General features: G+C 38.7%; 1 protein-coding gene across 1 annotated transcript; it reads left to right on the plus strand.

The window, feature by feature from the left end:
• The first annotated feature begins 17,825 nt into the window (after positions 1-17,825).
• Positions 17,826-215,197, plus strand: LTBP1 (latent transforming growth factor beta binding protein 1). The gene is made up of 31 exons (XM_026081275.1): positions 17,826-17,971; positions 56,615-56,790; positions 74,161-74,328; positions 99,401-99,625; positions 102,655-102,932; positions 114,924-115,026; positions 120,625-120,696; positions 135,273-135,395; positions 139,732-139,899; positions 143,216-143,449; positions 145,447-145,469; positions 146,683-146,782; positions 147,372-147,470; positions 153,052-153,177; positions 154,345-154,470; positions 155,192-155,314; positions 158,772-158,891; positions 162,018-162,140; positions 164,249-164,371; positions 168,499-168,621; positions 171,849-171,974; positions 179,663-179,788; positions 182,080-182,223; positions 188,501-188,683; positions 189,976-190,062; positions 193,208-193,336; positions 194,665-194,805; positions 197,185-197,355; positions 209,091-209,213; positions 212,747-212,896; positions 214,179-215,197. The coding sequence occupies exons 1-31, from the start codon at positions 17,904-17,906 to the stop codon at positions 214,346-214,348; spliced, it is 4,251 nt and encodes a 1,416-aa protein (XP_025937060.1). The 5' UTR covers positions 17,826-17,903; the 3' UTR covers positions 214,349-215,197.
• The last annotated feature ends 29,586 nt before the right edge of the window (positions 215,198-244,783 follow it).

Here is a 244,783-nt window from a genome sequence, read left to right on the forward strand (position 1 = left end):
GCCGAGCGCGCCGGTGATCCGCGGCCCCCTCCGCCCCCTCGGCGCTGCGGGCGAGGCGCCGGCTGGGCTCTGGCGGTTCCCCTTTTCCTCCCCCAAATCAGTGCCTGGGGTGCCCCCCCCCGCGGGCATTAAGCGGCCGTTGCCGCCGGCGCCGTTGGTGCGCGAGGAGCTCGCTCGAACGCGCGTCGCGACGTTTGATTCTTCCCGCCTTTTCTCTCGCCGGCCCAACGTGCGGCCCGGCCCGGCCCGGCCGAGCGGCGGGGCCCCGCCGGACCCTCGCCTCTCCTTGCTGTTCCCGCAGGGTCAATGTCTGCGGGGGGCAGTGCTGCCACGGCTGGAGCAAGGCCACGGGCTCCCAGAGGTGCATCAAACGTGAGTAGCCGTGGGGACCCCCGGGGGGGGGTGCGGGCCGCGGCGGGGGCCCGGTCGGGACCAGCCTTGCACCGGGCCTGGCGGTAAATCCCAATATCTGCGGTGGACAAAGGGGTGTCTGCTGGGCTGCGCGTCCCACCTGCGCTGCGCTGATGCTCTGGCGTACCTAGCCAGCTTGTTTGAGCCGTTCTCCCACGGCAGTGGGGCGCACGGCGGGCCTAACGCTTGAGTTTTTACTCCTTCATCTCCCCTTTCTAACCTTCGGCTGTGCTAAAGGATGGAATGAGCAGCGGATGCTGCTTATGTTTATTCTCAGCACAGCAGTGGCGTTTGGGGAGAAAACTTTGCAGGATTTTATTCAGATGTATGTAGGTGACCACTATGCAAAAAACATTAACGCTTGGGTGTTGAGAATTTTTTGAACAGAGCGGCTTAATGGGGTAACGTACCTGCCAGAGAAGCAAAAGTGGGGAGCAAGGAATTGCCATGCACACACACTGTCCTTTCATCAGCAGCGTATGTGGTAATCCCATGCTTAGGCTGTTTTTTTAAAGAGTGGAGCAAGCCCAAAGAAGTGGGTTTGGAGAAGGTGTTTACTCTCACTGGGATATTTAGAAGCATAAAATAACTGCATAAAATAACACTGATCAAATCAGTACTACCATAGTTGGGCTGTCCTTTCTAATGCAAAACAAAAAAGCCAGTGCTAATTTAGGTAGGATTCAGGGATGACTGCAAATGGCTAAACTGGAGTTATGTTGCCATGAGGTCATGGAAGGGCTGGAAATCCCTGGAATGACATACCCCTTCAGGAAGCTTCTTTAGGTATCAACGAGAATGTGCAGATCTTGGACCATCGCCTTAATTCAGCAAGACAGATTTCTGTCCCTGAGAGAGTTGGAGAAAACAACATTTTCAAGATGCATACTGTGTTTGGGGGGTTTCCATAGGGGTTTTTGTCCCTGTGTGGGATTTTTCAGAACAGGGAGCAATCACATTTGTAATCCTCAGTAAGGTCAAGTACCTTTGACCTGCACAGAGCGTTTGTTAAGAAGCAAAGACCTTGTTACAGTAGGCTGTTAAAGACAAACTGCACAATTTCCCTGACCAATTTAGGCATGCATTTAAGGTAGTCTTCTAAATTAACATTTTCAGCTTTAAATAAATGCTGCTGTGTTAGGTTAATAATCTTTTCTACTTGACACAAGTTGCAAGTACTAAACTGATTTGCTTTTGCTTTCATTGTTTGAGACAATATTTTGAAGCTAGTTCTAGAGCTTAAAAAACACATTGGCTTAAAGACTAACTGAAGTAAAAAGAACTCAGGATAATTTAAGGAAATTAAATCAAAAACTGTATTTAAATTGCAGTGCTATTGTCAGCCAATTTTATTTTCATTATCTTGAACAAAAAAAACAGTTTTTCTCTTTCTGACCTTGATCTGCTTTCTCACTCTCTTCCAATAGCTTTTCTTTCCAGATAATTTCAATGCATCCTTTTAACTTCTGTTTTTAAATTAAGTAGTGTTCTTCACTTTCGCTCCTTTAAGCTCTGTCTTTTCAAATTCTCCCATTATCATCCAGCTGTTCTTTCTTTTTTGTCTTTTTTTTATTCCTTGTTTCTATTTTTAGATTCTTCATAAGGACCGAGTCAGGCAATTAGATTTTTATGGGATAGCTGTGTAGAATCTCATTTAAATCCATGGTTCATTCACATAGTTGTTGGATGACTGGAGTAGCAGATAAAGAGATAAGGGAGGGGGGCAGAATTTTTTGTTTGACCTTTCCTTCTCATATTATGTCTCTGATATTGGGCCCTCTTTTTCATTAAATATTTTTGATCTCTGCTCTGATGCTACTCCTATACCACCAACAGCGATATGCACTTGGCTTGGATCTTCTCAATTTTACCCTCTTTTGGCAAGCCAAGGAAAGTGCTAAATGTACTGAAGTTGTCCGTGTTGTAACTTAAATCAGCTCAATGCTATCTTATGGTTTTCTTAACTGTGGAAGATTAATCTCACAGTCATAAAAGCCAGAGATCTCATTTTCTTGAACCTCTTCTCCTGATGTTTCTTTCAAAAGAACAAAACCCCTTTAACTGAACAAAAGTTAACCCCTTTGTTTCCTGTAAAAATAAGTTGTTTTTTTTTTTTAATTCAGACAGTGAGCTCTCAGTTGTTTTTGAGTGGATTATTTCAGTTGTTGATTAATTGTGCCACAGATGTAGGCACACCTGAACTGACTTCATGCGGAGTCCGTTTGGATCTGTCAGGGTTTATTAGCTCAGGCTCAGTATCACTTTAATAAGCTATTTGGCCTCTAGGGCCAGTTTATATTCTTTTGCATGGTGCAAAGCCTGAGCTAATAAACCCCAGACCCATGCTGGCTCTTTCCAGAGCCAACTTCCATTTGTCTGCATCATGCTTCCAGAGCCAGAGTGCTGAGAGCCAGCTCTGATCAGTGAGGCTTATTAGCTCAGGTGTAATCCCAGATTGGAACAAGCACCATGTGTTTCTGCTGTGCTGCACCTGTGTTAATAAGCCAGCCTGTAACCCACAGAAATAGGGGTTGCAGTGAAGAGATATGGTCTTGCAAACCTGGCTTTGTTAACCTTCCCCTCTACCTTTCCCTTGAGTGCTGGTGTGTGCTAGGCATACTTTCTCAAGCATGGAGCTCTTGCTGAGGCTGCTCTTCCCTTGGGTGACTTCTGTTCCTGTTTGATGGCAGTCTGGCTGTTATTAGTGGCAGCTGTATTACATTTCCTTGGGTAGTGGCAATAAGGGGTATTTGAAATGTTTCTGCGTAGGTAGAGGGCAGCATCTATATGGGGGAGGCAAGTGGACTTCTCAAGTCCTTTTTGTAGACTTCAGTTTGAAGTTCCCTTTGTGTTTTCAATATTCATATTCTCTTTGGAGTTTTACAGTCAGTCCTCAGAAGGTGAGCCTCTGTGTTCCTGTTAACTACCTGTGTGTGAATGTGTACTGTATCTAATTTTAGGGTTATAGTTTCTTCCCCTCTGTGCCTAATAATTCACTTCTAAATTCTAAAGCTTTATCTTAAGAATGTCTTTTTCAAACTTGGTATGACTTGTGTATGAAGAACTTCATAATGCTAATTGGAAATACAAAATCATAAAGTTCACCAATAAAATTCATAAAGTATTCAGAATTGCTAATGCTAAGAGAACAACCTCAAACCTTCAAAGATGACCTTTCTGTAATGTTCTGGACGTCCATCTTTGGGAAAAATGCAACCACAACAATAAACATCTTGAAAAGTTATAAGCATGTGAAAGGGTTTACGACAAACACTGTTGTCTTACAGTCCTAGTTATCATAGGTTATAATCTGGGTAAGAGCAATAATAAGATACCATCAAGACTTGAGACATCAGGCTCAGCTCCATGTGATGATTGTTTTGTTAGTACTTGTTGCATTACCAGAGCATTATTACATTATTTAATTATTACATTTATTAGCTTTCTAGCATGGCTCTAAGGCAAGTAAAACCTAGAGTGTGGTTTTGTTTTGTTTTGTTTTTTTCCTGCTTAGGGGAAGTTGAAACATAGGTTAAATGTGACCCTGGACAAGTTATAACAACTGACTAGAAGACCTAAGCTGGAAATTAGGAGCTCATGTCTGTCAGCTGCATGTTTATGCTATTGAAATCTGTTGTCTCCTACTTTGTTACTTGGTGCTGCCGTTGTATTAGTTAATACCAATTCCTACAGAAAATGCTGTTTCATTTTCATGAGCTCACAAGTTTTTGGAACTAGGAAATCAAGAAGAAAGTTACCTATTGTATGCATACATACAATGTCTGATAACTCCAAAAAGATTTAACAAGACCACTTTACTGTAAATATAGAACTTTTCTAAAATATATTAATACTCCAGACAAAACATACTATTATACAAACTGAGTGTTTTCAGTGTAAACCGAATGGTTTAAAGTAGCATTGCCTGGAGGAATTACAACTTTTGTTAATATAACAATGAGAATTAACAAATGTGGGTGGGAGAGAGTTGGTTGTTAATGGAATACTGAAACATGAGCTCCTTATTGCAGAGGTATGAGGAAGGCTCATAGGGCAAACGGCTGAGAAAGTGGATTTTGCAGGATTATGTTGAGAGTAAATTGCCTGTACGGAGAGCAATTATCATTTGTGTAGAGGAAGAACCTGCTTGTGTCATCCCTGTCAATTAAAAAAACCAAAACACTGTCATATCTCTGTGAGCTGAGGGTGTGTGTATGTACATGTATATGTTCCATGTATGGACATAAAGTGAGGAAACTGGAATTGGACTAAATAAGTTGAACTAGGCCATAATGTTCTTTCCTCTCTGGTGTATGCTCAGGCACCTTGAAAAAATTAAAGGAAAATAAGACAGACAAGCCATTATTATTTTTTTTTATATTAAAATATTATCTTGCGTATTCTCTTTTCTTTTGAAAGACTTGTTAGCTCAAAATAAAATAAATGAATTGGATAAACAAAGTTTAATTTATCTTTCAGAGTAAGGAAATAGACAAAAAAAAAAAGTTTTCCTGCTGGAGAAGTAGTAGACCAGAAAGTTATGCTAATATTTGCCCCGAGGAAGGTCCCCTTCATTCATTCCCCAAATCTGCATGGCCTCTGCTTATGTATTACTATTCAGTTTGAGCTATCTTATCCCTAAACCTTCAGAACTGTACTTCTCATTATTCTTGCTGAGTTAGTATGCTGTGGCTTCATCTCTCCTTGTGACAAGTGCACTTCACAATGTGACCAGTCGTTCTAGATTCCCCGTTGCCCAAGATCTGGATGGAGCATGCCCTAGGTTGCTTCTGGCTCGTGCTCCTGAGGTTTCTTGGAGGAGGTAAGAGCAAGGTTGTGTGCTTGGGTCTTGTCCTGATATAGGATTGGGATCCAGACCTGGAAGCTTAGACGCATATGTGAATCTCCCGGTTTAGACATAAAACTTTGCGTATATTTATACTTGGTTGCTCAGTATCTCCTCTTTCTCTGTCTTCAGTTCATCTCTTGGAGATGGTGGTATCCTGGAAAGCTGTATTTCTGAGCAGTGAAACTGAGTACTTAAAATGTTTGCAGCTGTTTCTGTTGGAGGTTTTTTGGTCATAAATGGTTCCCCAGGCTTGTGCTTAATCAGTTTTGTGGCTTGTAATTTCACCAAGCTTTGTTTATTTACATTGCATATTCAAAGCCTAACTATAACATATTCTTCCCAAATGTTTCTTTTTCACTTTCTAAGATTGTCATCTCAGTAAAAGTAGTATGAATCTCCTTCAGACTATGTCTAAATCAAAATTAAATGTCTCAAGAGGTGAATAGTCTTTTCTTTTGTGAAGTCTGTAATGACTTTGATCTTTTATTACTGACCTATACATTTGTCCTTTTTAATCTATTCTTTGTTGTTACTTTCAAACACTTCAAGGTTGAAAAGCTGAAAGCCCCTACTTGAGTAGCTTGTTTTCCCTTGCTGTGGTTGCTACTGTAACATATAAACAAAAGTTTTAAATTTCATATATAAGGAATTAGATTGGCTTTTGTAGTGGACAGGCCTTAATTCACTGTTTTGTTTGTTTGTTTTAATTGTGTGATAGTTTTACTCTGCTTTATTTTCATTTACTGTCCTTGGGACAGCGGAGAAATAGAGAACCCAGGTTCTTGTAATCTTTGACTATGTCTGTGTTGCAAGTAGTGCAGACTAATGGGAACAGACCTACAGAGTGGAACCCTTGACTTTGACAACTTGAGGTCCATGCTATGCATGCTTCTGGGTTTTGTGTTGTACTTTAGGTGTAGTCTGGTCTCATGGAATGAATGCTAATAGGAGGCTGAAATGCATTAGGTGCACTCTCAGAGCATGTGCCTTTCTGGTTTAGTTTTCTAGGTTTTTTTAGTGTGTTTTATGGTTTGGGGGTTTTTGTTTGTTTGTTTTTTTGTTTTTTAGTTTTAAGTTTTTCTGAATCTAAAAGGAATCCAGTGCATGTGCTTTCAGACAGCAGTGTGAACCAGAGCTCAGTAAGTGTGACTGATCAGATTTGCTTCAAAAGAGGATCCTGATCCAAACTAAAGCAGTAAAGGAGACTTTGAGTGCAGAGTTGGTCTATTAGCCATTTTCAGCAGTCAGCCTTGTTCCTGGAGAATAAGAACTGTGAGAAGTCGAGCTGGGTAGCTCCTCTCTGCCATCCAATTTGTTGTTGCCGTTTCTGTGATGCAACACAAAGCCGACAATTTGCATGAGATGAAACCTACCTACCTTTTTTATTCTTATTTTTGGACCCATTTGGACACTCTATGCAAATATTACACTTGTGTATAGATTTAAAAAAAAAGACAAACCTTAAAAGATGTGGAACAGTGTTTCTCAAGACTTTCTGCTCATGCATTTAGGCACACAATATATTTATAAGTGAACTCATTGAGCTCATTGTATCAGTTAAAAATCTTAATAACAGAAGCAGAATGTGTGGTAGGTAAAATTGTTGTAAATCTACAGTGGAGAAGTCTTGAACACATACTCTATTAAGATAGTATCAGAAGGAACCCAGAAGATGCATTTTTTTACCTTTCAGATTTGCCAGCTATTTATTTTAAATGTGTCTGTAGTTTGGAATAGATACAGAAGGCTGTGTAGGTACTCTGGGAGAGCTGTGGTTGATACCGTGATTCACAGCATTCTCCTGGTTCTGTATGTGTGCAATAACAAAACTATGTGCTGACAGTGGAGTGGTACTTACAATACTAATCCAACTCTCCCCTCTGTATAGCGTGGCCTAGACCCGTTTCTGCCATTCCACACTTGTGCCTCCCTTGTGCTGTTGCCTGGGCTGTGGCATTCCTGGCTGTATTGCCACTCTCCTGACAGCAGAGAAGGGAAAGAGCTGGAAGTAGCGTGTATTTCCCCTCTGCACCCTTCTTCTTATAACAGAGCAGGAGAGCGGAGCGAAGCAGCTGCGCATCCCCGCTCAGCAAGCCTCCTGGCCTCTGGAGGAGAGCAGAGGTGGTGAGGTGCAGGACTCTGCGCTCTGCCTGTTCGGAAGCCGTTGGGTGCAGCAGCTCTGGCAATACCGTACTTTGCAGCCTCCACCATGAGGTGCAGCTTCTTAGAGGCTGACTCCTACCTTGGAGCAAGTTCAGATCACCTGGGAGATACGGGTTTAGTGGCGGGTGGATGGAGAGAGTCACTGACCTCTCTCAGTTGAGTCCTTGTTCAGATATGGCAGTACTGAGTGTTAGCAGATTACGGATGGTTCAAGTTGTCAAGTGAGTCTGTGTTCTGTAACTAGCATGGGCTGATACTGGGTTGCTTTGGTTTTCTCACTTTAAGTTGTTGTTGTTCTGGTTTTAAAAGCACTAGTTCTTTGCTTGTGTAGCTTGATTTATTCCTAGAAAACAGATCCTTTCTGTTGACAACAGAAAACCAGCAAAGCTTTATTGTTACTCTCTCTGCGTTTCTGACTCCACATGTGAGGAGACCGAGACATGTTAGCAAGTCAACATGTTCATTTAAATACAGGGCTAAGAATAGCTTTGCTCTACTGTGCTGCTTTTTTTTTGGGGGGGGGGGGAAGCAGACAGTAATCCTTGTATAAATTTATGGTTTTGGATTGCTGGTTCCTGATAAAGGAGTATTCTTTTGTGTCCAATGGCAAGGCTTGTTTTTTGTAATTCAGATCAATTTTTTACCATCTCTAGATGGCAGTTTAGGCCTGCATATTTGAAGGAGCTCAACTAAGTRGTGAACTCTCATTGAAAATTGGTTGGATTTAGGAAATACTTCATTGTTCTTAGCATTTTAATTACTTTGTTATGATTAATTTTTTTTGATAACTTTTTTTCTGTAATGCTTTAGTTGTCTGAATCCTGCTCCTAGTTAAAAAATTTCAATTGTCTCTTTATTGAGTTTCTCTGAGTTTTCTTTCAGTTGCCTGTCTATTTCTTACAAAGTATTTTGTAACAAAATGAGTAAGCACTGTAATGAGAAATGTTAAGAGAATTAAAAGGATTGTAGACTGGTGTGTTAACCACTCCAGCAACCAAGAACAACATTTGATATATGAATCTTGGTTTCCTTGGCTTAGTCCATTCTGTAGTGGTTGATATTTTTGCTACTGAAATGAAAGAAGGATGTATCTCATGTGAAATTTAATATTGTTTGCCCTGTCAGAATACATATAATTCTGATCTCACATACTTTAAAATGTCTCCCAGATTGTGCAGTCTAGCTTAATATTACACTATATAAGCTCTAGTAAACACAGCATTAATGAAAATGCCAAATATCAAGTGTGTTATATTCCTATGACTGAAGTAATGCATCGTTTTGTTGAAAATTCAATACTTTTGAAGTATTTGAGTATAGTTGCCATTAAATTCTGATAAATCTTAACATTTGGAGATAATTCCATGAAGATACATAGAAAATATTCTTAATAAAGTATCTTATGTTGTCATTAGGCTAGGAGAAAAACTCTGATCTTTGTTTAAAAAGAATTGTGTGTCAAAGGCATTGTTTTTTTGTTTCTCTTCTTTCTTGGAGGTCATGTTTACACAGTCATCCATGTCAATATAGGAATGCATCAGATGTTTTGAAATGGACCAGTTAAGAATTCCAACAGTGACACATGCTTTTATTTGAAGTATATTTAGGGAAAGAATTCTCTTAGTCCATCTAGTTACGATAAGAACAAAGTTCCTGTGTAGGAAGATAAAGATGATCATAATATTTCCTCCATTAGTAGTGCAGAGTTCATGCAGGTTTTCTGGAGATAACGCCATTTCTTCTGATTATTTAAATAATTTCAACTCTTTTGTAGAATGGTCTTGCAACATGGCTGTTATGCCCATGGTCACAAATTCTTCTCCCTCGAACTCGGTGACTGTAGAATTGTTAGTTATACTTCTTGTAAAATTCAACTTTTGAAAACTGTTTGGAGAGGGATACTCAGACGGAGAACTAGATTTCCCCAAAACATTAGATACCGAGCTCTTAATGTTCCTTCAATTAGCTTTTAAGTATCTAGTCTCCAGTGTGGTATCCTCATTCCTGATTTATATTATGCTTACAAAGAGTTAAAAGACTCAAAGGTATCCAGAATTAAAAAAAGTAGAAGTGTTTAGCTGATCAGTAGGGTAATCTGGAGAACAGGAAACTATTACAAACTTTGCCCTTCTCCAGGATGTGAGCATCATATTCAAATTTTTCTGGGGGAAATTGTGAAGAATGCCTCTTTCCACTCAAAATGCACAGCTTGGAGCACTCTCCAGAGAAAGTAGGTCTCTTATGGTCTTTTTTTTTTTTTGGAATCAGTGGGGCATCACCATTCTCTTCTAACACTGCAAGAGTTAAAGGTGCCTTTGTTTTGCAGCCCTGTGGTTAGGAAGCTCGCTCAGGCAAGATGTGCTTAGGTTCAGTTTTCTTGTATGCTTGAGGAATAGAATTCTTGAAATAATCAAATAAGAGACACAGTATTTACTGTGCCTTTAACAGCCTATTCCCATGTTACATGTAAAGGAGCTTTAAATTGTTGCTCTATGCACGGGTATGTTCATGTCGCAGTGTTGGTTTTTCCCCTTCCCCTAAACTTGACACATGCATCATTTCTTGACAATTTTATGCTGGAAGCTGAAACAATCACATACTTGCATTTAACACTCCTTTCACTGGCTATTTCAGTGGTATTTTATTACTTGTCCTATGGCATGTATTTTGTCTGACGAGATTTGCATGCTCCTGTAAGAGAAGACAGTAAAAACACATTGGCTTGGGTAGTAATAAAGGCTAAGCAATATTCATCAGCCCCATGGAGTTTGGTATACACTGTTCCAATGTGTGTGATGATGAAATTTGTTGGAAGTCAGTGCATTCTGTTTAAATTGATGCTTGACTATGTGTAGTTAAGAAAAAAAAATACATTAAATGTTTGAACAGAAAGAAAGAATCTAGTGGATGTGCTCACTAGAAATAACACAAAACACATGCACTTAATTGAAATCACTCTATTGAAGTATTAAAAATTCAGGAATGACACTGAAATATTTCTGTGGCTGTTTAAATGCTAACCAACAGCAGTTGTTTGATAAAGGAGATCCCTAAAGGTGGAGCTGAGGAGAAAAGGTTAGATGTGCAGGAAACTTTCAGGACCATTTAAATTTTTTACTGTGAATTTATCATTGAAAAGTAAGGTTTTTTTTGTAAATTGTATCTCTAGATCATTTGGAGAACTGATAGGAAATAACTTCCAAATGACTTCCAAAGCAAATATGGTACCATGGATTAATTACTCCCTCTTCGCCCACATATGTATCTCTTAGCGTTTGAACCTGCCACCAGCTGTTTATATTTGATCTTCTTAAGACAGAAGAGATGATGTCCTGTTTACTTTTCTCTGCTACTTATAAGTTTGCAGGCTTCTGCCATACTTCCAAGTTTTCTCTACTGAAAAGTCCTAGCTTGCTTGGTCATTACTTATGTGAAAGCTGTTCCACACCTTTGATCATCCTAGTTGCCTTTCTCTGAACCTTTCCGGGGTTCTACTGCTAGGAAATCCTTCCTGAGATGAGGAGACCAAAACGGTACCCCTGTACTCCAGGTGTGAGTGAACTGTGAATATATAGGGGGGCATAATGGTGTTCTATATTGTCATTCTTTATTCCTTTTCTAGTCATTCCAAACACTTGACTTGCTCATTTCATTTTCATTTCAATTTTGATTGAGTAACGAGCTGATGTTTTCATGGAACTACTTACAATAACTCTTGCTTCAGAGTTGTAATGGTCTGTTTGAAGACCATCAGTTTAATGAGGTCAGGACTTTTTCTTTCCTTGAGTGTGCTCACTTTGCGTTTATCTACACTGAATGTCATCTGCCATTTTATTGCTTAATTGCTTGAGGTGTAAGGTCTTTCTGCAGTTTTTCACAGTTTACCTGCATCCTTACTACCTTTAACAGCCTCCTGCCTCATAAATGTAGTTACAACTCATAATTTAGACTAGATTTATTTTTGCATAGCTGACTTTGTAATGGGGAAGACCTGGAAAACTTCTGCCCAATTAGAGACAGGAGGGATGCTCTGTTTTTGATGGGCAGTTCCTAAATGGGCTCTGGGACTCTTGGTGTCTCTAATTCAAGTTTTGCTCTTGCTGTTGTGGAATCTCTAAGGGCTAATGAAATGTAATGGTGTATCAAAAAAAATTATGAAATGAAGTGATGGGTAAAAGCTTTGTTATTCAAAGAACTATGATAGCACATAATAAGAGTCTCTGCCTGCATCTTCCCAATTACATTATAAAAATAAAATTAGAGATGCAGATGGACAAAATGAATATATCGCAACTACAAGAGGAAGCTGAGCAGTGAGAAATGGGCTGGTTAAGCAACAGCAGCAAGTTAGTCATTGTTGCAGATTTTGTGTGCTTGTGCATTTGAGTCAGTCACAGTAGGAAACTTTGGGATTTAGAAGAGGGTATCTTTGCAGGTGTGTTTTCCCTAAAAATAGAAGTTCTTGATACATATCTAAAAGGGGGTTTTTCACATAATATTGTGCATTGTACACATGTAAAGTTTAACATGTACTACTCTTCTCCTGAAACCATTTTTATTAGTTTCCTGGTTATTAGAAAAGTTCCCTGTGCAAGTCTATTCTAGAAGAATTGCCATAGGGATAACTTAAAGCAATCGTTATGAGTCTTTTTTTTTTAATTATTTTTTAACTTCAGTGATTGTTATCACTGTCATATTGTTAACTTCAGTGTTGTGCTTAGCCAGGAACTGCTAATTAGTGCTATCTCCAAATGAAAAAGAAAGCAAAACCCAGCCATTATGTCTGTGGAGACCCATTTGCTGGTGCATTGATATGTGTGTGCTGGTTGGCCATTCAGCTCTTGCACCGCATTAGTCACCTTGACCTAGCTACAGAAGAAGTCTGTTGGCCATGGCTGTGACTTGACAGGGAAACAGGGCTTACCATAGCGGGAGATGAGAAAGGAAAAATCTTAAGAAGCAGGCCTTCACTAATTCTGCTGTTTAGGGAACAACTTGCCTGATTTTTAATAGAAACCAATTGTGTGATCTTAAAACAAAACCAACCCAAAAGAATGCCATTTCTATTCACCCAATTGTACTTGTCTTATGGCAAGTGGGGGGAGGTCATAGTTTTGGTGGGTTTTTTTTAAATCTTTGGCCTTCTGACATCAGCATCTAATCTGTCAAGCCTCTCTACATAGTGAGAGAGATGGYAAGATGCCTTCCAGAGGGGCAGATAACCTTTCAGTTCAGCTGCTGGTCTGATTTGCCTTCTTTAAAGATCCTTTTTCACTGAGTATATAAGAAACCTATGGTGATCCACTTCCTTGATTAGGTGTCTCAAATTAGATTCTGAGAGTAGCTACTCTACAGTGACTCCTGTCAGACAGGATGTGTATAAAGAAGCAAAGTAACCCTCCTCATTTCAAGGTTAGTGCAGAACTGAGCAGCTGCTGTGGGAGGTCATGAAATCTCCATTCTTGGCTGTTTTCAAGACTCAGSTAGACAGAGCCATGTCAACATGATCTAGTGTTAGCAATAGTCCTGCTTTTAGGAGGATATTTGGAGTGGAGACCTCTAGACATGCTTTCCAACAAAGATTTCTATGGTTGCGAGATCAAGTTGTACAACAGTGCTCTAAATGGAAGACTAACACAAAGCATACCTTCTACTTAACCTGGAAGACTAACACAAAGCATACCTTCTACTTAACCTGTTTAAGTCATAAGTTAGCCTTCGTAGAATACCAGTTCAGTTAGTTGTATTCCTTTCTCTTACATGTTTTTTTGACTTAATTATACTTTCATTGCATGTGGTTGTTATTCCTTGCCACAAGGTGTTTTAGATGCTGAAAGCTAACATAGGTGCAAAAAGCAATTCAACAAACTCTGGGAAGAAAAGTCTTTTGAGGGTTATTAAACTTGAAAACAGCACCGTTGCTCAGGAAATTGCCAAGCCTCTAATTGCTGAAGGCTGTTACAGTATAAACTTGCATTGCTTCTCACGCTGTTCTTATGCCCTTCCTTAAGCATCCACCATTGATTAATAATGGAGGAGGACAGGGATAAGTGGACCTTTGATCTGTCCTAGTACGGCTAGTCTAATGACTTGCATCATTGCAAAGTTTCATTCTTGAATCTGCAGTCCTGACCACCTTGAGTTCAATAGTACCAAGCCCATTTCTGTTAATATGAGGGTATCAGCCTACTTTTTGTTTTTCAACTTAATACTTCCAGACTCCAGATTTTGGAAGTTTAGCTTTGTGGAAAATAATGGTGTTTGAATTAGATGTGCCATTATTGTTGTCTTCAAACAAAATAATTAGGTCATACATTTGGCACATTGCAGCTGTCTTGAACGTTTTCAAAAATAAACTGCCATCTTATGTCAATTAAAAAAAATTCATTTTAATTCTTTCCTAAAAATGTGATCTTGTATCTTATTTTGTGATCTTCTATTACATGAAGAACTTCAGTTAAAGGGTGGATTGTTGTGAAGGTCTAATGGATCAGTTTTTCACTGCTGTCACTAATCACATAGAAGACAGAGTTTGTCTCAAATCTCTTCCATAACACATTTGTTGGACATGCTAACGCTTGTTTTGTTATATGGCCAGATGTTAGAGTAATGCAATTTGTCCTGCAAAGCTTCATATGTTTTATATATAAATTAGAGAAACTCTTTGGGTTTACATTGCTGTCAGTGAAGTAAGATTCTTAAAGTCTGTTTGGGTGAAAAAAGATAACTACATTTAAAAACAGATTCTATTTTCAGCTCCTAGTTTTAAATTCATTGCAACCTTATTAGCTTCATTTTAGTAAGTGAAAATTTAAGTTTTCTTAAGCTTCTGAAGCACAGCTTTGATTCTTAACCACATGAACAAAGACTTGCAGTTTTCTCAGTATTGTCTCCTGTGCGTGTATGAATTATTAGTTCACTTGACTTTTGAGAGTTAAAACATCAGTGTCCTAGCAGGCTGGATATTTTGTTACACTGACTTACCTTTTTTTGGGTGGACTCGTTAGCATAACTTTTTTTTTTTTAAGTAGCCCGTTTAAAAAGTCTGAAAGTTATAGATGCATGTCCATAAATTTCAAGAAATATTTTGAACATGGACATTCTTTTATGTTGCAAAAAATGGTACTTTAAAAACTTCTAACATTTACAGAAACTTTTTATGTTATTTTTTTTTCTAAAGCGCCTGTCCCCAAACTGTTTCACTGTAATATCTGCACAGTTTCTACAGGCTTTAATCTCATTAGAATGATGACTGGGTCACTGTTATGGCTATATGGTCTCTCCAGGGTCCATTATCATAGTGCTGTTGTTACTGAGGGATAATTCTTTAAGATCACTTCGGAGTCACCTGCCCCTTTCAGAGTTGTGTTACCTGGTTATTTTGTTTGAAAGTATGGATCTGTGTTGTCACTATTTGGTAGTGTGATTCTCTCCAGACTGAGGAAGACAAAGCTGCATAAAGAAACTGGCAAATTATTTTTTTTTTTAGACAACCAACCTGAAATGCAGTGCAGATAGTTGCACTTTTGTTTACTGCACAACTGTCAGATTAGCAGTCTTTAGTGAATATCCTGCACCCTAGCAGAGGGAGAAGTTGGAATGAGGCAGCTGTTTTTATACTGCATCAAGTGGGATTCTAGCTTTCTTCTGGAAATGGTTGCCAAGTTCTCTGCATCTTTCTCATCTAGATACCAGGAGTAGTACAGGGACCACTTAGCCAGCAATAACAAGACCTTGTGAAATGTATGTGGTTTCAGTGATGACTAGATTTTTATTTTATTTTGGAGTAGTACTGAAATGAGAACTCTTGCATGGTGGTGGAAGAGATGTGCTGGAGTGGCCTGGTTTGCTTTTAGTTTTATGTAACTTGAAATATAGATCATCCCTTTTAAAGAAACATATTAAAAAGGATTTTGAAAAGACAGTTTTGAATGTGTGCTTTCTTCTGCTGCCTTTTAAAAGGAAATCTTTCAAAGGGACCTGTGCTCTTAGATCCTTAGTTGTTGTGAAAATCTTTCCATTTAACAAATAATGGTGGATTGAAATAAGGAAAATTAGATGAGGATCCTAGTCTTTGTTCAACTGTCACTCGGTTCCAAATTCAGAAATGTCCTCAGTCATCCTTGCCCATAACTTTGTCAATTTTCTGGGCATCATAATGTTTGGAGTAGCTAGACACTTCTGTTCTTGGAGTTTTTTTCAGCAGTTAATATTAACTTGTAGCTCATGATAGATTGACTTCTGCTCTGCTTTTTTAGTCATTAGAACTTGATTAAAATTTAAGAATCTCTTTTTCAAAGATATGATTCATTTCAGTTGTTCATGTGTAAATGAATTGTTATTGTTCATAGCAAAATCTGTTTCTTAAAGGCAAAATGCAAGAGAGTCAGCTTATATATTATAACATACTTGTAAATCCCTACCCAAGTTTTCTGTGAAAATCCTCTTCAGCTTTCTGGCAGTCAAAGACAAAGTATACTCTCCAAAATAAGCAGGAATATAAATAAGCAAATGATTACACTTTTGTTGCCAGGAAAATACAGAATATGCTAGTTCAGTACAATTAAGCTAGTTCAGTTGAGCAGCTTTCAAGAGGAGATGTATTGCTGAACAACACATGGGGGAGCTACGTTTGAGAAGAACCCTGTCTAAAGTGCAACTTACAGTTGTATGGCAGTTGCAATAGTGCGTCTGTATCAATTGGGTATTATCAGCTGAAAACTCACTCAAATTAATGCAGTCCCATACTGCGCAGGTTTTTATATGTATGTATGTATATACGTATGCATATGTATGAAAACTTGTTTGAGGTGACCAGTGCTCCATCTTACTTCACTTTATTTGGAACAAGGATATATACAGCTCTCTTAACCATAATGCAATTGCATATACCTGAATACTGTGTAGTATCATATTTTATGGTTTATGATATGAGCTTACCTGTTTTAATATAACCTGTAGACTTTATGATCTGGCATATTGTTTTGTCTGTGTTCAAAGATTATTAACAATATTAGAAGTATGCCCAGTTTGGAGATGAAAAATACATTGTTCAACAGTATCTCTTCTCTTGAATGCTTCATTGTATGCCATTGTAATGGGACTAATGAAGAAATTATTTTGATAGATGTTTTAATTCAAGTTGTATTTTACTGTTAAATTATATCTTCTGAATAAGGGAAGTCATTTGTTTTGCCATTTTTGTATTAGTTTAACATTCTTTAAATACGTTAACATTGTAATATTTAGCACCCAAAGCAAATTTTCAGATAAAACATAGCTTTGCAGTGCTATGTATATATCATGGTTAAAAACTTCATATGATCAGAAACAACTACTTTTTTTTTTTAATGGGACTTGTTTTTCTTCTAGAGCTCACTCAGAATGGAATTGATCCTGTTTTTAACTAGACCTACAAACTGGGTGTTGAGTCTAGACAAATTGTTCAAAGTTCCCCTGTAGTCAGAGAGAGCAACACAACCAGAGTGTAATTAATCCTATTTGAAGTCAGATACCTGAAAGAGGTGGGATGACTTTTCTTTTGGAGAAACTTATCCCTCCACACTGATGATACAAGGAATGTAAAGAAACTAGTTCAGGATAATCACAGACATTCTTCAAAGAATGCAACTCCTAGCTGTAGTTATGTCTTGGTAGGAATGGCTTATGCATCTCCTTTTTTATGTTATTACAGTGGTGATGTTGGAGGGAATTTCATCTCTGCTTTAGAGAGGGAAGGGTTGAATTGCTTCCTGCCTCTTGGCATCATTTTGGTCATCCATACTCTAATGATTTCCTCTAGGTACCTACAGGGGATTTGTGATTTTAAATAGTCATAGAATTAATCCAAGCTTTGGACTAGTAGTAAAATTGTACATTCTGCATGATCTTGTTTCATCAGCGTGCAATTTGGGTGTTAAAGTGTGGGGAAGGAGGAAGCAGGGAAGGGCAGTGGAAAAGGCCACTTACAGGAAGATATAAAATAATGCTGCCTTTCTTGATTTGACTTACTCATTTCCTGCTTTTTAGCTCACCAGCATTTTACTTTTCTGAGGTGTACAAATATTGTGCATGCACTATATAGGAAGGCAGTAAAAGCTACACCAACTTATATACCATCTTTTGTGCAGCTTAGTAATGTTGCCCTCTCCCACTCCAGTTAAAATTAGCAATTAACATCTGTTGTATTGTGGGGAGGGTTTGTGGTTTCCATCCTGCTTTGTTTCACAGGTACTTTTTATTTAAATGTCTTTTCTTAGCTAACTGTGCACCACCGTGCCAAAATGGAGGGATATGCCTGCGACCTCAGCTTTGTGTGTGTAAACCGGGAACGAAAGGTAATTCCTGTGAGGATACAGTCATGCAAGACACATCTTCCACTGGAGGCCGGAGCCCTGTGGTTCCCCCATGGCCCATACCCCAGCAGGCTGCCCAGCAGACCTTCTCCCAGAAGGTGCAGGTCCCACCGAAGGTTGGCCCGATGACTCAGATGGCATTCACCATCAAGCAGAAGCCTCCTGTTGGGTTACCTCAACAAATGCAACCACTGTAAGTATTTTCTTTGCTTTCAAAGAGGTCCAAAATGTTAGATTTATAAAATACTGTTCCTTGCAAGTGTTCCCAAACAGCAGTTGGAAATTGGAAATTTACACAGATTTTTTTTTAAGAGCTTTTTGTTTTAATTCTCAGACTTAAGTGTCTTTCTCGATTTATATTACTTATGAAACAGATCTCCTCATGGGAGGAGAATATCCTGTAATGTCAGTCAGCTTTACTTTCCTTGTAGAATGACAATGGTCTACTAATTTCAGAGGAGTTATTCTTCACTTACACTGACTTCTTGAGTTTTAACTGTGAACAAAGTCTGATATGAACTTTCAACACCCCACATAAATGAGGAGAGTAAGATTTGGCGCTTATATTGCAAACGGAAGAGAGAAACCAGAAAACAATACATTTTCTGTTTTGCAAATGTTTATGATTTCACAACAATGGATACCTCTGCTTGCTTGCATTTGAGGTTCACGACTGTATCTGCCTGCCATAGAGAGCAAAGAAACACCCCTATTTTTGAAGACCTCTTTCTCCTCCCCCCGCCCCCCCCGGCCTCTTCAGTGACTGGTAGCTTAGACAGACTTTTTGACATTAGTTTCCTTAGCTTAAATACTTCAAGAGTCTGAAATTTCTCTAACTATAATGTTAGTTTGTATTAATCTGTCTGACCTTAGCTGGTTTCAGGGCTGCATTTGATTTGGAGGAGACAAGGGGGTGGAGATCAGGTTGAATGGGGATAGTTTTAGGTGTCTGCAGCAACTAATGTCCTTCCAATGTCAAATGAAGTTGGTGACAAAAAGTGCTCCCCACCCCGTAACAGGTGTTGCTTTTGGATAGCTGTGAGCAGAGTGCAGTCTGCCTAGCACTTCTAGCCTGGAGAGCAAGATAATCAGGACTGGGAAATAAGCTGCGTTTTCCCATGCCCAGAACTGTAAGAAATGAATTCGGAAGGGCAGTTTGTGATTACAGGAGACTGCACCTGAGTAGTTAATAGGTTTCTGACAACAAAGTATATTGGGCTTCCTCTCTCCAAAGTCTCTTTTAAGAATGGAGATCACTAGGCACTGCCAATGACTTTCAGTGTGGTAAGAGATGTTCAGGTCTGGTTTTATTAGGCTCTCTCCTCCTAAACCTTTCCAGTTCCTTTTCCTGGTATTCTGGTTCATCTAACTGTGCAGCCACAAGCCAAGCCAGGTTAATGTAAGTCTTATGTAATAGGAAGAGTGTCTTACCTGGGTTCCCTTGAGGTTATTAATCCTAAGCCAATACATTCTTTGAGGTCTTTATGGACAAATTCATCCACAGTCCTGAAGGACACCCAGTTGCCACCCAATTCGAGTATTTTGCAGCTCTCTGAGCCCAGTTCACTCCTGTCAGTGAAGCAGAGTTATTGGAGTGACTAATGTGAAGGGGAAATTACCACTAAAATCAGCAGACTTTTCTCTGTTCCCTCCCGTACAGGTCAGCAGGACTGATAATCCTCAGCACCTGGCTTCTCTGCTTAGCCCCACAAAGTGTGGTATAGCAAATCAGTACAGAAAAGGCCAGATAATTCCTGTATTATCAGTAGTGATTCCTGTAGGCTGTGGAATATGTCTTCTTCCACTCTGCCAGACATTCTCATTCTTCCTTTTCTGAGAAAGGCCAGATGTCCAGATTGGATAGTAAAATATACTTTTAAAGATTCTATCTATTCTTGCCTGAAGGAATCTGTCATCTTCTAATAACTGGTGACAGGCAGGGCAAAACCTGACTTGGAACACCTAAGTAAGCTCCTGGAGGAGGCTTGTCTCTCAAGCACTTCTTTTACCATCCTTTGACAATTCTTATGTTTTGTATGTGAATGCAACTTTTCCAACTTCAGTGACTGAGATGTGTTCTTCCATGTCATCTTAGGATCACGGTGGCAGTATTATCATGGCATAGATACTGTGATATAGCAGTGAAGCAAGAAATTCACTTATTTTTTCCCCAGAGCTTTTTCTTTGGGGGGTGGGAGAGGGATAACAGGGTGCTAGAGAGAGAAAGAGAGAGAGAGAGATTAATTTCCTGAAATAGCTTGGATTTAGAACACACGCAGGCATGTAGCGCCAGCAAAGTTTGTCGTAGCCCTGGGCTGAGGAGGGATACTATCAGGTAGAATGTCTCATCTTGGAAGAATGTTAGCAAAAGATGAAGATGGCTGTAGTTGAAAACAAGTGGTATGTGTCTCAGAAATAAAAATCCGTTTCTTATTGGAACCTCTTGGGAATTCTTATCTCAATAACAGACGTGCTTGTGGTCCTGGATTTCTGTGATAGCTTTCCAGTAACTCTGAGTGTCTCCACATCTGACTCCCTTGCTTGTTGGCAACAGTATAGTTCCAACAGCTTGATTTTCTGCATTGCCAGCTGTGGGAGCAGAAAAAAAAAAGTATATATATATTTCCAATATAGTTTTGGAAATGGGTATCAGAAAGAGTACAGCATTCATCAGCTGGAGCTCAGTAATGCACTGAAGTCTCACAGCACTGCCACTTCAGTGAGTAGCAACCTCTTTTAGGAGGCAATTATTGACATAACTTGAAAGTTTCCTCTTGTGCTGGGCAGACCAGAGCTTCACTGTCCATCAAAGGAGAGGTGAATGCACAGACTTTGTGACAGAATTGGGCTTATCAACATGTCCCATGCACCTAGAAATATTTCCTAGGTTCCTCCAAAACTGTATTCCTGGATCTAGCCCTGTGCTATTACAGGCAAGCACACAATCATAATTTTCATGAATCTGATCAACTTGTATCTTAAATGTTTTTTTTCCTCCTGTTGAAGGGTGAAGTATTCCTTCTATTAGCTCCCCAATTGCTACTAATTGAATAAAGACATAGATGAGGTAAGTATGAACCTAGGTAATAAACTGACTGAGAGAAGAATTGGGCACACACTGTTTTAACTCAGTTGAAATCAGCAATGTGGAACAGTTGTAACTGAAAATGAAATTCATTCATTCTTGCTTTGGTTTGTCAAAAGATATTGACTTTGTGTTGTACAGACCTCTTGGCTGAGCTCTACTACTGCTGTTTTAGTTATTTAATTTCCTGTCCTGTGTACTAGTTCTTTTTTATATCTTTGGCTTTATGTAGTTTATTTTTTAGAACAGGTAGTTCCAAGATTGATTTGCATGACTGTTGCCCAGGTGATAGTCCAAAAAAAGATTAGAGGAATGCTATCTTTGTTTTCTGAAGGTTAATGCCTGGTGTAGGAATAAATATCTCTGGAGGACATCCATTTTCATTACTATTGTGGGAGTTCCTTTTACTAAAGGTTTACAGAAAAAAATTCTGCTCCCTACCCAGTAGGGCATTGCACTTAAACTTAGTCTAGAGGTCTGTTAAAAATATTTTGTAGAAGCTGTTTTTGACAGAAGATTGGACTTCTGGCTGCAGCTTTTTACCACTCCCTGCCCCTGCACCACCATCACCACACACACAGAAATGGAAAGTGTTTTTTAGAAAGCAGTGACTTTGGCAGGGGTGCATGTGTGTTAGAATCTGAGAAAAATTTCGATTGGAAGTGACCTCTGAAGGTAAACTGGCCCCAACCCTGTGCTTAAAGCAGGGTCAGCTAGAACAGGTTGCTCAGTGCTTTATGCACTGAGCTTTGAGTATTTGTAAGGTTGCAAGGGTGGCACTCCCACAACACCTCGGGGCTCCTGTTGCAGTGTTTGACCACCCTCAGGGTGAAAAAGAAATTTCCTTATCTAGTTGGAATCCACCTTTGGATTATTGTCCTTTGTCCTTTTGCTGTATGCCTCTGGAAAGTCTGGCTCCATCTTCTCCATATATTCTTAAGAGGAAGTTGTAGATTACAATAAGATCCCTTTGAGCTGCCTTTTCTTGGAGCTGAAAAAAAACTCATCTCCCTCAGTCTCTCCTTGTAAGTTACATGCTCCAGCTCCTGACCATCTTGGTGGCCCTCTGCTGGGCTCAGTCCACTATGTTAGTGTCTTTCCTCATTTGGGGAGCCCATAACTGGACACGGTACTTGATGTGGTCTCACAAGTGTCAAATAGAGGGGAATAATCAGTCCTTTGATCTGTCCCTTTGCCATGGGAAATGCTGCTGACTCATGTTCAGCTTGTCCATGAGGATCCTTGTCTGCAGAGCTGCTTTCCAGCCATTTGAGCACCAGGCTGGTACTGTTCCACAAGGTTGTTTTATCTCAGATACAGGGCTTTACATTGGCCTTTGAACTTCATGAGCCCCTTTCTCCAGCCTGTCAAAGTCCCTCTGCTCTCCAGTGTAACAACTACTCCCTGAAATTGGTATTGTCTGCCTTCTTGCTGAGACTGTGTTTTGTCCCATTGTCTGGGTCATTAATAAAGATATTGAACAATATCAGCCTCGGTGTCAATTTCTAAGGAAAACAGCTAGTAACCTACTTAACCTCCTGAGAATTGGATTTTATATCACTGAGCACCACCCTTTAAGCCTGGCAGTCCAGCCAGTTTTTCACCCATCTTATAAATCACTTTTCCAATTCATATTTCATATTTTTTTTTCCGTAAGGGACTACAGGAGACTGTGTGAAAGGCCTTGCTAAAGTCAGGTTAAAAACATTCATCACTTTCCTCATCCCCTGAGCCAGTCATCTCATCATAGAAGGCAAAAATTAAAAAAAACAAAAACAACAAAAAACCCTCAACTTTAATCCAAGGTAAAACTAGAATGTCTGTGATGACTTCTTAAAGTTGTAGTTCAGTTGTTTTCATTCTCTGTTGGTGAGATTATATTTCTACTCAAAGCCAGAAACCCATGTAATAAAATGCCTCCCTTCCTCAGGAGAAGAGACTATCTTGTCTCTTGGGATACACAGCAGAGCTGGAGCTGGAAGCAACTGAACTATAACTCCAGTGATGACACCCTGCACTATCTTGCAAAATGAAAAATTTCAGTTTTAGCAGAATATTCCATATTAATATTCTTAAATCAGAATTTTTTTCTTTTTTCAGTGCAACTCAGCATATATGGCCAGTTACCATACTACCATGTAAGGACACATTCTTTTTGAGAATGTCATTGTAGCCTTTCCTTCCACAATACCAGCAAATTGAACACACTCCACAAGGTAGACTCAACTTCTTAATTAACTTGTCATCAAGTTATTTTCTTTGAGTGGTACTGGAATATATTCATGCTAACATCTGTTAGTAACAGCAAAATATAGACATAACAATGTAGACGTACTCCATGTGTGTAGAAATCATTGCCTCTGCTTTTCAGGAAAGTAAATTGCTTCTATATCTGTACTGATGCTTAAGTTGAAAACGATACTGTAAGCCACCATTCCAAACCATAGCATTTTCCAAGGTGTTTTTTCTAGCTCAGATGAACTGTGCCTGGCCATTTAGCGCTTGCATGAGGAAGTGTAGCAATTATGTCCAACTTTTATGATGAATTTTCAATGTTACTTGTCACTGTTGCTTATTGGTACATGGTCTTCCAGCGCTGCCTTTCCAGGGTAGCTTGAGAATAGTGACAAATAGCGATATATTTCAAAACTGTGTTTGTCCACACCTATCTTCACCCTTGACCCTCAGATTCCCTTTACCTCTTCAGCCCTGTGATGGTATCCAATATAGGAGCTGCAGAAGATGCAGGCATTTAAATGATTACCAATTTCTAATTACTTTGCCATCTAGCAGCAAGCAATAAAGATCTACAAGATGTCAGAACTTTAATGATTGCTTTTACTGGAAGAACTTTACTGATGGCAAAAATTTGCAAAGTATTAAGAAAACTAGACAAGCCAAGAAAAGATGATCTAACCAAATATTTAACTGCATTGAGGAGCTGTTTCGAAAGAGCATCAGAGGAGATCTGATTACTTTGCGACCTGGAGGTATAGAGAAACCACTTTTTCTGGTTCGTTTTATTCGAAAGCATAACAATTTATTTCTGGACAAAGGAACAAAATAATGATTTTACTCATACTGGGGTAAGTCCAGAGTTGGATAACTTCTTAAATCAGTACTTGATGTAAACCTGCAAGGATATCAAAAGTTAAAAATCTCTATTTTGGGAATCCATATCATGAAATGTGTGGGGAAAAAATAGTAGCTGCCTGCTAAAATATTCAGGTGCTCTTATTGGTACTACTGAGGACCCTGATGTCAAAAGCTCCATAGATTAGGTAATCAGTTTAATTAAAGTGCTTGAGATCCCATCTTTATGTCACAAGTAGAATGGCTTAATCTCAGGAGATGTCTGTCTCTTTGCAGAGGAAGTCAACATGTCTGTCTGTCTATCTATGGAAAACAGAAAATCCAAGACAATAAAGGACTTCCAGGACACAAGGGAGGGGAAACATGAGATGACCTGTTTTGTACTATCTGGGAAATCTGAAGAGCAAACTTGTAGAAATGCAGCATAGAATTCAGTTTAAAACTTTTAAAGTTTTATTAATGCCTCTTTATAGTACTGAAAGAAATTTGCATGTCTATTACTGTGTATCACAGTATCTTTGTGTTTGGAATGCAAAAAAGATCGTATCTGCTGTTTCTTTTCTCTGTATTCATGGCAGTAGGGTCAACAAAAACGTATCTCTTTGTTAATCTGGTGATTAATGAAGTGGAAAACGAATCCAAGTGGCTGCTTCTCTGGAGATTAGAGGCAGTCATACTTTTCCATAGCCTGATTTTCCTGTTTGTTTAGTATAGTCATCCTCGTTTCTGAAGTCAGATGAAAGCACAAAGAAAGGGTGAACAGGGAATGCACTACTCAAAAGATAAGAATGAAGAGTAAACACAACAGAGGTCCCTCAAAAATAGGACATGCGACAAGAAAGCCAGCAGTTCTGTAAGGAAGTCTGGGCTTTGCCCCTGTAAAGATCAGTAAATAAAAAGTTGCTAAAGGAACACAGTTTAATAGGAGATGGATCCATTTGGAGATGTAAATAGCAAGGGGAGCAAATTAGGTGGTGTTCAAGATTGTAGGTTTATTTGTACCCCACAGACTTATTCAGAAGGCCAGGGGATATGGAGGAGGTAACTGGAGAGTGCCTTCTTTTCCCTAAAAGTTTTGACTTGTCATGAGAGTTGCTACCCAGAGAGTGAAAAGTCAAAAGCTGCATGGTGACCCAGTAGCTGCTATTTGTTCTCAGATCCTGGCTTCCCTTCTGTTGAGTGCTGCTGATAGAAGCTGTCAATACTGGTAGGCAGCTAAGGCTGAGTAAGTCTCCGATATATGGTGTAATATCTGACAATGGTTAGCAGTGGGTTTTACACGTAGCTTAATCACAAAAGCACTGTCTATTTGGCAGACTCAAGATCAATGCATGCTAACTTGCTGTCCTTCAGAGAAAGAAGAAARGTGTGGAGATGCATCATGTGAAATGTGTGGAAAGGGATTTTTATTCTGTCAAGTATGGTAGGAGCAGAGACAGCAGAGACATTCTAGTCATAATGAAGAACAATTCTCCTTGTTGATGAGTAGAAAGTGAAACTACCTCTGAACCCACAGAGGGAAGGACAGTTCCTGGTGATGAAGGGAAAACTGAAAGTAGCCACCCACCACAGTGTACATGAGGAAAAAGGCTATACCTCAGCTACTGGCTGAGTAAGTGCATAATGGAAAAGGAAGGGTAGGTTCTCCAATTGTAAGGTGAAGAAATAATTAGAAGTGATTTACAGAATGCCTGAGAATGTTTGTTAATAGTGGAGAGCTTTTTCTTTGTCAGCAGCAAAACTGCATCTTGGATGGGGTTTCACCCTACCCCCCCCCCCAAAGATAAGTGAACTGTTCCATTCCCCACTTCCACTCTGGCAGGCTAAAAGTAGCTGTCAGGCTTTCAAAACAAGTTGCATACTAAAACCAAAAACTATCCTGATAGAGGTTATGAAAGGGTGATTAAGGAAGTCATATGACTAATATGATTCGTATGTTTTAACAAGCAGTGAGACAGTATTGCTAGTATCCTTGCACTGTATTCTAGGACAATCCATAAAGTGATCTTTCTGCAGGAGTGCCAGATGCCATCCTGAGGCTGCAGGGAGAAAGTAATATGCAACATCTAGTAGTCCACCAGTCCAGTCCTGGATGGAGGGAGATTCTTCTAAGGTTCTGTGTTGTCAAATCTCACATGAAATTCACTTATCTTAAATAGTCCCACAGACTTGCTGTTTGAGTTCTTAAGGAAAGTATCTTTTTCTCTTGTCCCACATTTTCTGTGGGAACTATAAAAAAAGAAATGAGAGTTGAATGCTTTGCCAGTTCTTTGCCCCATTTGCTCTGTTAACATACAGTGCTTTCTACAAGAGGTCTTCACCTATGTTAAAAACAAACTCCACTTACTTGCAGTGTGGAGACCTTTGAGGCAATCAAATGCTTTGTCTTACACTGCTAAGAAAATAAGTAAAAGTTTCCACAACAGAGCAGCCTGGGCTGCCCAGTACCAGAGGCACACAAATCTAAGGAGACTTGTAAATCTGACGAAATCCAGGTAGGATGGGTAGTTTTGATGCTCTCTTTGAGCATGGAAGGCTTCAGCATTGTCTTTGGGCTGTGTCTTTAAGAAACTTCAGCTGGAGTTTAAGAAACTGTTCAGCTGGAATTTCTTGTGTTTCAGCTTGTGCCCATTGCCTCCTGTCCTGGCATGGGACACCACTGAGAAGAGGCTGACTGGGTCGTCTTTACTCTCTCCCATCAGATACTTATAAACATTAATTGGATCTCCCCTGAGCCTTCACCTCTCCAGGCTAAACAGTCCTAGCTCTYTCAGCCTCTCCTCATATGGGAGTTGCTGCAGTCCCTTCATCACCTTTGTGGCCCTCTGCTTGACTCACTCCAGTAAATTCATGTCTGTCTTATACTGGGGAGCCTAGAATTGGATGCAGCGCTCCAGATGTGGTCTCACCAGGGCTGACCAGAGGGGAAGATTCACCTCCCTTGACCTGCTGGCAACACTGCCTAATGCAGCCCAGGATACTGTTGGCCTTCTTTGCCTGAGGGCATGGTGCTTGCCCATGTTCAACTTGTTGCCCACCAGGAACCCTATGTCCTTCTCTGCAAAGCTGTTCTACAGCTGGTCGTCCCTCAGCCTGTACTGGTGCCTGGGGCGATTCCTCCCCAGGGACAGGACTCTGCCCTTCCCTGTGTTGAGCTTCATGAGGTTCCTCTCTGCCTATTTCTCCAGCCTGTTGAGGTTCCTTTGAATGGCAGCAGAGCGCTGTGGTATATCAGTCACTGCTCCTAGTTTAGTATTGTCTCTGAGCTTGCTGAGGGTGCATTTGGTCCCACCATCCAGGTCATTAATGAAGAGGTTAAACAGTGCTGGCCCCAGTATCAACCCCTGGGGAACATAACTAGTGCCACTGATTGCCACCCTCTGAGCCTGGAAGGTCAGCCAGTTTTCAGTTCACCTCACTGCCCACTTATCTAGCCTGTACTTCATCAGCTTGTCTATGAGGACAGGAGACAGTGTTAAAAGCCTTACTAAAGTCAAGGCAGACAATATTCACTGCCCTCCCCTCATCCACCAAGGCAGTCATCTCATCACAGAAGGTTATCAGATTCGCCAAGCACAATTTTCCCCTTTGTAAATCCATGCTGGCTACTCCCAGTCACCTTCCTGTCTTTCATGTGTCTGCAAGTAGTATCTGGGACTAGTTGCTCCAGCATGTTTCCAGAGATCGAGGTGAGGCTGATCAGCCTGTAGTTCCCTGGATCTTCATGCTTGCCCTTCGTGAAGATAGGGGTGACATTTGCTTTCTTCCAGTCCTCAGGCACCTCCCCCAGTTGCCATGACCTTCAAAGGATAATTGAGAGCCGCCTTGCAAAGATATTGGCCAGCTCTCTCTGCAGTCATGGGTGCATCCTGTCAGGGTTCATGGATTTTCTGTGTCCAGTTTAAGTGTTCCCTAACCTGATCCTTCTCTATGGAGGGTAAGTCTTCATTGCTCCAGACTTCCCCTCTGGTCTCAGGAGCTTGGAGTTCCTGAAGGCTGGTCTTACCAGTAAAGACCATGGCAAAGAAGGCATTGAGTACCTCTGCCTTTTCTGTGTTCTTTGTCATCAGGGCCCCACCCTGTTCAGCAGAGGGCCCACATTTTCCCTAGCCTTCCTTTTGCTGCTTATGTACTTACAGAAGCTTTCCTTGTTGCCTTTCATGTCTCTTGACAGTTTGAACTCCAGGTGGGATTTAGCTCTCCTAACCCCATTCGTGCATGCTCGGACAGCATCTCTATATTTCTCTTGGGTCACCTGTCACTGCTTCCACCTCTTCTATGCTTCCTTTTTATGTTTGAGTTTAGTCAGGAGCTCCTTGTTCATCCTCACAAGCCTTCTGCCGACTTTGCTTGATTTCCTGCTCTTTGGGATGGACTGTTCTTGAGCTTGGAGGAGGCGATCCTTGAATATCAACTAGTTCTCTTAGTCCACCCCGGAGGAAAAAGGTGTCTCCTATGGGATTCTTCCAAGCAGGTCCCTGAAGGGGCCAAAGTCTGCTCTGTGGTCCTGCTTTTTGCCCTGCTCCCTCCTCACAGAATCATGAACTCCACCATCTCCTGGGCACTGCAGGACTTTCACATCCCTGACCAGGTCTTCCTTTTTCATAAGTATGAGGTCTAGCAGAGCACCTTGTTTCCTCGGCTCCTCGATCACCTGTGTTAGGAAGTTGTCATCAGTGGATTCCAGAAACCTCCTGGATTGCTTGTGCCCTGGTGTGCTGTCCCTCCAGCCAGTATCAGGGTGGCTAAAGTGCCCCATGAGGACCAGGGCCTGTGAACATGAAGCTTTTTCCAATTGTCGGAAGAAGGCTTTGTCTGTTTCTCCTTCCTGATCAGGTGGTTTCTGCTATAGAGCAGAAACCCACTGCAATGTCACCTGTGTTGGCCTGCCTGCTAATCCTGATCCATAAGCTCTTGCCTGGCCCCTCACCTGTCCCCAGGCAGAGCTCCATGCATCCCTGCTGCTCTCTCATGTGAACGGCAACTCCCCCTCCTCGTCTTCCCAGCCTGTCCTTCCTAAAGAGCCTGTATCCATCCATTGCAGCACTCTAGTTGTGTGAGCTATCCCACCACACGTCTGTGATCCCAATGAGATTGTAGCTCATTGTCATGTGGTAGAAAGTTTTTCTAAGCATTCAGAACACTTACTTGGTAAAAAAAGTTTGCTGTATTAGCTGTATTATTGTGATACCGAAATAATTATGCAACAATTTTGTACTTGGCTGAGACTTTTTACCCACTCAGATAAAAGGTAAGTTTGTTCCTCAAAGTGAACTACTGTGCAAAGACAGTGATGGGAAGTGGCTGAAATAAAAACAACATTTGGAGTAGCAGTTTTGTCTGGAGCTTAAAACTAATGGGAATCATTTTCATGTGTTTCCCCTTCTACAAAGCTGTGGGAATAGACTCCAGGAGTTGGATTTGGAGAACAAATGTCTAGTGTCAGAATATATTTGTACCTTTAACTTCTGAAGGAAGAATAACAATGTGGGAATAGGGTTTCTTGCTGATTTCTGATGTAGAAATATGATTTAACAATATTCTGTCCTTAGAAAAATCTAGCCTTTTTGTAAGTATTATAAAGATCAATGAACTGAGGACTTACGTCCTCTGTTTTAGGGATATTGAACTTGGAGAAATGATTTAGTAGGCTTGCAGATATGCCCACCTTCAGTCTTTGTATCTTGCTTAATATTTGATCTTCAGCTCTTAAAAATAAAATTAGCTGCTGGTAAGAGCTGATTTGTTTGTCTTAGAAATGAGTATAGATTTAGGAGATGCCTTACACTTCCAGCCCTTCTTGAGAATTCATTTTTAATAGCCTTATTAAATAAATAACAAATAACATAAAAGGAACATCTCTTCATGGGGTTAACTTAACTTTAGCATTTTGCTAGTATAGTAGATAACTAGATGGTTCAAGAATCTTCATTCACAGAATGCTGTGGGCTGTCCTTAGACAAGGCAGGTATATTTTTCAGGACTGGGCATGTTTGATTAATTACATGTACTTCATTGACTTCTCATTCTATGAATAGCCTGTTCTGCTCATGGTTTAGGATCCCCAAGAGACATATACTTCATCTGTAATAAACTTATTTTCTTCTTCAGTGCTAGAATCTGAATACTCTCTTTCACCAAGAAGCAGACTTTTTCCTACTGACAAGCAATTTCTACTTTACCTAAGCTCTGTAAAGCAGACATAATTTGTCATGCATCCTTGTACTTTGAGAAATTCCTCACAGAATTCTAAAAGTGGYGTTTTACACATTTAAGTGTGTACCTACCAAGAGGGTTTGTTCCTCATGTCTTCTTATTTTGAAGTTGGTTGTCACTGTCCATCAGTGTGTGATCAGAGACTGTTCTCTGTATGGCGATATTTAAGAAACGAGTCTGGATTTTGAAGAATGCTAGACAGTTGGAGAAAGTGGAATCTTCTACAGGTATTGTTCAACTGTTGACTGAGGCTTTATTACCAGCCAGTATTCTGTTGGAAGACTCTGCAGCAAATCCTTGTCAACCTCTCTAACAAATTTTCCCTTAGCAGATCATAGGGCCTTAAAGGAGAGACAGAGAGGTGCTGGAGGACTAGAAGATGGACTGTTAGCTAATTTGATGCCTCTAAGGTCCATAGTATTGTATGTGAACATGTCTTCTAGTGTGCTCAGAAGCACACAGCTGAGTCCTGACTATTTGACTTTAAGGAGTTAAGCAACTTCATACACTAAGCAAAGGACCTACTGTTATTTGGAAAGGACTCTTCACATGTGGTGTTGTAAGAGAATGACTACAGACTAATAGCTCACCAAATCGTAGTAATTATTGAAGATATATTCTCTGTGCATGAAAACAAAAGGCATCGTTTCTTCTGTTGAGACATGGAACTATCAGGCCAAAGGAAATACCAGCAATAAATCTGCCTTCATTATAGCTCTGTTTTGTTACTAGTGTAATCTATAGTTTTAAAAATACCTGCTTCAGCAGTGTGTCCAGAAAAAAAAATCTGTTCTGATAGGCTTGATATCTATTTTAATAATTTTTTGATTTTTTTAAAGTGCTCTTTATACAGAAAACTTACTATTCAACATCATCCAGCTCAGGAAAAAATGTTAGAGCCCATAAAATCACTGGATCATATTAAAAGGAATTTGTTATCAGTTTGGATGCTATCATAAATAATGCTTCTGACTTGTCAGGGTTTTTATCAGATTAAAATCAGTTTAAAGAAAAATAACAGTTTTGGATATTCTATGCAGTGTCTTAACTTTTTTTTTTTTTTTTTGACAAAGACGCAATTTTGTATGTGCTGTTTCAGGGGAATGAGTTTCAAAAGTAAAAAAATCTACTAAAAAGAAAGACAATACTAGTTCTTACTATTATGCCATTGGGCAGTAGGTGGCAAGCTTTGCTTTGCCTTCTACTTAGGGTTTCTTTTCATACTGTAGAATGCCAGAATTTTGAAAAGAGTGGTTTGAATTCACTGGAATATGTCACTTATTGGCAGCACATTTTTTGAATCATCTATTTTGTTCATTGTGAATAATTGTATTGAATGCTGAAGTGAACCCTCTGTTCCTCAAATGGCAGATGGACACAAGTCAGTACATGTGAGCTCTGTTGTATTCTCTTATGGCTTCAGTAGAAAGATTACTAATACACAAAATAAATTAAAAACAAATTAGTTGCAGTCATAGGCAACTCCAAATAATTTTCTTTATAGGATCTTCCTGTTCAAATTTTGTTGCAGAGCAGAAAGTCTCAAGCTGGAGGAGGGGAAGGAACGCTCTCTTTTAACATGATGTTTTCCTAACACGTGACTTATGTTTCTGCAACTAATATCTGAGAAGGAAAAATAACTGAATGTGTGTGGGGTTTTTTTTGTTGTTGTTGGTGGCTTCTTAGTGTGAACAAAAACTGCTTGTCTGGTATAATTCTCCTCTCAAACACAGCCTGCTCTGCTAATATGTGGAGTCAGGCTTGGGGGCAGTAAAACAACAGAAATGTGCCTAGCTAAAACTGAGGATGTGTAGAGGGGGAAATGCTTGAGTGCTTGTCCATTGGTACTTTCTGTTGTGGGTAGCTGTTTATACCCTTCTGTGCTCAGACTTCTTGCCTAGCAAAAATCACCTGACATCCGATGAATAGCAGCCCGATGTATGTTTGTACCAAAGGCATGCAGGGCCCATCATCTCTCCTACAGTGCAGTTCTGCTCAGCCATTACTTGACAAGTCAGATCCTCTGCTGTCCTCCAGAACAAATCTTTACCTGTTAGCCAGGTTAATTCTTTACTGAATTTCCCTCATAGTGAGTTAGAGTTCTTGCTTTGCTGCTCAAAGTTTTTTAAAAGTTTTAGATTAAAACAATTAACACCCCTGTCATTCTCTCTTACTCTCTTGTACGCTATAATAAAGAAAGGTCAGCAGTCTTGCATCTTCTTAAYGCCCCCAACTTAATAGTTAAGCATACTAAGATGGATTGTTATTTAATTATGTCATGTTAAGTTTACTGCACTTATCTCATCTGTAGTGTGGCAGAAGGATCCATCGAATGTCTTTCCCCTCCTCTGTTGTTCAGTCATGACTCAGCGGGGTTAGGAGGCCAGTACAGACAACTTTCATGACAACTAGAGGCAAGACAGCCTGAGTCAAAGATTTGCATCAGTCTCCAAGAGCTCACTGATTCCCAGAGCACCTCTCCAGTCTGTGTGTGTGTGTGGACTGTAACAAATGGTAACAAAAACGTATCCCCCATCAATGGTAAGGCAAGTAAAACCTGTTCAATGCCCCTTTTTACAGGGTGGATGAAAATTACTGTATCTTTCTATATTGGTTTCTCTTGTACCCAGAGTACTACATAGTATGCAGATAGAATATTGCTCAACCTGTAGAACTTCTAGATGAAAATTATCTGGTCTAATGGCTTCTTAGTGTTGACTGTCTCTTTGTTCTGTGACTTTTTTTCTGTTCTTCAATATGAAACAGATGCTGCAAGTTCCCCTTAAAGAAAGGGTCTGGCCTAGAAATCTTTCTAAGTTCTTTCTTGATGAACATGGATGGGAAGAATTAATTGAGATTTTCTTCTTTGGTCTTATCTTCTGTGTCTGCTCCTTTAATATTTGGGTTGCTTATTGGGTCTACAGAGTTTTGGGCAGGCTTTCCACTCATTAACTTTTTTTTTTTTTTAACTAGCTTCCCTTTTATGTTTATTCTTTTTTGAAACTGTGAACTGCTTTAGGGAATCTTTTGACTTTTGTTCCCCCTTCAAGGATGTTAACCCTAAGCATGTTGTGCTCACTGTTGCGGCATCTCTTCAGTAGTAGTATTTGAACTGGATCTTATACACAGGTTAGGCCAAACCAAAATTATGTTCTCCTCTTCTGAGTTCACTGGCTAGCTGATCTGTGAAAATGCTGCTAACTGCATGTAAAAATTTAGTTTTACTGTTGTGCTCCTGCTTGGGGGTAATGGAAATTTCCTATTACTATCATTTATTGTCTGTGTAGCTTCAGTGTAAATAGTAGCTGTCACCATGTTAGGTGGTGGGTCTTATGGTCTTAATGCTGTGTTTCCTGTACTTCAGATGGAAATTATAGTCCATGGAGATTCTGTGTTAGCGGTTAATATGATTAGTTTGCTGATCTAATTTGAGACACTAATCTTTGAGAAGTAGCATCACTCCTCCACCAGATAGTCTATCCTATCTTTTTCGTATCTAGAATATTTCACTGTTTCCTCTCTTCCTTCCTCCCCCTACCATTGCCTTCCTTTCCCAAGTTCCTAATATGCTTATGAAAGCTGGACATTTTAGTTTCTCCATTCTATTTCTTGGACTTTTAATGTTTCATGTAGAAGCATGTGTACCTCTCTGGTTTGATTTCCTTCTCTACCCTTATTCAAAAAGCATTCTGTTTGTTCTGGATGTTCCTCACTGTTACCTGTCCAGCTTCAGCTTCATTCCTTGCTCGAGAACACTGACTTCACTCAAAGTGTGGCTGCATCATTCAGAGCTGTATGCTTTATTTCCCAGTCTTCAGTGTAAAAATTCTCCTAGGATCTTCATAAGTGCCATCAAGCTGGTTCCGTTAAGCTTTAAATGAAGTCTATCTCCTTTGTAGAGCTTTCTCCATTCCAGTTTCTGATAAATCCAAAGTCCCCTGTATTTATACCATTTTCTGAGCCATGCAATGAAAATTGTCCACCTCTCTGGCTCCTTGTTTTTGCATACTGTTAGGCAAAAAATTCTAAGTTTTAGAGATGAGACAAATGTGCTCTCATTTGCTGCTTCAGCCAACACCTCTGGACAGCAGTATCGGAGTCTCGAATCCCTTTAGCTTCAAGTACTTTTTGAGTGTCGCTGCTTGTGGAAGAACAAAGGTAGGATTGCTTACTTTTCTCTGTATGGGTTTTGCACTGAGAGTGCTCTTTCCCTAGACCATTTCAGTGTTTTTAAAGCCTTTATATGCTTCTGGAACATGTATCAATCAGATGTAAACCTTGTACAATTGATAAATGCTCTGATCTTAATGACTTCTGATATGGATTCTGTTCTGGATTCTGCATGGTGAAGTGGATGGTTGTAGAATTGATGCCGCTATCAAATTGATTAATAATTGCTGTGTGCGGTTTTCTTTTTTCTTTTTTTTTTTTTTAATCTTTTGGTTGATCCTTTATCACTGCAATAACTCTGGTGTCTCTCTTGCTTCCTGCACCAGAACCTTGAAGCTCTAAAGTGGAGGACAACTGCTGGTCACCACAATCCCAGCTGTGCCTCCTTACTGTTCTGAACAGCTTTTGTGTTGTTATATAATGTCTGTTTGGGAATTCCAGCTGTTGCACATATGCAGATTCTTAACAAGAAGCCAACCACCTCCTTTTTTCACTATTGCAAAGGCTTTTCACTGCAGGGTATGTTTTGCATCCTGAAGTATTTCCCTTCTGCTACACCCTAGAGGGCTATATCTGTCTGTCTGTCTATCTATCTATCTATCTATTTTTTGGCATGGACTATTTAGGAATCCAGTGAATTCCAAAACTGGGTTGTCTTTTGATCTGCTTCTGGAAGTGAGATTATAAAGAGATGAAACCCACAGCTGTACACTCAGTACATTTCTAATGGGAATTCAGGCGATAAAGACTGAAGAGAATGAATTGCAGAAGGAAAAAGAGGTGTATAAATTCTTTACTCCCATTCATTGCCAAATTCTGCTATTATTAAAACAGCAAAGAGGGGAAATATTAATTGTGTTCAGTGTTCCCGTAAGGAGATCATTTGGGGCTGAATCCAGAGTAGTCTGTCTGTCAGCACTTCCTGTAATAGATAGTCTGTTTTGGAAAGATGATATTTCACCCCTTTTTCAGGTTCCTGTTGGAGAAGGGAGAGACAAATGCTCTTTTTAGCTTTCTCTTTCTATAGCTGGGTTGTCGTTTTGTTGGGGAACAAGTTTTCCTTCCTGCTGCTTAGGCTGATCAATGTCATAGAGAAGGGGGCATACACACTTTTCATAGTCTTGCTACCATTTTACCTTCAGGCACTTACTATCACTTATTTGGAAAACTGTTTTGGATGGACATTGCCATTTGCCACCTGGAGTGCTGTGGAACTAAAGCGCTCTTAATAGTTCTTACTTGTGGCTGCATATGGAGTTCTTCACCCAAGTGCGAGGAAAGAACTGGGTCTACTGTTACAAATGCTGTTCTTCCTCCAATGTGTACAAGTTTTATGGCAAAGCTCCTTTTGGAGATGTCGCAGGGGTTAATTTTCAGCCTACTGGATTCTCTTGTAGAATATGAAGGGAAACTGGGTAACTGTGTAATTATTATATAGCTTCTGTAGTGAGAGGGGTAACTCTATCCAAGGGTGAGATAAGGTATGGTCAGGTAGGTACAAGCTATCTGAGACCCAGATATTCACGACACCTAGGTTGCTCTGCACAGGGCAGAGCTACTACCAGGATGTTGATGTGTGTTAATCCTTCCCTGTAACATGAACTGCAGCTGCCTTTTCTGTATTATACACGTTTTATTCATACGAGGATGACATGCTGTAGCTGTTATGTACTTAACTGATATTTACTTGTATTGCTTTGTCATAGCTGAAAATGAAACAAATTACTTGTAAAAATGACCCGGGGAGAGGTCTGGCAGCTAGATTTTTGTTCATCTGCTGTTTGGCTTTGGGAAGTCTTTCCCTCTCTCTTGGAGCTCCTATTTTTTCATTCCTGCTTCTTGCTGTGTGTATTTGACCTGTATGAGCCTTGTGGTATAGATTCTGTCTTGCTATGTATTTTTGAAGTGTTTCACATGGTAAGGTTTGAATCCTGGTGGGGTCATCTAAGGGTTACACTGTAATAATAGTAATAATGTTCTGAAAAAGGTAAATATTAAAATGCAAACAAACAGCAGGTAGTGCAGTACATATTTGTTGTTTTAAAAAGTTTAAAACAGCAGCCACTGCTAATTGTTGTTCTGGTTTGTAAATGCTTCCAAGTAGCTTTTCCTTAGAACAGCCTTTTTAATGTTGTTCATAGTAAACAAGGTTGTTCTAAGAAACTACGGAGCTTACAATTGTTTAAAAAGTAGCCACGGAAACCAGCTGATGATTCTCATTTTAAAATGAGCACTCTTTGCTTTCATTGGCTAGGCTCCCTTCCTTAAAATGTCATGCTTCGTGTGCACTCCACATTTTCAATTAATTTAGTTGTCTTTAAGCAAAATGATTTATCCTCATTAAGGTATGCCAGAGTTTTAAAACATGAAGCGGTTGGTTTTTTGTTTGGGTGTTCTTTTGTTAAGTTATTTGATCATAAAAAGAATCTCTTTTCTGCTTCCAAACTGGAAATGTTAAAAACCACTCCTTTTCTAGTTTGGCAAAAGAAAGTTTCCTTCTTGAAACAGGACCAAGTGTGCCAAGTTTCGGCTTGAGTCTCTTAAGCTGAAAGCTTCTTCTCAGTAAATGTTACAAAACATGTTTGGAATTCTACAAGATTTGTGTACCTGGGCTTAGATATACAAAGCTTAGTAGGCATAGTTTTTAGTTTGTTAGCTTACACTGTAGACAGTGCATCTATAAGACAGAAAATTACACATTGCCATTTTACTTAGATCGTGGCATTTAAAAAATACTTGAATGCTCTGTTACTTTCTCTTAATAAAGAAAAAAAAAGGGGGGAAGGGTGGATTTCTCCATCCTAAAAGAATGAAACCAAAGAGACAATAAAAGCTAGTGGTTGCCGCAAATTTCTTTCTATTCAGTCTTTGGTGGCTGCGGTGTTGTAAATGCAGAATTCTTTGGGAATGCCTGTTAAATGTTTCTCTTACCGCAAGTACAGCTCAAAGTCCAGTTCCTTTTTGATGCTGAGAGGGGTAGATTATAAGGCTCTGTACATAGTAGTTGTCAAGGTGCTTGACAATTTGCAACTCTTGGTGTGGCATTGCTAAATTTGCTTCTCTTGATAATATTCATAAAGTTCTAAAATACCAATGACTCCTGTCAGTAGTAATTTATGTTCTGATTAAACGTCCTGCTGGTACACAAAATATGATGCAGCTATAGTAGTTGRCAATATTTGCCAAACTTTTCTGCCTGTATTGAACATGCAATACACAAGTTGTTAAAACCTTTTTCTTCTTAACATGACAGTGCTTGCTACTAAATACTTCCTTTTAAAGCCTTTTGCATGTTTAGTACAAGCTTTCAGAACTTTTTTTTTTCAGCTGTACTTGTAAATGCATGCAGGAGGTTATGGGGAGTCATAGCTGGTTTTGACCATGGTTACGTAACTCAGGTAAATGATTAGTTTTGGATTAAGCTATGTATTTCAGTGGTGTTCTCCCAAAAATACCATTTTAATTCTGCCAGAACTTGTTACATAGAATTGAAGAAATAAAGTGTGCCTGCATGATAAAGTTCAAGTGTCAGCTCTTGGCTTTTCTGTTCCTTCCTGCTTCTCTTCCATCCATCCCTCCTATGTTACCAAAAAAAATCGTCCTCTGTAGAGGTTAAATCTGTTGTAATTGTTGCACAGTATATTTATTGTCTTTTTTTTTTTTTAAATTGGTTTACCAAACAAGCTGAAATTAAAAAAAAATCATCAGAGTTTGCATGCAGATTGGTTTGTTTCATACAAAAATATTAGTGTTCATAGAAGCCACAGTTAAGAAATCAAATGATCAGTAGGCAGGAAAAATAGTTACAGCTGAAGGCTCGACCTGAATTTTAACCTTTTGTATGTTGTTTTAAAATATTTTTCTATTTGATCATTATACATTATTTAACAATTAATGCATTCATACTAAACACTTGTAATATTCTGCGGATCCTTATATACAGTAAGCTATAGAACAAAAAAATGCAAAAATATTTTTAAAGGCACTTTTTAGAAGTCCAAATGTGCTCAACATTCAGCTGATTCATTTTAATTTTAGTGGAAAATTACTGGGTGCCCAATGTTTCTGAAACTGAGTAATTTTTTTCAGAGACTTGTGGATTTTTGTCTTCAGTTTTATCAGTGAAGACACTTGGAATATTTGTTCTCAGCTAACATAGTGTTAACTGCGTTTTTGTTGCATCAAGAGTTAAGCTGAACTGTAAAAAAGCTGCTCTTTCAGAACAAGTATGTGGAGGAGGTGGTATTTTGGTGTAACTAGATTGTTTTAACTATGAAAACAAGCCTCTTTCCTTAGCAGAATGCAGAAATCTGTTCATGAGGAAAAGCTCTTTATAAGCTAATAAGCAGCAGGCTGGAAGCATTATAAGACCTGCTAGTCAGTACTGCTCAGGACCATCCTAGGACTGTAATGTAGGAATCCTGTGCCTCCCTCGCATGTGTTTTGGTTTTGTTTTGTTTTCCAACCTTGTGTCCCCCCATTCGCTCAGTTGTGAAGTTTAAGATTGCCAGTAGAGGATCATCATCTGCTAATAGTGTTGGTACAGTCACCTGTCATCCTCCTGAGCAGGGGTGCTCAGATGAGCCATCTCTGCATGTAATACTCATGGTATGTAACTCCTCCAGCCCCTCCCCCCCCCAAGTGAGTGACAGTCTCTCGCAGTGAGTGACAACTGAGATTTTTGATGTAATCTCAGAATTCATTCAGAAGTATAAGCAGAGTCCTTGTGGTGCTTGCTGTACTGTTGTGTAAAGCCGTATCAGCTGCCCATACAAATACAGACATCCTGCAGGCCCTTGGTTCCAAACACAGTGCAGTCTGGCAGCCAGGCTGATGTGGCTGACTGACAAAATTGCAGGCCCAGGTTCCTGAGTGAGCTGTGTGCCTAGTGTATTGGGAAAGAAATCATCAGGCATGTGGGATCATCATCGCACTAGGAAAAACTGTGTTGGTGAAGATGCGCCATGGGAGGTTTGACAAGGAAGTCTGTTAGTTTCTGCACATTTGCTCTTTCCTGTCTCCTGCCACAGCAAGCAAAGATCTCTGCATTGAGTAATGGTGGGCATTCCRAGGCAATCCCCCCAGCAAATAGGGCAAAGGAAGCCTTTGGCTCACCAGATAGCCTCATGGTAGAGTGACCACAGCTTTAGCAGAGCAGAACACACAGGGAAACCTGGTGCATGTGGACTTGTGTATACTGTGGCATTCAGCACCGTTCTCAGGACTTCTTCTTTCAAAGACACAAATGAGGAAAGAAAAGAGGAAGTATTGAACCTCCTTCACAGCTTCATAATCTTAAAAAAAAAAATTTTTTTTTTTTTAAGAATTCCATGCATAAACCAGACATGTGAAGTCTCTGTGTGTTTTCATATTCCTTGGTTGTAAAGGCCCATGATGACTATCTTGAGTGTTACAAACTAGATATGATGAAAATATTAGCCTGTGCCTTCTAGGAAAAATGAAGCAGAGAGAAGGAGAAAGAAAGAAGGAAAACCTGTCATCTCTCTTTCCATCTCTTCTGCTTCTTCCAAGTGTTAATGCCCTTTGGGCACAGCTGTGGGAGTTGCAAGCTGAGAAAGCCAGACCTACCAGTATCGTGCTTCACTTCAAGGATTCAGCTGATGGGATCTCTCACACGATGAGACAAAGATTAGGCTCCCACCATGAGGAAAAAAAAAAGAGGAAGTAGTGGCTATAATGTGAACATAATGTTGCCTGCAGTCAGAGGCATGGGATAAAATAGAGACTTCTCTCCACACTTAGTGTCTTTCATCTGTGCTTGTCTCTGGGAGAGCAGTGTTTTCATGCCCATGCTCAGTGGCAAAAGCAGGGGGAAAGGAGTATACTTTCTAGCATTTTTTGAGGTTGACCTTCAGGTTTCTCCATAGTGCCATGTTTGAAGTATTGTGTATATATGATGTTGATATATATATGTGTGTGTGTGTATGTATATATATGTATATGTATACCTACACACATATACATGACATGAGCTAAGGCTGCCCTGTTTCATGGGGGGGGGATTTGCTGGCTAAAATAAAAAGTTGACTGTTATAGCAATCCAGCTTTACCTCCCTCCCTTGGAAGGCAGGCTGCATATTTAGAAAGTACCTATGGACAATTCAACCRTTTCCCCCAAAAGAACGGGAACCTGTCTCTAGAGAGAATGCTGGCTGACCAACAAGTACCAGGGAGAGATTGTAGGACTTTTGTATCCTCTGGTTACCCAAAACAGGGCAGAAGCAAGGCCTTCATCACTCAAACCTTTTGTCTATGGGTGAACATAGGGGAGTTTACAGTGTTTACTCATCACTGCTTATGTTGTATGTGATCATGTGAAATGTGGATCTAGCGAGAAGACGGAGGAATTTCAACAAGCTAAGTCCAAAGTAGCATATAAAGAAGAGGAGCTGACCAGTGACTGCTTTATTTTTTGTCTTGTATTCAGAAGAAATATGTTAAGTGACCACAGAAGCTCAGGCGTTCCAAACAGCTACTCCTGTTCATTATTGCACTGTGCGTAAGGGCAGCTACCCACAGCATTTGTGGCTGGAGTTCCTAAAAAATGGCACAGAGCAGTGAGTCCTGCCAAGGGACTCAAGAAGTGTCAAGAAATACTAGGTAACTGCAGTAGTGTTTCAGTGCTTGAAATGGGACAAATGTGATCAGCATCATCATGATTCAAGATAGCCAAGTCACCTGGAAATGTCTAGTGTTGCCAGTTTCACAGCTGTATCCCTGTGTCTGCAACTTCTTGAAACCTTTGCTGCTTTACTAAGGCAAAGATTGATTTGCTTCATGTACAACCACAGACTGCAGAGTTTCTACAGGCTGCTCGGATGGGGGGCTAAACACAAGCTGCAAAAAGGTCTATTTGGCAGGAATGCCAGTTTCCCAAAGCTCAGTGGAACAAGTTAGGCAGTGCTGCTGAAGGTGGGTAATTCAGAGACCAGCTGGGACCACAGAATAAGTGATTCTCAGTTGTCAAAAACCAGGGATGCAGACAGGAGATAATTATAGACCTGCAGCTGCTGGGATGAAATGTTTTTGTTCCCTCTGATGATGAAAAGTTAAAGCTCTTTTAATTATTATTATTCATCCTTAAACATCTTGGAAATATGATTTCTTGATTGTTTAAGACACATTGGTGTGTGAAGTATGAAAATTCTCTGAGTATCAGGCTTTTATTGGAGTTGTCCTAAGGTTGTCCTGAGTTATTTTGCTTATAATCCTGCCATATCAGTTATCTCAAAAATGGTTTTTCCAGAGTAGTTTTTATGTTTGCAAAATGTATATGTTTTAGCATGTGCATAAGCTTGATTGTTCTGTTTTGTGATTCATCCTATATTAACCAATATAAAAGAGATTGTTTACAAGATTGGCATTGTTTTTGACAGTAAGTTATCAGTATGAATCATTTGATTTGAAAATAAGGGTTTTGATTTGGTTTATAATTAAGACAGCATTCTAAGAAACAGATTAAAATTGTCTTCATTTACAGTTGAAAAGATAGCTACATTAAGGGTAGCTTTTCAGATCTGTGTATAATTTTTTTTTTTTTAACTTAAAGCATCAACAGTTTGAAATCTATTTTTAATTTTCAAGGATTCTGTAAGAGAACTCATCAGCTATACAGGGAAATGCTGTATTTACATTTTACTTTTCATTAAGCTAACAAACCCGGATTCATCAGCCACTAATTAAAACAATAACATAAGATGTTCAGATTACAGATTTGGATTGCACATCTGAATTGTGTCACTGTGGAAGGTGCATAAATGTTTACTTCTTCCCTGCCCCCACAAATATAAGAGCATAAATAATGCGCCTAGTGTAACAATAACCTTTAAAAAAAAAAAGTACTGGATTTTTAGGGGGTTTTTTTGTTTGTTTGTTTCATGCTCCTAGGTAACTGTAGTGCTTTAACAGTCTCTAGCAAACTCAAATTACATGTATTGATGATACTCTATCATTAGATATGTTTATTTTTAAGTTGTTTGTGTGCAGTTCACTAACTAGATGGCAGGTTATTTCCTGAAGCACAGTCTGCTTTTTCTGGTTTGCTGAGCAGTCATTGAGTGTTTTAAGATAATTTAAATTAGTTTAATATATTTAGGAGTTCAAGCATGTATTTCTTTGAAGTCATTAACAAGGAAGAGAAAGAGAACTCTAGCAGACATTTCTGTAATGAAGCATGTAAATCAAAAGAATATGAAGAGAAGCTTCTAAATTGAGCTCTAAGGATGTAATTTCAAACACCTTATAACCTCTCCTTTTGTAATTTAGACTTGTTGGAATGACAGTATTCAGCTTACATTTAAAAGAAATCCCTCATGCAACAGAAAAAAAGATATACTGTGAAGTGTGTTTTACTGTTGTGCCTTTGTATTACACGAATCTGGAAATGACAAACTTCAGCTTCTTAGAAAATATGAAGAAATAAGGCCTGTAAACCAAAACCAAGGGCCATGACAGGATCAGAAAGATGACTGCATGTTTTTTCAAAATTCACTCTGAAAAATATTTGCTATAACAAAGCTTGTAGTCCTAGGGAAAGCAAAATTTTTAAATAGAGAAAAAGAGAAGCAAAGTGAATTTTTGAGGAGAAATTGGAGACATCCTTAAAAACCAGAGGAATGCCTCATAGACTTTAAATTTACCTACTGCAAATAGGAAAACAAGCTATTCCTAGACCTCTGGAATGCAGTCTGGGCTTTTGGTCACAGTACTCTTTTTCTTTTTTTTTAGTAGGCAAAGTGGTTTAGAGTAGCAGATCCAAGTTCTTCCAGACATTGTTGGTTCAGGCGTATGTCAGAAATTCTTCATAGCTGCTTTCCTCCAAGCTGAATTGAACTGCAGTTGGACCTATTTTTGTAATAAGGAATTAGATCCCTTTCACGTACTTTATCCCTGTGTTGATCATGGGCTGAAGTCAGGGATACAGTGTTCTTTTAAGTTTGTTTGCATTTCTTGCTTTCCAGGGTGATGAATGTGGGTTTCAGGAACTAGAACTTGGAACCATGGGAACCTCTACTCTGGCATTCAAAGGCAGGGTAAAAGGAGCTGAATGTAGTATCTACAGGCTTTAAGGCCAAAGGTACAAAGCTGTGTTTGACAAGTAGCAAAAGTCCTGAGATGAAATAATGGCCAGCAATGAAATAAAGGAGAGTTCTGCTGTTGACTTCAGCAAAGTCAGAATTTCATGCTAGTGAGTGTGTAGGTGACATATTGTACTAAAACCAGCTTAACCTTTCAGTATTCTTTTGTATTTATATAGAGCACCGCATATTCTGAAAATCTTTCACTGTTGAATACTTTGCAGTATCCTATTAAATTGTGATGTAGATTATTGTTTTGCAGATACAGAAATAGAGATGAGGAAAAAATGCAAGACTATTCTAACCTGTTTATGATAACTTCCGTATCTCTAGAGTAAGCTCTATGTCTTAGTATAAGATAATTAACAGTAAAATTGAGATTTGAAACAGTTTAGTTTCCATCACTGACTTCAGTGCACTAGAGAAGTTTACCTTCTACCTAGTTATTTTAGGAATAATGACAATGCACCATTATAATGTTAATTATAGCATTTGTTGAACTCATTAGCAGTGGAACATTGAGTCACTAATCAGTTGAAATCTGTAGTCATCTTTAGCACTGTAATTTTTGCTTAAAATCATGAAACTGTCTCAGAAATGTTATATAATGTGGGTTTGCTTTCTGAAAGATTTTTTTAACTGTCAGTTTTTAAGCAACCAATTTTTGTGGTAGTATTACGTTAAGCAAATAGCTGAGAAATGACAGCCTGTTTTTTAGATTTAGGTTCTTTGACTGTAGGTGGTTTTAGGTTTATTTGTTGTAGTAATTGTTTTAGTGGTCCATACGTGTTGAGAGTTAATGTTGGCCTTTTCCAAAAGGTATTGAACTTATTTTTTCTTCCTTTAATGTCGGAAGTTACAAAGTGTATATTGAGCCTCTCCAATTCTGGGACTCTAAGCCAATAAAGATACTCAAAAAGTGTTGCTCCTGTTAAGCCTTAAAGGGATTAGTTATGTAGGTAAAATGGGCTGTATCTGTTCTCCATTAAACAAGCTGATAATAATGTTTTGGAGGGTTTTAATTATTTGTAGCAGTATCTTTTATGGAAGTATAAATGAAGCATGGTCATTTTTGTTAATCTGTTGTCAAAGTTTTTTGTCAAGGCTCTTTCTGCAGAGGAATTTCGCAGGTCGTGACCCTGAATAAATGCTTTATTAGTTCTGTTAGCTTTAGCAGAGTTCTTTAACTCTGTTAAAGAGATCTTTTAAGTCAGGGTCTTGTACCAACAAAAACAGGATAAGAGTTAACTCTCATTTATCTTTTTAAGATATAGTACCATTTAGGTTCGAATGCACAATTTCCCCAAATGTTACTCATCTGAAAATCCATGATAATGAGAGCATAGTTATATCACACTGTATGCATGCTCTTTTAATGAACCAAAAGTTATATGGCTGAATTTCAAGAAGTAACTAAAGTTCACTAATAACTTTTGGAGTTTTTTGTCCTTTGATTCTTCACAAGTGTTCTAGCTTAATTGCTTAGGAAGTGTATTTGTGTGATTTTATGCTCAAAGTATTTGTAGATATATGTCACAAGGCTTTGGAAACCTCTGGCCCCCAAAGTTAGACATGCAGAATGTACAACTGTTTGCTGTTGTCCCCCTTCCCCGGGTTCTGCCTGCAAACAGAAACATTCCAGCTTTGTGAGGAATTTAAACAAAAGAAAATTCTTATCTATTACTCAGTTTTGTGGTGTGAAAAAATAGACCATATGGGTTGTTCAGTAGTAGTTGTACTTTTGAAAGCGTAGATGTTAGGTATTCTTCTTGGACTAATAAAAATATTACTTCTATCTCCAAAGCTTTTCATCTCTTTTATCGTTATACCGTCAGGGCTACAACTCAACAACTTTGTCTTCCCAGCTGTGTCCGAGAACATGTTATTGCAACACTTGAGAACTAGGATAAAGTTTTTGGTTTGCTTTTTTCAGCCTGACTCTCCACCTTCAGGTCTGCTAATTTCTATGGTGTACTTCAGGAAGAACAGTCCCCAGCTCTGGGAATGCCTCCTCAAGGCAGTACAGTCCATCAGATCTTCTTGCATCTTCTTTCTCAGTGGAGTTGTACAAAGGTTGCTTTTGTCTAGTCTTTGTTTTAGAATATTTTCAGTAGTGGAGTGAGATGCATGCAAAAAAGAATATTTAAGGAGGTGACTGTCTTAAATAGCTGGGGACCTTTGGCGCAATGGTTTATGTTGTCGTATTATACCAAAAAGAGCCTCTGCTGAAATACACATGTACTAAAGTTGGAGTCTGGATTTAATCTTGAAATTTTCTAATTCCAATTTCTGTCACAAAATACTATGCATTTATTTTTTATGCTTTTTTTGTCAAATCAGTTTTGAAAGCCTTCATTAAATACAGTTAAGATGATTGTTCAACAATAACATCCCCCCCATTCAAACACATCAAGACATCCTTTATTCTCATATAATAAGCATGTCAGTTTTGTATATAGTAGTTGGGGAAAGTGAATGTCATACAATTGCTAGTAGTTGCTTACATATGAAACCAGTGTGTATTACAGAGGGATAAACTGCTCTGACTTGAACATTTGTTGGTACATCCTTACAAGGAGAAAATTAAGGCTTGTTTATGTTTATTATGTAGAAACGCATATCCTTAAGCATAGGAATTTCTGTTTTTTCTGTGATCATCTTGTAACAGAATTCTAGGTGTTCTCATCATCCATTTGCATCCTCAGAAGCAAACACAGTTCGTAATATCTTGAGATAGTTATTTCCATGAACAGATTCTGCAGTATGTGGAAAAAGTATTTCCTTTTTAGTCTTGAATTTATTGCATATATTTTGAATTAAGAGTTACTTTCTATGTTTCTATCATACATTCTCTAAAGGATTTTCTTTAGAAACCAAATGGTCAAAATCTAGGTTTCCCCTGCCTGGTTACTGCTTGAACTCTGTTTTAGCTTTATTGGCATCTGTGCCTTTAAAATCCTTCCTTTTTATTTTCCCTCTGCTCTTTGCAAACAATAGTGCTTGGACTTTCATGTTTTAATCCAGTGTTGCACATGGGAAATTCTCACCAGGCTCCGTACCTTGATGCTAGAGTCTCTTGGTTGGTTGGTTGCGGTTAAATTAGACATCAGCAATGTGTGTGACAAGCTCGGATTGCCTGGGCTGTGCATTGTCTTGCTAATCAGTGCTCAATTTCACCTGCAGTCCATGCACCTAACTCGGTTCTTTGCTCTTCCCATCTAGCCATTATGAATGGTCTTGTCTTTTGTGTGTTTTCCTACTTGTATGTATGTCTAATTTATGAACAGGTTATAAACCTAGGACGTATTCCATTTTTCTGACCTCTTCTGAGGTGCTATACTTAGGCCAGCAAGCTCACACTCTTAAAACAGTTTCCTAAAGATAATGAGCTGTAGTGACAAAACAACATTTTTGCTAACCTGTCTGTATCTACACCAAAAACTTGTTGGTGTAGTTACTTGCTCATTGTATTTTTTTTTTTTCACAGTCATGATTTACACTGTTAGAATCTCAAGGGTAGACCAAGTTTTTAGGTTCTTTACCAGCGTATTTACTTTTATGTAGTTACTACATTTCTAAATAACAGATTTCTGCTAAATTCAGACAAGCCCAAAGTGTATTCTCAGAAGAAACTCTTCTTGCAGAGGTATATGCTTGCTAGTCTTGAAGACTTAAATTAGATTTGGGGGTTTCTGAATTACTGTAATACAGTTTTATATACTTCTAAGTTAATTACTTATTTAACTCAAGTGGGGCATTACCAAACCACATATGTGCTGATAGACACCAAAAGGGCATCCCATAATTAACTTGTATCCAAGAAAAAAATGTGTTTCTGTTCTGTGTTCCATCTTATTGCTCATTTTAAACTTGTGATGCTGTTTTACAATCTAGGCATTTTTAATAGCCTCTTGTAAGATAATTCTTCAAAGCCTTTTGGAGTTTCAGATAAATTATGTCAACCAACTGGGTCCTTTGTCTGCTGTTTTGTTTAACATACTCAAGAATTTGAGTAGATTAGTGATGCATGGTTTTCCTTGGCAACAGCTGTGCTGATTGCCTTTTTCATGTAGCATCTACCAGTAGAGTTCATGTTTCTATTTTTAATTGCCATTTCAGCAGACTTTCCTAACACCAATTATATGTCTCACAGGTGGATAGATTAGAGATCATCACTGGTGTCTTTATCAGAGTAATTTTTTTTTCACACACACTGTATCAGTGTAATATTCAGTAAAATGCCACTAGCACTATGAAAACAAAAGCAAATTTTTCGTGGAAAATGTAATGTGGAACAGGGAACAGAAATCATACATTCGTTTTACTAAAGATTTTGTATTGAACTTCCAGCAAAGAAACTCTCAGTGGTCTTTATCATGAAGTTAGGTTGCCATTAACTGGCAGATTTCATCTTGAATCATTATTGTAACATAATGTGCCTGAAGGTCAGATTTTTAATGCAAATATCTGTCACACTGGCAGCAAGACTTTTAAAAACTGAATTATTAATGAATAATTTCCATGATTTCCAAAAGGCACTGACAAAATATCTCGCATGAATGTGGTATTATCAAACATAGTGTCAAAGAAAAAAACTCAAACCGATGAACAAGTCAACAAAACACCTAGATATTTTTCTTCCTCCTTGAACTTTGCTGTTAAGAGATGCCTAGCATGATAAATGTGTGTATATATATTCATATATATGCAATATGTATATATAACTGAGAACCTGTGTAAAATAATTCAGATGTCTAATTAATTAATTTGGAAACATGAAGAGTTTTGTTGGTTAAATATTGGTGACGATGTGCATAAAGTAATGAATCATTTGTAACTCCTAGTTGTCTGTTTTGCTGCATGGGGAAGAGAGGAATTTGCAAATTGCTATTGCACTGAGACTACGTACTCATGACTTTCTTGTGTGTAGTTGTTTGATATTGGAGTTCAGGCATACTATTTCATTAGCTGTTGCTTTATATTGAAAATTGTTAAGACCTAATGCTCTATGAAGATTTTGTAGATTTGCGTGAGTTGTATCTTGATGGCACTTTGGAAGGGGGAGAAAAGGCAAGCTTTTGCGCTCATCCTGATGAAAGTATTTAGCAGACAAGCTTTCCTTTTTCTCACTGATGTAATTACCATTTATATAATTTAATGCCTTTTCAGAAGCATTGTTCTCCAAACTGAATCCTTGAATGCTCTTATTGTATGAGATGCTTGTCTGCTGTTGGACAACTGGTTTGCAACAACTGCTATTTCCATTGGACTATATGAATGTGCATATGTGTTTTTATTTCATATCTGAATAATCAGCCAACAGATACATTTCTTTTGCCTTAAGACCTTTTTCTCCTTTTGAGATCTAGGAAATGAATCATTGCTCATGACTCTAGGAAAAATAAGTACTCTCCACTCTTCAGAAACCTGGAAGAATGTTCACAATCCACCAAATTTCAATTTATTATGTTACATGCAGAAGATAAAATCAATCAATGGAGTCGTAGTTGGGCTTAGTTTAAAAACAGTAGTTCGTAGAGCTTTAGTCCAGCTGTTAAACCAGTTTATGCTGGCAAAAGGATTCTAATCTGGTATAAATTGCAACACAGGTGAGTTTGCAAATACAGCTACAGGTCTAGCTTTGTTAGGAGATGCTTAAGTGTAGATAATCCCTGAAAGTGTCTTCAACAAGGATGTTATCATTGAAATTATATTTACTTAAGTTGGATCTAGCTTGCAAAATTGGTAGTTAGGGATAGAAGTTAATGTTTTATAGTGGGGAACTTCATTCTAAAACAGTTGTGATTCCATGTTTACAGCTTTTCATTTTCATGTAACTTAAATATCTTTATTAAAATTCATAATATCTTTTCCTCTACATCAAATATGATCTTGTATATGGACTAAATAACATCTTAACCTTTTAATTAAAGCGTTTAAAAAAAGTAAAAATAAATGACTTAAAAGCATTGTTTGAAAACAAATTAATCATAACCAATCCATGGTCTTTCCAGATTTTAGCCTGGAAAAAGCATAATTGCAAATATATAAAGCTAAGGTATCTTTATATTATATAAATTTTATATATGCACATATATATGCACACACATACACATATGCACACACACACATTATATATATTATGTATTATATGATGTAATAATTTATATTATAGAATTATATGAAGCTAATTATATAAAGCATTTTCTAATGATAATACTAATGCAACTCTAGTTACACTAGGGTAGGCAGGTCTCTGTATCAGTTGTGCAATGCTTATGCTGTATTTCAGGGACGAGATTTTAATTATACATTAACATGCATATTTGTATACATAAAATCAGTTTTATGCAGAATTCTTACAATGGTGAGAGAAGAACAGTTTGAATGCTTCCTCTGTTACAACTCTTGTGACTGGTAGGACATTGTGAAACAGGCCGTTCTTGATTAATGTTGAGAATGATAATGTAAAGGGCTTTGAAGAAATCCCATGTGTTCATCAGCTGGGAAGTTAAACTTTTTGTGTATCTTAAATTGCTTCTTGATGTTTTTTTAAGGAGGAAACAGTGGCAAAGGTCAGGCAGAACTAGCAATTGAATTTTAATAACTTATGGGAGTGGGAGGGAGTTTTAGTTTTATTTTCATGCCTTTTAAACAGTCCTGCATATTTTCTTTATTATCTCATAATTTTAGAAAAGGCTAAGTTTTCTTCTCCTTTTGCCTGTTCATTCTGAATTTAAGGGGCGGTAGAGAAGGAGCAGGAGTTATTTTCTAGGTTTGCATAAAAAGACTGTGCTAGCAAATTAGATTTCTGTAAGTATTGCTAGCTAGGAGCCAACGATGGAAGCATCAGACTTACAGTAAATAAAATGAAGAAAGCATCCTGAGTCAGGCTCGGCTTATTTAGTCTAGACAGTGCTTTTCATGCCAAATGTTGCTGCTCTCATTTCTGCTTGCCAGAGTTACTCTGATACATAGCATTCTTGGTCTGCTTTTATCAAACAAGAGAACTTTCTTCTGCACAAAGGTTAGCAAATAATACAGATGTTTGTTCTCCCTTTGAAGTGCTCTTATAACCTTATTAGTAGTTGTAGTACTGTTTGTTTGTTGAAAAACCAATTAGGCATCTGCTTGTCTGCCTAGTGTGCACTTCAGCTATGGAAAGTTTTCATCAAGTTTATTGAAATTAATGTCAGTTTGGACAATCTAATTACAATCTACCACATAAATTAGAGACATGAGCCTATGTAATGCAAAAATCTTATTAAGTCTTGGCAGTTTCGTGGAAAATTAAAATGTTAGAATTAATAATTGCATGTTTTTAACCTCTGTTACCGGGAACATTAGCAGTACTTTAATATTTTGCGTTCAAATAATGCCCAGGGGCTCCACTGAATTGTGTACTGTTCAGATGCACGGTAATAGATGGATAAGCAACATGCTAAAGTTCAGAAGCAATAAAATACATTCAGTTGTGGTCATGGTTGTTATTAATAGATAAGAGCTATTTGTCTCTTAATAACAAGAGTAATGTCCATGGGTTGGTAAGTGCACGCTTCATTCCTGTGTTCTAAGTTATAAAAGCCTAGTCTGAGTGCCTGTGACCTTCTCTTAATAGTCTCTTGGTGGCTGTGATAGCAAGATAGGACCAGCTATTCTAGCAGCCTTGAACTTTGACTAGTGTTGTGAAAAAATCCTACTGTCACCCTGCTTACTCTTTTATGTCACCCTACTTATTCCGACCATGGGAACAGGTGAAAACAGTCCATTCAGCACCAAAAAAAAAGTGCCTAACATTGCTACCCCAGTGTGCTCTAAACAGAGAATTTAAACTCTGCCTGAACTGTTTGCCCTGGGACAGTTAAACCAATATAAGCGTAATGACAGGCTTGGCTTTTGCTTAGCCTTGGGGCCTCTGGCGTGGATGATGCAACTGTGGACATGGCATCTGCATCCCCCGCGAGGGGCTCAGGCGGGGCTCCAGGACTGGCAGAGGCTCCCCTGCTGGCAGGGGAAGAGGCATTTGTGCTCCCAGGCTGGGAGGAGGGTTGTTTAGCAACCTGGCACCAACAGTGATAGCACCAGCCACCGTGCTTTTCAGAGGGTCAGAGATGCACCTTAGTAGAGCTGCTGAGATCTCTTCCAGAGATGTAACAAGCACTGGTGTGATGCTTGTTACCAGCCTAAGCCTGAAATGTTTCCTTGTGGCACCTTATATTCAAAGTGTATTAATCTTTTTCAGTGTTGATATATTATTTGCCTTCTCTCTGAGGCAGCAAAGGCTCTCCTCTGTCTTATGAGGTCAATTAAAAGGGACAGTTCAGCAGCTTTCTTTTGCAGGGACCTACATAAGGAAGAAATAAAGCCCTTATTGTAGCACTGGGCCCACATGAACTCATATCTTACCTATATCTTGTTCAGTGCTAGCCATATTAGCCTTGCCAAGGACCATCGCTTCTCAAGTCCTGCAGCAGGTCCCTTTTGTGCTAGTCCAGGAAGAAAAAACATGGGTCCTTTGTAGCATTTGTACTCAAGCCACAGATACCAGAGCTATGTGCTCCTAGGAGCAGGATGTTGTTGAAGAGCAGTATCCTTGATTCTAGTAGAAGAGACAGTCTAGTGGTTATGCTATGCCATGCCATTTTGATTATAACCTAACATCTTTAAGAACTAGGTTACATTGAAGAGAATTTGAATATCAAAAGAACAGTCAGAACAGATGGATTTCCTAAATCTTTTGATATTTGATCATATCAGCTTCTACTGGAATTGATCTCTCATGAGCAAGACTAGTCGAGCTCATCTGATGACTGGCAAAAACCTGCCAGTTAGCTTACATCCACACTAGCAGTAAAGTGATACTGGGCTGCTTTTAATCACTTGGAGTACTTTTACTCACACCCAAGCTCAAGATCACTGGTAGTTATACACCAAGAAGATGAAAAATGAGGGAAAGACGTGCAAGAAAGGGGGTCTAGAAAACTCTTCACTTTGCAAGCCTGGCTTCATCTTCTGCCTTGCAAGTTTTGTGGAGCAAACATACACCTTTGTGATACAAGGGCAGGTGACTTCACTCCCTATTGAAACTAGTAAGAGTACCAGCTCACGCTTCAGGTGAAGATATTTCCGTTAAAGAACTGGAGTTTGTAGAGTAAAGATTACATCTTGCTCGTGTATTACCAAGTTAAACCACTCTTTCTTGTAAAACAAAGCTTACTGTTATATTGCCTTACTTGAATACTAGCTAAATTAAGCAAGAAAAATAGGATACCTAAGAAGGAAGAATTAGGCAAACTTTTTAGATTTTGGTGCTAAAACTTTCAGCCTCCCATCTATGGCACTTCTGTCTTTAGTACATGCTTTGCTCTGTGTGTGTGTGTGTGTGTGTGTGTGTGTGTGTGTATGTGTTTTAATATTATGATGAGCTCTATTGAAGGTTGACAGGGTTGGACTATAGTGTGACTGGATATGTGGCAATATAAAAAAATATGCTTTACAACTTGTTATAGCCTTAACGGAAAGCAAAATGGCATTTAAAGGACAATATCTGCCTGTATCTGACCAAAGAAGATAACGCTGTTAAACTAGTCATGTTTAACAGATTGCTGTAATATGGACTTCTGTTATCATGGCCTGCTTACATATCACTTTCAGGTGGAGGGCGAGAATTCAGCGTAGGTCCTCTTATGTACAGGTGCAGAAATGAATGTCTTCAAACCAGTTTTTTAGAGAAACCAGTAAATGAGGGAAGGATTGTAGTGATTCTTCAAAGAAATTTACTCTGTTATGTAAACAGTACTGAAGACAGTGTCTTCAGCTTTATCTCAGATTGAAGTTTTTTTGGTGATACTTTTTATCAGACTGTTTTGAATTGTGAGCCTGACCTCCAACTTCCCTGAAGCCTCTCCTTATATAATATCTGTCCACACTATTCTTTTAGCCAAGTCACTATTAAAAAAATACTGAACAGCACCAGCTGACAAACCTGCTTCAAAATGCCCCTTCTGCARTCAAACCTAAACAGCCAGACTGATCACACAGCACCATATTTGAATGCTCAACCCCACATGGACATCCGCGAATTCTTACTTAACCCACCCTTCCAGCCACCTACTCTCATAATATAGTTTCCAGGTAGTTTTCTACTTAGCTGATGATAGGGAAATAAGGGCTATATGAACCTAACTTGGGTGATCTGAATGTCATGTGAGACGGTGTCAACAGCATTTCTAAATCAAATTTTGTGACTTTACTGCTTCTTTATTACCCAGACCCCTCAATACTTTGTTTCTGAAGCAAATCTCTAGTACCTGGTTAAACAAATTTCCCTCAACATCCAATATCATCAGAAGTATATGTTCTACTAAGAAATTGATGATCATGGCGTATAATAGTCATCCTACAGACTAAGAAGAGCTGTAATTCTCCATTTTTTAAGAGTAAAAGAATTATATGCAGATTTTCATAAAAATCTAAAGGAAAGTTATTATAACCAAATAGATATGAGTATGCTGTGCCATGCTGATATGACAGTAATGAGAATTATTCTTCTTAGTAGAGTTTCCAATCTTAAAATACTGCAAATGCCAAAACACCAAGAGCCAAGGAAGAATGATGTCTGATGGAGATGTGTAGACATATTCAGTCCTGATAAAAACAGATACCCTGAGTAGATAGTTTCAGGGGGAAAAAAAGGGAGTTAGCAAACTGTTCCACATATCAATAATGCAGAACAAGCTCTATCTCTTTTATAACTGTATGTACGCAGAGCASAGGGGCCCTGACAAGGAAAGTTAACAAATAGGTGATATGGCAGCTGTATTAAGGAGGGATAAGAAAGGACTGCTGATGTGATAGTTGACTTTTTTTTTTTTGGTGCAATTTTATAAAGGATTCTATACCTCAGTCTCTCAAAAGTTTTGGCTTTTTGGATTTATCTTGATCTGTTTTTGTCTCAGTTTGAGACAGCGGGAATGTCTGAAGAGCTTCTTACAAAGGAAGAAGTGATACTTGTAAAAATCCGAAAACAAGGTAACTGGTGTAGATGGGTTTATGAAGTAATTTGGTGAGCCTTTGAAAGGAGTCTTAACACCTTAGAAATCTTGTGCAAGACAGAAATATTTCTTAAAAGGAAGCAAGGAAAGTTATAATATCCAAATATATGAGTGTACTGGACTGACTGCTTGCTGTTCTGTTAATTGAAAGCCAGCACAATGATTTTTTGCCAAAATTTTGTCAGGCAGACCTTGAGGCACGGTAGTTATTTGCATTGAGGTTAGTTAGGATATAGATTGCAATTGCAGGTAATATGAGGTGAGGCTTTGATCTGGTATGTAGGAAGCCTAAACACAACACTGAAAGTATAGTATCCTCTCTTAATCTGAGGGAAAGAACTTTAACCAAATACAATGAGGCTATGTAAGCACTATATTAGAAAATTTTGGCTTGGGAGATAGTTTGAGGAGCTATTTTTCTGTTGTGTGTAAGGGTCATAGAATTTCTGTACTCATGAATGTACTTTTCTCCAACAGATCCAAGTTAACAAGAGAGTCTGTGTAGGACAAAACACTATTGTCTGCTCTAACCACAGATGCCCTGGCTGCGGCAATTACTAAGCATCCTCAGATAACAGGACTAAAGAATCAGGCTTTGCTTTGGAGTTAGGGGCTGGGCCAGACTCCAAATGTAGGAGGACAATACTAAAATCATTGTTCTGCTCAGCTCAACTGAAATTCTTCAGGCCCACTGCTCTGGGGAAATGCTGGTAGGCAGTCACCTATGATATAGGGCTCACCACTTGTACTCAGAAAAGAACAGTTATCTACCCTATAGATCTGTGGCTCTTTGAGGATGGCTGTTGTAAATACTGTGATCTACCCTTATTTCTACTTTAACAGACCTAACTTGTTACAGATCCTCAGCTGAGAAGAAAGTGGGAGAGGCTCAAAGCTCCCCGCTCTTTATGCCTTCTGTGGGCAAAGGACAATGTAGTCCCAACAGCTACTACTATTAGATTAGTAATTGATACTGTTTTCTTGAGGAACACATATCCTTATAGTGTGATCCATACTAGCTGTAATTTCTTGAAGACTTGCAATTACAGCTAGGCAGTGGGATGCTGCAGCCCAGGGCCCCCAAATAACTTGCATTTTCATTTCATGTGGCTAGCAGCTACGTGATTTTTCTCCTCTGTTTATTGTTGGGTAGCGCTGTGGGGTGTGTCAGTGTGTCTTTCAACCTTGGGGAAGGCCAATTTGACTGTCAGTAAAGAAYTGGCTCCTACTGCTAATGTTATAGATACAAAGCAGGGTATATAACCATGCTTTGGATGGGAAGCGGGGGGAGGTTTCCTTTGGAAGCTGGCATGGTCTTGTGCAGTGAGAAGCTGAGGTTTTAGGGAGTAATCTAATAGTGCAAATAAGGAGCTGGGACTGTGGGTGAGAGAGTCAGTGAACTTGAAGAAATAATCTTGTGTGACAGGAGGAGGAAACAGTTTTGCTGCGAAAGAAAGCTGTGTGGTTGTGGGACATTTGTCAGAGATCTTCAGTAGTGCAGACAAAGAAAAGATGGACAGCATGTAATGCAGCTGAGAAACAGAGACAGATCTTCTGATGAGAGGGGGAAAAAAGCACTGAAAAAAGGAAAGAGTAGCAGTGTTCTGCACTACAGTCAGAGGAGTATGGTTGGGAAGGAACAGGGTTCAGCAAACAGAGGGAAAGTCGGTTGGGCATAGGTCCTATTTTCCATACCTGGTGTAAAATGTCAGTTGTAGGAAACAGAGAGGTTTAGACACACTCCTGCTTCTCTGACAAGACTGGAAAGCTCTGTGTGCTAACAAGTCTGAGCTCCAGCTCATAATTTTGAGGAGATTTTTTTCCCCATCCCTCCCTGTTTTCTGAACTGTCCATGATAAGGATACTTCAATCAGAAGGAAAGTGATATAATCCCCATAGTGTTTCTAGCTTTCTCAGATGCCCCTTGAGCTGACACAACAATGGGAATGCCAAATGTATGAAAAAAATTGGATGCTTAGTTTGAAGCTACTAAGTTTCACAAACTATTCTGAGGTCTAGGAGTACAGATGAATATATCTTTATTTTTTTTAGCAATTGTTTTCCAATCTAATTTATTAATTCTTACATCATTCTTTCTCTTCTGTTTTTTCCTAAAACAGGATGATGCCCCTTTCATCTCAGACACTGATGATGAATCTTCATCATGGCCAAACACAGGAATATGTGATCAAACCCAAATATTATCCGGTAAAAAAAGTGATTTCAGGAGAACAATCCACTGAGGGCTCATTACCACTGAGACTGGGCCAGGATCATCTTGTATCACCTTTTCAATGTGAGTATAACTGCAAAAAACATACTTTCCTCCGCCTCTATCCCTCCAAACTCCCTCTCTTTAATATCTTGAAAACTTCCTATGTTCATCTGAATTCCAGTGACACATCAACACAGATAGAAGTCAAAATAATTAAAAGCAAGATAATTCTCAGATTAGCAAATGCTCCAACATTCAACATCCTGTTGAGAGGCAAAACAGATTTCCTGCATGAAGAAAAAAATGGAACCTGATTCACTGTTGGAATCTCCTTACGCTATTTCTAGATGATAGTTTTTATTTCAGATAAAAGGTGCTTTGTGAACACTTGTTAGAGTAGGCATAACTGAGAGTGTAGTCAACTTAAGATGACAACTCCCTGTACTTCAGTGTGATGGATACACTCTTGGAAAGCTGGAGTCCAGGATCGTGGTCTCATTGGTGACTGTTTTTCTCTGTATTTAATTTATTATGTGTTTACGAACTTCTGCACAGTATGGAGGCTGCATGAAAGTTTCTACTTCGTTTTTATAAAAAAATGATTGTGTAGGTGCCCAGCTTGTGGCCTTGGCTCATGCTGCATTGTGTGGGGAGCTCAAGGACAAGTTTTGGCTTAAAAGATGAAGAGCTTGATGAATTATGGGTTAGGTATTACAGAGTGTCTGCTGGCTTGATTTGGAGAARAGTTCCTGCAGTTAAATGATGGACCGATTAACATGGGAAACTAAGGTACTTAACAATCTCCTGACAGACTTCCTCTGCTATAGCACAGAGAAATATGTTCTGCTGAGGGTTTAGGAAGAAGCTCTCCTAAATCTGCAAAAATGATTTCCTTGTGTGAGTATCTTTGCATTTCTGTGTTGCACATCCTTATGATCTGTCCACTTGTATTTAAATGTAACCCCTGCTTTCTTTTCCACAACTGTAAATGCATTGACTGTTAATTAGAATCTCAGCCCTAATGGGAAGAACAGTGGGCAGCCTGAGGCCTTTAGATTAACTTTCTCAGTGCTAATTCAGAGCAAATAAAGTGTACTGCTTGCAAAACACTACATCCTTTTCTCAGAAGGTTCAAAAAAGTATATAATCTCTTTGCCATCTACCAGTAGTTCTTTTTGCAAAGCAGATACCATTCTTTTTCTTTCAGCCAGCTGTAATTTCCTCTAAATAGGATAATACTGGTGGCCACCAGTATTGGATTGTGTCCTTCTCTTCTGACTCTTAGCAGCCAATAGGCATATAAATCCCAGGTTATACAGTTTCCCCATACTTGCAGTGAATGTTGCTGGTCAGAATTTGGCATAAAAATCTTAACTTGTGCCCTTCTCCTCAGGCCGTTTGGCTGTTTCAGTTTACCTCAGTGATCAGTATTACTTGCAAGTGTAGATGATGTTCCTTCAGTACAGAATGATTGTAGACTAGCTACCAAACTACTTCTTCTATTATAGCATAAGGAAATAACTCCGTGCAGCTGTATGGCAGGAGCCACTACTCTAGCTCTTTCTCCTGCTTTGCTTATGGGAAGTCCTCTGTTAATTACAGTACTCTGAGAGAGAGACAGCTGTGAAGGGAAGCTAGAAGCTGAAACTGAAAAGTATTTGTTGTAAAACCCTGATAAGCCCCTAAGTGAGTGGCTGGTTAGTAAAACATTCTACCTTTACTGGAAAGCCTATGGTTCTTAAAACACCTGAGGGACAGATAATTAAAACAGATTATCAGGCATGATTTAAATGTTGCTTCTAGTGGTGAAGTAGAGGATCAAGTCTGAGACTGTGTGGTGTTGGAATTTGTGATATTGGGCTTTTGAGCAGTCTAGGAAAAGCTACAGTACCTGTTTTGCCTTCACTTCTACATTTGTGAAATGGGAGACAGTGATTACAGTTTCTGATAAAACAGTTCAGACATCTGCTAGTAAAGAGCATAGTTTAAGAGCTGTGTGTTATTAGAATTTAAGATCGTATATATCTTTAGTCTGAATAGCAGGCCTAGACAGTGGCCAGCTATATGTGTTTAGTTTGGCTTCTGTTTTTTAGAGGTGCTGAAACGGACTCTAACGATAGAAGACTGTTGCTTCCATCAAAATTTAATGTCATACTTCAGCTGTCAGTATTTTAATGCTATGGAAGCTTGAATTAATTGCAGTGAGGTAAGCCTAGGATATAAAATCTCATGTGTCAGTTATTTTGTGATAACCACCCATATGCAGTTCCTAGCCCTGCCTTTTTAACTAAGGGATGAGCTGCTTCAGATTACTTCATGCTTGCAGCAGGGTGGGTGCTCATCATATAGTTACTACGAGGAAATTGATGAGAAGGTGGCTGGTGATCCCATGGTATTTTGTAACTGCTGTTAGATGTATAATTTAGTTTCATGGGAGAGCCTCTTATTTCATTGAGCAGAGGAATCAGTAGTGGCAGTGTGGGGATACTTACTTGAAAATGAAGAGGGAAAATGTAATAATTCTATTAAAAAGCAAGATCCAGAAAGTTAATGTTGAACACTAAGACTTTTTTTTTGTTTGTTATCATTAAATATTTTTCTCTGGGATGAGATGAAACAGTAGCTAGGTAATATTTGCTGACACTGCCCAGGGGTTCATAGTCATCAATGAACACAGAGTGCAGAACAAATCATTCTGTTAATTTTTTGGGCATATTTATGCATTTCACTTTAAAGTACTAAAAGCTGTTGCTTTGGGTTGAGGACAAGAAATAGGGTAGAGTATGTTTTTATTTTCTGCTTATTATATGTCTTTTCCTTGTATGGTGTAAATGTTTTTTGCAAGATTAAACTCCAAGTGCAAAACAGATCTACCTTCATCTTGCTAAGAGCCTGGATGGCTCACCTGGGTACAGTCTGAATTTTTATTTGTCCTGGTTGTAGTTCCACTGCATATCCTCCATCCACTTGCACCATGACAGTTCTGTTAAATAGCTGCATGAAGGTTAAGCATCCATATCTTTTCTGAGATCTTCCATTATTATTCTGTATTATTAGTAGCAAAAGTTTCTAAGCCATTTAAAATCTTGCTATTTGTCAAATCAGAAAATAATGAAAAAAGCCAAAAGTTTTGTTTCATGCGGTAATTTATTTTGTATACAGTTTCATACTGAACTTTTTGTCCACAAATCATTTTTTCTTGTAAATCTTGCAGCACTTATTTAAAGAAAAGGATTGTTTCTGCATATCATCTGGTTTAAACGTGCTTTTCTGAGATTATCCCACTTTAAAATATTTATTTTCTTTTATGATACTGCATTTTAGGGTTTTTCATCTTTCAGAACTGCATCAGTTTGCAGTAGTCTGAGCCAAGGGTGTGCCAGATAGCCAGTTTATAGTCCTTCATGTTAAAAGCAAGCAAATTCTGCCTGATATTTATTTACATGAGCAACACAGTTGCTTCAAAGTGCTATTTTCCCAATATGTTGATCTTTTGGGGAAAAGGCTGATGAAATATCAGGAAACATTTGCTTCCTCATAGATGTTCCTGCCCTGCAGAGGACTGAGAAATAGCCATATTCTCTTTCACCCGTGGGGCTATATGGGATTCAGCACAGGCTGCTGAAGGAGCTGTCTGATGTGATTTCAAGGCCATTGTCCACTACCCCTAAAAAATCATAATAATCAGGGGACAGGTGCCTGATGAGCGGAAAGAGGCTAAAGATATGCCAAGAAGGGCAAAAGAGAGGCTCTAGGGAGCTATGGGCCAGTCAGCTTCACTTCTACCCTGGGGAAGGGTCATGGAGCACAGCCCTCTGTGAGTCACTTTTCAAATGAAAAGGGCAAGAACATAAGTTGGCATAGTCAGCACAGACTTACCAGGGGCAAACTGTGCTTGGCTGAGCTGATTGTCTTTTGTGATTAAATGGATTGTCTATGTGGACGAGGGGAGCGTGTTGTAGTATATTTTAACTTCAGGAATGCTTGGCCCGTCTCCCGTGGTATTCCTATTTGGAAGCTGAGGAAGTATGGACTGCTGGGCTGAAAAATGACTGGGCTCAGAGGCAGTACTTGATGGTTTCACATCCAGTCGACTACCAGTAGAAAGTGAAGTACCCAGCAGTTGTTTTCTGGGGTTGGTATCATTCGGTGTCTTCATTAGAGACTCAGAAGATGAAGCAGAACACACTATTAGCAAGTTTATGGTTGATACTAAGTTGGGGGCGGGGGATGGGGAGGTGATGCGCAAAATGATAAAGCTTCAGTTCTGAGGGACCTTGAGAAGCTTGAGGGCTGGGTCAACAGAAACCTTGTGAAGTTCTGCAAGGAAAAATGTGAAGTTCTACACCTGGGGAAGGAAAATTCCATGTATTGGTACAGGCTGGGAAGTGACAAGCTGAGCAGCGACCTGCTGAAAAAGACACCAAGATGATCTTGAGCCAGCAATGTGTTCTTGCTATGGACTAGACAAACTGCCTCTCCCGCGCTATGTTAGGAGGAGCATGGCAGATCAAGGGGAGTTACTCTTCTCCTCTGCATTGCACTGGGAAGGCTGCACCTGGAATACTGCATCATGTTTTGGGCCTCTTAGTTCAAGAGGAAAGTGGAAAAACAAGAGGAGGGGGTTTAGTGGAGGGCTACTGGTTTGGAGCCAAGGGCATAAACATGATGAGAGACTGAGGGAGCTGGGTTTGTTCTGGTCAAGAGAAGGCAAAGGGGTGATCTAATGACAGCCTACCCCTACTTGAAGGCTTGTTGCAAAGATGACAGAGCTATAATCTTCTTAGTCGCAGCAGATGATACGGCTCGGGGCAGTGGCCACAAGTTGCAGCTTGGGAGGTTCAGACTGGATATTAGGAGGGAAAAGGTTTCAGCAGGAGCATGGTGCAGCACTGGAGCAGGTCACCCCCGAAGCTGTGGAACCTCCATCCTTGGAGGATTTCGGGGCTCGGCTAGACAGAGCCATGCTGATCTGATCTAGTGTGGCAATAGTCCTGATCCAAGCAGCCTGGAGACCTGAAAAGATCGCTTCCAAACAGCATATTTCAGTGATGCACTTGGGAGATAGAGAATCCATTTCTTTCTTTGCCTGTGGCCACCTAAGACCCAAAAGTATAAACTTTTAGCAAGACTGAAAAACATAGTAGTGCATTCTTTTGCATTTCTAAAATTGATGTCTCTTTTTCAGAAAAGGCATTTAAATGCCTCATTTTGCAGCTTGTGACAATTGAGATCTCGTTTTTAGAGTCATTTTGTGTTTTGCCCTTCCAACTGAAAAAAGTAGATCTTCTAAATCACTTGCCCAATGTTGTTGGAGTTTGCGTTGCCTGGATGTATAGAAGACTTTTGCCTACCCTGACTGGGCCACAAAATCCCCACCTGTAAAATGATTGTACTGCCACTTACCTATCTTACAGGCGTGTTGTGAAAATACATTAATTAAGCACCTGAGGCAATCAGAAGTCACACCAAATGTGAAACTCAAGAGGAGATGCAAAGACTACCTTACCCACAGCTGTAGCTGCATTGTGTGAAGTAAATAAAGCATGCGTTTATACAACAAAGCTATCTCAAGCATAAATATATGTGTGTGTATGTATGAATATATGTGTATATATATATATATAAAAAAAAGGTAAATGAGCCTAATCTCTTCCATGCATTCAGAAAGAATAAGAAATGTATGCAAATTTTGCAATTGAAATGCATGTTAAGTTTATATAATTAAATAGCATGGATAGCATAGCTTTTATTTTTTTTTTTAGGGTAGATGGGGATTTTTTGGTCTTCCCAAAAATCCTTTATAGAATACAGTAAGAAGTCAGTCTTGTCTGTACCACAAAAAATAAAGAAGAATTTTAGATAGGCAGCAAATAAAAACTTCTCTGGAATTTAAGTAGTACAAGTCACATAATGGTTAATGAATATAGGATTACAGTATGCTACATTGACTTAAATGTATGTGTGTTGTGGCTTGAAGTTAGACAAGTGTGCATGTATGGGTGTTAGTGTTTTAAAATCTGCTCATGATTCTGAAGGCAGAATTTAGTTCTTTGCATAAAGATGAAGCAGAAACAATCATATGCAAATCATGTAACAACTGTTCTTAATTACTGACACAAATTGCCTCATATTTTACATCATCATTTTATATATTTTTATACAGATGAAATATGATTGATGTGGAAGAAAATGTACCAAACGGTAGAACTCTTATGTGCAGAATACTTTGGTACAATTTTGACATAACGGTGGTTTTGCTACTGTTGGAAATGTAGTACACTGATAACTTAGAGAAGCTCTTTTTTAAGGTCGTACAGAATTTACACATACTGCTTCACTGATGACTTCATAGATTGATTTTAGTAGAAACAGGTGTTGCTTTAAAATTCCAGTTTGCACTATTTTTGTAAAACTGCACCATTCTGACTTCACTCTGTGACACTTATATCATAATAACACTATTTCCCTTTCAATAAGTATGGGAAAACAGCTGTAAAATACATAAATGTTCTACTGGTGAAAAAATGCATTCAAAGATATGACACACATACCACGTGAATGCATTTGTGTGATTTGACATTCTACCACAATTCTACATTAGTCATTCAGTGTATGTCGACTGCAGGGAAAAATCCCATCAGGTCAAAGGTAGCCCAGATATTCTTCCCACCCTTCTTGATATTTCATTTTGGAACAACTTTGCATAAACAACAAAGTAATTCTCTCACGCTTTGATTTAATCAAAGTGTTTTGCAGTGTTCCTTTGATGAAACTTCTGCCAAACCATGTGTGTGTATTTATTAGAGCTGAACTATGGTGTCTTTTCTAAATAGCACTTTTAGGAAACTTAGAGGTGAGGGAAGAATGTTGTTATGGCTGTGCTCTGATTAAACAAGGCACAGCCAGCAGCGTGAGGTGGGTAAACAGAATGAACAGTTAGAAGACTAACAGGCAGAAGAGGAGTATCCCAGTAGCTGAAAAATCACTATACAGTCTATCTGAAGAGACTCTAGAATCAAATTCACTTCAGTGACTCATGGGAACTGACATTCATGTCTTGCTCCTGAGGTTGTACATGATCAAATACAAAAAAGGAATGGTTTACTGTTTAAACATTGAGTTTTCTTTTTTCTTCTCAAAATGCAAAGCATTTTTTGAGGTAAGAGGAGGCAGGGAGACTTTTACAGCATATTCTAAAATGTTCAAGAAAGATTTTGGTGCAACCAGCATCAGGATCAAGCAACAGTGTGGTTTTGATGACAAAATCTGAACAATTTTAGTAACCCCATATAAGTGCATTTCCCACACTGCTTTTGAAAGCCATGACAATTCATAAAAGTGGTTTAGAGCTTGTATTTGATTGCAGTGGAACTTGGAAACAAGAGGCTAAACTTCAAGTATAAATTAAGTGCTTAACTGGGTTGACATTAATGCAGTTAGCTCTGTAGAATCAAGCAGTACATTTGCTTTGCTTTTGCTTTAAAAAGTAGGGTGACAAATTCTGAAAAAAAAAAAAACTTTAACAAATTAACATAGTTTATTTAGCAATTGTAAAAGACTGTGGAGCTCTTTGAAATCCTCAGAGACAGAACAGTTGTGTGTAAATGCAAATTACTTCCCTCAATGTACTAGAGCTACAGGGATTTTAACAATACTGTTTCCAAGCTTTCTTCACACTTGTGTGTGTCCATATAGGGTTCATGATTGAGAATCAGCCAGTAAATCTCCTCTCCTCCTCCTCCTCCTCCAACTGTATTTGTCTGTTTGGACTCCAAAAAGATCTTATGACCCTGAGCTCACCAATAATTGAATGCCTTTATGAAAGGCAAGGGCTGCTGGTGCTTTATAGGAATTAATTTAAATGTTATGTTCACCTAGAAATGGATGATCAACTATCCACATTTTGAAAGATGGAGGCCAAGACTGATAAACAACAGCATGAGGAAAAATGTTGGAAAAACAGATTGGTAATCTGGCAAATGGAGTTAAAAACAGTGCAAAACGTGTTATAGCTAGGGGAAAGCACAGAATGAAACAAATACATCTCAACTGCTGTGATGAAATAGAATTGGCTCCAAAACCAAAGATTTCTCAAGAATAGAAAAGAGAAGAGACTTTCCAGAAAATTCTGTATGGGGAAAACCTCTATGACATGTCTGAAAAATAGTAATTCAGCTAGATGCATGGACAGATTGAGCCCACACAACTAAAAGGCCCTTAGCAAGGCTAACAGAGTTGTTGTGATCCAGGTCTTGGATACCAAGGATCAGTTCTGCCTGTTGCAAGTAGCTAAGTCTGGTTTTGCTCACAGGAGCCCTGCGAGTGCTCTCCTGGGATGTCAGGGCCATTGCCCATGCCAGAAGCAAAGAACAAATGCTGACAAAAAAGTACTGCAAGAAGAAGGTCCTTTCGTACCATGTGAAATGGAGTTTTCAAAACCAGTGACATCCTTATTTCTGTGGACATTTTTTTTCCTTTAGAAAAGTAAAGGAAAAAACGTCTTGGCTTCATGCACTGCTGAGAGAGGTGTTTTTTAATGGTGATTCAGCATGTGGAGGGGGCTATGCATATTTATAACTTAGTTCCATGATGTTCTATGCCTTATGTCACTGTTTACGGTTTGTTGACTTCCTTAGTGCTTTTCAGTTGCTTCCTTTTGGGAAATGTAATATTAGATGAATGTATTCTGTAAGCTAGTATTTTTTTAACTTTTATTCCTTACTCTTCCTGGAAACGATAACCATTTTAGAGTGTAGCACCTAAGATTTGGTTTCTTGTTTAAGGGAGTCATGTATATGAGGGAAAAAGTTATATGTCTCTTTCAAGAATTTCTTTTCTAAAGAAAATACACTTTCCCAGCTTAAGACTTGGTTTACTATCTTAGGGCAGGGTGAAGTCTGCTGTCTTGATAATGGAAGGAGCCTAAATAATGACCTTAGGCAAAGTATGTCATTTCAGATGACTGAAATCAGGTGGGAATGAATCTTACTCCCAGTGTATAAAGGCCTAATTCAGTGGACTGTGGTTGTTGCATCTGGCAGGAAATACTAAAGTGTCGATGATACAACTACTGCCCACCTGAGCTCCTGTATCACTATCAGGTTGTGTGGAAAGTTGCTGAATTCATTATCTGAGCAGGTAGTTCATGTGATAGTGCCAGCCATCAGTGGAAATTCGTGGTGGTCTGTGAAGTCATTGCTGCTGCGTTACAGCTGAGATGAGCACTGGGTAGACTGGATTTCTGGCCTAGCTCTAAAGAGGATTGTCTGTTCCTAGATCTGGCTTTACGGCTTTTGTTCCCTTGCCCCTCAAGTGAAAGCCTTTTGGGTCCAGATATGCTTTAGATCCCAAAGGAAGTTGATATCTTGAGCAGGAGATAAACAAGACTTGCGTACCTGAATGCCATGCTGCATTGCCTACTCCTGGAAATGTCTCCAGTTCCTAACCATAAGCACAGATGTGAACTTTTGTAAGACTCCTGAGGAACTTGTAGTTCTATTTCTGGGCAAGTGTTTCAATCTGAAGAAGAGAGGCCATCTGGGTGCTAATCTCTTGCTTAATTTGTGCCAGGATCTGCAGCTGAAGCATTCCTCTGTCTGCCTCTCCTCAGGCATTCAGTCAACTAAGCCTTGTTAAAACTCTCCTGCCGGATTCAGCTCCCTAAGAAACACTATAGCATAGTCATGTTAGGGTTTGGAACCCCAGCTGTAGTGAAGAGTCCCCCAGTTTCTCAAAGGAAAGTGTTTAAGCCCAAAACGGATTTGAATTAAACACAGTCCTATGTTCTCAGCGTTTCCTGTTTACTGGGTTGGGCATGTTTGTGTTCAGCAGCATGCTGGTTTGGTGGTTGCTTGCTCCATGCAATTAACTTCTCTTATCTCTTGTACAAGAAGGCCTAGCACTGATCAGAGGTATAATTTAAGGCTAAAATTTTAGCTCTGAAATGCTAGGCTTCTTAGTATAATATCYCTGTGTGGATCTAGGCTGCATGTAATAATTTTAAAATATATTAGCACAAACCAGGTTAAAAAAATCCTCACCCATAAATCTAATCAAACAGAATTAAGACCATTCTGTCAGGCATCTCAAACTACAGTGTGGACTCTGTTAATTTATTTTGGGCAGTCTTTTTTTCTGGAGCACCCCAAGCTATGTAAAGGGAAATGATAGATATACTGCTTACTACCAATTATTGGTTAGATTTTTTCACATTGTTTTAAACTTGGAAAATGGCTGTGGTCCAAGATAGAATGTTCTCTGCCTGAGGATGGCATATAGAGAATCATTGTGGTGGTAAAATAGACAGGAAGAAAAAAGGTTATTCATAAAACCTGCTGACAGAGATCCCAGATTTCTAGTCTGTACGTGATTCATGTGTTATGCACTTGCACAGAACAAAATTGATTGTGATTGCTGTGAATTCATCTGACATGGTCTAGAAATGCTGTGTCTGAGAGAGAATGTTTTATCAGCARACTTCTGGGGGGCATGTAAATATGACTATAAATTTATTTCAAAACCATTTCTGCACTTGGGCCTGCATGGGCAGCTGCTTCTTTAATGAGATACTTAAGTGATGGCCATCCTTGTCAATGAGAACAGAACAAGCCTTTGTTGTAGACTGCACAGAGTTTGTCTATCTTAAGCTGATATTAAGAGAACTGAAGGATAGGCTACTCATCTCTCCTAGAACAGACCAAAAATTTTGCTGTATGTTAGAATTTTTTTTTATGAGGAAATCAGCAGAAGATCTTCCCTTTGCTGTGACAGGAAGCAAGGAGGAGATTGTAGCCACATGGTAATTGGGAAGAAAAAAGGCTTTTCTAGAGACCTTTCTTTCAGTTACCTTTTTTCTTATCTTAGAAGTCTCAGAAGCGTGAAATTTTCAACCCAGTCTTCTGAATGATTTCTTTCCCTGTCTGTCAAGGATGCTGAAGAAGCAAGCAGGGCTTAAAAAGAAGGAAAAGAAACAAGAGTGCAATAGAACCAAGAAGTCTAAGAGCTCTCTTCAGACTGGAGGGAGAAGGTTGTGGCAGGAGCACATGAACAAGAAACAGGGAGGAAATGTTGGCATAAAGATAGAGTGACTTGGCTAGAGACAGAAATAGGTATATATAGATGTGTGTGTGTAGTAGCAATGATGATAAGAACAGCAACAAGAAAGAAGTTGTGGAGGCCACTTTTCTGTTACCATCATAATGGATAGCAGGATAGTGTCCTGCTCTTTGAATAATCCTATTGGCTTCCATAAAGGCAATAGAACTGAGCACTTACAGAGTGACAGAATATCAGAGATTAGGCTTTTTAAACCAAGGAAATAGCTGTAATATCATACAAATGCAACAAAAAATAAGAATTATAGAAATAACAAAAAGTGGAACAAGTGGTGGAATTAATTACATATAATGTGTAGCTATAGCTGTCTAGACATGGTAATTAAAGGACAGCATGACATACCCATCTCCCTTCTTGTTCAAAATGTTTGGGTGGGTGAGTGTGCTTGCATACAGAACCATGGGGAGCAATTCTTTAAGCATCGGAGAAGGCATTGGATCTTGAATGAAATACAGCTGGGTTGCTTATTTCAAGAAAGATGAGAACAAAGTGAAGGGAGTCAAAAACAAAACAGGAGAGAATGCAGGTCTACAAAATGTGGCCTGTTAGGAAGAGAGAAAAAATTGAGATAGTTTTCAGCTAGAGAAGATGAAACTGAGGAGATGCACAGCAGCAGTCTTCAACTATGTTAGAAGTTGATCCATAAAGGGATAAAGTTTTTTTCAGAGTTGGCTGCAGATAAGGCAGGGAGTAAAGCACTTAAACTGCAACAGAGGAAATTTGGGTTAGGTATTAAGAAAATCTTTCTAATATGAAGAGAGACTGAAGCACTGGAATACATTCCTTGGGGAGGCTGTGGAAACTGCATAAGAGAAGGGTTTTAAGAATAGACAGACTTTCTGTGCAGTACTGTTATTTCATCCTGCCTTGGGAAGAAGAAGAGAGGGGGGAGATTAGGTGATCTCTCGGTGTCTGTTCTAGTCCTTTTTAGGCATAGCAAAGACTGTAGCCCTCTCAATGCGTAATAGGAAATTCAGCAAAGATCTGCCTCTGGTCTGTGCATAAATGTAGTGACTCTCCTTTATTCTTCCCCCACCACGCTTAGCTCTTACTGTAAGTTCACATTCCAGACTCTGACATATGCAGGTTGTATGATAGCCCTGTTTCAACTTGTTCTAATCTTGGGGAATTGAGGATTATTTTTTAATTGATGACTCAGTGGTGATAAGACAGAATTTCCTTATATATTGTCAAAAATCTAAAAAGGTCATTAGGCAATAGCTCTAAAACCTTAACTATTTTACTTACATGGTGGATTTTTAGACAATGTCAGCTTTTCTTTTGGCTGAACAAGCATATCTAATGGTAAGAACTAAACCAGGTGGACTGGTACAATAACTGGGAGAAACCTGGTTTAGGAAATAAGTAATTTCCTCTTCTTTCTTTGCTTTTATTCTGTCAGTATTTAATTAAGAAAAAAAAAAAGAGACGGAAAGGGAGTTGGTCATCTGACAGTTTAAACTATTGAATCTATTTCTGTTTAAAAGTTTATCAGCTTTGATGTGAGGAGAAGATAAATAGATTTGTCTTCCTGAATTATCCTCGTGCCTCATGGTTATAATCTGAAATCACTTGAAGTTGCCTGGGATAAACCCATTGTACAATTTGTTGTCCTTGGGAATAGAATAAGGTATTTTTTGCAGATAGAATCTTTCAGGTCTCATAAAATTCTGCACAGATGCACATAAAAACATACTGGGTTCAGTGCAGAAATAGGGTGTCCTGAAAACCCTGAGTGCATGTCATTCTTGGAGGTACTAATGGAAAACCTACAGTTCTTAGTTCTGTTTCCTCCTCCGGGAGATTTGCCTCTGGATGTGTCGTAAGTGAAGCTATTAAAGAACCCCAAAAATAGAGTCACAGAAAATTTTGGTGCAAGGATTATGGGAGAGGTAGGTGTAAGCTATACCAGCCAAGTCTGCAGTATAAACCACTGCTTGTGATTTTTATTGTGAATAAACACATCCTTTTGATTAAATCACTGTGAAACATGAGAACCTTATACACACAATAATATAAACGCATTAAAATATTTTCTCTCCCCTTCTTTGCCCCACTTGATCTGTGAGACAGTGTAGTCATCTTTTAACAGAATCCCAGTTCTGCTTTTGATAGTGTTGCTCGTCCATTGTCTTCCCTCCGAACACGGACATGCCACAAATCTTCTGAGATCTGCTACAGCTATTGAATACTGTCATAGCGAAACCCTTGCAGAATGCTGGAGCTATGAGGGCAGCCATAAAACGAAGAAAAAAAAAGTGTTTATAGAAATTCTTCTAGAAAGAGAATAAGGCTGAGTAGTATTACAAACAAAGGGACCCAAGAGATTCTTTAGGAGTCCTTCACCTTAGGTAACTCTGCCCAGGAATGAGCAAACAAGGCACTGTGACCACCTGGGCCTAAACTCTGCTGGCTGCCTCCCTCTTTAACTCATTCACCTTTTCTGTCAAAGCAGAAAAAAATCACTCTTTGTCATTATGGGGGCAGAAAGGATTCTATGAAGAAAGCTTTTTGCTTATATTTTCCATTTCTCCTGCTGTGGTTGTTGTTAAGTCATGTATTTATCACAGCAGGAGCTTGCCATGTTCATAATATTATATCATAGTGACTTACAGAGATGGAAAGAAAATCACATCCATGCAGTGCCAATTTTAAACTAAAATCTCATCAGTTCATCCAAGCATCTTTCTTTTTGAATCTGTCCCAAGAGAGTGTCACAGGTTTTGAAAATTATGGGTACATTCTTCCACTGATCTCCTTCGACAGATATATCTAAGGATCCTTTGGTATAAGCAAGCCTAGACTACGAGGCAGTACCTTGTAAGGTGATAGTGCAGTTGGCCGAGTGTCCCACTGTAAATTTGCTGCCCAGATCAGGGATGGAAGACAGCTAGCATCAAGTAATCCTGATTCTCCTATTTAAGTAAACCAACAATCTTAAATTATCTCTAGTTCTGCCATTTTTTCAGTAGCTTTGCTATTGATTTGGTGTTTGCATTTTCTGCTTTTGCTTTCTTTCATTAGGCGTATTTATTTATCTGGTCTTACATTCCTATTTTGTCACAATCTGGTGTTATACTTAAGAGTACGGTGAGGTGTTTCATTTCCCCATGTTTAAATTTGGTTTTGAAGAGTTTATGATACATTTCTGTCTCTCTATATAAAAAATGATTCCAGGTATGTTGCAGTGCTGTAGCACTATCTTTTTTTTTTTCCAGAAATGAATTTGAAATAATCTAAGTTGCAGATATTTTTGTGTCCATGTCGCAATGGCATGATCTCACAATGGCATGATCAGCAAAGCTGCTAAAGTTTAAAGATAAAAATAATCTGTATGCTTCCTTAAGTATACATGGTTCTTCAATATAAACTAGCTCAAACGTAGGAGAGGTCAAGACTATAGTGGTAATGGGCTTTTTCTAGCTTTGAAATAGTGACTTTTAATATTAATGCTTCTAAACCAACTAAAAAGTATTGAAGGATGTAGTTTCTCACTTGGGATTAAATCATCCCCTCTCTGGTGAAGAGTAAAAAGACACAGAAGAAAGGGAGAGGATTCAAGGAAACCAAGAAGCTAACCTTGCAGAGTTTCTGTAGAATGCTTTTTTTTTTAAGGAGAAGGATTTTTGGTCTTTTTTCAGTTTCAGTGTGCATGCATTATGCTCACTGTTAAAGTCCCTGAACCTTAGGATGCCTGAGGACAGTACTATCTACTTAGGTACAACTACAAAGAAAGATGAAGATGGTGTCTCTGCCTTGAATCACTTGCTCTTTCTCCTCACGAGCTGATTAGCTTTCAGCTCAAAGGCTGCCTTTAGCTTTTTATTCTTCCTAACAGTCTCCTGAAGAATTGGGAGAGTTAAAAGTGGTGGTCTGCTAGTCAAGGAAAAGAAACTAATAGTTATAAAATTATATTTTTGATAAATCTCAGAAAGATGGAGAAAATATTCCCATGTCAAAAGAATGTGAAGTTGTCTTATTTCTGGCTGTATGTAACTAATAAAACAGGCATATCCAAGAGAATTGTATTGGTGTTCTAGCAAAGGCATTGCTGAATAATGATTTGAATAACTGCAGAGGTGAGGGCTTACATCACATGCTTATCAGACTTTTTACTTCCCTGAAAATCTTCATTTAAATATTGTTTCATGGATACTCTTTTCTCTGTAGATATTGGGCAGTGTTTTTCAATGTACTGTTCCACTGTTAATTCTGTATTGATACTCTCAAACTCACATGCTAACAACAAGGGATGAGAGAGGCAAATTTATGATTCCAGTTAGCCAGTCTAATGCTAAGGTATTCCTTCTAACAAAAAAAATTTTTGCTACAGAATTTTTCTGTTAAAATCTGAACTATGTGATAAAAATAATTTTGTTGTTAATAGTGATTCCACATTTTGCTATGGCTTGGGACTCAGCAACATAGTACAAAGCATTACAGAGGAGAATTAAATCATGATTTAGATCCTTCTATACTGACAAAGTCAACTTGGTTTTCAGCTAGGCTGGAAAACTTGTCTGGGTCCCCCAATACAGTAGTTTTTACAGTTTAGGCAGGACTGACTTTTGTGACTCAACTAACCATGTTTTTTTAATTAGATCACATCCTAAAGGAAATATGTTACTAAAACATCTGAAAATATAAAATATAAAATGTTTTGGGCTTTTCTAGGAAAAGATTTTTTTGTATGTAAAACCATCCAAATACAAAAATTGCAGTATTTCTTGTGAAGCTCTCTTTAACAAAAGAAAGACTTGGCATTTCTAGCCTCAGCAATTCACAAGCCACTAGATCTCTGTTTCTTGGGAAAGGTGTATTAATAATTTTCATGAGAAATGCTTGGCATCCGGGGTGTCTTTTAAATTAATTAAGAGTACAATATTAGCCTCAAGTTGAAATATTTTATTTCTGTGTCTGTCTGGGCTGCGCTTCTTCTAAGTATCGTTTAGGGAGAATAAGGTGGGAGCATCTGTAATACAGCTGCTGTTCAAACAGATCAGTGCCTCTGACTGTAGACAAAACAGTTGGCACAATTGCTTTAACTTACTTGTTTATGAAATAAGAGGACTTCATCTTCTTTTTGAAGTGGGAAAATTTTCTTCATTTTCTTGAGATTTTCAGAAGAATGTTTTCCCAGAGGGCATTTCATAAACTAGGCTGGACAACTCACTGGCAACCTTTTTATTTCTATGACAGGAAGAAGGAGGAGGAGGTGCTTCTCTTTCCATGCAGCATGTCTTATTTTGGGGTTGTTAGGTTTGTTATGAAAGCATTTATGAATAGTTTTCACAAAGATGCCCTAATATATTTGCAAGAGTTTGATGAATTTATGAATAAGTGTGCCGAAAACAAAATGTTTTCTTTTTAAATAATTTCAAAAAAGGGTTTTTTTTTCTAATTTTACTAGTTATTAGTTTTGGTCTTTTTTTCCTTCAGCTGTTAGATAAGGAGTCAAATATATCTGCTCCTAAATCAAATTCTATAACAAGAAAAAGGTTTTCTGATGAGCTTAATTTAAAACTAATGTTTGCTCAGTCTGCATTACTTTTGAGGGGTTTTTAAGCCTTTAAGAAAGTAAACACAATGAAAATATAGCCATTTTCTTTCTTTCTTTTAGAGCTCAGAACTAGTATTTTCAACTATTGATATTTACTCACCCATTTCTTTGACTTAGCTATTTATTATTTAAACAAAGGCTGACAGCAAAGCTCAGTTTCTAATATGTAAATCTTTGTGGAGAAATAGTGCCAAAAAACTGTGAAAAAATGGGTCCAGGCAGCTGCGTCACAAGGTTTGACCACTTTGGGCTGGGGTGCCAGGAGATTTGAGACAGATGTTTTCAGACATGCCGCATGCCTAAAACATTTCCAGGGGTCGAGCTACAAATAGTGACTTAATAAGTGCAGAAACAGGAAAAGTATGCAGGAGGACACAAGAGTTTATTCACCCCTAGGTGCACAGCCAGGCTCTTTACATTACATCTGCCTGTCAGGGTTGGCTATTTAAGCTGTCATGCCCTTGGTATTGCGCTTTGTCTGACTGTGAATAAAGTGCAGCATTGTGATTACTAATCCCACTCCAGTGACTTGACTTTAAATGTGGTTTTGGAGCGTATCCCGGAGTTCTGTTTGCTAAGCTTCCTACTCCTGTTTCAGAGACACCACTGGAGATCTATGAGAGAGAGCACTGCAGCCTGCCCTCCTCCTGTAGACCTGTCGCCTTTTTCTACACCCCCCCTTTAAAAAAAAAAAAAAAAAACTTTTTGAAGGAAATCAATGGATACCAAAGTGATCTGTTTATTTTTCTTTTTTTCTTTGCCTCCGCTGACAGTGGGAAATCACACTGGCCGCATCAAGGTGGTCTTTACACCCAGCATCTGTAAAGTGACTTGTACCAAGGGCAACTGTCAGAATAACTGTGAGAAGGGAAATACCACCACCCTCATCAGTGAAAACGGCCATGCTGCTGACACGCTGACAGCCACCAACTTCCGAGTAGGTAAGTACCCTGAAACTCTATTTGTCCTTAGCTGTCCTCTCTTGACTAACAGAGGGAGGAGATATTTAGTTATTAAGACCAGTTGTACATCTGTTACTCTTTGTTTGGAGGGCTGTGCTGAGTAGGAACCATTGTACGCTAGACAAGCTTTCTGGGATCCTTCAGAAATGTTCCCAGAAGTTCCTTTTGTGCCATAGAAAAAAAAAATGTATTTTTCATCTGAAGTTTCAGCTGCAGGGTTGCAATATGCTAAGCTGAAGCTTTTAGTAAAATCTGCCCCTCAGAGTTTGTGCTGATAAACAGGGAAAATGTCAGGTTCCACTAAAAGTTCTGTTTTCCCTTTTTATCTGTTGAATTGGTATGAAATGCACACAAAATCCAGTTAATATAATGCAACTGTCTTCTAAAAAATCATTCAAGAGATGCTTAGGACTACAGTCCTTTTTAAAAAATACATGTCAGTTTACAATTTTTGCTTATTTACTGCTGTGAATAAATCAGATTTCATATTTGTCATTTTTTGAAACTGAAATCATGTTAAGTCCAATCGAAAGTATTGAAGCTAGTCATTTCACTGTTAATGTTTATTCTGTATGCTTTTTCATTAAAAGTATCAACAGTGTGCCAGTCTAAACCCTGTGACTGGTCGATTATGTTGAAACAAATCCTGAAAGCTGTCTGGGATAATGGATTGGCATATTTTAACTGTACAATATATGATGGTGATAGGACCTTGTGTGCAAATGCCAGTTCTGTAAGCTGAGAGATACAGCTGTGTAGAAGCAGATGTGTAAACACCTCAAATTTGTTGTTTCACAATATCATGCTGTTAACTGCTCATAGAAAGTATTTTTGTTGTGATCATGAAAATATTGTAGTATCTGTATCTACAAAAAGTTAAAATTAATTATTTTGCTGATGTGTACTTAAAGAATGCCAGATATGAAAGTTGTAATTTTAGTCTCCTTCTAGTATAAACACAATGTCAGGCAGTGCTGATGCTGGCCAATACTGCCTTTTTTGAAGTGCACTATGTTTCAGCCTCTGAGGGAGAAAAAAGCTATTCCAAATAATTCTTCTTTTCATCCAGACAGACGATATAAAGAGCAGTCCCTCTCTTAAGACTCCTACTAGACTATCAGACTAGAGATGAAAGCTCTCGAAATGTATAACACTTTCCTTGATAATATACATATTTGTATAATATATATATATATTTTGGAATAATGATAATAAAAACAGTGTTTTAAAAGAGCAATACAGCACATGTTTTGTTTTTGTTTGTTTGTTTTGAGGCATTTAAAAAAGGATTTTATAAAGGGATAGTAAATTAACACTTTATATTTGTGCTTACTGTTAATATGGACAACCACAGCTAAGTAAGTTTTTCTTTCATGTTTTCTGACTACTGTGAAATGATAAGGTTATTTTTCTCTCTTCCTTTGACCTCTTTTTTTTTTTTTTTTTTTTTTGAATTTATGAAATGTTGAAAATGGGCAGTCCTGTAGTTTGTCTGCTATGTAAATCTGTGCTGTAACCTGATCCCCTCTCAAATACTTGAAAACTTGGATCCTGGAGATTGACCTGTTAAGACATGTTACACACCTTCCTTCCTGGCCTCAGGCCATGCAGTTTGTGATTCACCAGGTACAATAAACTGCTAGAAATATTCAACACAAGCAGTTGATAATTATATTTGATAAAAAGATAGGGTAGCATTATATCTCAAAATGTATAATACCAAATCACTGCGCACATACAGTCGTTTTTAGCCTGTTTGTGGCTATCTTCTCCACTGTCTTTGAAAGACCAAAAGCATTCACAGCAGCTCTGAGTATGATCATTTTCACAGAAGAGGAATAAGAAACAAATCTAAACTGTGACTTCAAGGTTCTCCAGCTGCAAATAAAAGTGCTTAGTGAACTTAATTTATTTCTTCGTATTCAGAGAGGAGAGAGCCCCCACCTAGAGACTGAGTGCTTTCATTGGTCCCTGTTTTTTCAGGAGCTCTTGATTCAGAGTTTAAAGCACATACTATTTTAATGATTTTTATTTCTGTTCTCCAGCTAGTGTCTCTCATTAGCTCAAGCTTGTCCTGATAAAGATGTCTCCTCAAAGCAGATCCATAAAGCAAAAATAATTTGTTTTTCTTAATTTTTAACATCTGTATTATATTTTGTTTGTGCTTTTTGCTCTTAAGGCCCTATTCTAAACTTGTTTCTTTACTGTTTATCCAAAATGCATGAAAATTCTTCCTGTGACCATTTGACATTAAAAAGTGCAACCATAAAACAGAATGTTGTGTCAGAAAATACATATTTTAAAAAGTAGTGAACAGCTCTTTTTCAGTATGTTTTTAAAAGTACTTGTTCTTTCTATAAGCAGAAAGGATAAATTCACATGCCCTATTTGGAAAACTAACTCCTATTACTAATAATAGACACCTACTATGAGTGGGAAATTAGGAAACTGCTTTAGATTGTTATTGGATCTAAATGCATTTCCTTAGCATAAGCAGCACTCTAGTACGCAGTATTTAATTTAGATCATCTGACGACAGATTGCAGTTAGCCGTCACTTTGCTATGTTTTTAATGGTCATTATTTCTAATAATGAACAAAATAAAATTTTATATTTATCTTTTAAACTTTGTGCTGAACTTTGTAAACATTTTTTCAGAGAGCCTTTGTTGTGATGCTTGTATAAAGCTACTAAAGCTTTTCCATGGGTTACTTCAGATTCTTAAAATTTTCTCGGTTGGTCATTTCAGCTGAAACTTGGTAGCAGTGAGTTCAGAYGAGGAACAAGTCTTGGTTTTCTGAAGATTTTATTAGATATGGATAAGCCATTAAAAAACAAAAACCAGCAACAAGAAACGAATTGGGGAAAATGTAGCTTTTCAGGTAGCTAGGGTTTTGCCAGATTTCATGAAGAGCTCTAGCACTTCAACCAGAGGCGATGAAAACTTGGTATTTAAAAGGGAAGGATCCCCTTGATTGCCAATGTGCTTCAGCGAAACTCTGTATTTTATGGTTTCATTTTGTGAATGGGGTATGTTGCACAGTTAAACTAACCGATGTCCAATATTTCATTGGCTTGGAGAATGAAAGCATTTAATCTAAGGGGAAACTTCTGCTGAATAGATGATTCTCATTACTCTGTTGGATGGGTGCATGTGCAGGTTGTATGGTATTTCAGCTCTGATATATCTACAGAGGCTTGTAAAACAGGGACTGTGTATGTGCATAGGAAGGGAAGCATACAGAATAATGTAGGAGGTTCCCGTGTCATTCACTGGAAGTTCCTTGGAGTAATGTGTCCTGTTTCTCTTCAAAATCATTGCATATTCCAAAATGTCCTTTTTTTCTTAATTTTCTCTCTATAAGGAGTGGGAGAGCGACAACTAATTTGTAACTATAAAATGAAGCAGTTCGAAATTAGGAAATGCCCAAATTAATATTTTTCATTGTCTTTAATTTTTGCCCCATTGACATATGCATTTAATTATAGATTTACACTTTTTTTCTACAGGATCTCCATCTCATTCATTGCACAGGAATAACAGAACTTAGTAAAGGAAGCAGTCATTTAATACTTAGGTTTATATTCACTGTTCATTTGCAGCCCCATGTCTCATTTAAAGCAGTTCATTCAAACTGTTATGAATGAGGAGTTAAAAAGAACTACATGTTTTTGAATGGAAATGCATATCTTTCTGTAGAGGTTTTGTGTCTGAGCACTTGGCAGTATCCATGTCAAACAGAGAAGTAACAGCACTCTGCAGATGGAAAACCAGCAGAGTTTAAGGATTTTTTTCCCCAAGATCATAGAAGATGATTGTGGGAGAGACAGCAATAGAATTTTTGCTCTCCTAGTCCATTTTATATCACTCTATAATGCTCATCAGTCTCTCTCTCTCCTTTTAACATTCCTTTCCCCTTCTTTTCCAGTCTCTTTCATATAGCCTTCGCAATTGTCCTTCCTCCTGGCCTTGCTGTGCACAACCATAGTTTGCCTAGACCATTATCAGTGATGAGAGAATATTTTGTTGTGTGTTTCCCCTTGGAAGAAGGGGAGATTTTTAGGTACCCTTTTTTCTTGTTTCATTGAATCTAAAGGAAAATCAAAAAGTGTTTCTCCTACTACTTCACTGATCTGTGTAAAGAATGTGCTTTAGTTATGGGATTGGGAATGATATCAGATTTATGCGTTGGGGCCTGCAGTCCGTGTGAGCCATTCTTTCTTGTGATGTTAGAGGAGAATGAGAAGATCCTCATCCAGCCTCCTTTCTTCTCCTCTCCTCTGTAAAAGACCTTTTCTCCAATCCTACGTAAGCAGGCTACTACCTGGATCCACCAAAGATCATTTGGTGACATGGTGTCATGAGGTTCCAGGTGAAAGATATTTTAATCTATTTTAGAGAATTTTCAGCACAGATCACAATAGTCTGCATATACTGTGCCCTACTGCAATAATGCGCAAATATTTATGTTGTCAGTAAGTGATACCTTAAAAACAACCAACCTCCCTTATATAATGGTAAATAATGATATTGCCTATAGAGTTTTGGCACTTCCCATATTAGAACTTTATATCAAAGACTTCTCCTGTGTTACTCTGTAAAAATGCTTTTGAATAATTGAGGTTGTCCAGAAGTTTCCAATTATGTATAGACAGCAACTTCCAAGAAGAAGTGTAAACATTTTGTTCAAAGTTTATTTGGTCTTGTGTTGAAAGTAGTGACAGAAAATTTGACCAAAATATTTTAAAACAATGGGTTATTTGAAGGGAATTTAGTAAGAAGAATTACTATGTAATTATTATTTTAGTAGGATTCCCTATCTAGAAAACAATCTAGGGGGCGTAGTTCCTCAGAATTGTGAAAATATAAGGCAGTTATTTTATCAAAAGTTGATTGAATTTCTGAATTTTCTTCAGACATACATGATCATGAATCTTTGTCACTGCTTCAGAAGTTAATGTTTCTTTTCTTCAAGCATTTCTTGTCCTATCAAAGGATTGTGGAAACCTCTTAGTGTTGGTTAAAAAATGGCAATGACCTGTAAGCAAGCCAACACTTTTTCAACTGTACTTTGTGTATGACAGGAGATCCAAGAGCAATAAATGGCATTTAACTTTTTTTTTTTTTAAGGGAATTGCTTTAATGCTTAGTGTTGGCATAACAGAAAGAAAATGGACACCTAATTTCATTACTAAGGAACAAGATGTTAAACCATAGCTTTCTCTTGCTGCCATTTGCTGTGTAATAAAGTTTTTGTTTCTTTGCTCCTTATGATACAGACTATCCTACTACAGTCAACAGGTACTGTTAGACTATGACATCTCACAAAGATTTGTCAGTGTTTGGTTAATGCTCATACATAAGCAGCACAAAGAGACATTTACTTTAAATAACAGTGGAGAGAAAAATTGATGACATAGAAAGGCTTGCGTGTCAGGGAAGGCAGATTAAAAGACCAACAGCTTGTAGAAGCATGTGTGTAGAGTTGAGAGTATTTAAAAACTTTCCTGGCAGCTTGTGTGAGGCATACAGTACTCATTTTTCTACCCATTATAATTGCTTCTTTGTTGTGTTACTGGTTTGTTGCAGTGGTTCAGTAATGGCAACATCTTCTCTGTTAGGAAGTATATTTACTGCTTGGTGAATGGTGACACCCCTGGTAGATGACCCATGTCAGATCTGTGTAACTTGTGCTCCAGCAAAACGCTGTTCCTATGGCTTCAGCTCATACTTAGCAGATGTAAATGCAGCTTCTCAAACTGAAGGTTTAAAATAATTGATAACAAACATCATGCAGAGATTTTTAAGTTTCTTCTAGTAACATAACTAAGGAGAACTGATTTTTAAAATACTTTGGTTTTCAACTTGGTGGTGTTCCATTGCATATCCTAACTGATGAGGAGGCCATTTCTGGAATAACTGCTTAGGTCAAGGGCAGTGTATGATTCATGGTCTTGTTTTAGCGTTGTATTCTCTGTGGGTAGAAGTAAAATGTTGCTCTGAGATATTCTTGTTTTTGCAATTGAACTTGCCATAGTATCATCATTTCTGAAGTAATTACGATGCAAGAGACTTGCTATTCATGCTGTAGTATCAGTTTAGCCTTTTTACTCTCTCTATAGTGGCTACCTTGTAGCCTTATTTGGTAAAAGATTTATTTCCACTGTTTCTGCAGTAATTATCATTGCTGTTCTGTCAGGCTTTATTGTTTTACACTCTTTTGCTGCCAGATGAAATATTTTTTCTTTTTACCTGGCAGACACTTGAAAATTCAGAATTTTCAGACAACTCAGTTAAAAGATTAACTTTTAAGTATTCCACAGCAGTAATCAAGCAGGCTAGTGAGTCAGAGTGTCTCTCTCCCTCAAAAAACAAAAAAAAAAATTTAAAAATCAGGGAATTAGAGTTTATTCACTGTTTCAGCTGGTAATTTGAAATTTAATCTGTGTAAATGATGACCATGCTTTAAATATTTATTCCTGCAGCAGCATTGTAACAGCTGTAGCAAAACAAAGGCAAGTTTTTTTGCTCAGACACTGGACTTAGTGGGTAAAATAAAAAGGAAGACAAGTAATGGTAGAACTACTTTATGAGTTATTTGCATCCTCTGCCTTATAGAAGATGCTGGGGAAAAGGTATTTCCCAGTCTGAAGAGCCAATGCAAAATAACAGCAAGTTGATTCTGGGAGAAAACACTGGCAACAAGCATCAATTTAACAGGTATTCGTTTTTCTAACTTCCCTTCATTCTATAAAGTGAATCTGAGAAGACTGGAGAATAAATCTTTTTTACTTACAGTTCAGGTAGTGTAGTTTAGGCTTTCCTAAACTGAATCACTAGTGGACTTAAATTCTGGCCTCTATGGTAAATATACCACTCTGTAGTCTGACCAGTATTTGAGTTTTTAGGCATTTTCAAGTTTTGGCCACCTATACTCAAATTACAAAGAGGAACCATATCTTAGGGGATTTGTTGTTGTGATATCCACATCTGCCCCAGAGGAATGCTTTCTTTCCTCTCTGTATTTATCAGTATTTGTTATCAACAGATAGTTCTGGTCTCTACCATACAGTTTACAGCATCTGTGAGCTCTTTTTTTTTTTCGGTAATCAAACTAATTATTCAAATTTGACATCTTCCCCTCTGATTCCAGCAGAGGCCAAATGCCAATTTAAAGAAAATACATTGTACAGCCAGATGATTTTAATGAGGGTGAACTTAAACAAGCCTGTTAGCAATTCATTTTCACTCCCTTGCTCACCTTGAAGACTGCAGACCATCACTGAAGCAAAAGTCCATCTGCTCTCAAAGCACTCACCAAAGTGTATATTATAGAGAACACAGTTTTTGGATGTGCAGTCATAGGAAAAAACGCAAATGGAAATGGTACAAAATCCACACCTGCAGTCATTCAAAAACACATGGAGTATGTTTCCCTCAAAGCTAAAGCAAAACAGCACACAAAGTTAAAATGCATAATGCTTTATTTTATTGTACATGGTTTTTAACTTACAGGGATTATCTGACCTGTAAGTGCTGTAAAGAGAGAACTAGGAGTGTATTTATTTGAATGATTGCATTGTTGCATATTCAAATAAACACACTACCTTGTACAGCTATAATTATGTTATTGCTAAACCAAATGTCTTTGCACATACCTCAGTGAAGATCAAGTATATGCCAACTTTGGCTTAAGAAGAAAAAGTTGCCTTTGAATTATGCAAGCACAAAAGAAGCTGGTAGATTTCTTTACTGGCTAAAATGTACTGTTTATCATGGCTAGATTTCTTAGACAGCAAATGGGTTTGTATTAAACACGTCCTTTTGGTTATAACACAATCAGAAGGAAACAAGCAGCTAGCATTGCTCTACTGATCGCAGTCTTTTCCAGTTCCACCCATCTCCCCTATCTGTTTCTTTTTGTTTGTTCAGCTCCAGAAAATTCCCCTATCTCTGCACAATGTAGCTTGTATAGCTTTCTGCTGTCTGTTCTTTCCTATAATTTGAGTATCACTCTAATCAAGCGGACTGTTTTGTACCATAGACACACAGGGATTTCTTGATCTTTCTTTTGGAACATGAACTGTGTATTCAATATGCATGCACGCACACACATTTAAATTCTTTAAGATTTGTATCTATCCATAAAAAATCTGAACTGTGAAATGAATTTCAACCAGGGATTTAGAAATGTGAAACAAGTTTAAGTCCATGGGAATTTTTAAAGCTTTTTTTTATAAACCTCTTACAAAGTCTTGAGGGATGCCAGTTAATGAATAGAGGGAAAATAGGTGCTTGCTTCTTGCATAGGAAGGATTTTGAGCTTTAAGAAACCCAGTCACAGTCAGCATTTCTCATCTGTATTTTATTCAGCCAAATACTTTGTATATTTTTTGTGTTGGTTGTATTTTAGCTTAGCGTAAAGATGATGAGCTTAGCTATGAAGTCAAATTTAATATTTGACACTATTCAGATACTTCAGGTTTAGGGGAACTTGCAGCAACTTTTCGTATTGTAATTGAGGAGCGCAGGTTCCCTGAATCCTCCCTGAGAGACCCTGTTTCTGCCCGTGGCTTGTGGAGGGAACCCACAGAGACCAGCCTCATAACGTAAGCACTGGTGGTAGCTGCCTGCAGTTAGGCAGGCAGCTATGTGTCCAATTATGATTGTTTTACTTATTGTTTGATTATACTAAATTCATTGCGTTTTGTTATGTGCCATATATATAAGTGCTAGAATACCTTTTCTCAATATAATCTAAAGGCCCAGGATTGCCTATCATGGTAATTGGAGAAAAGAAATCTTTTGCAGTTGCACACATTTTGCTGGACTCTGGATAGGTACAGCGCTGTGGGGTGTAACTTCTCACCAGGGATGCTTGGAAGCTGGGTGCACTTTGCAGTTCCCTGGAATTGGTGGTGACCAGTTAGAGCGCAGACTGTATTGGAGGTTTATGCATCTTGTACAACAATGTATGCAACTATTATGTTGTTAACAGAACCACATAAATGTTGATGTGTGTATTTTTTAGTGGATTTCCAACAGTAAATTCCCTGCAGAGTAACTTTTAGCCTTCCCACTCATTAGTAATGATTCTTCTCCTTTCCTCCTTCGGAACTCCAGGATTTGAGTCTTTTGCTTTTCACTGGTCTCCCATGACCTAATTTATTACTCAAACTCTGAATAATATCCTTCCCAATATTCTCATATTGTGTCAGCTCCTGAAGGTCAACTCCCTAGAAAACTTTCCAATTTCTTGTGATGCAGTCAGTGCCAGAAAATCTTAGATAGCTTATGTTTTTCTTGTTTTTTTAACTAGTCCAGGAAAGCCTGGATTACGGGCTATTATTTGTATGTTAATGGGGATCCCCTTGAAAGAACTTGTTCCTACTTTATCCTTCTTGTAAATTTTTTCTCATGAAAATGAGCATTATGATAATGTTACAATAATCAGARGGCAGCGTCCTGTTATCTAGCAATGGTGGAAATTTTTGCAATGGCTGCAGTTCTTGTGGCTTTTCTTTTTCTATTCTAAGCATCTTAATTTTGCTATAGGCTGTCAGAGAATATATGTGGCATGGGGAGCAGTAGATGAGTGTTCGTAGATCCTTTGGGTATAAGGTTGGGGGTTCGTCCCACTCGCACAGAATCTGACTGAGGTGCCTGAGTCAGGAACCTCATAACCCTGCGCTCCTTTTTGTGGTCAGTGGGAAGAGGCACACACCTGTACAGCTGGTTGGCCACGGGTGATCCGAACAGCTTCTGGGCGAGCCTCTTTCCACTGATGGAGTGGGAAAAGTCAGATAACCCTACCCCTAGCTTAGATGGCTCAAGAAGGTGCTGAAGGTTAAATGGGATGAATCGCAGTTTTAATATCTGTTTCTCAGTTGCCAGAAATGGTGAGGACACTGACATCTCTGGCTTATGTTACCTCTGCTACTTCTGTGGTCTGCGGAGCCATTGCATAACACAGGCGTGACCACATAACTGGGATGTTTCTCAGGACATCTCACCATTCTGCCTTATCTGAGAGCAGCTCTTCTTTCTGCCTTACACTACTGGATGTTATTACTTTTTTGCTCCATGAAAGAATCAGTATGTCTTCTCGAAACAGCCAAATAGGAGAACATAGTCAGAGCACAGGAGAAGTTCAGCAACTTCAGTCAGATTGTAACTCAGCTCTAGCAGTTCAGTGTTATTATGGTTGAGTTCCTGTTTAATCGTATAGTCATTAAAGGTGGGTAATGCTGCTCACATGACACCAGAAGGGAGAAGGACAGCCTGCAGTGATCCAGTAGCACTAAAGATGCTTGCTGTTAATTGTTATCTGGATTTCACTTGAATTCTTGTTCTGTGCATTAAAAACAGATAAATTACAACATTAACTAATACATGTTAATATTATGTGTGCTTAGGCACATACACACTATACAGAGTAGCAAGAGCCTTAAAAATACTGGAGACATAGGAACAGTTAGTTTTCATCAGACACAGGGCACATTGATTTCAGGGTTCTCACTTTAACAGGGACAATTAGTAAGTTATGCAGCACTGCTTAAAATGATACTTGTAAAGTCTTTATATTACAGCATACCATTATGTTGTCTGTTTAAGTTTTGTATTTTGTGGGAAATTGTTTCAAGAATGTTGATGATTTGAAGAAGTGTTGCTACTTGCTATATTTTCAAATTCAGGCTTCCCTAGAGATTTTAGTCCAGTTGCATATGTCTTGAATAAAAAGGAAAATTAGTATCAACACATTTTAGAAATCTGAAGAAATGACTGGAGTAGCTTGTCTGTATGTGTTGGCATTGTTATCTAAGGTCTGACCCTGAACAGTTGCAATGCATTAATTCCTGGTAAACAGCAATTCCAGATTTTTCCTTAGTACGCGGTTTCTAGGCCTGACTCCTGTGTTACACTGAATATATCAGGATCAACTCTAACAAAATTGATAGAATCACCAATTGTAATCAGAATAGGAATAAGTCATTCCTTAACACTCTGCCTATTCCCTTCCCTCCAACAACAGTCTGTCTGAATCATCTCAGATACTGAGAACATTAAAAGTAGATTTAGCAAAGAGTGACTGCAAGCAGCATGCGTGTTTGGCAGCCAGAGTAATTATGATATTTCAGAGGTCTCATGTGAGTATTAGTTTCACATCAACATTTTTACAGTGATTGCACATTATCAAATATTTCTTTTTGCTTTTTTCCATGTGAACTGAAACATGTTGTAATCCTAGGGATTTTTCTCTAGTTCTTCCCTTGCTATGTCTGGTAGATCATCTACCTCTGCGTCTTTTCTTTGACAGGGTTTAACATAAGATACCGATGATACTGTATGAGAAGCTTGTGTACTTTCAAATCTGCCTGCCTTTGAATCCTCGCTGTTGTGTTTACAAACACTCTCATATATACATATGAAACCATTTTTGGAATCCTGCTGAGCACTTCATTTCAGTGATATCTTGTAGCAGTGATTCCCTAAGGTTAAATGTTCATTGTCCAGAAAAGCATTAATTTTTGTTGTTTTTACGTTTCCTATCCCCTAATCTCATTGGATGTCCCTTTTCTCTTGCGCTATGGTAGGGTGAATTAAGTATCCAGTCTACTTTTTTATATATATTCATTTTGAAAGGAAGGTCTGACTTGCCTCCTAAATCCTCCTGTCAATCAGTTAAACTACCATAATTTTTGCTGTACCCTTTTTACACTGAACTTTAGACAATCCTCTGTGCCAGAGCATGCCTTTTATTTTGCTGATAGTATATGAATATTCTAATGTTATTTTCCTTCAACACTGTAACATTTTGATAGCTTTTTTGACAGCTGTTGGTCAGATGGTACTAAGTTTGGTTGCCTAYGCACAGGCTTCCAGTGGTGTTTGACATGCCTTAGGGTAGCTGGCTCAACACATGAGCCTGGAAGGAGGTGATACAGGTCCTGTGAGAGACCCATGCCCTCTGGACCTGCAACTGAGGGATGTGTGGGGCACCTGGGAGCATTTCAGATATCACTTGGTTGATTTTGCATACACATTTTCATCAAGTCCCTACATCCAGATTTTTTCCTGAAAACTGGGGAAAACACATGAGTAGTACAGAGAAATTATGTTGTGTATTAGTTTTGGATTTCTTACCAATCATGATGCTCACTCAACAAATTTCTATTCCTCTGAATTGTATTGCAGCCTTGTCCCATATGACCTAAATAATTTTATTTGATTCTCAGAGCCCCTCCTGCTCCCCTATTTTCAGAGGCGGGATAGTCTCCATTATGGAATGATACTGATACCTCATTATTGCTATGCTTTTATAAGGAAAAACTGACACAAAGTGGGATTCAGCTTGCAGCCTGAGACCCCTTAAATGTCAGCATCTACATGTGAGGTGCATGTTGAAACTTTCATTATAGTCAATGGGATTTAGAAAGTTATTCAGCTCACTCTAATATAGGCACAACTGATCAGTTGAGTTGTCGTCTAGTGGTGTTTTTTTGTAACAACAAGTAAGTGTTACTGAACGGTAATTCCCTTAAAACATATGGATACAATTTTGCATCCTGAGGCTTTCTGGCATAGTAGCTGAGTAACAACAAATTGCCTATTTCTGTTGCAAACTCAGGTGCTTCTGTCTCAAGACTCTTAGAAGTGCCATTTGGCTGTAGCACCTTGCTGTTCTTTTGCCTGAGTTTGTTTCAGAACCTTTTCAATTTGTACGTCAGTCTTTTTCTTCCAGAAAAGTATTTGATGATTGGTTTATAGAAAGCCTGATGCAAAGGTGTTAGTTTTGTCTTTGTTATTCTATTACAGATTTCCTGTTTTTGATACAGTCAAGATACAGAATAAAAACTTCTTGGCTTCTGTGGCTGCTTAGTCTTTAAATTTTTTCTTAGCTGTTCTCATTTTTTCTTGCATTGCCTACTGTAGCTGATCTTTCACTGTATTGTTTAAGAAACTTTTAGATTCTGCCACTTAGATGTATTTTTTGCTTACTTGCTTTCCCTTTTATATTTTAGAAGTAGTCTTCTGTGTTAAATTTAGAATTTTTTAATTTTGACTTGACGTCCCTTTTTTTACTCGATTCCTCATTGTCCAGGAAGATTTCCTCAGTCTTAGGGTTAGTATCACCCGTTCTATTAGCTTCATGTTCCTGTCATCAGAGGAGGATAGTATACAATAGTGTAGGAGGATAGGATACCATAGTGCCTACTGATATGGCAATGAATATTATAAGTAACAACTTTCTTTTTTCCCATGTTACTGGAGACCAGATTTAGACTATGAGGGATTTTGTGTAGCTGTGCAGTATCGCTGAGGGTCCCGGCCCTTTTTACCTTGCATGTCCTTACAAAGCGAACTGGCAAGAAAGGATATGCGTGAGGAGGGAGTGCAGGGCTGGAATCAAAGTTAGCAGTTGCTTATCTGCAAAAAGCTGGTACCTAATTCAGTACAATCCTGTCTTTCTTTTTTGTGTACATTAAGCTCTTTGAGTATGAAAATTTCTCTAATGAGACTAAATATTATTGTCATACAACCCTCATTATAATATCTGAACACTTTACGCACAAGTACATGAACCTTTATGAAATATCAACCCTATTTTTCCATAGGAAAAGTATAGAGCACCAAAGTGATTTTTCCAAAGCTGCATAGGAAGTCCATGCTACAACTGGGTCCATGCGAAATTCTTACCAGACAAATATTTGAGCCTTAAGGCCTTCCTTTTTAATTAGGTTTTCAGCGTATTTTTAAAAATGTGTGCTATTCTGAATTCAAATATATCTAAATTCTGAAAGCATTTTGGTACAAGTTTTGAGTATATTTGTGTGCCTACGTCTGTTGGTCTTACAAAGAAAATACTGACTCATGTCACCTTTTTCACCATCACAGAGCATGAAACACTTAGAAATAAAATTTGCTTCTTAACAGGGAAGTCTTCTTTTATAAAATTACTTACAATTCTTTCCAATAGGTGTGTCACACTCACAAAATTTCATGTAAAAAGCGCGGATGCCCTTTCTGAGGACTTGGACCCTCATTCCAGTCCTGCAGTCTGATCTGTGGGACTTGCTTCCTATGCTCTTCCTGAACCAGACTGCCTTTCTGGAACTCCACCAAGGTGTCTGTCTTTCCAGCTGTCTGTGCAGGTCTCATGGCAGGTTTGGGGGCCTTCACTGGAGAGCCAGGCCCAGTGCGCTTTGTGGGAGCAGCCTCTCTCGAATTAGTGAGGCTGCTGATGTGAATAAGCATAAGAAGAACTCAGGCAATACCTGCCTAATTCTCTGTTTTTCCTTGGGTGGAATCTCACAGCTTCCCATCTCCAGTGAAGGCAGCATTCTGCCCCGTTTCATAAGTAGACAGTTATTCTTTTCTAGCGTAAACCTAATTTGTTTACAGTAAATCGGCACTACCATTAGGAGATGTTAATCACTAGACAGCTTTTCAGCAGCTGACAAAGCTCAATTACTCATGGAGATAATGATCATCCCAGAAGCTGAGCCTGTAATTCGCAGCTGAGTTACAGAATTAATTTTTAAAAGGAAAGATTGCTATTGGGAGGTGAAAATTTAAAACGCCTGAAGAGACAGGTAATCTGATTTTGTGAAGTTTTCTTCCACTTGCCTTCCGTGGTCATTGCCATGTAGTGCTGCATTAAGTAGCATCACAGACATTCCTCTAATTGTTTTTTAATATAGTACATGACTTGTTAAAGCTTGATGCTGATAGTGGTAGATGGAGGAGTTTGAAAGGAACTAATAAAGTATAATTTCATTTAAAAGAGATATCTTCCAAAATAGTGAGGACAACAGTGAAAATATTAAGGGAGTAGATAAACTCCATTCCAGTGGTAGGCTTTCTTTTTTTTTTTCTTTTTTTTTTTCTTTTTTTTTNTTTTTTTTTTTAGTGTTTCTGTTCTGTTTGCATGTGAAATTTGCTAATGTAAACCCAGCCTTAGGCATCATGACAGTTTTTGAGCTTCTTTTGTGCAATATCTTATTTTATGTGTGTGGTATGGCACTCCATGAAGGAAAGAAAGAGTGACGGCTGTTTGGGGTTTTTAAAATAACTTTATCTGCTGAGAGGGGGAATCCTCTAGAGCAAGAGCAGTGCCCCAGAATCCATGGCAATATATTTTAAAACATAAAATCATGCCTTTCCAGCTCGTTATAGAGAACAGTGCTTGCTTTCCTGCTCTGTGATACTCAACCTTATTGACTCGAGTTAAGCTAAGAATGAATGATTTGAATCCAACCATCAAAGCTACCTTCATTTTTTCTTAAATCTTTTTATATGATTTTTCTTTAATATAGATTCTTTGGCTGGAGAAAAAATATAAGTGAAATTGATTAGGAGAAAAAATATAGAAAAGAGTGAAAGAAGATTGGAATTACTTTTGAAAGTGTTTAGTCGTGATGTTGCAAGGAAGAATCACAGAATCATGCAGAATAGTTGAGGTTGGCAGGTATGTCTGGAGATCATCTAGTCCAACTTCCCTGCTCAAGCTAGACCAGGTTGCCCAGGACCATGTCCAGTCGGGCTTTGAATATCTCCAAGGATGGAGASGCCACCACCTCTCTGGGCAACCTATTCCAGTGCTCTGTTACCCTCACAGTGAAGAAGTGTTTTCTTATGTTCAGCTGGAATTTTCTGTGTTTCAGCTTGTGCCCGCTGACACTTGTCCTGGCATGGGACACCACTGAGAAGAGTCTGGCTGAGTCTTCTTTGCTCTCTCCCATCAAATATTTATAAACATTGATAAGATCTCCCCTGAGCCTTCAGCTCTCCAGGCTAAACAGTCCTGGCTCTCTCAGCTTCTTCTCATACAAGAGATGCTCCACTCCCTGAATCATCTTTATGGCCCTTTGCTGGACTCACTCCAGTAGCTCCATGTCTCTCTTGTATTGAGAAGCCCAGAACTGGACCCAGCACTCTAGGTGTGGCCTCACCAGGCTGACCAGAGGGGAAGGATCACCTCCCTTGACCTTCTGGCAACACTGCCTAATGCAGCCCAGGATACCGTTGGTTGTCTTTGTGCCCAAGAGCGCATTGTTGGCTCACATTCAACTTGTTGCCCACCGGGACCCCTAGGTCCTTCTCTGCAAAGCTGTTCTACAGCTGATTGTCCCCCAGCCTGTACTGGTGCGTGGGATGATTTCTCCCCAGGGGCAGGACTTGGCACTTCCCTGTGTTGAGCTTCATGAGGTTCCTCTCTGCCCATTTCTCCAGCCTGTTGAGGTTCCTCTGAATGGCAGCAGAGCCCTGTGGTATATCAGTCACTGCTCCTAGTTTAGTATTGTCTGTGAGTTTGTGGAGGGTGCATTTGGTCCCACCATCCAGGTCACTAATAAAGAGGTTAAACAGTGCTGGCCCCAGTATTGAGCCCTGGGAGTTGAAAGAAGATGTCAGCATGATTTTGTAATGATGAGAAGGCAAGCATGTGTGTGTGGGGGGAGAATCTATTGATAACAAATGGAAGGGTAAAAAATTTAATCAATATAAATTGAAATTACTAAATATAAAAATTGATAAGGATAACTAAAGACTTCAAGGAAAAATATTCCAGGATTGACATTACATAATATATTAGAAGTCCAGCAGTGGTATGAGAGATATGTCATATGATAGAGACATTAATAAAATTGTTACTGCTGATCGAATAAAAGGAGAAGGATTCAGTGACTGTTTCTGCTTTGTGTGTGGAGAGACTCTGTATGACATATACACATCATACAGGAATGGCTAAGTACTTTCCTGACTTACTAACTAAGAATAGTAGTTAGAGGTGGCTTCTAATTAGATGCAGCTATCAACTAGAACATAACATTTGTCAAATTCAAGATAGTGGTCCTAATAGAGGGGGTGATTTGATGAAATTTCATGCTCCACGAGAAGGATCTAACATTCTTTTCTGTTCTTAAGAAGTAAGTCCTTGCCCAATCAACAAAAACTAGGTTTCAACAATAATTTTTACAAATGTAAATTGAATATTGAAATCAGTCTCGAAGTGTAAGCAATATTGCTAGGTAGCCTTTTGGCTTTGTTAATGTATCTTTTAAGTAGAGGAAGCCAGAACTTTGTCCTCAACAGCATGTAGTGAGTCTCAGAAAAGGCCCATGAATACTGTTTTTAGCATGTATAGTTGAAAGCTGGCAAACAAATGCTATGTTATACCATCAGGAAGAGACAGAGGCTAAAACTCTTTTCCCTTTAGCTTCTATGTCTGGATTCCTCACGCTTTAATATGGGAGCTATTAGTCATATATTTCATCCTGTCTAGCTATCATCATATGACGTGATAAGAGACACATTTCCAGGACAGTTTATGTTCTCCCTAAAGCATTCCCTTTTTAAACTTCCCACGTTCCCATAACATTTTAAAGTTTAAGGTGCTCTTTGCAGCAAAATTCATTCAAATACCCATGTCTCCTTCTTAGTAGTTTCAAGATACAGAAGTTGTCTTATATAAAAGGAAGGTGTATACATCTATGTATGGCATATACTTTACATAGCTCTCTTTACTCTGGGTTTTTTAGAGGCCTCCTGCTCTTTTGGTCTTTCTAGCAGAATAGAATGTGGTTGCAACTGGATTAGACAGAGTAAAGACAGTTGTCATTTCTTGAGTGTGAGTCAGTATCTTGCTCAAGAATTCCTTATTAGTTGAGTATATCCTTGGACTCTAATGTTTGCTTATTTCTTTTAATGTTAGCAATCTTGAAATGTCATGTGCACTCAACCACAAATCAACAAAATGACCCTGCAGTTTAGCTTAGCATTAATATTATTTTGTGTGGTGGAGTTGTTGTTCAGTAATAACGGATTATGTATTGTTCCTGAGTGATGCCATTATTCTGCATATATCCCTTGGGGGTTTTTATTATTATTATTATTTGAGTAGTGCAAGCGTAAGAAAATTATTTTAGCTACTGAAAATAACTTTTATATGCAGAAAAGATTTCTTTCATTTTGGAAGTTTTAAACTTGTTTCAGCACTGTTCTTTGTGGCTGACTCTTTTGATTTTCTTTGCTGGTCTCTCTTTTTTTTTTTAAAAGATGCATGATCCAGACAGGAATAACACCACAAAGCTTGTTTATTTTGGCAATAATTTGATATCCTTGTCTGGATAAACTGCAGTACTTTTACAGCCCCATTTGGGAATGGGATCATAACTTTGTTAAAACAGCTCATAGTAATAATCTTTTAAAAATATGATAAGACTGATCATCAGAGGCCATAAATAGACAAATTTTGACAAAGTCAATGACTTTGTTGATTTACAATAGCTGAGAACCCAGTTTCATAGCTGCATATTTTTGCTCATTATATTGTTACATTTGAAGTATGTTTCTGTTTGAATTTTTTTCTCCCCAGTGTTGCAGACTTTAACTCGCTTTCCAGAGGAAACATCTGAAGTGCCTTTAGTCTCATGTTCAGCCTCCTAAGGTGGTTTATATTATTGCATTTCAGCATTCAGAGCAAATATTTGTTTGATAAGATCTTTATTATAATTTTTACATGTCTTCTGATAAGCAGTGTGAAGGTGGCAGTATAAGGGACCACACTCAGTGTAGCTATAGTTCCTCTTTACTGTTATCTGCTCAGAAGCCTGGGATAATGAGACATACCATTTTGAATGACATAAAGAAAACAGGCTTTTTTTCCACTTGTAAACATTTTTTTAGTTGTTTTATTTCTTCTTAGCTGAACTCACTGTATTTGTTAAAATGCAGTAGTCTCTTCAGTAGGTGCATTTCCTCAAGTTTTTTTTTCAGAAGAATTAAGAAGACTCAAGAGTTCATATCTGAAGGAACATACCTAGCACAACTTTGTCTGAACATAGTATGTTGACAGTAATTATAAGTACAGAAGCAGAGACTAATAAGAAAAAAAATTCCTGTGAGTGTATAAACTGGAATTTGGTTTTCTTATTCTCAGATGGTATCCATCAAGTCTGGTGAAACAGGCTCTGATGTTAAAGAAGTGTACCTCAGCCAGGACACTCCTCAAAATATGCCCCTAACCTATACTTCTTTTTTATTGTTTGTCATCCATACTGGCTTACAATTAATGATTTTTAAAATAATAGATGTTTATATCCAGGCTATTTCCTGAGAATCTTTATTTGTATAAATAATTTAAACCTAATTAAACTAGTAATAAACTGCTTGAAATTATTTACTGTAGAGGTTTCCATATGAGTTACAACTCTTTTATGGTCTTTTTTTTACTTTGTATCTTTATGGTGTACCCAACTCAGGAAGTGTGCACTGTTGTTCTACCCACATTTCCTGCACTTACTTTCCAGGAATATTCTTACTTTTAAAAGCATATTTCAAAATATCATTGCATGTGGTTATATCTCTTACAGGATATTAATCTACCTGAGTTCTAGCCTTATACTTAGGCCTTTGTTTACACACAAAGGAAACCAGAGGAGAAGCTCAGAATCAGGGTTTTTTTCTCTTCTTGTTGCTGAATGTTGGAGATAGGGTTAAAAAGTGCTGTGGCAGGGAGGATTCACCCCCCCACAATATTGCTTTCTCCCTCAGCAGTGGCAGAAGAATTGAGGCTGAAACAGCCCATCTCCATTTCTTCAGGGAATTTCTTTGCTTATGAATTATTTGCTTACATTTCTTTGCTTATGTCCTGAACCAAATCTGATGCTGTCCTCAAAGTTTGGATCAGTGAATCACAGTGCTCCATTAGTATTGTGGAGAGTAACATATGAACCCTCCAGGGCATCATTTTTCTGTTTTCAGTGGTGAACAGGCAAGAGCATTCTTCACCTGCTGGAGCTCTGGCCTTCAGACTTTACTTCTAAAAATTATCTGGATGTTGCTGTAAAATGTTTCTCTGAAACATTTTGTAAATACAAACTTTAGGATAAGTTCAGAGATGAATGTAGAGGTGTCACACTATTAAATCAAGGCCACTTAAAGCGTCTCTTTTCTTCCTCTGCTTCCCAAATAATGAGTTTGTACTATCAAGAATCTCAAAATCGCACCTAAAAATTTACTTGTTATTTGGTGACTTAATTTACCTAACACGTCTGAATTGCAACCAGGAATCTGAAGAGAAAACCATCTAGGATSAAGTAGTTAGAAATCTGAGGGGCCACAAGAAAGGGGTGTAGCAAAGAAACAGTGAGTATGGTAATATGGAAGAGTCTAAACTGGAGAGTAGCATCATTACTGTAGCTCACACTCTTTCTGTCCCTTTTGTGTGTTACTGTTAGAGTTTCTGCAGTTAGAAAGTGGGAATAGGTTTGGAGTGACTGTAAGAATGCACTGAACTGCATGTATCACCTCTGGATTTGGACTTGTATCTAAAATATATGGGTTTTAGAGGCACACATTGCAAGAATATTGTATATGGTAATACCACACTTCAGTGAATATAATCTCTTCTTTTCTGTGAAAAGTTGTGTTTGGTAGATCTAGGTCCTAGTCCCTGTGCTTTCTGGATGCTTAAACAGAATGAAAGACAGACACACAAACTGCTTCAGGGCATGTAGTAATGCTGGATAAATGTGTAGTACTCAGAAAATTAATCTGCTAATTCCTGACGCATCCAGTGGAAATACTGTAATCTAATAAGCAGTATTAAACTTTTCCTTAGCCCGTTAAAGTATGTGAGTAGTGCTTACACTTGAATAGTTGATAGCGTGCAAGTAGAAAAGGCAAAGACTGATGAGGGAAGGTGAGACAGAAACTTGCATGCTGCCTGAGGTGTACATGAAAAGGAGTTTGGAGTGCCAGACAGAGAACCTTTCAAAAGGCATCTTCATTTTCTTCAACACTTTGGTTACAGGAAGGGAGTTTCCATCCATCCTAAGGGCTTGTTGGGGTAAGCGTGGGCTATTTTTTAATGATTAGGAGGAGTTAGGTGCTTGGAATTGGTTTGTTACACATTATTTTGATTAAATGAAAAAATTCAGACATGGTTAATTTAGTTTACTTGGAACTCTTAAAAGTTCTCTGAGTATCTTGAAAACAAGTTAGATGATGTAATTAGTCACAAACTATGTATCAGTGGCTTCCTAACTTCTCTGTTTGTGATTCATGCCCTATCCTTGTGTTTCCAACCCATAGCCATGGCAGCTTTATCAGGATTCGTGTTGCAAATTTTCTCTTTTTCCTATGTACCCGCCTTTCAGACAGCCTGGGTGGGGACATCTCAATGGATGTCCTTGCTTGTCTTGTTTTAAACAGCAATACCTCACCAAGCTCTGCCAGGAACCAAGGCCTTTGGATGCCACAGAAATTAAAACTTGTTACTACCAATGAATTGCCCAAGAATGAAGAGAGTACTTAAAATGTGTGTGATTCCTTAAACCAATCTCCACATTTTTAAAAGGTGTTCATTTGTGTTAACATATTGTTAAATTTGTTCAGTCATATGTTGGCTGATCTTAACAGACAGTTGGGAGACTAGGCTTACAGCAGAGCTGCATGAAGAATTCATTGCCTTTCTTAGGTCCATTAATGCTTTCTTTGTTGTGTTTGTAAGATACCCCTGTGTGAACTGAAATTCCTTGTCTTCTTGTGCAGACCAATCTCCACATTTTTATCAGGCTCCAAGCAGCAAAAGGATTTCACACCATAATGGATATTTTTATTTCTTTTTTTTTTCCTTTCAGAGGAAATGGGAATAGCCCAGTGAGAACCAGGTTCCAATGGGTCCTTTGTCTAAATGCCAGTGGCGGCCACATGTGCAAAACCAGCATGTTCTAACGGGCTCTCCCAGCGCCTGCATCTGGGTTTTGTCGGGGCCGTCCCCTCTGCCTGCTGGCAGCGTTCAGCCCTTTGGTTTGTTTAAGTTCTTTAAGATCAATGACAAAACAAAACAAAGCAGAAAACCGTTTCATCAGAAGTTGAGCTGTTCAAACAAACCCTGGCTTTGTATTCTGTCCTTATCTGAAGTGCTCCTTTCCCCCGGGCTCTGGGTTCTTTTTAACCTGTGATTCCCAGAGCCCTGTCAAAGGAAGGGACAGAGCAGCAATTGCCTTCCACTGCTGCGGTTTCAGAGGCTTACTCCTTTTCAGTCTGCTTTTCCAAATGCTCTCTGAATAATTCCAGCTCTGATGAAATGACGTGCCTGTGATTTCCAACAGCAGTGTCATAATTGGATGCTGCCTCTTCTCCTGTCTACCTGAGGAAGAATCACAATTCATGTGTACATGCTTATTACGCCTATTTAAAGTTATCAAATATTTTATTTCAGTATGTTTCGGTCTTCAGCTTTTTTGAAAAAGTTCTGGATTACTCGTTATGAGTTTGCCATTTGATATTCTCAAGTATTTGGTTGAACCCAGAGATCAAATTCTGTTTGCTCTTACTTGACTGAGTCTAACTCACAATTTTACACTTCAGGTAAAGGTACCTGTCATTCTCATTTAAAGTTCACTTCCTATACATTAGGCTAGGCCCTCAAGAGATGTAAATCAATATATCTATATGTACATCAGTTGAATTCTAGTGATTTGCGTTGTCTGAGAATGTAGGCAGCTTGTAATTTTTATTTTCAGTTTTATATATAAATACTGGGAAACTAAACCTCTTATTTGACCTTTTGGTAGCATTTGTTTGCACTTGTTAGCATAAGTTATTTTTGTGACTATCCACAGCAAATAATTATGACAGGGACGTGAACAAGCTCTCTTTTGTTGGTATTTTCCTACCCAGTATTTTTAGCACAACCTTTTGTTTGCTTGAAAGCAAACATTTCAGTGTGCCTATTCTTTACTCAGTGGATGTCTTCAGGAGAGGAACACCTGAACAGTACCCTGTAAAGGAGAGATACCCAAGCTGCATTGCATTTTAGGAGGAGACTGCCTTATAGGAACAGGAGCTCAGAAGAATTTAATTTGTCCTGATGGAATTACTGAATATGTTAATATTATTTTAAAGCTGAATTTTGCATGTTACCTCATTGTCTCGAGATTGGTGGGGGGAAGGAAGAAAATTTGCAAAGTAGGCTTCTTGCAGCTAAGGGCTTCCTCAGTGAGACTAATTCCCTTTGCCTTCGTTTCACTGCCCTTTGAAACACCAAATTGCTATCCCCTTAGCACTGCATTACACTGTTTCATTGTGCAATGTGACTTTTGCAGGAAAACAAATATGTTTCTGTGTTAGCTTGCAGCCGTGCTCAGGCAGATCTTTACAAGTACCTGAAGTCCTTTGTATATTGTAACCACTGTGGTAAACCTGCTCTTTTGTGGCCGCTCAGAGAAAAATGGTGGAGGCCTTTAAAATAAAGCCCTTTTTCTTCCAGACAGAGATAGATATGATGCTTTAATCACTGCCGGGGTCAAAAATCTTTCATTTTTCCCTGAAGTTACAGCCATTTTGTAAAGCCATCTTCTATACACTCAGATAAAGTCACAACAGTGTTCTGCTGGCCCCAAAGGTGAGGCTTGCACTGGAGGGACAGTATTGTGAAGGCTGCTAGGCCTGTTAGTGCTAACTTGCAGTGCTACAGCTTGAAGTACTTTTAGACAGTTTATACAAAATGAAAATACGAGATAAGCTGATAAAAATATTAAATATACATTTGCAGAATCGAGTGGAAAAACATTTTTGGTTGTTTACATTTGTGTGGAGACCTATCTGTTGATTAGGCCAGTGTGTTCCAGATGCTGTCAATAGGATGTGATGGTACTCTGCTGGGAGCCAATCTGATTGCTGTATTTCTTCAGCGCTCTTCCCAGTCCAAGTGAATTACACAGCTCGCTTGGATCTCCTGGGGCTGCTAGGTCTGCTGCTTTGTCTTCTTGCAACACACAACATGCACGCTCTTTTTCCAACACAGACCTTTCATAGTATTAGTAAGAGCAATAGGCTGTGGTTGTCAAGAAATTACACCAATTGGGATAATTGGCACAAGGTTCTCAAATACCTAGCATTACGTATAGCTTCCCATTTTTACTGCAATTCAATATAAGCCAAGCAATACCCATCCAACAAAATGCCAGAATTACTGCAAAGTCTAGTTTTTTATTTATTTATTATTACAGTCAGACTCTTATCTTAAAGCTGACAAATGGATACTGTGTAGTATTGCTCCAAAAATCTTGTACTTCTCCAAGAATGACCTTAGCTTGTACTGAACAAGAACCTCTGGTATTTTTTGTTTGTTTTTTTTTATATCATTGTGTTCTTGAAAATGTTGACAGTTTGGCTAGATTATAGTTGGTTACAAAGTCCCATATAATATTTTTAGAAAGTGCTGAACTATGCTATAATTGTTTGTATCTTTGAGTTAAGAAATATTTTTCCTTCAATGTTGATATTTTTCATGTTTCATCTGATAATTTACATAGCTGTAAATGCATAAGTATTAGATGTCGTAGAAGTAATTACCCATAGATAGCTCTTTATATTGTAGTTAAATCTTTTAATAATTTGAAATTTGTCTCTGAAACAATTTGAGTAAAATATCTTGATAGTTTAATTATCTTCATGGATGGTTATACAGATTAGCTTATTTTAGCTGAGAGATAAAATTTAAGCAAAAATCTAGACGTTCAAAATAAGAAAGTTTTTCAGAGAACAGCCAAGGCCCACAGTGAAAATGGAAAATTTATCCCTAGTACTGTCTACTCTCCAGTGAATTCTTCTGTCTTTCACGCAAGTATAGATGGTCATGGATTTTCAGAAAGGGGAAGCTGACTAATTAATAATTCCTGCACAGAAGTGTGAATCAGAGATGCAACTAGGCTCAATATTAATTTAGTGTCTTGCTCTATAACATAATGAAGCTAAATAGCTGGGGTTTCGAAGAGGTCAATATACTTGATGTGTTTGTTGTGGAGAGACGCATGTGAACTGGGTGGAGGTTGCAAGGAGGGGAAGGGAAGTCATTCTGCCACAAGGCGATTGAGTGCGTGTCGTATGGGCAGTCCTTCCTAAGATATTAGAAGAATAAAGGGCCACAGTCCTTTTCCCTTCCTCATCTAATGCAGTGTGATATGTCATCAGATAATACTAAAAGTAATTACAGCTGAAGAGTCAGTAACAAAATCTTTCTTTCTGTTTTTGTTTCAGTTATTTGTCACCTTCCATGCATGAATGGAGGCCAGTGCAGTTCTAGAGATAAATGCCAGTGCCCTCCTAACTATACTGGTAAACTTTGTCAGATCCCTGTGCAGAATGGCAATACTCCAAAACTGTTCCATCATCCGCAACAGGTGAACAAGGCCATAGGATCGCAAATCATCCACTCTACTCATACTTTACCACTGACAATGTCCGGACAGCAAGGTGTAAAAGGTAACTTTTTTCCTGATAGATTTTTTCCTTTGAAGTTAGTTTTATTTTCTAATTTTGGGTAGCYGACCAGTAAGGTAATGGCATCTGCCTATGAAGTTTGAATCTTGATACCACGACTTTAATATAGAGCCTACCAGAATGACTGGAAAGTCTTCTCCTTGATGTTTGGAATAATAAGAAACACAGTGCTATTGAAAGGAGTTTATAAAATAATTTTACTTCACTTCACTGTGGAATTTAATGCAGATTGCAAAGTCGGTAAAATATAATGAATGAAAGAGAGATCAGTCAGCTTCAGCTTTCAGTTCCACACATACTTTACTGTAAGGTGACAAGATCTGATGACCTTCAAGAAGGGTATTGTGTTTGGGTTTCCTGTGTGTCCTATGACTCATCAGGTAGCATTTTATCAAGGTGAGATCCTGTCTATACCAAGAGACACTTGCAACTCAGTTCCACAGTTTCAGAATTAAATTGTGATATATTTTGTTTGAACTGCCAGTTTGATTTTTCTTGTCAAAGGTAAAATTACAGTCACCTTTTCCATGTTACTACCTCTGAGTAAAAGCAACATATATTGGGCAAGGATGTGAGGGGGCCCAGTTGTTTGCAACTAGCTCCTGAATCACTTTGCTGAAAAGAACCCAGGCTATTTATATGTTTGTGATAAATACAATCTAATGTAGTAATTCTGTTTTCAGAAAGGGACATAGCTGTGAAGGAAGTGTTGACAGCACCCTCTTGGAAACATGATAATTTATAAATGCTTCTAAGCATCCACTCCATCTTTTCAATGGATTTGTTCTCTAGGGGCTGCTACACAATCCAGTGGGAAATAGTTTCCACTGACCTATTGGCATATTAGTCCCTAAAGCTCCCCAGAAGTTTTCTCTCTTAAAAAAAAAAAAAAAAAGAAGGAAAAAAAAGTGAGAGAATATAGTTGTCCAAAGATTTGTCAGAGCTGAAATTATTTTTGTGAATACTTAATTCCAGGTCAAATTATCATAGACAAAATGGTGGACCACAAAGATTTGTTTTTCTTTAAAGCCATGGTTGTTCTTCAGATTTAGAGTCCCTGTTCTAAAATGCACAATAGGTTTCTCGTTGCTGAAGAGTTTGACTTCTTAGATTTTTTTCCTGCCCCTTTAGAAGGGAACTCTCCGTCAGACCCATCAACAATCACAATGGTTTTTCCTCCCTTTCCTTGTCAAATGAGGATGTTGGGTTGTGTAGAGAGGAACATTTCATTTCTTTCAAAGAAAGGATGAAACATCATCCTGAAATGGCTGGCAGAAATCAAAATTTATCAGTGCATCTAGGCAGCAATCCAAGACTTGTAGAAGGGAGGATTGTGATGATAATACTAGATAGGAGGAACCAGGCTAAGTTTGATTAATGGCTCAAAACCTGAACATCTCTGGGTGGATTGGTAGATGTTAGCAGAGCCATTCAGTGATTTCCTTTTGAGGGTAATAGAGTCTTCAGATACACCAGCTGAAGAAGGTAGTCTGAGGGATCCTTTTTCCACTCAAAAAATTATGCATAATAGTGAGTTGGGGTGAGTTTTGTTCTTGTCATGCCAGACAAATATAGTTCTCTCTAATATCTGAAGAAGGGCATTACTGCTTTTCCTTGTAACACTGAGTCTTTTCCCTCTGCATTTCACCTGCAACAGAACTCATGTGTGACATCAAATTTTGCCTGAAAGTTGTTTTCTGCTGCAGGCAAGTTGTGAAGAGCCAATGAGGCCCAGGAACCGTATTTCGCTGACCTTCTACCACTTAATTCCTGGTGTTTTAATCTGCAATATGTTGAATCATTTCTTAAATAAAACAATGCAGAGCAAATCAAAAATAAGTTGCTGCGCCTTTTAAGGAATTTCTAAGTGAGACTAATAAATGCTGAAAATGCGCCTAGAGGAAATAAGATGAAAAAAAGAAATCGACTTCTACATTGCAAGATAATTATAAAACAGCTAAAAAGAAATGAACTATGTTTCCTGGGAAACGGAGCTGTGAGGCTGAAATTTGCAAATAAGAACCGAAAAGGTCTAATCAAGTTTAAAAGAGCAGTCCTGGCTTCTGGAGGCGAGAGAACAACTCAGAAGGCTCAACAATCCAGTCCACTATGCATTGTAGGAGAAGTAATGCCTCAAGTATTCTACAGAATACTTGCTGACAAGAGAGCCCCAGCCAGACACAATAAATTCTAACTTTGTTATGCAGCTTACAAAATGTAAAACTTTTTATTCCCCCCTCCAAAAAAAAAAAAAAAGAAAGAAATCAGTTGAGGTATGTGTTTTAAGGGCTTTTTGTGTTTTAATGGAAAGGGCTTAAGGCTCATAAACAGTTCTGATGTACACTAAATGACCAGAACTTCTGAATCTATATGCCCAAACTTAAAACTACAACTGCATTTAAAAGCAGAAGTATCTGAAAAACATTTCCTCCCTCTTTATCTGCCAAGTCCTGAATTCAAAGTTCAGTGAAGGGAGTGGTGGTTTTAGATGGTTGAGATGTTGGCAACTGTTGCAGGGGCAAGCTCAGGACTTGGCAGGTATTTAAAGGTGAAGGGATGAAATCTGAAGCTTTTCCTGTGTTCCAAAGAAAGATGATGGATCTGAAAAACAAAATAAAGCTTACTATATATCCAAAAATAACCTAGTAGAGTTTGAATTCTGGAACTTTGAATGGGATTCTTTTTACACAGTGTGACCACAAATATTAATGTCGCACCAGCCAATTTGGACATCCATGTTTATGTAGCAATCTTTACAATAATTTCCTGTAATGTCTGTCTTTCCTGTATGAAGAGTTTTCATTTTCTTGCTTCTAAATCAGACTCCATGCATTCTTTCATCCCTCCCTTCCACTCCCAAATTTGGGCTTCATTTATATTTTTGTCACACTTTAAGGTACTCTATGAAAATTCTAACGTAAAAAAAGAAATGTCTTGGAGATGCCTGGGATCTCTTTGTGGCGTATTTTATTACCAATTTTTCTTATGTGTTTTTCCTTCAATTATTTTAGTGAAGTTCCCTCCTAACATAGTGAATATCCATGTGAAACATCCCCCTGAAGCCTCAGTTCAGATCCATCAAGTTTCAAGAATTGACAGCACATCAACAGGACAAAAAGAGAAAGTACCTCAGCCAGGACATCCACAGGTCTCTTACCAAGGTCTTCCATATCAGAAGACCCAGAAAGGACATACTGCTTACACAAATCAACAACCCATTCCTCATGTGTTTCCTGTTTCAGTTAAAACTCAGCTTGGGCGCTGCTTCCAGGAGACTATTGGGACACAGGTAAGAAAAGATGGGACACATTTGACATTCTTTTCCAAAAGAAAATTCATTTGAGAATGCATTGTAAAACGTTGTTTTACAAAATAACACTCTTCTGAACTTCCTTCTCCATTAAGCTAATGTGTTCATTTTATGTGGACTTGGATCCTTGACTTACTGATTTCAGGTATTCTAGCAATAACTTCTCCATTTATTAGCTATTTTTCCTAATAAAAAAAACATGACTTGAGCCCTAGCTCCATCTCTTCTGATTGAACAACTAAGTTATACTGTCTTCCATAGCTTATACTGTCCCCTGCTTTAATGAGTCTTTTTAGATCTGCGTCTCAACAGCCAATATTCTGAAGGGGTTGCAGTTTTCACTTAAATTCCTATGCAACGATTTTATATGTTTTACAGTACTGTAGGACAACATTTTTGATTTGTTGAAATGTGACCATTGAATAAAGTGGAAAATCATGAAAACCAATAGAGGGTTCACTGAAGCATTAAAAGCTTACTTCAGTTTAAAATAAAATCTTTACTCCAGTTTCTTTTACATATGACTGTTCAAAATTGCATGTGTTCTTTCAGCTCTTGAAAACACTTTAAGAGGTGACACAGTGTTATCATTTTTACATACTTGCATATATATATGTAAATATGCAGAGAGAAAGAAAGTATATGAGAGGAAATTGCAAAAATGTTTGACTTTGGTCTTCCAGGTTGAGAGCAATGTCTGTACTTAAGCTTTTTTAACACTTCCGTTGTAAGATCCATGTTACCTATTGCTTATCACCTTGCCAAACTTTAATTTTTCATACTGAAATATTTTATGCTGGATATGTGCCTCAGGCTGAAATTTTTGGTGAGCTTTCAGCAAAAATTATTCATCTGTTTTGAGAAATGATGTTAGGGAATGAATATGTTGTTTTGCTGAGGCTAAAAAAATGTTTACAACTGTTTCATTGAAGATTTGTATCATCTGCGTGCTTTGAAGCAAAAACTTGAAACTTGACTGGAAGGTCACTCTGCTTTTGCTCTTTCCATGTACCCAAATTTGGCCAGTTCCCAAGCATCTAAAAGTATGGGTGTATTTCCAGTATATTCCACTGACATTTGTTAGAAGTTGGCAGCTAAATTTTCCAAAGATTTCGTCTGTGCAGAGCATGGTCTGCCTTTCCCTCAAAAAGACAGCATCCATCAACCCTGAATTGCAGAACTGGAGTAGACTGTCCTTCGCAAGTGTTTCTTCTAGCTGTCAGTGAAAGCTGTGATGCCAGGCATTCGAACTGAGAGCAAGGACGTTTTCTCAAGTTATAAAGGCTCCCGAGTAGCACACAAAAAAGAGGGACGAGACTTCAGTCAAATACAGAGGGGTAAGGAGCTTAGGGGAGGATCGGTGATGGGGAACAGATAGGAGCAGATGGAGTCAGAAACTGAGTGAGGGTAACACAGGTGGCAGGGCGCATGGTCATCACAGCAATTGCGTTCTGGAAGCTCGGACTGAAACCACAGTTCCTGAGTCTCTTCATACTCTGCCAGCTCCAGAGAACTGTGTCTTTTTCCTGTAAAATATTTTTCTCTTCTCCGTTTGGCAGCTGGCTCATGTGGACTATCATAGTATTCCTACTAGTGATGTAATTAACTCTACTTTCAAAAATCATCGCTGTGGATTTAAAGATCCCCAAATCTGCTGACGCAAGGCTATCATGTGAGGGGGGTTTTTTATATTTAGAAAAAAATCATTCTGAAGAATGCTATAGGAGAAGTAAATTTAAACATCGTCAAGTCTAAAAATGTTTTTAAAACATCAGACTTAAGCCTGCATATGAAACACTAAGGTTAGTATTCACTAATTGTTCAATACTTAACTTTGGATCCACAGAATTTGTTTATACTGATGTGGCCTTTGTGCTTGTCACTTCCAGGAATAGTAAAAATTTTAATTTGTTCTTTGGGGACCTGATTCTGGCAAGTGTTGAAGCACATGTTCAGCTGGCAGTTTATGGATTTTAAATGATAAAGTGAATCAGGGCCCATATCAAACAACCATTTCTTTGTATTTCCTAAGAATGAGGGGTCTAACAAACATGGCATTATCACATAGAATCATGAAATTCTGAAATTATTATTATAATTAGTGGTTTATTAGTATTTATTTGTATCTCTGTATGCACTCATATACATGGGGAGGCCACATTCCTTCCTCAGAACCTTAGAAATGACAAGGCACTTGTCACTGCTAAGAAGGCGATGGGTGCTGCATCTTTTATCTCTTACTTGTTATGCTCTATAAATTTCCTGTCAGTTCTTTCTGCTTTGTGCTTGAGCCAGAAATTTTGAATCATGTATGTAGCCAAAATTTCCAGTGTGCTATGCAGGCACCTCACATTACAATGGTTTTAAAACCAGAAGACAGTAAAGTGCTCCATTTAAATGGGGGAGGAAAGGGGAAATCTGCCTACATTGACCTCAGGCCTCACTGGAAATCCTACTAGATGCTCAGTCTCTAATTTTTATGGTATTTTTTTCAGTAKTCCCATGAAACACTGTGCCTTTGCAGTGCTCTCAAGAAAGGGCATTGCCTCCTAGTTTAGAATAATGTCCATTTTCATTTTTTCCAAACTCAATTTGTCCATTCAGTGTCAGTCTTGGAGAAGAGTGTAACAGGTTTTTCAGCAGGCCTTGTTGTTTAATGTAATAGTTCAGTTTACAACTGCAGCTGTAGGGTGGCACTCACCTTTCAGATTTGAACCAGAACTTTCGATGTGCTTTTCCTGCAGTCAGACAATTAATATTATCTATTTGTATGTTTTAAATATACCTTGAGCTGGGCAAAGCACTTAATTTTCTTACCCTCAGATAGGTCTCTATTTTAAAAGAGCTTGGTTTTCTGTTTATTTGATATTTGCTTTGCTAAATATGAGGAATATCTTCATTTGTTTAGAGAGGCTGCTAAACTGAGCTTTTGCTATTAGCAGTAGTGAGTTACAAGTCCTTTCTGGAGATTATGATGGATAATTTTGGTATTCTTACTTTTCTTAATAATCATCTGTGTTTATACATTTTTTTGCAGGGTGGATTGGATAGTTGGCTTCAGAAATGTTTTATTAAATATTCTGGGATCAGAGGTCACTTTACTGTCTATAGAGCTGACTGATGGAAGCATGTGTGTGTGGCCTCTTTTAGGGTAATCTACCAAGTTAATGAAGACTCTGCTGATTCCCATTTTTATCCTGTGTTTTTAGCCTCCACCAAAAGTATCAGAACCTATACTGGGGGGTTGTGTGTATGTAATCTCTACTTTTCTGGGTTTCTCTCCTTTTATCTCTTTTTTACTCCTTGTTCTCTCCATCTTCCTCCTGTATTTCCGCTGGTCTTCAGATTATAGGTGCTCTGATTTTGATGCTTTTGGTTTTTTCCACAGCCTTTCCTGGAACATTTTTCATCTCCCAACACATTCTTCCTCACCCCACCTTAGCTAAATTCCTTTCATGTGTCTCATTCAAAAACATTAGTCCTGCTCCCATCATAGGATGGATGCTGTATTCAAATGCCAAGACATCCAGAGCATATTTTTTGCAGTCTAGTTCCAGCAGAGTGCACACTGTTAGAGCTAGCAGCTGGAGCCATCCTGAATCAAAGCTTGGATGGCACTGTGGTACAGATAGTTGAAGAATCTCGTCATATTCCCAAGCCTTAGTTCACTCCTACTTAGCAATGTAGGAGGACCTCCTTTCTGCCTCATTGTCTATAATGTCAAAAGTAACTATAACCAAAGGCAGAGGCCATTAGAATAGGATAGCAAAAAGGAAAAGAATGAAGATAGTGAACGTACTGGAATGTCCTAGTTTAATGAGGATAGATTAATGAAGATGTTGTATGTTTTCATATATATACACCTATCCACATTGCTTAATTGGGACTGTTTTGTGTACTGTGCTCAGCATTGAGGACAAAAGTGGAAAGAGCAACTATGGAAGTGTAGTATTAATATTGTAATTTTTAGAAAGTAGTGTATAAAGCAGATAGTTATGTTCTGGCTGATTCTTTTTTCTACCCACGTCAATTCGCTTATGCTTGCTGCGTCTGTTCTCTCCAAGTGAAAAGCTGAACAAGTATTTCTTTTCCAGGAGATGTTACAATGATTACTCCATAATAGTTTTCCATGTTACATGACAACTTACTATGCAATTTCGCATAAAATTGGCATGAGTCATCAAATGCTTTCCTAATATCAAAAAGATTTTTGCATGGTGTATCATAAACTAGCAATTAAGCTGCAGTCCAGAAATTGATTGTTGTCACGAAAATAGTGATCAAACCTTTACCTAAACTTGTACTTTAATGTGTATAAAATGATCTTGAGAAAATAGGGACTTGAAGTTAGTAAACAGTTACAGTGGAAGCAGTAGGACAAAAATCCTACTCACTTAAGATGGAGAGCAGTAGGTTTGTTGACAGCACTGTACATTACAGTGCCTTCAAAAGCTGGAGGCTGGACATGGTGACCTGCAAGGTCCTTTCCAGCCTTGTATTCCTGTGTTTCTGAAATCCAAGGAGTCTGTCATCTTAGAGCACTGATTCACTAAGCCCTATTTAAAAAGCAAGCAAATAAGGAAGATTGTTTCTCATCTTTAAATCCCTCCTTTTCAGCTGCTTTTCATTTTAATTCTAGTAAAAATGCCTTTATTATGACACAGAATATCTTGTTATTTCCCAAAATACTTTTACAGTATCAGTGGTGCACGTAGTAAAGTTTGTGGTGCTAATCAGAGTCCTGTTAATTTTGTGTATGATTACCTTCCATTTAAATTGATATAGGAATGGAGCTGCCTAACGTATCAAAATTCATAGAAAGAGAATTAAGCATCACATTTTTTTCCCCCTTAAGACCACCTTGAAGTCTCTATTAAGTATACTTTTGTGTTTTCCTGTGGTCACTAACTTTAACTATTTTGGCCAAAAAAACCTATTTTTCTCAAAATTGGTTTGGTTTTTTTTTGCATAACTGTAAAGAGAGAGGAATTTTTTGCAAAGCAGCGAGAAATTGGAGAAGCTGGCACTTCCAAATTTGTCTAAAGCAATCCTGACTAGATTCACAAGTAAGACTGTTCTCTTCAGCAGAGATTTTCGAGTTATTGGGAAGGAAACTTATAGTGATCTCAGCATCTGTAACTTAAAAACAAAATAAAAAGACTTGCTATTTTGAAGAGAGACAGATATCGAAGTAGCGTACCTAGCTGAAGGCAACATGTGCCAACATGTCTGTAAGGGAAGCTGGCTAAGAGGCCGTGTCTGCCAGTGCTTGTTCATTCCTGCTCACTGTCCCCGGCTGTGCTGTGTGTAACTGCTGGGGAGCTGGGGGTGGACTGCTCTCTAAAATGATCACTGAAATAGTTTTGGTTAAAAATACGCTCTTCTGACCTCTCTGGGATTCTTTTACATTCAGGTCAGTTCCATGACGCAATGTAGAGGGGATAGGTTCTACCCTCTCTTGTCTGTTGTGTGCTGCATGATGCTGAGCTGTGCTTTGTGCTCCCCTTGCAAAGGGCTTTGAAAGTGGTGTAGAAAAGACCTGTAGCTGTTACAGCTCCTATCAGAAGGATGGCTGAATTCAAGTTGTTCTGGTATCTTTAGGTGAAATTTGGCATATCGCAATAATACTCTGGAAAATCTTATTAAAGAAAAAAACCCACTACCTATAACAGACAATGGAAGCATCTTTTGATTGTTTTTTAAATCAATTTAGCTAAATAACGGGAGTAATGAATGCTAGACATTGGGAATTTTAAGGTCTGTCCATTTTTTTTCAGTGTTATCAACACAGTTTCAAATGCTACTTAATTCTGAAAAATAACAAGTATTTCTGATAAATAGCTGTGACTTGATCAGCATTTTTAGTGGGATTAATTTTTATGAAAATAGTTTATTTAATGGTGTGTTTCAGTAATGTCTTCTGCACGTGACATTTATCTTGGTTTGAGTGATGCCTTTCTCTGCTATCAGACTTGACAGAATACAAAATGAGCCAGGTGATAGGTGGCAGCTGGAAAAGTTCAGAAGTTGTCAACATCGTATCATGACTCTGAGTCCAAACCATTAAGCTTGTACTTAACGTGATTCACACAAGGAGATGCACTGACCACATAGTTAACTTTGAGAATATACATATATAAGTACATTTTTAGGAAGGGGGTTTAGGTCGCTGATGAATTTTCCCCAATATGAAATATTAAACAAAAGCATCAGACATTTTTCACTTAGAAAGCAGAGCAGCAAAGTGTATTGATAGCTGTTAATGCATAACATAATCTATTTATATGACTGTATGCAATATGATCATAGTATATGTAGTCTGGAGTTGATGGCTATAGTAATGTGCCAATTGAAGTTATTCATTAAACAATATAAATATCACTGTTGTACTTCAGAGTTCACAAACCTTTCCTATGGAGGTAAATTTCAGGGATTTTCATTTTTTGAAGGTTGTATGAAATGAACTTCCCTATTCATATTCTTTAGGAGGAAAATGATATAAGTAAAGTTCTATGCTTCATACTCGTCCTTTTTCTCTTCAGAGCACTTCTAAAACCTTTTTTCGTTAGAATGGTCTTAAAATACCATCTCATAAAATAAAATAACTGTCTGGAATTCCTTGAAGCTCATGGTTTGGCTTCTGAAGTTTTTAAACAAATAGACTGTCAGAAATCAGTGTGGATTCATTTACAGGATTAATGCTGTGTTCACAATATATTCTTTGCAAAATCAATACCATGAAATATCAGAAGATTAAAGATGTATCAGATACCAAAAACACCAAACATTGTTTTAATTACTCAAATAAAAGAAAGCTGGATAATTCTTACTTGCCTATGAAGAATGTTCTGGATAAGCCAAAACAAACTCTTTACCAGTTCTTTTAGAAAGTCTGGAAGTATTTAAGTTTCTCTCTTCTGCTTATGAAACAATGCCTGTTAGTGAGCCAGTGTTACACTGGCCGGTATTCTTCATTTGTAACAACCTGTCATTCAGCTGGTCAGTAAGCTGATTAAGTAGGTTTGTTAATTGTTTCAGTAATACGGTTTATTAAATTTGTTTCTTGCTTTGGTTTCTTGCTCTGTTTGTAGCACCTACAGAAAAAGAAGAAAAAAAAAAAGTAACAATCCAAGGTCTGTGCCTGCTGAATAGTTTACAAAAAGTTAAACAGTGTATCCATTCACTTTTGCTATTGTGGTATGTGAAATGCAGCCTTTTGAGCTGAATCCCAGAGTCATTAGCTATTAGCTCAGGCAAAGCACCGATCGATTTCAATCAGAGTTAATCATGTGGCACTCCTTTATTTATACCGATATTGTGGCTTTAAGTAGTAGCCTGTAACAGGGATTTGTAGATGGGTCACGTAGGAGTGGGAGTCCCAGGAAATGTCCTGGTGACTAGGCCAGAATCTTTTGCAGTTACCCTGAGACTGATTGCCAGGCTGGGTCTCTACTGCACTTTAACAGGGAGCTGACTATATTCCTCCTCCTAATGCCTTCGCAAAAGGGTTTCGAGGATACAATCCTGCCTTTTCCCTGGCATTTGAAAATGTATTAACCCTGATGGAGTGCATGACTTTGCACTCCAAGAGTGCGGAGATGGGACTGAGGCTGGAGTCTGGACAGAGGAACAAAGAGGTGATATGGCTTGGGGTGGCCTTTGTGCACCAGTACAGGGTCAGCCAGAATTTCAGTCTTCCAGTGGGAATATTCAGTACTTCCTTCAGTTATATAAAATATTGGCATAGAAGCCCAGGCACGCATAGGGAAAATATGTGGACTCAAAACAATACTTTCAGTGTCTGTGAGTGCTTTACCCAGGAAGTACTTTGTTTTATAGCAGTACCATGTGTGCCTCATACTGCTGCTACTGCTGAGCCACTTTCAGCACAGTTCAGCTCTTTTATACCAATCCTTCATGACTTCTCTGCCTTCTGAACTACTAAGAATTATCTCCAAATCATAAGCTTGCGATTGATGTATCATTCATGGAAATCTGTTTTTTGTCTGTGAGGAGTTTTCCAGAAGCCCTCAGGAATACATGGGTGGATTAGTTTAAAATGTGTGTGGATGATGGATAGAAAAGTGGAAGCCTAAGGAGAATGGCATCATCTTCAAGCATAGCAGAATCTGTCGTTTCACTAACAGAATCTGTGTGCCTGTGTTAGGCCTCACTGCTTATTTTAGGCTTGTACTTACGTGTTGGAGGTGTTTTGAAAGGTGAGACAAACTAAAATGGAATAGACTAGCTGAAGAACTAATGAGTTCTTCTCAGCACTAGAAAGTGGATAAGACTTCTAAAGAGGACAGAAATAACCTCWAAGTTTTTGAGACCCGTAGAAACAGAGCTTTAATTCACTGGTGCTTACGGTTTGTGAATGAGGAGCACCTTAGGAAAGTGTGGCTGGCTAGGATACAGGTTGTGCACTGCCATGAGTGTTGAAAGTATCTGAAGCACTGTTAGATGTACGAGAGAAATCAGGGTTTATTAGCCATAGAAGAATTCACTGTTCTGCTTGGCTTAGGACTTTACAGAGCAGTCATTTTTCTCTGATGCGTAGCTCCAAAATCACACAGACCTGAAGCACCACAAGGAGCCCCATGTGGTAGTTGTTTTTCCTCTCTTGCTGATTCTTACAATGATCTGGACATTAACCAAATTATCACTGATTCTTCAAGCTTTAATTCACCATAGAGGCATTGGGAGCAGCAGCTTTAATCGCTGCCGGTATTTACTGACAGGACTACAAACCACAGTTGCCAGATGACTCAGACTTTGGCATCTTTATTTTTGCTCATGGTTTTTATATGGAAATTTGAAGAAGTTATGACCACAGAGATCATGATTTTCAGTACAGTGCAAATGCTGTAGCACCACACCTAAACTAAAAGCAGGCTTTAGTCCTTCATCTTCCTATTTTTCCTTAACTTTGTTTTATTCTGTTTTTAATTTACCACTGTTAAATGACACCTTTTCTATTCTGGAGGAAAAAGAAAAAAAATGGGCCAGTTAATGATGGCATATTGGCTCTCATGTTAGTAGAGTATTGCCTTTATGCACACATGYTGCTGGGATGTGTCCTTGCAGCTTGTGACCTTGTAGAGGAGCAGTCCTATTGRGTGTTATGTAATGTGCCTTGCGGCCCAAATGCTCAGTTTCTGAGATCATAAGGGGAGGTGCAATATCAGCCTCGATTCCTCCCACGTATTCTCAGAGACAGAAGAGTTGTAAAACTGAGGCGCAAGGGAAGGCCAGTGGGGGAAGGGAGAGGGAAGTTGAGCACAAATCAGTTCAGCTGGCTCTCCCAAGCCATTGCACTATATGACTTTAGTAAGTGGCTTCTCTTTCTTTGAAGAAGCAGTACTAGCTCTCGGAAAGGAGCCGAGCACCTGTAGTTACAAAGTAAAACAGTCCTTGGAACATGCTCATCTGGGAGTTGAGAAACCCATGATGTGTAAAGATGTGACAAGATTTCCGTAATTTTTTAGGGAAGCCACTTGGAGGAGACATTATGTGCTCTCTTCAATTGAAAGATTTGGGACTTCTGGGAATTACAGGAACGTGTAGCATAGTTCACTGTATATCATCGTGTTAGAGGCAGTTGAAACAGTTAGATCCAGTTCTGAAAAGAGCTGAGCTGCTGCAGGAGAATGGGGGTTTGCAGAATTCCCTGTTCTTGCACCTGGGCTGCTTTTATCAAGCACCAGTATTGCTGTGCTACCTTGCTGTCTGCTTGTGTATCTACAGCATGTTTATGAGCACTTAGCAGAAACTAAAGCTCAAACTCCCTTCTCCATACTGAGACTTGCTTCAAAAAACAGAGCAGAGTGTAACTGAGTGGTCAGGAATAATAATCACATACTAATCCCACCAGTGCTCCAAGCCAGTGGGGCGCAAGGCAGTCTGAAAGGTATTTGTTCACACAGTGTGAGCCTGGGCCTGCGTCTGAAAGGTGGGACTTACTAGTTTAGATACTTCACTGTTTTAAAGCAGCCAAATGCCATCCAGTCCAGGACTGTTTCTCATGCCACTAACTGCCTTGGAACATGGAAAAATTTGGCACAAGACCCTCTGCAGCTGATAGTGTGAAAATAGACTCCTAAAGTTACATGATAACTGAGCAGTGTCTTTTAACCTGTTTGGCCGCTGCTCTCTTCATGCTGTTAAGACTTTCATATGTCACTCTAAAACAGGGCTTCTAGCACAACTGTTGCTGTCCCATATAGGGGTGATGTACAGAGGCACACCATAACTTCTCTAAGTTGCCCTGGTGCTAAAAGCTCCATTTTGTGAGTGAGGGTGTCTTTCACTGGGGACAGAGGATGAGCTTGCTGCCCCCAGCTGCTCACACACCCTTCGCTTGACAGATATGTGAGCTTTGCATGCAACAAGTGCTGAGCTGCTGCAGGTTGCATTGTGCAGTTTGATGTTCAAATGGAGAACTGCTGCTGCTTTCAGTTTGCTGCTGGTTGGATTGACAGCTGAGATGTTTCAGGAGATGCCTGGGGATGATCTGTGAAAATGAGCAGAGAAGATGGCTGGGATGATACCTTGCCTGCCTTCCCAATGCAAAAGGGGACCATTTGATGAGTCAGAGCCGTGACTTTGTAGTGTGTCCTACCTTTGCATTAATAGTCATACTGTAAAACTACATGGAGTAGCTTTGCACTTGGGAAACTTCATTGACCCATGAGTGTCAATATGATTAGAAGCATACTGGTCAGAGGAAGCTGTCAATGCCTGTGTGTTCAGCGTGCATCCCCACCGCGGGGTGACAGGGTTACCAGCCTGAGTGAAGCAATCCCTAGGGCCTGTGCCATAGGATAAGCCTGCTATCTTGAGCTGAAAGATAAGCATCAATAAGCATTTGGGTCAGAAGTTTTTATATGTTGACGGGAAGGGAAGTTAGGTCGGGGGTGGTCTGTTCATTCCATAGTGAGGTACTTCAGTACATTTGAAATATTTGCTGCGGTGCCTATTTGTATCAGTATTTTCTTTGAAAATGTGTTACTAATTGGGCCTGTTGTGCATTTCCCTTGTACTTTGTGCGCTTCTGTTTTATACCTGATTGACAGATTTAGATGTATTTTTGAATGTCCACATCTCACATAGAGAAATATATTTAAACTTTGTTTACCATGCAAAATGGAAAAAATTGCAAAAGTCAAAAATGCAAATGGTATCTTGTATGCTTCTGAATGTTAGTGTTTTTATTAATAAAAAGTGTAATCAGAATATTCTTGTTCAGGAAAAAAAATGTAAAGAATATTTATTTCAGAAAGGATGGCAAGATTAATTTAATTCTCTGCATAGGTTACCCCCATGAAAAGAGACAGCTATTTGGAATAACACAGACATCACTAACTTTCATTTCAGTCGTCTTGTCTGTGTTACTTTCCCCTTCAGTATCTGGACAGGGGAATCTTTCATTATAATTTGGCAATTTTCAGTAACTGGTCATAAACATTAAACATAGGTTGGCCAGAAGTTGAGGCTTTTTAATAATAGAAAATTACTTTATAGAAATCATGGTAATACCTTTTGTCCATTTCTTTAAGAGAATAATGAGAAAGGTATTTGAGATAATTTATACAACTTTTGCAAAAGTGGAGGAACAGATTTTTATTAGGAAAAATGTAAGGAGTTTGTGCCAGTGGAGAATTACTAGCTTGGAAATATACTCATTCATTCCTATGACATACTGTTCTCTTCTGTTTCTTTCTCCTCCTTTTCAAGTTGAAGTGGGGGAAGACAGTAATGTATTTCAAAACCTAATCTGCTCATTCCTATGTAGAGAGCCATTCCAATGCAAAGGCACTATTTAAGTTCTGCTAAGAGCTCTAGTGAATCTTCAGTGTCTCAATTACACTGGCAAGAGGCTGACCCAAGATGACTGGAAGAGAACGTTATACTAGAGGTGAACATGGTACAGTATCACTAACCTGACTGTTCTTTACTTAACTATTCCAGTGTGGCAAAGCACTTCCTGGCCTTTCAAAGCAAGAAGACTGCTGTGGAACTGTGGGTACTTCCTGGGGTTTTAATAAATGCCAGAAATGTCCCAAGAAGCCATGTAAGTGCTATTTCATTATTATTCTCTGCATCAGTTTATAGCTTTTTTCTCAAATAGTATTTTCCTTTTTTAAAAAAAGGAACGTAGTTGAAAGAACACCATGGTATGATTAGGGGCAGGTCACAGAAGCTGGAATTCTCCTGCATGCCAGCAGAGTTACGATATGCAGGCACTCAGTGCAGCCAGCAAAGTTAATGTGGTTGGGGTTTTTCTTCCTTCCTCCTCCTCCTTGTAAGTTGGTGACGCACTGTTGCATTTTCTCAGTGCAGGAAAGGTAATGATGTGGAATCACCTTGCCTCTTCCAGCTGGATTTATTTTTTTTTTAAGTTTGCACAGAAATGTTAAATTATAGAGGCGCCAGTTACTGCTTGGAGAGAATGCAGTGACCTCCTGAGACTGCAGATGAACTTTCAAGTTTGAAGCCAAAGTTTTCTAGGCTCTAAGTTGTCAGTTACGTTTTTTACTCTGTTTTTGAAATATTTTCCTCTACAATTAGGCTATGACAAAGACTTCCCTCACAGTTTCGTTACAATTTGACATCATATTGTAATGAGAAAGAGCTTTCAAATGACTTGTGGGAAAACTGAATGTAGTCTCTTAAACGTTTGTGAATGACATTATTGTTGCACAGGAATACTAGTACTTCTCTTGCATGCGATGATTTTATCACTAAATAGAAAATAAAGAGAGRTAAACAATGTGATCTCTGTTTTGCAGATGGAACAGGCCCCCATTTAGTGAGCCAAAAGTTGTGCAAGGAGTTGCAGTCCTTCTTAACGCAGGTCTCCTAGGCCCTTGTTATTCCTACAGATAGCAACACTTGAAACATGTTAATTGTTTGATTTTGGAAGCATATTTTTGTCCGCAAATCTAGGGAAGTGCATAAAATATAATTCTAAGAGAAAATTACTTACTGACTCAGTCTGATCCACTAACTTATGAAGGACCTGAGTTTTGTGTTTTGGAGTATGTTTATCTTCTGATTTGCTTCCAAAAGAAAGCATCCTGGAAGTCTTTGAGGGCCATAATCGATGAAAGATTCAGGTATTTAAATTTTAACTTGTGCAGCACATAACTCGGTAGTTTCTAACAGGAACATTGCTTCTGTATTGGTGTACCTCTTTGAATTGCAAAGTGTGTCCTGATTTATAGCTCTCTCTGCAGAAGTAGCAATTTAACTACAGCTGAAAGTTTTGTTCATCATAAGTGCCTGAGTATGCAGAATGTATTGCTAAGTAGGTAGTAGGTGTGCCATGGGAAAATCACTAAAGCCCGATATGTGCTAGAACCAAGAACTGGTTGGAACGACTATTCCAAATTTTTGTGACCTGGTACCAAGGGAAGCCTATGTGCTGGTTCTTTATAGCTCAGGTTACCTTGTCACCTCAGCCTGGAATCCACAACAGACAACTTGAAGATCAGGGAGCTGCCTAATGCCAATGTGCTTTGCATGCTGTTAAGAGCAAGCCATTAGGGAAACACTGGAGCAAACCGGGTCTGAAATCCTGGTCCCCAGGTGTCTCCAACGGGAGTACAGAGAAGTGCCTAAACACACTTGGGTTACACAGCCCAGAAGCCTCTCCTGAAAGAAAGTCCACCATCCTTTTTCAAAGAACTAAGCAGAATCATTTTTCTGAAATGCTGATGATAGGAATGCTCTCCTTTTAATATAAAACCTTAACAGCTAGCACGGTCACTCAGGATGGGGCAATTCAGAGTTCCTTTCTCTGCCAAAACAGTTTCATGTCTACATTTTAAACCTATGAGGAGATGCCCTAACCCGTAAAATGTAGCAACAATTCTTGGAACAGGAATGGTAACCCAGTCTCTTTTCCAGTGAGTGTCCTTAATTATTAAAGGTATGAGTCATGCTCACTCATGCTTTCTGGCACAATTAATCTGGAATTGGTTTTTGCATGTAACTTTATAATTTCAAGAAGAGAGACAGAGAATGGTGCCACTTGGAATTATCCAGTCTTGTGGTTAAGGAATTCCTGGAAAGAAAGGATTTGAGTCTCCTAGATGCAGTGAGATGCATTACTCATCTTTTTARGTAGCAGCTCTCACCATACATTATCATTTTAAGAAGGGTTGGGGAGATGAGTGCACTCTCTCCAGATTAAAATACAGTGTCATCTTTCACTGCATTACATAGTATGATTTGATTGGTGTATGCTTTAAAAACATTCACTGATGGAGCCTCTCAGAAAGCTTTGGTAGAAATATGTGTAATTTCGCAGTCTAGATTTGATCTAGAAATGAGTTAAGCATCGTGAAGCTACCTAGTCGTTCCATGACTTATGGCAATTCTTCATGTGTGCAAATGGTGAATTTTCAGGTTTCCAGGAATTTGAGGTGATAAATTTAGAGTGTTTCAGGAGTTCAAATGATTTCAGAGCATCTTAGCGGGAGTTTTATAGATGTCAGATTTGAACCTAGGCGCACAACTTGCATTTTCAGCTCTGTTTTGGGCCTGGACCTAAGCGTCCTTTGCAATAGGTGTCAAATTAGCTGTCTCAAAGTATCAGTGTTATGCTTCTGTAGAGCAAACAATTTTCAAAGATAAATATAAATTTGCGATGAGAATTAATAAAACTGGAGTGCCTGCTTAAGGAGGCATCATATATTTTATCAAATACTTTTATTTTTCACAATAATGAGAATTTTTCAGTGGTGGAAAGAGTATGCATAGCTATACAGGATCGAAGATCACACAGATCAATATATAGGATCAAAGAACTCATTTCTGGGATTCAAGTAGATTATTAGTTAAGTGGTGTCCATGGTTGTGTCTCAGCAGGCCAAGTTCTGGCCACATTATTCCCATGTCATTTTGACATATTTTGACACTTTTTTTCATTAAATTGGTATTACCCTTTTTATTGTAGTCATTTTGGAAGCAAGCAGATTTCCTTTTGCTTTTATGGTTTTATGCTTCATAAACTTCATTTAAGATTGACCTGTTTTTATAAAAAGACTTAAGTGGGTTGTATTTAACATGTAGTCACCTGCAAAACCCAGTTCAGCATCATATTTAAGCATGCACTTCAGTCCCAGTAGCAAGCACTTAAAAATGTCCTTTCTTTTCTTTCCCTTTAAGTCAACTACTTAAGGATGTACTTAACTGTGTGTCTTGTTCAGATGGACTTGAGTAGAGCTTTGTCACTTTGTGAAGATGTACTTAAGTATTTTGCTTAATAGCCACTTGGATCAGGGCCTACTGTCCTGTTGCAAAGTCGGCTGCCTGGGCCTGAGACAGGAATCCCATGTCTGTAAGCTTTACAGGCTAGTCAATATTACTGGTAAACACAAGAAGAAATTTAGGAACAGATCTCCTTGTCTACAGAAGAAGAGTTTTAAATCAAACTACATTTCTATATTACATTAGGAATGTTTTGATTGTTCCAGCTACTTCCTAACAGTTAATTATAAACAGGTTGTCTAAGTGAGTAAAGAGCAAGTAATGTAGGACTCCATCCAGCTCTGACATGGATGACTAGCCATCACTGAACAAACTCCTTACTCTGCTGTGACCTGCTTACATTGCTGCTTTTTGTACAAGGAGGAAAACAGCTGCTTGTAAGCTGCTATTTCCCATTCAGTGTACAAGGAGGAGGAGGGAGGGAGGGAGATGGTGAAGTCTGACCTTGCTCCACCAGCACGCTTTCTAGAACAGCAGAGTCACTGTGCAAGGGCAAAGTGCCTTGCTGCCCTGGAAAAGGCTGGCACGGCTGGTGGGAGGGTCTCCATGTACGAGCGGGAGAGCTCTGCTCTTCCTGCGTTTTCCCCTTGCAAGGCTCTGCAGCAGGGTACCATTCCTGCCCACGGGAGGTCACGGAGACACTCCCTGGGTTTCCGTGTGTATTGAATCAGGTCTGCAATGGCAAAACGCAGGTAAGTTAGGACATCAGACATCATCAGCTGAAAATTTAATTATCAATCTGACTCTGCCAGCTTTAGCATTCAGAGTTTCATTGATTTTGGGGGGACCAAGAATAGGCAGCACTTTTGAAAATCTCACCTTAAATTTCATATACATGTATCAAAACTGATTTTGGTATTAACACTGTGATGACATTGGAGCTGGCTTGAAAATAAATGTGTGGCTGCTACTGGTATGGTGACAAGCAACATTTCCAGTTTTTAATTTATGTTGGAATGGTTGTAGTCAGTGTAAAGATGGAAGGTGTATGTGTTCAAAACTATAAGAACGTTGTTGCCATTTTTATTACCTGTATTATTTTTGCACTTACCTATTTTCAGCAATTTTCAGGGAGAGACTTGATGTTCTAATTAAGCGATTATTTGAAAGATAATTCACAGTGATTTAAAATAAAACTATCTCACTCCAAAAGTTGCTGCTCAAGATCGTCACTTAAATTTTTCCAGAGTATAGGAAAAGTTTTCAAAAATTAAAACAGTTCTTTTTTTTCACCCCATAGTGAGGGTTGAACTAAGCTGCACGGATAAATGTGCAGTTCAAGCATTATATGTGAAGTGAAGCCAATTGAAAACATTATCTCACTCACTTTGTTCTGTCTTACTTGACAGTTTATATACAGTAAAGATGGAAAGTAATGCATTTTGATTTTTTTTGGCCTGCTGAACATTTAAAACACTTTTAAAGGAAAACAAAAGATCTGACCAAATGTAAGGTATCTCTGTTGTAGCATTCAAATTATGAAAAACTCTCCTGSCTCTTATTAAAGGCACTTGTGAGAGCATAGTGCCAAAAGTTTAGTCTTATATGTGTAATAAAGTGCTGGGCTTTGCCAAAAGGTTAGCTTTTAGTATGTAGTCATACAGAGAAGTTACCGCTCTCATTTATGATGTTATAACAATTTAAGAATCAATAAACAGTTTTCTGTGGTCTCAAAGGCAACCTTAAGTGGAGGAAAGAAACAATAAATAGAAATAAAACTCTAGTTAACTGAACACTTTCTATTTTGGCAAAATTGAACTCAGTCTGTATTTTGTAGTGTTATCATGCCCTTGACATTTTACTGTGAACAGCCAATAAGTGACACAGTCTTCAAAAATTCAGAAACTTTAATAGGTAAATCACAAATGCGCCATTTTTCTTCTTTTTGCCTCATTTTAAAAGTTTAGTTGCTTCTGTTTCCTGTGCATTTCAAATTATTTTTAAATCATTGTGGCAGGAGAAACTACCCAACTATTTTGCTTGACATTGCAGCCTGTTTTGCATTCTAGTGCTACTTTCAGTTGTAAAACCATGACTTTCTATCATAAATCTTCAACTTTGTCTTTTTCCAAGGTGATATTTGTAGCTCATTTGGGAAGATAATGATTTTGAACATTTGAGAACTAGGTGAAAGATAATGTCCTGATTTCAGAATTTCTTCTTTTGAATCAAGAATATAAATTTGAACAACTGAAGACTTCAGCGATACAGAAAGAGATGGAATTAAGGTTGCTTGAACAACCTTTATTTTGCATTTCTTGACCTCTCTATGCTTAACCATGCATAATAAAAACCATTATAACTTTTTCATACTTACATAATAATTTGACTGTCAGACTCACCAAAAAAGCATTTAAAACATAGCAGTATTTAACTGATGTGATTTTTCCTTCAGCTTACCATGGATACAGCCCAATGATGGAATGCCCCCAAGGCTACAAGAGGATCAATGCTACATTTTGTCAAGGTAAGACAGTGTTCGCAATTGATTGTGTTTGTCTGAGTACCAGTTTTGTGTGACAGCTTCTTCAGTATTCTTAGATGAATGATCTGGTCCATTGATCTGTACTTGGGAAAAAATGTTGAGGGTCTTTTTAACTCTTTCCAAATATTGGCAACTCTGTAGAATGTCCTTTGCTCCAGGGCAATACACTTTCATGTATATTCTCATTTTTTCGGATGATGTATAAAGATGGCCTCCTAAGTGTTTGTTTCTATTGTTGTGCAGTAGAAATACATTGTTCTGTCAGTTCTTTCATAAAACAATTAACCTGCTGAGTCAGATGAAACTAACAATAGAGAATAACTTACACTAATCATTACGCTTTAGACTAATGAGAAAATGGTTATTTTGGACTTTAGAGGTGAGACACAACAAACAGTACTGAGCATACCCAGATAATGTCTTTGGTAAGTGAATATGGGAATCCTTGCCTACCTGGCTGCCATTTAAGGGTGGGAACCATGTACTTCAAGAATGTACATAGTGCAGATAGGGAAGTACGGAGCATAAGGTGGGTTACTCAGAGATTAGAGATGCATGTGGAAGATTTCTTGGGCAGAAATGTCCTGTGTCTCCTGGCTCTAAGCATACAAGTTGTCAAAACATACAAGATTCTGGGATCTGCACAATCATGCAGCTGCACTATAAACCACAACTGACTTGCATACAGGTTGCACAGAAAGCCGTGGGGCATGTGGATTTTCCCAGCCGATGTCATCTCTGCTTGAGGAAGCTGAAGAGATGGCCTTAGACATATACTCCTACCTACTGCATGTCTTGGAGTGTTGAACAGAGGTGCAAGATGAAGATGTAGGAAAAAGCTTAACTGCTTGTCCTACTTGTTTGGCACAGCTCAAGGAAACAAGAGAAAGGAGCTCTGAGAATGTGTGAGCAATCCTCCAGTGGTGCTCTTCAAAGAGATTTGTGCAAGGAAAGAAAGCATGAGTTAAAGTGAGGATGATGCTAACCTGTGGTCAGGTTTGCCAGTCACTGTTGTCACTGCAAGAGTACAAGAGCTGCCAGCAAATAGTTGTGGGGGTGGAGAGAAGGAGAAAATGAAAGAGTAATTGGCAGCAAAAGATATAACACAGGCTTTTTGGAGATAAAGTTAATTTCATTTTAACTGGAAACTCTCAGTTAACACATGGATAAAGAAATGTATGGCAGCCAGTCACATAATGAAATGATTTCCCCAACAAAAAGGTACTGTTCATAGAGCACTAAACACAAACTCAAAGTCCTGCTGCTTCCATTGCTGAGGGAAACATGTGAGCTGCTGTCTGAAAGTTTCTCTGTCAGGCCCTTTAGCCTATCTACTGCCTGGTTTCCTGCCCTGTGGTTTACAGGTTGCCTGTTGTTTACAGGTTACAGTTTGCAGGCTAGGGACACTAGAGGACTGTGAAAGAAAATTGTGTTGGGTCAAAATACTAAGGAGACTAAATGGAGAAGAGCTGCAAATTGCATGTCAAGAACTTGTTCCCTGATCTACTTTGAGAGACCATCAATTCCTCTTAAGAAAAGAAGGGACAGGGATATGTTGATGGCAACTTATTGTTGGGGACTGTAAAGTGAAAAAGTGAAGGAGGTGAGCGTGAGGCGTGTATGGATCACCTTTTCCCACTCTCCCTCAAATTAAACATGCAGGTGGCACATATATTTCAGCAAGATGCTCCCATTTCCAAAGAGATTACATCATTCTGCATATTAGTTATGAGGTTTTTCAGAATCTGCAAGAGGGAGGATTTCTAACTCAGAGCAGTGAAAGTGTCTTGAAGATGTGTCTCAGCACCAACATGCATCCCTCTGAACATGGTCCAGGAGAGAGAAGAGCTTGTGATAACTCTAATGGACATGCACAAACTCCACTGTATACACGTTGGTTTCCTAGACAGCAGCAACCCAGCACACATTTAAAGGAGAGTAGCATATTCAGTTTGGTTCAAGGGTCTTGTACCTAGATGTTAGCAAACCTTATTTTGGTGAAACTGCATTATCTAATCAAGGGCTCCAAACAGTTAAAAAAAAATGGTCTGATTCTTGTGAAGGTTGCCAGAAGTTGGCTAGGAAATTGTTTCACTGACAGGCTGACAGAGAGAGGGAACATATGTCTCCGGGTAGGAGCGTAAGAGGGAGTGAAATCCTGCCATGGTAGCGTACAGAGACAGCTCAGTACCTGGTCATTGTCATTGTTTTCTGTGTTGTTTTTTRATAGTTCTTCCCCTAACACATTTTTGTACTATATAACTAATTCTGTAAGAAATGTTAGGCTTTTCATAGGTTATTGCATTATGCTATCGTTATCCTGAAAGAGAGAGAACTGTAGACTCTCAATATAACTTGTAGTTGAAACAGAAAAACTCATAACCTAGAGTTTTATCAGAGAACGAGAGTTCAGATTATCCCACCAGGGAGGAGACTGTTGATGAACTGAGGACAGGGGACAATCTCCTAGCTGTCTGGAGAAGGCAGACATAAATGAGTGTGGTGACTGCTACATTTGCCCCATATTGCCTTTTCTGGTGTTGGATGCTTCTCTGTAATTTACTCACCAAAACACTCTGCAAATGAGGTAGAAATAAGGAAGCAATCAACAGAAGGAAAACACATGAAACAAAGACCGGAAGAAATTTAGTCCTACTGAAGTAAATAACAAGACTACCATTTTGTCTCAGAGGGTCTGGATACTGCCCTCTGCACAGTTGTCAGGAAAGCTGGGTTTGCGTGTGAAAGAGCTGCTGGCAGGATGTATTTTGATCCTGTAGTGGTCATTAGCATGTGCTTTTCAATGGGTCACACAAAAGTGTCCTGCTTGTGTCTGTCTGAAGAAAATGCACTTTTCTAGAAAAAACAGGATAGGGCTGATGAAGAAGCAGCCATCCATATCACACACTTGGAGAAAACCAACAGCAATAGCTGTGAAGAGAAAACTAGTTAAGCTGCTGGAGGGATGGGAGGACAGGTATTCCTATTTTGGTGGTAATCATAACAATTAAATTGAAAAGGAGTGGCACAGAATATCCATATGCAAGTATACATTTTAATTAGATTGTTCTTTGCTGAAAGGGTCTGCGCGCTCTGTCCGTTCTCAGAAAGGGCCAACATTGCCAGACCGAATAGTACTGGGAATATATTTCTGAATCCATGCCTGCAGCTAAGAGAGAGCTGCTTTCACCTAGACATCATCCAACTTTCACTGCCTTTGAAAACTCTGGCCTAAACGCCTAATTAGCCTTTTGTTCTACATTGTTTTTGCAGTCAAAAGCCTCCTTAGTTAACAAAGCCTATGTGGTATTAGTGTGATTAATAACCAGATCCTGATTTCCTTTAAAGTGAACGAACTAATGTGGTGAAACATTCTTCTTTCTTGTGTGTTTGTAGGATAACAAAGAACCATCTGTGGGTACGTTAATTTGAACAGTTTAGTATAGTTGCTGTCAAGCAAGGCTTTTTTTCCCTCAGTAATTTTCTTTTCAGTGGGATGATTTATTACATGTACACACATGGATGCCCTAAGGCTGTCTTTAAAACCAAAATATAGCTTATCAGAGCTGGAACTTCCTTCTCGGAATGCAATGCTAATTTCTGGTTCTGTGTTTAGAATTATATTTACTGTTTCCTTCTTCAGCTAATGGTTTTCTTGGAAAAATGAAATAGAATGAAAAAACAGCTGGTAAAAAGGTTGGATTCGTTTTTCAGGAAACTAACTTATTGCCAATAGAGCACTTTAAAAATCTTATCTTGAAGAGCTGGAAAAATACCTGAATATTTGTTGTTTTCCAGTGAAGTAGAAAGTTGTGCATGAAAGTTCATGAAAATTCTCCATGTGTTTAAAATTAAATGTATATGAGTTTGCAGAAACTAGTACTTGTATATTAATGGATCAGATTCTGTAATAATGTGCACTGGGGACTGGAAGCTTTTTTCCATTCACTTTAGCATGATTTTAGATAGCTTTTAATGTGCATTCTGCCCTCCTACATTTGTCCCCAAAACACACAAATCAATTTGTTTTCCCTGCATGTCATTTATGTATATGATGACTTAAAAGAGCTTAGTTTCATAAGAAATGCTGATTAATGTTACTTAGCTAGTATGTTAACAACCTTCTTTAAAGGAGCTCTTTTATGTAGATCATCCTGAGACATAAATGTATCTCCAGGAACAGAGCTGGGTTGCTGTTTGGACGTTGCTTATATATTTGAAAAGCGGGGCTCTACAGACTTGTGTTCCAGTAAATTCCATGCAAAAGCACAGAAAGATTTGGATTGATTTCTGCTGCTGTTGCTCTGTTAGCTCACAGAAATTAGTGGGTCATTCTTTGAAACTTTTAAAAATCTGCATTGCAATATCTCCATTAGCAACCAAGCCTTGTTGTTTGTTGCTTTTACCCCTTGTTATTCTCGCTAATCAGATTATTATTGAAGTAATCAAATACAACAGAGGTGGTAAAATGTGAATGTTATACATTTCTTAGAATTGAGGATATTAATAGTGGTTAACAATAATAGCTACAGCAGGTTGGAACAGTATTTTCAGTTTTGTTAGCATGTGCTGTTTTAGCTGATGTTCGAAGAGAGAATAAGGGYCTGCAAATTAGCCTATTATTTGGAGATTGTTCAGTCAGACAGGCACTCCCAATGAAGCCTAATATATTTCTACCAAAATGAATACAAATTTCACAAATGAGCCATGAATTATATATTCCAGTCTTAGTTTGCTATTTGAGATATTGTGCATATTAAAGAGCTTACTATATGAAAACATCTGTCAGGGCAGATATTACTAAATAACATTTAATGGCTGACCACTAAGTCATTTCTAATGAAGAAATTATATTGCCTAGTACTCTGACAAATTCCAATTAGTGTATGATCATCTAGAAGGCTTGCTTTGCTTAAATATAGCAAAGCATGTTATATGTATGAGGTTGTTATTGAGAGGCAATTTGCTTGTTTTGCATCAAATGTGGATAAACATTTTCCATTCAGTTTTATTACTTGATCATTTAAATGAAGTCAGTCTGCTTCCCTCTTAGAGTGAGAAAAGCATAGAATTTCAGAGTGAAGTGCAGAACTAGTCCTTCAGAAACTTACTTTTGACAGTGCTTTGGGCTGGAATTGGTGTGGGCTGCAGAGGTCATGATTGCACGAGTCCTGTTGCACCAGATACCTGCAACTGAGGGTATGAAAGGGGCTGCAGTACTCAAATGCTTTCTAGCCATGAGTTTGTTCCGAGCGTTTCAGTGCAGCCAGGTCTCTGGTGGCCCAACTAGGCTTTCTGCTTCTACAAGTTCCCTTTCTTGGTTCAATATTTATAAATACCTTCTGGGTATCATGACTGTCCTAGCTGAAAGCTGCTGCATATTTGTTTGGCCACTTTGGTCCCAAGCTAAAAAAGTGCAACTCAAGAGACTGTTTGAAAGGGGTGGAAGGAAGTTTTCTACTCCTCTTCTAAGAACTTGGGCCAGCTGACTTGCCTTCTGACAACTGCTATGCTATTTATCTCATAAATAATTTTCCACCAGTTCCAGAAATTCACTRATTTGGAAACCTATATTTTGAAAACTTCTTTTTTACATTAAAAAAAACAACTCTCCTCTCTGCAATGACTCTGCACTTATCTGCACTTTTATTCTGGATCCCATAGTAAAAAAAAATGGCATTTTAAATTAAAAATATTTACCAGAAGCTAATTGTTTAGTCTTGTCTTAATTCTCTCTGGGATTTCTTGGGATTTCTACACTCTTTTTTCTTATCTTCGAACTATGAGTCAGAGTTTTCTTGCCTTCAGTGGTAGAGAGAGGGAACAGTGCAAGTCAGCGTACAGAGGAGGGAACTCATTCCATAATCAATAATTGTCTTAAAAATTGTGAAATTAAAAGTTGTTTCATTCTGCTTATGCATACAATAAGGATTTGAAAATCTAAATTCTTCATTGCCTTTTGAGGCAGGCTTTCTTTGTGCAATTATCCAAAATCACCTACCAAATGTATAAAATAGCAAAAGCTGTGTAAGAATGAAGTTTACTGTTTCAAAAGGGGGGTTATTGTTTTAATTAAATCATTTCATAGTGTTCTTCAGTACCGTGTATTAAAATTTTAAAAGTCTTTTAATTAGTTCATTGTGTTATAGTAAAATTTAAAAAAATCTAATTTTGATACCTGATACTATTATTTTAAAGTTATCAGTCCTGAAAAGAAATTTGACTGCATTCTGTATATGACTAGTAGCAATGACTTCTTTCAAAAATCAAACTTATAAATGTTGTGTTAAAGACTACTTTCTGTTTACATTTACATTTTTTAAAATTCATATAGTGACTTCTGACTTTTTTTGAGCTCTTATGAGTGTTTTTCTTGAGCAAAAATATTTTCTATAAAATAAATGTGGTAGATTTAAGTAACATATTGTCACAAGGTTGCTGTTCTGACCAGAAGACGTCAATAAACATGTACATTCAGTTCTAGAATTTTGTTTTCAAGTGCAGCTAAGTGCTCCAAGCTATGATGATTTTAATGAGCATAAATTGAATGGCATTAAGCATGGAGATGAAGGAAGGAATTTCGTTTTATAGGAAGGAATGTTTCAAATTCCATTATGTTTTTGACCAAATAGGGACCTAAATCACTACTAAAAAGAGTAGAGAGTGGACTTGGTCCTTGTGTCCAAACAAGCTACAAGGCTGAAGGAAGTGAAGACAGCTTTACACCACTTTGGAGTTCCCCATGACTCTGCATCAGGCCAGCTGGGCCTGGGTGGTCTGAAGAGCTGTTATAATAGTTGACACAGCCAAAACACAGTGGAGTTCTCCTAAACRCTCTTCCAGGTGGAGGCTGCCGCTGGGAAATACTGGAGGGCTGATATTCCAGCCATCTGCTTATGTAGGTTGGTTTGCAGCAGAACAGCCCTGCTGATCAAGTAGTCTTTTTGCCCTGTTGCACTGAGCATAGCAGGTATCAAGCTCTTCAGGCTGTGTTGAACTGTTGATATGTAGAAGACCAGCAGGCTGTGTAGCGTTTTTCTATTTTCTTGCTGAAGTGTCCAGGCAAAGTATTTCAGTAAATGGGCAAATTAAAGATGATTACCATAGCTTTATGATGCACCCTGTAAATCACTTGGCATGTTTTATATTAACAAAGTAAAGCATATTCTTTTAGCAGTAAGGAAGCGGCGAGTGCAGATCCCATTATAAGTAGACACGGGAATTTTTTCATAGAGTTGGATGTTTACACTTGGAATATTTTGTTATCCTTGGAGAAGGGATACTTAGACTACCTTATGGTGTCATTAATCCAGGAATTCAGTTGAAATGATTCACTTCCAGCATGTGATTGAGTGAAGCATGCCATTGCTCCAGGAAAGGTGGGAGACCTTTGCATGTAAGCTTCCAGTAGAGAACCAGAGTAGTGTCCAATAACAGCTAAGGCAGCCCCAATGACTGTTCTAATCTACTTTAAAAGCCATTGTGGCAATTGGAGAATGCAGGCGGAACACTGGAAGGGAATAGCCTCTGCGACATGTCCTCCCTTCCAGCACCTGTTTGTTCCATGCGCTGGCAGAGACAGAGAGATGATCTACTATTTTGTACACTTCTGTACACAGAGAATATCTTAGCAATAGTCAGAGGGAAACCTGCAGTTAGGTGTATAAATGCTTTGCACTTGTATTTAAAGTACCTCAGAACAGAATTTGGTCCCATATCTAACTTCTCCTTTTAAAGTTTTGATTCATTAATTTTTTTCTTCATCCTCAGAGTTCCCCAACATGCAATGCATGTAAGAAAGCTGAACAAACAAATCAGCAAATAACTTGAGTAAAAGAGCCTGAATCTCATAATATGGTTTGAGGTGTTGAAAAGCCACTGGGTTTTTGAATCTTTAAGGAAGGAAGAACAGTTTAAAGAAAAGTAACAAATAAGGATTAGGTTGTTTTTGAAAAGTTAATGCTTTCTTTTTTCTGGACTATTCAGTCCTTCCCTAAATCACAGTTCTTATATGAAAATAGATTTCTGCAATGTCTGTTGGCTGCACCTAGACTAATAAAATTTGATTTACTGTTGTGATACTCACACCATGTAATTCCAAATGTGTATGTGTAGCCATGGCTAAAAACTGAGGTCAGAACATCATCTGATTTTGTTAACTATTTGTAGAACAAGATTCTGGCAAAGGTCTTTCAAAACATTTTTTTGAGGGTATTTGTAATGTGAAACCTTGAAGATTGACGTATCCTGAACAGAAATCCAAATAAAACTTCTTGAACATTTTGGAAAGGAGAAAAAGACATGAGTAAAGCAAATGGCATTTCATTATTTTAAATCCAAACAAATTTCCAGTTAGATATCTTAGTTATCCATTCATTTCCATCTTCTAGTCACTAATCAGTATATGTAAAGCTCTTTGAAGATGAAGTCATTATTACTAGTGTTAGTAAAACTGCATATGATAATTATCATAGTTTATAATGAGTTCAATTTTAGCATGTGTTTTCTTGTGTAAGTGAAAAATATCTTATGTCACTGCCATACTCCTCCTTCACTTCTGATATTTAAGATTACTTTATTCATTCATAGCTGCACCCTTCACATGAGCGGGCAGACATTCAGTTAAGAATGGCTGTTTTAGCTTGTTTTTTTTCCCAGGAAATTCAGTGGCAGAGTCATTAACACATTGTATTTTCTAATGGCAGGTTGACCTGACACCCAGTGGGTCTATAAAAATCTGTGTGAAGGTGTCGAACACTAACTGTTTTTGTTAAAACCATCTGTGTTAAGTACCCCTTAGTGCTGAAGATTCTGGGACAGTTTAGCAGTGGTCAGGGTGGTTTGGTGGCGATGGCTGGGCTTTTGGAAGCTAGGAGCCCTGCAGTGGCTCTAGAGGACGGCGTGGTGGCTGACCTCGCCATGTGTCAAGCTATGTGCTTAGAAGAGAGTACAGGTGGATCTGCAGCCTCATCCGCACCCTTTTGTGCACCCCTGTCAAGACCCTGGTTATGGTAAAGCTTCAGTGCACATGGATAACTTGGAGAGCGGAGTCACCTGGGGTGGCACGTGGCTTCCTTCTGTGATCCACTGCAGCCTCTACAGAGTTGAAGGGCAGAGTAAAGCTGTCTCTTCTTGTAAAGCCCTCATGGAGAGGGACTACCAAATCTAGAAGTGCATGGGACCAGTTCCGTGTGTCTGGCATGTGTAATACTCCAAGGAGTAACAGCAAAGGGTCAGGTTGTCAGTCAGTGCAAAATAACATTGTTTCTTTGATGCYAATGAAGTTGCAGCGGTTTATGCCCATTGAGCAGGGTCAAGTCATACACATTATCAGGCAGCAACTATAATAAAATCAATGATTTATTTGTCAATCCTGTATAGATCATAAATAATAACATCTACTCTGAGGGTTCCCTGTAAAGCCATGCAAGGTGCTGCTATGTGGAAAAGCTCATTGCTTAACCTCGTTTTCTGTATCACTAATGCAGAGGCTTTTTACCAGTGGAATTTCATTGGATATGAAAATTGATGTTTCTCACTTTGTTTTCCTTGAGAACTGAAAACTAATACTTAGGTAGTCTTTAGAAAGCTTCGTTTACATGTGTATGCTTTTATAGTGGTGTTACAGAGCTCATTAAAACATTTTCTCTGCTAGAACTGTATAAATGAAGGTGTTTGATCAAATTACTCTACAAATGTACTGTTGCCAGTTCATACTTCTGCATGATAAAAGATTATTCAGACAACTTTAAAGTAGCTACTTCTCTAATTTTTATAACAAGGACAAATGAATTCTCAATGCTATACTGCTTTTATCTGAAATATTCTTTATGTCAATAAACAAAAAATAGAGAGGAGTGAAAAAAAGAAATCTGTTAATCTTCAACTAGATTTCTTTTCCAGCTGCCTGAACAAGTTGATTCCAGTGCAGTTTGCACAACTGGGCAGGCCTGCAGGTGGTCAAAAACATTCTGGGTAGGTGGCCATTTACCACAGTGTGAAGTAAAATGGAATAGATAATAAATCTGGAAGGGGTTTTTACCCAGAGTGGTTAAATAAAGACTATTCTTACGTGTTTGTTTCTTCCAAAATTTGAAGTTTCTTATCAATTTGTGGCTTGTTTCTGTTGAATCCCTAGATAGACTTGTGTAATTCAGCACAGACCATCAGCTCAGTAATTCTATGAGCTCATTCAGAAAACATGACTTGGAAAATAGGCATTGAAAATACACTATAATTAAGTTATGCTGAGGCATCAGAACATGCACAATAAAGTTAGCATTAAAAATTAGGCAAATTTAGAAAGAGGAATATCTGTATCATGAAACTTCATAAAACACGAGTAGGAACATTCATCGGTATTTACATACATATAAACTGATATTTACTTGTAGCAGTACCCACATTAAATAGCAATAATAGAGTACAAGTGAATGGAGTCTCTCCGGGACTGTAAGGTTCCAAGACAGTATTTTTCAATACTAGACATACAAGAACAGTTCATCTGGAAATAGTTTTAATATGGATACGTTAGTGACAGCATCTGTGCATGTTTCCTACAGAATAGCTGAATCGTTTGAAAGATGATTGTGTATTGATGAATTATAGGAAGATAACCTTCTACCTGCAAATTAGAGACTGCAGTAAATAATACCATGAAACCTTCACTATTAGAAAGCAAAACTGTAAAAAATGACTCTCCCAAAGTATCACCAGATGCATTGGAAATGTTACTGTCAGCTTTTTTCATCAGGGACAGGGTTGTAAAAATTTGTATTATTTCCGTTTAGATGACATTTAAACTAATTTTGTTTAAAAATATACTACAGTTAAAATTTATCTGTATAAAGGCTTAAATATAAACCATGTTAATAAAATTTTCTTTATAAAGTCCAAACAGATCACTGAGCTGGTAGAAGTCAACTGCCTAAGCACTTCTAGCTAGAGATACGCAAATATGCAGGATAATGTATAGTAGTTATATAAAGTTAAAGGACATGGTTCAGTTGAATAGTACAGATAATACTTTATTAATAAATAATTCAAGTTTAAGTTACAAAGCAGGTTTCATGAACTTTTTTTTCTCCTTATGCATCTCTGTCCTTGCAGGAGTTTACTTTTTATTTTTTACACACCTATAGCTTTCAGTATTTAAATAATAAAGCTTATCCATGTGTAAATTTTTTGAATTTCAAATGAAACTTGATGCAAACAATGAATAAAATCATGATCTAATAAATGAAAAATGTATCATAATCCTTTTAAACGTTGGAAGTATGAATGTACACAGCTGTTAAGCTGTGTAATTTCTTAAATTGCATAAATATATGCACAAAGATAGAGTGTATCCTCCTGACTAGGAAGAAAAAGTACCAAGTTTAGCGTAATGATGACGTACAGGCAAATTTTATTATAATGATTTTATTATAATGGTCTTATATTTTAATGGTTAACAACCAAGGAGACTAGGTCTTTCCTTAAGAAAATAAGAACTAGAAATACTAAGTCAGTTTAATATTAATTAAAGTAAGTTGTCTTGTTCACTAATTTAAAATTTAAATACTCTCTTCGTTAGACAAAACATTTTGGTGAATTCTGCATGTATGCATTCAGGAAAAAGCACCGTAACAAAGCAGTATGCTATATATGTCCCCTGAGAGAGAGTCTCCATTTTTTATTCCTGTGCTAAAAGGTTAATTTTCCTGTAGTAAAAATGTATACCTAGTCTTTGTACAGTGAAAAAGTTATTTTTAAAAGTCTACCTATTACAGTGTTAACTGTGAACAAATATTTTCACTACACATACTTTGTCAACATTCATGAATAACTATTATTAAACAATGGAAAGTGAAAGCCAGATTAGAATGAAAGGCAAGGGTCTGTATTTAAAAATACGTATCTTAATTTTTAATATTTAATATAATCTTTCTTCCATCTCACTTCTCTCCTATATTTTTCCGGTTCCCCAAAAAACTGCATGTACTTTTTGCTACAAAAATTACAGGTGTGAATTTTTTGTGTAATTTGTATACTTGTGTGTTTGTGTAAATGTGTCCAGGATTTTCATCTTGAAAGCAGCCCTGATACTGAGAGTTTTCCTGTATTCTGGATACAACCTACTGTCTATTCCTCTATCTCGTTTCCTAGGAGAGAGTCAGTGCTTCATCAAAGCAAAGAGAATTGTTCCATTGCTTAGTATTTGAGGACTGATTTAACAACCCCAAATGGACAAAAGGTGGAAAAGCCAATGCTCACTTCTGAGTGTTTCAGTGTTTGCTTTACGTTCATTTCTAGATATTTCATAATCATCTCTTTTTTTATGTCCCTGTTGTGCCAGACTGGAAAGAGGAGAGTTAGCCATGTATCTGTTTCTCCTGCCAGCTTTACCACAGCTTCAGTATGTTTCTCTTTAGAGATGTTTCAATAATTTCTTTAGTTCACTAGCTGTTAGTTTTGTGAAGTTCATTCCTCTCAATAGTTACAAATAAATTCTGGTATTGAAGCAATGATGGTATTTCCTTTTGGAATCAGTTGTCACTATATAGATTCCTTCAGTCATAGTCTGAGTTTTCAGGGCAAAAAGAAAGAACCTAGTTAGAACCTAGGAGAAGCTGTCTAAAAATTTTCATCAAATGCGCCAGGACAAGTCCAGCTTACTAAACCTTCTGAATTTAGTAGTATTACTGAAATCCCTAAATAAGATACTGTGGTGCTTATATGGGCCATCTTCCTGCTCAAGGATTGGGACAAAGGTAGACTGCTGAAGGAAAAGACCTTGAGGATATTTCAGCAGCTTTTTGTGTTCTTTTCTTATACCATTCTCCTTTGTCAATAGCTCACTCCCTTTGAGGTCAGAAAGTCATATAGTCTGGGAATTTCACTGAAAAATTCCTTTGAGGCAGAGCTGATCTTTGATAATCCATGTGGTTTCCATCATATTTCATCCAAAGTTATAGGATATAAATTATCACTCTTTGTCACATGTAGCTAAGTGCATAGAGGTGAAGTTGATCCAGGCGGTGTCAAAATATTAGATTAGGTATAGGAATTGAAGAGTTAGGGGTAACATGAATATGGAGTGTTTGAAAAAATCACAGCCGACACAGCAACCACTAGAGTCTACCATCCTGTAAGTTTAAGTCGTATGTTCTTATACAGTGGGAGAGGTAGCCAAATTTTTGGAGAAAAATGAAGAAGAAGGTAATAATGCGAAAGATTCTTTCTACAGATTTCCAAAAGCAAAGCGCAGCACAACATCTGGTACATTTTGCATACTCAACTTCTTACTCTGATTGATTGTATTGAGTCAGGCAGCAACACACAATGAAGTCAAATGAAACTGTGAAGGGTTTTATAAGCATTAAGAGGGATGGCAATATATTTGAGATATTTTAGATAAAATGATTGCTAATATCTGATTTCCAAGAAGCTGGTTGGAATCTCTGATCTGCAGTTGAAGCTTGTTGACCCAGCAATGTAGGCTTTTTTCCCTACCTTAGAGATAGGGAGGGAAAGCCTTATGTAGAAATAATGTGCATAAACCTTTTTAAGTAGATCTATTACAATTTGCAGTCTTTAGTTTTCTAAAACAGGAGACACAACAATTTATGACAAAGAGATAAATTATACTTTTTTTGAAGGTTTTCTTTATCAGTGCAAACCTACATTGTTACTGTCTCCTGGAATAAAATACTAGTTTGACTGACTTAGTTACAGATGGTATCCAGATGATTTTCAGACAGATTCTGTTCTAGGAGTAAGTGAATTATAACTCCAGGTCTGATAAATGCATGAGGCCCAATATTTGGGGCATGGGAGAAAAATGCATTCAGTGAGATCCTGAAAGGGACAATGATGCAGGTAGCTTAGTAACTGCAAACTTTTTCAAACAGCTCTTGGCCGTTGTTATTTATTCCCAGCTTGTGTTCCCATGGAGGCTGTCCTTTCCTCCCCACATCTCCTGTGTTCTGTACTCCCCAAAGCACATTCTTGTTATTAAGCTGGTACGGTCTTTACACTAGAGATGGTCTTTTTATGTTGTGCTCCTTCCAGCCCAATGGACCTTCAGGCTCTACTGCAATACAAATACTAATAAAAGCTGTATTAAACTTGTCAAGCAGTGTTCCATCCTATATAAATTATAGCACATTTCTTGTGAAATGCTCATATGTGCCAACTTAAAATTTTGTGTTCGTGAATGTTCTTGCAAGTTATGTTTGACCGTGCAAGCAATCATCTAATCAGGAAAGGAGGGAGTGATAACCCAGTAGAAGCACATATATACGTGTGTGTGTGTGTGTGTGTGTGTGTGTGTGTGTATATATATAAAAATTCAGAGTACTTGAGAATGATGTATAAATATAATTATTTTTCTGTTATGTTCTCAGCAATGTTTTAAAACATAATAAAAAATGTTTTCAGTATGGAAAAAAAATGCTGATTATTAACTGGTAACAGTTTTCCTACCCATGTTAAAAAAAATGAGATAACTTCTGAAAAAAGATCAATATTAATACTCATTCCAGTTTCTAATGTGATTTTTTTCAATTTTTCCACAGATATCAATGAATGTCAGTTGCAGGGAGTATGCCCTAATGGTGAGTGTTTGAATACCATGGGCAGCTACAGATGTACGTGCAAAATGGGATTTGTGCCAGATCCTACTCTCTCAAGATGCATACGTAAGTAATAGTGCTGATCAAAGTACCAAAATAGAAACTTATGCACACTTGAAAGATTTATTTGACTGGCCCCAACTCTCGCACTTCTTGCTGTCCTTGCCTCTTCGTGTCAGCTTATTCACTTCAGTTAGTCAGGCTGAGTACCCAAGCCTCAGGCTTCTTTTCTGTCTCTTTGTCCACAGGAAACTTTAGTTTCCCCGAGCAGCCTTCCAGGCTCCTTGCCTGCCTTTCATGGTTTTCCTGTCACAAAACCTTCCAGGCTACATCCAGCCTCCTCATCCACTTTGAATCTTTATCAACTGACTAGAATTCTCCTTCCCACAAAACATTTTTATCTCTACTAGCACCCCAACCCAAATCATCTTTGTCTATGTATCCTCCCTCTTCCACCCCTGTAGCTTTAACCTGGATAGTTTTGATTACTGTTTTTAGGAAGCTGAAAGCCACCTCCCTCACACAAAGACCTTTTTCCTTCCCCACTGCCACTTTTAAAATCCCCGTCCCAAAGCATTAGAGCACTGGAACTTTCAGGGATGGGAGAAAGCTACACAAAAAATTAATGCTGGTAAAGCAATTCATTTTTCCTTGTCCAAGCATTAGGAAAGACTGGACAGTTTAGCCTTAGATTTATAAGATAATGCAAGATCAGCTTGAAGCAGACAGATGGATTGGAAAATACAGTCCAGATATTTTTTAAGTTCAATGAACTTTAAGTGAGAGAAAGAAATTCTTACAGTGTTAAGTGTCAAGGAAATTTAATGATAGGTATTGCTCATAGTACTATTCATTGTCAATAAAAATGAAGTTTCTTTAAATACAAATCTCATGGTATAACCAAAAGAATGTGAACTATATTAAAGAGCACTTTATCGTTTTTGTCTTCTTTATTCTTTTCTTATTTCCAAAGAAATAGATACCTTACTTCATGTCTCAATCACCTGACATTTTGTCACCATGAGACTTTAGGTGGGAGAGAAAATAAGTAAATTTGAGCTATTTTTAAGAGAAGTACTTCTGATTTCTTTATAGCATGGGATACACTACTTTGTTACTGTAGCAAGAGAAAATGAGATAATCAAATGTTTCCATCACCTTGGCAGAATAACAACTTTTAATCAGTTTTTCATTATGCAATGTAAAATCAAACACGGAAAACACAAACTCTTAATTTATTTTTCTCCCAAGTAGTAATGTTGTGAACAATCAAGTCAATAACCAGACATAATATGTTTTGTCACTTGAAGAGTCTAACTGAAGAGGAATTGATCAGTTATATGGTAGCTGTGTCATCTCTGAATGAACTTTACCTGAAAAATACTGCTGTATTTTGGGTAAATTTGCTTTGCTGTGATAGAGTTGTGATGAAATTAAAAAAAAAGAAGTGTAGAAGTAACTGATCTGGATTTTAGTTAGCTAGCTGAAGTGCCTGTAGCAATCTGTGAGTGTCAGAATAAAATTTTGGACTGACTAATGTATTTTGCTTCTCAGGTGAGATGAATTGGTCTATACTGAATGAGCTCCGTGTTGCTGTGGCTAAAGTGCTACATGTACATGAACTAGCTAGTTAAATTATCTCAAGTATCTCTACATTGTGCTGCTAGCAAGTCTGTAAATCTGGTGTAGACATACTTTTAGAATTAATTATTTTCTTTATTTGTTTAAATGTTTTTTGTGAGAATATACATAGGATTTCAGATGAACATGTCTCTCAGTATGAATAAGAGAATTTTTGCACATTTGAGAAGTCAGATTTTAAGGCATTCCATTATTCTTTTTTTTTTTTTTTGCCTAACATATAGGGCTGCTGCTGGAAGGCTTCCAGCTCCATTACAGCGCAGCCATGATATAATGCTCATAATAATGAAACCTTGTTTCTGGAGCGCAGTTCACAGATTAATGGGTAACAGAGCCAGAAATAGCTATCCAGATTATCCAGGCTAATTCCCTACATGTTTAAGATTGTGTTTTATGTCACTTCTTACTTCTAAGTGCCAGTGCTTTGAGTTGGGAGCGGTGCCCAGTGGAATGCTGCGCAGAACCTCTCCATTAGCATCGTCTGGAGCTTGAAGACTAAGTGTGCTCCATGAGACTAAATTGGAAGTCAGTGCAGACAACATTTAGGACAGGAAAACAAGACAGATGAACAATGAAAAGTATCATATTTTCACGCATATACAAGTCAAGGGTGACTTAGAAAAGAAAAAAAAAAGAATGAACCAGAAAAAGCAACACCCTTTGCGATTAAGCAGCTGTGCAGATTAGACATGTCTTGGAAAATGCATAGGAGAGTTTTAATTGCAAASCCATTTCCGCAGCAGTCTCCCTTCTGATTTCACCCAGATCAACTCCTCAGTGGCCTTTGTYGCCTTTCTCTCTCCCTTTCTTTGGGTTATCCTAAGATGCAGGTATTTCTAAGAATCTATTTAAAAGCAGAGTTGCACTTAAGATTATGTAAGGTGCATGAAAACCCTTTAATATCCATGGATGCATTATGGTTCTAGCAAGACAGCACTGGAATTTCAATGCTTGCATATGGGCTGAAGTCAGCTGCTCTGAATTCAGGGAGATTGAACATTACCTCCTTTTTGCATCCACTTCCAAGTACGCATATCAATGGTATGTGCTACCAGCATCTTTTATAAGGCTTTCTGCCACTTGAGTCTGTTTAAAATGTTACTTATTTTCTAAATGTGCATATCTGAGCAATATCTAAAACCTAAAAACACTTCCATAAATTGTCTTCTCCTGCATTTGGCTAAGGGGAGATGTAATCAAGCTTGGAATAAATATTTAAGAAACTGTATTTATTTGGCTGCACAACTGAAAAATTAAAGACTGTAAGTAATTGGAATGTTAGAAGAAGAAAACCTCCTTCAGGGCAAGCAGGGAACTAGAAAAGAAGCAGTGTATAGTCACCCTGAAAATTAACAGATTTCTGTGCTTGTGTCTGTTTTTCCTATTACACTTATTAAACATTCAACCGAGGATGATCTTCCTCACATTTTCCTTCTGGTTAAGAAGGATTAAAAATTAAGAAAGAATTTGGAAAAAGAAGTTGTGAACAGCATGAATACAAATAATTTCCCCTGTTAATCAGCTTTTACTTGATTTGAGATCAACTACCTCTGCAAGACAAAAAGAAAGCATAGAGAGCAACTGAATTTCTTACTTTAAAGTCTTTTGAGAAGAAGATTGACAAGTGACCTTATTTCCTAAGCTCCTTATCTGAGGTATCTCTAGATTTATAAAATATAGTATAGCCTAAATAAATCATAGATGAATTCTTTTCTGTTTTCAAGATCATAATCTTATGCTACTGCTTAATGATACTCAATCATTGAGAGAGTTTTTCATCATTTTGAAGAATTTTTTATCACTTTTAAGTTAAACACCAGAAAAAAAGGAGCTGGCAGTAAATTTTAATTTTTGCTTTTACATATCTTGTTGAAAATCAAATATTGCTTGTCTTTTGAGTTAAATGAACATTTTACCCAGAACTGTTAACTATATATGAATATGGATGCATAAATGAGAAAGCTGGATAGGTCTTTGCTTCACATTACCTCATACTAGTCATAGCTTATGGCCTTTGTCTCTTCCATTCTGAAACAGTCTATTAAGATATTGTTTACCCTTTTGGACCAAGGAATTTTAAAGTTCTGTGTAAGTCTTTCAAGTTTGGAAATGAGAAGGAAGAACACAGTGTTTGAATGCATGTAGCCTATGATATGACACGCTGTTTTAGTGAGTATATTAGTAGTCTACTTAAGGAAGCAGAGTCCAGAATGGTTCTAAAATAATTCCATTTAGGCAGTAATTTTACATACAACATGTCTTTCATTTGACATACTAGCATGTATTAGAAATCAGTGAGACTTAGCAAAATATAAATATATAATTGTCTCTTATAAATAAGTGCCTGTATGATACTTAATCCTTTTGCAATCTTATTTATATAGCTTATTTATAGATGCATGTTGCAGTGACTGTATAGCTTGTCACCACTGTAAATTACTTCAGCAATTGCACTTGTGTACAGATGCAGGAGCTGATTTTAATTCTCTGTTTTGGCAAGATGGCAACTGGTGATTTGGACATCAGCTTTTGTTCTTCAAAAATATCTTTTGATGAGTTGGATGAGTTGAAATTCGGGAGTGTTTAATGCCAAATAAGAAATTTTTTTAATATTGTAATTATGGCTTCAGACAGGAGTTTAAAATAAAAATTCCACAAATGGCAATATTAATCCATTTAACCAGTGCTGGAAATCTGGTGGTGTTTCTCTGTTTTGTTTTTCATGTGAACAGTACCCTCCTCTCTTCCATTTTCATTGCAGCTGATAGTCCTATGGTCACTGAAGAGAAAGGGCCCTGCTACCGGTTTGTTAGTGCAGGAAAGCAATGCATGCATCCTCTTTCTGTTCAGCTCAGCAAGCAGCTCTGCTGTTGCAGTGTTGGCAAAGCCTGGGGCCCGCACTGTGAGAAGTGTCCTGTTCCAGGAACAGGTAAGAACTGCCCATTAAAAATAGCAGCTCTCACCCACCCTGTGTTCATTACGCTTGATTTAAAAAAAGAATCCAACACTTGATTAAAAAGTAAAGGGAAAAAAAAAAGTAAAGGAAAAAAGTGTTCATCAGTAAATTATGACAGCTCTCCAAGTGATGATAGAATAATTAAATATATATTCTTTTTGTTCATAAGCATTCAAAAGGATTCAAATTAAAATAAAGGAATTTTCTTTGGTATGTAGGGGTAGAATTCCAGTTTGCATCTCAGAATGTAGTTTTAAACATTGAATCTCCATTGCATAAAGATAAATTTATAGGCTATTAAATCCTGAATGTAGATCCAGGCAAATTAAACCAAAGTCTAATTAATACTTTTCTGTTGTTTAAGCCGCAGGTGAAAGGATGGCAGCAATTGAGAATTAGTTCACAGCATTACACGTGCTGTAGTTTCCATTACAGCTAATGGATATGAATGGGAGTATTTCTGTTTTCCCACCTTCATTCATATCTTTACCATCCCTTTTGAGGAAAGTGCTAAGTATGGTATTGACTTCTTAACGGTAACTGGAAGTTAAACATTTCATGCCGTCTTTCACTTAAACAATTGCTTACTTGATATATAAAGCCCATTTGTACCCTCAGCGTTCACTTGGAGTCCTGCTAGTTTTGAAATATAAAAGGATTCTGTAAATACCAGCTTGGTTGATCACCACTCTTACTTAGACTCATGGAGTAAGATACTGCTTATTATAGATTAAGATATTACTCACTGCTTTGTAATACCTTCTGTTTTCTGATTTTGCTCAAAACTTAAATGACTGAATTTGGAGTCTTCAGTCAAAATCAACTGAGCATTATTTTGCATTCAAATGTATAGTCAAATTAATGAATATAATCTTTTTTAAAAGCATCATTGCTCAAATTACCATTATTGAAAGAAACTGTAATATATATGATGTCCAACCTGTTCAGTATATTAGTACAAGTATTTGTAACGATAGTCCACTGTTCTTACTGAAGTTGCTGTTAAAATATGAAACAGATCATGTATTTCTCTGAAGTATTTTACTGAGAATTCTGATTTTCAAAAATAACTAGATATTTTGGGAATCCACTGCTAAAATCTGAGACACGATGATTTTAGAGAGTACTGAATTCCTTACTTATTTCAGCTGGGCATACAAAAATGGAATCAACCAAATTTTTTGAGCATTTGAATTGATTTTTAAAGCCATTGCTTCCTGTAGGATCATTAGGGTGCTAGTTYGCTGATTTGGGTTTTAGAAGTCCAATCTGTTTTCAGATAAATAATATTTCTATGGCTTTTTAATGGAGCAAAAATATTCTCATCAGATGACTAGCAATTTAAATGCAGATGCTTTATATCTATGAGAATATTGCCTAAGTTCTCAAGTCTTTAAGCCCAAAAATTTATGTAATCTGGAGCGGACAAATACCTCTTTTTTGCAAATTGACTGCTCTCTAGTCATAAAAATACGTCATTGAATATTGCATGGAATCTGTTATTTTAGTAAGTGTTCTTAATGAAAAGACAGAATCTGTCAGTAGAAAATTCTGATGAGAAAATTCTGATGGGAAATAGTTTTCTTTCACAATAACTTTCATGATTTAAAAATATGTTTCTTTCTATAACAGACTAAATTCATAATGATCTTTTAGAGTTTTCCATGAAAAATGTGTAAAAGTGGGATAACCCAGAATGGAGTAATGTATTTACCATAGCATCCCAGGTTAATTTCAGAATTATTGAGTTAAAAAGCCATCATCTCACTCTCTGATGGCTTTTTAATTATTTGTATGAAGTGGAGCAGCTCCAAAGAGAGACTGAGAGGCCCACTCTGCATACCCAGATGTCGAGAGCACTTAGGTCTGAGCTGTGGTAGAATAAGGTACAGATTTCTATTCTCCCTTTGAGAGAATATGATTTGAACCAAGACTTCCTACATCCCAGGTATGCGTCAGAAGGGACAGGCTTCTAATTTTCTCTGTCTTCCTTCTTTGACCAGAAATTCCACTCTCAATTGGGTGTTTTTGTGGCAAGTTTTGATTTGGGTATTTCCCAACAAAAAGTATTTCGTTGTTCTGAATCCACTGAATTTAATCAGTTTGACCATTCATCATTTGTATTGCTAAGACTCCATCTTAACACATTTCCAAAAGTGTAGGGTTTGTAGTCCAAAATTTGCAGTTGTGTAATTTAATCAATCTCTGGAGTGTCTATAGCTAGTATTTTGTGTTCTTATTTTAGATGCTAATTGTTTTTAAAATGCTGATGTGTTTTCAAAGCAGAATTTGTGGACTCACTGATGCCCCACTCCACACAGCTCTTAGGAAGCTGTAAGGAATCATATCGGTCACATGGGAGACTAGACCTTTGGTGTTTCATCCCAAACCTATCGTCAACATAGCTGCACTTAGAGCAATGAGGGCAATGAAGCACTGCCCACCAAGACTCCTGAAGCCTCCTGTCCCTGACAAGTTTATCTATCTATTGTCTTTGACAAGGAGGAAGGCTGACTCTATTTCTTTTCCATCCTGGTCTTCCACTAGGACTGCAAAACCTGATGCTCATGCAGAGCAGCTACAGAGATCAGAACAGGTGCTGCTGCCTGACTTTCATTACTGTATTCTGTTGCAGACTTATAAATGAGATTATTTCCCCTCTCTTCTAGTGTTTTTTTGGCTTTTTATGATCCCCATCTTGTTTTTATCCAGCCTACTGAGGTCAGTGGAAAGACTTATTCAATTCAGTGGAATTTGGACCAGAGCTGGTATGAGACCTCTAATGTAGTGAAATGGGATCCTTTGAATGAATGTTGTTACTAATTGATGTTCTTCTGCTCCTCTAGTACAGGGGTGGTGAGCTTTTTTTCTTTGGTTTCTGCAAAAAGGGAATGGTAGAAATTGTAATTTTCATTCCGTATGCTATGTAGGTGATGATGGCAATTTACCTATGTAAATTCCTACTCAGAAAGGATGTACTGTTTAAAGAGGATTAAGAAAAAATAATCTTGATATGATGATAGATTAAACATAACTGAAGGAAGATGTTAAACTGGAGTAGAAACCTCCTTGGAATAAACTGAGCCAGAACATGCTTTGGGGAGAATGTTCAGTCATATTAGCATGCAATGCACAGTTTGCCTTTAAGTTTTGGGGGGGGGGGGTGTTCATAAAAATGTATATACAGTAGCAGATTAACTTTATTAGTGGTTTTTATTATATTTTCCACTATGTCAACGTATTGCACTTTTAGACTCCTAAAAGGAATATTTTCCCATCCCAAATCTAGCTGCTTTTAAGGAAATCTGCCCCGGTGGAATGGGTTATACGGTTTCTGGCCCTCACAGAAACAAGCTATATCATCACCCTGCAGTTAGAGTACAGCCACCTGTCATTGGCAAGACCCCGATTACTCAACCTGTTGCTAAAGGTACTTCTCCTCCACCTCTCCCAGCAAAGGAAGAGCCAGTGGAGGCACTGACCTTCTCACAGAAAAGTGAGCCTGAGGTGGCTGTGCAAGAAGGTGAGAGGGGCAAAATTTAGTCTTCCTATTTTTCTGTGCATGTGTCTTTATGAATGCGTGTCTTTGTGCAGTAAATGTGTAAAATGCAGGACAGAGGAGTTACTTCCCACAGCAAACCATAGAGTGTATTGTGTTAAATGTTTTACTTCTGAAGTTTTATTTATAGCTCCTACCAGATGCTGTAAGCTCCATAGAGAGAGATCACTTTGATCTGATTAGTTTTTATGATAAGAAATAGTAAATACTTGTTTTTAAGACTTCTTTAAAGGTATTAATCATATCCATACTATAACAAAAGACTCAGGGATTGATTTGCTAGTATTTGGGGTTGCAGGAGTTAAAGGGGTTTTCATCATCTTTCTTCCATGATGTGGGGATGCTTCCCCATCACGTGGTCTGGTCTCACCCCTGCAGTCGTGCACTCCCCCAGCCTGGTCATGTTGTATCAGCACCTCTCTGCCAGGCTTTTTAATGATCAGTTGGTTTCTCTAAGATAGTTTTCTCAGACTTTGTACGGTTTTCTGCAAGCTCCTCGAAGAACATTCAGCAGCTGAAAATGTCCTGTGCTTAATAAAATTGCAGAAACAAAGGCATGCAGAAAGCAGYACTATCATAAATACATTGCCAGCAAGCCTGGCATGAACTGACTGTAGTCAAGCAAAAATATATTGCTGAAGAACCTTCTGATGATATTAAGTGCATAGTATGTTATTCCCAAATAGCAGTTATGCAACTATATGTCAGGCCATTATTAGAAAGATTTTCAGTCAATTGACCTGCAAAATTGTGTGACATGGTTTCATCTCCTGTTATAATCAATGCTCTAGTTTTGCTTCCAAAACACAAATGGAGCTAAACTGAATCTGGAAAGAAAATAAGCAATTTAAATATATTTAGAAGACTGTACTGAACTGTAAAATCTTGCATCAACCCTGGCAGCCAYTATATCAGCTTTTCTAGGTTACAAAGCAGAAAAAAGTGGTATATAGTTTACTAAAATACTAATTCAGTAATTAGAAAGATTGTCAAATTCTGGTTAAACTTTGAACACAGAGAATCTGAAGAAAACAGAAGTATTAGTTTCAAAAATGAAAAAATGACCTTTTAAAAAATATATATATATGCTTACCGTAAGTTAGTGATGGCACATATGCATGTTTGAATTTTATACTCTACTTTTGGATACGTTTGCATTTCAAATTTTTGAGATTTTATCAAAAGATCTTTTAGGTCCGCTAATCAGTCTCCTTGCTAATGCTGAAGAAACTAGAGCTAGAAGAGCGAATGTATATATATATATATATTTTAATTTCCTGGGGAAAATGTGGAAAAGAAAATTATTCCTGAATTTTATTTTATTTTTACAGAGGCATATAGGTTTTCATGAGTAAAAGACAAATTTTAAAAATGCAAACAGTAATGGAAAATAAACTTATATGAAATTTCTACCAATTACTCTCTCCCTTCCTTCCTAGAGAAAAGCCATTTTGGGTGGAAAAAAATCACTTTCAGTTGCTTTAAAAAAGACAGTTTTCAAAAGTTGATCCTTTAAATTGAATTATTGCACTCAAATTTCTTGATAGTTAGCTTTATTCCATTACAATATTAATTTATCTTTAAAATATTAATAGAGATTGATATACTGTGGAAAGAATTTAGAAGTTTAAGTCAGCCTGTTAAGTGAGTTAATAACCAGTGAGTTTCTCGGATGTTCTGGCAATTTCTAAGGAAACAATTTGGAAATCTAAGAAGAAGCTGAAAACTAAAGAAATATTTGTGAGGATTGGTTGGTGCATAGAATCTTATTCTGGTTTCAGATTAATTTTTACATTTGCTCAGGAACACTACTTCAAATTTATGGTGTTTTAGGATGAGATGATAGCGTGAAGTTTTTCTGTGATGGCAAAAACTACTTTAAAATATGATCATAGTTTGAAATAGAATGTGTAAGTAAACGTTATGTGAAGACTGATTAATTTTTTTCTTTCTGTTTTTAGTGGCAACAGCAGCCCCTGATCAGGTAAAACTTGAAAGCATGTTATCCTTTGCGTATGCTGATACTTCAGAGAAATGTGCTCCTGGAACTATGTAGTAATCACATTTTGAGTTTCTTGTCTTTCAGCCTTAAAGGGCCAGTTTTTATATGTGTTCTTTCTGATTAATTTTTCCAAAGACCTTTACCAGCAGGAAGAAATAGTTGCTCGGGACATGAGCTCTGATTCTCTGAGTCAACGTGATATATCTAAATACTAGAATGCTGACCACATGCACAGATGTGATATGGAGGCTACAAAAAGGATTTAGGTTTCATGAGGAGCAAGCAACTCACTGTGGACTTACAGTGCAAATCTAGAGGCAAAAAGATCTTGTTGTTATTAGCCATAAAAACAGGCAGATAGTGAGGTAAAGCAAGGAGATGACTTTTACCTCTCTTCAGGGCATTGGTAGTGAGTCAGGTACTGTATATGYGGTTCTGGAGCCTGTATTTTAAGTAGAATATTGAAAACTGCAGACAGTCTGAAAGAGTGCCACTGATGCTGACAGCTAGAGAAAATGAATTATAGAGAAATGGTATGAGACTTTGAGGTGTATTTTTCCCACTTGCTTAACACTCTTATATTATAATATGCCTAAATTAGATGAATAAGCTTTTTAGGATTGCTGTTTATTCAGTAGAGAAGAGCAGGTGCTTATCTGCCTCAAGATCCCCCTTTTGGAGGTTCTAGGTTATCTCCRCTGAAGATAATGGGATTGGTTAGGAATAACTGCAGCTGTGCTTCGCTTCATTTTCCTAAAGACTTACAAGCATCTAAGTCTTTCATGGAAAATAAGATGTTTGATGCAATAGCTAAGAGGGAACCTTTCACAGTGGTCAAAGACTTGGAGACATATGTGACTGTATACTGTTTGTGTGATGCTGACCAGCAATTAAATACTGTTTCTAAGTAATTATAGAGTAGAAGATAGAACTAAGGAGTAGTAAAGCCAAGGATAAAGGTAGAAGCTACATGATATGTCTCCTTAAAATAAAATCAATGTTAAATTGTGTGCCATTGTGTAAAAACAGTATCCTATGCTCTTTCATGCTTAAATTGGTGATAATTAATGATGTCCTATAAAAAACAGGCATGGGATAACATCAGCAGTTTCTCAAGCCAGGGGTTTATGGGTTGTTACAACAGCTGAATTAAAAGATTTATTCTCGGAATGTAAATTTTTAATCATTTTTTTAGGAATTAGTTTCGTTTGACCAAGAAAAGCAAATCCTAGAGCCTGGTCAGCCTCAGCTTTCTCCTGGGATTTCAACAATTAACCTGCATCCGCAGTTTCCAGGTAGCTTGTTTTGACTTTTCTTTTAGTAAGATACAGTGCTTACAACCCTTCAAAGAACTGGAAAATAGCAGTTGTAACAGAGATTAATGAAAAATTAATCGCAGCTTAACAAGCAGTTTTTCCATAAGCAGAATACAAAAAGAGGAGAAGAGGAGAGAAAAAAAAAATGGAAGCAGAAGTGGGACAATCAAGAGATTGGTATTAGTTGGGAGACATGTTAGGAGGCAAGATAGATATTGTAGACAAAGGTGATACCATTAAAAAAAATCTGGAGTATGTACATGAAAATTTTAATGTCAGCRAAGTTGAGGCCTTGTCCCTGTTTCAAGATAAAGCTTTACTTAGGTGCTTTCTTTATGCCTAACTTCAGCTGCAAAAGTTTGACCATTATGCTTGCTTTCTTTAGCACCTCAGTTTTTTTCACAAGAGGTGGAACAATCGAAAACCCACTTATACTGTTTTTTCTACTTCAGATCTAAGCAGAATAAACTAATGAAAAGCTCCATAGTGTCTGGCTAGTTCAGTATGACATGTGAATGCTGTGGGGGTTTTTTTGGGATGTGATTGATTTCCATTCCATGTCACACAGTAGTGATTGAGAAAACATCTCCTCCTCTGCCTGTTGAAATTGCTCCTGAAGTCTCTACTTCGAGTGCAAGTCAAGTAATTGCACCTACTCAAGTTACAGGTATTGTACTTCCTTTTTAGAATTAAAATAAATTAACATATGACTGTGAGTTCCTGACATTATAACTTGTTCCACTCTACTTTAGTATTAGAATAGCAAATAGAGAGAATTTAGCTGTAGAACAGAAAGGAATACTCTGTGGAGAGATACAAAGAAAGAATACAGAAAAACACAGAAATGAGTGTGCTATCAGCAGATCCAGGGCTGGACCTTCCTAGCATAMAACTGCCACTTTTATGCCCATGAAGAAACATTAGATGCAAAAATTAATAATTCCTCCACAGATTACCTGATCTGCAACTGAAGTCCAACAGTAAATGTTCATATTTGCACTCACTTGAATTACAAAGATAAAAATGCAGGCACAACTCTTCTAACAATCTAAAGGGATGCACAACTCTACTTTGCTGTGGTCTAGCACAAAGGGGCTTTAAATTATAGCTGGAGTTCCTAAGCACTACCACAATTCAGAAAATGAAGTAAATTAAGGTAGAACAGTCAATGAAGAGAACAGGATCAAACAGAACAGGTGCAGTTCACTGTGGTGGATGCAATGTCTGTGCTCCAGACTGAGGATGGTAATTCAGACTAGCCAGCCTGTTGGAAGGGAGAGGTGCAGACAGTGACAAGACAGGAGGGTACCCTGATGCAGGCTGTGCAAAATCACAAAACGAGTCAACAGCAACCAGCTGGAAGAAACACTGGCTGAGGAGTGACGAAGTTCACTGTAATGTTGTCCGGGGTGGCAGAAATTGAAAATGTGAAAGTCGGAGAGAGGAATGGGTTGGAGGGAGCCTGCACATGTGTTTTTCTCATTCAAGATAACCAAGAGACCTCTGAAGGTAGATAATCTGATAAACATTAGCTGACAATGAAGGTGTGAGTCATCTAAAGACACTGATAAAGAAGCAATATCACCTGATGCTGTGGGCTACTAAATCAAGGGTTGTGGGCTAAATAAAACTCATATTCAAAATCAAAACAGAGACAGCAAGACAGAGAAATTCTGCCAGATGCAAGATGTAGTGGTGGATGATGAATTTCACCCACAGTCTGTCTGCCTTCTAAGTAACAATAGTAAAAGTCCTTTCTAGCTGTGACAGCAGGATTATAGGTGAACTGAATATTCACATTATTATCCTCATTTTGTCCCTTGACCAAGTAAGCAGCTGTTAGAAACAATCACTGTTTTAGGTATCTGAAGCAGAAACTCTCCTGAGTAAAATGAATGACAAAGGCCCTCTTTCCTTGAAAAGAAAGGGGATTGTTTCCAATGTAACTCCACTAGAACTGAGACAGAAGGAAGCAGGCTGTGGGATGTAAATGCTCTCTTTTCTTTCAGCCCATTTCTGCTCCTTTTACTTTGTCCACGGTGTTCTCTCTATATTCATTTCTTCTACACATGCAGGCTATATGAGAGCTTTCCTTTGAATTTTTCTGTCTTACCAGTGCAGCTAAAGCTGTACTCCAAAGGTTCATTGCATTTTAGTATTTAAACAACAGTGAGACAGGACATGGAGGGGGGATTTTTTTTTTAAGAAATCAACTTATAGGAAGTCTGTGGAAATTCCAGAAATTTTACATCTGACATTCATGGGAGCTGATTTCTTCACAGATGATTTACAGCTTATATGTCTGTAGAAATTTTCTCATCCATTTCTTATGCATTCTTTAGAGAATGCCAGCAAAGTTGTAGGTGAGATTCTAAGTTACTCAAAGTATCATATCATATACTTTCATACTTCAGTAATCTCTTTTTCATTTTGTGTATAGTTTTCTTTACTGCTATCCCAATTCTTGTGCTGTACATTAAAGACTGTTCCATGTTTTTGTATCAATACCTGTCACAGTACCTTTCCCTTATTTTGCAGCGTGTTGAAAAAATGATCCCTTCCAATTGGTCAGATAAATTGTAGTACTGGTCTTGATATCTCTGTGTATTCCAGACTTGTGAACTTTGTTTCATACATTGACATTCGTGCCCAGTTTTAGCCCTTGTGTAGTTGTTTCCTTAGATAAGTTTGAACTTCAAAATTGGGTGAGAGCTTGCTGATGTAGTCCAGCATGCCTCACAGTCTCCACATTCCTCTTTTATCTTTGTGTCTCTGCACATTCAGTGTTATCTGAATATTAGAATCATTGAATATTCCTCTCCTTGTAATGTGCTTGCATTGTAAACAACTGATTTCAGTTGCTTGAAATTGTCAGTTGGCCCTATCCACAGAGGGTTGTGGGGAATACTGTAATTTTTCTTCTTGCAGTGTCTGGTACACTCTGCTGTACAACCACGAGGACAGTTGTTCCCAACTAGCATGACACTAGCATATGCGTTTACTTGCATGTGCGTTTCACTATCTAGACTGTCTTGTGAAGTACTTCTATGTTTGAACGTATTCCAAAAGGCAAGCAATATCTGCAAAATGATGTACTGAAAGCACAAGTCATGGAGCTTTATTTGTCTGTGGGATACTGCCAGATCCCTGTGATGCATCTAATTTGCTGAAGAAATTGGCTTCTGCCATGTCAGTATTTCATACCTTGTGGGCGAGAGGAAATGTTCCTTCTGAATTTTGTGCTTCAGCTCTTTGAGGTCAGTTCAAAGTTTGAGGGTGCACCTTTTATCTCTGCAGTTATCAAAGAGTGAACCTAGCACATAGCTCTTTGGGAGGGTGCCTGGTGCTTTTCTGTGTCAAGCACTCGGGTCATTTTCAAGGCTTCTGAATAGATAACTGGCTTTGTCTTCACCCCCAAGTTGTCTCCTAAGAAGTGAAAGACTCCTGTTTACAGTGAGCATTTCATACATGGCAAGTAGATTATATTTGAGATGAGTTAGAGTTGCTTTTCTAGCTCTTTTTGGCCCACCTCCTTCAGATGAGGTCAAGTCCATGACTGGTGACACGCTTTCTTTGGTGCCTGCCACAAGCCTGTGTTTTAGAGTTTCAGTTCAATGCTGAGTTTTGTTTTTTACTTCAGGACTTCAGTCTTATATTCCTTTTGAACTACATTTCAGTTTCCATTAGTACTCTTTTGTGCTCCATTTCCTCTCTTGTGTATATATTTTGATGAGCTATTTTTTTGATTTTGTAGCTTCCTTATTGTCTTAAAAGAATTTTTAAGCTTAAGTCACAGGTTGGAATTTCAGTTTGTCTTTTTGCTTGACATATGGGTGTATAACGTATATTTGGAAAATGCAGGAAGGAATGAATAAGGTAAGACAAAAGGATGGTTCATCAAATAGGTTGCATAGTAACTCTTCATTTGCATTTTTATTGTTCTTCTCCAAAACCAAACTACTTAGTGGGCTATCTTAATAGCTCATATGTACAAATTCAATGTCCTTATCAAGAAACTAGATCATTCATAGATAAAACCTTTCTTAAAAAATTTTGATGATCAACCCTTTCCAGAAGGGTTTCGAAGGTGTTCTGTTCTTCATCCTTTTCACCCTTCATATAGAACATGTTGTATATATAGTATATGTTAGCTATGCTTTCAAAGGCTTACTTTTGGATAGTCAATACTATGAATACTACACTAGGAAAGGTGGTGAAAAACAGTTTTAACTAAGAACTTAGTAAGGCAGAAGGTTTTTAGGTTTAAAAATGGGATAGGGGATTGATAAGATGAAGATTTTAGGATTTTTTTTCCCCCCCTTTATTTAGCTCATACTCCCCACAATAAAATAGCTGTGTGTTTTCATAAAGAACTTTTCTTTGTTAGCATGACAAGTCTTCAATTTTAGGATTCTGAGCCACATGTCCAAACTTTAGACAGTTTACCCAAGTATTCATTAAAAAGTATACATTATCACAGTCTTTGACAGATATAGGCTTTGTGGGAGATAGACTGATCAGGATGCTCTACAAAAAGCGGATGGGGAGTTACTCATCTGCTGTTATTTTGAAATGTTCTTTGGATTAGTGTGCTTCTTCCTACTTGGCATATTAAATGTTGCCTTTCCACATCCATGTGTCAAGTAGCGAAAATAACAGAAACATAAGTAATGTTCTCTTCATAGCGGAAAGTTGTCAAAGTGATAGTTGATGTGTCTCAAATGTATCAAAATTTTACTTTTTTTTTTTTTGCTTAAAATTTTGCTATAAATTTGAAAACAAAAGGTCTATGTTGTGTGTATGTATACACAAGACCATTGCAATGTCAAATTGGCTAATCTCTTAGAATTAACAGAAGCTTTGAAGTGATTGGAATATACAAGTAAATACTTCAGTATACATTATTGTCTGTAGTAGAGATGTCTAGGCCTACCAAGAGGTTCCCTGATTTGCATTTACATAGTGAAATTGCACATGCTGGAGTAAAAGTTTAACTCTTAAAAGATGGCTTTCCTTCATGCGGACACGGCCAGTGTGTGGATTTTTGAGTTGCATGCAACTTGCACAGGGTGTAGATCACCCTGCTATTTGAGGTATGATTCTGTCGCCAACTAAATCCTCTTGAATCTACTGAAAGAGCAGAGAAAGTATGCTGTCCTTCTGTAAGCATTCAGCTGCCTCCTTCAATTACTTATAATTAGTTTGTCGATCTCATTAGAAAGCTCTATTAATGGTAAATGTCAGTCCAGAATTTGGAAGTCAGCTGTGCCCTGGCTGTTCCCCTTCTGCCAGCTAGCTCCCTGCCTCAGTGCAGGGAAAGGAAGTTACACCTCTGTGTACCCTACGTCAGGTAGGAAAAAAATTGCAGTTTCCATGTTCTGCTCTTCTTTTGCTTTCTCAGGAGAAAAGAGTGAAACTAGAAATTGCTGTGTGCTGCAAAGGAAGTTAATTAGGTTACTTGTTATAGTTCTTAAATAAAACAATCTGTTGTTCAGATACAGTTCCAAATGTTCAAACATTTAGGAGATAGCAAAGAACAAGTGAGGTAAGATTTGCAGGACAAAAAACAAAGTAGGATAAAAACACTGAGTACAGATAGAGCTAAGGTGTTTCTGAGTGCCTTAATTCTGCACTGTCAGAGTTAGTTCAATTTTGTTTTAGCCTATTTCTAAGTAGTCTGGATTAATAATTCTTCTTTAGAAATCATAACAGTTTCTTTCAAAAATTTACCATTTCATATTGCTATATAACCTTAATTTAAATTGCAGCTAATCATAGTCATTAATGTTTTGTGCAGTAACACATTTCATTTGAGAATTCCTGAAACTACTGTGAAGGTTTAGCACCCAATACTGCCCAGATCTGAATCTCCTTTTCCTACAAAATACGTCAAAACCATTAACAAATGCATATTCTGTAAGAATAATCAGAAATCCTCCAGAGTTATTTTCTTAACCTTGTCTGAGAAGATTAAATTGTATAAATTTTTGGTTTTATGCTATTTTCATTTTACTTCATTTTTTTATGTGCCCAGATCTTGGATAGTACCTGAGAATATATCACTAGGGAAATGTGAGATGTTTTTCTAGATCTTCCAGATAAGTTCCCCTTATGAAACTCTGGACTTGCCAACTTGATTTACAGTTGCTTTTAGGCCCGGTCTTCCCATTTGGATTACAGAATATTGTACACTTACTGAACTATGTGGTAGAGTTTAATGTTAAGCATTTTTTTGTTTGTTTGCTTAGAAATCAACGAGTGTACAGTTAATCCTGATATCTGTGGAGCAGGACATTGCGTTAATTTGCCTGTAGGATACACTTGCATCTGCTACGAGGGATACAAACTTAACGATCAGCAGACAAAATGCTCTGGTATGAATGGACACTTTCAAAAATCTGAAATAATTCTGCTTTGAAATGCTTGAGATGTAGAGTCTGATCTTGCCAACAGTTGTGTGCAACAGAGCAGCTGGGAGTTGCTTTCTCTAATGGGTGCTTCCCAGCTACACAGAAAAATAGTTTTTCTATGTCAGAATTTGCAAATTAGGTCTCTGATAGCTTTTCAGCCACTCTGAACTGAACATAAATTTAGTTAAAGTTGAATGAAAGACTTTCCCATTATGAGATGAGACAAAAAAGTTGTTAGACAGATCATTTCTTCTCTGCTCTACATCAGGTATCTAAAATCCTCAGAAACAGACCTTCTGTTTGGAGAAAGAACAACCAAAGCAGTGCTTATTTCTCAGACATTTGCCCCATCCTAGCTACCTGCTCTGCAGCTGAACTAAATCTGTCATTTTGTTAGGTCTTTCCTTCCAAGCTTCTGCTGAAAAAGAGAAAGCAAATTGTAAACATCCCAGAAGCACATGAGGAGATTTGGGAAGCAAGGTCTTCATCTCCTTCAAAGCTAATAAGTTCTGGAACAGAGATCTCTGAAGAGTGTGAGACAGAGCCCAGACTGGCTTTGCATGAGCCATTTCAGATCTGGAAGCAACTGTATCAGTACCTTTCCTTTATTCAGATGATGCCAGTTCCTCTGTAACTTGGATCATGAAGAGTTTATTATATGATGTTTTCAAATTATGTATTATCAACTTTTCATGCTACCAAAAGTAGCTTCACAATGATACCTGTGCTATTACGTGGTGGAATTACAGTATTAAAAGATAATTTACACACATACACACAGCCAAATGGTAACTTAAAATCCTTCTATTTCATTCAAATTGTATTAATGTTTTATGCTTGCAGATTATGCTCAGTTTGCCCTCAGGGTAGTGATTTGAACAGTAATCAGGTCACATTCTTCAGGCTAGTGCAATATTCATATACTCTAAGCCAATAAGTGTGGGGTTTTTATTCAGTCAAAACTATTTAATGCATCTTTTCATGTAGGTCACAGAGAGGAAAGCACATACCCTTTCAAATAGTTAAAATAGTTACAAGATCAGTCTTTTCAAAAGCCTGAGATAGAGTGCACAAAAAGAATTACAACTAAATATGTTATTCTATAGTCTTATATTTTTATTTCTTTTATAGATATTAATGAGTGTAATCAGATGCCCCATCTCTGTTCCCTTGGACGCTGTGAAAATACCGAAGGAAGTTTCCTATGTATTTGCCAAGCTGGATTTATGGCCAGTGAAGATGGAACTGACTGCGTTGGTAATTACTGGTCGTCTTTATAAAAAATAAAGATGAATCAAGAAACTTATCCAAAACTCACTGAAGTCCCCTTTTCATTTTTTTTGTTAGTGTTATTGGTACTGGACTGATGCCTGAAAGTGTTTTAACTGTTTCTCACTAGGTATTGTGGAGAGGACAGTATTTGAGTGGCTTCTACTGGTGTACAAAACTGTCAGTTGTTGAAAAATAAGAATTTATTCAGTATCATATTTGTTTAGGAAAACTACCGGTTAGCAAAAGCACCTTCTGAGATGGACAAAACAAATACTGAATATTCTCTTTCAATCATTAGCAACCATGACAGGCCATAGGTTTAAATATAGCTGCAAGCAGCCATGGACTTCCTAGAGCCATAGAGATGGCCTGAAAGGGCTGTGATCTTCATAAAGTTAGCACTGCCCTGGGCATGACATGCACTCAGCGAGATGCTCTGTGTTTGCAACCACATGGCTGCTCACTGCTCTTCTTCCTGCAGCCAGGTTGTTTCTAGATTTCATTCTGTCTGATTTTACAAGCAGTGAGTCAAGATGGAACTGCTCACTAGGAACGGCTGCAGGGCTGTAGCTTGCAAACAGCTTGCAAATCCAAGCGTATTTTATTTTCTTGTTTCTGTTTAATTAAAGCAGAGTTTAGGGGAGATGCAAACATTTGGTAATTTCATGATGAAGTTAAGTTTCTTGTATTTTCTCCATCTCCCCAGATTTTGATGAATGTTCAAGACCTCATACTTGTGGGGAAGGCTTCTGTATAAACACTGTTGGCTCATACAGATGTGAATATTGTGACAGTGGATACCAAATGAACAGAAGAGGTGAATGCAAAGGTAGGTTTGGACTCTTCACCAGTAGCAATACAGTAACATTTGCCAAGCCAAACAACTGTAATAGGAGGAGCTGTTTGTTCACGTTGACTGTATTGTTATTGACTGCTGTTTCTGATCTCAACAGAAAACTTTAAATGTACTACTTTATATTTTGAATAAATCTGACTATTAGTTGGAAATATTAAAATAATTCATCCTCAAAATAGATTTTTTTCATGCTTAGCTTAATATTTTTCTACCTAATACACTCATTTAATTCATTTTAATCTCCATTTGCTATTTGTTTTCAGACAAAATGTCTTGGCACAGTAGTTTTATATCTATTTGTGTTCAGAGTTCCCTCCTCCCCATCCCACTCTGTGCTTGTTTCCATGGGTAATTTCTCTAGCTTAATCTTTTTGCCAGATATCTCTCACAGCTACTTTGTTCATTTAATTTGCCTTCAGATCATTTAACTTTCTCTTGCACAGCAGCTGAAAATGTCATAATATTCAAAAGGGTATTGCTTGTTTTATCTACAGTGCGTCCTGGACAATGAAGCGAAGTTACCATTTATTCATATGGCAAAAACAGTGCCAAATGTTACTGCTGCTTGGAATGATTAACAGTGCTTGCTGTTCAAGGGAGGCTCAGACCTGAGGCTTGAGCTGCAAAGGGAGAATTCTCACAGGGTAGTCATAAACAAGAAACCCTTCTGAATACTCCCAAACACTTTCAGTTATTTGATGTCTGGATCTGCAATTCAATTCCTATTATTTAGATTTAAGAAACTGCAAAGGAATTCCCCCACTACAAACACAACCCAAAATGGCTCATACCACTTCATCTCAGGACAGATATTTGAACAGCACTCACCACAGAATCTGCTAAAGTTATTGTCAGTCCCTCTCTCGCTGTCCACTGACAAAGTTTCTGCTTCCAAAAAGATTCGTTGTTTCTCTTTTCTCCTATGTTAATAACAGGTAGCAAATGATAAGTTTTTCTTGTTTGTCTTAATTTGGAAATATATAGCCAGCAGATATTTCATGTCACAGGACATCCTAGGACATCTGACCTTCAAAACTTCACATTACTTTTCAGTGTGATATTTTTGCCTTTTTCGTTGTTTTTTTCTTAATTTCAACAACAGTTGTGAAATTGGGAACTAAAATCCACGGTCAGCTATTTCATTTTAAATATAATTTTATTCATGCTCTAGTTACTAAGTTAAGTTACTAAGTTACTTAGGACAGAATAAAATTGCTAACATGTCAGGTTGCCTAGCAAATAACCTAAAGCTGCTGTGGATATTTTTGCTGTTCTGAGCTTTGCTAGAAAATTCCTCTGTCTATTTGGGCAATTTTTTTTCCTATTTATGTATAAATGTTTCACCTGCTCTACTCTTACAATTGCTTCCTCCAAATCTTGTCTATCAGTAAGGAATCCACCTGACTAAAATAGGCTAGAAATCAGAATATCACAGTGCATCAAATTTCTTATTAGCCTATATTTTAAGTAGTGTGGTGATAGTCTTCTATCATTTAACTTAATATGTAGTTCTCAAAACCAAAATCTCTGTTGAAAGCTATTTAAGGTTGCTTAAGGGGAAAAAAAACCCTCCTACACTAATCCATCAAACCAAGGAAATGACACATTCAGGGAATCATTTCAGCATGTCATTACACCTACGCACTACAGTCACCGTTCTGACAGATTCCAGATTCCACRAATAACTCCCCTCCACCTCCCCCTGCTTCAGAAACAACAGCAAGAATTGGCCAAGCTGCACACAACACACAGTTCACTTGCACTTCCCACCCCACTGTAGTTCTGCCTTCAAGCCACATACACACACACCAAAGTCACAGACCTGGCCCCAGAGAAGTAGAGTACATACATGCTCTTCTTGCCAAGTTCATCATTTACAGAGAACACTGTTACTGGCACAGTTGACCATCACTGCATACAATTAAAGGTTCCTGTAAAATCTTCTTGTGACATCTTTAAGCTTTGCAACATTTTAGCCTTTATTTTGGCTGAAAATTTCTGTACTAAATACCCAATTTGGGTGTTTTGAGGGCAGACACAGTCCAGGCAGTTCTGAGAACAGGTTTTGGGGGAAGCATATGTGCAGCTTAGAGGCTGGGGTGGCCTGTTGCTGTTCTTATGAGAAAGTACCTTCAGTTGGACATTTGTGATCTTGCGAAAAATTGTGATTTGCCTACATCCAGTAGAGACTAGCTTGGAGCTGGGATGTTAAATTTTCTGAAGGCTCGACCATTAACCGGTTCACAATTACAGAGGCGTGAGCTTGTTCCCAAAACTATGAGTAAATCGTCTCCCTGATGTTGCGTGTGCTGGAGGATAAAGTAGTCCTTAACTGCAGAAGACACAAAAGCTAAGCATGGGACAGGAAAGGGAAAGGAGCTTAACTGAGAACTGGAATCTGGAGTTAGAGGTAGCTGGGACTGTGAGGATTTTAATAATTCTGTGCACTGCATGAAGCAAGGATCTGGTGAGAAGGTTTATAATTATTGTGTAATTAAAGACCGTATCATAATATGAGTACTCAAGAGTGGAAGCAGGCTTGATTGAGGCTGCCCATGCAATTTTAATTCTAGCATCAACTAATTATTGATCACTTGAATTCAACTTGTCTTTGAATGTCATTTTTGGTATGCAGTGTTGTATAGATTGCATGTATAGCATGTCTTGCGGGTTTCTTCAGTGCAGAATAAGAAGTTATTGGTGGATACTCAGAACTTATGAGATCCCTGAGTTTTTCAGGACATCTGTTACTTTGTCATGCATAAACTAGGTTGTCTCCTCATGCAGCGGTCTGTATATCACCCTAAACATTGCCAGAATCCTCTCCAAAGCCTCACGGAGCTGTGGGTGCTGCCTGTGCCTTCCTTCAGACACAATTAACTCCTTATCCCCTGTAAACAATTTATTTGCTTACCATTCACACAGTTAAATTCATAGTCCCTATACTACATACATGCTGCCTAACTGTAGGACACAGGAGAATTCACAGCAAATTCTTATTTGCTTTGAAAATCCAGAGCTACAATTTATTTTTTATTGCAATGTACTTCCAGAGTCTCCTGAGAGTGGCTATAGGAGGTACCTCAGGACACTTCAGTACAGTAAAAGGGGTGACATAAGCAAAGGTATTCATGCCCATCTAAGCCAGAAGTCTGATCTGTTGTATCTTGTGGAGGGCCTGCCAAGGAGTCGAAGTGTAGCAGAAAATTCAGATTCAGTTGCACGAACCATGATCTAATTTATTTCTCAAGGAGATACCCCTTCACTGGTACAAATTTATACTAATTTGGACCTTGGTGGGCCTCTGACTGAAAGTTCACAACTTTTTAAGTGTATTAGTAAGACATAAGCACAGTCAGAATAATCAGATTAGCTTACTGTTCAGTGTTCTTTTATGATTCTGACCTACGTTTTATTTTCTCTTTTACAGATATTGATGAATGTCTGGCCCCAACAACTTGTCCAGAAGCTCAGTGCATTAATGCTCCTGGCTCTTACCAGTGCATTCCTTGCAGAGTGGGATTCAGAGGCTGGAATGGACAGTGCCATGGTACGTTCAGTACACTTCAAGGCAGTGTTGACTAATTGAGATAGATAGCAAAGAGCAAATGAATGCATTATGCAAGAAGAAATAAAAGTCTTTTGCAGCTTTGAGTGCCACTTCTTGGGGCACTACTAGAAAATTAAATTCAGCTTCAGTTGTGAAGGATATCCTGTCTGTTGTGAACCTTCCTGTCTGCTCTTTGTGTGTGTATGCCCACGCAGTCTACTTTTGATAGCTGGGAGTTTAGGGAGTAACCATGTTACCTAAATGTAACATAGGTTTATAATAAGCTACCTAGGGAGCGTTTATGTTATCGTTTTAGTTCAGATTGGCAGTGTACTTCTAAAGCTTATCTTCTTATCAGCCCCAATTGCTGCAGTCTGGTTCAATTCATGAAGCCATCTAAGAGCCTTTGAACTGGATTTGTTTTGACTGAAATAACACTGGAAGATGGGCATACTGTGCTTCAGCCACAAATATGCATTCGTTTCATGGAGCAGTGAACCTTCTGAAAAGTTGTATGTTGTGACTGTCAGGGCCTCAGCACCAGTTTTCCTGTACAAGTTCTCTCTTTTTCAACCACCCTACTTGCTAATGAAGACATACTGTAGTGGATAATTACTGTCTGAATATCTGCCTGTAGCAAGGTATCAGCATGTCATAGATGCATCATTTGGTCTTGTCATTTGACTTACTGTGTACGCTGCTAGGGACCCAGGTAGATTTCGAAAGTAATACAGAGGTCAGCAGAGCTGATCCATGTACTTCTAGCCCTGCTATAAAGAGCTTCAATAGGATCAGTTACAGCTGTGGACTTCGTCTCAGAAGACTTAGGTTCTCTTCCTGGCTTTTTTGCTGGCTCTATGGGCAAGTCTCTTGAACCTTTAGTCCCATCTGAAAACCAAAAATAATATTACTGACTAGTTCATCAAGTATATAAGAAGCAAGTTTGTTACTCAGTTGGAAGTTTATGTGCTTCACTGCTGAATTAGGCTCTTTCTTTTAACAGATTCTTAGATTCAAGCACTGAGAATATCACATACATTAAGAGCAAAGTGTATGTGATTTATTCAGTGAAAGCATTCTGAAACAGTAGGGAACTGAGAAATTACTCATGCAGCAGGATAGCAGCAGTGTTATCTACTGGACTGCCATAGCACTAGGGCTGTGGCTCCACGCTGTAATGTGTTTGGAGGATGCCATTTGTGTTCCTAGCCAGAATGTAACAAGGCATCATACGTACAGCGGTAAGATATACAGGCTCAAGAGAAGAAAGAAGAACTATAAATAATCTGAAATATGGATAATAATGGTGATTTCAGTTGTGTCTGGGGATAGATGGGCTTTGACCATCAGATTGTACAGGAGCCTATAAGGAGTCATGAATGATAAGTTAATCTGAGGAAAATATTGCAGTAGATATTCACAATAGCTAATAGCAGTTATGATGATGAATTAAAGACTTTTAATGTCTTTCCAGCTTTCCCTAYGCTAGAGCTGCCTAAATGACTCAAGTACTTCAAATCATCAACAATTTTACTCTTTTATGTTGACAGATTTTGTGTGCTTTGTGGTGGCAAAAGATAGGATAATTGAGAGTAGTATAATTTCTGGCATATAAAAGCAAATGAGGTTTAAATTTTTTCTGCATCACTGAAGCTAAAAAATACAGCATTTTCCATACAAACAGGGACACCTGCTTGCTATTAACGACATCCCCAAAGTAAATTAAATTTGAACATGAGCCTTTTATTTTTTGAACACCCCTAGGAAAAAGACAACGTTGATTATTTTAGAACACTGAATTAATTCTGGCTTGGTTTGTAACAGAAGCTGTTACTTATTTATCTGCTTGCTTTTTTGTTTTGTTTTGTTTTATACAAATTGCATTCAGGAGGAATTCTTGAAAATGTTTCTTTAGTAGTAATATTGCAATTCTCATGTTAACTTTAGTGAGTGGTCCATCCAGTTCAATAGTCTTCTCTTCAGAGAATGGTGAAAGTAGACATCTATGCATAGCATATGGAAGAAAAATTTATTTCAAATCCCCCTGTAAATAAAAGTTGGCTTGTCACTGGAGCAAGAGTTATCTTACTTCTGAAACTTCTGCTATAAAGGTTAATTTGTTGGAGTTTCTTGTTGCCTATATAGGCTAGCCTTACAGGAGACCTACATGAAGTGCAGAAACACCCTTGAAATTCCCCAGGGGTTAGCTAAGTCCTTTAGTGCCTAACTCCTTTAAGTTCCTTTGTAAAATGTCATCTACAAATGTCTCACATGTTGCAGGTGTTTTGTATACAGTCTTTAGTTATGCACTGGAGAACTCCTCTAACCCCTGCGCTGTCCAGTGATCAACCTAGCTTTACATCCAGCAAAAACTCAGCAGCAGAAACAGCAGCTGAGTTCTGTACTAACTCCATTCCCTCACGTGTGTGCCTAAACTCCAGGCAAACAAGTGGAGGCAATGAGTAGTGAAGGTTGGGAGACTCTGACCAGAGCAAATTTTTTAAACATGGTTTCAGAGAGAACAACTTCTAACACAGCCCTGCCAACATGAATTGTGTCTGCAGCAGACTTCCTAGACTATTCCTTGCAATAGCAGAAGGAGTAGGATAATGTTTACAAAGTACTCACAGCTGCTAGTGCTTTTATCACACAGTCATTTATCCTTTCTAAGAGTAAAAGTGTGTAATGCAAGAATGAATGTGCCAGCACTTGCTGACCTCTTGTCTACGCTAAAACTGCACTGATTTAAGCCATTGTGGGAAAATTATTGTTAACATAATCTTATTCAGGTAAGGATGATGTGAATGTGGTTGGTTCATAGTGCAACTGCTATTAAAAAATATATATATTTATTAGCATAAACTAGAGTCCCTGCAGTACTGGGGTGAGAACATTGGTTTAGTCACATGGGCCATGAGTAGAGTGTTTGAGCACAGGCCAGCCCAAGTTTAAATCCTTTTAATTAAAATCAGAATTGCCCCAGAATTGACAAGCTCAATACATATGGAGAAGCTCCTTATAATCATGCTTATTGCAGAATTTAAATAAATTCACAAGCCCAATTGAAAGATGGCTGTGTGAGGAAGAATACTTCCTTATATATTTATGCTTTCTTTGTATTCACAGATGTAGATGAATGTCAGTATGGCAATCTCTGTACCAATGGACATTGTGAAAACATTGAGGGGTCTTTCAGATGTACTTGTGGCCAAGGTTTCAAACTCTCTGCAGCAGAGGATCAATGTGAAGGTATGAAGGAATATGACTAAAATTGATAGTGTTGCACATACCTATTAGATAATATTTTCATCTAGCTGTATATCTCTTAATAGAGAAACAACAGAATTACAACACTAAAGCTAAATAACTAAGTAAACCAAAATGTAAGAACAAAGATTTCCATGTTATGGCTTCCTTGGCCACACTGTGTGCTTTGTGATTTGTTATAAAACATCTGAGGTCATAAAGCTAATCAAGAACATGCAGTAATATTTATATTACTGAATTGACATTCCTGCAAAATGCTTGACACTTATATTGTTTTAGAGGTTTGGGGACCTTGGTTTTCTCTGCCATAAACTTTTAGCTGGCATTTGCTTATTTGCTTTTCTTTCTTTCTTTTTTTTTTTCTCCTTAATGTGGGGCAGGGAATCAAAAAAGCCAGGCTACACTCAGCTTGGAACCCAGGAGTGTCTGTTGAATACAGAGCTGATACCTGCATTCRTATTGCTGCATTTCAAGTAGTACATTTAGTAGAGAGAGAGAGACTGGTGCCATAATTCTAAGAACAGTACCTGAACCTCCAGTATGTCAGATCCTGCCTTTCTTCCACATCTAAAATTCCCACCAGGGCAGTCCCAGTGGAGCAAAATTAGGTCTGAAGTCAGAACAGAGAAGTCTAGAGGGCATACAGGAGGTATGAATATCCCTCTGTTTCTTGAACAGCATGCATTAGGGACTCCTTGAAACCCTTTCACAAGGATGAAAGCTGTGGAAGCACACAGAAACCTGAAGGAGTTTCTTCTAAGCTTTTTTTTTTTTTCCTTTTTTCTTCTGTAAGTGTTTGGGTACAGCACCAAACACAGTCAGACTTCTGAGTGCTAGAATAATACAATAAAACTAAATGACCATTCATTTAAATTTGTCAGGAAATTTGAAACAAAACATGAGTGTAAGTTAAGTGTCTTGAGTGAGTTAAATGTGCTGCCCAGGACACATAGCAGCCTGGTCTTGGGGAAAGTATGTAGACAAAGTTTGACTGCTTCCTCGGAGCCTTTCATGGAAAAGAGCCCTTGCCAAGCTCAGCTGGCATGTGCAGATGGTCTTTCTTAAAGTGCACTCTTCTGAAGGACAGCCCTGTCTCCACAAAACCAGATACATGCTTAGATATTTCATACAGCCCCAAAGACTTTAGTGATCCTTAAATTTAAAACCTCTGTGGTCACAAGGGACCATTACTCAAGAGGTCAGACTACATAGCCATAACACAGACCTGAAAAACCTCATTGAGTAACTTCCTGCTGTTTGAATTAGAGTACATTTTTAGAAAGACATTCAGCCTTGCCTAAATTCTAGAAGTGACCGAGAACCTTCCATACCAATTTAATTGCAGTATGTTAGTTTTATAAATAAGGGAGGGGAACAGGCTTCCTAGCTCAGACAGCTCAGACAGGACATATACTGTGTTCTGAATTCAAAGTGTTGCTCCCCTTCTGCATTTTGGGATTTTCATAGGAAAATTTAAGTTTGCTGTTCAGATCCATCTGTTAACCCAGGCTGACCCCAGGTTGTGAGAACTGAAGTGTTGAGGGCTAAATAGTTGTTGTGGAAGTGGAGAGACATTTCCCCATACTTAGAGGCTTAATACTGTTACAAAGGCAAGTATTAAAAGGAGCCTTAATGTACAGCTTAAAAGTGCAACAGCCTGGCAGTGTGCATCTGAGAACCCCACCCTGTTAAAAGGTGGTGATCCTGCTGGAAAGTATTTTGTGGKTTTTGCTGACTCACTGGAGCAGCTGGCTTGTTACCTTTGCCAGATATGAGAAAGACAAAGGAAGCTCTCAAGCAGTGTGTGCGCATGCATGTGTGYGTACCTGCGTGTGCACTGAGGGATATATTGACACCRAAGGAGAGAATGCTGAAAGCAGTCAGCTTGTGGAAAATGTCCAGTCTGCCATTTCATCTGTTTTCCTGCATTATGTCGACTGCCTGCATTTGTTAATAAATCAGACCAAGAGAAGGGGAACTTTATTTTGACACTCAACTTTGCTGTTTTGTTCAGAGTTGGTTCTTGCACCATTTGCTTAGCAATTGGTATTTTCAGATGTATTATGCTGTCACTGTCTCTTCTGCTACAGATATAGATGAATGTCAGTACCAATCGCTCTGTTTGAATGGACGCTGCAGGAACACAGAAGGATCTTTCAGATGTATTTGTAGCCAAGGTTATGTGTTATCATCTACTGGAGATCATTGTGAAGGTAAGGTTGTGGACTTAAGGTACTGATTAATTTTTTTTTTTTTTTTCAGTAAGATCTTAAGTATTTCAGCCTTAGGCACCAATTCTTTTGAGGATGAGGCAGAAAGATATATTGCTCCTCTTTTTTCCTCAGTACTTTACTGTCAACCATTTAAAAGGCTCTGCCTACACAGCCACATGTTTAATGGATTCTCAGAAACAGCCCCTGTCATCCTTACACATACAGGAAATCAGCATCTATGTTTCTTACAGTAAGAGTGGGAGAGCAATTGAGCATCCTTACCAAGAACAATTAAGTCTTTTCAAATCTTGTTGTTCAAATTCTGACACAGAGATCTGTGTTTGTTTCTGAATTACAAAAGTTTCTGCCAGCGTGCACTGTTGGCATGGGGGTCTGCTTAAGTGACAACTTCTCCAGCTGGTAGCCAGCTCCAGTCTGTAGCCAGCCACCACAATCCCAAATGTGCATTGGCAGGAGAAAATAACGTAGTCTAAGATGAGCTTCAGAGGGATCTACTGGAGCTCACAGCTTCCACTGTCTCAGAAGGCAGTCTACATAGTGAACTTGTTAAAACAAAAATTAGAGGTGGAAGATGTATAGCAAACGTAGGGAGAAGTACTATGTTATAGAAAACAATGCATTCTATGACTTCTCCGGTAGGAAAACTTAGTGTCTGGTAATTGGCAAATAGATATTTTCTAATGAATTATTCCAAGGATACTCCCTCTCCTCTGTCCCATGTCTTGGAGCCTTTTAAGTTCACGTTGCTGGCTATACCATCTGGATATACTACTTCAGTTGGAGTCACTTTTGCTGCACTATTCATGATCACCCTCAGCATGTGAGACCACTCACCAGCAAGCTCCGGAACAGATTCTACCTCAGTTGCTTCCTTATCTCCCACCCTAGGGAAAAATCTCTTTCATTTAAGCTCTTGGCACACGTGGTATTAGCACAAATAAACTTTCCAGTCTCTAGTGTGCTCCCTGTGACTACTGATACAATCAAAAAGAGGCAGCTCCTTACTGCTGTTGTACCTAACAGTGTTCTGCTGTTAGGTTATTCTCCACACAGCACTCTAGGAGGCAGTTATCACCATCTCGCCCACAGTGATGTGTCAGGAATCCTCCTTTTCAAGTGATCCAGGCAGAGGAGCAGTTCCCCTGAGCCAGCCCAGTGCTGTCTTCTCAAGACAAACCTGTGATATCAGACCAGACTTCTTCAGTGCTGATGATGCTGGATTGTCCACATTTAAAGAGTGACAGCATGTCTTGAAATTCTCACCAGCAAGGTACAAGAAAATCTTACAATCTTCTCAGCAGGCTGATACTCTTCAGTACAGAGCTGTTTGGAGAATCTGATCTTAGAAGAACTTAACAAGATCTTGTCAGAGTTTCTGGTGAATACCAGCATGACTTGCACCAGCTTTAAGAAATGTAGGCTGATGATACCAGCACTCGAAACTTGTGTGCTCTCACCAGGCACCAAGATCTTCATGAGTGGTGATAACACTGTGGCAAGAATCGAAGGAAAATGTGGTGGGAGAGATCGCTGGTCCATCCTGCCTCACAAAGACAGAATGGACCATATGGTTTTATTCCTCACAGATATTCATCTAACCTACTCTTAAGAAGCTTCAGGGAATAAGACTCCAAATATCTTTTCAAGCAGCCTGTGCCAGTGCTTTGCTATCCTTGTGTTAGACTTTCTTTTTCCCAAGTATGCAACCGTAGTCTTTATTGTTGCAGTTTAATTATATGACTTTCTTCTTCCTTGTTTAAGGTGAACAGAATAAGTTTCTTTCTTTCCTCTGCATAATAGCCAGAGACCCACTTCTTGGGTGTTCTGCTAGCAGCCTTCAGAGATTTTGACAGCCAGAATTGCCCTAGACATGCACCTGTGAAGAGTAGTAAAAAGACTAAACATCTCAAACATGAGTTACTGTCTCAGATTTTTCTCTAGATTCTTGTGTAGGAACCATAGGAGCTCTGAAGAGTTGCATCAGAGAGGGAAGGTTTGTGTCATATAAGAAATAATGCATTTTGACTGTATTTGGCAGAAAACATCTTGTTGTGGGGCTTGGCATTAATTCAGCACAAGGGAGCCATTAATTTTTTCTCATGCTCCCAGTTAAAATTAATTGCTGGTTTAAATAAACCACAATTTATTTCTCAGTTGAAAATTATTATAAAACACATGGTTTTTAAAGGGTAACAACTTTGTCAGAATTAAGTGCAATTTTATCTGCAATAACATTCAGTTATGCTAGAAAGCTATCTTTATTTCTTAGTTTTTATCTAATAGACTAAATCTCAAGGACAGTTGTACTCTGATATACAGAGTGAGCTTTCCAGAGATAAGTGTAGAAAGAGGTCTCGTCATCTTTTTTTAACTGCTGTTGTTATTAATTCCTGCAAAGCAGGAAATGTTATAATTCTAATCAACTAAAATCTATCCTTATGAAGTCAGAATAATCAAAAGGCAGGAGAAAAAACTCTGATAACTGTTTTTCGAAGAAAACTGTCTGTCCTATCAGAGCAATAGACTCAATTAATTACAAGGCAGAGCACTGTGGACACAGGGGAAAGTTGCTTATGAGCTGTTTTGTTTACCTGATTCTATTTTCTGTTTGTTTTCTAACTAGAAGCATGATCATGAAATACTCTGTGACATCTTTAGCTGTAGTGAAACAAAACTGTATAATACCGCTGGAACATAGGCACTTGCTGAGTTAATCTTGTGCCAGAAAAACTGAGCTGTTTCCTTTACTGGGGCTGCCTTTAAACCCTTTGAAGACAATAGAAAGGAGAGACTTTAGGCGGAGACAATGGAATTCTTTCCATCAGTCTCAATGGTTTGTGGAGCAGATGCTACTGTATAACCAGCAGAGCCCCCTTGACTGTAGTGCAGCTGTGATGAATCATACACCTACAGGATCTAAATCATGGTGTGGTTTTGTCAGTTCTGGTTTCAAAACCTTACAGCTGCCCACTAGTGAAAAACATACCTAGAAAATCCTTGGATGGACAGCATACAAAGACATTTTACAGGAGGTCACTAGGGGAGAGTACTGTGATTATATGGCCTAAACATGAAATACTGTATATGTTTTTGTATTACAAACATGTGGAACATTTCTTAATAAAAACAGTGTTGAGGAAGACATTAGTATCCTGTTCCGGAAATATTTGATTACTTTCTGTGCAGTGTGTATCCTGAAACTTGCCCTGCTAGTGTGTCGCTCAGCATGTTTATCCCATGGATGCTGAGACACCAGAGCTGCCTATAGACCTGATGCTTGGTACTGGAACATGGTATATAGGCAACTGGGAGCTAGGTCCTACATGCCCCGACTCTTGAGCTGGGTTTATGGCTTGGGTGTAGCACTATGCAAAAGCTGCTTCCTGACCCAAGTTGCTAAGCCTGCAAAATGGCTATACTGCATCATGTGAACTTCCTCTGAAAAAGCAACCATTAGCACAGCTGTATAGACAGAGCAGTCCATGTCCTACATGTCTTCTGTCTGTGAGGCTGCTTTGCAAGTAGTCTCCAGAGGCATGCCTTGTGCTAGTGTGACACACCAGCTATGCTTGGGCTTGCACATGCTCTGGAGGACATCTGAGTCAGGTCATTTCCAGCTCAGGGTTCTTTGCATGGTGATCTAAACAAGTCCAAAGATACATATCTCAAAGTACAAGTTTGTATCGCCAGGCATTTTTTTGTGCCTGTCTTCTAAATGTACAACTGCTTGAATTTTCTTGTTAATTATCATACTGTAACACCACGGTCACCGTTAAAGTAGGGGAGACATTTGTATAAAGATCTGTTGTGATGGCTTTCATTAGAGATGCATACAGATGGCACGTTAGCCATGCTTGCTAAGAGGAAATGACAGGCAAACTCAAATTTTGGAATTTTCTAGAAATGCAAAAAGTGTGACAATGTGATGAAAGAGAAATTGAAAGGACATCCTAAAGTGTAGTAAATTTGAATTTTTGTGTTTTTTTCCCCCCACAGTCATTAAAGGGAACTGGAGCTTCAAGTTGCTACATTAGATCAAAATGTCGCTATTAAAAGTTTAGTCATTTTTTACATCATCTAATTATTCAGTTATATTTTTATTTCAGATGTTGATGAATGCCTTCAAAACAGTGATATTTGCCTTGGAGGAAACTGCATGAATACTGAAGGGTCTTATGAATGCACTTGTCCAGATGGTTTCCAGCAGATAGCGAATAGGGGATGTCAAGGTATGGCATAGCTATAAAAACCACATGGATTGTCACTATAAATGTGCAAGTTTATAAGTGTAACTTGTGAGAGTCACAGACCATGATAAAGAGGAGAAACTTGTATTACTACGATCTCTAGTTCTTTTTTCCTTTTCTCACTTAATGTTGTAAATATATGCTGAGAAACTATTTCAACAGGTTTAATCTCAGCCTTCATAACACAAAAGAGAATTTATATGACGACTTACAGAGATAGTGCTGCATTTTCCTAAATCTTGGGAGCATTTAATGTGATAGTACCTCCTGTATTTGTGAATCCATGCTCTAACAGACAAGAGCAGTCTAGGTAGTACCAGATCACATCAGGTAAACCTCTCTCTTCTCTTAAACATTTTGCAGTGCTTTGTGGAAGAAGGGGAGGAACAGAATCTGTTATCTGAGGCTAGCTTGACATTGCCAAACCCAGACACACTTCCCAGCTTTTAGGTTTGAATGATCCCAACTCCATGCTGGCATGAGACCCAGGCATGCCTCAGGACTCCCCTATACTTCTCCATTTTTATGAGGGAAAAAAAACATGATATTAGAGCTGGAAAGAGGTGATAGTATGGTCCAGGCATGTTTGTGCTCTAAATGATTGGAAGACCAAGAGACTGGACTGGGCTTTGGCTCTTCTCTTGTGGCACTGTTTAGACTTAACCAGAGAGACTGTATTCCAAGTGATATATTTTGAAGATTTTATGCAACCAATTCCCTGTAAAATTTCTGAGTATTATATGTGACTGCTTTCTAACTCAGAAAGTCTTGCATTCAACATAGGGAAGTGCTGTATTAGTCCTTGCTTTAGCGGATAAGGGAGAATTGATCACAGGCTATAAATCAACGCTAGCTTTGATACCACTCTACTACCTTCACTCTGCTATGTAAACAAGAAATACATATCCTTCACAAAACTGAAAGCACTTATGAGCAAACTAAGGGACCGATAGTATTTTTAACAGAAAAATGTGAATGCAAATTGGAAAACATTTTAGATAGGAGAGCCACACTTGAAAAAGAAGACCCCCAAAATTTAAAAATAACAATTTGCTATAGAGGGGAGTGAAGCTGCTTGAGAAACAGCCAGATCAATAGCAAAACAAATGGAAGAGAGAAGGAGTTCATACTGTGATTGCAGACAATTTAGAAAAGCAAAAATTGGACACAGCAAAAGAACATGTGAGAATCTGTGACTAGCAGAATTAAGTAGAGTTACTCTTTTTTACAGTGTTAACTACCTGTTGTTGAGCTGTTACAAGATCTTACAAAAGAATTGTTATTAGTGCAGAAAAGACAGAAATCTTCAATATATCTTCTTGTCCCATATTTCGGACTGGACAAAAACTAGCCATAGTCACATCATAAATGATTAATTCTTTCCATTCCAGCAGTACTTTCAAAGAATTTTCCACAGCAGCAACTAAACTGAAACATTTTTAAATGATTGCAAGTTATTTCTATCATTTGCTATCTGTAATAGCAAAATAAAATAAAATAAAATAATTTTGGGGAGAATCTGTACAGAGAAATTAGAGGCATGATAAAAGATCAAGATCATAGACCACTAGTAAAGAGCTATCTGGATCATGCAGTAAACTCTGTGTGAGGAAACAATATGCGTCTTGATATGAGCCAGTTAGATACTGAAGAAGGAATCTTGGTCATGCTTGTAGAATAGCAGACTTGCTTCTGGGACACAGTGGCTGGAAAGGATTTAGGGGTCAGAGTTATGTTCAGCTGAATGTGAGCTTCCAGTGCAACCCTGTGGCCAGAAGGACTAATGCACTCCTCAGAAGGTATAAAAAGCAGAATGTTCAGCAGGAGTAAGTGGGGTTTATTTACTTCTGTCTTGCACTGATACACCTGCTCCTGCCATATTGTTGTACACTGAAGTTTTGGTGCCCACAATTCAAAATGGATGCTGATCAGTTGAGGAGAGTTCAGACATGAACCCCCAAAAGGCTAATGGCCTGGGATGAAAAAGATCGAATTATTTTAAACTGTTTATTTTGACAAATTAAAAAATGAGGGGTGACTTGACTCTAGCTGTGTTACCTACAAAAGGAATCATAATTGAAAGTAAAGAGCTCTTGACTAAGACTGGCAAATGTATTGCAGACTGCACTATCTGCAAAGTTGAACTAATTTAGGCTAGAAATTATGAACATGCATTTTGTTCAGGAGCAAAGTTGAGGTAGCATGCAGCAAAAAGAATCCAAAACACTAGAAAGTATGTGAGCAAACAGTTTGCTTTTCAGATAATTTAAACACTGTTTCCCTAACATTGTTAGCTTTGTTTTCCTGTTTTTCAATATATCTTTCTAGTCTTGTGTAATCTACTGTTTTGGTTTCCAGTATTGTTCTGGCAGTTTAAAGAAACAATGATCATAACATCATATATACCAAGCATTTGGGAGCATTTCCCCTCAGCAAAAAGCAGCATTTGGCTTTAGATTGGGTAAAATAAACTTATTGGAAAAGATGCAGCTCCAGACCTGCTGGTAACACATGGCACTAGATGAACAAGTTGACCAGCGTACAGTAAGCAAAAAGCAGTGCAATGGAGCCATCTGAAAATTTCCCTAACGTAGAAGAAATGTTGGCTAGTATAGAGCTTCTGCTGACATCTCATGAATCCCTCTCATCTGCTCAGCCTCATTGCAGAGTGACACAGACAGAGTGTGATACAGCAGAATGTACTGATGCTCATATGGAGCTCAGGAATGGTCTCAGAAGACTTGGTTAGTCCTGCATAGGAGCACCATTTACGTAGCTGATGGAAATAAGAGCTGCTTTTAAGACTACTTGAACTTAGGCTTAGTATTAAGTATTAGTATGATTATTATTACTTTTTACTGTCTTTTTTTTTTTTTCTAGTAGACCAGGCTCTGCTAGCCCAGCAGAAAATCTGGTCCTTCACTCCAGTGAAGATAGTTCTTGAGCAGTTATATCCACGACTGCAAATAAATTGAGTATGTCAATGAGGGAAAGCTTCTACTGCCAGCCATGTTCTGTGGCAAAGTCCTTCATGTACATTAGAACCAAAATACTTCCATGTTATTTAAGTTTAAAAGATAAAGTTTTTAACTGATACAAGTAGAGAGGCACTAATTAATAATACATTCTGCAGTAATGCATGCTAGAATTAATGCAAGAAAAGTATTAATGAAGGATTTGCAAAACTATTAATGTCTCTGTGTTTTCAGATATCAATGAATGTGAGAGGTCTGACCTTTGTTCACCTCATGGGGAGTGTCTAAACACAGATGGTTCCTACCGTTGTGTATGTGAGCAGGGCTTTTCCGTGTCTGCAGATGGCCGAACATGTGAAGGTGAGACAAGTTGCGATATTGCAGGAGTGTCCCATTGATCTGCTGTTTCTAATTGGTTGAGTGCATAAGTCACAGTTTGGGTCTAAGATTCCAAAATGTGTGTTAACTCAGTAAGCTGCCACATTAAAAGCCCTTTGTCCCTTTTTCTCTTACACGCATGGTGTGATACGTTGCTGTCTGTGTGTTAAGAAGTGTAACAGGAAATCCACAAAATGGGCAACACAACGGAGTTAATGTTTGTTAGAAGCCATTTGCTTTTCTTTTAACAATTTTGCCATCTTAACATTGTATTATATTTTTTTGTGTAAAACAAATTAATGAAGAAGAGGGAATACTGACCAGACTATGGCAAATGGTTGCAAAGAAGGGAACGCTATACCTGTGTTAAGATATATGAAACCAGTGGACATCTGTAATAATATGAAAATCTATTCAGAGATGGAAAATTATTTCTGTCTTATCCTGAGGGTGGAAGGAAAAATATATACAATATAAATGTAAATGGAGTTTGGTACTCAGGTGCCTGATATGTTTTAAGTGGGTAGCCCTTACTGTCAAAAATATTTAGGATCAAATAACTGAAGGCTTTTTAAGTGCATTAGCAGCAAGCCTGAACTGCCTGAGTGTTCGCATGCTGTATGTGAAACAACAGCCCTTTGCTTGTCAAGGCCTTTTCTTACCCCCCCCCCCCCAAAAAAAAAGACGTGTCCATGTAACAGAAGTAACTCCAATGAGAACTTGTAGTAAAATCCTGTCAGTTTATGGACCTTTATAATCCATGATAGGATCTCGGACGTTGTGAAATGGTAGAAATGGAGTAAATATTGGTAATTAGGTCTTTGCATTGCTAAAGCCAGCTTACACTTCACAAATGTATGCATGTATGCTCATGCAGGTATTTTTCACACAAAGTTGTAAAAGTTGCTTCAGTAATAATGCTGGTAAGAAATGTCAGCCACAAGCCTGGAATTTAGGTGTACCTAGGGTTTTTTGTTTGGTTACAGCATGAGAAAATGTCCTGTTGCTAATTGAAAGCACACACTTGCTAGTGACGCAACTCTGCTGCACTTAATTTAAAACAGAAGACTTGTGATCAATGATACCAAGCAGATATGTGGCTTTTTGTGGTCAGTGATGCTGACAGAAAACAGAAATTTCCCTAATGGGATGAAAAATGTTTTTTCCTGTGGATGAGAGGGCTCTTCAAGGCAAGAAGCCTTGCAAAAAAGTATGATAAACAATTCAGAAGGAAGAAGAAAGTCCTACAGAAGTAGTTCTGCAGGATGCATGCAGAGAAAGAGTCCTGGGCAGATTTCTAAGTAGCTCAGGGTTGAAATCTGTGGGCGGTGAATCTCAAGCAYCCAAGCGGTAAGCAAGCAAGCTGTTCCATATCCTAAATTACAGGCCAGCAGATGAGTATATGATTGATTTTTTTCATGGGCCGGCTCTTCACATCAGTTCATTCAGGGCTAGCGAAAAGATTCTTCTTTCAGCTTAGAACGTGTATTGAAACTTCCTCCCCCTACTTTTACCACAGGAAAAACGGCATTATTATTTGAACTGGCACATAGCCTGCTATATAATAACTAATATAATAACTGATGAAATGAAATATGCTAGTGTCAAGGGAATACTGTTATGCTGATGTAAGGGAATGAGTGCTATGTATTTAGATATGGCATGACATCAAACACACTATTTGTATTCTAATTATTGATAACCAAAAAAAGTCCAGCAATATCTCTGGTGCTGTTTCCTCTCTAAACATTTACTTTATTTTTCAATCATATGATAAATTGAAAGGAACATTCTCTTACTGCTAAGAGAAAAGCCCGGTCAGGTGTGCTGGAGAGAGTGAATTTGAATAGCTCGAGGGACTGATGGACAAGGGAGTATTTCATTGTTTCAAGTAATGAGAATAATTCCAATTTTTCTGATACCCAGTTGTTAAAAACATGTTCATGGACTCTTTTGGCAGCGTGTATACATTTCACTCAGTGTTTAGGAAGGACGTGGTTAAATGTATTCAGTTTCTCAGCAAGAAAAGTAGTAGCAGGTGTTTTGCCTCACTGTTGAGCATAGTGTAGGCAGAGAAGAATGCAGCCTGCTCTTAGTAGAAACCAAACACTTTATTCCAGACCAAAGCTAGAAGAACACTTATTAACCTTGTGAAATTAAAGTCTCAAAAATTAAAAGGGGCAGAACCAAACAGAAACACAGCTAAACAAAGTCAGTGATATCTAATTTTAGGGGACATACCAGAAACAATGAGCCCCTCTGTCTGGATCTCTGGCAGTTAATAAAGTAGCACAGTTCTCAGGGAAGGGTTACCATCGCTGATGATGAAGTAGTGCAAAGTTAATCTCGATTAGAACAAAAAAGCCAAAGTTTTACTAAATAGAAAAGGATGAAATCACAAGATGTGTTTCCAGGATTGTGAGTAGTTTGAGGGCTTTTTTTAATGAAGAATAAAACAACAAGTACAAAACCAGTTGACCGTGCTTCATAAGTAATTCGAGGTGTGTATGGAATACAGATCAGACTTTATATTCAGCACTTGGAAAAGTATTTAACTTGGCAAACCAAAGCCATTTCTAGTCTTGTGAAGCAGCAGTACTCCTTTTGTACCGTGACTAGTTTCTCCATTCTGTCCTTTTAATAAAATCAATTCTAGAGTTGAAAAAAAATCATTTAAAGGGAGCACTGATGACTTCAGTGTTAATATTTGTGCTGGTGTCCGTTTCAGGAGTTAGCTTCGAGCAAAAAGACAAGACAAAATAAAAAGATCAGAAAGAAAAGGAATGCATGACATTCCAGGTGCTGAGAAAGGATGTGGCTTCCAGCTGCGGGAGCTACTGTTCTTTACACTAGGTGCCTCTGTGAATTTACTTGTAGTTAAGTGAGTGAGAATAACTGTTTATACCATCAGAGAAAGAACCTGAGGAAATTTTGCTGGATTAAGCTGCCTTTCTGTACCTGGGGAGCAGATTTTCCGTATCTCCAGATTGTTTTTGTACGAGTTTGAATCATTTTTTGAAAAGGCAGAAACAACAACATAAAACATTTAAGAACCCCATGTGGTTCAGTTCTGGTATAGAGCCTTTATGGCTGTTGGCCAAAGTAAACTCAACAGCTGTGGAGACTGTGTCTTCTTCCAAGGCACAGACAAACTTTTGTTGTAGCGGTGACATTCCTTGCCGCCTGGCCAGGCTCAGCAGTCTGGCTGCACCAAGCTCTCTGAAAAGGAGGCTGCCGGCGCGCTCCCTAGCTGCCTGTTGAGCTCTCTGGGGTGCCTGCAAAGGCAGCATTTTACCCAGTTGGCTGCCTCTCAACTGTGTTGGCAAAAACTCAAGTTAGAGGTTCACTGATGCCTAAGTCAGTACCTGCCTCAATTGCCTCTTCTGTCTCTGTGCCCAATCCCGTACGTCTCTCAGTGGCTCCATCACTTTTCCCTCTCCCTGCTTCAAGCCCTCCAGCTTCATTGCCTGCCTCAACAGAGGCACCCCAAAAAAACTTCCACACCCCACCTGAGCTCTCCACCCTTGGCTTCTTCCTTTCCCTTCACTTCCTGTCTTGTATCCCATTCTCCTGTCCTTGTCCACTGAGTGTTGTCCCTCTGACCCTTTTGGATGCTTGCATGAAGAACAAATCATTGTGTGATCAAAGAATAATTTGGAAATCCATACATAAAAATGCTACATTGTTCTTCATTTAAGATGACTGCATACTTAAGAAGTCTGAAAATCAAGGACAGAAACAGCAGAGCTATGAACAGTACATAATTGCTACCTCTGCAACTAAAGATATTTTAAGAAAACAGATGTTTGCCATAACTACACATCACAGCCTTAATTCTGTCCTTGTGGGGAAAGCAAGGCAGTTTTAGGAAAAAGGTATGGTAAGACTCCATACTTCCAATAGGGCTCCTTTTGGGGCAGAGTATTTTCTGTTATATGGAGTACATTTTATGCAGTAGACATCTTCAGTTTCACCAAACCTGTGCTTTATCCAGACACTGGCTAGAGAAGTAAGAACACAAATGGAAAAAGGAGACTCTCTTCCTTACCCTTATCAACACCATCAGAGCTCTTGTCCTAGGCACTGTACAAAACTGTCCTAGGAATAGTCCCTCTTCCAGAAACTTTGCAATATAAGTAGATTTCAGTGAGATTTAAATGTGCCTGAGGTTAATCATCCTTTCATCCTGTTCAGGTTGGCAGAAAACAGGAACATGGTTGATGTTGAGCTGAATGGGAATAGGCTTGATCACATACAGGTTTTGCCTTTCTTTAGATCCTGACAATCTTAGATCAAAGTAGTTTTGATTAAAGACGACAGCACTGAGTCAGGGATTCTAAAACAGGTCATAATTACAGAGAGCTACTTTAGTCACTGTATAGACATAGGGTATATTAGTTTCATATTTAGTTTTTCCCTTCACTTTGTCTCCATATAGCAAGAGAATTGCCGATTACAAACCTCATGCTTTACAGGGCAATTAAAGAAACAAATGCCCTTTCTGGCTATAAAACAGGAGTCCTTTGAGTGAGCTGTCTAGACAAGGAAAAATATTTGGTGCTTGGACCTTCTCTGTTATTTCCCATACACTGAAAGATGCAGTCATGTTCAGACTGTGTACTTTTTTTWAAAAAAAAAAAAAAGCTATCTTCTGTGGATATATTATATACTTAATTAAGACACTTGCTACAATGATAGATTTTGTTTCTGCAGCTTTTCAGTCAATGACCTTAGTTTACCTTTGGAGAACCAGCTGCATGATCCATTCCCCTGTTTTCTTTAACATTTAGCTATTAAGTAAGAAAAGTACTATAATTCATGTAATTCTAAAATCCCCAGTTGTAGTTTCTTCTGTCTAGGCTTTTAACAGGATAACTGTCGTGTGGCTCAGGAACTTCTGTTATTAAACTATAATTGGCCACTGGAAATGCAAACACTGCATTATTGTCTGTTTTATTAAATTCCYACTTGTCAGTCCTCCACTGTTTACTCAGTTTGAATTCCCTTTCTTAACTTAACCATTTTTTCTGAATAAGAAATATAGTGTTAGCAGTTTTTGACCAGGTGTGTGAAACTCCAAATGATCATAGGAGGCTAAAATTTAAAATAAAAATGCAGGTCTACTGCTCAGTAGCAAGAGGGGAAGATCAGAAAAGCACAACCATAAATGCTGATGCAGAAGCTGTATCTTGCACTTTATTTTTCCTGGTAACTCCATATGCATCTTTTTATAATTCTATTATTATGGTGACTGGAAGAAGAAAGGGTATCAAATGTAATACTTTGCTTTTCACCTTTGACAGTGTCTTTTTAACTTGGATAAAACAGCTGAATTAGCAGAAACAGCTGAATTAATTCTAGTAGGGAGGGTTTACGATAGATTTCAAAAAGTTCAGTGTACAGAAACCAGTCAAATTTTCATATTCACTTCCTTCAGAATAAATGTATTAGCTATTGCATTCTTTGCCAAATACAAATAATCCTTTTTAAGATTAATTCCTTCAATATTTTTCCTTCATCTGTTTAATAAATCAAGATATAACGACCATTAAAAACCTTTATTGGCAAAACCAGCAAAGCAACTAAAATATTATTCTGCCAGTTCTGTCCACAAGTACAATTTTTTTTTAAAGATCATCAAATACAGTCCTAGATGTCTCCTAGATGTCAGTGTATGTGATACATACGATTTCTGCATGAACTTTGTATTTTAGCTGAAGGTTGTGAACCAGTGGATCAGCTCAGTAGGAGGTGAATTTTCCATCTCTTAGCATCCTTAAAATGAAAGCAGATGTCTTTCTGAAAAGGATGCTGTAATTCTGCAATTTACCCAGTAGATACAGACATTACCAGAGACAATTTTGTAACCTGTCCAAGAGGTGGGGTGCGTGATGTGGATGCAGTCTCTTCCAGCCTTAGAAAATTTGTATGTAGTCTTAAAACCTGCTCCAACCCCAACCACAGCAAATAGTAAAGGCTGGTTTCCGAGGACCCCTTTCAAGCATCTGTGCTTGGCAGGCCCAAGGCAGATGGCAGCGTGGTGTGGATAGATGTGGTACTTGGGAGCAAGAGGACAGCACAACAGTAACCTGCTGGAGAGTCTGTGGATGGTAATGGCATGCTGCTAAAATTCAAGTAGCTTGGGGAGCTATGACCATGTGGTTCAAAGACCAAGAACTCACTTTCGGTTGAGCTTCAGACATGGTCTAAAAGTAAAAATGTCTTACCTCAGTAATGTCTGTCAGGAGAGGAATAAGCAGAGTCTTTGCTGACTTTGCTGGGCCTTTGTTTGACTTGACTGTTATCAGCTGGAGGAGTAGACAGGATGGCATTTGAGCCCTACTCTTTCCTTTCAAAAAGACACTGAAGAGCAGTGCTGCTCACCTGTGCAAAGAAATCTCTGTCTGGGGCAAGGCAGGATTCAGCACCACCAGCCCTTTAGTGCAATGACTGTGTAAGGCCTTCACTGGAGGCAGAATGATGGCAGGCTCCAGCCACATGAAGGTGGTCACGCATGAGAGGTTGTGCCTTTCTAACTAGTTGCATTTGGAAGCATTTAAAATACAGTTACCCCTGAGGCACAGCACAGAAGGTAATTCAGAGAGGACAGCAACTCTGCTTAATAGTCACAGTGTTTTTTAGGAAAGAAGTGTAGAAATAACGTCTCTGCTTCAAACTACAGAGGAATTTAGAAGGCAGAAGGTACTAATCCTAGTATCTTGGCTAGATCCCAGTTTGGTTAATGTTCTTACTTTTGAAAAACACACCATGACATCGTTAATGATCACAGATGGTCAGGGCCTTGGTTATAGGTCTTAGTTCAACAGAAGATAAATATATTCACAGCACTTGTAATACACTTACAAAAATAAACCACATTCTGCCACAAGCAGCTCAGCTTCATTACAGGCTGATGTGCAGCTGAGTCAAAGAACAGATCTACTCGCCCAGTGACTCTCACTTTTAAGGCCAGCAAACCACAAATGAAAACTACAAATGAAGGGCCAGCACAGAAAGCATGTAGGCATTGCAGTTACTTTAACTACCTGCGTAAGATTATTCATTTGTGTAAATTTACAGGATTAAGGCCAAAAGGCCCAATCTGCAGGTATTTACCACTTAAACATGCACTGTGAAATTCTCTTCTGTGTCAAGAACCAGAATGAGACCTGTGCAGCAYTTCTAAGTCCCACATAAAATCTTTGGCCCACGTTCAGCACTTCTGCACAATGGATGTAAGCATACGTTTCAGATTTTCTTGTAGGCCTTGGGGGGGTTTAGTTTCACCCATGTTGTTGACTATATACTGCTACCCTGGCAGAATCTGTAGGAAAGTCTGAGAGATGATCACATTTAAATTATGTCTCGTTCTATGGTATGAAGCATCATGTCATGACTGGGCAGTTTGGTGAAATAGATGGGAAGGATGTGACCAAAATGATTGTCCGACATATTTCCTGTAAAGTTAACACTGAAATAATTTCCTTTATTGTACATGTACTTTCTTTAAATTTTTGCGTCTTTTCCTTTGTGTTTTCCTTCCCATCAATAGACACCCATCACTGCATCCATTTGCAAAACTGGCACATCTCTCTGTTGTTTTTCTTCACTCTTCATTAATGTCCACCTTTGTCACATTGCCTGTGTGATGTTAAAATTCTCCTTTGCAGATGTTGATGAATGCGCAAATGGCACGCTGTGTGGCAGCCATGGGTTCTGTGAAAATATGGACGGCTCCTACCGCTGCCTCTGTTACCAGGGGTATCAGGACCCCCAGGATGGGCACGGGTGCACAGGTGAGTTTCTGGACAGTTGTAGTCACTACTGCAGGACTCTAGCGAGGAAAAAGCAGCTTATAAGCACAACGCATTTCTTCACAAGAACACCTTTGTGTTCCATCATTTTTTGTTAAACTTGTTCCACTCACTAGTAAAATAAGGCTAAGCTATGCTTTACTTGCTGAACTTTATGCCAGGTGGAAACATACTGTGTAGCCACTTAATGAGAACCTGTTATTAAGATCGAATGGAAAACAACAGCAAATAAGCTGAGCCACTCATTTTATCTCTCTAAAAAAGCAAGAAAACCCACTATTTCTGCACGTCAGGACCATTCACAAATATAAATCATAGTGGATTGAATTTAATACTTCAGCCTATTTAAATGCAACATCTGTTTAGTCTCTTAGCTGAATAACCAGAACTCTGTACTACCTCCTACAGGAAATAAAGTCTGGCATGTGGTGCAGCCAGTCTGAATTAGACAGCACACCTCCCTAGGCACATTGTGTTTGAACAGACTTTAACATTGGCTTCAATCTCCAGGAAAGACACCTATCACCGTAAAAAGATATGAGATTTTTGTAAATGTGTAAATACTGCACGTTTCTCTTGTGAGTAATAGGTTTCCAGATCTGTTGTTAATAGTGATGGTTGGACCTGAGAACCATCTGAGGCAGCACAAGTTTCTAATATAAAATTAATACCAGATCAAGGAAAGGTATTCGTTAAGCAATTTATTCAAGCTAGAGTCAGGATGAAACACCTTTACCAGGAACACAGAGCTAAATGGAATACAGAGCAGAGTGAAGGAGTTAGAAATCATACAGAATAGTGTGTGTGTGTTTTCTAATATATTAAATAGTTTTATTGCAAAATTCTTTAGGCCATTTGGGACTTAGTTTGCAACATATTTTTGCATATAGTAACTTCTCACAGATGAAAACAAATTAAAAAAAGAAAGAAAAAAAGTACAAATTGGTGGAAGCTGAATTTAATTTTGAGTTGCTAGTGAAGTGACTTTGCATCACAAAATAATGTCAGGGTTTTTTATGATCTTGAGAACATGACAGACAAATTCTAAAACAGTCTTACAAATTATGATGCCTATCATTTACCAAAACATTTTAAGAAAAAGATGAATCTTTATAGTTGAGCAACATTCCCCAAAGAAGACTTCATCCTTCTTAATATGAATTCAGTAAAAAGATTAAAATGATCTAAATACATTTTTAAAGTGCTGAGCAAAGTAATAAATTAAAGTATATATTTTTATCATGTATATATAACTCATCATTTGATCATATGACTAGATTTTTGTTCTTACTGGATAAGAGGGAAAAAAGGTAAAACATTTCCTCACAAATTACACTGTCGACTAAACTCAACTATATATATTTCTGAATTATGATTTACAAATTATAATTTTCAGATTCTATAGTTAGTAGACAGACTAAGTAGATAGTCAAAGGTAAACTATAGCAACTGAAGAGCGAGTCAAGTCAATCCTGAGAATATTTGATTAATTGTTTAAGCAACAGACAGCTCTCTTGTCAGTCAAAAGCATTTCAGAATAGACCAGTCAGGAGGCACATGAAAGAGAAGTTCAAAATATGTGGAATTCTTTTTGGTACTCAACCCATCACGGCTGTGAGGAGCATCCAAATGGGAGAGGAACCTGGCATTGTTCTGCAGGGGCTTTGCTGGGTGATCTGGGAATAACCTTTGTGGGTTGCAGAACAACCTGTGAGGCCTTGCCTATGAGAGGCATGCAGTGGAACCGAGCTTGGGTAATTCAGGGGATGTTTATGAGAAAAATGGGATTTTGAGGGGAAAAAAGGAATTCTCTTTTCATAGTCCAGGCTGAATTCCACTGAAACCTACCCATTTTACTCCTTTATTTCAATGAGTATCTGATAATAAGAAGAACAAATTGGTTACAATAGCTGTTTAAGAAAACAAATGAAATGAGTCTGCATCTTAAATCCCCAGAAAAGAGGTTAAGGAAAAGCAAGTTTTCAAAAACAAACCAAAAAAATGAAAAATCTGCAAGTAGGTGTTCTGGTGTACAAGCAGCACCTAATCAGCACCAACACTTTATAAACTACTACGGCCTTCAGGGGCCTTTATTTCAAAGGGACTAAATACTTGTTTATGAATCCACTTAGGTATTAGTGAGGTTTTAATCCTTCCCCAGAGATCACGTCTGTATCCTGGCAGACAATATTGGCACAGATACAGCAGATAGAAGAGCAAACTGTCGGTAATGGTTYTGGATTGATTTATGTCTTGTTTTTTTTTCCCCCCAGATGTGAATGAATGTGAAATGCTGAGCGGGGTATGTGGCGAAGCCCTCTGTGAAAACGTCGATGGTTCTTTCCTGTGCCTGTGTTCTGAYGAAAGCCAGGAGTACGACCCGATGACTGGGCAGTGCCGCTTCCGTACCTCCCCAGGTAACTAATGCCTCGGGGAGTTTTTGCGTGCTCGGGATGATTTCTACGTAATGCGTAACCAGTGCAAAGGTAAAGTTGGTTTAAATGTTCGTGTTAGTTTAACTACAACAGAAAATTTAAAAAGCTTTGTCTTATTGAAAGTTTATGTCGGAAGAGGAGTTTCTAGAATTGAATATGTTATCAGTGAATCATTAGCAGTGAAAACACAGCAGAAATACCTTCTAAGTTTGGTACCTCAGCAGCCTTGGCAGTTATGATAAACAGTTACAGCAGTTCAAATTATACAGTTTCTGTTTGCTGTACTGTAACAGTGAAATGTGGCATGGAATCAAACCCATGGCATGAGTGATTCTTTTTTTGTTATTCAGATTTTTACAAAAGTCTAGCAGTGCGCTTGGACAATGCTTACAGGAGTATATATTTAAAAACAAAATTTGTATAGAGTGGTCTGCTCATAGCATTATCTAATAGTAATGTAAGTTCTCAGAAAAAGCAGTTGGGAAAACAAAAAAACAAAACATTGAATTGTTGTCAGTCTCTTTGAGTACTCCCCTTACCCGTTTTACTCCATCTTGTTGTCCTTTTTTTCCCAATACTCCATCTTACTGGATTTATGAGTTTTTGTTATTAAGTGTTTTGGATGTTGAAAATACTACTGGAAATAGCCTCTTTAAAAACTGGTTTAGAACTCTTTTACTTAAAGTTGCCTCCAAATGTTTTACACTGATCCACTTTGGAGAAAGGAAGAAAAACCCCAAACAAGGAGAAACAAAGCACAAGAAATGAAGGAATTGACGTGCATGACATTTTTTCCCTCCAGAATGCAAATCTTGGTTTGTTTCTTGTTTGATCTTACACCACAGGCGGATCTAGCTTTTGAACAGCTTTAGAATAACTGGCTCTACTGCCAGCATGCAGGCTCTATAGCTTAGGTGGCTATGGCTATTTTCTCCTATCACTCATCTCTCACAGACGTGTTAACAAGGTTGAAATCTCTGTGACCCAAGCGCAACAAGTATTTAGATCAGTGGATATAGTACTCAGCAGCACTCAAGATGTTGCCTGGGAAGCATCTTTAACAGCTGATTGACAAACTGAAACTTGTTGTGTCATGAAAAAGATTCAGTCCTACAGGAGCTTATTTTGTGGATGAAGGAATGAAAGGAAAAAAAAAGTACGATGGCTGAGGCAGAAGAGCATTGCCCATTGGTACTGCCTCCACTCCTGCTTGGAAGGGAGCATACAGCAGTGTTTTCCTCTCCATTTGTAACTGGGCATGAGCCCCACGTGGTCGCTGCAGGAGAAACGGTAACAGCTAGCTTGGTTTGCCCTGTGATGAATACTTCAACCCTCCACCTAGACCAGCTGCAGCATAAGATAGGAGCATCATGCTGTCTCCTTGCCAAGAGCGATGGGAGAGCCCGGCATCCTCTGGCTTTGATAGGCCGCATACTCAAGTCAGGCATGGTATTTTGAGAGCTCCTAGTGCATGTGGACATCATCTGTCAGCATTAGCTTGCATCATGCCAATTCTGAGAGAGGAGAAATCTTATCTGCATTTTCTTGTTGCAGATATCAGTAGTTCAGTGTGGTTTAGCTGACCTTTCTTCATTTCTCATTTTGTGTTTTTGTGCTGTTTGTACATAAAGAAATGTCACTCCAACTCATACCTACCAAGTGGAAATAGGATGCTCTTTCTAAAAATGGGTGAAGGCAGTTCAAACATAACTTTAATTTGGGAACTTTTTTACGTGTGGTTAAAGGCTGTTACCTCTGTGGAATGCTCTGTGTTCACACTTTCCTTTACTTACCACTGGGGATCTAGAGACTTCCTTCTGTTTAGATTTCACTTGATGGAAATTCATCTGGTTTTGGCTGTGTCCTGAAAGGATCCTCTCCGTGTATGTATCAGGGGTTCTAGCCCACGTTGTCCCATTTCAGTAACAAGCAAGGTAAGCGTGCAGGGTCTGAGCATCTTACGCTCTTCCTCCCTACCCTGCCATTCACAGAAATGTAGCTAACAGTTCAGAAGGAAGGAAGGATAAAGGAGGAAAGAACTTTCTTTTGCATCAGATGAAACTGCTGGACTGTTAGACCTCTTTGTAACTGAGAGAGAAAAAAATGCCAGTTTTGTTTACTGATTCTTCTGATTTGTTGTTTTAACAAGATACATTAAGCCATTTATTACAAATTTTTAGGAAGTACTGAGCTCAATGCAGTTTGAATAATTAATCCTTATTAACATGTTTTTGAAATATTAATATGCCTAAGAAAAATGTATGTTCTAAGGACGCAGCTGAATTCACTAATCATATGCATTGAATCCAGAAGCTAAAAAGGATAGTATGTATTTGAGAACTGTAATAGGTACAATTTAAAGTGAGAACTACAAGCAAAAAGGGTATGTGTAAGCATCTGCATATCAGCAGGAATCTGGTTTACATATACAAAGGTCAGTAGCATCAGAAGTTACAACTTAGACCAAAAAAAAGATATCCAGTGAGAGACCTCCACTAGGGTACCAGGGCCCACTTTAGATTGTAATTCTGTTGCTTTCTCCTGGTCACATAAAATGTGATGAGTTACTTATAGCAAGATGAATAACAGTATTTACTAGGATTTATAAAGAAAAATCACAGCTTTGTTGTCCAAACATAGTATGAGTCCTCCTAGTCTAATTTTTATTAAAAAGAAAAAAAAAATCCAAAAACCTAACCAACCCTTACCACCACCACCAAAAAAAATGATGCTACCAAAGAATAGCTGATAAGTCTGGTCCAAAAGCCTCTTCAAGGCTAGAAATTTAGTGCCTGAGCACAATTCTGTATTTCCTAACTTCAAGGGTTTCCTAAATATTAAGGCTTTAAGGAAAACCCTTCAAATTTGTATTAATTATTTATGGCAATATATGGGTATTTTTCTAAGCTAATTGATGATCTGAATTTCAGTCATCTCTGAACATGCTCATACATGTCAGTTTTAAATGTGCATCATGTGCACTAATTCTTGAATTGTATATATACACGTATATGTAAATACACCCTCTGACAGCCCCCCACAAGACAGGGGCTGTAACTTGCCACATGTGGCGCCAGCTGAGAAATTCACACAAGTACACCTTGACTGTCGGCACACACCAGTGCATTTTTACTGTCTTGCTGAAAGTCAGACCCCGCCAGCGCACACTGCTCATGCAGTTAGCGCAGGTGCACCGTGTGTCACCAGGGTCTCGACAGTTGGAGCAGTGGTGAGCTGGCCGTGAGGCTTTCCCCTCCAGCAGCCAGTGGAGGGCCGGCAGCGGCAGTGCAGGGTCGCAGCGTTTAAGGCTCCATCAGCTCTACAAGTCTGGGGTTTTACAGAGCACAGTTGTTACAGGCCACTATTTAGCCAAATATTTAAGTTTACGCTGAATCCTAAGCATATGCTAATATCTTCATTACTCACTGAATCCTGTAGTACTAATCAAGTCATGTACATGCTGAAGTATCTTGCTGGATCAGTTACATGAATGTATATAAATCTATTTTTAATATATACCTTCATAGTTTAACTTAGCAGCAACTATATAGAGAGATATTTTACATTTTCTAACAACAACAACAACAAAAACCTTAAATAAACAATGATACAAATAAATGAGTACCTATTTCCTAGCATATTTTGTCAAAATACTTATCGAAACCACTTTCAAAACCAGCCTGTTTACTAAATGGTTAATAATATATGAGAGAGAAATTATAAGCTTGTAGACACAGACTGGCCTTGGTTAAAAAAAAAGGAATTAAAGAGTTGTGTCTCATTTGCTTTCCAAACATTCATGATGCCTGCTTGACTAACCCTCAGTCACAGCTGTGTAAACAACAGACTTTCAAGCTGCTGAACAGATAATGGGACGAGAAACCAACACATCAAATGTAAAATGGGAATAAACAGTCGCATGATGAGATTGTCTCTCCTTCCTCCTGGGGCAGCTCCTGGTGCTCTTGCCTTGGCAAACCGTGTGAAAACTGCCATGCTGCTTCTCCTAGTTAAGCTTTGGGCTTTGATTCACTTAGATGGCAAATGGCCAAGGAAAATGTATAATTTGGTGGCTGAAGCACTGCTCTCGCACCTTGGAATAACAGCTTTAGTTCAGTTGAGTTTCTGCGACACATGATAGTCTTAACTTCGTTCCTATTGGATAGCAGCTGATACCACAAAACCACCAGGCTTTATGAAACTCAGCACATTGTGGAAAATAGTAATTGTCTGATGAGGGGAGACCACAGACTAAACTAACAAAAGATGAAATAGCACTCAGCTGGGTGTTTCCCTTAATGTACAACTTAGTTGTATTGGCAAAACAGCAAAGGAAAGTTTGCCTCGTAGGTGGCAACATTGTACTAAATTTGAATAGAGGTGTCTGCCAGCCCCTCAAACTCCAAAAACAAACAGTCGCTTTTCTGAGGAAAATAGAAATAAATCCAAAAATTGTCTGTTTGGAATTAAAAGCCAAAAGAACTATTAGACACGTTCATGCTATTAAAGTGCAATAATACACAATGTATACTGGCATTTAAGCCTGTTTTTCTCACAACAACTCTAATGCTTACATGCGCAGGAAGGTTGCCCTGCTCTGCCTGCTTGGGGGAGCGTGGGTGGGCAGCGGGGACAACAGGCGTGAGGTGACGAGGGCTGGAGTTCATTTTATTCCTCCAGCATCTGTTGGACGGCCACCATCTTTGAGCTCCCACCTCAGAGCCATTCTTTGTATAGACCAAGGTGGATGGGACTAGAAAACTCCATCCTATAGTGAGCATAACAAGTCTGAGCTTGACGTCAAGGAGACAACCAGAAGGAAGGACAGATAAGGTAGTCAGGCAAACTTGATCTCCCGGATACAGGAATACTTGTAAGTAGGACAGCCTTAAGCATTTTCTTTTGAACAAAATATGAATGAATGAAAAGAGCCGCAAGGCAAACAAACATAGCTTAAATACCACAACTCTTTGGGTCTTACTAATCTTCTAGTATTTTGAAATGTGCTATCATCAGGCATAAAATAGGTTTCAGTTTCCACTGGGAGACCTGCGTTACTTTTAGGAATGGCTCATGCTTGCAGCATTGTGCAATAGCCTGAGTATAAATGAACGAAATGTCAAACAATGGAAAATCAGCCAACAAGGAATAATTTTTAGTAGGTTTTTATGGATTTATTTATTTCTAATCACTTGTTAAGTGCTAAGCATAAACAATTTCCCAAGAAGAAAAGGAGATGAACTGGTCAGCTAAAGAGTTACCTATCTTAAGTTCCTGAATAAAGCTTTGATCAAGAAATGTGAGCATCTCTAATTTTAGAACTCTGTTACCTTATGGAAGGCTTAAGGAAAGCTCTTCATATTGATCACGTGTGAGTAACAATTCTGTGTGATAGTCCTCACTTCTGAGCTCTTGAGGAGAGTTTCTCTGGAAGTGCAAGGTTAGATAGATACAAAAACTTTTATAAAAGCTAGAATGTATTTCTTTTCAAACTTGCTCCTTGGTGTACTTCAGGAGTGGCTTGCTTTAGAAAGGTCTATTGCTTAATAGGTTTTTATTGGATCTATGGAGACAGTATTTTACACTCAGTCCTCATACTTATCATGAGAGGGCCCACTCAACTGCAAAAGGCAGAAAATAAGATTCTTTGGCTGGATGCCCCTAAAGCCTATTTTAAAGTGAGGTGCAGAGTCAGTTAACTTGACATCTGCATTATATTCCTCTCCTTATCATGGAGTCACTTTTGCAAAAATCATAAAGGACTTTGTTTTCAACAGCATGGAACATTCTTCTTTCCCAGGGGAATTAAGAGGGGCCAAAAAAGTTCATTCTTTTGAAAATCACCTCCTTTTCAGTCYGTGTCTTAGTTTCTGTATCTGTAAAATCAGGTTGTAATGTTTATTCACCCCTGTGAAGGGCTTCAAGATTCATCCATGAAAAGCACTATGTCAGTAGTTAAGCATGGTCAAGACAGTTTGTGCGCTGCTTAAAAATGAGAAACGTACAAATGTAAACAAGCCCTGGGCACCCAAGCAGGAGAACAGGTTTGAAGAAGTCAAAGGAAGGTTATAAACTTCCATCACTCTTCCTAAGACCGGGAAAAAAAAAAAGAACAAATTTGTATTTAACCATTTTCTTCTTTTCTAATGCTGCTGTTCACTGTGGTGAAATGCAGGGGTACTGTGGCTCTTCTGGTTCACTTATAAAACTGATTCATTTCACATGTCCTCTTATTTAGTTGTTTTCTTTCCACCTTTAGACTTACCAAGAGGGGCTGATCAACATGAAGATGGAAAGAAGGAGTGCTACTACAATCTGAATGATGCTAACTTTTGTGACAATGTGCTTACATCCAATGTAACCAAACAAGAATGCTGCTGTACTTTGGGTGCTGGCTGGGGTGACAACTGTGAAATCTTCCCATGCCCTGTCTTTGGAACTGGTAAGAGGAGGCCTTCTATCCATTTGTACATTTTTGAAGCATTGTGTTTATGTTAATGTTAGCGCGCTTTGCCTTCAGAGAAGGCGTATTCATTAAAGGCCATATTCTGTCATAGTTAGTCATAACTTACCCATGTGAAGCTTCCASAGAGGAAAAGTCAATAGGAATAATTCATTCCTGGTATAAATCCTGGTATAAATTGACTTCACTGCAGTTGCACCAGGGATAAAAATGGCCAGTTAATGGACAGCATTATCTCCAACTGATTTTAAAAAAAAATGGTTTCTTGCAGAAGCTTTTTCCCAATGCTATGGTAACATTTTAGATTTTTCCCACAAGCTGGAAAACAAGTTAAGTATTACAGTATTTTTGAGGCTACAGCTATCCTTTGTAATGTTGTTTCTACAACACTATGAATTGCTCATATATATAATGAGTTTTATGCTTTGCTACTTACTGAACAATGCAGTTAATCATGTTGTCTGCAGACCATTGTTTAACCTCTAAATATTAAATTAGAAAAACATAACCATATGATATTTGTCACAAATACTGAAAACAGTACTTGAAGCATAAACAGCAATGGCTAAAATTCAGAACCCAGCTGGAAGAAATCATGTCAGAGAGAACTTGTGTAAATTTTCTGAGATTAAATGCTAAAGATTACTTTCCACACAAATGTATCATCTTGTTTAGGTCCTGTTTGAACTACACTTCAGAATCAGTAAAACCATAATGAAATGCTTTAGGAAAGGAGTCTCTCTGCTTGGATAGGTTTCTTTGATTCTGTTTAGTCTCCAAGACACTTTACATAATTTCTCTCTGTAATCCACACGATTTTCTCCTATTGCAGTCAATTAGTGTCTTCCTGTATAAAGACTGAAGAATGTGTACAGGGTTTTGTACCTCAGTTGAGTATGTCTAGATTGCAGCTTACAGAATAGCTCAGAGAGGCCCAAGCTAGATTTAATTAAGATAATTTGGCTACTGGTATTGTTATAACTGCAGTGCACCATTAAAGTTGGTAAGGACTAGACTGTTCTGCCAAGAAGCAAGAGAAATTAGTTTGCATGGAGCTCTGTGATGTTGTGGGTTTTTCAAAGCTAGCTCTGCAACCTGGGGGCAGGGGAAAGTAGGGTTGTATGTAGCTTTAGCTAAAGGTGTGCATGATTGCTTGATAGCTGTGAATAGGGCAAAAGGTTGCCTCCAATTTTTTAAAGTATACTGAAACACGTATTATGTGAATAACTTATTCTTAGCAACTTAATTTTTGTTTTCTCTTTCATTCCTAGCTGAATTTATCGATTTGTGTCCTGAAGGGAAAGGTTTCATCCTCTCTGAAGAATCATCTTACGGGCTTCTCGCTCAGAATTACAAAGGTCAGCACTGACTTGTATTAAGTTTAATTATTTCAGAAGTTCTAGTAGATGATTGGCTAGAAACGTGAGCCAGCAATGTAAACATATTCTTTCAAATTTCACTAGGTGACAAAACAGCACTGTGACATGAAACTTTACTGAAAATCATGTTTGTTTGCTAGAATGTCAATTATACCGTATCTATAATATTCCATTTTAATTTGGATCAAGTGCTATATATTGTAAGAGTGTTGAAACCACAAACCTCACATATAAGTCTACATATGAAACACAAAGCATCTTAAATTTGTAGATTTGTTTTGGAAGTTGGAGAGGGAGAAAATGTTCTGTTAAGCATTAGACCTATAAGTGAGAAGGAAAATAAAAACTGAAGAGAAATTCAGCAATGATATTGTCGTTATAAAACTTAATGAAATAATTACTGAACAAAAGACTGTAGAGGAAGGCAAGTGAACGACAGAAAGTGTTTGTGGGTGTGGGAGGGAGAGAGTTGGCATCACTAAGAAGGAAGAGTGAGATCAGTGAAATTCCATTTCAAGAAATTAATTTTCTGCAGCATATGGCATAAATACACTGTATTTGTATTAGCTAAAATGAAGTCAACRCAGTATCTTTGGTTCACATAGTAGCTCCAATATTTTAAAATATACAAATTTTATGTATTTGTTCCTATTGGACCTGCTGTTTTACAAACCAAGTATTTAATAATGTAGAAATTACTGTGTGTTCATATCACATAAAATTTACTATTTTTAAAATAGTTTAATAGAGCCATATTTTCACCCGGTTCATAGATAAGGATTTGTCAAAGTTGATTCCAGCTAATCTGTGAAACCTAATTATGAGAAAATGAGAAAATGGGATTTACAGATTCTTGGTTTTTTCCTAATGATTATTACATGTACTTTCTTGGACTATCCTTCCTCATTAGCTAGGACACTGCTAGATCAGTTTTCCTAACCAGTAAGTGAGTAAGCCGTGGTCAAGCTCAGTTCTGTGCCCTGCTGACATCTTTTTGTGTTGTCCTCAGCAAGTCTTCTCTGTATCTTGCCTTGCTTTTTATACAATGAGGATAACACTGTCTCCTTACCTCACAGGGACATGGAAAAGATACTGAAAATTATAAGGCACGCATACTCAGGTTCATTCAAATGAATTTAGGCACTTGAATGGGTTACCTGAGCCCTCTGGAGGTGTCTCTCGGCCCCAAAACTGTAGAGGGAGTCAAGAACAAAGTGTCGTAGGGTGACTCCAGACCTGAGAATGGTGGTAGCAGGGACCATCTCAGTGTTGGTTACACTGACAGTTTACCTCCAGACAAATCAGAACAATGTCACTGAGCTGTCCTTAAAGCACCTAATCTCTGTGTGTAGATTGTATAGAATTGTGACTTCTGCGCAGTAGAGAGTATTTTTATTCAGGGATTGTTTAAGTGTGTTATTTATCTTTACACATCTAAGACTTTTGCATATTCTTTTGGGAATATGCTGTATGTAGAATATGTCCAAATGCATCTCAGACAATATATTCTTCGATTCTATTGTGCTACCTCAGAGTTGGTAACATTTCTAATTGTTATAAATACTGAAGTGTGGAAATAGCTCATATCTGGAAGTATCTTCCACAAATCCTTGCTATAGTAAGACATTTTGTTTTGAGTAAATTTATTCTGTATCCTTAGAAATGGCACAAAAGACAGACACATAACTGGGCAAATACTTTTAGTAATATGGTCCTTCTTTGTTACATTAACTCATTATATTTTTCTGTTGTTTTTGTCCACAAGCTTCTGCTTGCAGGAGGCACCACCCCCACCACCACCATCCCTTTTTTGTTTTTTGAATTATCTGTCAGAAGTGAATGTACACAGCTAGCCTTCCTTGACTCTAATACTCTCAAGCTCTCCCACTTTTTCCTCAGGACACATATCCTTCCATAGGAAAAAGAGGTACAGACATGCAGCTACATGATATTTCTTATTAAGCTTTGCAGTCCTCTTGCTCCTAAACAATCAAACTTAAAATATTTAATGTTTAAAGCCACTCAGTGGCTGGAAGAATGACTGTAAAAATAAACAGCTTTATAGTTTTTTCAGCTCTTCTGGAAAAGTAAGCATTTGAATAATTCACCTTTAAAACTGCTGGACAGATAGAAGTGACATTTTAGGGCTAAAATGTGTACTACCCAAGTGTAAATGGAGAGTAAATCTATAGAAGACAGTGGATTAAGACAATTGTTATTGAAAGTAGAATTAYGTACTTTATATTGCACTTTCGTATTGCCATTTTTAATACCAGCCTAGCTTTAGCAGACTGTTATAGGTATGTCTAGAAAGCAAAAAATGGATAGAAAAAAAGAAGCGAGGGGAATTCCAACAGTAGCAAATACATAAATACAAGGCTGGGAAAAAATGCATACAGCTGTATACAGGTATGTATAACCTGGCATATATTTTATGTGAAACCTCCACTTTCATTTGAAAATGGAAAGATTCTCTTTGTCAGCTGTCACTAGGTGCTGTAGTGGTTGCTGCCTTATATTTAGCAACAGACAACTATTCCTTCATGGTGGGAAGTCTCCATTGAAGTTTTCCATGCAGAAGGATTCCTGCATGGAGGATAGGAGGATTCTCCACCATGCAGAGCAGAGTCGGCAAACAGTGTGTGGAGAGAAGAGAGCAATCATAAAGRCCATAAGCATAACTGCTTAGTTTTGTACTTAGATGGTAGCTCATGGCAGGAGTCCATTGTGTAAAGCAAATTATATTGGAAAATACAGTCCATACTCTTAGTCTGTTTTGCTTGGAGCTAAGAACAGTGTGGTATCAAAGGAAAGAAAGGAGAGCTGCAGACTCTTGCAGCGGCACAGGCTTTGCCCTGTCCTGAGGGGCAGTTTATTTACCCTGTGTGTCGCAAAGGTTACCCTGCCCAGGGGCAGGGAAAGTCATGGTCCACCAGTCTGGCTGCGAGCGCACCATCGCCCCTTCCGCACAAGGGGTTTTTTCTGTGGGTATCCGTGCTCCCGGGCCATTGGTTTAAGATGTCATTTGCCTGAATGGAGAAGTGTGCGGGGTTTATTCCATCTTGCTGGCCTGCGTGCTCCTGTAAGAATTACAATAACACAGCCTTTAATGTTTCCTCTTCAGATGCTGATGAATGCCAACTCTTTGGACAAGAAATCTGTAAAAATGGCTTCTGTTTGAACACACAGCCAGGTTACGAATGCTACTGCAAACAAGGCACATACTATGACCCTGTTAAGCTACAGTGCTTCGGTAAGTTTATTTAAAGTGGTCTTGTCACTATAATGGTATGCAGATGGGCAAAACAAGCCGTTAYATGGCAGAATTCCCATCAGAACTGTGGTATTCCCAGTAAGGGGAGGAGCACTGGGCCACCAAACTCTTGTAGCAGCTTTTTAAGAGGCACCGGGTCATTTCCCTTCCCTTCTGCTTGGCTGGCCAGCAACTCTGGCTGACATGGCGATGGCTTGTAGGGCAGGGTTTGGTTTATTTGCTTCTCTTTTCAGCAAATTGCTCCCAAAGTTTGCATCTCCAGAGCAGCCCCTTCTGCTCCCCTGAGCGCAGTCTAGAGCTGCTACCAGCCTTTAAGCAGGCTGCACAAAGCGATCGGAGGCAGCTCCCTCCTTAGGCRCACATTGCTGCTTTACTTTGCCAGATGCAATTTAGTCCTCTCTCCTTTGTACATGGAGTGAGCAGTGAAAGGCTGTATGTTGTAGCCCATCTTATATTTGGCATTTGGTAAGTGTGCTGTTTTTAGTGTAATAAATCAAATTAACAATGATTTTTATTTTTTTCAAGGACAGTTATTTTTCACAAGGAGTTAATATGCAATGTGGAATTACAGTTCAGGTCATTGATAAGCATGCTCCTTTTAGTCTGCAGAACCTTGTACTCCTTTGGTTCTGGTATTCAAATGAAAATTATTCATAACTGTGACCCTGGCTTTTGCTGTATAAGCAGAAAACTGTGTAGAATTTGCAGAATAACATAATGAAAGGAAGTAATTTTTGAAACCACAGGAGGAGAGCCTTTCACCTTGGGTTTCTAAGGTTGTTCTTTACAAAGGTATTTTCTTTGCTGATTTAATGTAATTTATTTTAAGTAAAATGGCCTGCTTTTCCCTTTGGGCTAAATTTCTGCTTTTCCTCTCCAAGCCAAACTAAGGAATAGAACTACCGTGGCCAGATAAGCTGTTCCCTTCTTCTGGCAAGCTCATGAGGAGCTTTAGGAAGCATGCCCACCTCTGCTGCCTGCTTGCGCTGTCCTAAAGGGGCAGCAACTTGGGAACCTGCTGCAGCTGTGCTGGATGTAGGGCACACTTGGTGCTACTACCCTTTGCTGTGAACGCTAGCAAACATTCACAGTGCTCCCTAGTACTTGAGGATTAGAGGTCAGCATCCTGCTGATCTGTCTGTCCTTCTCCATGGGCAGGATTTTGCTGCCAGCAATTGGTATTTGTGGTAATTAACAGAAGACATGCAGGGAAATTTGCTTCTAATATAGGAATATATAAACACAGATTAACACAGTGTGACTGCTTTGTGCTGGCTCTCCTTGATACATTTCCTTCCATTTTAAAGATACAGATGAATGTCAGGACCCAAACAGCTGTATTGATGGCCAGTGCATTAACACAGAAGGATCGTACAACTGTTTCTGTACACACCCGATGGTTCTGGACGCAACAGAAAAGCGATGCATCAGACCAGCAGATTCAAGTGGTACGATCCATTATATATATTACCAGGCTGAGTATACTTCTGCAAGGTGCTGCTGACAAGGCTACAAACCCCAGTAAGCTTAGACTGGGTTGTTCATGGATGGGTCTGCACTTCGTTTACTGAGAGGGTTTTGGAGGGCAATGCTTGGGCCATCATCATCTGTTGATCCAGAAGGCATCGTGATGCAGGACTCCGCAGGGTTCTGCCCTGCCAGTGTAGACAGGAGACTGCTCTAAGTATTTAATGAGATGAGGCTTGGGTTGGGAGTTTTCAGCATGCTGATTCACCAGCTCTTCATCTCTTTCAACCTTGTAGGTAAAGAGGCGCTGCCTGCTCAATGTCTCACTAAGGTTGGGGTTTGGCTGTGGGTTAAATCTGGAGATTCAGTCCAGAGTGAATGAGTGCTTCTACCAAAGGGAGGAAGAAGAACAGGAACAACAGGATATAGGAGAAAATAGCAAAAATTATATCTGTGCTTCTAATTGATTAATACTGAGGGTACACTGAGCTCGCATTTTCAAGCTGTGGGCTGCAGCATCACTGTGTTTAAGTAGGAGTCTTACCTGTTCTTTTAATTTCAGTAGTTGTTGATTTCAGAAAAAAATGTTAGATATTCTGAGACTCTTAGAAACATCTCAGAAATCCAGAGCACTATTCAGAGTTGTAGCTCTGCAGTTGCACAGCTTTGTCTATACTACACAAAACTTTGAAAGAAATGTTAGTGTGTGTGTTTGATTAATAATGGCATGTGATAGCCAAGACCTCTGGTCCCTGCAACTCACTATGAATTTTTCTAAGATGCTTCTGTGAAAGAAAATGAGAATACAGACTGAATGCTTGCTTTACTCCATATTATGCGAGTGATATTTCTGAGAAGCAATGTGGTCATCCTCTTGCCTGAAACTCTGAAAGAACCACAGTAGTTTCATTGTTCAAACTTTAGTTAAACAAAACAGCAGCAGGACTGTCCTTTGGTTTCACCTAGGATGTGAAGAGAATGCCAGGGCCCAAAAGGGTATTCTGTCATGCATCACTGAGGCTAACACAGCAATCATCTCACCCAGCACAAAGTGCTCGATCCTTTTCTCTCTACTGGCACAGTTCTCCCTAAAGCGGCAGAGGAGGTGGCAGGCTGGCAGGATCACTCTGCTGCCAGCAGAATTCAGAGTTGGTTGCAGAGAACCTCTTCTGCCCCTCTGTGTGTTCTGGCAAGTTCTTAGTAGAAGATGTATCTAAACTCTGATAAACTTTGCACTTTCAGAACACACTTTTTTACTCGAGCTAGGTTTCAATCCTATACTCACCCATGCACCATTTCATCATGCTGCTGCATCATGTAAAAATGCAGTTAATAGATTTGGACAGACAAAACAGCATCTTGGTTTGTGACAACACTTATTTTTCATTCTACGTTGGAACAAATTCAAAACTTTTCAGATGTTTTTTCAAAACAATTGTGTTGAGGTGTTCACCTTCCAAGTAAAAGATTAAGTTTTCAGTTCCTCTCTCTCTGATCAGCAGTGATCAGAGATTTCTAGAACTGGGAAAGATTCCTACTGAGAACTTTATCAGAACTAGTACGCCCCTGAAATATTCCAGCTTTGACAAAAACACCTGTTTTTCTTAATGTTCATAAGAATGTGACAGTGGTTCACAGCAGTATTCTGTCTCTAGCAATAACTGTAAGTGGATGATTAGGGATGAGGACAGTAGATAAACAATACTTTCCCTCGCCCTCCAAGCCTCTAGCTATTTTCAGCTCAGGGGATTTCCTGAGCCTGATGTAGTTTGTCTGTTCAGTTAATGGATATTTCTTCCAAGTACTTGTCCAGTCTCCCATTAAGTCCATATAAAATTTTTGTTCAGCTCTGCCCTAGCAGTAAATGTTCTTTCTGATGTCATTGCCAGCAGTATAAGAAAACCAAAAGAATAACTTTTAAAGGCTCATTCCATGGACAGAGCTCCCCAAATATCCACCTCTGTCCTAACACTATTTTTTGTGGGAGTTCTGTTGACTTCAGTGAGAGCAGAGCTGAATCACTGTTAAGCATTCAGCAGTGGCTAGTGATGTAAAAAGTTTTAATTCTTGGGTGCCCAACCCAAGGTGCTTTTAAATAGACCTAATAGTGCCACTGGAAAACCAGAACCTTTCAAGATTTTTGCAAAGCTGAGGCCCCAAGATGTGAGCCACCTCAGGCATTAAAAAATGGCCACGATTTCTAAGCTTAAATGTGTATTTACCAAGTCTGTCTAGGTTTATTTCATGAGAAGTAAAGTTAGACTACTTTCTAACTTGAGTTTAGATAATTCTGCATTATGCTACTATTTTTTTTAAATAACACTGCTGCGATGATGATGTAATACTGTCTTCTCTATCAGAACAAACGGAAGAAACTGAGRTCTACCAGGATCTTTGCTGGCAGCATCTGAGTGATGATTTTGTTTGTAGTCGACCTCTGGTTGGAAAGCAGACTACGTATACTGAGTGCTGTTGCTTATATGGCGAAGCCTGGGGCATGCAGTGCGCACTGTGTCCTATGAAAGAGTCAGGTAAGGAAATGTGCATTTGAGTTCTTGGAATGAACTTTGAAATACTTAATCAGTTTAATCCCTTGCAGTTATACTGGGCTAATAATGTAAGAAAGAACAAAACAAACTAATCCTTCAAGAACTAATGGAAATTGTTCTCATTAAGGGGAAATCATTACAGTCCAGATTTTGAAAATGTATCCGCTTTTATTTTTTGGCACCTACTGGAATTGTCAACTTCAGGTGGAACTGTTAGTGACTGGCAACTGAAAACCAGAATTTAGGACTTTGGTGGAAGTAGGAGGGTATTTTAAGGGTAGCAGAGTTCATTAGCATGACTGAGAAACTAAAACCATCTCTGGAAATGCAGACATAGTTCACATACATTGTGTGTGTACACACATAATACTCAATAGGCTATGTAAACATTCCAGATTTTTGTTGCCAGTTTTATATATACAAATGTATTTTCAGTGTAATGCTCTGTCAGGCTAGCTGCAAATAGGCGTGTTTGCTTGATAATGATCCGCTGCTAAAGATGTGCTGTAGAATCATTAGAGCTACCAGAGAATGAGTTGTTACTCTGTGGTTCTGTGCTCAGACATGATGAAATATACAGATGAGCCATTTAAGATAGAGAAGGCAGATGAGGAAAACGGAGTATCAGTATGGACTGAGGAAATGCATGTTTCCAAGGAATATAACTTGATGTTAAAGAGTATTTTGGAGCACAAGCTAACAGACGTATTTTTAAAAGAATATATTTTGTTTTAGTGTTTAGAAATAGACATTGTTCCAAGAAGATATTTAAGTAGAAATTCTTTCTCGTGGCAACTACAAAAGCTAAACGGAGAGAAATGTTGCCACTGACACTCTGGGACTTGGAGAGTGGAGAAGAAACCAGTGGAAGAGGCACAGGTTTATGTCATGCTGTGCCTGAGATGGTATGTCACTATCTTTAACAGCCCTGGTATATGCAGTCTGGTGCCATAATAACTCATGTGTAAACAGTGTAACTTCTTCCCCCACATACTTACATTATTTCAAGGCCAAGTTTGGATGTAGTTTTATTACTGTAAAAGTGCCTTTTAGCAGTATGGCTTTCCACGTAGGAATAACGTGCTATATCAGTAAAGCATTTTATTCTGATAACTGGATCCTTACTTGGGCTCGCGTTACTCTTAACCATATTGTTATAGTTAAAGCAGGACATGTTTTGCCTGTAGCAAGAATCTTGGAGTTAAAACTACCTAGTGATGCTCAGCAAAGTATTAATGTAGCTGTGTTTGTGTCTGCTTGGGTTTTATGTTTTTATAATTTGCTTGCAAGATCCTTGAACCTGCTCATATACATCTTTGCTTGTTTGAGTTTGCTTTGGAAGGGCAGCAACTGAAAAAGCCCTGATTTTGATGATGTTGGCTGCAGTAACTGTTGGTTGATGCCTCCCCCAGAAACAGAATGAGGAAGAAAAAACAGAGCATGGCAACAGCTTGATTTATAAGATGTGGAAATCTCTGAAACGTCTTTTTCAGAGCAAATCTTATAGGAGGACGTTTTCAGGCATGGAATTACTTCACTAGCTAGAATAATAATTGAAATGGAATGAAATAGTAAAAAATAGCAAGAATTGCTGCTATGAACTGCAGCTCCTTGGATGGAATGATAGAGCAGAATAAAGGAGTGAATTAGTTCATTACATGGTGACAGTGAGCCACCCATGTCATGCAAGCATGCGCTCGAGAGAAATACAGCAAGGTGTTTCCAGTAGGGAGAGTTAGGCGGGTACTAGACTTGGTTCTGAAGATTTCTAGCTAGTTACATTTAATGCAAGATAAATCTGAAAAGTAACAGGGAAGAACTACCAGGCCAGTCAGGGAATGGAAAAAATGCCTTACAAGGTAAGATGAAAAGTGCTAAACCTAGATGCAGAACAAAAGCTGCAAATGGTAAGACTGCCCACTGTAGCAACATTGTGGAGGACTCCAAGGAGGGAGAACAAGCATTTAAATTAAACAATAGTGCTGGTGTAAGAACAAATGGGAACAAGTTCAGTCTGAACAATTTTAGGCTTGAAATTAGATGGTTTCCGATCATTAGAGCTACAGGATTCTGGAGGAGCAATCCCATGGCAACAGCAGGATGCAAATCCCAACTAGCTCTATGAAGAAACTTGAGCAGTTCAAGAAACAAATGACATTAAAATTCCTGAAGGATAACATGATGCTAAATGCACTTGGAAGATTCTCTAACACAGCTGAAGGGCATTATGTTGGATCATAAAATCTTTCCACCTCCAGATTTAAGCTCATTTTTATGTGAGGTTTAATATGCATTGAAGGAACAGGTAGATCTGCTTTAAATGAAGCTATGAGGCATACTTTAATCCCAGATAATTTAAAGCATGATTATGGAGTGGAACATAGAGAGTTAAAAAGAATAAAAGCTTATAGTATCCCCAGTATGTCAGAATAAACTTATACAAGCTTACATTTCTTCATGTAGGTTGTATATGCTTGTGTGTACATGCACACATGTGCACATGCACACACAAAAACCAGGAAACCTTTCTCCGCTTTCAGGAACATTTACCAAGAAAAATTTAAAGCTGACTGAACTGAATAAATGATTGATTTGACATGTCTTCAGTTTGTAGCACTTAAAATGATATCATTGGCTCAAGAGAGTGCTTTCACACCTCTGGGCCACCAGGTCACAGGTTCAAGTCCTGGCTGGGGAACCTGGAATGTCTCCATTTTCAAATACTTGTGTATTGTGTTGGCCAGATTTACTACTGAAGGTGTTTGCTTATTTCCCAAGTTAGGGGTGTACTGAAGATTTGTAACACATGTTAAAGAGGACCTGGGGATGCGAAAAGCATCATCACTAGAAGACCTTCTCGATGAAATGGGTTGGATTATAGAAGGGACCGTTCACTGATCTGTGGTTGCCTTTCACCTTATTTATACTCCCCTTGTATTTGAAGATCTAGATGTTGCCTTTAGAAGGAAACAGACAGCTGCAATTATGAGTGATTTGTTTTCAAATCCTTTCTAAAACAAATTCATGTTTTAATAAAAATAATTTCTGTCTTTTGTGTCCCACCTTTTCTTGAAAGAGTACTTCCATTTTTCATTACAAGATTTAAATCTCCTATTTGAATAGCATCCAGCATAAAATCAGTGGAAAGATAGGTAGCTTATATATATGTGTTGATCCATGTTAAAAAAAAAGAATCCAGCTGTTCATCCATGTCAAAATGAATTTTATGTAGTTGCTGCCATTTCTGAAAGCTATTAATGGTAGTTCTCCTACTTTTCTGTGCTTGATCAAGCAAATTTCACTGAAAATGACACTAAACAATCAGAGTCTGAGACAAAAATAAGTAGCACTTATTAAAGTATTGCAACTAACAGTAACATCTTAATATCAGTAAGGCTGATAAATCTTTTAGTGACATCAAGGAATAAACTCAAAATATTAGTTCAAAATCCTGATCAAAACACTTAGTGCAGACATCAACTGTAGAGATGTACATGATGTACTGAGTACGTCTTACCTCTAAAAACACCATTTTGCAGGGTAGGCCTCCTTGTCATTAGAAGAAGGAATCATGGACAGATTGATTTCAATTGCACTGGTTCTGTTGTTATGATCTTACATATAGCACTATATTCCAGATAAAGGCTTTCATGAATTACATCCAATATCAAAATGTTAACTACAGAAATGCATTCTTTCTGGGATTTTTGCAGTGTTAGGCTCTATCAGCCCAAAGAACTTTCAGTATTAAGTTATCTTTTAAAAGCTTCTGTGTTGTTTGCACTCCAAAGTGTCATTTGCAATCTGTAATAATTGAGAGATTGAGGAAAACTGGATAGTTTTGTTTTAGTTAACAAAAGCAAAAACATCCTTTATCCATTGCACCCACCCTATAAATAAGCCTGTCAGCCAACCTGCCTTCAGAAGTTTTGCTTTCTTGGTCAATTAATTGTTACTATCAGGAGACCCAACTGTCTGCATATGGAATCAATACTCTAGTAACTGGCAGCAGGACAGGCTCCAAAGGGTTCAGCAGCCGAGTCAAAGCATCCATGCCAGAAAACAGAGCAATTGGACAAGACTGAAAAAATCTGGAATCTAAAATTAGACCTGTAAGGCCATATATATTTCATGTTAACCTGAACATGTAACACCTTAAGTAAAAAGCTGTTGAGCCTCCAGAAGCTCCAGGGGTATTGCTACACAGAGCAGTAAATCTGAAGGGATGAGATATGAGTAAGAGATAGAAAATGGTGTGCAGTGGTCATATAGGAAGACTGTCTATTTCTGCATTTGTGAAATGTTTTTCAGAAACCTGCCTTGGAGTTTGTTATTGCAGTGCAGTACCATCTTTGCTTCAGTAGACACCTGAGGATGCAAGGAAGGTGGAATTATGTGCCCTCGAACTAAAGATATGCCAGGGGGATGCCTTCTCCCTCTCTTTTTGTAGGTGGCTGCCAGGAGAAGTTTTGATGTGAAAAGGGGGGTGAAGGTAGGACTAGGCTCTACAGTTTTAGTGGGCATTTTAATAACTATTTACTGAAGATGGGAGTACATTACTACATATATAACTATGAACTTGCTGATGGACTACTGAGATAATGTCATGAGCACATTCTTAGGCAACTGTAAAGGACACCAGCGTGGCCTTGTTTGTGTAACCTTATGCATGTTTTTATTCTTTTACTTCAAGTTTTAAGTTACAGTAGTTTGTGGGTGCTTGTTTTGGGGGAACTATTTATGTTTACATGATCTGCAGGAAGGACAATAGTAGAACTTCCATCAACAGATATTACAGGAGATGTTTTGTGTGACCAGGAGTCACATGAAGAACTACTGAAGACTCCAGCTGTGCCTGAATCTTCTCTTTATCTCCACCTTGGCATTTGCAAAGCCCAGACTTAGGGGAACAGCTGTGGGTAGTGGGTACCCTGGGCCATCATCTGGGGTGTTACATAAGGCCAATTTCTCATGGTTTTCCAATAGATACCCATATCTGTGTTGGTCCTACCAGTTCCTCCTTCCATCAGGAAAGAAAAATAAGCACCCTGAGGGTTAGATTCCTCTAACATATTCTAGACATCTACTTTAACATGATATGAATGGTGTCCTAGAAGTGGCTATGTCTTTCCATGGACTAAAAAGGGACATAGGATAACTAACTCAGGTGAAAACCCTTGGAGACGCCTACAGATAGTTGATGAATTTTACCCTTTCAGGCAGAACAGATTTTCTGGATTGCATTTTGCTACAGGGAACTTTCTGTATCCTTTGTAAACATTATGCTTTAGTTCTGGACTGAGTTTCCATATTATGAGAACATGGTGTCCTTTCTGAGGAAAGCTGATGTGTGTAAAGGATGAGTTTCCATCTGTACTCTTTGAGATGGTAAAGATCAGCAGAGGGGCACTGGATTCATTTTTGCAGACCATTGTTCATCTTTCCATTTAGGATGGCATTGTGCCTGCTTCCTTTCTGGTAAGGACTCTGTACCAAAAGGGTTATTTTTTGGGCACAGAAAGTAACAGTGATTGTGTCTCAATACCCATACCCATGAGGTCATGTCTCATGATCAGTTGTGCAGATATTTTGGCTGCTTTCATTTCTGCTGATCAAGATTTTCAGTGCTTTTTCTGAAGTCTAGCAGGGAAACAGAGGATTACTTTGGAAGGGCTTTGCTCTTTTCCTTCTGTGAAAACATAGATATGTTATTGAGAACAGGTTCTCAGTTGAAGTACCACACTCCTATTGCTCGGTGTATATATTTGAGCCTGTTGGGAAGTTTCACAAAGAGGTGTACACTGCTGCTCAGTGCCTTACCATGTGCTGTAAAGAATCTGGAACTTGTATAAAAGCTATCTATCTGGCTATACCTTAACCTGGAGAAGCTGGAAAAAACATTACTGATGTGGATGGAGAGTGTCCTTTATATATAGGCTCTGTGGGTTAGTCAGTTATTAATGTTAATGGTGTTGGTTCTCCAAATGTTCAATAACAACTGCTACCAATGTTAAAAAAGCACTTAAGCTTCTTAACCATAGCCAGCTAACATAAAACCACCTCACCTCCCAATTCCTTTTCCATAAAGAGCTCATGACCACTACCAGTGTCTCATCTCTTCTGAAACAAGCTACTGTAAGGTGATCAATGTGAAGCTATGTATTAAGAACACACTGGATACCTCTCATTATCAAAATACAGCTGTTCAGTGGCTAAGCATAAATTCATGCAGGCTACATGTTAACATCAGCACTCCTCAGAGGGCAGTGGCTGCCATTTAGTTTCTGGCTGGTAATCCCATTGCTTGTTTCACTCTTTTGATATAAAACTCCAAAAATGTGCTTTTTATCCTGGTTATCCAAGTCACATCTCTCCTAACATCAGCTGCATTCCAGGTAAGTCTCTCCTGGTATAAAAAGGGAAAAATATGCTGAAAAAGCATCCTTCCCAGGATACATGTCTCTCTTCTTCCTCAGCTTGTTGGTCTGTATTTTGCAAAACATTTGTATTATTAAGATATTTGCTTAGTTAAGGGAAAGTCCATAATAATTATTATGCTGTTATATAGCAGCTGGGCATGCAGACATAATTACCTGCTCATGACAATGAATAAAAAAGGGAATGAATATATATGACTGTTCAGTTTGAACCTGGAAAAAAACAAATCAGAGTTTAGGAAGTATTTTGAGAAGAAGAAAAGGAAAAGTTCTGTCTTTCTTAGAGTAGAGATGACTTTTAAAAGCCCAAATAAAGGGAAACTAGATTCCTTCATTCCCTGTTGTGCTCTTAAGGAAAAAGCTTTGGAAGAGCATCCTGGAATGATAAAATTTTAAAACCTCACATCCCAAGCGTACATGTGAGTCAGCAAGGAGTTGGAAAGCCATTTATGAAGCTGTGGCAGACAAACCTTACTTTTACTACAACTTTAACAATCTGCCACAAGTAGTAGGAGAAAAGATTGTTTTAGGAAATTTGAGGAGCCTCAGCTGAGACCAAAGACAACTACCAAAAGGTTTTGTAATGACCAGATTAGTAGTTGCTTTGATTTTAACAAGAGTTTTACATCCACTGTGATCTTTTCCCCAGCCACTTCATTTAGAGTTTCTCCATGTAAAGACATGAATATCCCTCTTAATTCATGAAAAAATCCTTTGTTAAGACTGGTGCCCTTCCCTCATTCTTGAGCACCAAGAGTGGTGGTATATATGTAAGTGCTGTCCTCAAACCTCAGCACCTGTTTATGGAGGAAGTCAATGAAATAATCTAAATTGTCAATTAGCACAATCTAAATGTAGAGAAGAAATATTTTCAGCCTTGGTTCACAGATGATGCAACCTCCTGAGAGAGCATAAACTTAAGCAATTCAGACTGATGTTCTGAACCTCTGATAGGGAAGGGACATATATTTTATGTAATAAATGTTTTCTTGGCTTTGTGCTTGTCTCCAGTGATTTCTTCCATGGTGAAAGTGCTGCATTTTCCAATTCTATGAAGGAATTGCCGTGGTGTTGATAGTCTTGGCTCCTTTTTTTGTGTGTGATGGTGACAGTTCTGAATAGCTGGAACAGAAATAAAGCTTGCTTTATGGGCAAGAGGGGGGATTGGCTGTGGTGCTGTTGTTTCATAGTTATGTCAGGAAAAGCTTCTTTTTATATAATATTTTGTCTTAAATGCATGAAATATGGAACAGTGTTTTTTTAACAGACTAGAGAATTTAGTTAGGATTTTAGGCATCCAGCTGCAAATAAAGCCCACACATGCTTACACAGTTACAATAAATGTATATGCAAATTAAATGCACATTTGCGCAGCTGTACTTGTGCTAGCAAGCACCTAATAGCCAGTCAGTCCATCCAATTTATGTTTTGTCATCTTTGTCAGCCTAGCTTTCACCACCAATTATGGCATTTGTGCCACTACATGTGTGCATCTACCTGTATTCCCCTAAAAACACTTGCTTTATATGCACASTCTACATATCTGACTTAGAAAATGCGTCCTTAACATTCTCGGAAGCATACATCAACTTCCTTTCATAATAGCTATCCTAAGTTATATCACAAGCTGTCTTGGTGCTTCTTTTGCAAGTTATCAAAAAACTTTGAAGCACATGGAGTAATGCGCACTAAATCACATTAAAAAGTGCAGTCTTTTTCTCTTGAACCACAGTTATATGATCCCTGATCACAGCCAGAAGGTGAGCTAGCAGAGAAGATGAATCCATGTAAGAAAAGATTTTAACTTTGACTGTTAATTACAGAAAACGCATGTGTTTTTTTACTTTGGATGAAAGATTATCTTGAAAGACAGCAATAAGTTTTGTGACAGCTAAAATGTTTTTGTCATTCAGGAATAGTTACAATTCTTCCCTTTCTCTCTCTCTCCCTTACCACCTTACCACCATCCTGATCTTAAGTCTCCTACTGTCATCTCCCTAGGACAGTATCATGCTGTCCTCCCATTCGTATACTTGCTGCAGCTTTCTGTGTACCAGTCATGCTTTTTTACAGCACTTTGTTCATGTAGTTCCTTCCCCTGGAAAATTGTGACCAGTGTAGAGCACAGTGACCTAAAGCATACTATTTTTAATCTGAACTGTAGGAACATAGCATAGCAAGGGGAAAAGTTTAAAACAACAGAAATCGTACATACGCATCTGTCTTGCCAGAACTTGTTCTGTCATCCAGAGGGGGACCCTGGTGAGTTTATTTTCCTCAGGCATCTGAGTCTGTTTTACCTTATCTCAAAACCCCATTCTTTTTATATTTGCAGAATGTGGCCCTCCTAATGCCCTTCAGCTTTTGGTGTCTCCCCTCTCTCCACCCTTTTCATCCATGAAAAAAATAGGCAAGCTCAACAAGGCAGCAGAAAGAACTTACCACTGTTACTGGCCTTGAATTTCCACAGGTGATTTCTTATGTGGGGTGCTGCTGGTCTCGCTGGGTTTCTCTCCTGGGCACCTAGCAGCTGAATCAGCACACTACAAAAGACAAGAGATAAAGTTTACACTATGTGGACAGCTAAACAGACCATACAGTACTCAGAGTATTTATAGATAATTCCAAAATCATCACCGTACGTATCAAAACAAGTATATAAATTATATAGAGAAAGTATAGGTGTATAAATTCTAAAGTGACTTAAGGATATTAAAATGCATTCTCAACTTTTGTAATAAAGTAATATGTATAAATAGTGTATAAATTGTTAATGGATCAGCATCTATTAACAAACRATTAATTGAGCATAATAGACTCCAAGTGCTTAACAGACTACTTACAGGTGTATGTGTAGCTACGTAGAAGACCTTGATATAGTTATAACTCTTTTAACAAACACCGAGTTTACAGTATGCCCTCAAACAGCTCTTCATCATTTTGTAGGCACTGATTTACTTACAATTAGAGCTGAAAATTCAGATTTTCAAAACTTGACTGGCAAAGGACCAGTGTGGCAGGAAACAAGTTCCTATTGTCAACATTTCTGTATCCTTCTATAGCTAATGAACAACTTTGCATTGGCAAATGTGCAATATAAAATAGTCTTGCAAGTCTTCAAATTATCCAACTCTCATGTACATATCTCCACCTCTATGGATTTTCAGATGTTCTCACTGCTTTCGTCAAAAGAAATATCATTTCTACTATTGATTTCATTAAGAGCAAAATCAGCACTGAGTAACCAGAAAAGCCAGTGTCAAGCTTCTGTCCAATCCTTTCCATCAGTTCACATTCATGCAGAAGAAGTAGTGGTCTCTCAGACCTTCTTGCCTTGTCCTCTTTCCATTCACTGATTGTTTTTTGTGTGGCGGTTTCTTTCACACAAGCCAGATGAATTAGTATTTTGCAGTAGATAGTAGATTCCCTTTGCCAAGAGCATTTGTGTGCGTCAGTGAGAAAGTTCTTTTACACTTCTGCACATCTTTTCTCTGTTCTTTTACCATCTGAACAATCTCTACATATCAAAACTCTTGGACGCCACAAGTAGTTCAACACAAAACAATGAAAGCGTCAATCTGAGATAAGCTGGCTGTCCCCATACTTGGATGTTATTTGGGGTTCAATGGGGGGAAGAAAGAGTAGGGTGTTTCTCATCCTATGACAGCTCTTAAAACTACACTCACTATCTGAGTGGGAGGCTGCACATTAAGGGGCATAACTAACATTTGTTATATTAGTAAAAACTAACAGGTTTTTTATTTTCTCATGCTGGCTTTGTTTCACGTGCCACTGGATGTCTGTCTTGGACAGAGCACTTTTTCATCTGGAGAGGAGCAGGTTGTTTGAATATACATGTTACCATGTATAAATGTACTCTGGAGAAGGCATATCAGAGGAAATCACCTTGCACTTGAAGCAGAAGGTGGTAAATTTTGCAATAAGTTCTTTGGGAGTTCGTGCTGTAGGCTCAGGCTGGTACCTGTGACAGGACTGCCTTATGCATAGACAAGCTTTGCTGTTACCGTACAGTGTTCTGCTTTGCTTAAAAGAGACAAGTTGTTGACCACAGAATTCAAAGATTTTTCGAACATGTTTTCAGGATGCAATGAAACAATTCCAGGTGGAGGTGACAGATATTACCTGTGGAAACAATATGACAATGCTGGCAGCAGTAGGGCTGTGCTCTGGACTGTCTAGAAAATGTCTGTATTTATCCAACTGTTTACTGTCTGGGCAGTTCTACACAGCATGAGGTTTCTGGCTCCGTAACCATCTGCAATTCTTGGATTTTGTATCTGCTTAGGGCTTCCCCCCCCCCCCTTTTGGTAGTTTTCCTTCCCATCCTTATTCTGCCTGGTTCTCAGAACACCAGGCAATCTTCATAGAAACAGATGCTAAATAGTCTGCAGCAATAGTAAAGGAGCACCTGGACTGCTATATTTTAACAGTGTTTCTATTTCCAAAGAAATTGTCTCGTATATTTTTTAGTATACGGTAATGGAAACAGAGGTAGCACAGTAAATCAAATTGAAAATCCAACTCTGAACATCATTTCAAGCATGGGCCCCAACACCTAAGAAAGAGTTGCTTTGGTCTGCTAGAACTTAAGTGGCCCAGCTATTGGAGAGGGCCAGAAAATCAGAATGTAACTGTTTCTCCCGGGCATTTTCCCTTGCCCCTTCAAATTTGCAGCCAAGGAGACTCTGAACAGCACTAGTACATAAGCCTGCAGTTTGATGATATGGTTTGCATCAAGGGCAGATGAGAGTGGTATTTTGGAAGCATTTTTTTTCTGTGATCTCTGCAGGTTGCATGGCCACTGTGTAGTGTGCCTGAAATATAGCCCCACCTGCTTTGCTTTTCTAACTTTAGGGTGGCTGCTGCTCACAGCTGTGATGGTTGGGGCTAGCCTTGTTATCACAGAATGAGGAGTGCAACCACAGCTGGCCCCGGGGCAAGATTGCATTGGCAGAGGGATACACAGCATCCCTCTGCAAGCCAGAAAAACCTGACCCATAACTTTTCATACAGTTATTGACTTAAATCTATCCCTGGTGCTATCCCTTTTATGACTTAATAGTCTTTATTTGGCTTGTTACATTTTAATGACATTCTTCTTGAAGAGAGAATGCTTTGTGGAAATTGAAGATTTATATTGTTTCTAGGAAGATAAGTTTATTTCCAGCTAATATGAGCCACAATTCACTGGGACTAATGCAATGTGGCCTGTGTTACAAGTGTGATTAGTTTTATATCCTATTTTCTTTCTCCCCTCAGAGGATTATGCCCAGCTGTGCAACATTCCTGTTCCAGGATCTCGACGGCCATATGGACAAGATGCTTTGGTTGACTTTGAGGAGCACTACACTCCAGAAAGTAATCCATACTTTGTTGAAGACCGTAAGCAAGTTTCACTGTTATGTAAAATACTTGAAAGGGAGGTTGTAACTTGGATTATCTTCCTGTAGCTGGCTTCATTCTTATGTTTGCTTCTGAGTAATGTGGCCTATTTATGTATTAGTTATTCCTATGATACTAGCTTTCAGTCAGGTGTTCAGGTTTGAGAGCCAGCATTGTCTAAGAGTCCAGTTGGGCTCAGAGCACAATATTAATTTTTAATATAGTGAAATAGTTTGTGCCAAGTGTACTAAATTTATATTTACCAACAGATTTACAGCTAAAGGTCAAAAGGATTGCCAGTTTCCCTTCTCACAGATTAATTTTGCTTTAGAGCATGGGACAAATTTCTTTGGAGTGCATTTAGTTTAAAAGAAAAAAAGAGAAAAAAATATCCCTTTGGGCCAGCTTTCCACGATTTTCCAAGAAAATTTATATGGGAGAAATGGAGAGCATGTAAGTTGTTCTTGCTCACAGCACAGTGTGATCAGAGAGTAGGCATGCATATAGCCTTGAGGCTTGAATGACCTACCAAGTAGGGCGTGAGGGATTGTATATAACCAGCATCTCAATTGCACTCCAAGAATATCTGGGTTCTTTATGGGTTTGGCCCAGCTCACTATTAAGACCTGGGGGAGAAGAATACTTACCAATCTCATCATCTTCCTCAGAATCAGTCAGCCTGTACAGCTCCAACATATTTCTTCACAGTTTTAGAGGAAAAAAAGGTGGAGGTATCAGAAGGAACTGATAATTTCCATTGCTTTATACATCTGGCCTATAAATTACCACTACACTTTTTCCCAAAGTGCTTCTCCTGTACAATGAGTAACTTTTAAACTAAAGGTGACAGATCAAAACAGGGCAAGAGGATTACAGCACATTATTAGAAGGGTGATGTATATTTCTTTGGCACGTTGCACTTTATACAAAAATGTACTATACAGATGAGGTTAATGAGTTCATTCCTATTGAGCATCGGAATGACCTTCTAAGCTCTACACAGAATTGTGAAATGTTTTTTTTCTTTACATCCAAATGATTTTAATTAAACAGTACTGAGTGTTGATATCTAATTAAAATGTCATATAGATGGAAACTACCAAAACAAAATGAAAAACCCAGAAAGATGACTAGGTAGCTGATGTGATAGATAAAATACTGAGTAGGAAGGAAGCACTTCTGCAAGTTATAATCAATAGTGAATAAATAAGATAAAACTGTGAACAGTTCTGAATCCACAGTTGAGGCCTCTGTTTTAGAAACAGAAGCCTAAGAGCTCACCTCTTCTGCTCCCATTCAATCAATGAATCACATACAGTGGCAAGCAAATGCGTAAGAAACCCTAAAACACACAGTCATATGTGCCCGCATCACAGGCACAGTTCTCTGACATATCTGAAAATTCTGTCCGGTGTCTAGGGCAGCAAACAAGACTTCATGGTCACAGCCCTGCTACAGTCTGTGTGATCCCAGAGGAGAAGGACAATACCTGCCGGCCCATGGTGGGGCCGTGCACTTCAATGCAATACTTGCCAACTGTGTGCCATCAATTTTTACAAAGCCAAACATGCAAATTCGGACTACAACCTAGGCCCCATCCAGCTATTCTGAAGTAGAACTTGCTGTGAGTGATGAATATTTTGGCTTTATCTGGTTAAAATTACAACATACTAAATATGCTCTCAGCATAAAATAAGTGATGCCTTTCATTTGTGTGTGTGTGTATGTGTGTGTGTGTGCGTGTGTGCCCCACCCCCCAAAAATATATTTTTATATTTGGGGGGCCCAACAAAGAGGACCCACATAAGCCCTATGCAAGCTCTGTTAGTGAACTGAAAATATAATGAAAATTGATCRGGTTTCTTATTACACTGTAACTAGATATCATGACAATTGCTCAATATCCTCAACACAGCCACACTGCAATATGATTTGCTAGGTTCACAGGAAAAAATTTAATGTTTCCCACTTAATGTACATTTGTATATAATCTATGTATTTTATATGTTCTTGAGATGTGGCATATGTCAGCAAGTGCTTCTTATGTCTCATTTTCTGTTCAGTGTCTCCAAAATTTATTCAGTGCATCACTGATGGACATGATCCCTGTGAAGTTTCTTACCATGCTAGAGAAAATCCAGGCTAGGTGCAATGTATGTAGCCAAAGAGAGGGAGAGTGGATATGATGACAATACAGAAGGTAAATGAAGGCTAATACAAAAAGTGCAGAATGGGAAAGGCAAAGCAAGAGAAAAGAAAAGAGGGACTCAAGAGCCAGGACAGGATGGAATAAAAACAAAAAGACAGGAGAACAAGCAAAAGGTCAGTGAGAAATTCATTTTCCTATGTAGCTGAGCAAATCTACATACCACTAGTATTGCAACAAATATAAATAGGTAAACAGTTTGTGRTATATCTGTCTAACCGATTTTAGGTATACCGATTTGTTTGTGGAGCTGCTGTATTAATTGTATGTTATGGGGCAGAGGGAGAGATGCATTACCCATCCTACTTTATTCCACTCCATCTCCAGAAGACTTATTTATTTTCTATACTATATATTCATTATGCTGGTAAACCAAGGACTCTCAAATGCTAAAGACTTTTTTCTCAAAAGTCTTTTTGATGTGATGGACTGCCATCTGCAGTTCTTTTAGATCGCTGCTTGAAGAATGGAAAACTATTTGAAAAACTTGTGCAGGACTAAGAGGAGCAATTCAGTCCTACTAAGCATCTCTGAGCATGTAAAAACGTCAAATAATTTTTAAAATATGTACCCTTCTTTATAAATACATACATAATTGTCTAAAAGCCCTAAATCGGGGAGCAGAGCCCCATCACAAGAGGCATTGTACAAACTAGTGAAAACAAAGACAGTCCTTTAGCTTTGACTACTCAACATCTAGAATTATGACAAGCAGCAATTAGTAGTTTATAGGTATTTGTACTGGCACGAATCGCTGAACCACCAGCCAAGAAGTTACTAACCAAAACCACAATAGGAAAGCCATCTCTAATTTCTTCTTACTTTCCTTAAGGCAGCTGAAATTGATTTTTTTTATATGTATTTCTTGTAGATAAATTAGAATGCAACTCTAACSCCCACACACAACCTTTCTTTTCAAGAAGACTGATTTAGGAACTTTTCTCCCAAACTGTATTACCACTTTTGCTTTGCTTACATAAAGTTTGATATAATACTCAATTAAAACATGCTATTTAGAAAACACTAATTTATCATTTAAAACCTGTACTGTCAATATACTTTCATTTACAAAATACAATCACTGATTTTGAACAGAAACCTAGAGTTCAGAAAGTTATTCAGTTCTCATCTCGAAACATATCACAGCACTTTTGTTGTGCATTTAAAACTCCAGATGGTGCGGATCTGCTAAAGCTGACCTATTTTCTACAAAGTCAAGCCGCATCCAAGTAAACCTCTAAGAGAATTTCAGAGCCTGTCTATACGTTTGGGTTTACAGACTCAACTGCTCTGTAACTTACTTGTTTGTAATTCTTTCTCCACCCAGGTTTTCTGAACAGCTTTGAGGAGTTACAAGCAGAGGAATGTGGTATTCTGAACGGATGTGAAAACGGCCGATGTGTGAGAGTCCAAGAAGGCTATACCTGTGACTGTTTTGATGGTTATCACCTGGACATGGCAAAAATGACTTGTGTTGGTGAGGATACAGTGTATCACTTCATATTCTTCTTTTAGTCTGTCAGGTTACTCAGTCACTCAGTCAGAGGGGCTAAAACAAAAGGGTTGCAGATGATCACCTCAATTCTATTGAAGATGCCAAATTTCTGCTTGATTTACTGCAAAGGCTAGTACACACAATTGTTACAGAAACAACTACGTTGATGTCTCTCAGTTTATCTTAATCATTACAGTTGTCTTCAATTAAGGCCTAGAAACTAAGATGCACACATGTGAAATGAAGCTTAAAATTCTGTTAATAAGGTAACACTGTAACATGCAGAACAAAGGTTTTTCTAAGTACTTAGTGAGGTAAGAGACTGGATCCTGACTGGAAGAGTAATTTCAGGAGCAGATTTTTAGAGCAGCTGGGTCACCTAAATATTCAGAGAGCCATTCAGTGGGATCTGGCCCCTAATTCTCACTTAGTTCAACAGTTTACAGACCAGACTGTCCCCCCCACTCTCAAAGTAGCAAATCTGTGCAACATCTAACCAAGGCATCAAATGACTAGTCTTCAGTTAAAAACAAAACACAGGGAGGGGGGGTGACAGGGCGAAGATGAAGCAAAACAACTAACATACCTCAGTGTAGAAGCCCAGCAGTGACTGTACATGGGTGTTTCCGTTTGAGGTGTCTATACTGATCTTGCTTAGCATTATGCTTCATCACCCACAGCTGAGGCCTCCTCGCTGTATCATGATGAGGCTACCTGCATGCCTTGCAATCATTAGGACTTTATAGCCAGCTGGCTTCCTTAGCTAGAAAAGGTGTGTATTTCAGGCCAGTGCTGCCCAATATTGAGTGCAGGTAGTCTGCTGTTCACAATGATTTAGTTGACACCAAAAATGCCTAAAGTATTTGATTTTGTTTAACATAGACATTTAAGAACTGCATTATACTAAGAACTGGTAGATACTTTCTTATAAGTTAATTCTCAGTCATCAAATAAAATCCTGTAAGCGGTTATTAATAGATTGTTTTTGTTTGGTGGCTTAGGTTGAATTTGGACTTGGTAATCTAGCAGTGTAAGGCCATTTAATACATTATTGATTTTCCATGATAACTTCCTCGTCTTATCATTTAAATATTTGTGTGTTGCAGCTTTTGACCCAGCCTAATTCTGCCTGATGTGAACTGAGTATATAGTTCTCCACTTATTTATACAGCATATTCTGTTCTTGACAATGCTGGAAATAAATTGGCTTTCCCCCCACACACCAGACTTAAGTACATGTGTTTTGATGTGCCCTTTTTTGCAGATGTGAATGAGTGCAATGAACTGAACAACAGGATGTCTCTCTGCAAGAATGCCAAATGCATTAACACAGAAGGTTCGTACAAGTGTTTGTGTCTCCCAGGCTACGTACCTTCAGATAAGCCAAACTACTGCACACCACTGAACTCAGAACTAGACAGTGAACTGGAGTAGAGGAAAATCTCCATATTCTAAGCCCATATACTCTGCACTGTATAAAGAAAAGGAAGAAAAGTATTTAACCTGAGAAGAGAAGGCACCGGAGTAGCAAACATGGGGAAAAAAAGCATTAAAATGTGTCAAAGGTGAGAAATGATGGGCTGATTATATGTCAGCTTCACTGAAGTGACAGACCAAATGTACACATTTCTCTGTATGAAAGAAACAATCAAGTATATAGTGTGTTCATAAAAAAAAAAAAATCATTATGCAAAAACAGTGCTGTTATTTTAAACAGAAGAGCTTTGGTATTTTGGTTTTTGTTTTTACTATTGCTTGATTAATTTGGCATTTAAATAGTGATGGAAATATTTTATATTACTATGTCATTTTTTTGATTGTTTAGTTCCTTGCCTACTGTTTCTCTTCAGACCTTTTTTTTCTGATCAGTACAAAATCTTTGATACAGATATTCTTAGGCCATTTTATAAGAATTGTTACACAGGGTAATGCTCCTCCTTCTCTGGAACATTGGTCAGTGACTTTTTTTAATTTGCTAGTTGTCTGCCCTGTGGAGCAGGCACCATTTGTTTTCAAATGTTTATATACCTTGGCGAAAAGTCCTTATGTTCATTTTGTATTCTGTATGGTTGTTACTGCACTTAAAGTCTTTAGAACCTTTCTTCCCAAGTTCAAAGCTGCTAGTGAACAACATTGGATTCTTTTTGTACATTAAAACAAAAGATTTGAGCTCACGTCTGTATTGTAATGTGTAAATTGAACACAAGAGAGATCTTGTAGGATTACCCTAACATATTAAAGCTGTATATTAAAACTCAATAAAATCACCTTTTTTTAGAAAAAAAGCTATTTACTAATTGTAGGCTTATTATTTCTTTTATTTGTGTTCATGTTACAAGAATCAAACCCTACGGTGTGTATAGTACTAGAATTAATTTACATTACGATAGTTATGGGGATTTGTCTGGCTGGTTTTTCCTTCTCATGCTGTTTTAATAAGGCCAGGGCTTGAATTAGTTGATGCCTGAAGTTAGGCTTCCAGAGGGGAGATTTCAAACACAGACCTACAGAAACTGTTTGACTTGGAAGCTGACTTCCATGGAATTTTTGTTCTTTCCTGGTTTAGGCATGTTTCCCACTAAATCTGCAAATCGGGCTCTTCAGTAGATGGCCTGGTTTTCAGAACTACTAGAGAGAAGGGGGATAATTTTCTTTTTGTGATGAACTGTACCTCGCCATGGCCTTAGCCATTTTTCAGTGGTAGAAGAGAGAGAAAGTAATTATGAGACTGATAGTTGTTTTGCTTAACCTTCTCCAGAATGAAATCGTTTGCTTTGGAAATGCTGAAATGTGTCCTTTTGATATTTTCCAAATGAAACATTTTTGCTATGTCCTTTAGACCTGCCCTATATTGAAAGGAAAAGGATAAAACTAAACTCAAGAAAGTGGGTCCAACTGTCCCCAAAGTAGATTTTTATTTCTCATTTCACCAACAAAAGAAATACTTGTTTTGGTCCTGAATCAAATTTATTTTCCAAAATTTTAGGTCAGTCAATGAAAAAAAAATCCCGAAGTTGTATTCCTTTAAGTAAGTACTGAGCACTGGGTAGGTCTCATTAACGTCCATGTGCCTGTTCATGTGTGAAAGAGCTCAGCACCATGCTTGACTCTACAATCTGTCTGGTAACACAGCTACCCATCTCAGGGCTCTGCCTCCACACCAGCTGGAATTTGACACAAGGACTAGTGAAGAACACTGCACATTTAGGAACTGATTGTATGTTAACATACAAAGAAATTTCCTGAAGAAAACTAGGGGAGGGGGATCTTTAAGGAGGAGACTTTTTGCAAAATATCTGAGACCTTCAAATTTTCTAGAATTAAGCAGGGGAGAGGTGGAGGAATAACAAGTCTCTCTTCTCAGTTGAAAGAAATAGAGTACAAACACTACAACTTGGCCTGTAATAATAATAAAAGAAGTTAATTCTTGCTTGACTGCTACGGTTAAGACAGAAGTGAAGAAGGAAGGTCTTACTAGGGAATTTGTTAACTAAAGTGCTCTAAGTCATTCTGCTTAAGGTTAATCCTTCTACAGTCTTAACCAAAAACAAAGTCACAGTTACAACCTTTTGCTAGTAAAGCCACAGGCAAAGCAAGCATAATCATCATTCCCATTGAATGAATTCCCATCATATCCCACTTGGCTACAGCAGCTCCCTCGCCTACCCACCCTGATTTGCAGTTACGCTCTGTGCAGGCTTCCTCTCCCTCATGCCAGGTGAAGGTACCCAGCTGCTCTGGGGAGAGGTCGCAGGCAGCGAGGTTGGCGAGGTGCCCCTGGGTAAGCCTGCTGAGAGGGGAAGACACTACAGCCAGTAGCCTTTTACTGGACTCTCATGTCAACCATGCTGACGCAAGTCCAGCTGGAAAGACAGACAGAAAAGGTATTTCCTTAGGAGGAGATGCACAAAAGCAAAGACTGCATTTGCCCTGTCTTAGGAGCAGACTAAGAGATCCTGGCCAGCACTGACAAAGAAAACTGTAAGGAATAGGCCACAGTGTGGGACAGTGTGGGTCTCCACTGCTCCTGAGAGTATACCAGCATGACAGCTGAGGAAATAATGTTCAAACGTCAGCACCCTTTGAGGACTTCTCTTTGGGAACAAACACTGTGCTGAACATGCAATTCTGAGCCACAAGACTGGCTCCTTGCTGTTTTATTTCTTTTTAAAAAAGCAAATTTAAAATACCCTGGGAGTTTATCATTCTCAGACAATATACATGCTGACCATCCTACTTTTTGTTATTTCAGACAAACAAACAGACAAAGCCAAAACAAAACAAGCTGTTCTGTGAGCAACAGAACTAAAATGAAGCCTGCTTTCCTATATAGCTTTTCCCTGTGAATCTCTCCCCTGAGCAGAGTAACACCAGTGCCATCTCTTTGCATTTCTGCACACACACACACACTCACGGCCACATATGGAACAGCCCAAGCACCACATCCAGCCCTGTGCGAGCATGTCCTGGTGACTGGCTCCAAGCCTTCACAAATGCCTTGACAAAGGAATCACAGCCCAAGGAATTAAGTGAAATATTTAGCTTATCTGAACTCAGCCCCCAGAGCCCACCTACTTCGTTCCAGTATAGCGAAGCTAGTTCAGTCACTTCACCTGAAAAGCTGCAGGGCTCAGGAATACAATTTCACAGTTAAACAAACATTTTCTTAACACCATTAAGACAAGGGCTTGGACACCACAGATGTAGCCCTTTACTTATCACAAGAGCTGAGGTTTAGGTGAGAACCCTAAAAATACAGAAACCACCAAGCATGATTCCATAATTCATGTTTCTGAGTGTGGCAGAGTCTGGAACTGATTACAATTTATGCTAAATGGCACCAATATTTTTTTTTATACTCATATAGACCCTTTAAAAAATATATAGTCCTTTTTCAGCTAGCCATTTCCTTGCTACAGAAGTGGTGCTATAAGATTGCCGACATGTTGGAACCAAATTTTTAGTTCCATTATAATGCTACTGTGTTAATGACACCAAAGATACTACAGAATTGAAGTGACACACTGAAGTCTCAGTTAGAAAGACATGATACTTTAATGCTGGGATGCTATTCAGTGAAAAAATGAGCCAGTGTTAAAATAGTATTCAAAGTGAGCACTAACATTTCTTGGGAAAAACACTGTTACAGCAGGACAGCTCATTTGAATTCAAGAGACAAAACTGGCAGTTGTCATAAATACTCAACTAGTCAGTGACAACTGACACACATACTCAAATAAATTCCTGACTAAAAGTAGTCCTAAAGTGCTAAGGGCTCCAAAGTGGTTGTAGTGACCCATTAGCGCATGGTAATCCTACCCTTGCAGTGATGGGGTTTGAATCCAAGTTCTGAGGGCCTCACTGCCCCCTGAGTGACGTCCAGATGGCCCTGGCACTCTTCCCTAACTTCTGAAAAGGAAAGGTGACAGACTGTTAAAGCATGCCATGGGCCAGATCTGGCCAGCAATTGAACCACACTGCATTCCTTTAAAGCACGTAGTGAACTTAAAAACCCCACTGCTGCCTCTAGGAGAGACTACGGTATTGTTCCTTATTAATGCCACCCACTTTGAAGAGAAGCTTGTACACACTGGAGCCTCTGCTAACACCATGAAGGCCAAGGGAGCTATTAAGAAGCAATTCAAAAAAAAAAAAAAAAGTGGATTGGACAGCAAGGCTACTGCTCACTTTTGAGATAATTATTTGGTATTTATATAGCTTTTTCTATCAGAAGATCTGAAGTTATCTTACCTAGGGAAGCTAAGAAGTGATGTATCCAAAAGAGAGGCACAATAAAATACACATAAGAGTGAACAAATGCAGAAAATCAGTCCTTTGCTGAAGACTTCCCAATAAGTGATGACGACAGCTTTTGAAAGAATAATAATACTCCTATGGAAAATGCCAAGGACCGGGCTACAGTCACTGCATTTCCCTACAGAAACAGCCTTACAGCAGAAGAGTCAGAAAACTTAGGCTGTCCTGGGGCAACAACTCCACAGCTAGCACAGGCTGTGTTTACACACCAAGCTGTGAAACAACTTGAACACCCCCCCCCCCAAACCTTTACATTTGCAAGCCTGCGTACCAAAAAGAAAACATTTGTTTAAACCAGATATTATCTTGTGAAGACCTGCCTTCAGAAGTGATTTTACTATCTGGTGGGGCAGGAATGACATAAACCAGAAAAAAGCCAGGAATGCCAGCCATGTCAGAGCTCCTTCAAAATCACTGAATGACTGAATACATATTGGCTCAGAGAGCCCTAGGAAACAGCAAATGTTGTGGCATCCTAATGGAAGTCTTCAGGCTGCTGGTTTGTCCCAGATTACGGTCTCGGACCTGTGATTGTTCTGCTCTTCTCCCTCTCAAGCTGCCAACCTGGGAAGGTACCTCCACACTTCAGCAGCTGTGCAACCTGATCCAACTTTGAAGTTCACCCTGCCTTAAGCAGGCCTCCAGAGTTCCCTTCAAATCTAAATTTTTCCATAACAGAAGACTGACCTGACACAGTGGCCTGTGCTCCCTATCCTTAGATCAGGGAGGGATCTTGACAGAGAGGACACGGCACCTTCTCCTTCCTCTCCCACACATGAGCAGGTGCAGGCACGTGCCTTTTGCTCCAAAGGCAACAGAACACAAATCCACTCAGCCTCTCTCAGCACACTGGCGCATGCTGTTAGTCTCTAGCAGTATCCCATCCAGAGAGCACCAGAGTCTCACACACACTATGTGCACTGTTGCTTGCCTTCAACCAACTCTTGGAGAGTTAAGCGGCAACCTCAGGTAGAAGGGAAGTTCTGCAGTAAAGTTTTTATCCTGACAAAATATGGGGAGGAGGGAGAAAATCAGGATATTCTTATTTCTTTCTATGCTGACTTTCCCTTCCCTTCAAATTATGCTTCACTGTACACTGCTTTCCATTAGCTCTGAACTGAGGGAAAGGAGAGGATATGCTAGCCAGCATGGAAAATTTCTACGTGACAATTTCAGCATCACCTCCAATCCCTATCTAGTCACGCTGCCAGGATCCATTCTGGGCTGGATTTTCCAAAGCACTCCATACTGATTTAGCTCTGCTCCCACCAAAACCTGTGGCACTTCCACAGATTCCAGTGGGAGCAGAGCAAAGGCTGTGCCAAGCTCTTTTGAAAAAGCCCACCATGTGTGTTTAATGAAGAATGTCCCTGGCAGGAAAGTTTTGAGTACAGCTAAGCAGATTTTTTATTTCTTTCACATTAAAAGTTTCATTTCTGTCACTTCTCAACCACTAGGAAGCTGCCCGGAAGGGTGAGTAGGACCTGTTCCAAGATCCCCAGCAGAAGGTGGTCTGTTTCCAGCTAAAACTGAATTTAACTTCTCTGCCATCTAAATGGTCCCTGTGGCTTTGTCAGTGGGCTCTGTCCTCAGGATCCACACCTCCCCTCCCTGCTGCAGGCAGCTATCCAGCCCAGTTCCTGCCACAAGGGCATTCCCCACTTTCTGTTCCATTTGCTACCCTTCCCCAGGGCCAGTTCCCTCTGCAGTCCTGAGAGAGTAACAATACTCCTATGGAAAATGCCAAGGACTGGGCTACAGACACTGCATTTCCCTACAGAAACAGCCTTACAACAGAAGAGCCAGAAAACTCAGAATCACAAAATAGCTGGGCTTGACAGGTACCTCTGGAGATCATCTACTCCTACCCACCTGCTCAAGCAGGGTCAGCTAGAGCAGACTGCCCTTTGAGTATTCCAAGAATGGAGATGCCACAACATCTTGGGGCAACCTGTTCCAGTGTTCAACAACCTTCACAGTGAAAAAGTGATTTTCTTATGTCCAGCTGGAATTTCCTGTGTTTCAGCTTGTGCCTGTTGCCTCTTGTCCTAGCACGGGACACCACTGAGAAGATTCTGGCCACTCTCTCATCAGCTGTTTATAAACATTTACAAACTCTCTCATCAGATATTTATAAACATTAATAACATCCCACCTGAGCCTTCACTTCTCCAGCCTGAACAGTCCCAGCTCTCTCAGCCTCTCCTAAGAGAGATGCTCCAGTCCCTTCATCACCTTTGTGGCCTTTTGCTAGACTCACTCCAGGAGGTCCATGCCTTTCTCGTACTGGGGAGCCCAGAACAGGACCCAGCACTCCAGGTGCAGTCTCACCAGGGCTGACCAGAGAGGAAGGATGACCTCCAYTGACCTGCTGGCAATGCTGCCTAATGCAGCCCAGGACATTGATGGCCTTCTTTGCCACAAGGGCACATTGTTGGCTCATGTTCAATTTGTTGTCCACCAGGACTCCCAGGTCCTTTTCTGCAAAGCCGCTCTGCAGCTGGTCGGCCCCCAATCTGTCCTGGTGCCTGGGTTTATTCCTGTCCAGGTGCAGAACTTGGCACGCTTCCCTGCATTGAGCTTCATGAGGTTCCTCTCTGCCCATTTCTCCAGCCTATAGAGGTCCCTCTGAATGGCAGCAGAGCCCTCTGGTGTATCAGCTGCTGCTCTGTTTTGTGCCATCTGCAAACTTGCTGAAGGTGCATTTGGTCCCATCATCCAGGTCATTAATGAAGAGGTTAAACAGTGCTGGCCCCAGTATCAACCCCTGGAGGACACAGCTAGTGACTGGCCTCCAGCTGGACTTCATGCTGTTGATTGCAACCCTCTGAGCCTGGAAGGTCAGCCAGTTTTCAGTCCACCTCACTGACCACTAACCTAGCCTGAGCATCATCAGCTTGTCTATGAGGATGTTTGGGGAGATGGTGTCAAAAGATACCTTACTGAAGTCAAGGTAAACATCCATTGCTCTGAAGGGAATCCTCATCCACCAAAGCCAGTCATCTCATCACAGAAGGCTATCAGGTTGGTTAAGCACAATTTCCCCTTTGCAAATCCATGCTGACTACTCCCAATCATCTTCCTGTCCTTCATATGTTTGGAAATAGTATCCAGGATTAATTGCTCCAGCACGTTCCCAGGGATCAAGGTAAGGCTGATCAGCCTGTAGTTCCCTGGATCCTCCTGCTTCCCCTTCTTGAAGATAGGGGTGACATTTCCTTTCTCTCAGTCCTCAAGGACCTCCCCTGATCACCATGACCTTTCAAAGATAATTGAGAGTGGCCTCCCAAGGACATTGGCCAGCTCCTCCCCCACTCATGGGTGCATCCCGTCAGGGCCCATGGACTTGTGTATGCGCAGTTTAAGAGTTCAGTCTCCCTCCACCATACCTATCATTTGCTCATGACCCAAACCCTCAGCATCCCATGCACCCATTCCTTCCTGTTCACTGGTATTGGCCTCCCCAGAGTAGTTTTCAGTGTCTAAATACAGGTTTGGCATGCAGTGTAACTGATAACTACTATCCGGTACTTAGAAAAATCTTCCGCCAAAGTAAATTGATAACATCCATCATAAATATCACTCGATCTCACAGCATTCTCCTTCCTCACAGAAATAGAAGCCCATGCCACCACCATGCCAACTTTGTATCCTTCCCCAAACTACCTAGAGGGATGCAGAAATATGTATATTTTCCTTCTTTCACAATAAGCAAGAAATTTTGAGCATGCTTTTAGCAGTGAATGTATTTATTTTTTTTCTGTCCTGCAGCATCACCAAACTGAGCTGAATAGCAAACATGGAATAAGGAAGTTTCAAAAATAAAACAAGAAAGGAAAGGGAAATCCTTTGATTGCACAGCTGTGAACTGAGTGAAGATGGAATTTACATTCATGTTTGCTCATATTTAGATGTCATTTTCCAAAGGCTAAAGAAAAAGAGAACATTATTTTTTTAAATACCCTTAAAATGAAAAGAAAAAAAAAATCAGGAACTACATTAACTATATTACTCACTATAACTTTAGCTCATTTTAGTATACTAAATTTAAGACAAAGAAGGTAGGGAGAGTTTTGGTTTTTTACTATTGAAGGCAATAATACACAAGTGCATCCAGACATATATATTAATCCTTCCAATATTTTCGCATCTGGTAAAAGTTCTGGTATTGGATTATTCCACCTGAAGGCAGCTATAATTGTTTTCAGACAAGCTGGCCCTTACTTCACCGAGTAAAATTTGCTTTATGTTTGTGTGTTTGCTAAAAACACTTACTTCTACCACACAGTAGACCAAACAAAGCAGTTATAAATGTGCAGTAGCTACCAATCCTGCACTGCAAGGAAGACAGACCATGAAAATCTAACACTATAGGTATTTCCCCTCTCTAAATACCTAACTCAAAACATCTCCAGGAGACTCAGCAGCATACAAAAATTCAAGGGCAAAGACCACAGGGTCCTATCAGCCTACAGGGTGGACCAAACAAACAAAAGGCCCCTGCAGCAGCTCTCTCCCACTATAGTTCCCCTATACTTTTAATTTCTCTGTTTCAGTTCCCCTATGTTTTCCACTATTATCCCTTCTCTTCATTCTTCTGTACAAGTGTAATTAACAGTATCATCTGTTAAGATAACTATATTAACATTTTCTTCTCTAATTTTGGTGCAACTCCATTGGCTTCAGTGGGCTCACGCGGGAAGTAATTTTGCTCACAGTATATAAAGAACCACAACAATTTTCTAACAGATCAAAAAAAATATATTCAAAACTGCAAGGAATAAAATACTGAAAACCTTTGAAAGAGATCTAATACAGTTGGAGAAATTTGCTACTAAAAATTACTTCTGTGTTTCAGAACAACTAATATCTCACTGAACCCTTCCAACTTCCCTGCTGACCACAYGAAACATACTAAAATGTAATTAAAGGACAGATAGTAAGAGTCAAATCAACCTTTTTTTTAAACTCTGGGTTTGGGGGTTTAAGTTTTCTTTATTTAACACATTTTAATTTAGCATCATAAATGGGATGGAGTACCAGCAGCTTGATTCTGTCCTGAGAAACGGGCATGTATTAATAAAAGTTAACAGAATTCAACTATTGCACAGCCACCACAAGCTCTGAATCCAGCACCAGCTGTTCAACAACTGCACAAAAATATGAGCAAATATCAGAATTACCTGGAAATACACTAGGAGAGATTAAGTCCTTATAATTTGTTTGGAATGAAAACTAGAGGAAACAGGAAGGAGAGCTATGAGGAAGCTTGGTGTTCACAGGTTTTAAAAGCAAAGATACTTTTTCTCCAGCCTTTGTCACTAGAGGTCAGCACAGCACCTGAAGTGCCACATCCTTCAAGTTTCAGAAACGACGACAAAATCTGCAGCTCCGAGAGGAAACAGTGTAAATAATAGCTCCAGGAAGATACAATCTGTATTTCTGCAATGGGAGTGTTGTGCCAAATGTGAAATGCGAAGACTCAGACGCATAAGAGCACAGCTGATGGCAGCAACTGAAAAGTCTGAACCCAAACGCACAGTAACATGATGCCACAAGTTTAAAGGTTCCAGCAGTGCAATTAGAGGCTAACAACGGCTATTTTTAAAACATCTATTAGCCTAAGGTAAAAGCTGTCACCTAAAAAGCCCAGCTGACTAACTCTGAGGCTCTTGATGGATGGAAAATAAACCATTTAATCTCCCTGCACAACAAAATTCCTACCCCGGGCTATGAGCAGCTGGTCTAGCTCATGTAAAGCTAGCTCCTACATGCAAGTCAAACAGCTAGAGAAAGCATTCACAGCAGTGGAACTATTCCTAGGAATCCAGGAAAAAAACCCACAAACACACGCACACCTTCTCAACCCAACAAAACAGATACCCACAGTGTAATCCTTGTCTCTTTGAAGTCACTGGAGAAACCTCCTGGTTAAGGAGTTGTGCTGTGCAGGCTGTTATTCCTGTCTCCCAGGGCCCCTGAAAGCCCCTGTTCCTGGCAGCCAGGAGGTGACATGATAACACAGCACCTGACAGGAACCATGGAGGAGCAACTCTTCCTCTTCCTTTAAGCAAGATCATGGGAGACCGTGGCAGTCAGCTGCTCTCAAGACAGGTGCAGACAACAGAGATTTGGCAGTGAAGAGATGTCACATCAGGGCAGGGCAAATCAGTTGCCCCCTTCGCACAGCATGTGCCAGAAAGGGGTCCCTGCGCAAGTATAATTTACAGTGCTCAACTTACTGCTCCAGCAGAAGAACGCACCTTTGCAGTATGACCCAGACTCCAGTAGAAAGCTGTGTTGCTGTAGATAAACCAGAAAAAGCCATTTAGTACTCACTGCCCTACTTCAAATGGCAGCAAAGGGGCTTGGAACACAATGTCTTCAAAAGGCTGATGGTAATTAGTTTCCTTTGCAATAGCCAACTCAACCTCTCCCCTGTCCTGGCAGACACGGGAATGAAAACACCTTGAAATCCAGAAAAGCTTGGCTAGCAAATGGAAGCCCTCTGAAAAACTGGCAAAGGAAACAACAGAAGAATGAACTCACACTAACAAAAAATATCTCATCTTGGTCAATGAAGTATAACAGGGGGAAACTGGTGTAAATGAGAACCTAACTCTGTCAACCTAACAGCAAAGCAGATGGACTTCAGCAATTTCTAAAGATTTTTTTTCCCCCCCAATCTACATCTGGCTTTGAGGGGTAAATAAAACTCCTTGAAAAAGAAATGACAATATTTGCAAGATTCGGAAAGCACCTGCACTCTGATTATTTGGGATTTCGAAATTTTCCATTAAATGCTATCAATTTTTTTTATTTTAAATTGACATACATTAATCTCTATGTTTCTTTCTGCACATCCTTATTTACATAGGTGTGTGCCCAGAGTACAGAATGCTGTAGGGAAGTCTTTCTGGTACAGATGCATTACCTGTACAATACATTAATGCTCTTTTATCAGTATGTTATACACAAAGGAGGAAGCAATTTATCTCTGCTATATGTTTTCTCACTTTTTTCTTGGAATCTTCAATGCTAAAATATTTACATTAAAATAAACACAAATGTAGAAAAGTGGGCTTTTGAGACTGAGGAGTGTAAGTCCTAAAGTACAGGAATATAAAGCCTCAGGTCTTCTATCCATTACTAATGCTTCTGAGTCACAGTGCATGGGAAACAGTCAAAAATCAGCACCTCATTGTACCAGGTGTTGCAAAAAGGCTTTCTCTCAACTGAGGTATAAAATGAGAAAGTAACGAGAAATGAGAAAATAAGATGGATACAGCTAGAGGAAGCATACAAAGAAATAATGAGATAATACTAGTAATAGTGAGAGCAGCAGCCCAGCATGGATCAACAACAAGGGACGCAACCAGGAATGGGGATTTCTGACACTGGATCCTGAGAAGCCAGGAGAGCAGAGAAGCCACCCACAAAGATGGGCAGCACAAGCTTGCCAAGAAAAGAACTTGCTGGAGACAGTTTTTGACAGTTCAGGAACCTGCTGAAATTTTAAATAGCTCCTTCCACCTCCCTGGAACAAATTACCTCCAGCACAGCCCTGCAGCAACACTGTTGACGTTTTTGGAGGGTAGTGGGACAAAGGAGAGTTTTGCAGAAGAATAGTGAGATAACATTGCAGCTGTTCATAGCAGCTTCTCATAAGTCTGAGAGGAAGTACAAGGGTGCTTGMATGGAAATTTTAAAAGTGGGAACATAAAATGAAAGTGTGAGCTGACTGGAGGCAAAAATCAACTCTGCTAGAGTGAATTGAGCACACTAGGTAGGACAGAAGTAGAAGGCAAAGAACCTTGAATACAAAGACAAGGATGTGACTGAGAAGGGAGAAGGAAACAAGCAAAATGTAAGGAAAAGGATGAAAAGCAGAAACAACCAGCAAAATAAGCTTTCCTGATAAAAGTATCACTTCCTGTGAGACCTCTGGCAAGTTATATTTCCTCATCAATACCACAGAGATAACATTTCCTGCTTTCACCACCTCCCTGAAAACTTTAAACTCCTGGCTGTTTGTATAGAAATCAATCACAGGGAAGAGACAAGGATCAACAGAAGTTTTAGGCATTAAAATCTTCAACATTTTGTAAATAGAGTTTTAATTTAATCTTCACTGTTATGCAGCCATCAGGTTTAATGCATGTTTTTTGTTCAAAATACAAAGAAGGCAGAGAAACATGTGCATTGCGTTCTGGTAAGAAAGAACGTGAAAAATAAATTATACTGCTATTCGTGTTCTCCTTCCATAACCTATCTAAAACACACACAGACAGTTTATATCATGAGGGACTACAGACAGCAACTGTGCTAACTTCATGAGACCCCAAACACATGGGGCAGACAATCAGCACATTATCTTCTATGTGTATATTGACTCACAGCTTGAGTCTGACCTGCTGTTTTCCCCTACTTTTTCTTTTCTTTTCTTTTTTTTTTTAAGATCACAATGAACTGTTCTCCAGATTGCCCTACAGCTGTAGGTAGCAAATCTGTTGGGATATTTTTATGTTTTGATGGTTTGCTTGAGTGGTGGAAGGGAGGGAAACAATACATTTTCTATACGCTACATTTTCTATATACTGAACGTAAGCTATAATTAGAAAGGCCCTTAAACTCACAGCTCCTCAGCTGCTATAAACTGGCACAGACCCATTAAAACCAATGGGCCAGCTTCCCCAGACAGCTCAAATCAGTGTTGCTCCACTGAAGTGGACAAAGCAACACTATTTGTAGAAGTCAGGGACTTGGCCTGCAGCCTGCACTGCAGGCCTGACACCATGTGGTAATCTGTTTAACATGATCAGAAATCAAAAGAGAGATATGTGTTCTTGTAATTCACTCAGTACTCTGAGACAAGTGATTTCCATGGCCATAAGTCAGGTAGCCTAAAGATGACCATACAACATAAAAACCTGCTTACTGTTTCCTCCTCAGTACAACTTTACCAGGAAAAGTTACGTAACTACTTGCAACATATTGGACAATGCAGTGAAATGTGGGGGCCAAGGAAACAGTTGAGGGGGAAAGAGGGGCAGTAACAACACTATAACAAATTCAAGCTATTGAATCAATTACAGACATGACAAACTAGATCATGCTGCCCTGCTCACACTGAATAGGACGTCATGTCAAACACGTTCCCACTGATGCCAGCGGAAAGAGCAGCGTGACACAATGCTGCTTAGCTGCACAAGGGAGGGACAGTATAAAAGCAGAGGAGAAGGCTCAGATATTTCAGCCTATGATTTTGGAAGCTGTCCTGAAAAGCTTCCACATTCAAATTTAATGGGAAAATTTGGATACCATTTTTGTCATTCTAATTGTGAAAAGCCAGATGTAAAGCTAGAACCAAGACAATAATCAGCACTAAGGGGGAAACTGTACCAAAGCATTTATATTCATGTTTGGTGGTTCACTGGTAAAAATTAAAATGATCTGTGCAGAGCCCATATGAAGAGTCCAGCACAAAGCAGTGGTTTGGTCATGCTGCCGTGTGATAGCTCACTCAAAGTTTCCTGTAGAGAAGAAGTCACGATTCTCTCTACAGGAACAGGCCGAGTTTGTTTACGTCCTTAACACAGGCACACATGYGTGTATTTTGGGGGCAGAGTGTAAATGAGCTGTGAAGACAAGATGCTTTGAATTCCAAGGGACTAAAACCTCCCTGCAGGGTATGGGCACCAAAGTGCTACTCGGCAGCTGCTACTGCAGCCTGTACTAGAGTCTGGTGCATAAGACAGAGTAGTGAAAATGGGGTTGTCAGACAAAATACAACTCTTCTGCTTTGACACAGAAAAATGTCATTGGATCTTACAAGCATCTGCCCTCACGACTCACCCAGTTCCTGGCTCTCTCGTGGCTCCACCAGCTACTGGATTCCCAAAGGAAACTCTGAAGTAGAAGCCTGACAACTCCCTCACCGGGCCTCTCGAGAAAGGCTCTCTCCTCAAGATTGCAAGGGTAAAGTGGGAGCGAAAAAGCTTGCGCAGTGGATGAAAATTTCTACCGAGCATCCAAAGTCAGGCTGCCAGAGGAGGGGAATCTTGCTTCAACCTTGCATTCTGTTTTTAACACTGTGGACATATTTTGACCAACACTGAGAAAAAGTGTTTGTCTTTGAAAGAAAGGGTATCAGCAAAACCAGCGCAGGCAGGCTCCTGCAGCTGGACTCCTCTGGCACAATGCTGACACAAGGCAGGCAGCTCTTCCAGACCAAGCCTCTCCAGGTCTCTGGCAGTGCTTGGTGGTAACTGCACCACAGCCCGCAGAGCATGTTGATGCAAATTTAAGTCTGTAACCACAGGCAACTCACTGAGCAGATTTAAGATTTAAACTAAACTACATTTGAATAAAGGTTTGCTCAAGTGAAGTACTGCTAAGTAGCTTTGCATTTCAGTGCTGCTGTATCATGGAGAACAACTTTGCAAAACCTATTTGCTAGGCCTATTCCCAGCTGTTACCTCCTAACAACAAATTAAATCAACTTTTATCCATTTACAGTCCCTCAGCCTTGGTCTGAGGTCTGAAAGAGCTAGAAAGACTGCAGCTTGCCTTCAGTCATCTCCACGAGAAAATCCCACTCTATTAAAATCAGTTCAGTGCTTCACTTAGAGCCAGTATTTGATCCACTGTTCTATATGACAAATTATACATACGTTTTTCATATTTGTGCTACATGATCTGCAAATGAAGACCATATCTTCATAAGACTTTAATATTGCTTATTAGCAGACTGGTTTAACACAGGAAAAAATAGCATAAGTATTGTAATTTTCAGGACATTCTATACACTTCATTACTGACCTTGAAAGGAGGAAGTCATCTCAGTTGGAGCATTAAATTTTAAAAATAACCTCTTCTCAGCTGTTAAGCTGGCGGCATTTGATTACTGGTTTTTATACTACTGTTTGAAAGAGGATTTTACAGTAGATTCATATTCCAGAATCTTTACTTTAACTTTTTTTTAAAAAGTACTTTCAAAGAAAACCTTGGACTTGAGTTATTATTAATTTCCAAGAAATCTACAAAAATGTTTATTCACCCACCACTTGTATGTCTTTACTTTTTTCATGAACAATCACATCCGTGTCGTGAGAAACAGGCTCTTTGTAAAGTTCTCAGCCAAGCAGGCACTTCCTGAAGATGTTATTTATTTTTATATAAGCTCCTCTGGCATCATCTGGTCTACCTAGAACTATAGAAATTTGCAAATTCATATACAAGACACCATACTAGCAAACAGTTATGGTTGTTGCCTACGTAATATGTATGAAACAAAGGGTTTTAAATTTTTCAAATTCTTTAAATGCCTCAGATTCTTAATATTCTTCACTTTTAGCAGGATTCAAACATGAGTCTTGCCTACAAACCTCAAACAGAAGAAAAAAACACTTTTCCACACGGCAACGCATCTCTTTTATGTCTCTACCTTCCCCTTAGAATAACCACAGATTTCAGACCATGCATCACAATCTTAACTATCTTCACAAGCACACTGTTATTCAAACATGAAGCCAACCACTGTAAAGATGGGCAGAAAGCATTTTTACAGCTATTTTCCTAATTTGTATAAATTGAAGGAAAGGCATGTACCATTACTTGGACCTCGGTCAGCAGGAAAAGTGGGAATATGGAAAACAGATAGTCAGGTAAATATGGTTATAGATTATCATCTTAATTGATCATGATGTGAAAATGGTTTAGTCTTTTTTTAAAAGCTTAAGAGGGCCTTAGATGCTTAATGTATATTTAAAAACCCAGTAAATTGAGAAATAATTAAAATCGGAAAGCTTCTGTTCAGAAATCTGACCCAAAGCCAATCAAAAGCATTTTTTTGTCTCAGATAAATGGATTTGAGGATTCTAACGCAGTTACTATTCAACAGCTATAGCTGCATAGCCTTCCTGACAGAATATATGTACAACAGTTTCCCTCTGTGTAAATGCATTTAGTTTGCTCAAACATTTCCAAGCTCTTAGCCTCTTGGCTGACACTGCAGGGTAATTTTCACTGAGGAAGAAACTAGTCTGATGAAACAATGATTCTCTTTTAAAAAATATATGATTTTAAACTAAAGTAAGTATGCAAGATCTGCACCTCCTATACAACATATTTTGCCATCCTAGAAGACATGCTAGACATCTCCCTCTTTTTAAGCCAAAGAAAAATTTTGTTTCAACTCTCCAGTCCCTCGCATGCTTTGAAAGCTTTAATCAAATTTAAACACTTAAGCAGAGTGATAATTACTGAAGCAACTAAGGTCAAAAGGCCTAGTGCTACTATATGTCCTCATTTTTTTGCAGATTACAAAAGATGACATCCTACAACATTTCAGAACAAGCATTCTCCTCATGTAAGCGAGCAGCACCTGCAGAGCAATCTGTAGCAAATTCTTTGACTTATATTTAAGGGGGGGGGGGAGCAAAACCCCCCAAGATCTTTCCTTTGTTTAAATGCATTTCCTGCCTTCCTTACTGCTATAGACTGTGTTGTGGCAGGCCTATTTATAGTCCAAAGAAAGGAAAAAGCACCACTGGAGGCAGGAAAACTAAGTTGGGAAAGAATAGAAGGAAGTGTGGTTGCCATTTAGCCAAACAATCTAGAACTAATTGAGTTCAGAAGAGCCCCAGCCTCAGTGAAGCTGCTGGGAGTGACCAGGGCACCATCCCGCCCCTCTCTCCAGAGCCCTGCCGGGAGCATACGGGACACTGCTGGGCAGAAAATAATTTCAGCATCTCAGCACCATGGGGGAAGGAGAAATCTTGGAAAAACAAGTGCGTTGAAAGTTAGATAGCTGTCAAATTAAGGTAAGTGGCTTCTTTCGATATTTCTGCTTGCTGTATTCTTAATGTCTTTCCAAATGTGGCCAGACTAGTATATGAAAACAGAATGACCTTTGGAGAAGGAGTTGTATCTGATTTTTATGATAAAGCTACTTCAGGGAAATCTAAATTCAATTACAGATTCTTCAGAGCTTTCCTTAAGCAACAGAAGTCTTTGCTGTATATTCACAAGATAATTTTGCTGCTTTCCTCACCTGTGTCTTGCTCAGTTTATAATCTGTGATTGAGTACTAAAGAAATGTTGATGGAAACTATCTGCCCCAAAGAAAAGTAATGAAGTTAACTCTATGTTAGACTAAATATATTGATTTGGGGGGGGGGAGAGGGAGGGAGAGACAGATGTATATGCAATATATATTTATACAGGATGTGTTAATTTAGATTATATAAACATATAAAGATGTATATAATTTATAATTAAAATGTTAGGAGAATTTAATCTTTTAATTTAATCAAATATACCATGAAGTATATTTGAAGATAGGAATTTAGCCAGAATGAAAGCACATGAAAGTTTCTATAGTTTTAGAATTTATTATGGCAAGTAATTGTGTGGGTGTGTGGGTGTGCATAAAAGTATATTTATTTATTTATATGTATATACAATTTGTTGCATTTTTGTACTGCAAAACCATGTAGCTGTGATTCTGAGGTCTAATTTAAACTGACAGCAGAATGAGAGTAGAATTTTCTAATCTGTTTGTTTTCAGATACTATACACAGAGATATACTGTCATGACATCATCTATAAAGAGCTAAATTTTAAGATATACCAGTCTGCACATCATATCAATTAACTGAATTACCATCAACAAGCCAGACTTCGAATAGGGAAAGAGGAGAAATTATTTTAAGCTTATGTTTGTTTTCTTCAAACAGCTCCTTTGCTCTTCTAACAAAGCAAATGCTGTTACGATTTGAAGGCAAGAGGATAGAAACTGTGTAACACTTGATTCAGACTCCATCCCCAAGTGTGTGTAGAAGGATGGGATTTTCACCTTCTTTGAACTAGCTATGAGAATAACCTTTGTACTAGTTTCACTTGTGTTTTTACCTCTATACAGATGCTACTCAGATTATTCATTTGTTATTCAGATTTTTCTTAGGATTAGTGGTTTATCGTAAAGTGTTGCTGGTGAGTAAAAAGGAAGTGTGATGTGTTGTTATTCTACTGTATCCCCGTAGGATGCTATTATGTTTAGAGTCTGTTATTGTGAAGATAGCAAGGCAGGATGTCTGCAGATACCCATGCAGGTGAAAAGCTGCGACAGGACAATTGTAAACAGCAGCAGTCAGCTGTAAATCTGATCCTGGGAGGCGCTAAGCAGCACTTCCAGTGAAACAGATGTTAGTCAATACTCAGAAAGGATCAGGCTTTCTCTCTGTCTGACTTCAAAGTACTCAATTCTTTACAGTGCTTCTCACTTCCAAGAGGTTATTTGGCTGCTCTTGTGAAGTATGAAGCACTTGAAATGAGAGTTAAAGTAGGAGCCTCTACAGATATTTTCAAGAGAAAGCTCTTTAGACTACAATTTCAGTTACTAGTGTAGTTTGCTCTCACTCACATAACTTTCCTGCTCTCAACGTCATTAAGAGATTCACCTAGATGAAGACAGAGCAGAAACCCAAAAATCTGTGATCTGAATTTTAAAGGTTTTTAATTAAAAAAAAAAGTAACATTAAGTTGTCATACCAAATAAGCTTTTGTACAACTCATAGGATGGAGGCGACGAAGGGAGGAAAATCTGAGCATAAACACTCATCCACCCAAAGAAGTGTCACAATTTCTGCTCCTAAAAAAAGCACTCATTTCAATGAGATGTCAGTAGCACAGCTAGTGCAGTGCAACTGAGCAGTGCACACTAGATCATTCAGAATTATTCTGGTCTGCAACACTCACCCTAAAATTATTTCAAAGATAGATATCACTGCATGTGTGTAACAAAACAGAGACCATTGTCTAGATGTACAAAGATCACTTGCAAATCAGCCATTTATAATGTAATTATATGGCAAAAAGTGAAAAAATAATGTACAGAAGCAGTTTCACATTTATCTGTGTGAAAGATATTACAGATGGTATTTAGAAATTGCCTAATTAATACTCTTAATAAATTTATATCCTTAACAAAGGAGAATTAAGAGAAGAAATTTGGATGACAGGCACAGATGCAAACCCACTGAAGGCAAGAGAGTCACACGCATCACTGAGCACAGAATTTGCCTTCCGAAGATAAGGACAGCCTACTCCACTGCCTACTCACTATTTGCAGTTTCTCACAGTGTGTTGTATGGGGAATGTGACAGCGGTTTGAAGCTGCCTTATCCTTTCTTCAGTTCCTTCTCCCATTTCAGCATTTAGGACAAGACCAAAGCAACTCAGAATCAGGGATAATGCAACAGCAGTACAGCGTGTGGTATTCAAAACGTACACTGCTGTTTCCAAAGTAAGATTGGCTTAGAAATACACTGGTTTAGAAATAATACGTGTTTTCTATCTTTGCCCGTTTGAGATCTTACAGCCAATGTTTTCAAGCTTGTCTTTACAACTGTGAGAGTTAGTAACCCTAGTTGAAAAAACAAAAACAGTCTTATACAGTCATGTAATTGCCAAAGTAGAGGTGTGGGGGGGGGGGGAACACATATATAAATTTATATAAAAAGATTTGTTTCAAAACTGCAAGAATTCACAAGGCTTTGTGTTCAAAAGTCCATGAGTCCAAAGCTTGAAAATACAGAGTTTTGTCTTGAAGATACAAACAGATAGAACAAAATTTACACCCCTCCACTTTATAAAATCTTATTACATGCTATGGTCTAACTACTCTTGAAGAGACTCTCTGTATATAAACACTTTTGAGTGTGCACAAGTACTAACAGAGTTGGGATTATTAAGTCTCCTAAAAAAATTAAATAGGAGAATTTGACATATCACAGGGAAGTGGAGGTTCACTTGCTTCTTACTCTGCCAGTATTTTGCCAGGAGATATAAAGAAGCACTAGCCTCATCAAATACTTCAGTCAACTGTCACTCCTCTGTGGGCAGCCTATGTTTCTGGCTCCAGGAAAGCTCAGATTGGCTTAAAGAGAAATCATATGACTTAAAAAATAATGCACTTTGGGTGACAGACAAACTATGCCATGCCTCTATGAAAAGCCAGCTCAGATTTAGTAGGATTTATTATTCCTCATGCAGTTGCTCTGGTATAAGTACCTTAATTTCTCCCTAAGCCCCTACCCTATTCCACTATATCAGAGGCTCTTACAAGGGAGCTTTGTACTCCAAGTCACAGTCAAGCCCACTAATATTAGCAAAAAAAGCCAGCAGAGACTTAGAAGTACCGGTATGTCTGTCTGGACACAGTCAAAGTAAGATTTTTGAGGACACATGTACAGTCTATTGTACCATCTCCCTCAACAAGCAGAACTGGGGGAGAGAGAACAAAACCAAAACCCAGCCAAAACGCATTAAGAAATCAAAGTTCAATATTGGACGGCATCAAGATAGTTCTATAAAGCGCAGCAGGACAATGCTTACAACAAAAATGTCAGTGCTGAAAAATTATTTATTTGGTAATATTAAAAAAAAACAACCCTATGACTATGTGCTGACTCACATCCTGATTTGTGGAAAAGTTTATACAGGTGCTTAAATTTAAGCATATGAGTAGTCCCATTATTTCAAGCAAAACTATTTCAATGGGTTGATAAAAATTAAGGCCAGGCAGAGTCATTAGATCATCTAGTCTGACTTCAAACACAGCACAATAATTTTTACCATTCCTCCTGTACCTAACTCAAACTTCCCTGTTTACAACAAGAATACATGCATATATTATGTTCAAGACAACAGTTTAAGGAGAAGATCATGATATTCTATAAGCAGATGGAGAGCCAGTCCAGCGAGAACTGTTCAAGTTGACACAAATTCCTCAACTCAAATGGGAGTCACATGGGCACCAGCTATGTACTAGCTTACTGCACAGAGGTGAAGGTCAATGTATGGAAAATGAACTGTTTCTCCCTGAGGGATATACCACAAAACCTATTAACTTTACTCCGGATGCTTTCCTACTGGACTGGAGAAGTACTGTTACTTAGGCAAGGATGAACAAAAAAGTACTTTACAACTCAATCTTCATGCTAGAGTGGAGCTCTCTTTTTGCCTTAGACTCTCTCATCTCCAACACAGCCACGTGCAAACTGTGCTGCAAAATAAAGAGCCACTGTTGGAAGCAGATGGGACATTATAACAGTGGTAACCAAATGCAAGGACTGAGCAAAAGTGGTATTGTCAAATCTCTTCTTATAAGACACCTAAACATACAAATGCAGTTTAAAAAGACTTATTATTTGAACCCAAGACAAGAAAAACTGGGAGACATGAGTCCCGTGAGACCTCCTTGGCAAGGATCAGAAACAATGGATTTATATGACATGAACACACAACAGCAGAACAGTGGTGTTGAGGGATACAACATATGGTCACAACAAAAAATGATGGGAAGGGGAATAAGAAAGACAGCCTTGGGGTATAAGTGCCACCTTATCCACAATTAACATTCTGTTCCCTGGGTTCAAGGATCCTTTGACTACAAAGCACCTCCTACAATGCAGCAGAACAGACGAGTTGGAACATGCACCCTCCACGGCTACTTTGAAAGTGTAGCTAGGGGAAATGGGATGGCCCAGAGCCTACTCAGCTAAGAGCCTGAAAAAGCTAAAGTTCATATATATCCCAAGCAACTGTACTCAAAGAACACCTAGAACAAAGCAAAACTCCACTATATTACATAGTATTATGTAATATATTATTATAATTATATTATTACATAATTATGTAATTATGCTTGCTCATAGCAAAATTTAATCAAAAGCACAACAGGACACACTGGCCAAAGTCTCCTCTAAAGAGCTGGCAGGTTCGGTAACCATGCATGCATCCTCAAGTCTTGGGGTATCAGAGAAAAGAAATCTTGGCTTTAACAAGTATTCTTGCCTTCCTTTTCGTCCTATTTCCATTCAGCTTCATGGTTGGCAATCTCAGGGTTACTTAGCATGGTCCTTCCTGGGAACCACAGGGGTACCCTGGGGGAAGGAGGAACCTGTTCCAGCTCTTGACAAGCAGGGGAAGGTGGCATGCATGCTATCCTGTTTTAGACTTCAGCTTTTCTGTGAACCAATTTCAGCAATTTGCTTCATTTCTGCACTGGACAGCATCTCTGAAATGACCCTTCTCAGGCACCTGTTTAGCAATGACTTTGCAAACCAGTTTATCCAGTGATCCCTGGACAGACTATGTACACCGCCACTTCTCCTCAATGGCCCAGGGATTCAAGCAACTCACTGCTCTAACAGAACGTACACCTCCCAGAATATGAAAATGCAAATGGGCCAGCCCCTTGCCAGCATCGCATGGAAGTGATGCCATCTGGTCAGAGAAGTGGAAGGTAAACAAGTGAACAGCCAGGACAGTCACGGTGTGATACAAAGCATTGTGGGAGGTCTGCTCTAGCAATACGATTCAGTCATATGCACAATAACTCAGTTTGCAGTTAATTTCATGTTTTGTCAAGCTAGCAAGTCTGGCACTGTCCCACTAGTTAAGTCATGATAGATTTTACATTATAAAGATGCAGGTCACTTCAGTTGGATAGAAAAAAACCAAACAGTGTGTACAGATATATCTGTTTAGATCAGCTCCGCATTCTTAGAATCCTTTATACCCTAATATACTTTATTTTTCCAACACAATATCACAAAACATTTCATTGCTATTTTGATTATTGCTGTACCATAAGTATCTTGGGAAGCACTGGCTCATTAATAAAGGGAAAAAGAAAACTGAGACAGCATTCAAACTCAACTGAACTATGAAGTATTCTTTATAGTTTCAGAAATGGGAAGAGGCAAGGGAGATGGACTAATCCTGGATTCTTCCAAACCACTTGACCTTCCCCATGATCATGGCTAGTCTCTGCTTTTTTGCTTAAAAGAAGAAACATTCATACTGCCATCATGCTGTGGTTTTATACTGCAATACAGCCTATACTGAATTCTGGATGCAGCCCATCATTCAATTATATTTAGAGTCAGAGGGTAAATAATTGTCTTAAGTAATAATTAAAGGAAAAAATAAGATAAGAAACCAGGATAGTGTCTTATACCATTAAGAGAGATGAAACCGGAACATTAACAACAGAGAAAGGCCCAGATTCAACCAAGTGTAATAAATCCAGCAGAGTTACGCATACAGAGACTTTGGCCCCTAAGGGCTCTGGCATACATGAATATTAAGTGTTGTTACTATAATAAGCACATCTCCTTACAACTAACGAGCATGGGAGCAAAAGCCTCTTTCTCATCTTTGCACTGGCTGCTTCACAGAATACATGGAAGGCACAGATGGATCCAAATTCACTCCTCCCACAGTAAGTTTGGGGGAAACAAGGACCCCGAGAGGTTTGCATGAAACCAGCAGGGCTCAGACAGATTGCTGGGTGAACACAGCTTGACTGGTAAACACACAGTATGTTGRGCTTAGTAGAGACCCTGCCTGCTAATTCTACCAGGTTAGGCACTTTTGCTCCAGGCCTCATTTTATAGTGTAAGCACATGCTAAAAGTGCTGCCGATTACAGGGGAGCCAAGCATTATTTTTTAACATTTTGACAAAAATCATTTACAAAATTGTTTGGGTTCTTTCTAAGGAGAAGGAAGGAAACAGGTTTGTTTTCTGTTCTTTTCTGGGTCAGTTACTTGACTCTGTCCTTTCCACTCTTGTACAGTCACTGGTGATGGACTATGCCCAGCTGCAAGGTGGGATGCCTGTTCCACTGCTGGTACTGCTTCAGTGTAACACTCAGGTACTCAGTATCAGCTCATGCTGCTCTCACTGAGGAAACTGATTTGCCAAACAAAGTACCACCGTGACATTAGTGCTGGCAACATATACCTCAAAATTAACAAGAGAGAACAAAACATTTTTCACTTCTCATGTATAATGCAAATGCTCGTATGTGTCTTGTATTTTAGCCACGGAAAAACTCTCTGAGCTGGATAATACAGGGATTCACAAAAAATTAGTCACAATCCTAGGTGATGCTCAATCCGAGCAAGAGATAGAGGTGAAGAGGGAATAAGAGGCCCCTTCTTGTAAACATTATGCATCATCGATGATGAATTTCAACCACATTGCATTGGGAAAACTTTTGGAAACAGCTGACCAGCAGAAACACAGAAACACTATTTCCAAGCATTCATTCAGATCAGTGCTGTATTAAATGTCATCTCTGCTTAGTAAAAGCGCTCAGCCTGAATGAAGTCAGACAAAGTTTAGTTCTGTGGCTGTCATGAGAGAGACTAGGTGCCAAAAAGGTTATGCACAGCCATGCCTTAACTCTCCTGTGTAGATTTAGACAAGCCATAAATCTCCTCTACCTTAGTCTCCTCATTTACAAGTCAGTGGGATGAATGCCAGAGACACTGCAAGAATATCAAGTGTAGCAGTATCATTTATGTTCCAAATGTTCAACAGAATATGCACTGCAAAATCTGCAAAGTGAGATGGGCTGCCTGTGCATACCAGTGTAGGTACTGCTCACATATGTACCTATTTCAAACAACTGTCCAACATAAAAACACAGTCCAACAAACACTGGCTTCAACCTTGCTTATGCCAGTCTTTGCTCATTTTCCACAAGTATTCTAGCAACTATATTTACTGACAAAAATACATTATGACTATAGCGCAGAATTTTTGTGGGCAGTAAACTTTAAATAGCTATCCTACTGCTAATCTGACCCCAGTATTTTGTTCTAATTGTATTTCTAGCTGCAATATAAAGAAAATGTCTGTAATTCATACCAAAGAAGTGTAGGAGCATACGGTCTTCAAGGTCTGCTTCTGAAACCAGCATATCCAGCTTGTGGAATACAGCTATTCAAATTAGTTGGCAATAAGGCAGTGAAGGACTTCTGTTTTGTTTTGTTTTTTAAACAATCAGGAACATACTGTTTTTGCAACAGAAGAGGTCCTTACCACCTGCCCTGACTGCATGGCACAATTTCACCACTTATCCCCTAGCAAAGGCAATGCCACTACTCTTTAGTATTCACAGTGTAGAACAACTCATATTAATCTGTCCATCTCTGTGCTAACTACTTCAAGGATTACAGAYGAAATTTTCTCTTAATTTGTTTTTAAAAGAAGAGCACAATCCAAATTCCGTTTCAATAACTAAGGATATCAGAAATACATTCACATCAGTTGCTTCGGACCAACTGCATGAACTCCTGCTGCTTTCGTAAAAATGGAAGATAGAGTACGGAATGAGAAGCATCACGGATGAACTCACAAGCTGCATGCAAACTCATCATCAAATAACTAAGAATCTATTAAATGATCTTGCTGGAAGGACTGAGAAACTTGAAACCTAAATGCCTCATCCTGCATACTGTTGGACGCTTGCTGGCCCTTTTCAAGGCATATAAGGAACTTCTGATCCCAGTCTAACCAGACACCTTGACCTACCATCAAGAGATGTTTTGAGGCAATTCCATGTTTGAAGACAACACACTGGCTCAAAGGCAAATTTACTGGCTCACCCACACATTACCTGACATGAAGTAATTAAATAATGCTGAGGGTCTTTATATGACTTAAAAGCTCATTTTCCAACACAGCCTCCTCACTGCAACAACAGCCAATTAGTGCTCAATTTACACTGTAGGCTTTGGACCAGGTGTTTCTACTTACAAGCATGTCCTGCAACAGGACAGATAGGAAAACAAGAATTGTGACCTCTCTCTGTGAAAAAGAACTAAGAAAAATAAACTGAAAGTAAAAAGCATCTTAGTGTAATAATAACACCTAATTTATTAATTAAAAGTTCTCACATATGTTGATATAAGGAAGGAGATATAAATTCCCAGTTTCTCTGTGAACTTTGGGGGGTTTGGGAGGGGAGTTATTTTTGTAAGTCTGTTTTTTGCTTAAGTGGGTTTTAGGTTTTTATTATTATTTCTGCAGTGAAATTCAGCATTCATTAAAAGAAAAAAGAAATCACCCCATTATTCATTGTCGTCTGCTCTTTAAATCTGAGGATCAAAGGTACAGAAAAATTAAGACTATCCACTGTTTTGTGTGCTAAATCTGTAATTCCTAAAATCCAATTTCTACCTATACTTCAATAAAGAAAACACTACATGAGCTAAGTCACAATTACCATTAATTTGCAGCTGTGAGTACACAGCATTTCCACAAACTGGACCACAGACTTTAAGCTGGACATCAAGAGCAAAGAAGAAGAAAAGGCGAGTTGGAGGGGCACACAAGTAATGTACATGAGTGCAAAGACTGGCTTAAGAGGTTTGCTCATGCTGCTCCCAATACTCCTACACAATCCACCCTTACCCTCAAACTTCTTCCTTCCACCTCCCATTTCTACCTCCTGGATCCTCCCTCTTTACTCTCGTACATCCATGCTTCACAGTTTTCTCTCCCATCCATCTCTTCCAGCAGCTTTACACCTCCACCGCAGCTCCTTCCTGTAACCAGCAGCTCCTGTAACCCCTTCTCCATATTCCCCCCCATTCCAGGCATACCGATTCTGCTTTTTCCTCCATGCAGCCCATGTGCTTAGGAAAAACCTAAGAGAACAGCAGAGACAATCTCCTGCTCACCAAGGCATCTGAAAGTGGTGGGAGGACGGCCGGGAGGAGAGGCAGGAGCCCCTGTGGAGCACAGCGCGAGGAGCTCTGTGAGCATGGACCATGGGCAGTGCAGCTCTGTCCCCAGAGAATTCAGCAGTCACAGTAGCAAATACCCAAATCTCTACTGAGCAAGTGAAAATACTAGTCAAAAGCTTACAACTGGGCTGAATTTTTACTAGGCCAACAAAATAATCCCACAGACCCTGCCATCATGCAACCGATCTGTCAAATGTCAGGTCTGTACTCCAGAGCCTAGAAGCATTACTGTTTTGCAATGTTACACTTGCAAGAAATGTTTAACATGGCAAAACAAAACAATTTTCCATGATTTCTGAGAATGAAATTTTTTAGCTTAAGTCATCACAACTCCCAATTTCAGGCAGGTATACAGCAGACAGAATCTCAGCTTAAATCACTATATTCTCATGCACTTAAAAGCAACCAAAATATTTTTTTTCCAATGGAAAGCAAGCAGCAACCTCAACTCTAGGTTCCACCTAGAACCACCTAGGTTCCACTCATAGGCTCTACCTATGACAAATAATTGCTGATACAAAGAGAGGACTTATTTCAAGGATGAGAGTTAAGGATGAACTAATTTGATGATACCTTATATTCTCAGTTCTTGATTTCTCAGCCATAACATGACTATTGGAGGTACCCTTCAGTGTCAGAGGGGAGCCACACGCTGCATTTGCAGTACTACTGTGCCCCCTAGAGACCCAAGTATTATGTTCAACAATTWAGATTTCCCTTAGTTTGCTAGGTATTTAACACAGCCTATAGATGTTTCGGATTGAGTTTCGGATTGATTTTATGTACTATAAAGCCAAGAGCCCTGGATAAAATGTTTTCAGTGAAATTTRCTTTCCATTATGTCCTTCAGATGCCCTTCAGCTGGCAGCTTAGTGTGAGAGCTGTTGGACTATTTATAGCAGACATTTTAATCACACTTAGGTATTTATAAAACATCCTGCCTAGTGAAGGCTTCCATGGTCTGCTTTCATTCATTTCTACTGATAGTGAAGGGTATATAATATCTGAGGCATTGAGGTGGATCAGCAAACCAGGCACTGCTTGTTAGACATGGATTCCACATAATCTAAAAGATGCAGCCAAACTATACCGCAGACATTTAAGAAACAGATGTAATGATGCAGACTTTCAGTAGTATAACCTGACTTAATTTCCTTGAGGGTCCATTTATGTCAACTGAGAACCTTACCTCTTGTTACACAAACTCCAGAAGAACACATTAATAGAAAAAGACATTTTTATGCAACCCACAAAGCATACCTCCATAATTGCCAGAAATTCACAAAATAATGCTGTATTCCAAAATTTTAGCACAGTATCAAAGCACTGATGCTGAGCTAGGCTCTTTATCATTACTCAATTTATTAGTGAATGCACCTACAATTAATTAAATGACACATAAACATGACATAGTCAAATACGTCTAAAAAGATAAGAGAAACAATAGTTAAAAACAAGCAATAAAACGTTCAGTAAGGAGAGGCTTTGGATCCATTCATTCAGCATCAATAAAAGCAAATGACTTCCTGACCTCAAACCGAATCAAAAGGAAAGGGTAACTTTCCATTTTTTAACTCTCCGTGACTTTTTTAAAAGCTATCCACACTATTTGTTTAGCATTAAATTTTGAACAATGCATGCACCTATTCTTATCACCATTCTGCACTAACTGTACTTAATTTTTTGTTGTTACTGTTCAATATTTCTTGTAACATGTCTGAGAAATCTATGCTCATTTCTTTGTTTTTGTTTGAGGCATCAGTGCCCACAGAGAAAAATATACCCTTTGCAGTCAAGTCTTGAGTTGGTTTTCGCAACTTAAAGAGAAGCTAATGTACTGTCGTGTAACAAATAGCAAAGTTCTTGTCATACAGAGATGTTATCTGATAAGATATAACACAACATTGTATTCACTGTGTCTGTATTTGCTATCTTATCCTGTTCTGTATGGCAAAGCTTTTTCACAAACGGAAAGAACCAAAAAAAAAGAAACCCTAAACACAAATTTTGGGCGAGTTTTATTTTCAGGAATTATACCCAAATTATTTCTCTGTTCTGTTTCACGATGACTTAAATTTGACCATCCAGCATGAGCTACTGAGAAGCTTTTTCCCCACATAAACCACAATCAGAGTTTATGGCAATCTTAACTTAACCACATAAAATCATTTATTTCTCTACTCATCTCAGAAAGCACAAAGGCTCCTTTTCTTTTCAGGGAGCATTTCTCAAGTTGTTGATGGACTATTGCCATTCAGTCACTACTACCAAAGTACATACCTACGCGGAGCATGACTACCAAATAAAAATAGTCAGCTATTCAGTGCAGAGAGTGGTAACTCGGACTGTTCTGTGTCCTGTTTGAAATGGCCCCGGGTACTACGAGTATTTAATCAATGATAAATACCAAAGGGTCTTGATAAATGTAAAAGAGTGTTATTGATATTGCATAATCAAAAAATGTACAAAGTAATCTTAAGGTATTTGTGGACAGGGTAAATTATTGTGGAACACATTTCTATCTTTTTTTTAAAAATATCAGTAGAGATCAAGTCCTTTTGTAATGAAGTCTGTAAAGAAATTTAGGAACCTTTCTTTTTAAAGCTGCATATAAAGTTCTGTTGTCCTTGACCTCAAATGAAAATGTGGTCTAGGGGAAATGAAATGGCATTTATCAAAGATAACTCATTTGGTCAACGGGCCGTGCCCTAAAACACCATGACTGCTTCCTCCCTTCTCTTGGCCAGGCCTGGTTTTCACACCTGTGGCTGGGAGCAGCCATCCCTGGGCTGGGATCTGGGTCTGCAGCAGCCCCTGGCTCAGTTCTCCGGGGCAGCTCAAAGTCTCTCTTTGAAGCTGTCATCCCATCAGCATCCTAAACTGAAACCAATTCACTTCTCATGGCATTATGTCTCATTTTAAATCTGTAGCTTTTACCATGTCCTTTACCTGTCTTTTACAACCTCCTCGGCAACTCCGAAGGCCCAGCAGCCCCAAGCCCCACGCAGGCTGGCCTCCTCCTCTCTTTCCAGGCCAGACGAAAGTCTCCAGGGAGCTCTGGGGCAGCCCCCTCATCGCAGCGTCCAGCCCTGCCCAGAGCAGCGACTTGCTGACATGCTGCCGAGCCCTGTCGCACGCTGGGACAAAACAAGGCCCGGCACATCTGCAGCAAGCGTTTGCTGTTTACCTAGCCATTAACCCACTTTCCCAGGAGTATTCCTCCTCCTCCTCGCACAGCATTTACTCACCCTGCCTACAAATGCAACGCTGAGGCTTAGCATCACGCAACGGTTAAGTGTTTCGAGCACGAGTCTCTAAGGCAAAAACCTCGCCGAGCCTGTACAACCGCGGGCCCCCAGCTTCGCCCCTACCTCGGGCGGCCCTTGCCGTGCGGCGGCCCCGCTGTCCTCGCCCCTGCCCCCGGTGGGGGGGAGGCCCAGGTG

Source organism: Apteryx rowi, unplaced genomic scaffold (assembly GCF_003343035.1).
Source record: "Apteryx rowi isolate R43461 unplaced genomic scaffold, aptRow1 scaffold_54, whole genome shotgun sequence".
Taxonomy (NCBI): Eukaryota; Metazoa; Chordata; class Aves; order Apterygiformes; family Apterygidae; genus Apteryx; species Apteryx rowi.